At 43.3% G+C, this 247,028-nt stretch overlaps 3 protein-coding genes across 10 annotated transcripts; 1 reads left to right on the plus strand and 2 right to left on the minus strand.

The window, feature by feature from the left end:
- Positions 1-5,515: 5,515 nt before the first annotated feature.
- On the minus strand, positions 5,516-190,922 carry ACACB (acetyl-CoA carboxylase beta). Of its 5 annotated transcripts, XM_040351864.1 has the most exons (55): positions 190,839-190,910; positions 176,083-176,161; positions 152,281-152,818; positions 109,421-109,553; positions 104,134-104,272; positions 103,295-103,404; positions 102,118-102,199; positions 98,864-98,962; positions 98,622-98,728; positions 95,096-95,206; positions 93,436-93,645; positions 92,465-92,635; positions 91,668-91,829; positions 91,078-91,241; positions 85,680-85,830; positions 82,792-82,895; positions 80,626-80,707; positions 79,309-79,454; positions 78,582-78,732; positions 75,835-75,969; positions 75,526-75,672; positions 75,208-75,396; positions 67,582-67,682; positions 66,837-66,925; positions 64,497-64,621; positions 63,773-63,886; positions 63,336-63,449; positions 63,122-63,211; positions 60,713-60,831; positions 58,976-58,999; positions 55,844-55,981; positions 54,100-54,199; positions 50,050-50,157; positions 48,961-49,017; positions 40,275-40,316; positions 37,767-37,982; positions 37,374-37,529; positions 35,754-35,957; positions 31,854-32,009; positions 31,519-31,641; positions 31,122-31,391; positions 30,603-30,700; positions 22,537-22,657; positions 21,364-21,474; positions 19,355-19,498; positions 17,121-17,241; positions 16,940-17,036; positions 16,407-16,503; positions 13,826-13,961; positions 12,895-13,072; positions 12,152-12,264; positions 11,911-12,065; positions 10,755-10,925; positions 10,315-10,451; positions 5,516-6,225 (listed from the first exon to the last, which is right to left on the minus strand). In XM_040351864.1, exons 3-55 carry the CDS (start codon positions 152,808-152,810, stop codon positions 6,099-6,101), a joined length of 7,275 nt encoding a protein of 2,424 aa, XP_040207798.1. In that variant the 5' UTR covers positions 152,811-152,818; positions 176,083-176,161; positions 190,839-190,910; the 3' UTR covers positions 5,516-6,098. The 5 variants fall into 5 exon arrangements, with proteins under 5 accessions (XP_040207798.1, XP_040207802.1, XP_040207803.1 ...); XM_040351868.1 differs by lacking the exon at positions 176,083-176,161 and having other exon boundaries at positions 190,839-190,922; XM_040351869.1 differs by lacking the exon at positions 58,976-58,999 and having other exon boundaries at positions 190,839-190,909.
- Positions 190,923-211,896: 20,974 nt separating this feature from the next.
- Positions 211,897-224,995, minus strand: UNG (uracil DNA glycosylase). The gene is made up of 7 exons (XM_040351872.1): positions 224,789-224,995; positions 224,048-224,257; positions 218,922-219,017; positions 217,248-217,345; positions 216,116-216,204; positions 214,576-214,754; positions 211,897-212,380 (listed from the first exon to the last, which is right to left on the minus strand). The coding sequence occupies exons 1-7, from the start codon at positions 224,909-224,911 to the stop codon at positions 212,240-212,242; spliced, it is 936 nt and encodes a 311-aa protein (XP_040207806.1). The 5' UTR covers positions 224,912-224,995; the 3' UTR covers positions 211,897-212,239.
- ALKBH2 (alkB homolog 2, alpha-ketoglutarate dependent dioxygenase) lies at positions 224,471-239,982 on the plus strand. Of its 4 annotated transcripts, none has more exons than XM_040351875.1 (4): positions 224,471-224,639; positions 227,963-228,287; positions 236,771-236,969; positions 239,336-239,982. In XM_040351875.1, the coding sequence occupies exons 2-4, from the start codon at positions 228,002-228,004 to the stop codon at positions 239,664-239,666; spliced, it is 816 nt and encodes a 271-aa protein (XP_040207809.1). In that variant the 5' UTR covers positions 224,471-224,639; positions 227,963-228,001; the 3' UTR covers positions 239,667-239,982. The 4 variants fall into 4 exon arrangements, with proteins under 4 accessions (XP_040207809.1, XP_040207807.1, XP_040207808.1 ...); XM_040351873.1 differs by having other exon boundaries at positions 224,471-224,631; XM_040351874.1 differs by lacking the exon at positions 224,471-224,639 and adding an exon at positions 225,025-225,114.
- The last annotated feature ends 7,046 nt before the right edge of the window (positions 239,983-247,028 follow it).

Raw genomic sequence — 247,028 nt, forward strand, 5'->3', positions numbered from 1 at the left:
AAGCCCCTGCTCCTTTCTGGACAATTTTACCTGAGCCTCCCTGGCTCTCCTGGCAGGTTCCTGCTTGTGTCTCCCCTCTGGAAGAAACACAAATAACTGAGGAGCCAGCAGGGGAGGAGGAAATTTATAGAAAGCTGGCGCGGTGTTTCCTACAGAGGGGAGGAGCCAAGGTCTCTCAGGTGGCTGTCCTGAAAGACGATTAGGGGAAAAAAAAAATTATATATTTTTTTCATTTTAGCTGTACATTTCTTAGTATTACCATAACCAACCACCAAACAGCAACCCAAAATAAATTCTCCTGCTCCTGACGATTGCAGCGATGTATGTTAGTTGTGGTTTGTACTAGGGTTGTCCCGATACCGATACTAGTATCGGTATCGGGACCGATTCCGAGTATTTGCGGGAGTACTCGTACTCCCGCAAATACCCCCGATACCGAAATAGAATACTTACCCCCCCCCCGCCGCCTCCGACGCATCCCCGCTTGGTTAATACGGGCGGGGAACATTACAGCTTTCATAGTTACATAGTTAGTCAGGTTGAAAAAAGTCCATCCAGTTCAACCACAAAAAAATAAACAAACAAAATAAAAAAACACAATACAATCCCATACACCCAACTCCATACCCACAGTTGATCCAGAGGAAGGCAAAAAACCCCAGCAGAGCATGATCCAATTTGCTACAGCAGGGGAAAAAATTCCCTCCTGATCCCCCGAGAGGCAATCGGATTTACCCTGGATCAACTTAACCTACAAATCTTTAGTACTCAGTTATATTATGTACATTTAGGAAAGAATCCAGGCCTTTCTTAAAGCAATCTACTGAGCTGGCCAGAACCACCTCTGGAGGGAGTCTGTTCCACATTTTCACAGCTCTTACTGTGAAAAAACCTTTCCGTATTTGGAGGTGAAATCTCTTTTCCTCTAGATGTAAAGAGTGCCCCCTTGTCCTCAGTGTTGACCGTAAAGTGAATAACTCAACGCCAAGTACACTGTATGGACCTCTTATATATTTGTACATGTTGATCATATCCCCTCTAATTCTCCTCTTCTCAAGAGTGAATAGATTTAGTTCTTCTAATCTTTCCTCATAGCTGAGCTCCTCCATGCCTCTTATCAGTTTGGTTGCTCTTCTCTGCACGTTCTCCAGTTCTCCGATATCCTTTTTGAGAACTGGTGCCCAAAACTGAACTGCATATTCCAGATGAGGTCTTACTAATGATTTGTACAGGGGCAAAATTATATCTCTGTCTCTGGAGTCCATACCTCTCTTAATACAAGAAAGGACTTTGCTCGCTTTGGAAACCGCAGCTTGGCATTGCATGTTATTATTGAGCTTATGATCTACCAAGACCCCCAGATCCTTCTCCACTACAGATCCCCCCAGTTGTACTCCCCCTAGCATGTATGATGCATGTATATTCTTATTCCCTAAGTGCATAACTTTACAGTTATCAACATTAAACCTCATCTGCCACTCAGTCGCCCAATTAGACAGAGCATTGAGGTTGGCTTGTAAATTGGCGACATCCTGCAAGGACGTTATTCCACTGCATAGCTTGGTGTCATCTGCAAAGACAGAAATGTTACTTTTGATCTCAGACCCAATATCATTTATAAATATATTGAAAAGTAAGGGTCCCAGCACTGAACCTTGTGGTACACCACTGATAACATTGGACCATTCAGAGTAAGAATCATCAACCACGACTCTCTGAATTCTGTCTTTCAGCCAGTTTTCTATCCATTTACAAACTGATATATCCAATCCTGTAGACCTTACCTTACACATGAGCCGTGTGTGCGGAACTGTATTGAACGCTTTTGCAAAATCCAAATATATCACGTCCACAGCCACGCCTCTGTCCAGGGTTTTACTTACCTCTTCATAAAAGTAAATCAGGTTTGTCTGACAACTTCTGTCTTTCACGAATCCATGTTGTCTGCTGCTTAAATAGTTTTTTTCCAGCAAGAACTCATCCATGTGGTCTTTTATTAAACGTTCCAGTATCTTCCCAACTATAGAAGTTAGACTAACAGGTCTATAGTTACTTGGTAAAGACTTTGTTCCCTTTTTAAATATGGGCACCACATTGGCTCAGCGCCAATCCAGTGGTACTATTCCTGTCTTTAATGAGTCCCTAAATATTAGATACAGTGGCTTTGAAATGACAGAGCTCAACTCACCTAGGATCCGTGGGTGTATGCCATCAGGTCCAGGTGCTTTATCCACCTTTATTCTGTCTAAATATTTCTGGACCATATCACTTTTGAGCCATTGTGGATTTGGGGCTGTGTCACTCCCACCCCCATTTTGGACATGAGCTCCCCGATGCTCCTTTGTATACACAGAGCTGAAGAAAGCATTTAATAAATTTGCCTTCTCTTTGTCCCCAGTCACCCACTCTAGATTATTTTGTAAGGGGCCTACATGCTCAGACTTCACCTTTTTTCTATTAATATATTTAAAGATTTTTGGGGGGTTTGTCCTACTATCTTTTGCAATCTGTCGTTCATTTTGAATTTTTGCATCCTTGATTTCCTTTTTACATATCCTGATATATTTTTTGTAACATTTAAACACTAGTGTTCCTTCATTTTTATATTTTTTTAAAAGCTACTTTCTTATTGTTTATAGCTTTTTTAACTTTGACCGTGAGCCACATAGGTTTTATTTTTAGCCTTTTAAACGTATTGCCCATGGGAACATACTTTGCAGTGAGGTTCCACACAGTCTTTTTGAAGAATTCCCATTTCTGTTCTGTGTTCATCGGTGTCAATAGTCCCTCCCAGTCCAAGTCCTGGAGAGCAGCCCTCATCCTTGGAAAATTTGCTCTCTTAAAATGTAGTGTTTTAATATTTCCTGTATGTATTTCTTGCTTATAGTTAACATTAAATGAAATCATGTTATGATCACTGCTACCCAGGTGTTCCTTTATCTGAACATTAGTAATAAGCTCTGCATGGTTTGAGATTATCAGGTCCAACAGAGCATCATTCCTAGTTGGGGCCTCAATAAACTGCACCATAAAATTGTCCTGCAATAAGTTTTTAAATTTTTGTCCTTTAACTGTCCCAGAAGTGCCATTAATCCAGTCAATTTCTGGGTAGTTAAAATCCCCCATTATTATCACCGTCCCAGCCCTTGCAGCCCTTTCCATCTGTGCAAGGAGCTGAGTCTGCACCTCCTCATTAACATTGGGTGGTTTATAACAAACTCCAATGATTAATTTTGAACTACGCACATCTGTATGCAGTTCCACCCATAATGCTTCAGCCTCATCACACTCTCCATCAACCAGGTTCTCTTTCACGCTTGCTTTGAGGTCACTTCTCACATAGAGACAGACCCCTCCACCTTTCCTTTTTACCCTGTCTTTCCGAAAGAGAGCATAGCCAGGAATATTAATAGCCCAGTCATGTGAGGATTGAAGCCAAGTTTCAGCAATACCGATTACATCATAGCTCTCCTCATGCGCCAGAGCTTCCAACTCACCTGATTTGCTTGGCAGACTTCTGGCATTGGTGAACAAACACTTAAATGTATTGTTACATTTTTCTCTGGTGTTTTTCATATAATTTATAGTAGTACAAATGGCACTATTATTTCCAATGGCTGTTTGCAACATGGGAACTTTCTTGTCACCTGCCATAACCCTCCCCCCATCTATCCCCATTCCACTCTCCATTAATGTCTGACCCCTAGCTGACCTGTGTGCCCGATGTAATTCTAGTTCACCCTCCCCCTCAATCCTAGTTTAAATACTCCTCCAGCATTCCCATAAACCTCTCCCTCAGCACAGCAGACCCCCTTCCATTCAAGTGCAAACCGTCTTTAGCATATAGGTTGCACCCCAATGAAAAGTCAGCCCAGTGCTCTAGAAACCCAAATCCCTCCTTCCTACACCAGGTCTTTAGCCATGCATTCAGCTCTCTAATCTCCCCCTGCCTTTCCTGTGTTGCGCATGGCACAGGCAATATTTCAGAGAATATCACCTTGGAGGTCCTTCCCTTCATCTTGCAGCCTAGTTCTTTAAATTGATTCTTAAGGAGCCTCCACCTTCCATGTATACTGTCATTGGTTCCAACGTGGACCAAGACAGCTGGGTCATGCCCAGCCCCTCCCAGTAATTTATCCACCCGGTCCACCACATGCCGAACCCTGGCACCAGGGAGACAGCAAACCATTTGGTTGAAGCGATCCTGGCGACAAATTATTCTATCAGTCCTTCTGATTATAGAATCCCCTATTACCACCAACTGTCTAGGCCTACCTGCACTCCCCTCCCCACCTCTACTAGATGGGTTGCTCTCCCGGCTGTTAGGGGTAGCAGTAACATCTAGGGCTGCTACCTCTGTGTTTGCCACCTCCACATCATCACCCAAATTGGCAAATTTGTTTTGATGCACAAATACAGGACTGGCCTTCCCTTTCTTCACGCCCCTTCCACTCCCTCTAACTACATTAACCCATCTCCCTATCTGATAATCCTGACTTGCCCCTCCACCCTCCACATCAACCTTACTGACCACCTGCTCAGCGAGCAGAGGACCCCTTTCAAGGTTGTCATTTCTACCCAGTGTTGCAACTTGCTCCTCCAGATCTCTAATACGAGCTTCCAGAAGGGCAACCTGCTCACATCTGTCACAGCGGTATCCATCTTGAAGCTGTTGCACCAATTTTGCATACATGTGACACACTGTGCACTGAGCAAACCCTTCAACCCTGCTAGCACTCATTTCCCAGTTACAATACAATTACTTGTAGGAAGTTTAAGAAGTTACTTACAGTTTTAGAAGACTCCTGTCTTAACTCTTGTTTTAAACTCCTGGTTTTTAACTCTTCCACTTGTATTCAAAAATCCCACTTCTAATCATATATTGATTGGTTTGCACAAAAGTTATAGCGTCTACAAAATAGGGGATATTTTTTATTTATCTTTTACTAGTACATTACGGCAGACAAATCTGACACTAAGTGACACTTTTTGGGAACCAGTGATCAGTGCTAAAAATATGCACTAATGACACTGGCTGGGAAGAGGTTAACACCAGGGGCGATCAAGGGGTTGTTTGTTCCCTGGGAGTGTTTACTAACTGTATGGGGGATGGACTGACTGGGACAACACAGAGATCCATCTCCCTGCTTAGTAAAAAGACAAGATCTATGCCCCCCCCCCCCGCCAGAACGGAGATCTGCCTTGTTTACATAGTACAACTGCGGCAGGTGATCAGCAAGTGGTTAAGACATGGTCTACTACCAGAACAGGCCACTTCTTTGTGAACTTTTTTTCCACTGGATGGAGCTCAGCGATGATTTTTGGAGGGGTGAAAATGTTTTCTTGATTGACCCAATAATCACCAGTTGCCTATTCTATTTGTTCAGGAGCATAAACCCAGTGGGCGAAAGAGGGGTGGTTAACTAATTCCATGCCGTCAGGGCATAATAATAACCTGTCCAATCTGAATAAAAGTATCTGTTATTTAAAAAAAAAAAAAAAAGACAACAGTTCACTGTATTGGAGAATGATATTTTAATAAGTGTTGTGTACAGGTGCCAATTTCCTGAGTAAGTGTAATGCCAGGCAAAATACTGCTATTGTCTTATCACTCTCATATTTTAAATCTCCGCTGTTCTTCAATCATTAGCATGTTACATAAATAGATTATAATAGCACCATCAGATTACTGTATTTGTGCGTGTAATAAAGGTTATATTAGAACCTCTTAGAAATGGCTAAACTGATCCCAGAGCTGAATAAAAAGCCATACAGGTGGGCTCAAAGTGCATCCTAGAATCAATGAACTGTTATGGACAATTCATTCATCAGTTGAGCAGCGCGGTTTAAAAAAAAAAAAAAAATAACACATGTGATGGGTACAGTTATTGAAAAAAAGAATTCAAAATATTCGCCTGATTCAGTAAAACAAAACAAGTGGTATCAGTCTTTGTTCAGATGAGACACTGAGTGCTTCTTTGTACAAACAGCTTTCTTGAAAGGCACTTAGTGGCATGACTTGTTCTTATGGACGGCAGGTTGAAGACTGTCCTTACTGCAGTCTGTGTTTATTGGAACAAAATATCTCTGGGATTCTGTCAGCTGGAAGGACTATTATCCATAGTTGATAAAAGCCCCGTTAGCTGTGCTCTCTGCGCTGGTGTAATCTGCTGGGTCATATGAACAATGCAGTCCATGGTTACGTCAGGATTGGCTAGTACCAGGCTGTAAAATAAGATAAAATTAGCCAAAGAAAAATACTGGAGATGAGCTAAACATGAAAGTCATTTAGGTTGCATCACTTTGAGGTGGTAATACTGCCACAATAACTATGCAAAATACTCGATATCATGTTACAAATGTGGGAGCTGAATTATTAAAACCAAAGAAAATAAGCACAAAATAGATGTTGTTTGAAGCATCCAATTTGTTTTATCACTTTTACTGCATTTTAAGAAATAATTTACTTGTGGAAGATTGCAACGAAAATAATACATTCTACAGCAGGCTTTACAAGGTACGTAGGTATTTTTTATATACAGTGGGTAAAATAAGTATTAAACACATCATCATTTTTCTAGGTAAATACATTTTTCTAAGAGCTGGTACACACACAAGTGGCACGACTTTGGGGGCAACTCGGCAAGGCGATCTCAAAACGACTTGAGAGGCAACTTGCAAAATGACTTCTGTATTGAAGTCAATATAAGTCACCCCCAAGTCCCCCCCCCCCATAGTCGTACAGGAACCTTTTTCTAAGTCGGAGCGACTTGCGTCGCTCATATTAGAACGGTTCCATTAAATAGAGCGGACCGCGAATTGTCAGGCGGCTGAGTCGCCTGACAGGTCGCCCCTGTGTGAACCGGCTCGACATGAAATCTTCACCACATTTGCAATCCATACATACAAAGTAGGGTTGTCCCGATACCAGTATCTAAACCGATACCGAGTATTTGCGGGAGTACTTGTACTCCCGCAAATGTCCCCGATGCCTCATCCGATACACGCCCCCCCCGCATACCGCAACAACGCCGCCGCCACATAGTTAAACAGCGTGCGGGGAATATCACAGCTTTCATTTGAATAGCTGTAGTGTTTCCTGCCGCGCCGCGTATAGATACTCCCCCTTGCTCGGGATTGGACGGATCTGTCCAATCCTGAGCAAGGGGGAGTGTCTATACGCGGCGCAGCGGGGAACACTACAGCTATTCAAATGAAAGCTGTGATGTTCCCCGCACGCTGTTTAACTATGTGGCGGCGGCGTTGTTGCGGTATGCGGGGGGGGGCGTGTATCGGATGAGGCATCGGGGACATTTGCGGGAGTACAAGTACTCCCGCAAATACTCGGTATCGGTTTAGATACTGGTATCGGGACAACCCTACTTTGTATGTATGGATTGCAAATGTGGTGAAGATTTCATGTCGAGCCGGTTCACACAGGGGCGACCTGTCAGGCGACTCAGCCGCCTGACAATTCGAGGTCCGCTCTATTTAATGGAACCGTTCTAATATGAGCGACGCAAGTCGCTCCGACTTAGAAAAAGGTTCCTGTACGACTATGGGGGGGGGGACTTGGGGGTGACTTATATTGACTTCAACGCTGATTAACCATGCGGCGGCGGAGGCATCTAGGTAATGGTATGGGGGGGCATGGCTGGATATATGGGGGACATGGCTGGATTTATGGGGGACATGGCTGGATTTATGGGGGACATGGCTGGATATGTGGGGGGACATTGCTGCATATGTGGGGGGACATGGCTGCATATGTGGGGGGACATTGCTGCATATGTGGGGGGACATGGCTGCATATGTGGGGGGACATGGCTGCATATGTGGGGGGACATTGCTGCATATGTGGGGGGACATTGCTGCATATGTGGGGGGGCATGGCTGCATTTGTGGAGGGACATGGCTGCATTTGGGGACACATTTAAAAAAAAAAAGTATCGGTATTCGGTATCGGCGAGTACTTGAAAAAAAGTATCGGTACTTGTACTCGGTCCTAAAAAAGTGGTATCGGGACAACCCTAATACAAAGAAACCACTTCCAGATTTTAGCCCCACTGGAACATTCAGAATATCAGAATTGATATAGATCAACGTGTGTCTTGGCTTTCCATGCCTTTTTGCACCTATAGTAGGCAGATTTCTCCTCCTCCATGACCAGGCCATTTTTTGCGGTAAGGCACTGCGTTGCTTTAACTGACAATTGCGCGGTTGACAGACACAGTACCCAAATAAAATTGATGTCATTTTTTTCCCCACAAATAGAGCTTTCTTTTGGTGGTATTTGATAAACAAAAAAAAAAAGACTGACAATTTAGAAAAAAAACACAATATTTTTTACTTTATGCTATAAAACATAAAAAAGGTTCCAAATAAATCTGAGCCAGAGAAATTGTGTAACCTAAAAAAGCTGCTATGCACTGTGACTTCACTCTATGCTTCCAAATCACTTTCTTAAAAGCACTGAGACAGTTAGGCAAAAGGAACTAATATTGTTAGAAGGAGATAGGAAACGGCAGACTTCATGTCTCATTATAGGTTTCCTTTGAAGGACATGTGAAAAGCCCATTTTAATGCATACTGCTGAACTGCAGCAAAAATATTACATTAATAGCCTGGTAACAGTAAAAAATACAAAAGCAGCTTTTGTTGAAATACTCGTGCCCACTGTTTAGCTGAGCTCCATGGAATTTTTTCCCCCACCACTAGATGTCCTCAGTTTTCCAATTTGAATGGCAGCCAGCATCATTCAACCCACTTCCTTCGATCCCAGGCTGTAACAGACTCCTCTTCCTGAGGTGGCATTATAATACAGCCTGGGCAAGAGTATCTCTGCATTGAACAGTGCTAATGCTTATTATTTGAGTGTTGTTTAGCGCACCAGTAAGACATGTCCATTCCTGACAGAAGAGTAAAGGCCCGTCACACCATCACACTGGCTACAAGACCCTTGGAAAAAAATCATGTGCACATATAATTATTTTTAGGGCCTTCAGGAGGACAGGATGGAAGGGGGCCTATTTTTTTATATAGACTTGGAAGGGGGCCTATTTTTTTATATAGACTTCAGCTTCAGAACATAAATAGAACCTGCTTCAGCTCAAAGGAATTCGCAGGAGCTCATTAGTGCTAATTTTTCCTTCCCAGTTCATTTGCACACTCTTGAGCAGGGTTGGACTGGGACAAAAATTTGGCCCTGGACTTCATCCAGACCGGCCCACTTCAATAAAATGCTGCCCCCCCCCCCCAAAAAAAAAATCACGCCCACCAAAAGGCCCCTACATCCATTATTGTATATCATGAGAGGGTGAGAGAGAGGGGGGGTGATTGTAAGAAAAAGAGAGTGAGTGTAAAAGAGAGGGGGTGAGTGTAGGACCCCTTTTTACACTGAGGCGTTTTTTAGGCGCTTTTGGGCTAAAAATAGCGCCTGTAAAGCGACTGAAAAACGCTTCCGCTGCAGTCCCAGTTGAATGTACACCTAACATTTGGTTGCCAATTGGATATACCTTAACAGCCGTTTATTATACGTTAGATGCGGACATAGCAAGCAGACACCCCACTTCTTACCAGTGTTTAGTGTACTCATGGTTATATTCCCAGAATGCAAGATTACTTTGGAAACTTCAGAATAGAAGTTATTAGAGACAAAATACTTAATACATACAGTACCTCTTCAGTACCTATATGTGTGTACGACTGTGTGTCCCTAGTGTGTCAAGATCCTACCGGGTAAATGACCGCACAAGCCGGGAAGACACTGGCTGCAAAAAGCGCCTAGAGGCGATTCAGTTCGCATGTGTAGCGCTATACAAGTCACTCATTCATTCATTCAGCACCATTAAGGTGGTTGTAAACTCTCAAATAAAAAATAAAAAAAGCAACCTGCAAGACAAAGGCATAATAAACCAGCATGCATCGCATACTAGCTTATTATGAAATACTTACCTTAGATCGAAGCTGTTGCAGCGCCCCCCGTACACCTCTGTGACCGGCGACATGTCTCCCAGAGTTATTTCTGGGTTTGTGGGCTCCCGCGATGTGATTGGCTGGAGCTACGATGACGTGCACATACATAAATACATACAGTACCCCTTCAGCACCATTAAGGTGGTTGTAAACATATTAACGTAAACAAAGCCAGTCGACATAAGTCCTAAAAGTAAGGAGTTGATGGGATAAAGATTCGAATGGGCTTAATGATTAGGGATAGGGCAGAGGCATGGGGACACATGTAGGTGAGGGGAGGAATAAAAGCTCTGCAGGGGATAACTACTGCATCAGACTTTGGATACTATAGAAACTCACCCTCGAATGTGTTTTAGGGCATAATCTCTCTTTAGGTACTTTATGTTTTCACGGATAGCAGATTTTGCACCATCCTCCTCTTGTAAGTGCTTCTCCAGCCACTCAACCACTACTTGGTTATTGTCCCATAAGTATGTCTGGGGGGGAAAAAAAATATAATAATATGCAAAAACCAGTCCCAAAAAAATGCACTGGCCCTAGTTTGACCAAACGGCTAACAAAAATGAATTTCTATGACATTCCTAAATTTGAAAAACAAAGTAAAAGAGTTAAAAAAGTAAAACAATTTTACTATGCAATGCGAACATCAACAACAAAAAAATTCTATAATAATGGTATGTTGAGTGAGGGATTATAATAAGCGATGTTGATAGTCAACAAAAGCTTCAGTAGAATGCTATAAAATCTAGAAGACAAAATTGCAAGGTTAACTCGTATACCTTAACAGTTCCTTCAGTTTCCATGAACCATCGACGAAGCATAGATTGGATATGGATGTCACTAAGCTCACTGTTAGCGTGAAGGATTTCCCTCTTCACCTCCTCTTCCAGAAGGAGACGCCGCAGCCTCCAGTACATGAAAGTCCTTGCTTCTTTCCATTCTAAAATATCCTGATAGAAGATTGTGGTACATTTTTTTTTTTTACACAGTGTTCAATTCTGCGATTCTAATATTACAAACGCTAAACAGTACAAAACGGTAGACAATATAGCCTTATGTTTTTCTCTGTGCCCAAAGCACATGAGTAGGCTTAACCTGGTACAACCTAATATACAGTATGTGCTGTAACCCATAGTATTCAAAAAGAATATAAAATATATAATAATATACAATGATCGAAAAGGAAAAACACAAAAGCCTATTATTCTGCAACATATTTTTAAAAGTTCTAAATTCGTCCTTAACCACTTAAGCCCCAGACCTTTAGGCAGCTAAATGCCCAGGCCAGGTTTTGCGATTCAGCACTGCGTCGCTTTAACAGACAATTGCGCGGTCGTGCGACGTGGCTCCCAAACAAAATTGGCGTCCTTTTTTCCCCACAAAGGGAGCTTTCTTTTGGTGGTATTTTGGTGGTAAATGTATTTTATAACATTTAGGGTTCACCTAGTGTGTGTTTACAACTGTAGGGGGGTGTGGCTGTAGGACTGAGATCATCGATCGAGTCTCCCTAATAAAAGGGATCACTCGATCGATGTGCCGCCAATAGTGAAGCACGGGGAAGCCGTGTTTACATACGGCTCTCCCCGTTCTTCAGCTCCGGGGAGCGATCGCGATGAGGCGGCTATAAACGAATAGCCGCGCCGTCGTCCCGGATCGCTCCCCGAGGCTTACCGACCGCCGCATGTACCGGGGGGGAGTCCCGATCGGACCCCCGACCCACGTCAAGCAGAGCACGTACAGGTACGTACATGTGCCTGTCCGTGCCATTCTGCTGATGTATATGTACATGAGGAGGTCGGCAAGTGGTTAATGTCCATTTTTAAGGGCATGATTTCCAAATTATTATCCTTTAAGGCTTTACAAAAAATACAAATGGGGCCTCTAGTTATGCTACCTAGGCCAACGGGTGCAGATCAGTTTTGTGAAAGACTTAACTGTAATGACTCCTTTTTCTTGCATTCTTCCAGGAGTGTCATGTAGATCGGCAAACTTCACAGCAATTTGGTGATAGATTGGCAGCAATATCTCCTCTCTAGCCTTTAGCTTCTTTTCCAGATCCTTGCGTTCTGCATCTGACAGCTCTGGAGTACCTGACAGAATATGGAAGGGTTGGTTAAGACAAACATTTGATTCCAGGTCAAAATGCATAGTGCTCTGAGAGAAATGTATTACTCACCAAGCTGTTCTACAATCTGGGTGTAAACTTTGTCTAGTCTTCTCATTGACTTGATCAAGTCCTTCCTTCTAAAGCGAATCTCAACTGTTCCCTCTGCTTCTAAGACACCCCCTCTGAAAGCAGGTTTCAAACAGATATATGTTCAAAGGGATATTTTTCATGGTTGCATTGGCATTGACAGTATAGTTGGTCATTAAAAAGAAATGCTTAGATTAATGGAGGATATACGTCTACACAGATGCATAAACATATGCGCACACCCAACAAAGCTGCCACCAGGGGAGTTTTGTGACACAGTGCTGCTCCCAGGGAGCTCTTGAAAGCATCAGACACTGGACAGCAGAGGTAGACATTGGGTTGTGGGTCACCAGATCATTATTTAGCATAGAGGGCCTTTGAAATGTATTATTTTACTTTTTTAAATCAGTAATGCAGAAATTGAAAGTTTTTAAACATTTATAGGCATTCTTTTATGGTAGCTGTAAGGGATACCAGTGTTGTATTAAAAAAAAAAAAGAATCAAATCAAAACGATATTAGTTTTCATACATCCCTTCAAAACATGTCATAATTAAAGCCATCTGCTTAGTATAACTGTCTAATGGGTGCTAGTAGGTCAATCTGAAAGTATACACAGTGCAAAAGGTCAAGTGCCAGATGTTGCAGTCACCATTACTAAAGTAGGAAAGAAAGCTACAGAAAAAAAATAGGTGAAGTGATGGAGTGATTTGTGAGACTACACACCTGCTATCCTTGTCAGCATAAAGCTCCATGTAGTTAGGATTAATGGTAGGATCTATGACAACCCATGATCCTCCTCTTAGCTCCGCAAAGGGTGGGATGTAGACCAAAACAGGTTGCTTGAATTCTTTCAGGCTGTCCACAATGTATGCCCCAAATTTTAGCACTTGATCATACATGTCTAGGAAAATCAGTGAACACACAAAAATACAATCAGCACACGCAGTATAAAGCTAGGTATGAGCATGGTAAAAAAAACATTCATTACTAATGCCACCTTCCCCAGGTCTCTGATCAACAGCTGCTATCTGACACGGGGTCATATTGCAAACAGTGTAGTATAATGTGTGACAAGGAGGAGAAGGGATAGAAGAGGGAAGCAACATCCTCTCACTCTACTGCTTCCAACTGTCAATTACCACAATGTTACAAAGGAGCAAGATGCCAAATGTCACCTCTGGCAGGACAACGGGGACAGATGTTGGCTTCAAACCTAGCTCAAAAGTATTTTCCATCGTAAAAATTTAATATTAAAAGGATTTATGATATGTTTAATACAACAACCATATAAATTATATATATATATATATATATATATATATATATATACACACACACATACATACACATTATATATATATATATATATATATATATATATATATATATATATATATATATATATATATATATATATATATATATATATATATATATATATATATATATATATGTCTTAGAAGAGTTAGCATTAGAAAAAACAACATTTTTTATGGAGTAAAGTGACAATTTAAGATGACACTGCATTCAGCATGTACGCATTCATGGCAAGATGTTACTTACAAAATATTGTATCATAAATGGGATATGCATATGAACACAATTTTTTACTTTATGAGTTTAATTACTCTTATAGAAATTTTGGTGGATTTACCTTTCATACCCCCAGAAAATCCTCTCCAATTGGCAAAGATAATTAATGGCAGTCTCTCACGGTTAAAGTCTTTAATTGCCTGTGCAGTCTTAAAAGCAGAATCTGGGAACCAAACTTGTCCAGCCTGTTGAATGATCTAAAACAAACCATCACATCTGCATTAAAAATACAAATATGTTTAATAAATGTCTGACTCGATTTAAAGCTCAAATCCAGACAACTGTTTTGTATATTAGATAGGAATAGATATTTGTTAGGTTTTCAATGTTGTGTTCCCTATAGAAAAATATGGTCAAAGTTCAACCCTTCCCTATTCTAAAAAAAAACCTCTCATTTTGACTGACAATGATGTAAAGATGTACCATGCCCTGTTCCCGTTTTTCAGATCTAAAATGCACTGGTTCCCTTGCACTGGTGATTGTAGGTATTTATATGATACTTAAAAGCGTAACTACACTGCATCTCAGCACCAAAAATGTACCGGATTTATCGGCGTATAACACGCACCCGAGGGAAGTTTCAAGAAAAAAACTTTCCACGGCCCCCTGCGTATAACACGCAGGCACACTTTACCCTCTATTTTCAGGGTAAAAAAGTGAGTGTTATACACCAATAAATACAGTATTTATAATATTCAAAGCAAACTCAACCATTTATCAATGTCTTCATTCTTTATTTTTCATGCTCCCCCCCTCCTGAAGACTATGTATGCTATAATTTGCCCAGGCCTGGAAACCAGGAAGTAACTGAAGTAATGTAAAAAATAGAATTTTTGTACTCACCGTAAAATCCCTTTCTCTGAAGTCCATGGACGGACACAGCTTCCTTAAATCTTGGCATGAACATAACACAAATGTCAAGATTTAAGGAAGCTGTGTCCGTCCATGGACGAAAGAGAGAAAAAAGTTTAAAACAACAAGATATGCTTTCCTATTTATTTACTAACGCTAGCAGCATAAAGATTAAAATAGTCAATGTTGATTGAGAGAGTGAAATTCTGCTTTAAGCAATTAAAGTTTTTGTTCATAATAAATAAAATAGTTTATTGCTCCTTTTACTGTATATGTAAGTGATCACTACAAATAAAGGGTAGATCTCTAAGGCTGCTTTCACACTGAAAGCGCCGGCTGGTAGTGGTAAAGCACTGCTTTACCGCTTTTCAACCGCAAGCGGGGTGCTTTTTTAATCCCAGAAAAGGGGTTAAAAACTCCTGTGTTGTGACGCTTCTGAAGCGCTGCCCATTCATTGCAATGGGCATGAGCATTTTGGGAGTGCTCCCAAACCGCCCCAAAGATTCTGCTTGCAGGACTTTTGCGAACGTCCTGCAATTGCACCGCCCGGGGTATGAAAGCACCCATTGTAATGAATGGGAGGCAGTTTTCAGGCACCCTTTCTAGCGCGTAAATGCCTGAAAACTGCCTCAGTGTGAAAGGGGTCTAAATGCCTTCTATAGTTGATAACAGTTATGCTCTCTACAGACCCTCTACAAGGGCAAAAGAAAAGCTAAGATTTGTGGTTTGTACGCTTTACTGCACACCATTCCTTTATGCACAATAAAATAAATTCTAAAAAGTACCCCATACACATAGCCTTTTAGTTTCATCAAAACAGTCATGCTTTTTTCTGTTGACAAAGAAATCACAATGATCATCAAAGCCCTCAATTCTTGGAGAAACTTAATAAACTCTGTTTTAACAGACAGTGCTGTACCGGCGACAGGCTGAACCAACCAAGGAATGAAGATGAGCAATCACTGTCCAAAAAAACCTCTAGCACACCAAGACCATTAACAGGACAAAAAGTGGGACTTGAAATCATCATACTTTTGAATAACTATCTGCATTTCTCATTAAAGGGGTTGTATAGGTTTGTTATTTAAAAATAAAAAAAAATAATGTCATACTTCCCTCCACTGTGCAGTTCGTTTTGCACAGAGTGGCCCCAATCCTACTGTTCTGGGGTCCCACGGCGGCTGTCTCAGCTCCTCCCCGCTAAAGCTAACCCCCTCTGGGAAGCCCTTTCCAGAGGGGGTTAGCTTGTGGGTGTGCTCCCGTGTCATACAGTTGGCGTCCATAGATGCCAACTGTATGACTCGGTCCCGCCCCCAAGGCGATGCGTCATTAAATGTGATTGACAGCAGCGGGAGCCAATGGCTGCGCTGCTATCAATCTATCCAAACAATGGCCAAACTCAGTGGAGAAGAGGATGCCGGGGGACGCGCACAGCAGTTAAACAGGCTCAGGTAAGTAAAACGGGTGTGGGGGGGGGGGGATCTGGGGGCCCATGACAGCGAGGTGTTTTTTTACCTTAATGCATAGGATGCATTAAGATGAAAAAACACGAACCTTTACTCAGAGAGAACAGGAATTTCTTAATACATTTTTAACTCATTGGCATCCTGATACATAGCATTCATGGAACGTAAATGTTTTGTATCTATTTGAGTACACGTTGTCTTGTTATCTCATTAGAATTATCCAGATTATGAAACACTTTATGCCTGTATGTGAGTACCATAACATCTGGTCTTTGTCACCAGATCAGTTCACTGCTTTTTATATGGAGACATTAGAAAAGTTACCCTAGCTTCAGAATCAGGATTTGCTGGATCAGCAGGCACTGCCATTTCCACAGTTCGGGTCTCCACAGCAATAACTCCAAGAGGTATTCCTCCCAGCCTACAAAGAAAATGGAAATAATCTCGCAAAATGATCCCAGCTTTACCTGGTAATTGATAAGTACAGTAAAACCTTGGTTTTAGAGCGTTTTGCAAGACAAGCTAATTTTTTTAATACATTTTGCCTTGATATACAAACGATGTCTTGATATAAGAGTAGTGTCATGTCACAACTGAGTATAAAATAGAAGAGAGGAGCTTCTAAGTGTAGCAATATGGTTACATTTAATGAAGGTACAACATTTAGCAACTTATTGCTACACTTAGAGGTGCCTCACTTCTCTTTTATACCCTGTAAAAAAAATGCTTTGATATACAAGTGCTTTGGATTACAAGCATGTTTCTGGAATGAATTATGCTGCAAACCATGGTTTTACTGTACACAATACAAATTTAGTAAATAAATGTTAGAACGACTGGTATGACGTTGACATTACCTTGCTCTTCCTACCACAACAGTCTGTGCCCAGCGCTCCATGATCTCCATGAAGCTTCCATGGTCAAAGAACCCGCTCTGCCATGCCCCTTTGGTGGCTAAAGATAAAAAGTTGTCCCTGATTAAAGATCATTTTCAAATCTGAAGTTCATTGACAGACTGGGTACATTTTATGCACTTACTAGGATGAACTCTCCCGGTCAGCATCCAGCGAGGATCATATGGAGCCTTTGTAGGCGTAAACTCAATTGGACGATCAATGGGATCAACAGGGGAGATGACTGGAACTGGACTGTGCTTATCCTTGAGAGACCAACATAATATACATACATATAAGGTGCAATTCTTGCATACATTTAAACATTTATTTTTCAAGTTTCACGATTTAGGTCTGTAGAAATACATTTACTTCTAAAGTTTTTAGGGAGAATTAAATTATTGTTTTAGACCATTCGAGCTGGCATCACAATACTATCCCTTAGTGCTCATGCACACCAAATAGTGCGGCTATGCTGGCATCCCCAACAAATAAACAATTCATAATTCCTTGTTTCTAACGGTGTCTGTTCATGCAAGCAGTTATTTTTTCCTTAAAAGCGCAGCGGGCTGCAAAGCGAAAAAAACACTGCACTGCAACACCATCATGTTGAATAGCACGCATGACATTTTAATAAAAGTTTGTGAAAAATATGGTCTCCCAGGGCACTCCAGTGCCCACGCAATCAGTGTAGCTTGCTGCTGTGAACAAGTCCTAATTCTGAACAAAAAGATGATAAAAACATTATAAAACAAAAAGGCTATAATGGACCAGAATCTATGGAATCGCCAAAGGAAAAATGTACAGCTTTAATTCACAGTAGTATTTTTCTTTTAGGAAGGGGGAGTTGATTGGCTGACATGAAACGGAAAAACGGTATGGTTTTTAGACAGCTTATCTAAATCCAAAAAAATTTAATATATTGTAGCTTACTAGTCCTTAGGGAGGCAGGCATGTCTGAAGTCCAGTCTGTGTGATAACTATGGCTACCCCCATAGATACAACGGAGACATAGGCATACGCAAGGGGTGTGCCAGGTGTGTGGGCACACCCTAATCCTGGGGTTGGCAACATGTCAATGGTGGGCAGGTGACAGGTAAACCGCAATTCTTCCTTGCCGACACTCAGAACCTGGACAGGAGAGGTGGTGAGGGTGGAATTTAGTGGAACCGATCTGTATTTTCCTCCTGCAGCAGCTGGAAGTAGGCTTCTCCTCCTCTCCCTTTTGTCAAAATTCAGCTGCCACAAGAGGAAAATATAGGGGATCGGTACTAATATATGCCACCCCCACCACCCCTCCTTTCCCTGTTCCTGGTGCCCGGGTCCCCCATGTGCTTCCTTTGCTCCCCTTTCCTCCCATCGTTTCAGGATGGAGAGCAGGGAAGAGGCCGTTAAATATGTCAAACGCATATGTGTTGGAGCTTTGGGGTGCACACCCTAATGCAATAGGCTGCGCACATCTGTGAACGGAGAAGTGAGCACATATAAAGGGACATGAACTGTTTTATTTGCAGGATCACCAAGTGAAAATAAAGAGAAAAAGAAGTGCCTGAAAAGGAAAATACAGGCACTCCCTCTAAACTTAGATTGAGGAAAGGGTTCGTTACTGTTGTAGTCATAAAAATGTGAACTCCCTGCCCCAGAAAGTGGTACTACCTTAAAGTGTTGACAACTTAAAAAAACATGTTTTTCTTTCTCTCCCATTTCCATTTGTTAAAAGTTTTTACTTCCATCTTTCCAATGTTTAAGAAAATTTGGGTACAGCATTTGCTAAGATTTTAGGCAGTATGCTGTACAGTAAGGTTGCACATATCCCAGTGTGTAATTTTGATGTACACATGCAATATGTCCACACTTCTCGGCCTCTTAAAGTATGTTGTGTATCGCTGACTACATACATTCCCCATTCTGTAACTCTTTGGTGATGTGGCAATGTCCTCAGGAAGCAGAATATACAGGGCTATGAGAATTGTTAAAAAAAAAAAAATGGTGCAGCTCTGTATAAAAACCAATGAACTTCCAGGTTTTATTGTCAAAGCTCAATTGAACAAGCTGAAGTTAGAAGCGGATTGGCTACCATGCACAGCTGTATAGATGTACCAGATTCTGAGAGCACCAGTTTTCTTGAATCTCTTGAATCCACCCCTCCATAAACTGAATTGTATTAACCGGTGTCTTTTTTCAAGCTTTAAAAGTATGTATGTAACTATGTAAGGACTTGTAAGTTGCAATATGGATATAGATAGGAATATTTTAAAATGCATAAAAACCCAAAAACAAAATACATTTTTGTTTTTGGATTTTTGATACACTTTAATATATTCTTGCCTATTTATATCTTCTGTATGCCATAAAATTTGATGGTAACAAGGACCTTACCTTTGGCATATAGGAGAGCCATTGAAGAATAGTATACACGCCTTCAAAATCATCAGGAACCATGGTGTGGGACACCCCGTTATTACACATGATCTGTACACCTCCCAACTGGTTATTTGATGTGTATACTTCACGACCTAAAACCTGAAATAATATAATTCTTAGCTATAAACATAGTTGCAAGTATTCCCAATAAATGTTTCCTGAAATACCGTAATCAAATTGTTAAAAAATAGTAACTTATTATATATATATCGGAGGTTTGTATGGTTGGTTTCCAACACAGACATTACTGCACCAGTCCTTAATGGTTAAAATATATGAGAGCAAAAAGCAAACTGAATAGGTAATGAAACCGTATCAGTAATCTAGGACTTTTCGTGGTGTGTCGTGTCATGAATAGGTGAGCAGGATACAGAAAAATATATAGAAAAATATCAAAATGTATTATAAATACATGAAAACAAAATATATATAAAATACAATGATTAAAATCATTGATTGCCCTGTGACAGGTAAGATGCAACAAGAATTAGATGAATGGAACAGCTGATCGCCGACATGTTTCGCACAAAGCGTCTTCTGGGCGCAGCAGTCATCTATGACACACTCTTATCTGATAATATGTAAACAAACGTAGATTAGTTGCATATACTTTTTTACAGGGTATACAGTATACATTCATGTAATTCATTAATAAGTTCATATAAAAAACGCGTAAATAATATATGTACATGCTCACCAACAACTGTGGGATGTCAAGCAACGCCAGCTGAGACACAAGAAACAGGACTGAGGGAAGTTGGAAAAATGTCCACCGGGCAGGGGCGCGTCTAAGCAGCACCTACACCCCCTGCGGGAGTCAGATCCGCAGGGTTCTGGGTGATGCAGTACCCTTGGGTAGGTTGCAGATTTTTATGAAAATGGGTAGTTGGATCTAAAAAGATAATAGTGTAACTCATACTATGTGTTCACTACTATGGCCCAATATGAATTCAAGCAGCGTTAAATCACAAGACTAGGTATGCTATATAATATTCTTTATATTTTTTATATTTGTTATACTTCCTAAATATTATTTATTATTTAAGGGATCTTTCTATATACTGGAGTACTGGTGGGGAAGTTATATCCCATCAGTAACACCATAGTCCTATATACCTATGTGACTGTGGCAACATGTATTTCATGTATATATACATGTCTATATATATATGACCTATACTAGTTACACTATTATCTTTATAGATCCAACTACCCATTTTCATAAAAATCTGCAACCTACCCAAGGGTACTGCATCACCCAGAACCCTGCGGATCTGACTCCCGCAGGGGGTGAAGGTGCTGCTTAGACGCGCCCCTGCCCGGTGGACATTTTTCCAACTTCCCTCAGTCCTGTTTCTTGTGTCTCAGCTGGCGTTGCTTGACATCCCACAGTTGTTGGTGAGCATGTACATATATTATTTACGCGTTTTTATATGAACTTATTAATGAATTACATGAATGTATACTGTATACCCTGTAAAAAAGTATATGTAACTAATCTACGTTTGTTTACATATTATCAGATAAGAGTGTGTCATAGATGACTGCTGCGCCCAGAAGACGCTTTGTGCGAAACATGTCGGCGATCAGCTGTTCCATTCATCTAATTCTTGTCGCATCTTACCTGTCACAGGGCAATCAATGATTTTAATCATTGTATTTTATATATATTTTGTTTTCATGTATTTATAATAAATTTTGATATTTTTCTATATATTTTTCTGTATCCTGTATCATTGCTCACCTATTCATGACACCACGAAAAGTCCTAGATTACTGATACGGTTTCATTACCTATTCAGTTTGCTTTTTGCTCTCATATATTTTAACTTATTATATATAGTGAGGCAAATACAAAAAAATCATATCCTACTGAAACTTTCTCTCCTACTTGTAGAATGTCTGAGATTACAGTCCCAGGAAAGGTTTGTACTTTTTAGAGACATTGCAATACTGGTACTCACCTTGTTCAGAGCACCGGCTCCTGTCAAGATTATGTGGGAATTCTCTACTTGTATAACACGTTGCCCCAGCCTCACCAAGTAGGCCCCAATTCCAATTGCCCGACAAGTAACCTTAAGTTAAATAGAAATATGAATGTGAATCTGCATATGCTGATCCGATTTAAATAACAGTGAACAGAAATAATTTTAATTCACACATTTCAAAATTAAATAGCAAACATGGAGTATCGAAAAATAAATAATGAGGTGTCTGTATATAATATTATATATATATATATATATATATACACACACATATACATATACACACACACACACACACACACACACACACATACATACATACATACATACATACATACACACACAATTATATATATATATATATATGTGGGGGTCATTCCAAGCCATCCTCGCTGAGCCGCCCGGCCCTCCCTGACTGAATTGACATAAAAGGCCAGAAAGAAAAAAAATGGCTGAATGGGGCAGAGATAAGATGAGGAAATGTCGGATTCTTCTACACGAAGAGGCAGCACTGTCTTGTCTCCTCTATTACCCTGCTGTTGTACGAGACTTCTTCCATGGGGACCTCATGCATGCTGCTTCTCCTCACCCTTCCCTCAGACCCTAACTGTTTGGGAGCAGAGGCTCTTTAATTAGGTAAATCATCCGTGAGGCCTAAATAAAGAGCCGCAACTGCCCTGGGTGGGGGGGGGGGGGGGGAGGGTGCAAAGTGCCACTCAAGGCAAACGCCTTGTTTGCCTCGCAGTAGATATGCCCCTGTCTATGCATGCTCAGAATCAATTTGACGCATGCTCGGAATCATTAAACTTAATTTTTATCGGCTCGTCGTAGTGTTGTACACGTCACTGCGTTCTTGACGTTCGGAATTTCCGACAACATTTGTGTGACCGTGTGTATGCAAGACAAGTTTGAGCCAACATCCGTCAGAAAAAAAATCCAGTTTTATTGGTGGAATGTCCGATTGTGTGTACGCAGCATTATAGTTTCTTTTCGCTGAACCCAGTGGGTTTATTATTGCATTATTAGTGGATCTTGGGTATTGTATTGCAGTTTGTTTGAAGAATTTTGCTTTAAAAACCTGTGGTAACACATGTATAAATAAGGACAAATTTACTGTTAAAATAAAAAAAAATAGACAAGAATACATACCATGCTGATGGTAACAATCTCATCATATGCTAGGGAAGATTCCCCAGCTATCGTCCCAGACCCTCTGAGGTTTTCCACTCCAATTCCTTCTTCTTTCCCAATTATGTCAGTTACCATGTACCTGAGAAGAAGAATCAAGTACATCACTTCACAGAATCCACAATGCTACAATATGTTTCTCAGCTCTGCTTTTTAGTTTCTGAATATTTGTGTGATCCATAAACCAGTTTTAATATCAAATAAAAAATGACTGTTAATGTGCGTTATTCAATACACTTGCCATTAAACCCGAAAGTGGGAATTTAGAGCATTCCTCCTGAAGTCTTAAGCACTTTAAGCTCACAGTTACAGACAGCTCTTTATTGCCTGAAAACAGATAGCACAGAAATGGATATCTCCCTCTGCTCCAACGCATGCCCAGTGAAAAGATACAGTTAGGGAATGAAAGACTTAGATTATTTACATATCAACACAAAGGCTGCCCTTATCAATTTCTAAAACTCTAGGGTACATTGGTTAGAATCTACCACCTTAGCCTCATCTAATCATCCCGGACAGGTTACTGTAATAGATACCCAGCTATGACAATGCTTTTGTATGGGCAGGAAACATATACAAGATCAACTCAGTACAACCATTTTATTAGTACCTTCAGTAATATATTGTTGCAAGTTTTTTGTCACCTTATAACATCTGAAAAAAGTTAATGTTATTATACAGGGAAGGAGATTTAATAACGATCCTACGATGAACAAATATTTCCAATGTTTTGTTTTCACCACAGTCATATCAACTATGGCTGAACTCTACCTCTGTTGACAATACAAATTTTACATAAATGCAGTATTTATATGTTATTTTGCTTGTTACAAGCTCTTTCTTGCAACTTTCTGTTTCTGCAACTCTTCATTGCCCAATTGTTGTATCTGTATCTATTGTGTGCAACAAATCTGTACCTTTTCCTAAAATATAAACAAGATATTTTTAGAGCCGGTTCACACTGGGACGACCTGGGGTCCGACTTCAAGTCGCCCCAAGTCGCGCGGTCGAGAAAAATAATTGAAGTGAATGGGAGCCGTCTTAATGTACACTACTGAAGTCGCTCCGACTTCAGAAAAGGTTCCTGTACTACTTCAATCCGACTTGTAGGCAACTTGTACCCATTTCAATGGAAGTCGCCTCAGAAAATCGGATCACTGTCTTAACTGAAGCAACAATACAGGAAGAGAATATACATTTCTCAGGCAAACCCCGCCCTCCCACAGAGCTGATTGTTGTTTGATTGGCCACTGGAAAGCCTCCTGTCCTGGAGGCGACTTGAAGTTGCCTTGTAATTTGCCTGATGATTCATACTCAAGTCGTGTCCAAGTTGCCTCCCAAAGTCGTGCTAGAAGTTGTGTTACCCCTGTGTGAATGGGCTCTTAAGTATGCATACAATAAGAATCTGTGTATTGGGATTGCACCCTTGCCCCACCCATAAATCTGTCCCATTCCCGATGTAAAAAATACAATTTCCTATAAACTTCCTATGTAGAATCAGGTGAAGGTGTAAACCAATAGGTTCCAGTATCCTTGCTTTTTATAATTTTAACCAAGGGATCAAGACATGTAAATGAATGACATTCACGTCACTCTCACCTCCTGCCATTACATCATTCATTTTGGTGAAATGCATCTACTTAACATGACCAACAAAAAGGACATGCATGAAAAGTTGCCCAATAGTAAAGGGCATAGTAACACCACAAGACAGCTTGCTGCGACACAAGTTGAGTTATGGTATGTTAAACATTCTATTCAAAATGAATGAGCTGAAATGCACAGCAATGCATGCAAAAAAGAGATTTTTAATACAGCTTACCTGTAAAATCGTTTTCTTGGAGTACATCACGGGACACAGAGCGGCATTCATTACTATATGGGTTATATGGAGTACCTTCAGGTGATGGACACTGGCAATCTCAAACAGGAAATGCCCCTCCCTATATAACCCCCTCCCATAGGAGGAGTACCTCAGTTTTGTAGCAAGCAGTATGCCTCCCAAAATGGTCCCCAAAAGAGGGGTGGGAGCTCTGTGTCCCGTGATGTACTCCAAGAAAAAGATTTTACAGGTAAGCTGTATTAAAAATCTCTTTTTCTTTATCGTTACATCACGGGACACAGAGCGGCATTCATTACTATATGGGATGTCCCAAAGCAATGCTTACAATGAGGGGAGGGAGAACATCTCCAAGACAAAAGGATTTAATTTAGAGATATACTCAAATCATAATAAATCCAACTTAGTTGAGAAAAATAATCTTAAATTTTAAATTTAACTCAAAAAAGGGGAGCCCCCGGAATCCGAGGGTCTCAAACTGCAGCCTGCAGCACTGCCTGCCCAAAGGCTGTATCAGTATTCCTTCTTACGTCCAACTGGTAGAATTTTGTAAACGTGTGGACAGAAGACCAGGTTGCCGCCTTGCAAACTTGAGCCATAGAGATCTGGTGATGTGCTGCCCAGGAGGCGCCCATGGCCCTAGTAGAATGAGCCTTTAATGATACTGGAGGAGGCAACCCCTTCAAGCCGTAGGCCTGAGTGATTAACTGCTTAATCCACCTAGAGATGGTGGACTTTGCAGCTGCCTGCCCCTTATTGGGCCCATCCGGTAAAATGAACAACACATCCGTTTTCCGGATCTTCTCTGTAGCTTTAAGATAGGCCTTCATGGCCCTGACAATATCCAAGGTATGCAGCAACCCTTCCTTTCTGGAAGTAGGTTTAGGGAAGAAGGATGGTAATACCAAATCCTGGTTTAGATGAAAACTGGATATAACCTTCGGTAGGAAGGAAGGATGAGGGCGGAGAACGACCTTGTCCTTATGAAAAATAAGATATGGTTCCTTACAGGATAAGGCCGCCAGTTCCGAGACTCTTCTTGCGGAAACTATGGCGACCAAAAATACTAACTTCCTTGTCAGTAAAACCAAAGGAATTTCAGCCAACGGCTCAAACGGTTGTTTCTGCAAACTTGACAGAACAAGATTTAAATCCCACGGGCAAAGCGGGGATTTAACTGGAGGTTTAATACGCAAGACCCCTTGAAGGAAGGTCTTAACCAGCGAGTGGGTGGCCAGCGGCCGCTGAAACCACACCGACAGAGCAGAAATCTGTCCTTTGATTGTGCTTAATGCCAATCCTTTATCCACTCCTAGCTGGAGAAAACTTAAAACTTTATCGATGGTGAACTTGCGAGGAAGCCATAGCTTGGACTCACACCAGCCTACATAGGCCTTCCAGACCCTGTGTTAAATCACCCTAGAGACCGGTTTCCTGGCTCTGATTAGGGTAGAGATTACCTTCTGAGACAGACCTCTACCCCTGAGAATCAGGGATTCAGCTTCCAGGCCGTCAAATTTAGATGCCGTAAGGCAGGGTGGAGGATCGGACCTTGCGATAGTAGGTCTGGCCGTAGAGGAAGAGTCCAAGGGTCTCCCACTACCATCCTTAGGATTAGCGAGTACCATGCCCGTCTGGGCCATGCTGGAGCTACCAGGATGACTGGTATGTGCTCCACCCTGATCGTGCGCAGCAGGCGGGGTAGTAACTGAAGCGGGGGAAACGCATAAAGAAGTTTGAACTGATGCCAAGGGCAAACCAGCGCATCGGTTCCGCAGGCCATTGGATCCCTTGAGCGGGATATGAACCTGTCTAGCTTCTTGTTGAGTCTCGATGCCATGATATCCACGTCCGGCACTCCCCATCTTTGGCAGAGTGCTTGAAAGATTTGTGGATGCAGAGACCATTCCCCCGGCAATAGAGTTTGGCGGCTTAAGAAGTCCGCCTGAAAGTTGTCCACTCCGGGAATAAATATTGCCGATATGCAGGGCACATGAGCCTCTGCCCATAGGAGAATCAAGCTCACCTCTCTCTGAGCGGCTTGACTCCTGGTTCCCCCTTGGTGATTTATGTATGCCACGGCCGTGGCATTGTCTGATTGAATTCTCACCGGGAACCCCTGCAATTTTGACGTCCAAGCCCTGAGGGCTAGTCGAGCAGCTCTGAGCTCCAAGATGTTGATGGGCAACTGCTTCTCTGGCTTTGCCCAAGTACCTTGGCGAGTGCAACCATCCAAAATTGCTCCCCAGCCCGTCAGGCTGGCGTCTGTGGTCACTATCTTCCAAGCCACTGGGCTGAAAGACTTCCCCTTCAGTAGATTCTGAGGGTCTAACCACCAACACAGACTTTGTCGGACTCTTGATGAGAGCGGCAACGGGATATCCAAGGCCTGTGGCCTTCTGCTCCATGCTGACAGGATGGCTGCCTGCAGGATGCGAGTGTGGCTCTGGGCGTATGGTACCGCCTCGAATGTGGCCACCATCTTGCCTAGTAATCTCATACATAGGCGAATAGTCGGTTCTTTCTTGCTTAGAACCAGTAGGATTAATTCCTTGATGGCTTTGACCTTCATCAGAGGTAGAAACACCCTTTGTTGTTCTGTGTCTAATCTCATGCCGAGATATTCCAACTGCCTTGTGGGCTGGAATGCTGACTTTTCTCGATTTAGGACCCAGCCGAACCTCTCGAGGTATTGGACCGTGAGGGCCACTGCTCGCTCCAAGCCAGGAGACGAGTGATCTATGACTAGGAGGTCGTCCAGGTATGCTAGGATCGTGACCCCTTGGATCCTTAGCTTGGCTAGGATTGGAGCTAGGACCTTCGTGAACACCCGGGGGGCCGTAGCCAACCCGAAGGGAAGCGCCACGAATTGGAAATGACGCGAAGCCACCATAAAGCGTAGATATCTTTGATGTGGCTGATAAATTGGAACATGAAGGTAGGCATCCTTTATGTCTATGGACGCCATGAAGTCGTCCCTTTGGAGTGTGGCAGCTGCTGACCGCACGGATTCCATCCGAAATGAGCGGACTTTTAGGTATGCATTTACCATCTTTAGGTCCAAAATTGGCCTGACATCTCCATTGGACTTTGGGATGATGGATAGGTTGGAGTAGAAACCTAGCCCCTGTTCCAGGACTGGTACCTCTACTATTACTTCCTGGGAAAGTAGATGATTTAATGCCGACATTAATGCGGCTCCCTTCACCGGATCGTTTGGAATCCTTGACTCCTGGAAATGAGGAGGAGGAAACTTTAGGAAATCTAATTTGTAGCCCGTGGCCACGGAAGACCGTACCCACTTGTCGGGAATGCTGGCTTCCCAAACCTCTGAAAAAAGACGCAGCCTTCCCCCCACCTTCGTGGGTGGGGGCGCCCCTTCATAAGGTTGGCTTGGGGGCTGGTTTTGCTGGTTTGCGAAACCACTGTTTCCTGCCTCTAGCAGCCTGTCCCTGCGACTTGCTGTTGAAGCTGAAGTTTGCTTTCGCAGGAGGCCGTCGATACCGTTTGGCATTAGAGGGCCCCTGCCCAGGGGAGTACTGTCGTTTAAACGCAGGCCCCTGAAACCTCTTTTTAGTTGGCAAAAGAGTACTCTTGCCGCTTGAAATGGTCTGAATGTATTTATCTAGGTCTTCTCCGAAGAGTCGTCCTCCATGGAAGGGGAACCCTGCCAGGAGCTTCTTGCATGGGGGCTCGGCCTCCCAGCTTTTTAACCACAAGAGTCTTCTCATATGGATAAGGGATAACGATAAACGTGACGCTTGCTGGATAGAATCCTTAATTGCGTCTACCGTAAAACATATGGCCCTAGGGACATCCGAAAATTCTTCTGCCTGCTGGGCAGGAATAAGTTTAAGCATCTGCTTAATTTGATCCGATAATGCTTGAGCAACCCCAATCGCAGCCACAGCTGGCTGTACTACTGCCCCTGCAGTAGTGAAGGAGTTCTTAAGTAGTGCTTCCAAGCGTTTATCAACTGGATCCTTGAACACCTGTATGTTTTCTACAGGGCATGTTAACGATTTGTTAACACATGAGATGGCTGCGTCCACTGCAGGAGTAGCCCATCTCTTGGAAAATTTATCTTCCATAGGATATAGGGCAGAGAATCTTTTAGGTGGTAAAAAGATCTTATCTGGCTTGCTCCAATCTTGGAACAAAACTCCCTCTAGCAGAGGATGGATCGGAAACACTGCATTGCTTTGAGGCGCCCTTAGTGAGCCCAAAGCTGAAACCGTCGATACTTGGAGATCTGGTACTGGCAAGTTGAATGCACTATGGACCAAGTCCGTTAAGGCTTGAATCCACCAGCTCTCCCCCTGGGAGACTGCTCCAGACTCCTCTGTATCCGGATCTTCGATCCCCGAACCTACTTGGTCCTTGTCCAAGAGGTCGTCCAGTTCCCCTGAGGAAAGGACCTCCTCTTCCGAGGGTCCACGCTCGGGCGACGGAGATCTAATCCGTTTACTGCCCCGCATAGCTGTGGCTATCATTTTTTCCATTCTTTTCTCCATCTCTTTTAAAGAGGTGAGTAATACCTCGTCCGTGACCATCTTAGGGTTGGACTGACCCGCGCCAGCTCCAGCCCCAGATCCCGATGGCCCCAAGGCTCCCTTTGGGGAAAGCAGCGGCATAACCTTGTCCGAGACCTCAGACTCTCTGGGGGAATCCCCACCTCTTGTACCCTCTGAACCGGATGCCATGGTACAATACCGAGGTACACCTGCTAGCTTATTAGTACTTGGAACTATAATAGTTAATTGTCCAAACACCTGTTTGGGGGATAAAAAATGCCTCCTCTCCCCTAGATGATCTTTTTTTTTTTTTCAATCTTTTTTTTTTTTTTTTTTCGTTTTTCAAATCCAGGAAAGAAAAAGCATTCTGTCCCCCTGAGTAGTATTGCCAAGAAAAACTATTGAGATGGAAAAGAAACAGCCTATTTCTAGGCTTGAAAACAGTCTTCTGAAGACTGTAATATCCTTTCTGGCCACTGTGTGTCCTCGGCGCCCCGTGCTGCCGCTCTGGTCCTTTCCTCCTCAGTTCCAATGTTAGAATGAGCTGCTGGAACGAAAAAGGAAGGGCCGCCCCTTCCTTAAACAGCTGACCCGCCCTTCCCCCCTCAGCTAAACGGCGCGAATTGCGCCTATAACACGGGGACGCGCGCGCGCACCCGCCGAGGGGGGGGGGGGGGTTGGGGGAAAGGAAGCCTCTCTGCTCCAATCTTGGAACCACGAGGAGGTCAGCGTTTTGCCTGCTTTGCAGGCTCTGAGGAGGAAGAACCGATGGAGCATCGCCTGGAGGCTTGCAGGTAAGCACAGCTCTCTGAACACACACACATTATATCACACAGGCCCCACTCAATGCTTTTCCAACACTACCCGGGAGGTCACTTCTTATGGGGAATAATACACATAGAGCCATCCTATCATTAAGATATGTGACTAGTTTGCCAGATGCAGCGCATAACTTTAGGCATGTCCCCTGTGACCCCCCAGAAAAAACCTGCTAAGAACCAAGTTCCGCAAGTTTTCCCCTCACTTACCTGCTCCATGCCGCAGGACTTTGCCAAGCAAGAGGCCCAATCTTCCCCCATCTCCGTGGGGATGTCTAGACCTTCAGGCCCTGGGTTCCTATGAAGGATCCACTGTCCTGGGCCCATATAGCACTCTGGCAACAGAAACATTAGGCACCCAAAGGTTTCTAAGTTCTGGGCCCAGGGTCCAGCTCTCTAAAAAGAAAAGCATTATGGGCTATACCCCAAGGGTTTGGGGTCCGGTTACTGACCACTTTAGCGCTGAGGCCTTTGGACAGAACCGGTTAGCTCACCTAATCCCAAGGATGCGGAGGCAAGCTAAACCATGACCAACACCTAAGACACTGGCGTAAAAACTGAGGTACTCCTCCTATGGGAGGGGGTTATATAGGGAGGGGCATTTCCTGTTTGAGATTGCCAGTGTCCATCACCTGAAGGTACTCCATATAACCCATATAGTAATGAATGCCGCTCTGTGTCCCGTGATGTAACGATAAAGAAATTAGGGCAGGCTGCATTTCATTTTAGGATAAGGATACAATGCATTGTGATGTGCTGCACTGCAGCACACCAATATATTTATGGTGCATTGATGCACATTATAGCATCGTAATAGTATGAATGTACCCCAAAGCTTATATAGATCATTAGTACCTGGATTCGCCTTCATCCTCCACATGTTCACAGTGTACAGAATTCATTGAGCTGATCCGTGTGTAATCCTGAGGAGTTAGGTACAAGTATTTGAAACCCTGAAAAAAAAAACGTTGAATGAAAAAAAATAAAAAAAAATAAAGAAGAACTTTAGCAAACATAAACAGAGTAAACTTAAAAACTAGTAATAAAAAAAGATGATGTATTTAAAAAACTTATTAGGCCCACATTGCAATTGAATTGTACAAAAAAGCTTTCCCAAGTTAAAAGAAACTTTTGTCTATAAATGTTTATCTATAATAAAAAAGAAGAAAATATATATAAAAATAAATATTTATAAATGTACTATATGAGCTTGAAATAATTGAAACTTGTAATTTTATGTCATATTTCCATTGGAAGACAGAGATACATCATTAAGCTTTATGTGTTAAAACATGTAAAATTACTTTTAGTCAAAGCAAAAGTAAACTAAATGAATAAAACAGACTGCAAAGTGTATCTTGCTTTGCCTCGTACCTTGTAGGGGTCAGAGGGATCATTCCAAGCCACATGAAACATATGTCTGAGTTCCTCAGCAAGCCCTATCCGCGCACCACTGTTGGCCGCAATGTAAATACGTGGGATCCCTTCCTTTCTGGCAAGCTCTGATGCCCGTAGAAACAGTAGATCTTCTTGTGGCCCAAAAGAGCCAATCTTGTAGGTTATATCATTACAAATAATTATAAGGTCACGTCCTTTTGGATATTCGGGAGTCTTAAGTTTCATCTTGAAAGCCACCATTCCAACCTGGTAAACAAGTTAGAGAACAGATGATCAAATAATGACATTTTATTTACACCCCAAGTTAGCGATGGATCTTTAATTGATGGGTGGCCACGATTAATGTCAACTATAAAATCATAGATTTCTTTACCTCATTTCCTCCTGGTAATCTGTTCAGCTGAACCAACTGACCCTGGCTGTCAAGGACCAGCTCTGTGTAGGTAACGATGTCAGAGGAACGTGGCTCGCCATAACCCCACAGTTTAAAAAGAGCCTATGGAAACCAAAAATGCAACATGTGTGGTGATCAGTAATACAAAGTTAGCTTTAAACTTAAAGAATCAACTCACAGTACGCATTTGCTTGGATCATAATACAACTGGCACTCACAAAACTAAAGGGTTTATATTTCAATAATGCCTATCCTCATTCAAAGCAGCTAGTATATTTCCTAGCATGCTCATGAAATATCCTTATTGGTCTTACCTGTTTAAACATTTCTGGGAAGTCATACACATAGGTGGTCCCTAGAGACTGAGCCTGAAATCTCTTTGACTGCAGAAGATCTTTGGTTACATAAGGAGTATTAATCAGCATCCCATGCATTTGTCCATTTTTATCTCCGTAAGAATGAAACATAATCTGTTGAGAAATATACACGTGTAAAATATATAACATTCTCAGTAATTTCTTTAAATAAATGTAAACTTTAAATGCAAATAATAACTATGCAAAAACAAAAAAAGACATAAGCCAAACTGTTTTAAATATCCAGCAAACATTTCATTGTAAATAGTTTCACATTTTACAGGCTTCCATATGCATGTCTACCATGGAGGAGAGGACTTTTTGTGAAATCTTCTGTTTCTAGCAACTGAAAAGAATAGAAATACCTAGCCTCAATGATGACTTGTAATAAAATGGTGGTTTAACTGCAGAACTGTGGTTGCTATAGGATTTTGTTGAATGTAACTTCCAATGGGCATGCACAATGCCTTGCAAAAGTATTCACCCCCTTGGCTTTTTACCCATTTTGTTACATTACAGCCTTTAGTTCAATGTTTTTTTAATCTGAATTATACTTGATGGATTCAGAACACAATAGTCTGATGCCGCGTACACACGACCATTTTTAATGGTCTAGAAAAACAACGTTTTTTTCAACCTGATTATTGTTAAACTGGCCTTGCCTACACGATCTTGAAAGAAAAAAAATGCTCTAGCAAAGCGCGGTGACGTACAACGGGACTATAAAGGGGAAGTTCCGCTTGGATGCCACCACCCTTGGGGCTGCTTTTGCTGATTTTGTGTTAGTAGAAGTTTGGTGAGAGACGATTCACGTTTTTCAGTCTTCGTGCTTTTCAGTCTGTTACAGCGTGACGAATGTGCTATCTCCATTACGAACGCTAGTTTTACCAGAACGAGCGCTCCAGTCTCATAACTTGCTTTTGAGCATGCACGTTTTTTTCACGTCATTAAAGCCCACACACGACCATTTTTTACGACGTTAAAAACAACGTGAAAAATTAGAGCATGTTCTAAATTTTTAATGCCCATTTTTTTACGTTGTGAAAAATGCTCTGGAGCCTACACACGATCGTTTTTAATGGTATTAAACAAAAACGTCATTTTTTACAACCCGAAAAATGGTCGTGTGTACGCGGCATGAGTTGGTGAAGTAAAATTAGAAAAATATATACATAAAACAAATTTTTCAGTAATAAAAAACTGATAATTGACATGTGCGTATGGATTCACCCCCTTTGTTATGAAGCCCGTAGAAAGCTCTGGTGCAACCAATTACCTTCAGAAGTCATATAATTAGTGAAATTATGTCCACCTGTGTGCAATCTAAGTGTCACATGATCTGTCATTACATATAAAACACCTTTTTGAAAGGCCCCAGAGGTTGAAAACACCTAAGCAAAAGGCACAACTAATCAAACACTGCCATGAAGACCAAGGAACTCTCCAAACAAGTAAGGGACAATGTTGTTGAGAAGTACAAGTCAGGGTGAGGTTATAAAAACATATTCAAATCTTTGATGATCCCTAGGAGCACCATCAAATCTCTCATAACCAAATGAAAAGAACATGGCACAACAGCAAACCTGGCAAGAGACGGCCGCACACCAAAACTCAGGGACGATGCAAGGAGGGCATTTATCAGAGAAGCAAGGCAACCCTGGAGGAGCTGCAGAGTTCCACAGCAGAGACTGGAGTATCTGTACATAAGATGACAATAAGCCATACGCTCCATAGAGTTGGGCTTTATGGCCAGAAGAAAGCCATTACTTTCAGCAAAAAACAAAGTGGCACGTTTTGAGTTTGTGAAAAGGCATACGGGAGACTCCCAAAACATTTTGAGGAAGATGCTCTGGTCTAATGAGATTAAAATGTAACTTTTTGGCCATCAAAAAAACCGCTATGTCTGGCGCAAACCCAACACATCACATCACATCACATCACATCACATCACCCAAAGAACACTATCCCCACAGTGATACATGGTGGTGGCAGCATCATGCTGTGGGGATGTTTTGAGGGAAAGATGGATGGTGCTAAATACAGGGATATTCTTGAGCAGAACCTGTACCACTCTGTGTGTGATTTGAGGCTAGGACGGAGGTTCACCTTCCAGCAGGACAATGACCCCAAACACACTGCTAAAACAACAATTGAGTGGTTTAGGGGAAACCTGTAAATGTGTTGGAATGGCCTAGTCAAAGCCGAGACCTCAATTCAATAGAAAATATGTGGTCAGACTTAAAGATTGCTGTTCATAAGCGCAAACCATCCAACTTGAAGCAGCTGGAGCAGTTTTGCGAGGAGGAATGGGCAAAAATCCCAGTGGTAAGTTCAGAGACTCATCCAAAGCGACTTGGAGCTGTGATAGCCGCAAAAGGTGGCTCTACAAAGTATTGACATTAGGAGGGTGAATAGTTATGCACATTGACTTTTCCTGTTATTTTGTCCAATTTGTTGTTTGCTTCACAATAAAAAAAAAAAAAAAAAATCATCTTCAATGTTGTAGGCATGTTCTTTAAATTAAGTTATGCAAATCCTCAAACAATCCACAACATTTAAGAAGCATTTGCTTTGTATTGTTTGAAAAAAATGTAACCCCTTGGTGCCAGCCCCGCGTGCCCTATAAGGAGTTTCAGATGCCAGGAGGCGGGGCGTGGTTATCGATCATGTTACCGCTGCGACTGGCCATCACAGAGGTCACATGATTGGGAGCTTTCCGTTAGCCTCCAGTTACTGTGTCGGAGGGCACAGGTCACACGCACTCAGCACAGCTGTGTTTGCAACATGGTACGCAAATATGAGGCCTCTTGGCGGGTGGGCATTGATGCCGAGCGGCCGCAAGAGGTTGATAAACACATAGAATTTATATTTCAATCACTCTTTTTTATGGCTGCTTTTTTCTTTAGAGCAAGCTTAGGGTCATACCTCTGCTTCATTTCTCTGCTACTGGGATCCACTACAAGTTTTAATTTACTCAGTAGAGAAACTTTCACAGGGTAAGCAGGCTCATTAGCTGTACATAACAGCTCTCAAACCTGCTGATTGAGTGCTCAGGGACCAAACACAGATGTCCTGCCACTTTTAATGCTGTACATGTATGTCTTCATATCCTAAAATTATCAGACATTTATGGGGGAAAAAATGTGAGATAACAGCAGACATCTGATGTCTGCAACATAATAGCAATGTTTTTTTTTACATTAATGCGATATAAAAACCTCAGTATTTTAGGCAATTTCAGCAGCTGAATTAATCACTTGCCGATTATGCAGCTTGGTCATCTTTTAATCCTTGTCTATGTTCCAGTTTAAGGTGGTGCCATGACTGCTGCCCCAGGTTTCCAGTTACAGGGTGGCTTCTTTCTCTTGCAGCATCTTATGGAGCCACCCTTGAATTCAGGGACTAGTTGAGTCTTCCTATAATATGTGCATCAATAGAAAGCTCAGCCCCATAGCATAGGATGACAAGGCATATCACTACTCCTCCCTCTTCCTTACCCCTCCTTCTCAAAGCCAACATACTGTCTCAATACCGCACTGTCCACTGTTAACTTTTCCCTGTGAAGACCAAAGGTTCAGACAAACAGCATTGAGAAGGCAGGAGCAATTAGCAGTTGTAAACTATAAGTGCTGGGGTAAGAATTTAACAAATCTTTTATTAGGGATTGTTTACCAAAGACACTACGGGAATACTACTACTTTATGTTGCCTCTGAATAAAAAAATGGGTCATGGATATTGACAGATACAAGAGGAGTTCTTTCACACAAAACAAAAAGGCACTACTCAGAAAGTAGTAGTCAACCATAAACACACCACACACAGTGGAAAAGCACTGTACTTTGCTGAATATCACTCACAGTTCCAGTGCTGGGATCTGTCAGCTCTTTATACAGGCTGATATCCAGGTAGTAGCCAGACTCATTGGTTAGGAACAGGCGGATTGGTATAGCTTTGCCTGTTGGAGTTAATCTGATGTTAATCTTCACTTCAGCTTGAAGTACCCGCAGTTTCCACAAGCGGCTGCCATATCTCATTACCATGGAGCGGACTGACTCCTCAATCTACAAAAAGAAAAAGTCATCATAAACATGATAGGCAAAAGGCCTAAAATTTCATTTGTGAACCATCAGTTGTGAAACATGGAAATAACCTCATGGAAAACAATGTCTATATTAGTCCGGCAAACCCATTGCTTACTAAAGGTATCACATTTTTCTTTCAGACACATGAGGTCTAAAACATCAGCCTTTGCCTTTTGATATGCATCAGTCCTTAACTCTTTAAAGAGGAAGTAAACTTTCCTGTATATGTGTACCATTTAGAAGATGTTTACTGTATACTGCACCAACGATGTCATCGGCGCATGCTCTCTGAAGAAACGGCCGCTCGTGTCGTTTCTTCAGAAGCATGTGCCGAGACATGCACGGTACTCACGTCACGTGGCTCCGGCCAGTCACACAGCCGAGCTGGAGTCCGCGGCCCCAGAAGGAAGACGAGCAAAGATGGATGCTGCCTTCAGTGGGGGGGGCGCGGGCTTCGTTTACAGGTAAGTGGCACAAAATGTGCTAGTATGTGATGGATACTGGCACATTATGCCTTTACTTTGCAGGAAATAAAAAATAAAAATAAAATATGAGTTTAATTCATCTTTAACACCTACTTGTACTGAGAGAAAGGTGTACAATGCCACTGCTGGCCTTTTCTTTTGTAAAAGATAGTTAACCTCTATACCTCCACCAAATCCTTACAAGTAACACCATAACCTTTAATCCAAAACACACCCATAATTCAGCCCTTAGTTCTCCCTAATGATTTATCTCAAATCTTTGTAATTAATTTATCAGTGCTGATGCATATAAAAAAAAGAAGTCCTATCCAAAGTGTACCTACACCGAATGTCAATAAAAAATATTCTTTAAAAATTGTCCTAATCCTGATCTGCTGACACAAACCTCTGATCTACATATATTTATCTCGAATGCCTACAGAAATGCATAATCATCATCAACTATTCTGATCTGCATACATTATTTTCAATTTTCATACAAAAAAAGTGCAGACCATTGCTTTGCTACACCTCTATATTTTCCCTGAAATTTGGGCTTTTATCTAAAATGTAAGAATATATATTTATAGAATTGACTGTGGATTTAAACAGATGTTATACAATAAAAGAGAAGTATAGACTTAAAAAAATCAAACACCACTGATCGCTCAGTTCTCCCCTCCGCTATGAGCAGAAAGCCGTGACGGTCAGACAGCGGCTCTCTGCTCTGCCGCTCCAGCTCTCACAAACAGGTTACAGCAGTGCAGAACGAACTGCACTCCTGTGACCTACAGAAGTATAGCCAAAATAGCTATAACTCCACCTTTAACTCTAAAGATTATACATTCATACAAGTTTATAAGCATTGGATAATTTGGTATAATACTCAGGCCAGGAAGCATTATTCATTAAATGGAACTGTTAAAGACACCTTTGAAGGATCCATGATGACAGTTGGGACAAAGTTAAGGAAGATGTGGTTGCAGTCAGTCCGGACACTAGTGTTGTTAAAAGCCACTTCTAATTCATCCATAGCCTCTAGCAGAAGACGCTCTCCTTCATTCTGGAGGTACTCAAATGAAGCTTCCTATGAAGATAAAACTCATTAAAATGAATTCACAACAAAAAAAGGTTTTTCAGGGCACTACTCCAGTACATTTTCTAGACATTTCCTATAAAACAGAATATCTTAAATTTTTATGTTCAGGTCCAATTTAAGAGACTGATCTACAAACATAAAAGTCACCCAATGTGGCATAATTTTATTGTGTATGACTTATTTGATGCCATTAAAAAATTCTGAATCTTAAAATGAAGGAATTACCTTTGTCACAAGGTCGGAATGACGGATAATGGCTCGAACAAAGAACCTATAATCCGTCACCTCTATACCAGCAGCTACTTTTGCTGCCCCAAGGTAGAGGTGCATCTTGTGGTTAGCACATGGCACTGCATTCAAGTCAAAGTTCCTCATTCTGTTCAGCTCAAGCTGAAAGGCTAGAGCAGGCTCCAAATGCCTGTAAATACGATCTTCGGCAAACTAGGAAAAACACAAGAATATGGTTTTTAAAATATCATTTACATTACTGTCCCATGCTAAACTAAAATGCGATCTCTGCTGGACATCCATATGTGTAATAACAGCAACTACCCTTGCTCATAGACTGGTGTCACACAATTAAAGCTCCTGCAAATAAGCTTAGCAATATTAGTGAATTGTCTACAAGTGTTACTACTATGCACAATTCTATATTGTGAGACAGACTGTCACCGTGTAAAGATGCGGCGAAAGCCTGTTATAGAAGAGAAAGTTCCGAAACAAATTGAAGTCAGGTGGGTGTTGTTTACAAGAGAGTATTCCCTAGCCTATCATTGCTCCTATGTGTTGCGAGGGCAGTGTTGGAAATGTGTGTCCAGGCCTACACAGACAGACCTCCGGACCTCTGAGGCCCCATACACACGACCGAGTTTCTCGCCAGAATTCAGCCAGAAACTCGATCGGAGCTGGATTCTGCCGAGAAACTCGGTCGTGTGTACACTTTTCAGCGAGGAAGCCGACAAGGAACTCGTCGGGCCGAATAGAGAACATGTTCTCCATTTCCTCGTTGTTCAATGAGGAAAGTCGACCCACCGAGATCTCGGCGGCTTCAACACTGAACTCGACGAGGAACTCGATGTGTTTGGCACGTCGAGTTCCTCGGACGTGTGTACGGGGCCTGAGAGATGGAGATTGTGAAGGGACAAAAGATAGTCTGCTTCCAAACAGACCAGTGTTTCTGAGTAATGAAAGTAGCAGGTCTGTCCTCAAGAGCTCTGCAACTGAAAATCTAGGAGGCTGGAATACGTGTGTGTTCATTGTTCCACTAAACTCCTGTATGGGCAGAACAGAGTGTCACGTTGACTTTTTTAATAAATAAAAGTGGACAAGTAGCCCTAAAACAGAGTAGACCAAGTCCTTGGAAAAACTCTTCCTTTGAAGCTAAATTTCACAATATGTGCATGGGGGGCAGCCGTACCTGCCCATTACATATACAGGCTAAGCTTCCTGCTTTGCAGCAAAATGGCTGTTTTCCTGCTCTTTACACAATGCAAATCTTGGCTGGACAGCACACTGAAGATTAATGTATAGTCTTTGGGGAAGATTTACTAAAACTGGAGCACTCAGAATTTGGTGCAGTTGTGCATGGTAGCCAGATCACCTTCTAACTTCAGCTTGTTCAATAATTTTTTAATAATAAAACCTGGATGCCGATTGGTTTCTGTGCAGAGCACCAAATTTTGCACACTCCAATTTTAGTAAAGTAAACCCCTCCCCCCCATCCCCCCCTTTGTGAACGTTGTTGATATCTTTTGTCAATATTTGTTAAAAGACAAAATAAATGCACTGAACCACTGAGCGCTCTCTTTAGTAGCTAATCAACACATTACAATATTTAATACTATAAGAAAAAAATTGAAAAAGTAAGCATGTAAAAATGTGAGTTTTACAATAATAAACACAAAACACAGTGAAAATACATTAGCCCGGATTCACGAAACACTTACGCCGACGTATCTAGAGATACGCCGCGTAAGTGTAAATATGCGCCGTCGTATCTGTGCGCCGTGCCCACAAAACTAGATACGCCTGAAAATAGGCTTCATCCGACCAATGTAACTTTCCTACGCCGGCGTATCGTTGGCGCATATTTACGCTGGCCGCAAGTGGTACTCCAATTAATTTCCTATGCACCTATGCAAATGAGGGAGCTACGCCGATTCACGAACGTACTTGCGCCCGGCGCATAATATACGCGCTTTGCGTAAGTCGTACGTTCGGCGTAAAGTTTTTCCCCATATAGGATGCGCAAGTCATGCAAAGGTATGGACCAGGGAACACAACCGTTGTTTACGTTGTACGTGAATAGGGCTAGGCGTAGGTTACGTTCACGTCGTAGGCAGTGATTCGACGTATCTTAGGGAGTAGTTCCGACGTGATTCTGAGCATAAGCACTGGGATGCGCCCACGGGACGGCGCATGCGCCGTACGTTATTCGTAACTTTATGACGCTCAGTCCTTCATTTACATGGGGTCACGTCTCATTAGCATGGCTCACGCCCACTTCCACCTACGCTAGCTTACGCTGAGGAAACCCAGCGTAGATTTGAGAGCTACTGGGGGCGAGTGCTTTGTGAATACTGTGCTTGCCTCTGTGCGCTGCGTCGGCGTAGCGTATTTTCGATATGCTACGCCGGCATAAATATGCGCCAGTGTCTGTGAATCCAGGCCATTATATTTTCCCTTTAATGTGTTATGAACGTGGAGATATAAAAATAGCAAAAATCAACAAACCTCATCTCTTGCCCTAAAAGTAAAGAACTTTGGGAACTCTCTCTGAAAGGGAAAACATTAAGGATAAGTATTAGTTATTCTAAGTGAAAAAGTCACACATGTTAACATAAGATTCATTCAGTCAAGTCAAGTCAACTGGTTTTTATTGAAGGACCATTTAAAAATCAACATACACTTGCAATCATTGTCATGATCCTCAGTCTAAACAGCAATGTTGCATTTTCGAGCTATCCACTACATAGGTCAGTGGTTCTCAACCTGGGGGTCGGGACCCCCTCGGGGGTCAAATGATGATTTGCCAGGGGTCCCCGAATCCTGGGCTGTTCTTGAAGCCCGAAACGCTCTCCCTGCCTTTTTGTGGCCACCCAGCTGGGCTGTTCCTGGAGCCCGCCCACTAAGCCTCATCGCGGCCGCTCATTCAGTTCACGGCATGGGGGGGGGGAGGCTAGAAGTCAGCTGATTGGTGAGGAATGTGAAGTGGGAGGGGCTGGAGGAGACCCTATCTCCTGATTCCGGCATAGGTGGCACTGCTACAAAACGCTACAAAGTCTGAGACACAGTGAGTAACACTACCTGTGATTATAGTTGCCATTAAAAGTCCTCACAACAGTTCTCAGATCAGCAGGTGACCTTGTTCATAAGCACCTAATCCACTCGACCCACCCCCCCCTCCAAGGAGTAAGAGAAGGAATACAAATAGAGAATACATGGAATGGAGAGGAAAAGAGGGGGAGGAACAAATAAAAAGGTAGAGAAAGAACAAGAAAGACGGCTAGGGATACGGATGGGAAAAAAAAACAAATTAGGATAGAGCGATAAAAGGGAAAGAAAGTAGAACAAAGAGAAATAGTGGTATATCCTAAAATGTACCATAAGGGGTTTTAGTACTGTACGAGTGGAAGGGACTCAGGGAGCGCTAAATGCCTGTGGTTTAGGGGTGCAAATTACTTGTCTTGCCCCGGGTGCTGACAACCCACGATACGAAAATAATATCTACTGTTGGGGGTCCCCACAACTTCGGAAATTTTATCAAGGGGTCACGGCACTAGAAAGGTTGAGAACCACTGACATAGGTGAACAGGCTCAGCTTAAAAGTTCAGTTTAAATTTGGAAATGCTAACTCCATACATTATTTGTATAGAATGTCTAAGTGTTAAGGAGGCACTGGCCAGTAATTAGCAAATGCCTGCTGCACCTGAAACCCCCTACCTGAAATAAAAATGTGTTTAAATGTATAAGATGCGCTGACTGAATGTTGAGATTAGGGATTAAACAACCCCACAATAGACACCGCCAAAAAAATTATGATGTGAATGCATATAAAACACTGAACGTGAACATGTGTAAATGCAACAAATTGTATGCGATTATGGCTATCTGGTAAGTATCACTACCAGATACACAAATTATACAAATATATATAGCAATGAGGTTAACACAAATACTATAAAAAAAATGAAGATTACAAAACACTCTAGACGTGGAAAAAAAAAAAAATTCAACGAAGAGTGACACCAGTAAAAAAGTTCCAAGTAAAATTGGATACTGATCCCAAAGTATGTAGTAGTCTCTTTACCATGTAACACCACCGTGCTTGAAGGTAATAAAATTGGCTGCTTACCAAACCCAAACGGGTCACTGAGCGTGTGCGCTGATCCACAGCTTTGGACTGCGTTCATCTTAAAACAAACTTGCGGAGGCTCAAGATGGACACCGGCTCCCTGCAGACCCAGATGGATCGATGAGTGTGTGTTTGCTTATCCACAGTTGGACTGTGTTCCCCTGTACACCAACCTGCGGTGGCTTGGGTGGATCACCGATTCTCAGCTCGCAGTGGAATGTGAAAAATGAAGGCAGACTGATTGTGCATTACCATTATAAAAATATCATAAAATGCATTTAAAAATTGCACTTACAGACTATTAAAAATAAAATAGCACAGATAAATCGTGTTGGCGCGACCGCCTGCAGTGTGGTCCGTGCGCACCAATTTCACAGCTGACCCCCTCTGACGCATTTCTCATAAGAAGGTGTCAACTGGGATTGGTCATCTTCTTAGAGGAACTCGAGCCACTGCAGGTTGGTGTAAAGAGGAATGCAGTCCAACTGTGGATGAGCACACACACTCATCGATCCATCTGGGTCTGCCGGGAGCCGGTGTCCATCTTGAGCCTCCGCAAGGTGGTATACAGATGAACGCAGTCCAAAGCTGTGGATCAGCACAAAGGCTCAGTGACCTGTTTGAGTCTGGTAAGCAGCCAATTTTATTACCTTTGAGCATGCCAAATTCTGGGAGGCGACCACATACTATGGGATCAGTATCCAGTTTCACTTGGGACTTTTTTACTGGTGTCTTTTACAATTCACTAACACTCAATTTCACCCTTCATTAAGAAAAAAAAAATTCACGTCCAGAGTGTTGTCATCTTCATTTTTTATAGTGTTTGTGTTAAACTCATTGCTATATAGATTTGTATCATTTGTGTATCTGGTAGTGATACTTTACCAGATAGCCATCACATACACTATTGTTGCATTTACACATGTTCACTTTTGTGTTTTATAGGCATTCACATCATAATTTTTCTGTGGTGTCTATTGTGGGGTTGTTTAAATCCTTAATCTCAACATTCAGTCAGTGCATCTTATACATTTAACCATACATTATATGTATGTCCGTGAAATGACATGTTGGATTTTTCTCTTGGTCAGATATCTCCCCCTATCGCCCAACTATTGCCATTATCAAAAATCAAGAAATAGTATCATAATCCCTCAAAGGATTCAACATAAAGTAGTACCGTATATACTTGAGTACAAGCCGACCCGAATATAAGCCAAGGCACCTAATTTTACCACAAAAAACTGGGAAAACGTAATGACTCGAGTATAGGCCTAAGGGGGTCCATCTGCATGCTTCACGGTGTCCATGCCTCACTGTGCCCATGCCTCACTGCGCCCATGACTAGTCCGAGGTTTAACATGGGAGTCTATGGAAGGGGTGCCCAACTTTGAAAAATCGGTGCCCCCCGGCCATAGGTCCCCCGGACAACAAACTTTGCACACTTGTAGAGGAAAAGTGGGGCTACATGTGTGCCAAGTGGGGTCCAAGGGACCTATGGCCGGCCAGTACCGGGTCCCCAAAGTCCAGGAGATCAGGCACAAACAGGGGACTCGAGTATAACCCGAGGGGGGCATTTTCAGCACAAAAAAATGTGCCGAAAAACCTTAGTTAGACTTACCGGTAACAGTATTTCTATGAGTCTTTCAGGACAGCACCTGGAGAGAGCGCAGCTCCACCCACTTCCCAGGAAACACTGCAGTCAATGCTATAAATTCCGCCCCCTTCCACCATGGCCTCAGTTGTTCACGAGTACCTCCGGCCACGCTGAAATTAGATAAGCAGAACATAGAAACTACACACATTAGCATATATATATATTATCTTTAATAATAAAAGGGCGGGTTATCGGTGCTGTCCTGAAAGACTCATAGAAATACCGTTACCGGTAAGTCTAACTAAGGTTTTCTCACCTCGTCTTTCAGGACAGCACCTGGAGATGATAACCGAGTACTTACTCTAGGGTGGGACCACCGCTTGCAGGACCTTCCTGCCAAAAGACTGCTCTGACACAGAGAGCAAATCCATCCTATAATGACGAGCGAAGGTGGAAAAGCTCGTCCACGTTGCCGCTTTACAGATGTGTTCTGGTGAAGCTCCAGCCCGTTCTGCCCAGGAAGTTGCCACCGCCCTAGTAGAATGGGCCATTACTCCCGGAGGGGGATCCAAACCTTTAGCTTTGTATGCCTCATGGATAGCCATGCGTAACCATCTAGCCAGAGTACTTTTGGAAGCCCCATGCCCCTTGCGGGATCCTGAAAACAGAATGAAAAGCGAATTCGCCTGTCTGTACTCGCTAGAGACCTCTAGATAGTGTCTAATGCATCTCCTGACATCCAAGGAATGGAATTCTCTCTCCTTCGGACAAGAAGGAGCTGGACAAAAGGTAGGTAACACTATTTCCTGCGTCCTATGAAATACTGACACTACCTTCGGAAGAAAACTCGGATCAGTTCTTAATACTACCCTATCAGGGAAGATTGACAAAAAAGGCTCCAAAACGGAAAGCGCCTGAAGCTCGCTAATCCTTCTTGCTGAGGTGACCGCCACCAAAAGCACCAACTTTAAAGTTAGAAACTTTACAGAGGCGTCTACCAGTGGTTCGAAGGGTTTTTGAGTCAAACCCCCCAGGACCACTGATAAATCCCACTTGGGGAAAAATTTAAATGGGGAAGGCCTAGCCCTGGCTAAGGCCTTAAAAAATCTGATGACGTAGGGCTCTAGAGATAAACGTCTCTCTAGAAACACTGACAAAGCCGCCACCTGCGCCTTCAAGGTGCTGGCTGCCAGACCCTTATCCATACCGTCTTGTAAAAACTCCAAGACGGAACAAGTATTCAAAGGAGAATAATTTTTAACTTCACACCAAGAATTAAAAACCTTCCAAGTCTTGAAATAGATGGCCCTCGTGACCTCTTTCCTACTACTAAGTAGCGTATCTACCAAACGTTTGGATAGACCCTTCCTGCTAAGAATTAACTCTTCAGTAACCAGGCCGTGAGCCTTAACCGACTCACGTCTGGATGCAGTAGAGGGCCCTGAAAAAGTAGATCTCTTCTGACTGGTAGAACCCAGGGGTCTTCTACCGCCAGTTCCAACAGACTCGAAAACCAAGGCCTCTTGGGCCAGTACGGGGCTATCAGGATCAGAGTAGTCTTCTCCTCCTGAAGCTTTCGTAACACTAAGGGAATGATCTGAACCGGGGGGAAGGCATAGCACAGGCGGAAGGGCCAGCGTTGAGCTAACGCATCCAGACCCTCTGCCTGGTCCATTCTGTTTAGAGAGAAATAAGCCGGAACCTTGGCATTGGACTGGGCCGCGAACAGGTCTATCTGAGGAGTTCCCCACTTGTTTACTAGCTCTTGGAAGACCTCCGGGCATAAACACCACTACGATTCCAGAACCCTCGTCCGACTTAAAAAGTCTGCCAGCATGTTTAGGCTGCCTTTTAGGTGTACTGCCGATAGGGAAGCCAAGTTCACCTCTGCCCAGGACAGAGTCTGTAGGGCCAGACTGAGGAGTACTCTGCTTCTCGTGCCCCCCTGTCTGGAAACATACGCCACTGCTGTGGCGTTGTCTGACAGAATCTGGACATGCTGGTCCAGAATCAGCTCCTGGAAGGCCCTTAGCCCTAACCAAATGGCCCTGAGTTCCCTCCAATTGGAGGACCTTCTGGACTCTTCCCTCGTCCAGGATCCCTGTGCCATCTGCCCGTTCAGGTGAGCACCCCATCCCCACGAACTCGCGTCCGTAGTTAGGACCTTTGTAGGGAGGAAGGACCAAGACAGACCTAGGCACAGATTTGCCTGGCTTCTCCACCACCAAAGTTTCCTCTTCACTGAAGACGGAACTCTGAATCTCTTCTCTAGGGATTCCCCATGGGTCCAATTCTGAAGGATTACCTGCTGTAGGCCCCTTGAATGGAGACGAGCCCACTGTACCGCCGGAATGGCGGCCGTGAATAAGCCCATTGTGGACATGGCTGAGCGCACAGAAATCGGCACATTCGTCTGAATTGCCTTCACCGCAGCCTGAACTTTCTCTATCTTTTCTTCTGGTAAAAAGATTTTCCCCTGAACAGAGTCTATAACGTATCCTAGAAAGACTATCCTCTGGGAGGGCACTAGACTTGACTTTTCTTTGTTCAGGATCCAACCGAGCCCTTCCAAATGAGCCTGGGTCCTCCTCAGGTCCAGGAGGAGCTGCTCTTCCGACTTGGCGAACAGCAGGAGGTCGTCCAAGTATGGAATTATAGAAATCCCCCTGAGCCTTAGGGGTGCCAAGGCCTCTGCCACCACTTTTGAAAAGACTCTGGGAGAGGAGGAAAGGCCGAATGGGAGGGCTCTGAATTGAAAATGTCTCACTCCGCTCTCTGTTCTGATGGCTAGACGCAGATAGCGCTGGGAGGAAGTCCTGATCGGGACGTGCAAATAAGCATCCCTTAAATCTATTGAAGCTAGAAAGCACCCCAGGGGAAGAAGCTTTCTCACCGAGTATATAGAGTCCATGCGGAATCTCTTGTACCGGATAGCTAGATTCAGGACCTTCAGGTTTAAAATTAACCTGAATTTGCCCGACGGCTTCTTTACAAGGAATATATGGGAATAACAGCCCTCCCCCTGTTCTCTCTGGGGAACTGGCGTAATCACCCTCTGTTGGAGAAAATCCTCCACTAATGTCAGCATAGCCTGAGACTTCTCTTGCTCCCTGGGCAATTGGGTCACATAAAACCGCGACGGTGGTTTTCCCGAAAACTCCAGTGCGTATCCCTCTGCAATCAGTTTGAGCACATACGGACTGGACGTCGCCTCTGCCCACTGTGGAAGGAAGGCTTGGAGCCGACCACCCACAGCTGGGAGACCGTCACTGGGGCTTAGCAGGTTGGCTGGGGGAGCGAAACAACACCCCAGGCTTCCCGCGGCCCCTCTGGGACCGCCAGGGTCTACCCTGACCTCTTTGTGCCTCCTTAGGACCCTTGGCTTGGAAAAAAGGACGAAAATTTTTCTTGGGCCCCGAATCTACCTTTTTTAAAGGAAGAGCCTTCTTTCTATCTGCCGTCCTATCTAGGACGGTGTCTAGTCCTGTGCCAAAAACCAAGTCTCCTTCAAAAGGTAACCCACACAGTTTCAGCTTAGAGGCTGTGTCCCCCTGCCAGGTCTTAACCCATAAGGCCCTTCTGGTTGAATTTATCAACGCCGAGGATCTGGCGGAGAGCTTCACGGATTCAGCCGAAGCATCCGCTATATAGCCTACCGCTTTCATAAGGACTGGAAAGGACTCCAAAAGCTCTCTACGAGAGGTACCGGCCTCGATGTGACCTTTGAGCTGATCCAGCCAATGCTCAAGATTTCTGGCCACCACAGTGGATGCCATAGCTGGTTTAAGATTAATCAAGGAGGTATCCCAAACTTTTTTGAGCAGGCTATCTGCTCTTTTATCCAGGGGATCCTTAAGAGCACCTGTATCCTCAAAAGCTAGGTCCGTATTGCGGGAAACTTTTGAGAATGCTGCATCCCGTTTAGGCCTTTTATTCCAGGCCTGCGTTGGATCCTCATCGAAAGGAAATCTCCTTTTCAGAGATTTAGAAAAGAAGGGTGCCTTCTCTGGGTCCTTCCATTCTCTTTTAATTGTCTCAGACAATACTTTATGTACCGGGAAGGTACGATGTTTTACCTCATCCAAACCCTGGTACATCCTGTCATGCAATGACAGCTGAGTCGCATCTTCTTTAATGTTTAGGGTAGAATGAATTGTCCTTAATAGGTCATCAACCTCCTCTAAGGACAGTTTATAGCGTGAGGAAGAAGTATCCCTTTCTTCTTCATCCTCCGCCTCTGATCCTGAAATAGCATTTTCAGGTTCCTCCTCCTCGGACTCACTGTCTAACCTTCTAGATGTGGAGGGGGTACTGGCCTTGGCCTTAGATCCTTTAGTCGGACCCTTGTCTAGGAAGGAGCGAAAAGACTGGAAAGTCTGGTGCAACTCCTCCCTGAATGAAGAGAGCAACTCCCCCGTTCCCTTGACGGTGGTCTGCTCAGAGGCCGAACTAGTAGAGGCTTCCCCCCTGACAATCTCCGCAATACAAGTTTTGCATAAAGGTTTGGTCCAGTTCCCTTTAAGGGAAGCTTTACAAGTAGCACACCGCTTCTTGGAAGGAGGAGGTTCTACCACTTTAAGTTTTTCTTTAACTTTCTGAAACGACACAAAGGACAACAACGCTATGTTTAACCTTTGTACGCCAGCCACAAAACACACAAGTGCACACAGCTAGTGAACAAATAAAGACCAGCACCCATCACCGCTGTACCAGAAAACTACACGCACCCACAGAAGTGACTAGGGTGAGTGAGGCAGGCTCCCCTCCCCCGAAGGGGCAGAAAAGAGGGACATAACAACACCCTGGTACATTGACCCTCGCTGGGTCTCCTACCTGGGCCGGGCTGGTGCTTGTGGCTCCTGCTCCCGCCACCTCCGCTGCGTCTTCTGGCTCCATGGTCCCAGAACGCTGCGGGCGTGCGACTCTCCCATCCAGGTACTAACCAGGCCCGACCTTGCTTAGCCTCCGAGATCAGACGAGATCGGGCGCTTTCAAGGTGATGTGGCCGTAGGCCCATGCCGGAGGAAACACTACAACTGAGGCCATGGTGGAAGGGGGCGGAATTTATAGCATTGACTGCAGTGTTTCCTGGGAAGTGGGTGGAGCTGCGCTCTCTCCAGGTGCTGTCCTGAAAGACGAGGTGAGAAAACTCGGCTTATACTCGAGTATATACAGTACTTGATTGGAGAGTCTAGTTGCAAGAGAAATATGACCCAGTAAAAGGGGTAGAGACACAAACCACTAAGTATAATGATTCCATATATTAAAAGCCATTTGAAATTTGAAGACACTTTAAGGACAGGCTAGCTGAGTGACTTTTAATTTGAGCTAGATGTTCTAATGGAGGAAAATTTTAATATAGGGGATAACTTTAATTAAATAACTTTGCAGCATTACTGTTTCAAAACCCAACTATCAGATGCTTATGTGTTGCCTGACAAGTAAATTAATTATGTCGCCTCACCAACCTTTTGAGCTATTAAGAAAGTGATTCTCCGGAGTCCATAGTCCACCAAAATGTTTTTCTGTAGAAGTAGATAAATATGTAGAGCAAGTGAAAATGTGAAACAAAGAAAGAAAATACATTCACACCAGCCCCATTGCCCAACACACAAACAAGGCAATTTTAAAGGGTCACTAAAGGAAAAAAAAAATGTTGCTGTTGTTTCCTGGTTCTCTGATGTACAGAGCCAGAGAGCCAATAGAGGGCAGTGATGGATTGTAAAACAAAACTGGATTGGTGCTGAGGGGTTTTAGACACACCTCCTTGATTAGTGACCACAGTGAGAAATCTCCCATTACTGTGGTTATCAGGAAACAGACAACCAGGAAGTGTCCAGAACAGAGAGGAATTACAGCAACATCAAAGCAAAAACGAACAATGAGGACATGAAACCAGGACTGCAGTAAGGTAAAGGAAGCTATTTAGCAAAAAAAAAATCCTTTAGTGGCCCTTTAATTTCTTCAATTCACATCAATGAGCTGAAAAAAACCCAGGACACATTGAATTCTTATGCAGCACATTGCAATGCATTATAAAATACATCACAGTCTGCTGCCACGCATAGACCTAAATGAACTGGCAGGTTTGAACAAAATATATAAAAAACAAACACTGCAATGCATTGCATGATGTATCACAGTGGGCATGAGTTATGTGCACCTTAACGTGGGCACCTTGGTGTGAATGGGCCCTGTCCATCCAAAAAAAAATTGTTTGTGGCTGGAGTGGTGAAAAGTCAGAACTACCATTGTGTTTCAACTGCTATCCGGAGCTTCATTAGAGAGAGTCCCCCTAAATTCTGTGGTGGTGACAGGACCAAATAGGAGGTAAAGGAAAATCTCTGACAGCAACACACACAGAATTAACTTTTTTCAAATGTTATTTATATTTTTAATAGGGAAAGGCAAGAACCCCCCATGAGCTTCATCTGTCTCCCTTGTTAAAGATGTTGTCCCACACCTCGCCTGATAAAACTTCTGTCACTGGGACAGAGAATGATGGGAAATCTTTCTAAAGGATAGCAGTAAAAATCTGGCAAAGTTACAGTCCTTACCTTTGACTGGGAGAAAGTTCTGAACACCGTCACTAGCTCTTCATCTTCCATGCGGTCAGCACACTTTAAGGAAACATTGAGAATGTGGATCGGCTCTTCCCGGGTGCACTAAAAACACGATCATGAGAAAACGTTATGTTGGTAGTGCTAAACTTGTTTGCGTTATTTTTAATGATCTCATAAAAGTCATTTATTTATAAGATGGCATATATGGCTAAAGTTTATATAGACAGATGATGTCTTCCCATTATATCTCAGTACCACCAAGTTGCTGTAGGAGGTATAAGCATTGTCGGTCTATTATTCAGCTAGTTCCTTTTAGCTTCCTGTTCATATCACCAAGTAAGTGTTTGTACAAAACTGGTGACATTGACAAGGTAATGCATTACTGATTATTAAAGTAAAACTAAAGACAAAATGTTTTCTTTAGTTTTGGATAGAGGGATTAAAACGTGTGTCAGTTTTTATTGCTGTCTGTGTCCCCATTAGGGAGATTCACCCTCTTCATTTGTCCTGTTTACTATTATCATTGAAAGTAAAAGAAAATTTGGGGAGTTCCGAGAAAAGTAAGAGAGGGGAAATCTTCCAATTGGGACTCTAGTTTTGGTGACCTTGAGGTCCCCAAGGAATTTCCTCTCACTTCCTGTTTTGGCTATAGGAAAGGAAGTGAAGGGAAATCTCTGCATTGGTATACAGATGGCGAAAAAAACAATCTGGACGGGGTTTAACCCTCCCTTGTGCTAACCAAAATGAAAAAAGTTTTGCCCATAGTTTTATATTTATTATACATTTATGTATGAATAAGGTAAAACAACTACGTACACTATAGAACACACCCCAGCACAGTTTCTCCTTCACCATTCGGACCTGCCGACATATCAATACCGCAAAACGCTAATACCACCCCTAATAAAACGCAGCCAAACTATGTATCCCTATTCACTGGGGAACAACCCATGTCCCAACCATAAATGAATGGCTCAAACGTGTTGAAAAAATTGCAGGGATGGAAGAATTCATCTCCATAGCCAAAGACTATCCAACCAAATTTTCACACACATGGGCCTGTTGGACCCACTTCCGTACCACAGCGAAGTACAAGCTATTGACGAGCCAAGCGGTTACGAACCACCCACCTCTGGACGATTGAAACCCTTAGGGATGCCGATCTTACATTTCATAAGCTAACCTCATCAAACCATGAGACACTTGGCCTCCCTCCCCTTTATATTCACTTTACTCCAATCCTCTGGGATTGGTGGCGGAGACTGGGAGGTGTCCCAAACCTATCCCTCTCTACTCCCCCCCCCCTCCTCTCCCTGATATATATATATATATATATATAACTATTTATTTTTTTCTTCTCTCCTTCTCTCTCCTCCCCTGTTCTCCCCTCTCCCCTCCCCTTGATGGGTCTACACCCTGAACCAGTCCCTTTATCCGTTACAGCTCTATTTCATCAAGTACCGATAGCTAACCAACTTCAGCTGCTGGGTTGTTATGAGGAATAAATTATTCAAAGTTGGTTATTACCTCATGAACTAGGAAATCCCCAACTACATCCGCATAACACACCTACACATAATTTGGCATCAGACAGAAGTAATATTACTGTGAGAAGCATGGGCATTCAGCAAATTAATCATAAAAATGTATTTCACGTCCCAAATAATGTTCAATATGTCGACTTAAGCTGTAATTTCTTTGCAACTACTATTACATGCTAGTTCTGATCATTAGAGTTGAGCGAACCCGAACTGTAAAGTTTGGGTTCGGTACGGACTTTGGGTTTTTCCTGAACCCTGACCCGAATAATTGCTGAAAGTTCGGGTCCGGGTTCGGAGTTCGGGAAAAAAAAATGTGCGGAGGTCCCCCAAATTCAATAACCAGACCCTTTAGGTCTGGTATGGATATTAAGGGGAACCCCGCCGTCAATTTAAAAAAAAAATGACGTGGGGTTCCCCCTAAATATCCATAACCAGACCTGTTATCCGAGCACGTTGACCTGGCCGGTCGCATAAGAGAGGTGGGGACAGAGTGCGCCCCCCCCCTCTCCTGAACCGCACCAGGCCACATGCCCTCAACATTGGGAGGGTGCTTTGGGGTGCCCCCCAAAGCACCTTGTCCCCATGTTGATGGGGACAAGGGTCTCATCCCCACAACCCTTGCCCGGTGGTTGTGGGGGTATGCGGGCAGGGGGCTTATCAGAATCTGGAAGACCCCTTTAACAAAGGGGACCCCCAGATTCTGCCCCCCCCTGTGTGAAATGGTAATGGGGTACACTGTACCCCTACCATTTCACGAAGGAAGTGTAAATTCTTGTAAAAAAAAAAAAAAACACACACACACACCGTAGAAAAAAGTTCTTTATTTAATAAAAGAAAAAAACTCCAGCGGTGATAATCCACTCATTCCCGGCTTCCTGCTCCAACGTTGTCCTGATCCAGCGATGGGTGCGGGTGATCTCCAGCGATGAGAAGATCCAGCGACGCGTGCGGGTGATCTCCAGCGATGAGAAGATCCAGCAACGGGTGCGGGTGATCTCCAGCGATGAGAAGATGAGAAGATCCATCCATCCAGAGCGCAGCATCGCCGACCTCCTCTCACCGCTGGACACAGCCCAGCGAATGACGCGCTGAAGCTGTGACATTACTTATATAGGGGAGGCAGGGCCATCCGTCACGTGACCCTGCACCCTCTGACGCACACTCTGCTACGTCACTGGGGAAGCCCAGGAAGGGGGAAGACTGGGCTTACCCAGTGACGTAGCACAGGGTACGTCAGAGGGTGCGGGGTGACGGGTGGCCCTGCCTCCCCTATAGAAGTAATGTCACAGCTTCAGCGCGTCATTCGCTGGGCTGTGTCCAGCGGTGAGAGGAGGTCGGCACCCGTCGCTGGATCACCTGCACCCGTCGCTGGATCTTCTCATTGCTGGAGATCACCCGCACCCGTCGCTGGATCAGGACAACGTTGGGGAGCAGGAAGCCGGGAACGAGTGGATTATCACCGCTGGAGTTTTTTTCTTTTCTTTTATTAAATTAAGGACTTTTTTCTACGGTGTGTGTGTGTGTGTTTTTTTTTTTACAAGAATTTACACTTCCTTCGTGAAATGGTAGGGGTACAGTGTACCCCATTACCATTTCACACAGGGGGGGCCAGGATCTGGGGGTCCCCTTTGTTAAAGGGGTCTTCCAGATTCTGATAAGCCCCCTGCCCGCATACCCCCACAACCACCGGGCAAGGGTTGTGGGGATGAGACCCTTGTCCCCATCAACATGGGGACAAGGTGCTTTGGGGGGCACCCCAAAGCACCCTCCCGATGTTGAGGGCATGTGGCCTGGTGCGGTTCAGGAGAGTGGGGCCGCACTCTGTCCCCCCCTCTTTTCTGCGGCCGGCCAGGTCAATGTGCTCAGATAATGGGTCTGGTTATGGATATTTAGGGGGAACCCCACGTCATTTTTTTTTAAATTGACGGCGGGGTTCCCCTTAATATCCATACCAGACCTAAAGGGTCTGGTTATTGAAGTTGGGGGGACCTCCGCGCATTTTTTTTTACTTTACTAAAAGTCTGTGTCCCATTGACTTTTTTTTTAAAGTTCGGGTTCGGGTACGAACCCGAACATCCAGGTGTCCGCTCAACTCTACTGATCATCATTGCTGTAAAACCTTTTGTTGTATTTCAGACTCCTTGTTCAAATGTTATGTAAACCTTATTTTGTTTACCGATAAAAATATTATGGGAAAAAAAAAATATATAAAACAAAATCTGAGTAATTCCACATATTTAAAAGCAAAGGGTTATTTTAAATATTAATACATATTTAGGGGAACAGATAACAAGTGCAAACAGACCAAATGGTGGCAGATTACCACTGGCTTTTGTAAAGGGGTACATCACTTATAAAATTTAGGAGACAACGGTATAAAATAAATTACATAAAAAGTTGTGTACTATAATGGTAGTAAACGGCACTATCCTGCATAATGCAATGTCAGTGTTTGACACAAATTAAACAGCTACCCCAAGCGCAAACTAACTGGATTACAAACCTTGTTATCTTCTTCATCGTAAAAAGTAGAACGAGCCTCACTGAACAAGGGACTATTTAAAGGAGGGTCTGCAAAGCAGGAGATTACCTCATCAAAGTTCCTAAAAAAGAGACATGCGTTACAAGTGTTTATTGCAGTGTTTTCCGATTATTTGCCAATTTTAGTGTGAACTAGGATTAAACATATGATATGTTCTGAATAGAGTAGGGAAGAATTAAAACTGCTAGATTTATATTATCGTCCGTGTCCCCGCATGGTAGATTCACCATCTTTATTTGTCCCAGTTACCACTCTCACTGAAAGATTTAGTGGATGATGGCACATCCAAAATATTACAGTTGTCACTGAAACAGGAATAGAGTGTAAATTTCTCAATAAGGGAACCTGCTTCCACAACAACTGTTAGGCCCCTTTCCAATGGGGCGGATCAGTAATGATCCGCCCCGTGAACCTCCGCTTGCTCAGCGGGGATCGCTCCGTTGATCCCCGCTGAGCCGGCGGAAAACAGGGCGGTCCCCGCACACTGTGCAGGGACCGCCCTGTCTTTTCTCCGCTCTCCCCTATGGGGGGATCGGATGAACACGGACCGTCTGTCCGTGTTCACCCGATCCGATCGACGGATGAAAAAAGTAGGTTTTTCCTCCGTCACACTTTGGCAGATCGGAGCGGGTCGGATGTCAGCGGGCATGTCACCGCTGACATCCGCGGCTCCGTAGAGGAGCACGGAGCACCCGTTCAGGTCCGCAAAAAAAACTGTCAGGCGGACCTGAACGGGCCGCCCATGTGAAAGAGCCCTTAAGAGGATCTTTTCTTTCACTTTGGAATGATTTCTTCTCGCTTCCTGTTGCATTTTTAGGAGAGGAAGTAAAGAGAAATCTCCCCATGGGCAAAACATAACTTGACATGGGTGACTATCTGAAACTATTTTTACTAGTCATACTTTAAATTAAAATCTCCTTATATCAAGCAAACTGTTCACCTTTTCAGAAAATCTTTCCATTCCAAACAAACCCTTGTTAAAAAGTTGTCTGTTAAGTGTTCTGTTGACCGCATTTCCTGTTGAGAGGTCTGCTCACCCCAGCCTGGTTTCTGTGTGCTGCGTGACCTGGCCCATGGCATCCTCCCTGTAGTTCTATGCTGAACCCATCAAAAACGTAGAAGGATCTCAGAATTAAAAGTGACAGATCACTTCCACTCTGGTTCCTCAAGTCCCCAACCCTCTCAGTAGATAAGCACTGCCCTGCTGATGGCCTTACCACCACAAACACAGCTTTGTCCCTTAATATCCTCTGCTCAGTGTATCTCAGCTCTTAGCTGCCAAGGTGCTGAGGGAACTATGAGCACAGAGACATCAAGGAGCAGGGCTGTGTTCATGGTGACAGAGACATGCATGCTCCATTATTAGGAATCTGCAAGCTTCCTCATATAGGCATCTTGCAGATCCTACCTCTTGTCAGTCAAGGATAATACTTTCTAAATTAACATTGTGATAATGTGATGTTTCTTCCTAAGAGAAAGGCATAGAAAAAATTCTTACCAATAATTAGTCTAGCAAGAGATAAGGAGGTTTTGGGGAAACAATATGAAGCCTGGAAATCAGCTTTTATGCCGATCATATTAATTAAATTAATGGCTGATTTTATTGACTTACCAGGCCTAAGATATAAAAGTCATCTAATTTTTAAAAAGTCACAACTGTTTTTTTCTCACAGAAGTAAATATCCCTCACATATTACAGAATCACCTTGTGAAATCCTCAAACATATCAAAAGCCACCATCACTCCCATCCGTTGGCACAAAGGAGAGAAGCCACTGTCCATGAAGAGTTCACTGCTCTGGCGATTTAACTCGAGATGTGAGGCACTGATTGGCAGAGACATCCTGTATGTGAACAAATAATAGTAACATCTATAGGCGATCTGTTCTACTATTGGCTCTCTGGGGTAATCCCATGAAACATCAAAGCATTGGAGCTAGAAAAACAGTACAGAAATAGAAAACATGGCATGTTCACAGTGGAACTAAAGCTCTAAAGCCTGACACGCACAAGAAAAACTATTTTTATGTAGAGCAATATTATTCTGATGTTATACTGTCTGTATCCACAGTACAGTTAGTAAATAGATTTGTATTTTAACATATGACTGGTGTACAAACAGATTTGGGCACAGAGTTGACAATAGGAGAATGCTAAAGGAGGCAAGATATACTAGTTAAGTTATGCATTTCCAAATAAGCTTTTTTCTGGAGCAACAGAAATCGTTTGCTGAATGTCAAAATCTAATTTCAGCAGAAATCTACACACTTGCAATCAGAAGCATCAGGGGGTCCTTGCTGGTTTAAATGATACTAATTGAATGACCATGTCTGTTCCCCAAAGTACTATTTAGATTATGCTTAAGACACATTCATGAAATACTGTTTATTACACCTATAATTTAATGAAAAAATAAAGTGCTTGCTAAACTCAACATCATGCAGAAAGATGTATGCTCTTATATTCATTTGTTGTTGAAGATCACCATTTTACCCAGTGCAATGTACCTGTTACTGAAAAAAAGAGAATTCTCTTGCCTAAGCTCAAGAAAACACAATTCTATGAAATTCCATACAAGTTGCTCTCACATTTGTTTCTTTGCATACATAAAACAAAAAAACGAATTTGGCTGGAAAATAGCAGCACTACAATAGGTATATAGTTAGTATTTTATTTTATTTTTTATTCAATGAAATTTTACAGATATACTTCTGTACTTTTTACAGCAAGTTTAATTTAAACAACTAGGGTCATTTGACCCCATTCACACTGGGGCATTTTTCAGGCGCTTTGGCGTTAAAAAAAGCACCTGTAAAGCATCTGCAATCCCAATGTGAAAGCCCAAGTGCTTTCAGAGCCCTTTCACACTGCCAGCGCCCGAAAAAATGCTGGCAAAGCTCCGCTAAGACCCCTTTTCACACTGGGGCGTTTTTCAGGCGCTTTGGCGTTAAAAAAAGACGAGCTTCCCGATGACGCATTAAGTTGCGAAATGCATAGAGCCCGCGGAACCATTGCCAGCTCGTCATGTCCAGTCTGAGTATAACGTGGCTAGGAACGCAAGCGACAAAGTGAGGCATCACACGTGCGGACCAGGACATACTCGTACATTTGTACTCCCATTTACGGCTAGATTAGCTCAGTGCCGGCTCCCAGGCACTTTTACATGTGAGTGGAATAACTATATATGTTTTAATTATAATAAATTCTTTGATATACTACACCATGATAGTCTTTTATATGTTACATGAGTGGATATAGAACGAGACTACAGCCAAAGCATTGGGAGTGATTGCTGATAAACCTGAGAGAGGGGGTGGTTATCCATATGAACCAAAGGCAGATTTCTGGGTCCATCTGGTGAGTGGCCATTTTATCTGGTGACGGTGTAGGGACTATTTGCGGTGAAGGTGGAAACATAGCTGAGCATTACTGCAAGAAATTATCTATTAAGGACTTTCTTAGCACATATACATATATATATTTTTTTTTATATATTTTGTCGTATACAATATATTTTTCTTACTTTCTTGGGGCACATTCAATCTGTGGATTGTAACAGTAGACTATTTGAAATCTTTTTGGATTTATTTCACATTTTTTGATGGATTATGGCCCCGTACACACGACCAGTTTCCTCGGCAGAATTCAGCTTCCGACCGAGTTTCTGGCTGAATTCTGCCGAGGAAACTGGTCGTGTGTACACTTTCGGCCGAGGAAGCCGACGAGGACCTCGGCGAGGAAATAGAGAACATGTTCTCTATTTCCTCGTTGTTCTATGGGAGCTCTCGGCCCGCCGAGGTCCTCGGCGGCTTCAGGGCTGAACTGGCCGAGGAACTCGACGTGTTTGGCACGTCGAGTTCCTCGGCCGTGTGTACGAGGCCTGAGAGATTCATATGTTATAGTTTGGCACAGGGCACTGTCTTGGTATTTATTGCACACTATTTGTTGATTGTTTGCACATTAATTAATAACCATAGACACATGTACATACTTTTTGTTTTTTGAGTAACAAGTTCACAGGATCAGTTGTGGTAAAATGTTTATATAAATATAAGTTAGCGCAATTTACTTCACAAACACACATCATCATAAGACTAATGGCTAGAAAAATTCTGGGTTGCTATGGGTAGCCACCTCCACTTTTCCTTGCTCCATCTTTCATACATGGTGAAGCTCTGTAACTGAATTATCCACACTAATAGACTACTAGATTATACTAGACTAGCTTTATGGCAAAGATTGACAATCTGACCAGGTCAGATATTCTGGAACTGAATAAAAATATTCCATTTTCCATTTTTCTTATAGCCTTTCCCCTCGGGGAATTGTTCTTGGGGGGCTGCAGCCTAACCTTTTACTTTTCATATTTGTTATTTATTTAACTATTTCGTTGGCACTGATTGGCCTCACACTATAGTATTCTACATCTGTACTAGCCCTGGTGGGTCCTAAGCGCGGTTCATTTCCTTTTTTATCCTTTTTTGAATAAAAATATTACTGGCATTTGAGAAAAAAAACATTCCACCATTGCCAACATTGTTTGGTCTCTAACCAGATGACTTCAAGAATTCCAAATGAACTTTCTTTCTGGCAGAGAAGGAATTAATTTTATTAGCAAGTAGAGAAAGCAAAAGACCAGCTTGTTAGAGTCACATTACTTTTACACAAAAGAACTACAAGGACAAGTCAATAAGAAATGCGCTATTAAAGTCCATTGACAACTGGCTAAGGAGAGCTTCAAAGCAAAAGCTGAAAGCACAAATGATAGCATTACTGGAAGAGATTGTATTTGGGATTTAAATATGTTCCATGCTGTAGAGAGAATTCTGCGCTCATACCTGCTCAGTGTTGGGCTGGACTCTCTGTAATCAAATGGGCAAATAACAGGACAATAAGTGTCACAAGGAAGTCCAATCAGAATGCTACATTTCATAGTCATCTAAAATATGTATTACACCTATAGCTTAAAATTTTTCTCAAAGGCTGAAGGTTTTTATTTCAATGCATTGTATAAAGGTAAAAAACCTTCAGTATGCAGTTCCCCCCACGGCCCCCTAATACTTACCCAAGCTCAATCGCGATCCAGTGATGTGCATGAGAACAGCTGCTCTCCCGGGTCTCAGTCTCCTGACTGGCTGAGGGACAGCAGTGGGAGCCAATGGCAATCACAGCTCAGAGCCAAGGTGGAGCGAGCAGGGGGCCGGCCAAGCTCTGTTCTGTGTGTTTTTTTTGTCATTGTTCACTAGCTACGAGTAAGCATCACATGATGTGAAAAACATGTCAGCCACCTTATTCCTGTTGTTCACTTAATTTTGACTGCATCGCTTTGGTTGTTTTTTGGATTTTATTTATACAATAAAGACATCGTTTTAAGGAGTGCGGCAGTCCAGGATTTTTTTCTATCCAATGTACCTGTGCATAGCCAGCACCTTTTTGGTTTAGTGGGACGGAAGCAAAGCCAAGGGATCAGCAGTTTTTAGATCGGTATCATTTCTCTCTGTTCTGTGTGTCTTAACTACACACAAAGTCAGGTTCGGGAGTGAGTATGCAGCTCATGACATTTAACAGCATTCTAAAAGGTATTTCTCAGTGGCACAAGGGCTCTATCATACCCTGAACCAAATTGTTGGACAACCTAGTGATTCTAATGTTTTTTCTATTTTTAATCTGAACATGTATTCAGAGCAAACAAATACAACAGAGGATCATCCTTGGGAGCTCAACTAGAAAAAATGCAGCAATAAGCCAGCATTGTGCAAAAAGGAGATCTCATTTAACATATACAGTGAATGTGTACGTGTGAAAAAACAATCTTTGGAAAGACTGTTGCTTTAGAATGTAACAATGATAAATTCTAAAAGAACAAAAAAACAAAAGCAATGTCACACATTGTGGCTATTGAGCCACTAACAATCTAGAAAAATGTTTTAGACTCTATGGGGCAGATTTACTAAAACTGGAGCACCCAGAATCTGGCGCAGCCGTGCATGGTAGCCAATCGGATACTAAGACCTCATACAGACTATTCTGCAGATTTTAGATTTACCAAAACCATGTAGGCCTGCCTGATTGCATACAAATTAAAACGCTTAAGGTTTGACCTAATATTATATGGTTTAGGTTTTTCTCTGCAGAGCTGCACCTGATTTTGCACACTCCAGTTTTAGTAAATTTCCCCATTTTTATAGGATAAAAAAATAAATAAAATCTCTGCAGGTAAAATATAGCAATATTATTACTGGTTTCTAACTGCTGTGGAAATAAAGTCTAAATAGAGAGGGGTTAATTCAGGTCTACTTGTATGGCATGATGAAATATTAAATGGCATCCAACCCTGTGGCTAAGAAAGTGGATGCAAGTTTGCAGAATACCCTGTGAAGTCCATGGGTTTACAAAGCAAAACAATCAACTAGAAGGAAGTTCACAAACTCTGTTAGACTGAATAAGACTTTGTCCGTACAGATCTATTATAATCTCATCCATGATCATTAGAATATACAAAGCTGAAAGTGAATTCCATCTTCTTGAATTGCAAATTGGAACAGCAGCTTAGAGCTTTGTGGTTACTACTATACCTGTTTGGGTGAGAAGATGGCAGCATGAACTGAAATTCCACCACACAGGTGCCATCCTGGAGCTGATGATGCTGAAGACTGTTAAGTTCATAGGCTATGTAACCCCTCCTCACATACACCTGAAGTCATAAAACACAATTACTTAACATGGCATCACAGCTGTGCCACTGCCATACCTATCCTTTAAAATGTACCTGTGCACATACTATGGCCATAAAAGTTGTGATATATTCTTAACAAGCAGTACATAATATTTTAGCTCCAGTTCACATGCACGTGCTTGGCAGTCTATTCATCTGAATGGGCTGCTGTGCCGGAGTTTTCTGCAGGGAAAAGGTCCTTGCATCTTTTTTTCAAATGAAGCCGCATGGAAATTGCACTGTATTTTTAGTGCATTGGGGGCAACGCTGCGTTTTTTATGCGCCTGCAGAAATGCATGCCATTTACACGCACTCCCACACATGCATATATGTGAACCTAGCCAGCAACATAACATGACAAAACATGCCATCTCTGACTGCTGTAGCTGCATGTATTGTTAGGCAATTTATCCTCAAAGATCGCAGATCAGGTTCCAGTTGGTTTCTAGAAGTCTACAAGCACTTGCTGTTTGTTTACATTAGAAAGCTGTTAGATTGCCAAGATTCTGCTGGCATAAAAAGTAAGTGCTCATTCATAAGGCTGCACATTGCCTAGATCAGATTACATCTGCAGTGAGAAGTGGCTATGGCCCAGATTCACGTACAATGGCGTATCTTTGTGCGGGCGTAACGTATCCCATTTACGTTACGCCTCCGCAACTTTTACAGGCAAGTGCCGTATTCTCAAACGAAAGTTGCGGCGGCGTAGCGTAAATAGGCCGGCGTAAGCCCGCCTAATTCAAATGTGGTAGATGTGGGCGTGTGTTATGTTAATTTTATGTGACCCCGCGTAAATGACGCTTTTTACAAACGGCGCATTCGCCGTCCGTGAAAGTATCCCAGTGCGCATGCTCCAAATTAACCCGCAAGAAGCCAATGCTTTCGACGTGAACGTAAATGATGCCCAGCCCTATTCGCGAACAACTTACGCAAACGACGTAAAACTTTCAAAATTCGACGCGGGAACGACGTCCATACTTAACATTGGTACGCCGCATGTACGCCTCATATAGCAGGGGTAACTTTACGCCGGGAAAAGCCTAACGTATACGGCGTATCTGTACTGCGTCGGCTGGGCGTACATTCGTGAATTCGCGTATCTAGCTGATTTACATATTTCTAGGCGTAAATCAGCATACACGCCCCTAGCGGCCAGTGTAAATATGCAGTTAAGATCCGACGGCGTAAGAGACTTACGCCGGTCGGATCTAGTACAAATCTATGCGTAACCGATTCTAAGAATCAGGCACATAGATACGACCGCTCAGACTCTGAGATACGCCGTCGTATTTCCTTTGAGAATCTGGGCCTATGTGTTTGTATTCAGCTGTGGATAGGCTGACACTGTCTGCAGCTGTCCGCATATATCTGCTTAAGAAGACACTACATGCAGCTACAGACAAATGAGTGGCTGTACATGCTGTACGCAGACTGTTTTCGTACGGGCCACTCATCTGTCCCTAACCGCAGGTAAACAATCCATGTGCAATTACATGCAAACATCTGCAGAGACTTTCAGCCTGTCATTGATAAACATAAACACCTGGGCGGTACACAGCCATGAACAACTGTGTGAATGAGCCCTTAAGAAGAAAAGAGTTGTGATTTTAGTACCCTTTTTTGTAAACTTTGAAGTCGAATTTCCCCGCAATGGCTATAGCTACAAAGGTGAACGATGGCCTCTTTTAACGTGCTTTTAACGCTTGTTTGGAATATGTAATTGCTGTAATTTGCATAGTCTGGCCTTGGGCTCATTATTGTCTAATTATTGATAAGTTAAATCAAGATTTTCCATTTTCCATTTTTCTATTCCAGGGGCTACTATATCAAAGCACATACATTTCATAAACTAGTTCATGTATTAAAGTTTAAATAAGTTTCAGAATTGATGGATTGGTTAAACGAGAAGTTCGGGATTTTAAAAAAATGAAACACACACACACACACAATAATATATATATATATATATATATAATTTTTTCCCCATCTGTCCCCGCTGGCTCTGCAGGGAGAACTGAGTGATCAAACACTGCTAATCTCTCAGCTCTCCTCCCCTCCCTTTGGCCATACTTCTCCTTTAAAATTCTATTTATTGATCTTTGCATAGACACAGGATTTTTTCAGTTTTTCGGTATGAATAAAAATTATTAACAGAATTCCGTATTAACCCATCACTATTATTTTTTCTTACTGAACATATCTGGAGTTCCATTTGTGTAAAAATACATAAAAGCTGAAACTATTTTAATGTAATAAAAAGGATCCTTACCTCTAGAGCAGCCATTCGAACCACTTGCTTAATGTGGTAGAAAAAATTTGGTAGCACATCAAAGATTGAGGTCTCAGACAAAATGAGTTTCTGAAAAGAAAACATTCAACATAATATTTTTACTTCATAGTGGAAAGGCCACACTAGTGTAATCAGTTGTGATACTGTGCAGCAATAGTATTTGTCCAATTACTTCATATGTAAAATGACTGACCTTTAAGTTTTCTGGGCAGAATTGATGTCCATAAAGGTCTATAGCCGAAAGGAAAATGGACTCCACTTGATTGTGTCTCAACTCATATGACGGCAAATGAGATGCAATCAGGACCTAAACATTTAAATTGTGGGGATACATAAGCACTACAGATTTAAATCTTCATAAATACATAAAAAGGTGTTGGTTAGTCTACAATAGAAATTAGGAAAAAAAAGTGCTAGTGCAAAGCTACCCAGTTGTAGACTACCTAAAAAGGCCAATATTGTATTCTGATAACTGTACATATGTACTTAATGCATGCAATTATAGGATTTATGATGATATCCTCTTTTAATTCCTATGCCTTTATTTACAATATTCTGCACTTCTGTATTTGTTTGTGATGGCAGTCCTTTAAGGTCAAGCTGTGTGTGGTCAGGCCTGCTGGCTCTTACCTGTCGAGATCTGAGTGCAACCTTTGAGTTTTCAATCTTGCTCAGTTGTGTCAGCTCATTAAGGATTGTCATAAGATCATCTGTGAGTGTTGGGTCTCGTCCACAAAGCTGATCCTGCATTCACAGCAGCAAGAGAGGGAACAGTAATAGGTTTGATATTAAGGTTTATCTTAAGCCATACATTAAAAGTCTTTAAAGCTACTTGTTACAAATTATTTTTGTCATACAGTACTTTACAGTCTTCCTGTTTCTATAGGATAGAATCATTTTGTAGTTATAAATATATCAGTTAAAATGTTAAAATGTAAGGTCTTGACTGAGGAAGAGCCGGGTTTTTCCCTACCAGGTCTTTACTGTTGTCCAGAATGCATATCACTGAATGTGGGACATAACAAGAGGATGCATGATAATGTATTTCTGTGCCATGTGCTTCCTTAGAGGGGCACAGGAATATATGCCTAAATCATTCAGGACAGTAACTGCTCAGGTGAAAACCACCTTCTCAACCTGCCAAGCCAAGGCCACATTTGGGGCAAAGGAAACCGTAGAAAGTGGGTGGGGGGATGGGACTCTGCCCCTACTCCACTCATGATGAGACACCCTTAGGTTACGCTTTATGTTTGTCACATTTTATAATAAACATAAGTTCTGATGATTTTTTTTTTTATTGAATATCCACACTCATTATTAAATTTAATTATTCCAGGAGAGCAAGAATACTTACAATTAACATAGTAACAAGAATGTTCTTCTTGGCCACCTGGGCATGTGAAAAGATGCATTCAAGTACAGGAGTCATGTCTGGCTTGTACTTCTCTCGCAGGTTTATGACACACTTGTCATAGTGTGCTACAGGAATAATATACCATCATAATATTAGTTTATTGTACCATTTTCCAAAAGAAAGAGTAAACAAAACTTTGAATGGTGTAAAACAATACTGTAGTGCTTTTGTGGTGTCAAGGTCATTTATTGCAGACAGGGTAAGGGAATCATTTTTGTACATAAAGAAAAAAATGATACTACACAAGTTTGGTTGTTTCCATTTAAAAAATGATGTTTGGATTTTCTGGACTAGGATTTTGTTTTTGTAATCTGCAATACTATGCTTTACTAAAGAGCAAAACCACAGAATCAGTCACTACACTACTAATGTTATCTACGTAGCATCACCACTAAGGCCCCGTACACAAGGTCGGACAAAACCGATGAGAATGGACCGAGGTTCAGTTTCATCGGTCCAAACCGACCGTGTGTATAGCCCATCGGTCTGTTTTCCTTCGGTCCAAAATTTTAAAACATGCTTCAAAACCGAACTGATGGACCGCTGCCCGATCGGTCCAAACCGATGGTTAGTACAGAAAAGCATCGGTTCAAAACCCACGCATGCTCAGAATCAAGTCGACGCATGCTTGGAAGCATTGAACTTCGTTTTTTTCAGCACGTCGTGTGTTTTACATCATCGCGTTCTGACCCGATCGGATTTTGAACTGATGGTGTGTACGCCCATCAGGCCACTTCAGCGGTGAACCGATGAAAACGGTCCGTCGGACCATTCTCATCGGTTTTGTCCGACCATGTGTACAAAGCCTCAGTCTGCAACCAATTTCAGCAAGCTTCCCATGCTGCTTCAAGGCAGACTGCAACCATGTTAAATGATTCTGTGACTGTGTAGCCTTATGTTGCATTCTGCAAGGATGAGACTGCAGTGGGCTCAGAGAAGGGACAGTGCTGGGTCAATTAAACACTGTGGCAAAATTTCACCAGGCTCAGAGTAAGGACATTCATTTTTTTTTTTTTTAAAACAACTGATTTTTTTATGGAATTTATCGAAGAAAATAGCCAGGTCAAAATATGAATGTAAAGATGAAAATGATAACAGGTAGACCACGTTCTACTCTTTTCATAAGTTTCATGTATGACTGAACTGTATAAATGTACAAAATAAAAAAATTATGACTAAAAACATATCAACTGTTTATACTCATACCACCCAAGGCACCGCCACCTAGTTACACTACATAATCTCATTCCTTATATAGTAAATGCTCAAGGAGGGATTCAGTTCATATCATATAACTAAGCAATTGCTTTTTGTTGGGTTTTATTTTCCTTCATTTCTATGTAGCTTGTCTAGAGTAAAACTCCTCATTGTTGTATACAACACAACCTCTTATGCCGCGTACACACGACGAGAAAAATAAAAAAAATGTAATTGGTCATTAAAAACGATCGTGTGTAGGCTCCAGAGCATTTTTCTCGACGTGAAATATGGCCATTAAAAATTTAGAACATGCTCTAATTTTTCTCATCGTTTTTCACGTCGTGTGTAGGCTTTAATCACGGGAAAAAAACGTGCATGCTCAGAGGCAAGTTATGAGACGGTTCTGGTAAAACTAGCGTTTGTAATGGAGATAGCACATTCGTCACGCTGTAACAGACTGAAAAGCACGAAGACTGAAAATCGCAAATCGACTTTTACCAAACTTTTACTAACACGAAATCAGCAAAAGCAGCCCAAAGGGTGGCGCCATCCGAATGGAACTTCCCCTTTATAGTGCCGGCGTATGTATTGTACGTCACCGCTTTTTTTTCATGATCGTGTGTATGCAAGGCAGGCTTGACAAGAATCACGTCGAGAAAAACTTTGCTTTTTTCCATGACTTTAAAAACGGTCGTGTGTATGCGGCATTAGTGTTAAATAGATGCTATTCTTTCAAAAATCATTGTAAAGTATACCAAAGCATTTTCAGACTACTGATAACCTTTATATCTGTAATATCGCTAGTCCTAAAATTTCTCTAATTGCAGTAGTTATTTTCAGATCCTAAAGGGTACTAGAACATTTTTGGATTTTCTCCAGCCAACAGTAAAGCCAACAAACATTCTGTACACTTTGGAGGCTGTAGAGAACAAAGTGATTGGCTTAGATTTTGAAAGTGGTAGATAGCTACTTATGAACATTATTCGCTGAAATTCTTTTGATTGCAACAAATGGAAAACCCCTTCAAATACAAAGTACAAACAAGTACTGCATATTCCAAGCAGTAGATTTTCTACTTACAGTGTTGAAACTGAGTTTCAACTTGCAAGTATCTTCTCAGCAAATCAAGTACAACAGATTTCATGTAGCCACGAATTCCACTGCGGTATCTGTAAAAGAAAATGTCTCAGTATAAATTGTGAACACTGGTCTTCCTTGACAGGCTGGGAAAAGAATAGAAAACAGAAAAACATACAACTTTGCGTCCAGTTTCTCCACCAGCTAGTGCCATTATTTTTACATTACAGTATTTGAGTTGGTTTATAGTTTTTTTTTGGACAAGAAAGTCACTGAAACACCTCAACGAGGTCTCTCTATTGGTCTCAAACACAATTAACCATTATATAAATTACAGTCCTGCAAGACAGCAAGGAATTAAGGCAGTGGCGTTACTAACAGTGGAGCCCAACAGATAAGTATCCCACTTTCCACACCCTTGCTTTAGAACTCTTATATCTCTCTGTAGTCTATGGGCAGGACTGAGGGCATGCTAGACCTACAGAATGCCAGTCCCTTATAATTTGCAACAGATGACACCTATATTTTGATTCATTAAAGATGTAGTTTGTAGTATATCATAAAGAATCCTTATCTACCCCCACCCCAGCTCCCTCTAGCCAAAGTTGTAGTCTAGTCACAAGAGAATTATGGAAGTACATTTTCTTTCCCAAAAAAAGGTATTCAACTTATACACTCGGTATAAACTAAAACTAACCATATGTTTTTTTTAATAGTGTAAAAGCATGCAGCTTGGTGTTCTAATTACCTTTGTACAAGTTGCACAATACTCTGTGTGTTCATGAAAAACACTTCTCGATCTGCTTTCCTCTGTAAAGTTGCTGCATAACTGTCCAGGATGTTGGCAATCTGAAAAAATATGTTTTACTCTGTTTGTTTCACTCAGTTTAAATTACTGGGATTTGAGGTCAATATTTGTTTTGGTTTGGGCGCTGACCATTTATACACCTAAATGGCTTCATAAGGGTATATTTTTTGGTGGAGAACAAGGGTATATTTTAATAGCCATTTGACAGGCAGTCTGATGCTACTTCCATCATGCTCCCCCCAAAACAGATGGGGGGGGGGGTGACCACCCACTGCTTATAGGGTTAACTGAACTCAAGTGCGATTGCTGAGCAGGTGGAGCACAGGCAGCCTCCTAAATGGCTGTTACAAGTTCTATACTGCAAGTGTGAGCGTTCCTCAGAATAATTTGTGTCTCCTTCTTTTAGTACAATTTCATTACAAAGATGTTATGTTAAGCCCCTTGCACACGGGGCCCCCTAGCTGCTGTAAGTTCTTCTGGGCATTTTAGTGTGCTCGATATGGATAGGTGCAGCATCCAGCACCAATGCCTGCAGCCTGTCAGAGGTCTACACTACTTTTTAATTGTCTAACCCCTTGTTAGGGCAGGTAGTGTTCAAATCTAGTTTACAACTAATGAGATGATATCCACCAGCACAGTTCAGACAAGGTTTATTATGGCAAATACAGCTTCCAGCCTCATCATTAACAAAGTAACTAGTGTGATTTTACATGGCTGAAATTTACAGAAAATAGCAACTTTAAAAGGTAAGCTTGAATTTTTTTAAAAACATTTGTAGTTATGCTATGTAATAAATTTACAGAAGATGTTATCTTAATTTACCTGCAAACGTAGAAAATACACATATGCTGGTTTCTCAATTTCCCTTATTGTACATTATAGAAAACCTATTGTGAGAGTATGACACCAACACATGGCTTTAAAAGGGCCATGGCTATGTGCTAGAACTCAGAATGATCTATAAAGCTAGCAAAAGATTCAGTTTGCCATTAGCTGATGAACACTGAATTATCAGTGTTAATCTTTAAACATCATACCGAAAGCAGGACTCTAGTCCAATTTTTTTTTTTTAAATCCCCCCAAAAAAAAGCAAAAAAAAAAAGAAGCCTACTATACTCACCTCCCCACAATACTTTTTCAGCATTATTTGTCCTCAGGTTGGATAACTGTCACCATCATTCAGCACAGTTCCTTTGAGCTCAGGCTCTCATGGGCCCACCCCAGCTTGTCACTTAACAGTGAAGAAAAATGTAGCACAGTGATGGGCTTAACTCTAGGTCACTCTGCTTTCTCCTCCTATTAGTATGCTTCCTTGTCAACAAACCAATCTTCTCCTTGTGTTTATCAACTCTCCTTATTATCAACTCTGATCTCTGCTATACAAAGGGACTAAGGAGGCTGTTGCCAAGTTAAATTCAGGCACTTACACAGCTTACATAAAAAAAAAAAAAAAAAAAAAAAAAAAAAGGATTTTTGTACACCATAAAAGCCTTTTCTTGAAGTCCATTGAGGGCGACGGGAAGTCATATACTGTTGGCTTATACTGCTGCCCACAGGAAGATTGGACACTATGGCAAATTCCATAGGCCGGCCCAGGATAAATACCCCCCCCCCCCCAATCTCTACCCAGCATGTGTCAACTTGTAGTTTGCAGTAACAAGATGGTGATCAAAAACACAGACGGGTGGGACCTGTGTCCCTTAATAGGATTATTGTGCTCACTATAAAATTCCTTTCTTGGAGTTTATTTTACCTGTCTATTGAGGTACCATTGAGTCATATAGTCATAGACTGTCGAGAGAATCAAAAGTTGTTCCAACAAGAATTGGGCAGAGGCATTCCCACAAAAATAGAACTGGGGACTGCTTGCAGCTCAAGAGCCATCTGAAGAACCAACACTGAATCTGACACCAGACAATACCCTCTGCCTGATAGAGGATGCGATCAGGGGGAGGATACAGAGAATCAAGATAACATGTTGATCAGAGGGGAAAGTCACCACACCATGGACCAAGCAAGAAGTTGATCAACCAGAACCCAACAAAACAGATGGAACAAACAAATTCCCATACTGGGAAGAAAACACCCTACAACTCAATGTAGTCATGAATAATGAGATCAAGCCCCTAGTAGAAACAGGTTAAAAAAAGAAACATGTGAAAAAGTCCTGACAAAAGGAAAACCAGCTGGTCTAACATAGAAGCCATAAGCCTCTACAAACCTGACCCCTTATATCAAGAAATGAGAACTTTATTTTTAGAGATGCAACCTGGATGGAACAGAGGATGAAGCTACACACACCCTCACCAGTATGCCAGAGGCACCATCTGGGGCAAGCCTTAAGAGAGATCACGCTAAGAAAACAATTGTGCCTACCCCTGACAGCCCAGATCCAGCAACTTCCAAGGACCCCTGTCAAAGTCTTTGTAGCCAAAACGGCGTCGGGTCTACAAGATAGCCCAAGCTGCTCCACACTGCGCTTTTTTACTACTAGATTGCAATCCATATATTTTTCTATATTCATTTATTTGAATATTTTACATTTTCTTAATAAATACCCATAACTGATTGGGATTTATACTATGTGGAGTCTCGCTCTTCTTTTTTGTTTTTTATCATCTACTCGTTGGTGAGTCTGGTCATTGGATTATTCAGCTTCCAAGAACTTCCTGCTCCCTGAAGTTGCTGTCCCCCTTGGCACCTACACCAACAGAAGGAGGAGACCATTGGAGGAGTCCTATCTGGAGTACCACTACCGGTGGATAAAAGCCTAGTTGACCCACAACTGCAAGGTGGTTTGGGTCCTCTTCTGCTGGTAAGAGTATTTTATTATTCTCATACGATCTAATGGTTGGAAGCATCCCTGGGTGACCATTCATGACTTCACACCGCTGCTGGCTTTCAAGACCTATCTGATTATATTCATTGTGTTTTGGTTGCTGCAACTGTATGGACAGTGCTCTATATATGGACTAACATATGTGTTTGCTGCTACAGCTTTTAGTTCGTTATCATTCACTGATAGCCATCCTTGCAGGGTGACTACTGTCTTAATCACTGCACAAGTGTGTTTACATCATTTATATTTTTTTACTTGTATTCCTTGTCTATTTGGTTATCACACAGTGTGTCTTTTTTGGACATACTTCTTGGATGTGTAATGACCACACTTCACATAGTATACTCCCTTTGCACATTTGGAGTATCATTTATTTGATTTTTCACTAATTACTATTCTGTGGATGTCAACATCTTCACCAGCGCCACACTTTATATTTCAAACTTCCAAGACAGGACAGGAATTTTATAAATACAGTGAAGAAAATGTGATTGAGTGCATCCAAGGGGGAAAGCGCTTGAAGGACCTTGTTGATGACTCTTCAAATCAGCTAAGAAAAGGGACCTATCTCCAGGTAGACAAGATCCCCCAAAATCATTAAGGCATTCCCTGTTCCTGTCAGAAGATACCTGAAATAGGAGACTAGTGTGTTCAACCCACAGACACATATCCAACATGATGCAGGGTCTGAGACTACCTCTCTTTAGACAGTAAAGACTGCTGGTCCTTCACAGTAGAGAAGGACACCTAGATGGTGTCCAATGATGTCTGAACCAGGACATCTGCCCAATGTGAGAAGTATCAGCCTGTTCTGGAAATCCAGAATGCCGCCCCTGATACTATAAATCTATAACAAAATTAAATCCCTGGAGATGGAAAGCCATCTGAGAAGAAGGCTGAGTGATCCTACCAGGAAAGGGGCAATCACATTAGTCTGCTCAGGAACTAGACCTATAACAGCAAAGAGACTGAGATAGACCATAAAGGTATGGGAGAGGGGAAAGTGCCATTGAGAGGAAGGTCCCTCAACACCTGATGTTTCATTAAAAGAGGAAAGAGAGATAATTCTCTGGCTAAAGAGAAAGGGCCTAAGGACAAACCTGCTGTGGACCCTTCTATGAATTATTAATACTGGCATAACTCTGCTTGGAAAAAGGGATCCTGTGATGTCTGTTGCGTTATGTAAATAAAGAACAAGATTATCACTATATTAAAGTGTGCTAGTGAAGATCATTATTTTCCTATGCTGGTTACCATTGTCTATAGGTCATTTCCATTGCTGAAATCTGAAAAAAGAAAGGCATAGACATAAAATCAGCCATTAAGCCCCTTGGGGAGATGTTGTCTGCTAGGGTCTACTCTCTTCTGAGTGCCCCACAATGGAGATGCCAGGAAAAGCCACTAGGCCAGGCACAGTAGTTAATGCTTTGAGAAGTATATGGTATGCAGGGGTGACACTGAGCATTTGGAGCCCTGTTAGGAATGAAAGTTAAAGCTGGTCCCAGTTGACCTGATAGTTTAGAGAGTCCATCTGGAGCGGAAGAGGGGTATCAGGTACCACTGATGACCTTGCCTGCCCCAAGAGAGGAGAAGGTCTATGCGAAAAGGGTGGTGGCCAAGATGAAGCAAGGTCACTGTAACGGCTCTGGTGAAACAGGTGTGAACCACAACTGCGGTTAGCAAGGATTTCAATGCACTTCCTTATGTGAGATTTCAGTATTGGTCCCCAGGCATCACTCCACACAAACAGGAGTTTGGGGTTCTCTACATTATCTCTCTCTCACATAAAGAAAGGAGTTGAGCTACTAAGGATGGGCGCATTACAACATGCGACCAGAGCTTAGCGTTTAAAATTATATGATTGGCTAGGAGATTCCAATGCACAGCTGTATGCAAGCGATTAACAGTTAAACATACAGTAGTGTATTAGGCCACTAAGGGTGCAGGTATGAAAATAGCTACAACCCTTAGCATAGAAAAGTTTAGAGCGAACATGTTCAGTAACTTAGGGCATGGCCTGTTAACAAGTAAGAACTTATGTCAAGCACGTAGTAAATAGGAGTTGTTAAGACAACTAATAGTTGCATATGAGAGGCATATATGGCTCAACTTATTGGCAGTATGTTCCTTTAAGAGCTTGTGCAGCAAACAGCCAAAACACAACAGACAGTCCCAAGTAGTATCTTAGTATGCAATAAGGCCCAAGTTAAGTACAATAATTGTTTAAGAGCAAATACATGTAGCAGGTCTTCCTGTAGAACTACAAGTGAAACAATGTCTACTTATCCATTTGCAGGGCTTCAGGCCAAGGGATCCTGTAGTGAACAGCAAGGCTGGGAATCCATAGTATAGAGCAGGCATCCAGGATGGCTTGGTCTACAGCTTGGGGATGGCTGGTACCTGTAGTCCTATGTAGCCTTATTAGTGGGATGCCTCCAGGTCCAGGAAAGGATGGTAGTCTAGCCGGCTACGGCTGACAATAATAGAACAAAGTTTCTTGGTAAAGTCAATGCCTTTATAGGCAAGAGAGAGGTGCAGTGCATTAGCACTGATTCGAAGCAGGTGTATGGAGAACAGCCGTACACCACGGCGCACTTCCGCATTCCAAGCTGGAACGCACGCGGCGCCGGGCGATGACGTCATCGCGTGAGCGCTGTATGCGTTACAGCATGGAACGCATACGGTGCTGAAAGCGCCTGTTACTACAGAGAATAGGCGGCGCAACAGCGCCTGTTATAGTCACGCTGACACAGGAGCTTAAAAAAGAGGCCCTGGATTGACAAGAATCCAAATGGGCACTGGAAGGCCTGTTAATCTGTGCAGTGGCACAGGGGAGTAGAGAATGAGTAAAGGAAGAGAGTGCCAGAGGCAAAGGATCAGCCTGAAAGCCTATATAGCTCAGTGGTAGAGGCATTCTCTTTGAGGTATTTAACTTATTATGCCGCTGCTTGACAGATTAGAGTCACAGCCAACACAGGACAGAGAGCAGAACCTGTATTAGAAAAATTTTAGAAAAAGGAAAGATTCCAGTTGCTGCTCAGTAGTATGCTTTAAGGCAAGTATGGTTGTTTTCCTGTTGAGGTAGGTCACTGACAGATCAACAGTGGGTACAAGCAACCATTTAAAAAATCCCTTTCAAAAAGGGAACAGTTCCAAAATATTCTCAAGTGGGATACAGGTCCCTTTCCAGTCTAAACAGCGAAAAACCTGGAATAGCATATGTAGTGGAAAGGTCTTGGCAACTGTAGTGGCACTGAAAGACCCAACTCTTGCAGGCTGATCCTTCAAATGCAAGGGTGTGTACTGCATAAATGAGAGTTGAAACAGTCTCTTGTAAGTCTTAAGCCTCGTACACACGATCAGTCCATCCGATTAAAATGGTCCGAAGGACCGTTGTCATCGGTTAACCGATGAAGCTGACTGATGGTTCGTCATGCCTACACACCATCAGTTAAAAAAACTATCGTGTCAGAACGCGGTGACGTAAAACACAACGACGTGCTGAAAAAACGAATTTCAATGCTTCCAAGCATGAGTCGACTTGATTCTGAGCATGCGCGGGTATTTAACCGATGCTTTTGCATACTAACGATCGATTAGGCGTCCATCGGTTAAATTTTAAAGCAAGTTCAATTTTTTTTGACCGAAGGTTAAATAATGGGGCCTACACACGATTGGTTTGGACTGATGAAAACGGTCATTCAGACCGTTGTCCTCTGGCGATCCTATCGTGTGTACGAGGCTTTAGATAACAGGAAGACACTGTGGTGCCTCATAAACAGACTCATCGGAAATAGACTGTGGGGACTCAGAGATGATCACTGTGACCAATGGCCCAGCCCTTTATAAGTCCGCTGGAATATTAGAAATGTACTCTTCAGAGAGCAAATGTAACAAGGGGAGAAACCAATAGGATAGACCCTACAACCATAGATTTGCCGGTTTCCAGATGTCAGAGTAAACATCCCCGGAACTGTTAATAGAGCGTACACGGGGGTCACATGCAGCAACAACTGTCTTCTCTGTGCCTAGATATACGGTAGACTTTTTGTGATTATGTGGTAGTGATGCAACTAGGCTCAAGGTATAACAGAAGGCCTCAGGTACTCTGAAACCCAGGCAGCATATGAGGGTTGGATTGCTAAAGGTGACCATAGGCAATAGGAACAGACGAGAGATCAAAGCTCCACAAGGCTCTTTTGCAAAGTGGGATAATAATTCCTCTATGCTAAATGGCGACACATAGAACATGCACCCTGCAACACTTCATGCAGGGGATGATGTCTGTGCTCAGTCCTTTTAACACTCTCTGTGGTAGGGAGAAAATCTTGGTTGAAGTCAATGGAAGAAAAACAACAAACAAAATGAAGCTAGCAAAACTTGGCTAGACTTTTCTCAGAACTGAAGAAAGGGCATCCGTCCTCCTAGGACACTAGCAAAAAACGGAGACATGCTGGGTAAAGAAGAAGTTATCAAGGGCTGGGTTACAGATTTTTTTGCCAGTGTCCAATTCTCCTGTAGGCAGTTGGATTTCAATCCAACAGTATATGATTCCCTGTGTCCCTCAAAGGATAAAAAAAAAAAAAAAATTAACAATGTATTTATAAATGCAGACCTGCATTCATTTGTTTTGTTTGTATAATATCTGCCTACAGTTTAGCTTTTTAAGATGCTGAACAGCATTTAACCCAAAAAGAACAATGAATATTAACATTTCCTACACATACCTGCTGGCTTGGAAACTGGCACAAGACTGAGGTGATGTTGCTGGCATACTGAGCCATAACTTTACGTATAGATTTCTCTACAGTTGGAGGAATCCTAGTAGATACACTGGTCATGATCTCCTGTATCTCCAGAAGAGGAAGGGAAGGATCCCGAAGGGTCTTCATTAGTTTGTGAACCCATTCTTTTACCTAGAATAAACAGTCACCAATGCAGTTAGGGTATTTTTCTTTGGTGCTAAACTAATGAGAATAATATAAAATGACAAATTTCTTACACATTCTAACAAATGTTGTGGCATTAACAAGGGTTTTACTCACCTTGTTTGTAAAATAAGGTTCAGGCAAGCAATATCCATTCATTATATTGATAAGATTTTCTAGTACATTGTGAAAGACTTGATGGAGCTTTTCTCCCAAGATTGGCAATGTGTGCTGAGGCAGGAGTTCTCCAGTACACAGTTCTGTCTATATGCCAGGAGAGAAAAACTACTTTAAGCATGCATAGAGAATGATACTAAAATAAATGAATGATTTTCTTTACCAAAAAAAAAAAAAAACCTTTTAGAAGAGCTTTCAGATGAGCAATACAGATTTACATACATGGATGTACATATATACACACGTTACCTGATGAACTTTGGATGGGTCATCTAAATCGATTCGAGCCACCACACAACCAGATTCCAGTACAGCTCCAGGCCTCTTCACATAGCGAATATGACCAGGCTCCAGCACCAGAAGTGTCATCACCATCTTCATTACCTACAACGTCATACAGATCATTGAAACTGTCACTTAGTACATAGGAATTCATTTTAAAACAAAGAAAAGAGGGTGCACCGAACCTTGCGCATTATATGGTATCTTTAATGATGTAAAAAAGAAGTATACTCACAAAACATATATGATAAAAGCATATCGAGGTCCATAGTAGATACAAAGCTACCAGGTCACCGAGACTGTTCCCAGCAAGTCAGGGGACCATCGAGATGGCTGATGCCTTTCGAGGGGAGATCTCCTCTTCCTCAGAGCAGAGCTTGGCTCTGAGGAAGAGGGGATCTCTCCTCGAAACACATAAAGTGCAAGGTTGGTGTACCCTTATTTCTTTGTTTTTCAGTGTTTACATTGGTAAATGAATACCTAACTTTACCAACTCTGTGCAACGTATTAAGAATAATAATGGTGAAAAGAAAAAATAAGAGCATTGCAATGATTATACTACAGATTGCAGGTGTGAGCAATTATGATGGCAACATAGTGATAAAAATAACAGATATTTATAAAAAGTGCATTATTCAAAATGTCAATGTGCAAAAAATATTGCAGAAATTTTCAGTATGTGAAAAAGTTCAAGTCCATCCATACACTTAAGGAAGGGTGTGACAAGTGGAAATAGTATTCAACTCCGTAAACTGCAAAATGTTCCATCCACAAGAAAAGAGAGTGGCCTCTTACCAGATCTGATGGATCCCTATTCTGGCACAAGCTTCCTTGAGCTCTGGAATAGGGATCCACCAGATCTGGTAAGAGGCCACTCTCTCTTCTTGAGGATGGAACATTTTGCCATTTTTCTTGACCACTGGTAGCCATGGAGTTGAATACTGTTTACACTTGTCACACCCTTCATGAAGTGTATGGATGGACTTGAACTTTTTCAATTTAACTATATTTTTTTCACACTGGAATTTTTTGTAATATTTTTAGCAAATTTACATTTTGAATAATGCCCTTTTATGAATACCTGTTATTTGTATCAATAAGTTGCCATCATAATTGTTTACACATACACTCTCACTCTAGGCATTCAATTTAGTTATTTTACTTTATTTTGTTTATCATCACATCAGTTCACCATTTTAAGGAACAGTGCACCATTAATAATTTCTATTACTTTATCCCTTCTAAGATTTGAGTGGCAGCAGTTCCATACCAGACTACCACAGAGATATATTTTACTTATACTACAGAATGTTAACATCTGACTGTAGATCAGAGCATTGTCTGGGTGACAAGCTAGAAATAAGAATAAGCCTGACTACAAAACTGAGTTCATCTTGTTTTAAACTTGTATATGGGTTGACAGAGCTGATCAACCTACCAGCTAGCTTGATTTTTGCCTACAATTAACTGTTTCGGCAAGCAGATTGCTTGCCTTCTCCTTTTGAAATCCTACATATTAAAAATGTTCTTATCAATAACCATTGAAACCACTGACTTACAGCAATCACTTACACCTTTGAACATTTTTTCTGAGTCAAACCTAATGCGTATGGCAATATTAACATTAGCCACAAATTCCTCTTGGGAACAGTCTAACCTCCCCACTGCCCCTATGTACCCGATTGTTAGGCTGACTTGGGCTGTTCCCAACAGAAACATGGTGCTAAACCTCGGGGACAGAAGTACATGGCTCAATTAATGTTACTTCTGTATAAACAAATAAGCGTTACACCAGCAGAGGCACCCTTAAAGATATTCATTCACAAACCTGGTCAGCCTATGCAAAACCTCACAGGTAAAACCGCAAATGCACTAGTTCCTAAGGAATATACAACTTGCAGCCATCCTAAGGGAAAAAATGTATTGCCTTAGATTAAAACATTACTACTCAGATAACTTCAACCCTGCTCTACTCTCTATTTTGACCACAGAGGCTCAAGATCCAAATCCCACAGCAGAAGACCTTACAGCCAGTACCCTTTCTGAGGACCACCCCACTAACTTTTCTACACTGTCACTCTATCCACTTTCTCTACTTTCATTCTACTTTTACAAGGATCCGTACTACATTACCCCCTAAAGATGCTAAATCACATGCCATGAAACCGCATACAGGCCACTCCAGGCCTTGGAAACCTCGCCACATAAACCTGCACACAACAGCTGTCATGATCCACCTAGGGACGGCAGCCAAGCCTTCCCCAGCTTAACAATTATTTTGATTATCTGCTTTAGCAAACTTCAGCAAGCTGGCCATAGATTACTTTTTCATGGTCAAAATAATTCCTCCATCCACCCAAGCGAGGTGGATGGAGGAATTCCCACTGTAGGACATTGCATTCTGACAACGAGACTCCTCGCTTTCAGAATAAACTGATCAGCGGCTACAGCCCATTGACTGCAGCCGCTGATCGACAACAGTTTTCCAACATTCCCAATCGCCTTCTGTTTAAAAGGAACAGCTACAAATGGATTGCAAATCTGCTGAACCAGCAGAATTTCAATCCATCTGTGGCCAGCTTTACCCCAATATGTGATCATACTCCTGCTCTCAATATATCAAACTTCCTGTCCATTTTCTGGACTGTAATTACTTAATAACTATACTTTAATAAAACCTATTGAAATAAGATACCAGATTTACCAGAAACTACCTCAATTTCTGCAAAGCAATCTCCTGCATTAACATGGGAGCCATCTTCCACTGTATACTGCAGTAATTTGCCAGTTGAAGGAGAACGCAATACTGTGGGATCTTTTTCCTTTTCAAAAACGCAGGTCTTGTTGCCTATTGTGACACGGTACCTGCAAAAAAATATTGGTTTCATGGTCTTATATATGCTAGACTAGAAATAGATGAGGAACAATTATACTGTTATGAATGACTGAGATTGGAAGGATAGAAGTACACGTGGCAAAGGCAAGGTTTTCTGTATAGTTATTAGACTTTCACTTAGTCAGGGTTTTGTTATTAGCTATATCTTTCTCATAGGCTACTACAGTAGGGTCCCCTGCAAGAGGGTCTTTCTGGCTTTTCTTTTATATTCAGAGCCATGTGCCACAGTTTACATTTTGGAGAAACACTGGTTTATGTGATATAGAAAAACATACAGAGATCAGGAGCACTGTGGGGTTCTGACATTTTATGTAGTTCACTGAAATGCTTCTGTTGAAGCCCCTGCAGACATATTAAATATTTACCAATTTAATGAATATGCAAGATGATTTAGGAGATTCATTCCAACAGAAGATGGCCAACCACAATAGAGGCAACCAAGCTCTACTTAATTATGATGATGACTTTGACAGCGTGTTTCGGAGATAAGTGAAAAAAATTCTACAAAGTCTTGAAAAAGAACAATAAGAAAGCCTCAAACTTACCGATCCACCTCTTCTTTCATATAGGTAGTATAACTATTTCCATCATAGGACAGTAGAAGTCCACCATCGCTCAACCGATGCACATCTATTTCTATGTGAGTGTTATTCATGATTATTACATAGGTAGTGAGAGACTGCCGGGCAACCTGCATTAAAACAAGCACTTTATGATTAGCAGAGAGAAGTTAAATAAAAAGAGCAATATGTGATATCTGGAAGACATTAACATAGCAGTGTTAAATTAAATATGACAGACTGACTGTCACAAAGCCAGACACAGTACTAATGATTTGTTAAAAAGGGGGCTTAGTCAGACATTGTACTGCAATAAAAGTACTGCTTAAAGCGGTGGTTCACCCTGCAGAACAACATTTTAGCATACAATTCGGCATAGTAGCGCGAGCTACAGTATGCCGGTCTTAATTTTTTTTATCGCCGTACTCACAGTGTAATCGTACATAGTAGATTCTGACTGCCCGCGGGGAATGGGCGTTCCTTTCAAGAGGGAGGGTGATTGACGGCCGGCTCTGGCACGTCACGCTCCCCGAAGACAGCCGGAGTAGGTCTCGGCTCTTCACGGCGCCTGTGCACAGACTATGCGCAGGCGCCGTGAAGAGCCAAGCCTATTTTGGCTATTTCCGGAGAAGCGTGACGCGCCAGAGCCGGCCGTCAATCACCTTCCGTCTGGATTGGAACGCCCATTCCCCGTGGGCAGTCGGAATCTACTATGTACGATTACACTGAGTACGGCGATAAAAAAATTAAGACCGGCATACTGTAGCTCGCGCTACAATGGCGAATTTTAGGCTAGAAGAAAAAAAAAAAAAAATTATTTTATAGGGTGAACCCCCGCTTTAAAGAGATCTCAACTGCTTTAACCTACTCCCAGGTTTGGGTCTCAGTGCATGCCTGTCTGTGAATTAAAACCAACACTGCTGCTCTCAAAGAATTCCAATCCAGGGGAACTTGTATAATTAATGTACTTTTTATTGTTACAATGTCCAAAGCAAGCCAACGCAAAAAAAAATCACGTAGGGGGTCTTGCAGGCATCCAGCCATTTTTGTTTGTGCCCAGGCAGCCCATGTGCTGCATACATAATTATAAATGGCTGTGTGCAGCTGTAACAAGGTATATGGTGGTACTAATATAAACATAAGTGTGGTAAATGTTCCTTTTCATATATGCCTGCATGCTATACTCATGTTTATGCAAGTACTTCCGCATACCTGGTGTGCAGCAGCACACAGCCATTCATGTCTATGGATGACTATATTTACAAAGCTCAAACACCCAACAAGCACCACTAACCATTTTACCTTCAGTGTGTATTTTACGGCTTCGGAGATCAGTTCAACATCAACAATATTCAAAAGTGTAGCTGCAGGAAGGACTTGGCCTCTAAAAAACAAAAACATATTTTCCTTTAAATATCAGTGCTTCATGTAGCTACTACCATTAGTTGATATAAAATGCACTGCACTTTTCAGAGAAAACAAGAACATAGATACAGTATCACTTCCATCTCCAGATTATGACATTCAATATATCATTAACATAAATACATATTTTTATAGGACAATGGAGACATGGGATAAAAAGGATAAACTTCATATAGGTTAATTCAGGGCTGAACAAATTTGCTTTGAATCTAGGAGACACCTAAAAAAGTTAGGAGCCGTTTTTTTTTTTTTTTTAAACCACTTGCTTAGTGGCCACTTTTACCCCCTTCCTGCCCCTGCCAATTTTCAGCACTGTCACACTTTGAATGAGAAATGCATGGTCATGCAACACTGTACACAGATGTCATTTTAATCACTTATTTTTTTCACACAAATAGAGCTTTCTTTTGGTGGGATTTCATCGCAAATGGGTTTTTTATTTTTTTTTTGCTAAACAAACAAAAAAAAGGCCCACATTTTTTAACAAAAAAAAAAATCTATTAATTTCTGTAATAAAATTTTGCAAATAAGTAATTTTTCTTCTTCACTGATGTGCGGTGATGAGGCTGCACTGATGGGCACTAATGACATGGGCACTATTGAGGCTACACTGATGAGGCGGAATTGATGGGCACTGATATGCTGCACTTATAAGGCGGCAATGATAGGTAGCACTGATGGTCACTGACTGGCACTGATGGGGTTGCAACGATGATCAGTGCTCTGATTATCAGTGTAAATGTCCCCTGTCACAGGATAGCTGGTTATCGGCATTCCTTTACTCATGCTGTGACAGCGATGAGGAAAGGAAATGCCAATAACTGGCATTTGTTTACATGTGATCAGCTGTTATTGTCCATTTACCTCAACCTGTGATCAGCTGTGTCTGAAAAACACAGCAATCACAGAAAGCGCCTGATACATGATAACAGCACTATAGCTGTCTTTTGGCTATATTGCGATTGGCAAGTGAGAGGCAGATGCGGATGGCTGACGAAAGCCCAGGTGCCAGGACGCAATTTCTAGTCGCCATGGCGCCTGATATTTGTCGAGCCATTGTTTAATTGCTTAAATACAGTAGGCTTCTTTGTTCCTGTGTACTGCAGTTTTAGCAACCCTGTCCAGTTCACCTCTGTGAACTATAGAACGCCTCCCACTTTGTTACAGAGATAAGGAGATGGGGTGGCATTACAAAGTCCTAACACTTCTTGTCCTAGGTTAACACCACTGCTCCCCCAAAGTAACAGTACAGTGAATGAACATTATAATGCGAATATCCCTGCGCCACAGTTTAGTAATATTGTGGTTAGTGATTAGGTTGCTGCTAGGTATAAAAGGTGTGTGTTCCTTTTGAAATTAAAACATGGAATCCCTGCACAGACTATATTCAATGCAGTGAATGTGACAAAAATCAAACAATAAATTAATTAATACAAAAAATATTGCAACATTGTAAAATGAAAATCAAAGTGCTGTGTGAATTCTCTGGTCCACAATAGTCTCTTAATAAAGTGCTTTCTATGCAGTAAAATGACAAGGCGATGAAGTTGCCGTGCTCCCCTTCCTCTCGTGGCCGCACTCGCCAAGTTTCCATGGAAATATTGCTTTTAGTAAAAAACTTAAGGGGTCCTTTATGGCTATATGGATAGTTCAACTCTTCCTCCCGTTTCCACCAATTACACATTATCATGGAAGGAGAAGAACACATTCACAGCGTGATAGCGTATGGATAAAAAAGCTGTTATTTAAATAAAAAGGTTTACACTCACATTGTACATTCTTGTAACAAAGCATGTAAAATTACCGCAGTTTGCGTTACAAACATAGGAAATTACATCACCGGAAGTCTCCATCACCAGGCAGTTTATTGATTTTTATTTCACAATGTTGCAAATTTTTTTGTATGAATTCCTTTATTGTTGACTTATTATTACATTTATGTTACCTTTACTGCATTGAATATAGTCTGCGCAGGAATTTTATGTTTGAATTCGTAAATGAACACGGTCACTCTAAGAGCAGTTTAAGCAGGCAATACAGTACCTTTCTAAAGAGTGAAGAAACTCATTCATACATGTTTGAAATAAGGCATCAGCAACATTGAGAGCCCCACAGACCACACCAAGCATTGTATCTGGTTTCTCAGCCTTAGAAAAAAATAAAATAAAAAGTTAAAAAACAATAGGGTACATAAAACCAAGTCAAAGTAAATTATTGCCTATATACATCTGAGAACATATTGTCATTCATATCAAAGTCAGACCAACTTATTGGATTTCGTAGATCCACAGGGGAAGATAAAATAGAATGCAGATGACACCCTATTGTTTTTAGGAGATACTTCATCATCATTAACCACGGTTATGTCCCTCATTACCACCTATGGCTCCTATTCAGGATTCACTATTAACTGGGACAAGTCGGTCCTGTTACCGGTAGACCCTGTTCCAACTACACTCCCTTCAACAGCATCTCAAATTGCAGTGGTCTTGTAAAAATGGTGTGGATGCCACAATTGCTTTACCTTCTCCATATTTGCCCTGTTTGGCTTGCGCATCGTCTCTTTCATACAATTGATTCCCTTTTCAGGGTACTTATTTGGAGGTACAGGCACCCTAGACTTTGGCTCTCCACTCTGACATTATCTAAGGATGGGGAGGTCTAGCGATGCCTAATGCTAGATTGTATTTTCTAGCATCCCAAATGCAACACTGGCATGGTTGGAATAACTTAAAGTTGCAAAATCCCATTCAGAATGCTGTCTCAGTTCTTGGAAATTCCACCTGTCTAATTGATAGTGGCACAATACCTTTACAATAAATGTACTATCCGTATGTTCAACTTAATACATAAAATATGGGAAACTACAAAGTCACACATACACAGTATATGCCAATCTGGAATAATCCAGGGTTACCGGAACTGAGTAAACTAGAAGGTTTCGAAAAAGGCTGGCGTTAGATTCCTTTACCAGTTATATGACAAAGATATATTATTACCCTTTAATAGGTTGACAGAAGGTTATTAGCTGCCCAACAAATATTTTTTTAAATGCCTTCAATTACTACAGGCTTTACAGAGCTAAGCATCCACCTATCAGTTCAAATATAATTCCTCTGTGGCTTGAACTATGGCAATCTCTACTTCTGACACCAAGCGAGGACTCATAAGAGACATATTTTACTATTCAAACAGTTGTTAGCGCCCCCATACAGGTAAGTAGCCTTTGGTCATGGCAACAGGATGTTGATCCTTTGAGTGGACCCAGGCACTGGAACACTTGACAAAGGTCTCTTTATCCACTTCATAACACCCGACAGCGCTGTTTATTATTCATAGGAGTACATTACAGCCCTTTGAAGCTATATGCTTGGGGGGAAAGCAACATCTCCACAGTGCCCTAGATGTACTATGGTCTCAGGATCCCTCCTACACATGTTATGGCCCTGTCCCAAGCTTCGTCGTTACTGGGGATCTACGTTTTAGATCCTTAATTCCATTTGTTCAACGCAGCAGGTTCTGGTGGATCCAAAAATTGCCATTCTGGGAATAATACCTGAGAATATTCTCCAGGTTGACGTGCATTAATTGTGGATACGTTCCCTATATAAAGCCCGTAAACTAATTTTACAAAGATGGATTTCACCTTCACCACTGACATATAGTCAGTGGCATCATATAATTAACTTTACTCTACAAAGCGAAGAGTTAGACCTCTTCCATACGAGGCAGATCCGCTCAGCAGAGTCCACAAGTTTAGAAGGAGATCACTCAGTTTATCTCCGCTGAGCCGACAGATGACAGATCCATCTCTGCTCAATGAGCGGGGAGGGGCCTGTCGGAGCCCTGCTGATTCCTATGGAGAGATCGGATGAAAACGGACAGCATGTCTGTTTTAATCAGATCCGCCAAGATGGATGGCGAACGCATCGCCATACGTCTGATTTTAGCAGATCGGATGGCAGATGGGTGTCAGCAAACACATCTCCACTGCCATCCGTCCCCCCATAGGAGTCAATAAATGGCCCGCTCAGATCCCCCTGAAAAACGGACAAGCCGATCCGAGCGGGCTTGCCGTGTGAAAGGGGCCTTAGATCCCTTTCACACTGGAGGCATTTTTCAGGCGCTAAAGGGCTAAAATGGCACCTTGAAAAATGCCTCCCCTGCAGCCCCAGTGTGAAAGCCAGAGTGCTTTCACACTAGAGCAGTGTGCTTGAAGGATTTTAGAGAAAATCCTGCAAGCAGCATCTTTGGAGCAGTGTATACACCGCTCCTCCACCGCCCCTGCCCATTGAAATGGCTGAAAAACACCACTAAAATGATGATAAAGCGCCAATAAAACTAGCAGCGATTTACAACAAACGCAGCTGCGCTGTGAGTGTGAAAGGGCTCTAAGAAATGTACTAAAAATTGGTCCCTGTGGCTGGACTCTAGTGAATCAACACACTCCTCTATATCTCAGGGACTGGATGCCGTGAGATAGAAGCTTACTTGCCTTCTTGCACAAAACAGTGTTGTAGTAACAAATAATCTAAAATGATAATCTATGTGGAACTTTCGCCTCAGTCTGCATGGTGATGTACATTGTGAGAGTCTGGAATCTGATGATTTATGTCTGTGGTTGCACGATTGGAGAGCTTTATATTTTCCCGTAATGGGTTCATTTTTCTTTTATGGTTTTATTTAAATTCAAATGATGTGATATGGGCACATTCTAAATGACAAAATTGTATGTAGTGATAGATGTTTTTTTTTTTTCCACAGTTGACCTGATTTATAAATAAATAATAAAGTCAGACCAACTTGGTAGTCCAAAAGATCCATGGATAGTTAGCCAGCCCCATAGAAACCTAAAATCACCACAGCCACTACAGAGGACATATTTGCTAATAATTTTGCTCATATCAATAACAGGGATGCCTGGACTTTACCCGAACTTTTTCAGCAATCAGATGATCCAGCCACCCGGTATCAATTTCATTATTTTGAAAGCTCTCAGTCTCCAACAACTTGATGAGGTATTCCACGGTTGTCCTGAAATCTCCTCTTATAGACAGCTCTTTAAGAGCTACAACCATGTTCCTGGAAAATACAGAAAATATGTAACATTTCAACTACATGGAGGTATGCCACAGAACTTCCACTAGATACCTAGATATCTAGAGTACACACAAACTATTTGGGTCTTTTAAAAAATGTAAACAATCAAGTTTGAAATAATGATTGTATTCCAAATAACAAATGTGTGTTGATTTATTGCATACATTTTCAGAATTCTGGCATAAATTGGATATTTAGGGTTCAGGAGGCTTAAAGTGGAACTTGAACTTAAAAAAAATACAAACAGATGGGATTTTTAATGTCACTTATCCGCTTGTCCACTTGTACAACTCAGCTCACGGTAGATTTTTACCAATGCCAAGATGACTGAACTTCTGTGCATGCATGGGAGTGATGTCATCTCAGCCTGGTCAATGGAAAGGGCCTGCAATCGATACTTAGACCCTGCCAGGCTGAAAATGTCATCAGCTGGCGGGAAGCTCAGGGACATTGTAAGCGCTGGAGAGAAGGTGAGTATAGCTCTGCTCTAATTTCAGCCAACAATTGCATACTTTGACTGCATTTGTGTAAAAACAGGATTTCTATATTCACTATCAAATCTATTTCTTGGGGTCCTTTGAGGGACATGGGAAGTGTTAAATGGTCTACTACAGGAGAATTGAACGCTGACAAAATAAACAAAATTTAAGGCCAGCACAGGATAAACACTCCTACTACCAGCATGATTCAGTTTTGTAGCAAATCAGTACTGGGGCCAAAGTAAAAAACAGAGGGGCGGGACCTGGTCCCACAGTGAAGTCTGAGGACTGACTGCTGCTCGAAGAGCTACCTGAAGAACCCTACTCCTTTAACCTACTGAGTGACACACAAGCTGTCATTAGAAAAGGTCTGAACACCTACCTGGAATAACTTGTGAGAAAATGTGTGAACATACAGATAATAGACCAGATGGTAGCCTTGCAAATATGAGACACAGAATCCTAGTGCCAGATAGCCAAAGAAGAACTTACAGATCTAGTAAAGTGTGGCTTGATGGGAAAGGATGGAACATGATCCTCGAGACCATGGGCTTGAATATTGGTCTGTCTGAACCACCTAGAGATAAAGGAGTGAAAAAGACAATGCATCCTTACAGGGACCATCCAGGATGACAAATAGAGAACAAGCCTTTCTAAAGGAAGCAGTAGCCAACAGACTCTCCCAGTCCAAACAGTAGAGTTAAATTGTCCTCTGGTGGACTGAAGCTGAAAAGAGGGACAGAAGAATGATGTCCTGATTGAGGTGAAAAAACTAAAAAAACTTGTCCTTGTGCAAAGACCAAAAACATCACTAGTGTGGTTGAGAATAGAAAAGGGAATGTCTCTAATGGGTTCAAAGATGGTTTTTGAAGTACTGAGAGAACTAAATAATTCAAATCCCACAAAGTCACAGAAATAGAAACAGGGGGAGAAAATTGGTAAACATCATAGGCAACCATCTTGGTCAAGACATGAGAAGTTAATTGGAAATATGGTCCAAGATGTGTAGATTCACCCAAAAATAAGGCACCTAATCCCAATTAGATAGATAAAGTTTTTTCCAATGGGAAAGGGAAGTTAATGGTCCCGGCTGTGGGAAAGAGGATTAATCCCACAGAGACTCTCTTAGGATACATGCCCCTAGACTCACACATTCCACATACAATGGTAGACCTTACAGAAGACATCTTCCTAGCTTTAAGCATCATGGGAAAAATGTAATCAAAGATGACGTGCCATGCTGTTAAAGACTCTTAGCATGAAACAGGATGGCAAATCAGACCTTGAGAAAGAAGATCCACATGACCCGGAAGAGCCCACAAAGCATCTTCCAGGAGTCTTATCAGGTTGGATTACGCATCTACCTGTGCCATTCTAGACCAATGAGGATCACTGAAATAACCTCTATCTTGATCTTGTGAAGATGATAAGGAAGAAGTTTAAAGGGAAAAAGGCATAGATCAGGGTCTACTGATCCCACGAGCCATTAAAGTATCCACTGTTTCCACTAGAATATCCCTGTATCTTGAAACAAATCTGTCAAGCTTGTTGTTGAATCTGGAGGCCAAGAAGTCCACACCTACCATCCCCCACTTATGACACAGGTCTTGGATTACCTCTGGGTGTAGGGACTACTCCCTGGGTCCAAGAGTTGACAACTGAGGAAGTATGCCTGACAATTTTCTATGCCTGGTATGTAATACCAGAAAAGGCTAAAACGTGAAGTTCTGCTCAGGACAGGATCCACTCTACCTTTCACCGTGATAAAACTTTTATTTCCTCCCTGATGATTGATGTACTGTATGCCCCAATCATGGCATTGTAAGACTGGATCCAGGTTGGATGACCCTAATGGAACAGGCAAACACCCGAAGCTCCGAAATGTTTATCGCTAGACGAGTTTCCTCTGCTTCCAGGTTTTACTTTTAAAATATTTATTGTCAATTGTTTCAAATGGACAAATGAACTGCCATCAGCGGGACAAATAAAGAAAACATATACAAAACATAAGGTATTGAAACCCACAATGTCAATTCCAAAACAGTAAAGTTATCAACCCGCTAAATAAAGGCCAGAACCTCATCACCCCATTCAACTAGCTGAGGGTGACAGACCCAATGAAAACTGCCCCAAAATCAGGGAGCTAAAGATGTGGGGTGCCAATATAAAACACTTGAATAACCAAACATACATTAGAGAAAAAGTGTGAAAAAAAGTTAAAGAATGGAGGAAGAAAAGGCAAATAAATCCAGAGAGCCGTGTTAAATTAATGTACCAGGGAGATATGCATATATCTGGCCCACGATTCCCAGGTCCATTCAAATTGTTCAGTGTCCTGCAAGATGCCAAGAATATTTGCTTCCAGGTTTTATTACCAACGCTTAATTGAACAAGCTAAAAGTTAAAAACTGATTAGCTACCATGCACAGCTGCATCAGATTCTGAGAGCACCAGCTTTAGGGCTCTTTCACACGGAGCGGACCGTTTCTGGGTCCGCTCCGTGTGTCCGCCAAAGCTCAGCGGGGATCCCTGCTGAGTTGTCGGCGGATAGGGCGGTCCCCGCACACAGTGCAGGGACCGCCCTGTCTCTGCTCCGCTCTCCCCTATGGGGGACCGGATGCAGACGGTCCGTCTGTCCGTCTGCATCCGGTCCGTTCCGCCGAACGGAAGAAAAATAGGGTTTCTTCCGTTCGGAAAAGCGGAACCCGACTGACGCGGACGCTAGCGGATGCTCCATCCGCTAACGGACGCGTCCCCATAGGGATTCATTATAAGTCCATTAACGGACTTGTAATGAATGGACAGACGGAGTGGACGTCTGAAAGGGGCCTTAGTAAATCTCCTCCAATGTGTTGTAAAGGTCTGAAATGAAACTGGGCAAATAGGACTGCCTCGAAGGAGACTACCATCAGACCCAGGATTCGCATGCAAAAGCAAAGTGTCCAGCAGGAGAGTTTACACGCTTCTCCCTGGGAAGTAAAACGCTTTGCTAAACTGTGTCTAGAACTAGATCCAGATACTCCAAGCAATGACTCTGTAATATCTGGACAGTCAAGGCTATATTATGTTCCAAAGCTTTTTCTAACTGTTTTCTGGTGGTCATCTATGTTTTACAAAATGGTAATACCCTGAGAGTGCAGCAGGACTAGTACTCTGGTAAACACCAACAGTGAAGGATATGCTGGTGCGCTGAAAATATGAACACATGTATTAATGCATTCTTATTGTCCACAAGGGACAGGCAGTCATCCTGATGAAGGGAGGCTATGACCGACCTGGTGGATTCCATACCAAACGAATGAATGAAATGAATAGCCTCAAATTAATACATTCAGTGCTTTGAGATCCAAGATGGGACAGATGTCCACCTTTGGTTTGGGAACTGAACAGACTGGAGTAAAACCCCAGGAAACATTCTCCCACAGGAACTGAGCCAATGACTCCCTGACCCAGAAGATCAGTTGGGCTACCTGGACATCGGCTGAAAGTGATGAACCAAGGAAAGGGCTCAGAGCAAGGGCACTCAGAAACCACCTCTCACACCAAGAATTTGAGATGCAAGCTGTCCAAGTGTCCATAAAGCCTAACTGATGGAAGGTGGGGGAGCACCTTCATTATAAAGAAGACCTCTGCAGCAAAAACATTGATGATTTGGTATAAAGACATGATAAACAGCGTGAAAGTGCATACGTTTAGTAAATACATCCTGGACAGAGCTAAGGAGGCAGCTAACCCATTAGACTTAGGGATGACTAAGAAGATGTTTTAGACTTTGGAGCAGAGAGCATGATTCCAGGCTGCAGACATTTGCCACATCAGTAGGCTAATGTCTAAGTTGTACTATATTAATAAGCAAAACATGTTAATGAACACCTTCATTTAATGAACATTATTCTGTGTGGTATCAAGTATAACTAAGTAGACACATTTTAAAAACATTTAAGTTAGGTACAGAATGTGTCTTTTTTTGCCATGTCCCAGGGAAGATTTTATTTTATTTCCTGTCTATAGGCCCGTACACACGATCCAATTTTATGGCCATAATTGTCTGATGGACGTGTTGTGTCAGATAATCCGACCGTGTGTATGCTCCGTCAGACAATTGTTGGCTGAATTAACAACAACATATGTTGACTGATCATGCTCACCAACTGCCTGGCAATAAATCTGTTTATGCAAATCTGTCCAACTAAAATCCAAAGTACAAACACGCATGCTCTGAACCAATGCTAAATATCAGACAACAATAGCAGAAGTGGCCCAAAGGGTGGCGGTACAGTGCTGAAAAAACACGTGGTTTGGTGAATGTTGGCTGAAATGTTGTGCCGTGTGTATGCAGAACAAGTTCACAGACAGCACCCTTCGGACCAAAATCCGATGGAAGTCCGATCGTGTGTACGAGGCTCTAGAAATCTCTCTCTCAGACAGTTGTCCCCAATGGAAGATTTTCAATGTATTCCTGTTACAGTGTGACAATTTTTAATTTCCCATCACTTCCTGTCCTGGTGACAGGCTGAACAGAGAGAGTAAATCTCTACAGCTGGAGCACTGATAGCAAAATAAAAATAAATTAAAAAACCTCACAGGGGTCTGAACACGTACAGAAAAAAAAAGGAATTAAATGTATGGTTATATAACAAATTTAACCAGAAGTATAAAAATGGCAAAGTAAAAAACGGTCATAAAACATTAAGCTTAGTTAGGAACATTATAGGATAACTAGGTAAAGAAGACAGATGTCACTACTAACGAGATAGCCTCTTCACGGTTTTCTCCCCAGGAGAAACAATGTCCAAACTGGGAATCAGCAAATTCATGCAAACCGCCAGCGGCCGCCACGCTGAAGTATCCCCAAACATTCTTACTACTTCGGAAATTGAGCTCCTGGACAGTTCCTGAGCTGGGTTTAAACCCCTGGTGGAGAAAGAATAGAAAAGTAAAACAACTGTGAGCAGTACCATTTGCAATGATTTTTTTTTTTAAAGGTAACCATTTGCAATGATTACCAACATTTGCCACAAAGCAGCTTCACACTGCCCTGATGCGGTCCAGTTGCACTTTGGGCAAAGTGCAGCTAACCAGTGGGTCTTGAGCGGGTTAGCTGCACTTTCCTATAAAATTCTATGATGTCTCATGGTTTTGTTGTGATTTCTGAAAACGCACCAAAGATGCAGCATGCAGAACTCTTGGTGCGTGTCTTGAAAGCATCAAAACCTTAGGACCTATAGAAGTCTATGGGAGAGTGCAGCTAACCCACACGAAAACTGCAAGTTAGTTACGCTTTGCAAAGGCGCAGTGGGGCAGCGTGACGCCACTCTAAGGTCATAAAAAAACTCTTACCTCATCAGGATTCTCACTTGTTATTCTTGCAGCAATGACATGACCTCTTGGGTTTGGTGCGTTTGTGGGATTCTCAAAGCATATTGGTGAATCTCCCCACGGTGACTCCCCATACAGCACTCTAATGTCTTTTATTCTGTACAGTGAAATTCCCATGGATATCTACAGTAATTAGGGAAACAAAACAAAACGTATACACTACAAATATGCTACGATTTATAAGTATAGGATTTGCAAAATAAATTTTCAAACAGCAACATAAGCAAAACCAAAATTAATAATCCAGAATATAATATGGATAGAAGACACACATGCATCTAACTAAATAATTACCTGAATAATGTATTTTATATGTGCCCTAGCATTAATCTGTGCAGATTAATACAGCTCATTGCAAATGGTGTGAGCCCTAACAACATCAAAAACATTTTAAGGATGTACTTAAAATAAAAGTTTAATTGGGGTTAAATAAAATACAAAAATCTATTTTTACCCAGTGGTAAGTTCCAAACTATTCTGGGATACTACTTACAATTACCAACATTACACTTCATTCCAAAAAAAACCTGCCTACAATACTGAAGCGCTGCAGCACCAGAATGCAGCATTCTATTTTAAATAATGGGTTATTTACCATCATATTGTTGCATAATAAAAGCAACATTATAATTAATGATAATACAGCAGGAAAAAGACCTAAAAAGAAAAAAATTCAGGTGGCCACAAAACTGTCATGTCATCTTACTGTATATGTTAATGTAGGAAATGGCGAGGGTCTGCCCTCCATCTTGTCATACCTGTAACTGAGCAGCAGGAAGATTAACGTCACAAATCATTTCAGTGCACGGATGTTCCACCTGAAGCCTTGGGTTCAGTTCTAAAAAGTTAAAGCTGCCATCCTCACTGTAAAGGTACTCCACTGTCCCAGCACTAACATAGCCTACCATCTTCGCCAGACGGACAGCACACTGTTAACAAGGAAGAATGACATATTAAATATAAAAGTATTGTATGCTCAAATATATATTACATGCTCAAATATAAGCAACATGGAAGCATGACATTTAAAATGCATTATTGCATGCTTAGATATAAATAATGCATACACCCAAACAAATTTCAATCACTACCAAAAGGAACGTACACATCTAGGATTTGTAAAAAATAAAAAGAGAAGGAGAATAATTTTTGCTGGATAGCAAGATGGGTGTTTTTTGGGAGGAGAGGATCTGTGCTTTGAAGGGGAAATCAACCTGTGATCAGGCTATGGACATTCAAACATATCCATATTCTTAACAAGTTAGCTTTGTGGAGCAATTTATCCTTAAACTTCAAAAGCAATTAAATCAAAGTCATTAAAGTAAGCTTTCTCTGCAACTTAGCTCCTCAGTCAACCCATGACCCCCCGCCCAGTCTCAGATCACTGGGAATGCGATTACATTATAGACAAGAAGGCCAACAGGCACTGCTGGGAGGGGGAACATAGTGAGTTGAGCTGACTTATAAAATGATATAGTGCTTTTTTAAAAGGTGAAGAACTCCACAGTGTGAGATGCCAGTGATGGTTTGTTTTTAAGGCTCATTCTTTGCTTGTTTAGTAAATATTTGATTGTGTATAGCCTTGGCACAGTTGCACTTAAATATTATGCACAAAATATGCCAAAAGCTGTAAATGGAATCCTGGATTTACCATTGGATATGGCAATGCAAGTTATCAGAGTAACATTTCTAGCATTTTGTCTGCAAGCAATCTAGTGACGTTACCAACCTGTTCCATGTATTCAAACACAGATGGAGCAGCAACAGTGGCTGGTGCTTCCTCAATGATCTTTTGATGACGTCTCTGTATGGAACAGTCACGTCCAAAGAGAGACACAGCATTTCCATACTGATCTGCCAGGATTTGGACCTCCAAGTGCCTTGCATGTTGAGCTAGCTTCATCACAAAAATGGGGGATCCGGGCACCTCTGTCTGTACCTGAATTAAGAAAATAAAAGGAAATTGATTCATATTAAAAGATATCTGCCAAAGCATATAAAGTAGGGTTTCCATAAAAAAATGGGTACCCCACGTCATTCTCACTGCTACAGTATATGGTAATACAGGAGGGGTGCACATCTTGATCAGCAACTTTAAGAGGACACCCCATACATAAATGATGGTGTCCACAGAGCAGTATTATATCTGTATAGAAAAATAAGGAAAATATAAATCGCGCTACCTCAACCACCCTTCTTGCCAAACACAAACGTATGCAAGTGGGTGAACTATAGTAGTATAAGTGAAAGGTTGGCTGCTATGTCAGAAGTGACCTATAATGGCCACTAGGGTGCAGCATGCAGCCACCTCAAAATCCCTCAACAATCATAGTGATGGTGATTTACAAGAAAAATAAACAAAAAACAAAAACAGAAACAAAAAGCACTTGGTTAAAAAAAAAACATCAGCTGAATGAGTATTGGCTTTGAATGAGTTAATAAACAGTCCAAAATGTTGACAGTAGAGAGTCCATTAGATAGCAGGTAGTATGTCAAACACCCGTGCATCTGTGCCACATTACAGATTAGTTGTGAACGTGTCCAAAAGAAAAGAGTGACATCTCCTCCACCAGACTTATAGATTGGCTTCTTACCGACTTCCCACGATCCCTTATGACAGGGGATCAGAAGCAAATTTTAAACTGCCTAACTGTAAGTGCAATTTTAACTTTTTAAATACATTTCTACACATTTAATGTGGAGCTGTCACTGTTTCTTACATGGTGGGCATTGATACTGCTGAAATCTTTTGGAGAATGAGATTCATCAGGACTGCATATCTGAAACTGCGAGATTGGGACCTAGTATATGGGGTTTCTGATCCCCTGTCATAAGGGATCGTGGGAAGTCGGTAAGAAGCCAATCTATAAGTCTGGTGGAGGAGATGACACTCTTTTCTTTTGGACACGTTCACAACTAATCTGTAATGTGGCACAGATGCACAAGTGTTTGACATACTACCTGCTATCTAATGGACTCTCTACTGCTTTTTGTTTCTGTTTTTGTTTTTTGTTTATTTTTCTTGTAAATCACCATCACTATGATTGTAGAGGGATTTTGAGGTTGCTGCATGCTGCACCCTAGTGGCCATTATAGGTCACTTCTGACACAGCAGCCAACCTTTCACTTATACACTACTATAGTTCACCCACTTGCATACGTTTGTGTTTGGCAAAAAGGGTGGTTGAGGTAGCGCGATTTATATTTTCCTTAAGTTTTTTTCTTGCATTTATTGTTTACACGGTAATCGCAGCACCTGGAGGGATTAGACTGTGACTATGTTGCAGGTTCTCTTTTCCCTCCTTTTCTCTTCTTTCTGGTATTTTTTAGCGCAGTTTCTTTCCATTCTTTCCATCCGTATAGAAAAGCCTTCATTTCAAAATTCTCACCTGTCTAAAAAGGTTTGGGAAATCCTCTGCCCGCTCTGCCATGCGAATGCCTTTGCCACCTCCACCTTCAGATGCCTTTATCATTACTGGGTACCCAATTCTCTCTGCTGACTGGAAAGAAGTAAATGTAATAATTGATTATTATACTTTTGCTTCCAAAAAAATTGTAAGATGGCAAATTCTACACGTTTTTTTTTTTTATTGTACCCAATACATGGAAAGAAAGGTTTTTGGTAAGGCTCGCACTTCTTCCTATTTCTAGATAAAGAAGCTCTATAGGAGTAAAATAAAAAATAAAAACAATTTCCTGCATTCTTTTGCCTACTTATAAAAAGCCTTGTGTGGTATTTCTTTTTGTAAACACATTAATATCAACACTATTTTCTTATAGGATTCCACCTATTATTAAATGGTCAAACTGACTTTCCATTGGTTTCTCAACCTTGGAATGATACCTTTTTCACCACACTAGACCAGGTTTATTTGATATATATATATATATATATATATATATACACACACACACACACACACACACACACACACATATATATATATATATATATATAGAGATATAGACATAGACACACATACTTTTTATTTTTACAAAATTCTCCATTAAATCATGATATCACACATTTAAATAAATAAAAGTGGAAATGGTGAAATTACTTTTTGTCCAGCTATGTGTTCATATCAATGTGTTTTTACACACAACTAGAATAAGAACTAGATATTTGATTGCCTTTCATCATTTCAATCATTCATCAAATGTGACTGCACAAGAGAGGAGGATGTTGAAATTTGTGTATGGTTGTTGCTGTAGGAATAAGTCAGAACATAAATGATGGGTGTGCAGCTTAGGTTTAAAGATAACCTAGAGCTTTTGTCCAGAGTTCCACTTTAATAGCCCCTATAGGCTGGTAATGATAGTGATAGGAGGGCTATACTAAAGGTGCGTAATTCTCTCTACCGCGTCCACGAGAGAGATACAAGAAGCCAGTCAGTTGTTTCAAATAGCATGGACCCAAAAATAAAAGCATAGTATTAGGTCAGAGTTCAAGAACCAGTTAGCACTCCTTCCATATAACTATAGCACTACAGATGTCATTTAGCAGCACTTTGTAGTGGAAACGATGCAAAGTATATATCAGAGAATATATCAGCTGATAGTTTGCCAGGAAAGAGAACCATCATTTTTATTTTATACGAGTACAAATGCACTGAGAAAAGGAAAAACACATTTATCCAACAGTAATATTAAATGACTTGATGGCTTATATGGTTACAGATGTGTGTGCGCACCCAGAAGCAAGATAACTAGACAGTTTTAATCAGTGTACCAAGAGACAGAAAGCAACAGCTTAGTATTGCATCAAACGTATGTCCTTTGTAAATCAATTTCAAGTGTTTATACAGTGGATATAAAAAGTCTACACAACCCTGATAAAATGTCAGGTTTCTGTGATGTAAAAAATTAGAAAGATAAATAATTTCAGAACTTTTAGCTTTCACACTGGAGCGTATTGCAGGCACGATAGCGTTAAAAATAGCGCCTGCAATCCGCCCTTAAACAGCTGTCACATTGACTCCAGTGTGAAAGCTCCAGGGATATCACACTGGAGCGTTGCACTGGCAGGACAGTAAAAAAAAGTCCTACTAGCCGCATCCTTGGAGCGGTGCGTTTACCGTTCCTCCACCGCTGCTGCCCATTGAAATCAATTGGACAGCGCAGCTATACCGCTGACCATGCGCTGCTTCAGCAGCGCATTATGGGTGGACTTAACCCTTTTTTGGCCGCTAGCGGGGGGAAAACCCCCCCGCTAGCGGCCGAAATGCGTTGCAAATCCGCCCATATCATCGACGGTAAAAATAGCGGAGTTTTACCGCCGACGCTATGAGTGGCTCAGTGTGAAAGGGGTCTATATGTGTCCTATAAACTGTACAACTCAATTGAACAAAAAGCTGAAATCTTTTAGGCTGAGGGAAGTAAAAATAGTGTACAAAACTAAAATAATATGGTTGCATAAGTGTGGACACCCTTAAACTAATACTTTGTTGAAGCACCTTTTGATTTTATTACAGCACTCAGTCTTTTTGGGTATGAGTCTATCAGCTTGGCAATACGTGCGACGCTTCTTTGCAAAAACACTCCAAATCTGTCAAATGGCGAGGGCATCTCCTGTGCACAGCCCTCTTCTGATCACCCCACAGGTTTTCAATCAGGTTTAGGTCTGGGATCTGGCTGAGCCATTCCAAAACCTTAATCTTCTTCTGGTAAAGACGTTCCTTTGTTGATTTGGATGAATGCTTTGTGTCATTGTCATGCTGAAAGATGAAGTTCTGCTTCATGTTTAGCTTTCTAGCAGAAGCCTGAAAGTTTTGTGCCAAAATTGACTGTTTTTTTGTAACTTTTCACAATTCCTTCTACCTTGACTAAAGCCCCTGTTCCAGCTGAAGAAAACCAGCCCCAAAGCATCATGCTGTCACCACCATGCTTCACTGTGGGTATGGTGTTCTGTTGGCGATGTGCAGTGTTGTTTTTGCACCAAACATCTTTTGAACTTATGGGCAAAAAAGTTCAACCTTGGTTTCATCAGACCAGAACACATTTCTCCACATGCTTTTGGGAGACTTCAAATGTGTTTTTGTAAAATTAAGCCGGGCTTGGAGGTTTTTCTTTGTAAGAAAAGGCTTTCGTCTTGCCACTCTACCCAAAAGCTCAGACATATTGAAAATACGGGAGATTGTTGTCGCATGTACAACACAGCCAGTACTTATCAGATATTTCCATCTGCTCCTTTAATGTTGCTGTAGGCCACTTGGCAGTCTCCCTAGCCAAGATTTCATCTTGTTTTTTTATAAATTTTGGAGGGACGTACAGCTCTTGGTAATGTCAATGTTGTGCCATATTTTCTCCACTTGATGACGATTGTCTTCACTGTGTTCCATGGTATATCTAATGCCTTGGAAATTATTTTGTACCCTTCTCCAGCACCCCCTGGCCTGACCCACACTGCACAGCTTGCCGACCCCTCCCTGTATACACCTGGGATCCTCCTACCACTCTGCCCCTCAGCATTCCTGCAGGTCAGCTCTGACAACGGATCATGCACACCGCCCTGCTTTCCTACTGCTCTCTCTGACAGCAGGAAAATTAAAACTTGCATGGTGCACCCTCACTCCTACCGGGTGCAGCGTGGAAGTTTTCGTTTGCCTGCAGGGGGAGAAAGATGCCAGGTGTTATAAACATCGAAATACAAAGCAAGTGGCTGGGATTTAAACCCCCTCCCCCCCCCCCCAGCCAAGTGCCCTAAGGCAGCTGCCTAATGCTGACGCCTGTTAGCAGCTTGTTTAAAGTTACAGTGAGCACATTAATTAAGATATGTGTTTAACATCCCCAAACTGAATGGTGCTTCAACAAAGCTTGCCATAAGCTTTGCAAATGCTTCATAAAATCTTGTTATACACACTGCTCTCATTCAAGCTGCGTATGAACAAATCTATCAGATCTTTGAATCTTTACCTCTAAACCTTCATCCACGTCTTTCACACAACCGCGATCATACACGTCAGTGGGAACACAGATACTTTGCTGCTGTTTGTCCTCTGCATTATATTCTAGAACTAGACCTATAGCACAAAAAATATTGGTCAGAAAATCTTAAGAGGAGAACTTCAGGATAAATGCTTGAACAAATTACAATTATTACATAAACAGATAGTACAAATAATCTTGGCAGTGCCAAAAAACAACAAAAGCCATACCGTCTCCACTCCACGATAAGGTTGGGATTCCTACAGTTTGAGCAACTATTGTTGAAGCCACTTTGTCTCCCAGTGCCCACATTGCTTGACTTGGAGGTCCTACACACAAATATGTCTATTAATAAAAAATTTAAAACGTTTTTATTTTTTTTATAGAATGGGCAAGGGTTAGAACCTCTGTCAGGTTTTTATTACCATCTGTGTCACCATTGAGGAACTTTCCCTTTACTTCCAGGCCCAGGAGACGGCAATAAAATCTGAATAAGATTTGAATCCTTCCCTTCCTAGCCAATTAAAATGTTTAACGTTTGCAGTTCTATTTTTAATCAAAGTGCACACAGAAAAATATTATAGTAGTTTTATTTAGGAAACCAAATTACCAGGTATCCAAGCTGCAGATTAAAAAAAGATCTCCCCAGGAAAAAAATAAAAGATCTATATCTATAGATATAAAAATTGTATAACACATTAAAATGATAAAGTAACAAAACTAGATTTTTTTTTTTAGGATGTCCTTAGTATGTTGGCCCGCCCCAGCCTTTTACAAGACAGTGAAAGGAGAAGCAGCACATTGATGAGCTCACCTCTATGTCATTCTGCTTTCTCCTCCCATCAGCATGCTTCTTAAACTGTAGAAACATGCTTGTTTAACCGCTTCCGGACCACCCCACATCTAATATATATACACACACACACCTGCAAGTGATTGTTTTCTTCGGGTCGGGGGAGCGCATGCACCCCGCCAGCGACCCACTCCCACTGGACACAGTGGGAGACAATTAGCGTCCACTGGGACCTGCCGATCATTCCCTAGGCAGACAGAACGCCAGTCTGCCGATGTAAACAAGGCTGATCGTGGTTCTGTCAGAGGGGAAGATGGAGATCTTGTGTTTCTGCTAAGCAGGAACACTAATCTCTGTCTTCCCTCAGTCAAAGCTCCCCCCCCCCCAAGTTAGCAAGCACTCCCAGGGAACACAATTAACCCTTTGATTGGCCCTGATGTTAACCCCTTTCCTGGAAGTTATTAGTACAGTGACAGTGCATTTTTTTTTAAGCACTGATCACTTTATTGGTGTCACTGGTTCCCAAAAAGTGTCAGATATAAGTATCATATGTAGAAAGGGGTGGTGGCGCTGCCCATTAATTAGTGGTATTTGTGGTAAAATCCAATCCTATATAGGTCATATAGCAAAGGGCAAGTGGAATATTGATGTTCACACTGCTATGTGATGAAGTAATGCAGTAGATAAATGTTGGGTAACCACTGGTGGGTAAGCTTATATAATGTATAAGCTCCCGTGAATAAACCTAAGAAGGTTGTGGAATAGGTATCTGCCGTCAGATGGTGTACCCTGTTGCTGATCAGCAATAAATTGGTGGATCACTCTTCCCGTAGTGTCTATCTTGCAAATGAGGTACTATGAAGTGAAGTGACTGATGTGAAAAAGATGCCCCTCCTCCTGGAGGTATAAAATTAGTATGGAGTATCAAAATCCTATGAGAGTGAATATGATAATAACTTGGATCAAACAGGTGTTGTCAGATAATTGGACAATGTAGTGAGATAGGTAGTATTTCTGTGAATATGATTGATATTAAACAACTCCTCTTGCATAAACAATAAAAAGAAAAAATAATCAATCCTGAGCAATGTATAGCCTATCCAATGATAAAAAATAAAAATAAAAAAAATAAAATGAAAATTATGTTCAAATTAGTGAATGTCCCAATTGACAATAAAAAAGTGTCTCGTGCTTAGCAGAAATGACAATGGGCCGGATTCAGATACAATGGCGTATCTGTCTGGCCCGCGTAACGTATCTCCGATACGTTACGCCGCTCTAACTTTGGGTGCAAGTTCTTTATTCAGAAAAAAATTAGTTACGGCGGCGTAACGTATGTGTTGCGGCCGTGTGTTTTATTTAAATTTGTGTTGACCCCGCGTTTTTATACGTTTTGTTTGAACGGCGCATGCGCCGTCCTTAAAATTTCCCAGTGTGCATTGCTGTAAATGACGTCGCAAGGACGTCATTGGTTTCGACGTGAACGTAAATTACGTCCAGCCGTATTCGCGAACGACTTACGCAAACTACGTAAAATTTCAAAACTCGGCGCGGGAACGACGGCCATACTTAACATTAGCTACCCCTCATATAGCAGGGGTAACTATACGCCGGAAAAAGCCGAACGCAAACGACGTAAAAAAAAAGCGCCGGGCGGTCGTTCGTTTCTGAATCGGCGTAACTCCTCATTTGCATATTCCTTGCGTAAAAATACGGAAGCGCCACCTAGCGGCCAGCCTGGAATTGCAGCCTAAGATCCGACGCTGTAAAACACTTACACCTGGCGGATCTTAGGGATATCTATGCATAACTGGTTCTCTGAATCAGTCGCATAGATACGACCGTCGGAACTCAGAGATACGACGGCGTATCAGGATATACGCTGTCGTATCTCTTTCTGAATCCGGGGCAATAAATATAAGGTGACTTGGCCAAGTGTGATTCCGGTTCTGGGAGGAAAAAACCCATTTGGAAGCTGAGCGGTGGAGGAATAAGAGGAGATCAGCTGAGGAGACCCTTTCATCTACCCCTACCCCAAAATCCATAAATATATCCCATAGTTTGTAGATGGTATAAATTGTGCGCAAACCAATATACGTTTATTGGGATTCTTTTTACCAACAATATGTAGCAGAATACATATTGGCCTAAATTAAGCGATCAAATACCACCAAAAGAAAGCTCTATTTGTGGGGGGAAAAAAGGACATACATTTTATTTGGGTACAGCGGCTCATGACCGCGCAATTGTCAGCTAAAGTATAGCAGTGCCGTAACGCAAAAAATGGCATGATCATGAAGAGGGGGGGTAAAACTTCCAGAGCTGAAGAGGTTAAACCAAACATACATGGCTGGATTTTTCTATCCATGCTTTTGGTTATTGCATTTTAGCAGACGCAGCTTCTGCTGGTACTTTAATACCCAAACATAGACTGTATCAGATTAGATGCAGTTACTGTTCAGACAAAATGTTTCCACCTGGATCCTTTTGATTTTTCATTCAACTTTTGTGGAGCCCAGGTGGTACCGACAGGGCCACCCGCAGCTTGAACTTCAGCCAATGCAGAAGGAATTGGAGGAAATTCAAGCTATGCATGGCCAGATTATGTGCTGTCTTTATTCCAAGTTTTATGAATCCATTGTGAAGTTGGTCCTACTGTTATGGTACAATTTTCTGATTAGGTAGCATTACCCATGAATGCAATGTTCTGTTTCTGCAGAAGTTCTGGAAGTTTTGGATTTTCTGAGGCATGGCCCCATCCAGCCCACACAGCCTATAGTATAGGAAAACACTGATTAGAGCAAATACGGAAAACATCTTTATGGTGTTGTAATAATCTGCAATTGTGCCCTGGAAAAGGAGCTGCCTACATACAACATGCACCCATCACTAGCAACTCCTTTTATTCATCACATAAAAACAATGATTTATACAAGCAACCAGGGGCGGACTGACCATTGGGGCTCTCGGGCACTGCCCGAGGGCCCCATTCCACTAGGGGGCCCCATCAGGGTTGCCAGGCTCAATAAAACCAGGGACAATATGTAGAAATTGTGTTTTTTAAACATCTTTCCCTGATGTCCAAAACCAACATGCTTTTGATGTGAAAATCCTGAGATTTTAGCTGCCCTGCCTCTTGGCGTGGTGGCCATTTGTAAGCCCGTGGGCCCCATAATCTTCTATTGCCCGGGGGCCCCATGAGTTGTCAGTCCGCCCCTGCAAGCAACCCAATAAGAAATCTCTGCTGGAATAAAACATCAATGAGAAAAAAGTAGGGCCAGGGCTTTTTTCCCCAGGGAATAGATGCAGTAACTGCCCCTTTCTGAGTCAATTTATCTCTTTGCCCCCTACCCATCTCTGAGCACCATTTCTTGATTCCACACCCCACCCACCTCTCAGTACCGCCCCTTTTAGAGAATACGGAGCCAAGTATCATTTTGTGGTGCCAAGTAATATGTATGGAATTTGTTAATAAAAAAAAAATAGATCCCCTGCAGTCAGCAGCAATAGATCCTCCCCAGCAACAATAGACTTCCCTCAGCAACAAATGGACCCCCAAAAAATTACCACCCTAACAATAGACCTTGAGCAGCAACAGATCTCCCAGCGAAAAGCATCAAATACCCCTCCCTCAACAGCAGATCCCTTCCAGCAACAATTGACCCCCCCCCCCCCCCAGCAAACAGCAACAGACCTCCCCAGCAACAACAGAACACCATGCAAAAAAAATCCCCTCCAGCAACAATAGATTCCCCAGCAGCCAGCATCAATAGACCCTCCAGCACCCCTCCGTACCCCCATTCATTATGGTACATTTAGTAGTAGTAGAGTAGGGGTAAGTATTACATAAATGCACAGCAGACTTTACCTGAACCGGAATTCTTTTGGCAATGTCAACAATCAGCTCCACATTGGCATAGTTATTATTATTTGGACCTCCAGGCACTGGCACATAGTGATCAGCCATTTTGATGTACTCTAAATATAAAGAGCAGGTATTTTTAAATGTACTTCAAGATCTGGTGCAGCTTCCCCCTTTAACTTTCAGTAAGACCACAGAAGGTGGACAAACAGACAAAATGAAATACATCATATTTATTTATCATTTATTTCATAGTTGTTATATTTGTTCAGTTCAGTCTTCCTTAAAGGGGAAGTAAAGGTACAATTTTTTTTCCTAAATAGCTTCCTTTACCTTAGTGCAGTCCTCCTTCACTTACCTCATCCTTCCATTTTGCTTTTAAATGTCCTTATTTCTTCTGAGAAATCCTCACTTCCTGTTCTTTTGTCTGTAACTCCACACAGTTATGCAAGGCTTTCTCCCTGGTGTGGAGTGTGGTGCTCGCCCCCTCCCTTGGACTACAGGAGAGTCAGGACGCCCACTAACACACAGCTCCTTTCTCTATCTGCAACGTAGAGAGTGTCCTGACTCTCCTGTAGTCCAAGGGAGGGGGCGAGCACAACACTCCACACCAGGGAGAAAGCCTTGCATTACGGTGTTACAGACAGAAGAACAGAAAGTGAGGATTTCTCAGAAGAAATAAGGACATTTATAAGCAAAATGGAAGGATGAGGTAAGTGAAGGAGGACTGCACTATGGTAAAGGAAGCTATTTAGGGGGAAAAAAAATTGTACCTTTACACCCCTTTAACTTTACATCCAACACATCAAAACATTGCTATAGTATTTTCAGGCTCCATTACACACCTGCATTCGCTTTGAGGTCTTCTGGGGTAACCATAACCACAAACCGTATTGCCCGCTCATTTCGAAACATTTCATATGACCATCTCCTAATAGAGCGCATGCACTTGACTGCTGCAATGCCATTATTTGCAATAAGTACCTGTGAAAGACATATTACCTCATTTGTTTAGATATTTTGAATACAGTGCATTACTAGCTTGCTTCATACACTTTGATACAGTTGGTATTATTTTTTACTCAGCAGAGCCAACAAATTGGTGAGGGTACCGATACCTAACAAATGTCACAGTAGGAGATTCTTGGGTTGATTTACTAAAACTGGCGAGTGCAAAATCTGGTGCAGCTCTGCATAGAAACCAATCGGCTTCCATTTTTTTTTTTTTTTGTCACAGCTTAATTGAACAAGCTGAAGTTAGAAGGGGATTGGCTTTCTAATGGCCCGTACACACGATCTGAATATGGTACGACAGATCGTACCACTTTTTTCGCTTAATAGTCGCAAGTAGAAATTGAATAGGTTACTAAAGTCCTGAAAAATCTCGTACAACAGAAAAAAAAAAAAAATCGGAAGTGATGTCATGTGTTGTAATGTATTGTATTTTCTGACGACAACTATACTGACTAAACAAAAATCGTACAATCTGGTGTCGTACGAGGAAAATTTTCGTGCTTGTCCGATCAAATAATTTTCGATTGAACTGTCGTGATCGGCTCTCGAAAGTAGTGTACACCAGATCTGAAACAATTCTTCCTCGGACGACAGTTGTCGTCCGATATTCGGATGGTGTGTACGGGCCATAAGTCTTCTCTAGGCTGCTTATTTATACTATAAGCATCTACGGCAGGGGTCTCAAACTGGCAGCCCTCCAGCTGTTGCAAAACTACTCATCATGCCTCTGCCTGAGGTAGTCATGCTTGTAACTATCAGCCTTGCAATGCCTCATGAAACTTGTAGTTTCGCAACAGCTGGAGGGCCGCCAGTTTGAGAACTCAGATCTACGGGAACCAGCAGGCTTATGTTTGCAATGATTATATCTATATTGTTGTTGTTTCCCCCCCTCCCTTCCTTTTATTGTATTTCCAGTTGGATTAATCTGCGGCTTAATTTTTTTTTTTTTTCTGTGACTGTAGCTTGAATATTCACTTTCTGGAAATGACCTTGAGGCATAATGTGACTTATGGGCATTAAGATAGTTGAGTCTTAATTTGTAATGTCACACCCGCTTATGGATACTGGTATGTTTCCTTGCCCTTATTTCTGTATTTGTAAAACTGAGTTCCAGACTTTTTTTATGTTTATTAAAAGTCAGTAGCTACAAAAAGTGTAGCTGCTGGCTTTTAATAAACATACACTTACCTGTTCCACAGTAAAGCGACGTTCCACGGGAGCATCGTTCCGGTCCCCCCTTCACCGCTGGCGCCTCCATTGCAACTGTGGGCACCTGGCCGTGACAGCTTTCGGCTTCACGGCCGGGCACTCACTGCGCATGTGCGAACAGCGCAGCGCTCTCTGAGTGGACAGGCGATCGCCTGGGATCTGTCACGTGTCCCAGGTGATCGCCTACAGGGAGGGGCCGCTAAAAGGCTATATGATGTATCACCTTAGTGGTCCCTGGGCAGAAGGAGGAAGTGGGACAGGAAGTCCCACTCCTCCTGAAGCCCCCGCCCCCCAAGAAAATTGCATGCTAAATGTGGCATGTAAGGGGGCGAGGAGTGGATTAAGCGGAAGTTCCACTTTTGGGTGGAACTCCGCTTTAAAATAAAGCAGATTGGCTACCATGCACAGCTGCAATAGATTTTGCACTCTCTCTAGTTGTAAAACTTCCTATCCCCTACAAACATAAAAGACTAAAAAGTCAAAGAAGTCTTACATAACTGCTTAAACATTTTCATGGGGCTTCAACAGCCTATTGGTGAGATAAAAGGACACAGTAAAACTAAAAGCAGACACTGTATGCTAGCTGTTGTACGGCCTACGTGTTATTTGCTTCCAGTGGGCAAAGCACAAGGTTACTTTATTGCATAACTTATTAGGGGAGAATAAGGACTGCAGTGAAACACTACTAAGGCCAGATTCACACCGATGCGTTGTTTTAATGTGTGTGTCCTAAAGGGAGTTACACAGATTATTAACAAAACTGTCAGGTGTAAAGGTTAAACGTGCAGGAAAATAGTCTACGAGCCAAAAAAAAGATAATGAAAGTGTCAACATTTAAACAGTGACCCTGGGTTCACAGTAGTGCGATGCGGGAACCAGCGCGATTTTAGCGCTAGTTCCCGCATCGCTCCTCTCCCACGGGCAGTTCACACTGCCTTGTGTGAATCGATTAGTGTGTAGTTCACAGATCGCTTTGCAAACTGTGAACTTGCACAGGAATCGGATCGCATGGGTGAGAACACCCATGAGATCCGATTCTAGTGCAGGGAAAAACAAGTCCCTGCACTATTTTTTGTGCGAATCCAATGCGAGTTCAGCCATACAACTGTATGGCTGAACTCGCATTGCTCAGAGAGCGCATGTGATCGGCACCTGCGGTGCGGGTGCGAATTACATGCGATCTCTGAGATTGCGCTAGTGTGAACCAGGGATGGACTGCCCATTGGGACTACAGGGAGTTTCCCGGTGGGCCGATGGCTCAGTGGGCTGGCTTAAGTGACAGCGGACTGCCGCTCCCTCCGCTCCACTCTCTCTCCCTTCCCGAAGCGCTCACCTCCTCTCCCTCCCCGCAGCGCTCACCTGGGGGTAACAGAGTAGCAGAGGGAGGACCAGAGGAGATGACAGAGGAGCATGGGGGAGGGGACAGACAGCTGACTCAACAGCTATGGCCTGGGAGTTTTTCACTTCTGCCTAATCTTGTCCCATAAGGGGGGGCACCGAACTGATTCTTTGCCCAGGGTGAAATAATGTCTAGCTTCCCCACTGATACTGCCTATAAGAGTACCAGTACCAGCCACTCTACTCTAACAAAGTAGAACGGCTAGTGGCTAGTGAAGGGGGAGAGGGGGGCTTGGGTGGTCGGGGAGAGGGGGCTTGGGTGGCCGGGGGGGGGGGGGAGTTGTCCGGCCGCCATGGGAGAGACCTGTCTGGATGAAGTCCAGGGCCAAATTTTTGTCCCAGTCCAGCTCTGGTGTGAACCCAGGCTTAAAGTATAACTAAAGGCAAAACTTTGTTTTGGATAGCTGTCTGCGCTCTCATTAAGAAGATCCAACGTCTCGTCTCGAATTGTGCTGGTTACCATTATCATTAAAAGTGAAAGTAAAATAAAATTTAAATTTAAAAAGTAATAGTGGGGAAATGTTCCAATGGAGACACTAGTTCTGGTGACTTAGGGGTCCCCAAAGAATTCCCTTATTTTGCAGGGATTTCCTCTCACTCCCTGTTTTAGGACGAAGATGGTGAAAAAGATCTCACAAGGTTACTAACCTCCCTTGCTCTATCCAAAATGAAAAAAATAAAAAATAAATATGGTATCATACGTACCGTAATTTTCCTTTCCTGGTGCCTCTCCGTGGCAGCATACATGTTAGTTAGTATGCTGCCATGGAGGCACCAGGAAAACAGAAAATCTTATCATACTTCCTGTAATTTTCCTTTCCTGGTGCTAGGAGGGGAGAGCTACCAGACGGCACTTCCGCCGGCTGGCCGAAGACCTGAACAAAGCCGATGCTTCGTTCGGGTCTCAGATCTAGTAACCCGGAAGCGATGTCATATCACTTCCCGGATTACTGGCATCTTAACCGCTTGGGATCCGCGCTATAGTCAAATGACGGCTACAGCGCGGATCCCAAAATCCAAGTGGACGTCAATTGACGCGTTCCCCGCGGGCGCTCCAGAGCGCGCAGCGGGGAAACTCTGTGTTGGCCGTGTCCCTTGGACACAGCCAATTACAGATCGCCGCGAACGGCCAATCAGAGTGGCCGTTTGCGATGCGATCTGTGCGGCCAATGAGATGATCTCATATGTAAACATATGAGACCATCTTGCATTGCCGTTTTACACAGAGACAGCGGTGTAGAGGAGACCGATCTGTGTCCCTTGTACATAGGGACATAGATCAGTCACCCCCCCTCCACCTACAGTTAGAACACAATGCAGAGAATACATTTCTCACCCCCTAGTGTTAACCCCTTCAATGCCAGTCACATTTATACTGTAATTAGTGCATATTTATAGCACTGATCGCAGTAAAAATGTGAATAGCGCCAAAAATGTGTCAAAAGTGTCCGATGTGTCCGCCATAACGTCGCAGTCCCAATAAAAATCGCAGATCGCCGCCATTTCTAGTAAAAAAAAATAATAATAAAAAATAATAATTCTGTCCCCTATTTTGTAGGCGCTATAACTTTTGTGCAAACCAGTCGCTTATTGCGATTTTTTTTTTTTTTTTTTACCAGAAATATGTAGAAGAATACGTATAGGCCTAAACTGAGGGAAAAAAATGTGTTTTTTTTTTTTTTTTATTGGGATATTTATTATAGCAACAAGTAAAAAATATTGTATTTTTTTAAAAATTGTCGCTCTTTTTTGTTTATAGCGCAAAAAATAAAAACCGCACAGGCGATCAAATACCAGCAAAAGAAAGCTCTATTTGTGGGGAAAAAAGGACGTCAATTTTGTTTGGGAGCCATGACGCACGACCGCGCAATTGTTAGTTAAAGCAACGCAGTGCCGGAAGCTGAAATTTCACCTGGGCAGGAGGGGGGTATATGTGCCCAGTAAGCAAGTGGTTAAAAGGCGCCAGTTTTAAAAAATAAAGTATTTAAAAATGCTTATCTTGATGTTTTAAATCCTTTGAAGTTCAGAAGAGGGGTTTTATAGACCCCCGATCCCTCCATAAAGAGGACCTGTCACTGCCCTTTACTGTCACAAGGGATGCTCACATTCCTTGTGATAGCAATAACAGTGATAAAAAATAAAAAAAGGAGAGGTAGCCGATACATCGGTATCGTATCGGCACCGAAAAAAACATATTGGTCGATCCCTACTTCAATTGATGTGTAGACACTTTAAACATTCTTGCTATGGTATTGCCTTCTAACCGAGCAAAATGCCTTTGTTTGAAATACGCTTACGATTTTTAAATTACTACTTCTGTGACCTATAGTACCTTGTTTATTTTTTCTTGTATAGTTGTTGATACTATGTAATGCCAACTTGTTGTGATGTATGGCTTTTATATATTTTCTAATAAATTAATCCTATTTGGTAAAAAAAAAAAAAAAACACAACTTTGACTAGGCCAATCATTTACCCATTTTTGTAAAAGCATAAATAAACTGTGCGCACCTTTTCAATAATGCGGTTACCACCAAAGCGTGTCACAAACTCAGCTGGAGAAGCGACAGTGAAGTCTCGATGGAGGTCAAGCTTCTTGTGCTCTCGGCCCTTCTTTACTAGGTGTAGGCCAGACATGCTGGACCTGCTCAGAGAATGGAAAAATAAAGATGTTAGAGGAGGTGTTTGAAGTAGTTTACGAACTGCGCCATTTTTTACAAAGGTATAAAATTAAACAGTTTATTACGACAGACATCAGTACAATAAATTACTTTATTAAAGTAGGTCTAAACTCAATCAAGAAAAATCTCATAAAATAATTAACATTTTGTTACAATCGTTTTAAATATTTAGGCCCGGATTCACGTAGCACTTACGCTGGCGTATCTATGTGCCCGACTTTGAAAGCAAGATACGCCTGTAAATAGCCTTCATCCGACCGACGTAAGTTTCCTACGCCGTCGTATCGTGGGCGCATATTTACGCTGGCCGCAAGGGGCGCTCCTATCAATTTACGATTCGAATATGCAAATGAGTGAGATACACCGATTCACGAACGTACTTGCGCCCGGCGCATTTATATACGTGGTTTATGTAAGTCGTACGTCCGGCGTAAAGTTAAGCCTCATAAAGCAGGTGAAAGCCATGTTAAGGTATGGACCAGGGAACAGCCGTCGTATTTTACGTAGTAGTACGTGAATAGGGCTGGGCGTAGGTTACGTTCACGTCGTAGGCAGTCATTCGACGTATCTTAGGCATTCGTTCCGACGCGTTCGCTCGGCCCATCAGTTGCATGGGGTCACGGTTCATTTAAATGGATCACGCCCACTTCCACCTACTTTGAATTAGGCCGGCTTACGCCTACGAATTTACGTTACGCCAGCGCAAAGTTGGGAACATTTCCTTTGTGAACACTGTGCTCGCGGCTCTGCGCAGCGTCGGCGTAGCGTATATTCGATATGCTGCGCCTGCATAAAGATGCGCCGAGGTATGTGAATCTGGGCCTTAGTCTTCATTAAAATAATGTATGGCCAGTCGTCTGGCAGAAGGTGCCTCCGTCCAACCGCCCCCGGAACAGGGAGGCCCCTCGTAAGTCCCCTCACCGCCGAGGCACCTGAAGGCGCCCCACCGCGAAGACGCCTGAATCTTGTGATGTTTTAGAGATCCCTGTCCCCCAACCCCCTGATTGGAACTCGGTGGCCACCCCTCCTGCTCCGCCAGTCGTCTGGCAGAAAGTGCCTTTATCCAACTGCCCCCGGAGTACGGAGGCCCCTCGCAAGATGAACAACCACAAAGGCACATGTACTTTGACATGAAAATTATGTATAATATATTGCGCTGAGTATTAACTAAGATAATGTGAAAACCCCAAAGTATACGTGATTCAATATATACAAGACCCACAAACAAAGGGAAAAAGACAATTAGTCCAGTGGATACACCAGAGTTTCTTCCGTGCACAACACCCTGTGTAATGATTGAGAGATGTTTGATCTAATCACACTATGCAGACTTCTGTTTCATATGTGCAGCACTTCCTCCACACTGATACAGCTCATAGAAGAAACAAGAGAAAAATCTTCATAGCGCAAATGGCATGAACAAATATAAGTAGAAAATTTCAGACTAGGTCTCACTCACGAATCCGCCGAGTTAAAACAGCATTTAGGATAACCTAGCACCAATCCTTCAAATTTAGCCGCTCAGCGTCTCTGATGAGCTCTCCTCATTCGGGTCTGCGATCCGTCCCGCTCGTAACTTCTCCCCCACGCGTTACGTCACTAGACACGTGACTTAATCATGGGTAACTGCTAGCCAGGTCTCAGCTGATGTTATTTATAGTCAGCGAGATACACAGGCACCAACGGGATATGCAGTAATGGAGTGTTTCATCTTACATCATCGCAGGCTCATAAGGATTGGTAATATATTCATATGTATAATTTTAATACAAGTACAATTAAAATGAGTACAATTATTTAAAATTATTATTATTTAAAAACAATCATTATTATTCAACCACTGGGGATATGTCTCAACATAGCAGCCTCCAGTGGTTACAAATGGTACAGCACTATAACCTCCAACCCATTATCCATTTATATGGACAACTGTGGGTATGAAACAACCCCCACAGGACATTAGTAATACAACACTTGTAATAGAAAATGGTAAAGGGGAACTCCAGTAACTTATCAGTACCATATTTACCATATATAATAAAATTATATAAATATATATATATAAACATAGAATATATATTTAAAACATGTTAAAATAAATTGATTTAAATTTAAAATTTAAATTTAAAATTTAAAATCAGAGAGGAAGTCGACTCAAACATACACATAATTATAAAAATATATAGATATGTGAAAAAATGTATGAAAATTAAAAATCAGTAATCAGAGATGAAACAATTGAGATCAAATTCTATATTTAACCCATTCGGTGATAATGATCTCATTTCATGTATCCATCTTGATTCAGTCTGACTCAGTTGCCGTACCTTATGGCTCCCCCTCCAATGTGGATTATATTTGGCAATAGCCCAAAATTTAAGATCTTTGGGATTTTTTTGATGACACATGGAAAAATGCCGTGATACATTATGGTCAGGGAAGCCCTTTTCAATATTTTGAACATGCTCCCTCAAACGTTTCCACAAGGGCCTTTTAGTGCGGCCAATATACTGAAGAGAGCATGGACATTGTAAGGCATAGACTACACCCTCAGTTCTGCATGTTATTAGATCTTTGATTTGATATTCTGTTTGGGTAACATTAGATACAAAACTGGAACATTTTTGTCCGTTGAAATTAGTTTTTCTGCAGGCAAAACATCTTTTGCAAGGGAAGAAACCTTTTCCTTGGAAAAAAGTTAGTCTATTGGACTTAGTAGGGGGATCCGGTACATTCTTAGCCACTAAATCCCTTAAAGTGGGTGCCCGTCTATAAATTATTCTTGGCATACTTGGCAATATACATTGTAATTGTTTGTCCGCCTGTAATATAGCCCAATGCCTTTTAAAAATGGTCTCCAGCTGTTTATGTTGGACGTTGTAATTCAGAATGATTGGCACTTGATCATCCAAAGCTGTTCTTTTGACCTTATCTTTTATTAGTGTTTCTCTGGGTATCTCTAGTACTTTTTGGATCTGTGTCTGTATAAAACCAGTGTCATATCCTTTGTTCACGAACTTTTCGCCAATCATATTAGCTTGGTCTATGTATATTTGTGGGTCAGTACAGTTCCTACGAATCCTGACCAATTGTCCCTTCGGGATATTAATTAACCAGGGGTCATGATGGCAGCTGTCTACCGGTATGTAGCTATTTCGCTCAACCGGTTTGAAATAAGTTTTAGTGGTAATTCTTTGAGCTTCAAGTGTGATTTCTAGATCCAGAAATTGTATAGTTTTCTCATTAATCATGTGGGTGAGTATAATGTTTTTCTGGTTCATATTGAGTTTTTCAAAAAATTGGATCAAAGAACCCTCATCACCACTCCATATAAGAATACAATCATCAATGAATCTCTTGTAGAGAACTAATTGCTCAGGTGGGTCTTCATAAATAGCAGTTTCCTCCCACTCCGCCATGAATACATTGGCAACACTTGGTGCATATTTTGCCCCCATGCCTATGCCATTCAGTTGGCGATAATATTTCTGTCTGTGCCAAAAATAATTGTGTTGTAGGCCGAATGCCAAACATCTCAACACAAACCTATTTTGTTTCGACACAAGTGACCCAAATTCATTCAATGCCCATTTTGATGCCTGAATCGCCTCTGCATGGTTGATGACCGTGTAGAGCGAAGACACATCCGCAGTGGCTAATAGATATTTCTTAGATCTATCGATCTTCACTGTATCCAAAATCTGAATCAGATGTTTCGTGTCCCTTAGATAGGCTCTTGTTTGCGGGACTAATGGCTGAATGAACTTATCAACATATTGTCCAAGTCTTGAATTTATGGACTGAATTCCGTTAATAATGGGTCTACCTGGGGGTCTGAGTGGGTCCTTATGAATTTTTGGTATTGTATAGATTATAGGCACCCTGCAATTTTCTGGAACCAAATATTTTTGTTCTCGTTTATGAAGTATTCCTTTGTCCCTCCCTCTTTGGATCAAATCAATTAATTCTTCCTTATATTCACACGTAGGGTTTCCCCTGAGCTCAATATATGTATTTTGATCTTCCAGTTGACTTTTCAATTCTTCAAAATAGTAATCTTTAGATAATACCACTATAGCTCCTCCTTTGTCCGCAGGTCTAATGATGACTTGTTTATTCTCCTCCAGTTCCTTAATTCCTTTGTGTATATTCTTAGGATCCGGGACTTTTTTAGTTTTTAGTTTCTCTAGGTCTCTCAGGACCATTTTGTTAAAAACTTGAACATGTTCATTATTATGGACTTGAGGATTAAATAATGACTTATTTCTTAATTGACTATGCTGAACTCTCCCCAACAAGGTTTGATCCAATGCTCCCTTTATGGGTTGACTCATCATATATTTCTTGATATTTAGTTTCCTGGTATATTTTTGTATATCCACATATACGTCAAATTTGCTCAGATTTCGTTTTGGGGCAAACTTGAGTCCTTTGTCCAAGGTTAAAAGTTCCGTGCGTGTTAGATTTACCCCACTGATATTATAAATTCCTTCCCCTACTGGACCTTTCTTCTTTTGGATCTTGTATCCACCTCTGCACCCTCTCTTTCGTTGGGACTTCGCGGGTGTGTCATTTGTTCGTATCGTGGAGGTGTTCTGTCGCTCCGGCGATACTCTAAAAAAGATCTAGAATCATTTTCCTCTCTATAGTTACCCAATGGTTCATATTTATTGTACATTGGGACGGGACTTCTTCTATTATCATATTGATGATAGTCCCTTGGAGTTGAGCTCCCTTGTTGATATTGTTGGGGTGGGACTCTCAACTGTTGCTGTGAGTGGTTATCCCTGGGATCCCTATAGTCATGGCTATGGTGCTGATACTCCTGTTGATAACCATATTGATGCCCACTTGATTGATCCGGTCGATTTTGTGGAGCTTTTGATTGTTTTTGGTTATTTTTATTTTTCCAAAAGGCCTTTTTAGGTGATTTTGACCTTGGTTTTTGATTGTTTTTATTACCCCACCAGGGTTTTGGAGTCCTCGGTTCATTCTGATCGTTTCTTGTCGATCGACCTTGACTATTAGGGTATTGACCATTAGGATTGTCCCTATAAGGTCTTCCATATTCCCCTCCATTGTAACTGGTGGGTTCTGGAGATCTATATCTATATCCCAATATCAACAAGGGAGCTCAACTCCAAGGGACTATCATCAATATGATAATAGAAGAAGTCCCGTCCCAATGTACAATAAATATGAACCATTGGGTAACTATAGAGAGGAAAATGATTCTAGATCTTTTTTAGAGTATCGCCGGAGCGACAGAACACCTCCACGATACGAACAAATGACACACCCGCGAAGTCCCAACGAAAGAGAGGGTGCAGAGGTGGATACAAGATCCAAAAGAAGAAAGGTCCAGTAGGGGAAGGAATTTATAATATCAGTGGGGTAAATCTAACACGCACGGAACTTTTAACCTTGGACAAAGGACTCAAGTTTGCCCCAAAACGAAATCTGAGCAAATTTGACGTATATGTGGATATACAAAAATATACCAGGAAACTAAATATCAAGAAATATATGATGAGTCAACCCATAAAGGGAGCATTGGATCAAACCTTGTTGGGGAGAGTTCAGCATAGTCAATTAAGAAATAAGTCATTATTTAATCCTCAAGTCCATAATAATGAACATGTTCAAGTTTTTAACAAAATGGTCCTGAGAGACCTAGAGAAACTAAAAACTAAAAAAGTCCCGGATCCTAAGAATATACACAAAGGAATTAAGGAACTGGAGGAGAATAAACAAGTCATCATTAGACCTGCGGACAAAGGAGGAGCTATAGTGGTATTATCTAAAGATTACTATTTTGAAGAATTGAAAAGTCAACTGGAAGATCAAAATACATATATTGAGCTCAGGGGAAACCCTACGTGTGAATATAAGGAAGAATTAATTGATTTGATCCAAAGAGGGAGGGACAAAGGAATACTTCATAAACGAGAACAAAAATATTTGGTTCCAGAAAATTGCAGGGTGCCTATAATCTATACAATACCAAAAATTCATAAGGACCCACTCAGACCCCCAGGTAGACCCATTATTAACGGAATTCAGTCCATAAATTCAAGACTTGGACAATATGTTGATAAGTTCATTCAGCCATTAGTCCCGCAAACAAGAGCCTATCTAAGGGACACGAAACATCTGATTCAGATTTTGGATACAGTGAAGATCGATAGATCTAAGAAATATCTATTAGCCACTGCGGATGTGTCTTCGCTCTACACGGTCATCAACCATGCAGAGGCGATTCAGGCATCAAAATGGGCATTGAATGAATTTGGGTCACTTGTGTCGAAACAAAATAGGTTTGTGTTGAGATGTTTGGCATTCGGCCTACAACACAATTATTTTTGGCACAGACAGAAATATTATCGCCAACTGAATGGCATAGGCATGGGGGCAAAATATGCACCAAGTGTTGCCAATGTATTCATGGCGGAGTGGGAGGAAACTGCTATTTATGAAGACCCACCTGAGCAATTAGTTCTCTACAAGAGATTCATTGATGATTGTATTCTTATATGGAGTGGTGATGAGGGTTCTTTGATCCAATTTTTTGAAAAACTCAATATGAACCAGAAAAACATTATACTCACCCACATGATTAATGAGAAAACTATACAATTTCTGGATCTAGAAATCACACTTGAAGCTCAAAGAATTACCACTAAAACTTATTTCAAACCGGTTGAGCGAAATAGCTACATACCGGTAGACAGCTGCCATCATGACCCCTGGTTAATTAATATCCCGAAGGGACAATTGGTCAGGATTCGTAGGAACTGTACTGACCCACAAATATACATAGACCAAGCTAATATGATTGGCGAAAAGTTCGTGAACAAAGGATATGACACTGGTTTTATACAGACACAGATCCAAAAAGTACTAGAGATACCCAGAGAAACACTAATAAAAGATAAGGTCAAAAGAACAGCTTTGGATGATCAAGTGCCAATCATTCTGAATTACAACGTCCAACATAAACAGCTGGAGACCATTTTTAAAAGGCATTGGGCTATATTACAGGCGGACAAACAATTACAATGTATATTGCCAAGTATGCCAAGAATAATTTATAGACGGGCACCCACTTTAAGGGATTTAGTGGCTAAGAATGTACCGGATCCCCCTACTAAGTCCAATAGACTAACTTTTTTCCAAGGAAAAGGTTTCTTCCCTTGCAAAAGATGTTTTGCCTGCAGAAAAACTAATTTCAACGGACAAAAATGTTCCAGTTTTGTATCTAATGTTACCCAAACAGAATATCAAATCAAAGATCTAATAACATGCAGAACTGAGGGTGTAGTCTATGCCTTACAATGTCCATGCTCTCTTCAGTATATTGGCCGCACTAAAAGGCCCTTGTGGAAACGTTTGAGGGAGCATGTTCAAAATATTGAAAAGGGCTTCCCTGACCATAATGTATCACGGCATTTTTCCATGTGTCATCAAAAAAATCCCAAAGATCTTAAATTTTGGGCTATTGCCAAATATAATCCACATTGGAGGGGGAGCCATAAGGTACGGCAACTGAGTCAGACTGAATCAAGATGGATACATGAAATGAGATCATTATCACCGAATGGGTTAAATATAGAATTTGATCTCAATTGTTTCATCTCTGATTACTGATTTTTAATTTTCATACATTTTTTCACATATCTATATATTTTTATAATTATGTGTATGTTTGAGTCGACTTCCTCTCTGATTTTAAATTTTAAATTTAAATTTTAAATTTAAATCAATTTATTTTAACATGTTTTAAATATATATTCTATGTTTATATATATATATTTATATAATTTTATTATATATGGTAAATATGGTACTGATAAGTTACTGGAGTTCCCCTTTACCATTTTCTATTACAAGTGTTGTATTACTAATGTCCTGTGGGGGTTGTTTCATACCCACAGTTGTCCATATAAATGGATAATGGGTTGGAGGTTATAGTGCTGTACCATTTGTAACCACTGGAGGCTGCTATGTTGAGACATATCCCCAGTGGTTGAATAATAATGATTGTTTTTAAATAATAATAATTTTAAATAATTGTACTCATTTTAATTGTACTTGTATTAAAATTATACATATGAATATATTACCAATCCTTATGAGCCTGCGATGATGTAAGATGAAACACTCCATTACTGCATATCCCGTTGGTGCCTGTGTATCTCGCTGACTATAAATAACATCAGCTGAGACCTGGCTAGCAGTTACCCATGATTAAGTCACGTGTCTAGTGACGTAACGCGTGGGGGAGAAGTTACGAGCGGGACGGATCGCAGACCCGAATGAGGAGAGCTCATCAGAGACGCTGAGCGGCTAAATTTGAAGGATTGGTGCTAGGTTATCCTAAATGCTGTTTTAACTCGGCGGATTCGTGAGTGAGACCTAGTCTGAAATTTTCTACTTATATTTGTTCATGCCATTTGCGCTATGAAGATTTTTCTCTTGTTTCTTCTATGAGCTGTATCAGTGTGGAGGAAGTGCTGCACATATGAAACAGAAGTCTGCATAGTGTGATTAGATCAAACATCTCTCAATCATTACACAGGGTGTTGTGCACGGAAGAAACTCTGGTGTATCCACTGGACTAATTGTCTTTTTCCCTTTGTTTGTGGGTCTTGTATATATTGAATCACGTATACTTTGGGGTTTTCACATTATCTTAGTTAATACTCAGCGCAATATATTATACATAATTTTCTGCACTATTTGTTTGACTTACATCATTTTATTGCTGCGTTTATTATTTGGTTATTTTGTTAATGGCATTTTTTTAAATATTTAATTAGCGCTGTAGTACCATTTTTCACATGTACTTTGACATGACTTCCCTTTGTGTTGCTGAATTTTTTTTTTTTTTTTTTTTTGAATACATAGTCCCCCCTATTGTGCCCTCCGCTTCAGACCCAAACTGCCTTATGGGCACGTCTCCTTTGAGACTTGAGAGAGTGGGAGCCTTTTTTGCTCACTCACCCCCCTCTGGTTTAGTGACTGTATTTCTTTGTGTTTTTCGTTTTTGATGACCATTCCAGGGCTCCGGGGCACCCACCCGGCGCACTCCTTTGAGGTGCGGCCGGGTGGGTCCTTGGGAATCCGTGTTGACCTAGGCCTGTTGGCCTTCCAAGGTCTAATGCAAATGTTAGTTTTAGTTGCTCACTGTCTATTTGTGTGTACTAATGTTTCTCTTTTCTCTCTTTCTCTTGGTCCTCGCCTTCCCCTCCTCCCCCCTCATTCGTCGAGTGGCTCATCACGGACTGTGCGGAATTTGACTAGAGTGCCTCCCGGGGCGCCTCTGTCCTCGGCCTCTTCCCTCCATCGGCTCCACACAACCTCAGGTAAGAGATTCCCCCCCCCCCCCCCCCCTGTATACCCCATGGCTAAGATATTATCCTTGAACGTACACGGCTTAAACTCTGATAGGAAAAGGCATCTGGCACTAAGGGAGTTTAGACAATCGGGCGCTGACGTAGTTTTCGTCCAAGAAACGCACTTTGATAACAAGGGGTCCTTCGCATTCGCCTCTAGGCAATTTCCGCAAATTTACTCCTCTGCGGGTCCCCGTAAGCGGGCTGGAGTCGCAATACTCATTAAGCATGGCTCTCCGTTCACTTGCTCTGGCAGCTATAGCGACCCCCATGGACACTTTGTTATACTCAGAGGCTTGTGGCAGACGCAGGAAGTGACTTTTTGTGCACTATACGCCCCGAATACCCAACAGCATAGGTTTCTGACCAAGGTGTTCACTCGCCTCTTTAGATCAGACCATGGGCTCCTAGTGGTGGGGGGCGACTTTAATCTGACCCAATCCGCGACTGCCGATCGTCATGTGGTGGGTCCCCGGGCGTTGTCAGCCCGGGTCCTTAGGGACTCGAAGCTGTTCCGCCAAATCTCTAGACGCTATGCTCTTTTCGATGCCTGGAGGGCCCTCCACCCGGGCGACCGGCAGTATACCTTCTACTCGTCCCCCCATAGAGCTCATTCCCGTATTGATTACTTCTTCACCAACAACCCTACGCTCCGAGTGATACGGGAGGCACAGATACTCCCTATATCATGGTCGGACCACGCTCCCATTTTACTGACTCTAGACCTGGGTTCCCCTATCCGGAGGCCCTATAACTGGAAATTAAACACCTTCCTCCTTCAACACTTACCGGCCAAGACGGAACTCACATCCACCCTACAACTTTATTTCGCGGAAAATAACACTACTGACGTCTCCACCTCTACGCTCTGGGAGGCCCATAAGGCGGTCCTTCGGGGTAGATGCTTGGCACTGTCCGCCGCCCTAAAAAAAGATGCACTGGCCACCAAAAAGAGAACCGAGGGGGAGCTTGAGGTCCTCGAGCGCCGATTGCAGGTATCCCCTTCTGTTGCACTCCTTAGGAAAATCATCAACCTTCGAGCGACCCTGAGAGACCTGGCCCTAGGGCGGGTGGAAAAAGCGCTTGTTAGACTACGGCAGGTGTACTACGACAAGGGGAATAAAGCCCACACCCTCCTAGCACGGAAATTGCGCGATGCCCACCTCTCGACGACGCCCCACCAAATTAAGGACAACTCAGGCTGTCTACAGACCCACCCCAGAGATATAGCCCACACGTTTGCGGACTTCTATAAGCACCTGTACAATAATCCTAACATACCCAGTGACCCACTCCCCCCGGACATCTCCCGTAGCATTGAACAGTATCTAGAGCAAAGTGGCGTCTCCCGACTCCAGCCCTCTGACCTGACATCGCTTAACATGCGGATTACAGAGGAAGAGATAGAGCAGACTATTAAATCCCTGCCCTCCCATAAGTCCCCAGGCCCAGACGGCCTGCCCTACGAATACTATAAGACCTTTCTGCCCCTCTTGCTCCCCCACATGTGTAAACTTTTTAATACCTTTCTCCGGGATACCCCTGTCCCGACAGATATGCAGCGCTCCTTTATCACCCTGATTCCCAAGCCGGACAGGGACCCAGTTCTCTGTGCCAACTACAGACCCATCGCCCTACTAAATTCGGACCTGAAAATATTCACGAAATTACTCTCGATCCGCTTGAACATGGTCTTACCGTCCCTAATCCACAAGGATCAGGTGGGTTTTGTGCCGCTTAGGCAAGCGGGCGACAACACCAGAAAGATAATTGATTTGGTGGATGTGGCGAATAGGGAAAATACGGCGTCTCTGCTGCTGAGCCTAGACGCCGAGAAGGCTTTTGACCGACTCGGGTGGCCCTTCATGTTCGCCACATTGCACCACGTGGGGATACGGGGCCCATTCTTGAGCGCGATTCGACATCTCTACTCCAACCCCTCCTCTCAGGTCAAGACACCCTTTGCTCTCTCACCTTCCTTTCCCGTTACCAACGGCACCCGGCAGGGGTGTCCACTCTCACCCCTGCTGTTTGCCCTGTGTGTTGAACCCTTGGCGGCCACGATACGGGGCAACCCGTCCATCCGGGGGATACCAGTCCGAGGCAGGGAATTTAAAATTTCTCTGTTCGCGGATGACGTTATCCTCTCCCTGACGCAGCCTAGGATCTCCCTCCCGAACCTTCACGCGGAACTGTCCCGGTACGGGGCTTTGTCAGGCTATAAAATCAACACCTCCAAGTCAGAGGCCCTTCCAATTAATATCTCTGGAGCGGAGGTTGCACACCTGCAGGCCAACTTTTCCTATCGGTGGAAATCAACCTCCCTGAAATACCTGGGGATACACATCACCCCCAGCTTCACTACTCTGTACCAGGAAAATTTCCCTCCCCTATTCCGCTCAATAAGATCCCTGCTACTTCAATGGAAAAAGTACCATATTTCGTTGCTCGGCCGGATCGCCTCGATTAAAATGACGATACTCCCAAAACTGCTTTATCTTTTTCAAACTTTACCCATCCCTGTCCCTTATAAACACTTGAGGAAACTTCAATCTGACCTACTTAAATTTACTTGGAATTACAAACGACATAGAGTCCCCCAATCGGTGCTGACGGCGGCGCGCTCGGACGGGGGCCTTGCGTTCCCCGACCTTGTTAGGTACTACCAGGCCACCCAGCTACGGGCCATACCCTCTTGGTTTACCCAGCGGTCCTACAACAAGTGGACGGAGATTGAAAAACTATGGCTAGCCCCGACTCACCCCAACAACCTGCTGTGGAGCGCGAACGTGGTGGTTCCCTCTGACCGTATGCTGGGCTCTGTGTCACAGCTCCGACGTCTATGGCGTCGGCTGTCGCGACCCTGTGGTCTGTCCTCGGAAAGCTCGCTATTGACCTCATTTATGTACAACCCCAAGGTGCCAGATAGCCTCACCCGTCAAATGTCTTACCCATGGACGTCCCGGAACCTATTCCACTTTGGGAATTTGGTAGATCCCTTGTCACGCAAACTATTACCCTTCACCAGCCTACAATCTAAATTTGATATCCCCCGGCAGGTATTCTATAGTTACTTGCAGATCCGCCATTACGCCCTTTCCATAGCACCCACCCTGCAATTCTCCCCTCCAACTCCCTTTGAACGGTTGGTCTTGGCCGGAACGGCCCAAAAAGGCTTAATCTCTGATATTTACAAAATACTGAACGCCTATCCCCTGGAATCCCTAGGTAAACACTCTTATATGATTCGATGGGAAAAGGCCCTCAATGAGGTAATACCCATAGAACAATGGCGGACTATCTGGTCTCAGGCAGCAAAGAGCTCACTATGTACTCTATACAAGGAAAATACATATAAGGTTCTCCTGTTTTGGTATATGACCCCCGATGTGCTTCACTCTATATACCCTGCTAGCTCCGACCGTTGCTGGCGGTGTCAGGGAGACAGAGGTTCCCTATTTCATATTTACTGGACCTGCCCGCTGATTGTCCCCTATTGGACTGAGGTGCAACAAATTCTTCCTCCTGGGCCTATCTCCCCTGAGAACCACGTTGCCTTGTAGAAAGCTAACGCGCCATATCCTCACAGCTGCCCGATGCCTTGTAGCTCTACATTGGAAAAAACGCTCTCCCCCTGACCCGGGGACCCTATACACTAGAATCAAAGATGTGGAGCTGATGGAGAGAATGACTGCCAGGATACAGGACAGATTGGAAGCCCACGACGTGGTCTGGGCGCCTTGGCGTCTTCGGGAGGACCCACCGTGATCAGGTAACTGAGCTAACTCGATGATCTTTCCCCCTTCTTACCCCTCTACCCTCCTCCTATTTCTTTTCTCTCCTTTCTTTTCTTCTTCCTCTCTTCTGGGGTACCCCTGAGGCCCCCTCCATGTTCGACGTTTCGCAATACACGTCTGCATATTGATGCGCTATAGTATTTTCATCTTCAGGTTCTGTGTTAACTATTGCCTAGACACATGTAAAAGGCCTGTGTTACTCATTACTTAAATACATGTCACACAGGCAGATGTGTGCCTTATTATCCTGCCTACCCTTATGCTGTGTCATATGTTCTTGTATACTGTATACAACCTGATTTTCTTTCTATTCAATAATAAAACAGTTATTTGAGAAAATAATGTATGGTGATCTGGACATGAAGGCCCATGTTCAGGCATCTCTTGAGTGACAACTGTCTCCCAAATGCGTCCCCAGTTGTACTCCTGTGTTGTCACCCTGGGTGTATAAGAGTTATAGTTTATTTTCAATGGCACCCCAAATGCTTATGTGGAGTAAACAAACAAACCTGCCTTAAGCCTGGTACACACTAGTAGTTTTTTTTGTTCATTCAACCCAGCAGAGCTGGTGTAATGTACAGGTCAGGTCAGAGCTGCTGTACTAACTATCTGACGTTAGTACAGCAATCCCCCCTACTGTTCCCTTGTCAGAACGTACAAGGACGGCCCCTCCACCAGAACACTCCCATCTGCGCTCTCAGCCATTATAATTAATATGGGTGTAACATGTTGTGAAAGGTGAAATTATCCTTAAACAAATTATTTTTTGTAGAATTCTCCTTTAAAGGAGAAGTCCAGCCTTAGTGCGTTTGGCTGGGCTTATCCTATGGGTCACAGGAGTGCAATTTGTTTTGCACTTCTGTGACCCGTTTTCAGCAGAATCAGCCTGGTGTCTGGACTGATACCTGTCTCAGCCTTTTTGCGAGTCGCCGAGACGGCCGCTCCCCAACTCTCCACAGCTCAGCGCTCCAGTGAACGTGGAGGAGCAGAGCGGAGAGCTGCTGATTGACAGGCAGCAGCTCTCCGCTTGGGGAGCTGAGAGAACCAAGCCTTTGGCGGTGTTCGATCGCTCCGTTCTCAGTACAGACGCCAGGGGACAGATGCTGCATACACCTAGGTAAGTATAATTATGGATTATGGGGGGGACACTTATTTTTAACCACTTCCTTACTGGGCACTTAAACCCCCCTCCTGCCCAGACCAATTTTCAGCGCTGACAATTTTTTTTTCACACAAATAGAGCTTTCTTTTGGTGGTATTTAATCACCGTTGTGGTTTTTATTTTTTGCTAAACAAACCAGAAAATAGAAAAAAAAAATCATGTTTTATAGTTTGTTATACAATTTTGCAAACAGGTAATTTTTCTCCTTCATTGATATGCGCTGATGGGCACTGATAGGCACAGATAAGGTGGCACTGATGGGGACAGATAAGGTGGTACTGATGGGGACAGATAAGGCGGCACTGATGAGTGGCACTGTGGGCACTGGTAGGTGGCGCTGGTGGGCACTGGTAGGTGGCGCTGGCATGTGGCACAGATGAGCAGGCGGCTGCTCTCCTTGATCGGGACCAATGTCCCTCTAACAGCCGCCGGTGATCTGCTTTTTTTACCGGCTCTGTTTACATCATATGATCAGCTGTCATTGGCCGACAGCCGATCTGTGCTCAACCAAGTCTGAGAGACTCGCTGATCACAGAGCCTGCCAGGGACGCCCTCCTGGCAAATTAGGTCCGCAATGTAACTGTCTTTCGGCTATAGCGCTGATCTAAAGTAGTTAAAGCGGAGGTTCCGCTGAAGTCAGCAGCTACAAATACGGCAGCTGCTGACTTTTAAAAAATGGACACTTACCTGTCCAGCGTGCCCGTGATGTCAGCAGCCAAGGCTGAGCAATCGCTCGGTCCTCGGCTGCTTCCACCGCCATCCTCGGTGAAGGAATCAGGAAGTGAAGCCTTGCGGCGCGCCGTCGGGTATCTGCACCCCCCTGAAAGGTGCCAAATGTGTCACCGGAGGGGGAGAGGGATCCAAAAAGCGGAGGTTCGCTTTTTGTGTGAACCTCCGCTTTAAAGGAGGTATGTCCTATGCCTACATACTTTTGCTAATAGGTGTCCCTGGTTCCCATCTCAAAAAGTTGGGAGGTACGACAATGGCCGTGCATAAAACACAAAAGTCAAAATGCACTGTAAAGCACATGGATGCGTTATTGCAAACAAAAGAAATTGCAATTTTAAATTGCAATTCTGGACATCGGCAGAAGGAAATTTGTAATTGTTTTTAAAATGACCTTTCTTTGAAGGAGAGCATGCAGCCTGACTGTAAACAATGTCAGCAAGCAGAACATGACGGATTGCAGTGAACTAGACTGAATTGTTTTTACTGACGGATTGCAGCTCGTTGTCACCAGAATCCCAGAGGCTGTTTTATGAAAAAAAACTGTGCATCTCCTGTTCTTCAGGTGACCTGGAAGAAGTAACTGTACACATTCCCTGTGGCTGAGGGGCCACCACATTGCACACAAAGCGGACTTCACTTCTGGAAGATAAGGGACGTTAGAGTAAAAAGGTGTCACTACTGACCTCTTTATGAAGGGAAACCAGTGGTTGTTATCCCGACCCTCCATTCTGCAACATGGCTTTCTGTCCAAAACCCTGCCCCCGTCTTCTCCTCCCCCTCCAAAAACTTCACAGACAGCCTGTCAAAGTCTCCTCACTCTCCCCCCCACCTCCTAGTGTTTCCTCTCCAGACCTGGCTCATGGCCTGTAGCAGCCTCATGTGGAGCAATGTGGAAACTTCAGTTACATATGTGATAAGCAGAAATGCTCAGGGAAAAATGATGTGTCATCATGGGACATGCATGGGCTCTGCTGAAAGCAAGTTTGTAAACAAAACATGGTAAACCTTAACCTGAGCCTGCCTGCCACTGACATTCATATACAAGAGAGTCTAATTACTTCATGAACAGACATGTTTTCCCTTGTCCAAAGCAAGATGAGGGGTATGCACAGGATGTAAAACTGGGACCCTTTCATTTCTTTATATACTGTAACAATTTACATTTAACCATGTCAACTAAGGCCACGTAAACATTGCTTGAGGAGTGGGTGCAACCTACAACTTCCCAACTGCTTCCCTTTGTGCTGCAAAGGCAGCTGAACAGGGTATACCACCCTCCCTGCATGTGGCATTCAGCTGGCAGAACATCCACTGAATATTTGACTATATGGGGCTGCACCACATCCGCCTGCAATGTATGTGGGTTTGGTGCACTGCTGCAGGCTTTTAGGGGTTAAAACAGGCAGTGAGTGATACATCTACCGTAGATCACCCTGCGTTAGGGTTGCCACCTCATCCCTTTAAAACCAAACACATATTAATTACACAGGTTCTCTGGCTAATTAAACTCACTTGGTGCCTTATCGACATTAAATTAGCCCCAGAACCTGTGTAATTACTATGTGTTTGGGTTTAAGGGCTCTTTCACACGGAGTGGACCGTTTCTGGGTCCGCTCCGTGTGTCTCCGTGCAGGGACCGCCCTGTCCGTCTGCATCAGTTCCGTTCCGCCGGACGGAAGAAAAATAGGGTTTTCTTCCGTCCGAAAACCGGATCCCGACGGACGCGGACGCTAGCGGATGCTCCATCCGCTAACGGACGCGATCCTATAGGGATGTATTACAAGTCCATTAACGGACTTATAATAACGGACAGGCGGAGCGGACGTCTGAAAGGGGCCTAAAGGGATGAGGTGGCAACCCTACGGCCTGCGTGTGAGAACGAGCCCTTAGGCCTGTCAGGTGGACCTGATCGGACCCTCCAGTTTTTTCATGTCTGCTGACACCCTGCCGCCATCCGATCCGATCTGCCAAAAACAGACGGATGGTGGTCCTTTTCTCCATCTGTCTGGCGGATGAAATGGAAACAGACAGGCAGTCCGTTTCCATCCGATTGCCCCATAGACGAGCGGGCTATGTCCGTGTCCACTCTGCACAGCGGAGTGGCCATGGCCCTGTCATTTGCCTGCTCAGTGGGGATCAGCGGAGAGATTCCCCACTGAGCAAGCGGATCCCGCTTCACAGAGGTTGCCCGTGTTAAAGGGGCCTTGAAGTGTAGGTCAAGCCAAAAAACTTTTTTTTTTTTTTTGGACAGAGTGGGAAAAGCTGGTAAGCTGTTCATGGCTATATTTAATTGATTTACCATCACTTCCTTTCAACAACCGTTTTACCAGACATAAAGTGAGATAGCCAGATTTTATGTATTACCTTGAGGAGATGCAGACTACAATGCTGCAATCACTGAGCAGCAAATGATATCACCTGTGATGTATTTCAGTTATCTTGCAAACCTGGCCTGTTAGTGGGCCCTGAGGACAGGGTTGATGACTACTGTCCTAAATAGGAATGAGCTCCGGCATGTTCGCACACTCCATGTGCAGAGCCGCCAGGAAGTCGGCACGGCACTGCGCTACTCACAGGCAGGGAGACGTTGTCCCGATGATCAGCTGCAGAGATCGGGAAATGTCTCACTGTCTGTGATTATCGCAGCGCCGTGCCGACTTCCTGGTGGGTTCTGCACGTGGAGTGTGTGAACTGGCTGGAGCTCATCCCTAGTCCTAATATACCAAAGAAAAACTGTGTGATTTTGGTATATGTTGCTGTTGGAGAGTTCCCCTCACTTCCTGTTCAGTAAAATGTTGTCAGCCGGACAGGAAGTGAGAATAAATCTCTCTAATAGAGCCCCACAAAGCAGTAAAAACCTGACAGAGGTTCTACCCTTCCCACACATTATACAAAAGTGAAAAAAAAAAGAAGTTTTGGCAAGCCATACAATGTAAAAGCAGAGCTAAATTCAAAGCTGTGCTTTCATTTCGGATAGATTAATAGGGGGTCTTCCCCCCCCATCTGCATCCTCATTGAGGAACATTTCACTTCACTTCCTGTCCGAGCGATCCTACCTCTGGTGATGCAATGCAATCTCCCGATTTCATCCACAGATGGCCAAAAAAAATAATGGAGGCTAAATCAACAAACCTATCCACATGGATTTCAACTCTGAACAAAATACTGGTTAAGGCACCATGTTTAGCCCCACTGTGAATCCCAACAGCATAAGCCCAGGTTCACACTGACAGCAGGAATGAAATGGTGCAAGTTCAGCTGAATTCACACCATTTCATTCCTGCATGTCAGTCCCGACTTCGGCGGCGATTTCAAAGTGTTTCTGAACAGATGCCTATTGAAATCGCACCTCAAAGTCGCCAAAAGTAGTACAGAAACTACTTTTGGGATTGCCGGAAATAGCCGCCGATTTGGCATGCGATTTGACATGTCAAATCGATGCAATGCGAATCAGGGATAAAACTGATTCCCGTTGCTGGGACTGACAGCTGTGTGCCGATAGCAATGGCGGCAGGCCCCCCGTACACCGCAATGATAGGATGTCAGTGGCTGTAGCTATTGGTGATTTTTTGCACAGCCAGCAATTATGACTGTGATTGAAACTAGATGCACACAAAGTGTGCTATCCGCACCACACTGCTGTCAATCTCAGCTGCAGGAATCAGGATATTCTTGCCGCTGGGATTTGCAACATAGCTAAGCGCCTGTGTGAATGGGGCCTAAGTGGGTCCTCAGAACACCAAGGAGGGGAGCCCTTTCGCACTAGGGCATGGACCGCGTTAGCAGTAAAGTGCTGCTTGTTTTAGCAGCGCTTTAAACCCCAAAGAAGGTGTTAACAAGAGGTTAAAAGTGCACGTGAAGCACTTCGCAGGTGCTTCGGCAGCGCTGCCCATTGATTTCAATGGCAGGGGCAGTTTAGGAGCAGTGTATACACCGATCACTCACCATCCCAAAGACACTGCTTTCAGGACTTTTTATTTGGTCCTGCAAGCGTACCGCCCCAGTGTGAAAGCACTCAGGCTTTCACACTAAGAAGGCTTGAGAGGCGCTGATTTTAGCGCTAAAATGCCCGAAAAGCGCCTTCAGCGTGAAAAGGGGTCTAAGAGCGTCATTAACACCCTTTAGAATTCCATTAGGCCTCCGCACTTAAATTGTTGCTGCTTGCACCAGATTCCTGTACCTGTCAGAAGCGGCACCAATCAGTGAGCTAAAAATGCTAACAAATCACAAATCGTTTTTTAAAAATCACCTGCGTTTAACCCTTACAGAAAGAATATTTTGATAGCATGCAGAAAACATGGATTGTTATGGTACAATTGGTCAACTTCCAAACCCAAAAACATTTCCAGAGAATGACAGTCTTAACCTGCCAGAAAGTGTCCCCGGGAAATAAGGGACAGCTGATCTTCATCATTGAGCTTTAATTTTCTGTGCGGTTCTTAAAGTGGAACGCAGGGGCGGACTGACCATTGGGACTCTCCGGCACTGCCCGAGGGCCCCATTCCACTAGGAGGCCCCATCAGGGTGGCCAGGCTCAATAAAACCAGGGACAGTATGTAAAAATCTGTGTTTTTTTTACATCTGTCCCTGATATGTCCGAAACCGACATGCTTTTGATGTGAAATGCCTGAGATTTTAGCTGCCCTGCCTCTGCACTGTCTCCTGGTGTGGTGGCCATCTGTAACTCCGGGGGCCCCATAATCTTCTATTGCCCAGGGGCCCCATGAGTTGTCAGTCCACCCCGGGTGGAACGTAACTGTATCTGAGCATTACAAACTGAAATCACCAACTCATTCATTTTTAATATTCAGTGAAAACTCACCCCTCCTCTATGCTTTTGAGAAATCACATTGAAAAACACACCCCTAGCATTTCTAGCTGCAGCCATCTTGAGTAAGGGAAAAATATTCATGTATCATTTACTTCCTGGAATCCATTTGCCCTTAGGTCAGGCATGCAGGTAGAAGGGTATGCTAAGCTTAGGAAATCCATTCTCCCCTCCTACAGATGAATGAGAAAGAAAAATGCCCATGAAGACTCCTGGGATGTCATTTTAGCCTAGGCCAGAAACAAGGAAGCAACTGAAAAAATGTAAATGATATACTTTCCTATCTATTTACTAATGCTAGCAGCATTAGGATTAAAAATAGTTCATGTTGATGGAGCTAGATATGTGTATGCACATAATCACAAGACTAGTCAACAGAGGAGAGCGCTTAATTCTGCTTTAATGGTAAGTGACCAATGTACGTTATCCAATTCCAAGTAGCCATGATACACAGTGCCTATATAACCACTTTCCAATGACAATTTTGTATTACCAATTATATACATGCAAAAGTCATGGCAATTACAGGTGTATAGTGTGGCCTCTCTATCAATGCAGATTTGCAGCCATCAAGCAAATGTGGAAAACATGACCTGTTTGTGGTCCAAGGAAAACACTGGACCTCTTGCTTCTGTATCCCTACAATAATACCTGGCACCAGGAACAGAGCATACTGAAGAGAGATTCTATTAGAGTCTCTGATCTGCATGGTCAGGGGAAAGCACCTGACTTGCACAACTCTCAGGTGTTTTGGGGCTCTAGATCTGCCAATCTCTTCTATATCACACTGCAATGAGCTGTTTATATTAGAGAAGAATTACCTGGTAGTAAGCAGAAATGCTGCTGAGTCTTTGCAGCTATTGTAATCACTAAACTGCATGGAAGGCAACTTAATGTCACATTGAATTCTCCTTGAAAATGTAAAGCAAAACATGGGCTGGCTCAGGGAGGTATATGGCATTCGTATTTGTCCCTGCCGAGTACATTCCGCACATTTCCTCTTTCCACGTTCTCTTGTACAGAGGAAAGGAAACAAAGGAGTCATTGGTTTGTATTACATTAAAATTATAGACTTCTTTATCATTTCATGCAGATTACTCAGGTGAATATGTTTCCTTTTTTTTGCTTTTGGTAGTCCGGTTTTAGATGTTATCTTCTATATAAAAAATAAATAAATAGAACTTTACCCACATGCAGGGGCAGCAAATCCATTAAGGGTGCAAAGGTATGTGCCGCCTCCCCCTATCCATGCGTCTGGCCCCTTATAATGGGGGGGTTTGAAGCACTGATTAGAGCCAGAGGCTCTAATAGGCTTTAAAATAGGTTGGGCTCGGGGAGCAGAGAATGAGCTCACATCCCAGCCAGGTGTGTTGCAACAGAGAATGAATGTTTGCTATTGTAACACTGATCCTCCTCCAAGCCAATCAGGAAGCGGGTTTTGACACCTGTCACCCGATTGGCTGAAAGGACAGGTGATCCTATTGGATATGCCTAGGGGGCGGGGAGAAGCAGCATTCTGGAATCCGCCGATGGAGGAGAGGACATGGAGCCGTTGCCCGCCTAGATGGGGTAAGTGCCAATCTCGCATTTCTCCGATTCTGCAGACAGAGGAAACCCCTATTTTTCCATCTGTCTGCGGATCAGATCGGGTGAACACGGACAGACGGTCCGTGTTCATCCGTTCCCCCCCATAGGGGAGAGCAGAGAAAAGACAGGGCGGTCCCTGCATAGTGTGCAGGGATCGCCCTGTCATCCGCCGGCTCAGCAGGGATCAACGGAGCGATCCCCGCTGAGCAAGCGGAGGTTCACAGGGCGGATCATCACTGATTCGCCCCGTGTGAAAGGGCCCTTACTGACTGCAATGCTAATCAGTGTAATCAGAATACAACCAAGTGTGTCCCCCCCCCCCCCCCCAACCAATTGGTTGAATGAAAAAAAAAAAAAAGCAATTTTGGGGTGGGGGAACTTGACTGGCCTGCACAGAGTCCTTACCTCAACCTGATTGGACACTTTAGGATTATTTAGAGCAGAGACTGCCAGCCAGGCCTTCTCATCCACACCAGTACCTGACATCACAAATGCGCTTCTGGAAGAATGGTCATACATTCCCATAGACCAGGGGTATCAAACTCCTTTCCCTTGCCAGCCACATCAACATTATGGTTGCCCGGTTGTATCAGCACCCCACCACCCTTATATCAGATGTCAAGAGCCCACCCATCCCTTCCCTTCCCTTACATCAGTGCACCTCCCTGCCTTGTGCTGCTGCCAGGAGGGCTGGACAGAGAAGTGCAGGATCTGGTGGAGGAGTCCTGACTGCTGAGACCAGGTGGGGGAGGAGACAAGGGGGGGTGTGAGGGCTACATGAAATGGCTTGGAAGGCCCGATTCGGCCCACGGGCCTTGTGTTTGACACCTGTGCCATAGACGCTCCTAAACCTTGTGGACAGCCTTCCCAGAAGAGATGAAGCTGTTATAGCTGCAAAGGGTGGGCCCACTCAGTATTGAACCCTACGGACCAAGACTGGGATGCCATTAAAGTTCATGCGTGTGTAAAGGCATGCGTCCCAATACTTTTGGTAATATAGAGTATACTCTTGATACAAGTTTCCTTCCAGTACAGAATGTTGGAATGTGTTTATCAAACACAAAGAAGACCGACAATAGGCTCAATTCACAAGCTAACACTCCGGGATGAGGATAAAATAAATATGTTATACTTGCCTGCTCTGTGTGAGATGATTGCACACAGCATTAATGGCCTTACCTCCTTTTTTCAGTCCCCCGCCGGCACTGTCTGCTCCTCTTTGCTGCGGTTGCTCCCTCAGCAAGCTGTGTCTTGAGGGCGCAATCCCAAGCTGGGCTGTGTGTATCTACAGACAGACAGACACAGCAAGGCTTGGCCACCTCCTCATAGAATTTGACTGACAGCTGATGGCTCCCACTGCTCTCAGTATCAAACCTTTATTATGTTGCAGCCTACCAATTCTTAGATGTGATGGTTGCATGTGTTTTCTTTTTAGACTTGCTTTCTTCTATTTTCACCTGGTAATCCAGTCAGTAAGTCTGTTGTTTTTCCAAAAGAACAAGCTCTCTTACAGATGTATCAGTTTACGGGGATGCGACAAAATATGTAACACTGGCAGGGGTGCTTATGAAGATCAGCTTTTATTTATTATAACGTTATAAACGTATAATCAGTTACATCGAACAGTTGTGTGTTTCCAAATGCTTGTTTTAATTTTTTTACTGGACGGGGGTCCAGTGAGTTTTTGGTGTGTTTTACTGCGTTTCAGTCCAGTCCAGTGCAGGAAAATTGCAGCATGTTCTTTTTTTTTTTTTCTGTTACTAAAATTCCCTTGAACTGATGTGAACTATGCCATTGGAAACCACATAGCCTACTTTCCATATGTTTTTGATGCAGAAAAAATGCACTGGACTGCATGTGGTGTGAACAGGACCTGAAAAAAAAAAAAACGCGGGGAAAAAGCATCTGGAATGCATCCAAAAAAACGCACTGGAATGTGTTAAAAACGTGCATTCAAAAAAACAACAGGAATGGATCTGGAGTGGAGCGTTTTTGTGGTGTCAACAGGGCCGCTGATACGCCTGTACAGCCCAACCGGTGTATCAGCGGCCCTGTTGTACCAGGCCTCAGCTCAGCAGGGAGGTCCCGGGTAGCCTCACAGACGATCGGTGCTGCGTTGGGGGGAGTTACAAACACCGATCTCCCTGTGTGGCTTTTAATGAAGCAGCTGACAGCCACTTCTCCTCCTCCTCCCTCCCGTGGCTGTCAGCTGCTTCATTAAAAGCCACACAGGGAGATCGGTGCTTGTAACTCCCCCCAATGCAGCACCAATCGTCTGTGAGGCTACCCGGGACCTCTCTGCTGAGCTGAGGACTCTGGGCCTGGTACAGCAGGGCCGCTGATACACCAGTTGGGCTGTACAGGCGTATCAGCGGCCCTGTTGACACCACAAAAACGCACTCCAGATCCATTCCTGTTGTTTTTTGTGCTTTTTCGGATGCATTCCAGATGCAGACCGATCATCCCCCGTCTGTCAATCAATTGTCCCTTAATCTCTGGGCCATGTGTGCTCCTCTGTCCCCCCCCTCGTCCCTGATCCTGTTAGGATGGAGAGCAGAGGAAGGAGCCGGTAAATATGTAATTTACCGGCTCCTTCCTTTTCTGAATGAACAGAGTCAGTGTTTACAATGCTTCCGTTTATGAATGAACAGGAACCTCTGTCTCTGTTCATTCATCTTCAGTGCAGGTGAGACTGCTGAGAAAGGGACTGGGGAATCTGTGTCCTCAGTCCCTTTCCCTGTCACAAAGGGAAGATGTTAAGCATCTGTTTAGACCCCTGATATCTCACTAAAGCCCCCCAAAAAAAGAATTGTAAAAAATATTTTAAAATGAAATTGTAAAAATAATAAAAAAAATAGTGAAAAAAAAATAGTAAAATAAAATAAAAAATAAAATTATAAAAAAAATTGTAAAAAAACGAAAAAATAAAAAATAAAAAAAAATACTGACACCATCCACTGCCAACCTCCTCCCTCCAAAAAAGAATTGTGAAAACAAAAAATAACTGAGAAGAAATTAAATTGTAAAAAATTAAATACATTTGTATAAATAAAAAAATAACTACCGACACTGTCCACTATTCTACTGATACCATCCAGCCATACCACCACAAGGTTGATGGTGGGGCTGAAGGGGGCCCCATTAGGTAGGCTGTAAAGTTCAGCTTTAGTAAAAAAGAACATGCTGCATTTTTCCTGCACTGGACTGTACTGGAATGCAGTAAAAAGCATCAGAACGCATCAAAAATGCACCAGACCCCAATACAGTGAAAAAAAAAAAAACACAGGAAAAAAAAAAGAAGGAAAACAAGCACATGGAATGCATCTGGAAACGCATCAAAAATGCACCGGAACCTGTATTTAGGGTGTACCTACTAAGCACCTGCTTCACAGCCCCAGAGACTTCCCCCGGGACAGTGTGCAGGGGTTCTTCTTCCCCGCAGCCATTGTCCCATTTAAAATCGGCACAGTTGTGCAGGGCTCCAGCTGAGAGATATTTGAATGAAAAAACTACAAGTCCCATCTTCCATCATGACGGACAGCCTTGTAGTTCTAAATGGTCTACAAGTACAGTAGTCCATTTTCTTCTGCCACTTCCATCAGCTTTGTATGTAAAAGACGTAGAGAGGTATGGGCAGAGAGCTGGAGGAAAGGTCTGCAGGAGACTGGCATTGCACCTGTGATGATGGGTGCAATGCTTTGCAGGCTCTTGTGGAAAAAATAATAAATGCACGCTTTTTGTTTTTTCTCCTGGAAAAATATGTGCATTATTATTTTTCTTAAAGGTGAACGTAGCCTTTATTTTCAAAAAGGTAACCGCTTTTTTTTTTTCAGTTGAGTCCAATGATATCTGAAAATTACCTTCACATGGTGGAAAATAAACTGCCTTTAGGTCTCGTTCACCCAGGTGGCTGTAGGTGGGTAAAAACAGGTGCCTGAGACACGGTTTTATCACCTTCTGGCCACCCACTAATATTCTAACATTACAGCCTGACATTGCTGTGCACATGCCGTGGCTGCAACGCTTAGCTTCGCGTCTACGGCAATTTTAACTTGGGCTGCAGAGTTTGACAGGCGGCATTGCCAGTCATACTTGCCCATCGGTCTCACAATGTAAATTTACTGTTGGCCCATTTATATTTAAAAAAAAAAAAAAGGCCATCAGGAGCACCTTCTGAATGCCTTCCAGCCAGGGCTGTCATCAGGGGGGTACAGGCAGTACACCTGTAAGGGGCCCGGAGGTCCCCAGGGCCCCAGATGGCAACCCCCCTTTTTTAATTTTTTTATTAAAAAAAATGTATTTTTTTATTTTTATTAAAGGGCCCAGAGGTCCCCAGGACCCCAGATGGCTACCCCCCTTTTTTTATATTTGTATTTCTTTCTTTTTTGTAAGGGGCCCAGAGGTCCCCCCCTTTTTTTTTCCGTCAGCACCAAATGCCCCCCTTCTCAATTCGCGGCATCCCCCCCGCTTCTCAATTTCTCAATTTGAGGTGGCAGCACCCCCCCTCTCTGGTTCTCTGGGGGCCCATGCCTGAAGCTATGTAAGGGGCCCCATAATTCCTGATGGTGGCCCTGCTTCCAGCCACTGGTACATTGGCCTCTGAAAATTGATCTACCGCACATCACTTTTCAGAGCGCGGTCAGCTTGCTGCCTTTCTGAAAGCTTGTGAAAAGCCTTGCAAATTGAGCCTATTCTATGGTAGCTAAACCAGCAATCAACCAAGTGGATTCAACTCTAGCTGTTGAGGATATACATATGTGCATCCTGGTGCACTGCCATTCATTTTGAGTGGCACCACAATGCACATATACATTAAGTAAAAACTCACTTGCATTCTATCGCACCACCATATAAACATGTGCATTGAGGTGCACTGGAAAAAATGGTGCAGGTGTGTTTTTCAATGGATGGCGGTATTCTGCTCATTCAAAAGTAATGGCCTACCCTAACCTAAAGCAGGTTAAAGTGGTTGTAAACACTTACATATACTTACTGAAGTGACTAACATCAGGTGATACACACTCCTACCTAAGTTGTACATGTTTACCTGCAGAATTCTCTCCTTTACAGCCGTTCAAAGTTCACAGTTTACTCAGCAAGGACAGAAACAAAGATATTGGCGTTCAAGTGAAAGCTAAACGATAAAGCAGTTTATGGTTTCCCATGACATCATGGGTGATGACCTGACATTGACTAGAGTAGATAATTTCTCTTCCTGGCTGAATGTTTGCTGTCATTTATTATAAAAGACCTGCAGATGCAGTTCAGTTAGGCCCCTTTCACACCAGCAGACTGATCAGGTCTGCCCTGTCGGTTTTTCAGGTGGACCCGATCAGACCACCCATTGTTCTCTATGGAGCGACAGATGTCAGCAAACCCACCGACGGCAGATCCGATCCTGTTCGCTAAAAAAAAATACGGATGGGGATACATCCGCCATCCATCTGGCAGATTGGATCGCGTGACACTCGCATGGAAATGGGCAGACAGTCCATTTCGAACCGACCGTCCCATAAAGAAGAGTAGGCTGTGTCCGCTCCCCCTCACTGAACAGGCAGATCCAATAGACGGAATCCGCTTTGTCTGAAAATCGGAACTAGTAAAAAATAAAATCGGAACTAGTAACTATCGGAACTAGTAACTATCGGAACTAGTAACTATCGGAACTAGTAACTATCGGAACTAGTAACTATCGGAACTAGTAACTATCGGAACTAGTAACTATCGGAACTAGTAACTATCAGAACTAGTAAAAAATAAAATCAGAACTAGTAACTATCAGAATTCAGAACTAGTAACTATCAGAACTAGTAACTATCAGAACTAGTAACTATTAGAACTAGTAAAAAATAAAATCGGAAATAGTAACTATCAGAACTACCGTGGTTCCCCGAAAATAAGACCTACCCCGAAAATAAGACCTAGCGTTATTTTCCAGGAGGGCTGCAATATAAGCCCTACCCCGAAAATAAGTCCTAGTTTAAAATGTTTGTAACATCCTATAATCCATACTATTACAGTATTATATAATGTACAATGTGTGTGTTTCTGTAATATAATTGCGGGGAAGAGAGCGGGTCACAGAAGCGCTGAACGAAGGTATTTGGCACAATTATATTCTAGAAACAAACTTATTATACATTATATACTACTGTAATAGAATAGATTATAGGATTTTACAAACATTTTAACTCCATTTACACTGGGGTTTCCTGTCAGGCAGGGAGAGATAGGGGGAGAAAAGACAAGCACATTACCTGGTAAGACCTACCCCGAATATAAGCCCTACTGTGTCTTTTGTTGCCAAAATTTAATATAAGACCCGGGCTTATTTTCGGGGAAACACGGTAGTAAAAAATAAAATCAGAACTAGTAACTATCAGAACTAGTAAAAAATAAAATCAGAACTAGTAACTATCAGAACTAGTAAAAAATAAAACGGCAAAAGAAGTATAGAGTTACAATGTACTTGTTTTTCAAAGATTCTTATATGTTGTTATACTTTATCACTTGTGCTTTTTCACTACTGTGTTACTTTCATCTTACCGATCAAATACCACCTATCTGCAGTGCAGCAGACAGAATCGGGACTATTTGCGTTAGGCAACAAATCAGCTTCTATCTTCAGTTTGTTTAGTTAAGCATTGAAAATGAAAGATAGAAATTGATTGGTTGCCATCCACAGCTGCTCCAGTTTTGATAAATTTCCCTCTGTGAATGTGTTGTATCTAAAATACCGTACTTTGTGACAATCACATGTGACTTAGAAAAAATAAAATGTCTGTTATAAAGCGGTTGTTATTTCAAACATTATATTCCAGCTGCGACACACAAAAAGAGATGAACATACCCGAGAACAAACACGGGCTCCGTAGCTGATGGCTCCATGTTAATTGAGGTGGCTCATCCAAAGTGATGACGGGAGAACTTCTCTTTCCCTCTGTATTCACCTTTGTCACTTCAGTTATCATTGGTCTCTTAACCATCATAAGTTCATATGTACTGATAACAAGTTAAAGGTGCAGCACCTTTCTGACCTATGCACTTTTACTTTTTTTTTTTTTGCACAGAGAAAAATCGTAAAAGATAATTCTAAGATTTCTGTTCCTAAGAAATAAAAAATGCTTGCTGCCAATTACGCCACGCTTTGCTATATTTGCAAAATATTTTCTATTTTCTGTTAGGCCTCATGTACACTACTTCACATCTATGCGTTTTTAGTGCGTTTTTCAGTTTGCAGAAATGCACCACAGTCCAATTTATCATGGTTTCCTACGGTACTAGTTCACATCTGTGCGTTTTGCGGCATTGTGTTTTTTGGAAAGGGTGAGGGACTTTTTTTCCCACTGCAGTTTGCGTTTTGCATGTAATAGACTTCAATGGAGCTGCACCAGAAATGCAAGTGGTGTATTTTTGATGCGATTTTTTTTTATGTGTTTTGCGGTTCTTTTTTTACTACTGTATATAACTGTTTGCTAATCAGGGGGCCGGGAAGCCAGCCGCTGCGTCCTTGGCAACCGCATCAAATTTTTTTGCCGGCCAATTTACCGTATTTGCCGGCGTATGACGACCCCCTAGTTTTCCAGCTAAAATGTTGGTTTTGGGATATACTCGCCGTATAAGATGACCCCCTTCCTGACAGGAACAGGCTTTATTCAGCTTTTTTCAAATCTCACTGTGCCATTGCATGCCTCACCTCGACGATCCAATACCTTATCCCTGACATGAAGAGTCTCAGTCAGACTGTGGGCGAGGACAAGAAGACATCAGTGATAGGCAGAACACTGAATAGAGGCTCTGCTGGGAAACTGAGTGTTCCGCCTATCACGGAACAGCCTGAGGAGGAGGCGCGGCTTTTGAACAATGGACGCCTGAAGTCTGACTGAGACTGCATACAGGTACCGGCGTATAAGACGACCCCCGAGTTTTGAGGCATATTTTTAAGTATAAATGTCGTCTTATACGCCAAATTATTATTATTTTTTTTACATCCAGCTTCCAGGGGGAGCCCCGTTGACAGCTTATGACTCATCGGTTGCTAAGGATGCGGTGGCCATCTTTCTGGCAAGCAGCTATATACAGTGTGTTTTACAGTGTGTTTAAAGACAGAAAAAATGCAAAATGCATGCAAAAACGCCGGTCGGAAAACGAAAAATGCACTGAAAAGCGCATCAAGCACAGTCGCATATATGCTGCCCCTGAACTCTCCTCTATTTTATCTTATTAGCACATGTACTATAAGTTCTTTATAGTCGTTTCTAGGCAGTTGAGGTTAGAAGCATTTTTTGTAAAGCAAAAAAATGCGTTCAGGACGGATGTTCAGAGGCATTTGAAACACCAAACGCCTGTAACGGCGGTAACTTGCGTTTAGCCACATTTTGTTTTATAGGTGTTTTTAAAAAAATATACATTTCTGACCATTTACAATGTAAAAAGCGCTTCAAACGCAAAGACGGCTAAACGTGGCATGTAAACGCGGCACAACTGACATTTTTAAACGTACTAGCTCTCAAGTTCCATCATTCAGGAGAGGTTTTAAAACGTCCCGTGTACATGAAGCCTTATAGTTAAAAACAATAATGTGATTTAATGAATATTAAGTGTTCGATTAATCTTCTTTTTTTTCCGATTAATAGACTAATTTTGATTAATTATAACGCACATACAGATCCAACTACTTTTAGCTGATCTCCTTGCAGGCTGATTCCCAGTGCAGCTTCCAACCACTGGAAAAATGGATAGCAGGATACAAAAAACACACAAAGGCAGCACTCGATGGGAATAGCATTAAAACTTTTATAGTCTTCAAGTAGGTAACAAAATAAATATTGCACTGGAGATAAAATCGATGTAGCTACATAAACTGTAAAAATGGTGCGAGTAATACCAAACGGTAGCAAAAGCAGTCATAAAAACATGTAGCTAAGTATGATACTGGTAAAAAATGTGTACAATGATACCATTACTGAATCCAGATGAGGAGGGGTTAACATTGGCATGTAGATGTCCCGTGAAGGGAACTATCACAACTCCCAGTGGATGGTTGAGAATCCCAGGTTGATAGAGGGAAGTGTAACAGCCCTTGCGTGTGGCAGATAGTAAGGTCCCGCCAGCATGCAGATATGAAGGCACAGCAAAGGAGCCCTTCAGATGGACACGGCAAGCCCCGCCGGTGTCCGTGACATCACCGGATCTCCAACAGAACTCCCTGAAGGCCCAGAAGCCGGTGGAGAGGTGAGTACCAATAAAAAGAATTTTGATCGATCAAAAAGATTAATCGAGGAATAAATAGTTAATTTCCACAGCCCTAAATTATATGTATGCCAGTGCCAAGAAAAACAGAGAATGGTATGCATTGTGACAATGCATACCAAAAGGTCTGGATTTTTGCAACACATCTACTCCATGTGCAGTGCCATTCATTGTGAATGGCATGCCAACACATTGTGCAACATACTGGACTACAACGCGAATACCATGCATTGTGGTGGCTGAAAAAGGTTTGTGTACTTTTTTTTTTCATCGATTGTGATGCACTGAGTCTGGGTTCACACCTCCGACAGATGTGGCTTGCAGCAGAGTCCGGTGTGTCCCTGTTCTCTGTTTTAAGGGCGAATTATTGCCTGAATTCGGCCCTGAAACTGAGCCAAAGACGCACAGCATTCCTGTGCAAGCCGCTCCGCAGCCGCAACGGAGATATGTGAACTGGCTCCATAGAGAGACGGCACAATCTACTGTAATGTGAATTAGATGCAGGGAAACCCAGCCTCACAGCCCATTCATTGTGAATTGGACTGCTTTAATGCAACACACAGTAACGTTTGCCATAATACAATTCAATAGAAGTGTGAATTTGCTCTTATAGTGAAGTAAAAATCGTTGTATTGATTTACTAATCAGAAAGTACAGCAGAAAAAATAAGGCAGGAATATTTTCAATACTGCCCATATACACAATTGTATTCATATTATTCCTTCCGGGATGGGTTCACACTTTTACGACACGACAGTCGTACTATTTTGGATAAGACTTTGCCCTGCTACTTGAAGTCCGACATGCGTCCGACTTCAATGAACAGGGATCCGACTTCGATCCCCGACAATACAAGGCACTGTGTCTGGAATGACTCTTTAGGGGGAAATCCATGCAACATTGAAAAAAAAAACGGCATGGATTCCCCCTCCAAGAGCATACCAGGCCCTTCGGTCTGATATGGATTTTAAGGGGAACCCCCTAAGCCAAAAAAAGACATGGGGGTCCCCCCAAAAACCATACCAGACCCTTATCCGAGCACGCAGCCAGGAAAGGAGGTGGGGACGAGCGCGCCCCCCCCCTGAACCGTACCAGGCCACATGCCCTCAACATGGGGGGGGTGGGTGCTTTGATGAGGACAAGGGCCTCTTAATAAGAGGGCCCCCAGATCCCGGCCCTTCACCCTATGTGAATAAGTATGGGGTACATGGTACCCCTACCCATTCATCTAAAAAAAAAAAATGTGTCAAAAATAAAGCGCATTACACAGGTTTTTAAAGTAATTTAATAAGCAGCTCTGGAGGTCTCTTCCGACTTCTTCTCCCCTCTCCGGCTCTTCTGCCTCCTCCGCTGATGTCTTCTAGCCCTCTCCGGTTCTTCTCCCTCTGTCCGCTGTCTTCTGCCGGGTCTCCTCTGCTATCTTCTTCTCTCTTGCTCGCTCTTGCCTGGTCTTCTCCGTTGTCTTCTCCCTCTGTTCTTATTCTGATGTTGACTCAATGCTCTCTCCCGCTCTAAAGCCAGGTGCGCGGTGTTCCACTACTTATATTGGCATGGGGCAGGGTCACCGGAGCCCTGCACCTTATGACGTCACCACCCATCATGCCCCGGGCTGTGACGTCATAAGGGGTGGGGGCTTCGGATGATGTAACACGGTGACCCCGCCCTATGCCAATATAAGTAGTGGCACATCGGACATTAGAGTGGGAGAGAGTGTTGAGTCAACATCAGAAGAACAACAGAGGGAGAAGACATCAGAAGAGACCCCCAAAGCTGCTTAATAAATTACTTTAAAAACCTGTGTAATGTGTTTTATTTTTTTTTTTTTTATTTTTTAGGTGAATGGGTAGGGGTATAATGTACCCCATACTCATTCACATAGGGTGGGGGCCGGGATCGTTTATCCCCACCCCTTTTCCTGACGTGCAGGGCTGCATGCTCGCATAAGGGTCTGGTATGGACTTTGGGGGGACCCCCACACCGTTTTTTCAGCGTAGGGGTTCCCCTTAAAATCCATACCAGACTGAAGAGCCTGGTATGCTCTTGGAGGGGAACCCATGCCGTTTTTTCTTTTTTAAATGTAGCATGGATTTCCCCTTCAAGATCATCAGAGCACAAGTCGCATGCCAAAGTCGCATCAGGCAAGACAGCGATTCGACTTTGATTCGACTTCAGTGATATTCAATGGGCTGAAGTTGGATCAAAGTCAGACCAAAGTAGTGCAGGGAGCATTTTCAAAGTCGGACCGACTTGTGTCAGACCAGTTAAGACGGCTCCCATGGCGAAACGTTGATTTTCACACATCATGCAACATGAGCTCCCAATGTCGAAGCGTTTGTCGTACCAGTGTGAACCCAGCCTCCATCCTCCTGCGGTAAAAAATTTACACTATAGGCAAATTCTCAGATGTGACTAGGCCCACACCTGATAACGATCTCAAAGCCAAGGGAGCAGGTCAGGATAAGACCTGCAAACAAAGACACAAAAACCGGTGAGAGTGCTGGGCTTGGGAGGAATGACAGGCAGTAGCCTGGGGAGAGCGCAAAGCGGCAGGGGTTATCAGTGTGGTGATGTATTTTTAATTACTGTTAGGTAAGAATGCCTACCCAAGGGTTGCCACCAACAAAAAAATCAATGACGCAACGTTTTCTTTTGGACACAGAGTGGCCTGGAGCAATTTTGCAAAGCTTAGCTGTATCCAGTTCAAGGACTGCTATGCCTTGACTGGAGTGTATGATCAAGTGCCAGTACTAAAAAATATGCTGATAAATGTTACAATTTTTAATTTGCAGTATATTAAAGAAGATATATTAAATAGGAAAAAAAAAAGAAAAATCAAAAGTCAGCAGCTACAAATACTGTAGTTGCTGACTTTTAATAAAACCTGTCCAGGGATCCAGCAATGTACTCACCGGTGCCACTGCCAATTCTGCAATCGGCTTTGGGTCCAGGTGCCAACATCTTAGGTAAGGGAAACTAACTGGCAGTGAAGCCTTGCAACCTGTGATGTGTCCCAGAAGGCATGCGGGGGGGAAGGAGGGGGGGGTGAATGTCCACTCATATCACTGCAGAGATCTGAGAAGAAGAGTGGGTACCTGTCAAAATCTGGTACCCCCCCCCTTTTTATCTTCTACTGTATCTGTAAATATGAATTTAAGGAGCATTCTGCCTATTGACCATCATGCTAATTTATTGCCAGTTGTAGATACAACAATTATTAGCAGGGGTTCCCTGAGACCAGACCGTTATTTCACCATGCTAGAACCAGGGGCGGACTGACAACTCATGGGGTCCCCGGGCAATAGAAGATTATGGGGCCCCCGGGCTTACAGATGGCCACCACGCCAGGAGGCAGTGCAGAGGCGGGAAAGCTAAAATCTCGGGATTTTCACATCAAAAGCATGTCGGTTTCGGACATATCAGGGACAGATCTGAGGCCCCGTACACACGACTGAGTTTCTCGGCAGAATTCAGCCAGAAACTCGGTCGGAGCTGGATTCTGGCGAGAAACTCGGTCGTGTGTACACTTTTCAGCGAGGAACCCGTCGAGGAACTCGTCAGGCCGAAAAGAGAACATGTTCTCTATTTTCTCGTTAGTCAATGGGAAAAGTCGGCGGCTTCCACACTGAACTCGACGAGGAACTCGATGTGTTTGGCACGTCGAGTTCCTCGGTCGTGTGTACGGGGCCTAAAAGAAACACAGATTTTTACATACTGTCACTGGTTTTACTGAGCCTGGCAACCCTGATGGGGCCCCCTAGTGGCATGGGGCCCTCGGGCAGTGCCCGAGTGACTCAATGGTCAGTCCGCCCCTGGCTAGAACGTTGAGAAAGGCTGAGCTGCACGGTAGATTAAAATCATGTGTGTAGTAGTCTTTTCTTTTCTTCATCTTTTCCAAATTGTCAGTAAATAAATCACGTGATTAGCCAGCTGGTATTTTTCAGTCTTGCATAAACAAGGTGATCTTGCTGCCAAGCATTACGCATTAGGCAACACAGAAAACTTGAAACGCTCTTTTTTACCTTTTCCAAGGTCACCTTGGTAATTGAATGAATTAACAGGCACACTGAAGGAATATATTATGTTGTTTCGTAGTCCGCACAAAGAAAATAATCTATCATTTGGCATAGGTATATGTTTTTTTTTATTCTATGTGTTTAGCATTCAAGATCTAAAATATTAGTTGACAGCATATGACAAATTTTTTCGAGATACATATATGGAAACAGAATATCTTGTAAAAGAAAATATAGAAGCCAATTTTTTCCAAAGCCATGCAATGACCAAAAAACAAATCGACTACAATAAATAAAATAAAATAAATAATATAAATAAATATTATAGCTATAGGAGGAGGTGCTGCTGGATCCAATAGTAGTGGTGTTGGCCGCATCCCTGGTGTATAGGAAAAAGAGAGATACCCCACCGATGGGACTTTAAAGGCCAAACCACAGTATAGGCATAGGTGTGCGCAGATCATGGCATTGGGGTGTGCACCCAAAGCTCAAACACACACGTGTGTGTGTGTGTGTGTGTGTGTGTGTGTGTGTGTGTGTGTGTGTGTGTGTGTGTGTGCAATATATATATATATATATATATATATATATATATATATATATAATCAGTGGAGCAGTGTCCGTAGGGAAGAGATTGATGTCGGTAGTTTATTTTTTATTATCATAACTTTTTTTTACAATTTTTCACAATTTTATTTATTAATAATAATATATTATTGTTATTTTTTTTATCTGAACTTTTTTTTTTTAATTTTTCTATTTTTTACAATTGTATTTAATAGTAATATAATATTATTATTATTTTTATTTTTTATCGATATCTCACTTTTAAGACAGAGATTCCCAAGTCCCTACTTCTGCAGCCAAACAGCAGGGGGAATTTGTGCAGCACAGTGTGATTAGGGTGTGCCCAGGCACACCTGGCACACCCTGTGCGCACGCCTATGAGTATAGGTATAAAAAATATGTTTTATTTCGGACAAAGTGAACCTGTTGACATTGGCTCAGAACGCACATAGAGCACCTAAGTACATAAAAAGCATATTCCATATGGAATCACCAAAAAATATATTAAAGCGTGTGCCGAGTGGCAAAGAGAAAAAACATAACACAATCCAATGCACAACAAAGAACTGTAACATCAAATACACTCTCCAACTGGTAGATAATACCCCATTATCTACCAGTTGGAGAGTGTATTTGATGTTACAGTTCTTTGTTGTGCATTGTATTGTTATGTTTTTCTCTTTGGCACACCCTTTAATATATTTTTTGGTGATTCCATATGGATATGGAATATGCTTTTTATGTTTTTATGTACTTAGGTGCTCTATGTGCGTTCTGAGCCAATGTCAACAGGTTCACTTTGTCCGAATAAAACATATATTTTTTATACCTATACTGTGGTTTGGCCTTTAAAGTCCCATCTGGGGGGTATCTCTCTTTTTCCTAAATAAATATTATATATTTATTTGGAACCAACAGGTTTCAAACCCATACACATCAATGACCAAAAAACAAACTACAATAAATACTGTAAATATAATGTAAATACAATCAATAAAATAAAGTTGTTTGATATACGTTATTTCCGGTCTGCTGGAATGCCGGTGGTGCGCTAACCAGCGATTCCGATACAAATGAAAGCTGATCCTTGTTTTTTTTTTTATGTAAGTGCAATACATCCTTATGTTTACATAAATGATTTGAATAACTGCACCATGAGAGTTTTTTCTCTCCCTCTATATATGGCAAAACTGGAGCTTTGAATACGCTATATATATATATATATATATATGTATGTGTGTAGTAACCCTCCCCATAATAATCTCTGCATCCCTCCCTGTACGGCTATTATGTCTGATGTAGATGTATAGTGATGTATGTGGCCCCTCTATAGTGATGTATAGGGCCCACCAATAGTAGTGATGTATATGGACCTCTGTAGCACTCAACAGCTCAGTGACAGCTCTGAGCAGTGACATCCAGCCAACTGCTCTCCATACAAGCTGAGTGACAGGCACTGACCCCGCCCCTCCTCTCTTCAGACAGAGTGACAGTGTCTGGCCCTGCCCCCTCCTTTCCCTGTAAAGAATGAGTGATAGTCGCTGTCTCTGCCCCGTGCTCCCATTGGCTGTTCCTCCTCCACCTAGCTGCGTTATTTTTTTATATATAAATGGGTCGGAGGATCAAAACAGAGAAGAGGGATTAGTGTGGAGGCTCTGTGCGGGCCCGACTAGCTGCTGCCCTGAGAGGACTATGATTGGAATATAAGAGAACTTCTACCCCACTGACTCTGCTTATTGCTTCCCCCACACCGCTCTGTATATCGCTTTGTACCTTGGAGATGGAGAAGATGCCTCCACCTCCCCTCCACACTGTAACCCTGCAGACTGAGCCTGTTGAGCCCTGACCCAGGGTACAACTGGTCTAGCGCGTCACATAAATATAATGAATGCAGATCTGTATTCATTAAGATTATGTAAACCCTCACCTTGTAAAACAACCCATTCAGTTTAAAATGAAAGGCAAAACATTTGTGCATACATATAAAAAACAGTACATAAGGATCTTAGAGAGCTGGGGGAGGGGAAGCAGCAGTACAATGGTCTTCCTAGTGAATGGCAGTGCAGGGGGCGTGTCAGCAGAAGTCTGGTCATTGGAGGAGAGCAGGCTGAGTTCTCAGCACAGCTAGAAAACTGACCACTCTGTGCTCTTTTGTCCAGTGTGGTGAGTTTTTAATAGGAAAGCAGGGAGGCTGGCAAGAACACCTGACTGATCAGTGTACCGTCCCGCTGTCATTACCATGTGATCGTTGTGACCAATCTTCCATTCATGCCATTGATTATCAGTGCCCGCCAGTTATGCCCATAAGTGCCCCACCAGTGATGCCCACCAGTGCCTGCCAGTAATGCCATCAGTAATACCAGTCAGTGCCCATCAGTGCTGCATATCAGTGCCAATCAGTCCCACCTATTAGTGCTGCATATTAATGCCTGATCATGAGTGCCACCTCATCAGTGCCTATCAGTGAAGTAGATAATGTACTTATTAACACAATTTTATAACAAAAACTGTTTTTTTTTTCAACATTTTTGCAGCACAAAAAATAAAGTCAGTGGTTATCAAATACCACCAAAAAAGGTTCTATTTGTGGGGGGGGAAAGATAAAAATTTCATATGGATACAGTGTCGCATGACTGCTCAATGGTCATTCAAAATGCGACAGCTCTGAAAGCTAAAAAATGGCCTGGAAGGGGAGGGGAAGTGCCCCGTATTAAAGTGGTTAAACCCAACCAGTGTTAGTGAAATCCTTGCTATTCCCTGTACAACAGAGCTCAGACTGCTGCTAGACAGAAGTAGATCCAATCAGATGTGCAGCAATGCTCATATGCTAATAGGCGGAAAGAGCAGAGTGACATCAAGATGAGATAATCATTCTTTTGTTTCTCCTTCGCATATGCCAGTGGACGGACAAGACCTGCAAGTGTTACTTCAAGCAGAATGAATAAGGTGTGATTATAAAGAGAGGGATATTTTTCTTTGGCAAGATAAAACCGTCAAATAAAGACCCTGTCAAATTTTTCTTTAGGGGCATGTGTTCACTAAGGGTAAATGCACTTTCAAAGATCCCCAAGAAAATCAAAATTTTTAAAGCGGAGGTGCACCCGAATTTTTTTTTTTTTTTTAAAGCCAGCAGCTACTAATACAGCAGCTGCTGACTTTTAAAAAATGGACACTTACCTGTCCAGCGCGCCCGCGATGTCGGCAGCCGAGGCCGAGTAATCGCTCGTCCCTCGGATGCTGCCGCCGCCATCCTCGGTGAGGGAATCAGGAAGTGAAGCGTTGCAGCTTCACTGCCCAGTTCCCTACTGCGCATGTACGATTTTGCGCAACGCATCGTAACTGGTCCCCGCTCTTTCCTGGGAACAGTGTGTTTCCCAGAAAACCGCGGGGGGGGGGGGAGGAGGGGGATGTTGGAGAGTCTATGCCCGGAAGTGGGTGAAAATACCCCCCTTCCCCCTGAAAGGTGCCAAATTGGACACCCGAGGGGGGGAGGGTTCCAAAAAGCGGAACTCGGCTTTCAGTAAAGTTACAATTTTGTGCTGGGGCGCATTCATAGCTGTCTTGGGCAGCATGCAGCCTGTTCTAATCCTTTTCTACTACTTCCAAAATGAAAAGCCTGGTCGAGTGCCCCTATAGCAAGAGGCTTGCTATTGGGGCAATAAGCGTGGGAAGTAGCCAGGACCTCCAGTGAGGGACCCAAAAAGAAGAGGATTGGACTGCTCTGTGCAAAACGATTGCACAGAACAGGTAAGTATATATGTTTGTTGTTAAAAACGAACAAAAAAAAACAACCTTTAGGCCCTGTACAGACGACCGGATCGATCCGCTGCGACCGCTGCCGGATTTCTGTCTGATGGTTGTACACACCATCAGACAGAAATCCGCGCGTAAACAATACGCGGGGCGTGGCCGCGCCGTCGCCGCGATGATGGCGGCCCTGGAAGTTCAAAGCTTCTACACATGCGTCAAATCAGTACGACGCATGCGAGGGATGGCGGTCAGTCGGACGTGTCCGGTGAGTCTGTACAGACGACCAAATACATCCGACGGACAGGTTTCCAGCGGACAGATTTCATGCTAAGAAATTTTTATCCGCTGGAAACTGTCCGATCCGCGGGACAATTGTCCGCTCGGGCCTACACACGACCGGATCTGTCCGCTTGAACTGGTCCGGCGGACCAATTTCAGCAGATCGATCCGGTCGTGTGTACGGGGCCTTAGAATCGCTTTAATGCCTTGAAACCCGACGGGAAAAACGAGAACCGGTCAGTTTTCCCTGTGTACACATGGCCGGTTTTCCTGACAGGAAAACTGCCTGAGAGCTTTGGTCGGAAAAACCGGCCGTGTGTATGCTCCAGAGCAGTGTTTCCCCATAGGAAAACTGTGGGGGGGAAAAAACAAGGTCTGATTTTTTTTTCCCCAGAGTTTTTCTGTCGGGAGCATACACGTGGCCGATTTTCTCGACCAAAAGAAAACATGACAGTTTTCCCGTCGGGAAAACCGGTCATGTGTACAAGGCATAAGAATCAACAATAAAGTGTGGAGGCGGAGCATAGAACATGAAGCTGAGTATCTGTAAGTAACGAAACAAGCCTTGTATACAGCTCATCCATCCATGGAGTCTGTTCAATAGACTAATCGCTCATAATCATGCTGACTGTTTCATATCTATCCACATTGCCTCATAGTTTTAAATCTGTATGTCCATTCCACATGTATAAATGAGATATAGAGGTGACACAAACTGTAGCTTCTGCTTAAAGTATATCACACTTGACTGCCTCTGACTGACACCCGTGCTGAGCGGTTGACCTCCAGGGTTCACAATGCATCAAGCCGGCCGCTCAGCATGGGGCGCGAAAGCAAGTGGAGATCACTGGAGTGGCGGTGTCTATTTCAGTGATTTCCAACTTGCAGAGGAATCGGCCAGGTATTAAAGCGGAGGTTCCGCCGTTTTTTTTTTGTTTTAAAGTCAGCAGCTACAAATACGGCAGGATGTCGGCAGCCGAGGTTGAGCAATCACTCGGTCCTCGGCTGCTTCCTCCGCCATCCTCGGTGAGGGAATCAGGAAGTGAAGCCTGATGGCTTCACTGCCCGATTCCCTACTGCACATGCGCGAGGATCGCGGTGCGCCGTCACTGGTCCCCGCTCTCTCAGTGTTTCCCAGAAGACAGCGGGGGGGGGGGGGGGGGTGACGTCACAGGCTGGAGACCCGGAAGTAGTGAAAATGCCTGTTTCAGGTATCTGCACCCCCCCTCCCCCTGAAAGGTGCCAAATGTGACACCGGAGGGGGGGAGAGATCCAAAAATGGAGGTTCACTTTTTGTGTGAACCTCCGCTTTAACTGGAAGTAAAATTTTAGGGCTGGGGAAATGAATGGTTAATTCCTCGATTAATCTTAAATTTTTTTGATCGATCAAAATTCTTTTGATCGTTCAAAATTCTTGACGTCACCGGACAGCCTGGACAGTGAGACTTACCCTGCTGGATGCGAGCAAACTGCACCCATTGGATTGAGGTTCCTTTACATCTGTGGAGCAGGAGGATGCTTCAGGCTCCATTAGGGGAAGGGGGCAAAAATAACCATTGTTTTCCTGTCCTAAGCAGTTTTGTGCAGACAATTCTTTGTGTATCGGCAACATCTGTTCCGTGCGAAAGACTGTTCAGTTCTTCAGGGTATATTGTCAATAAAATGCGATCATGTCTGCTTCCAGAAAATGTAAACACTCTGGTATGTCTGCGTGACTGGCTAAAGTGATGCCTACTTGCCTACTATAAAGTGACTGACAATCAATATACTAGATACGTTTTATAATTAAAGTTAAACTAATTATCTATGTTTTTCTTAAAGTTTAATAAGAAAAAATTACTTATGTCAGTGCTACAGTTTTAATTTAAAACGTATTTGTGTGAACTGTGAAGTTAAAGCGGAGGTTCACCCATAGTGAACACATTTTCCCCTTAGCTTCATGCTCGTTTTGTTTAGGGGAATCGGCTATTTGTTTAAAAATACGATCCGTACTTACCCGTTTACGAGATGCATCTTCTCCGCCGCTTCCGGGTATGGGCTGCGGGACTGGGCATTCCTTCTTGATTGACAGTCTTCCGAGAGGCTTCCGACGGTCGCATCCATCGCGTCACGATTTTCCGAAAGAAGCCGAACGTCGGTGCGCAGTATAGAGCCGCACCGACGTTCGGCTTCTTTCGGCTACGAGTGACGCGATGGATGCGACCGTCGGAAGCCTCTCGGAAGACTGTCAATCAAGAAGGAACTCCCGCTCCCGAAGACCCATACCCGGAAGCGACGGAGAAGATGCATCTCGAAAACGGGTAAGTACGGATCATATTTTAAAACAAATAGCCGATTCCCCTAGACAAAACGAGCATAAAGCTAAGGGAAAAATAGAAAAAAATAACGAATTGGGTGAACTCCCGCTTTAAGTCATGGATTGTGGAAACTAACTAGTGTCGGGTGATTGTATATAGTGTATACCACATTAACCACTGACTAATGCAGAGTTGAAATGCAAGGAGATCAGCTAAAAGTAGTTGGATCTGTATGTGCGTTATAATTAATCGAAATTAGTCGATTAAAAAAATAAATCGATTATTCGAACACAAAAATTTTAATCAGAATTTATATGCACAAAGGACAATTTTTTTTCATGTAATTTAGAGCAGCCCCACACCTATCAAACACCCCTCTTTGTTTATTTAATTGGACCCTACCTAGGTAGGTATCACGGTGGAGGCAGCAGCTTTTTTCTTTTTATCATAAATATAATTTACCATCAGAAAATCCAATGGTATATACATACTTGCATTGGTCCAAGTGTGTCCAATGTTACTCTTTATAACATACAGGGAGTTATTTACGAAAGGCAAATCCACTTTGCACTACAAGTGCAAAGTGCACTTGAAATTGCACTGAAAGTGCACTTGGAAGTGCAGTCGCTGTAAATCTGAGGGGTAGATCTGAAATGAGGGGAAGCTCTGCTGATTTTATCATCCAATCACGTGCAAGCTAAAATGCTGTTTTTTTTCTTTTCCTTGCATATCCCCCTCGGATCTACAGCGACTGCACTTCCAAGTGCACTTGTAGTGCAAAGTGGATTTGCCTTTTGTAAATAACCCCCACAGAGTCATAGAATTATTCTATAAGGTCCCATTTACACTATGGCAGCCCATGCATTTCAGTGGGCTACCCTACCGTGCAAACAACGTGGAGGAATAGGTTGTGCACCTTTTTGAGCGCATATGTCCGCTATGATTGGGGTGTCATTAACATTGGCCCAAAACGGCACATATTCAGAGACAAGTCAAAAACAGTCAAGGAACAAGTGAATAAAATGCATGCTCACCTGATTTTTATCAATGGCTCAGTTTCTGGTAGGGATGACAAGGATGGAGTCTGAGAACTGCTGCTGGTGAGACTGCTCTTCCTGACACTTTTCAAGGAGCCAGAACCAAACTCGTCATCAGAAGAGTTGTCTTCTGAAGACCCTAGAATAAAGCGCGATAAGGGAGGTTTCTTCGTCTTTGTGTCTCTGGGTTTAGAAAGACTTCCTTTGGCAGGCCCAAATTTTAATTGTTTTGGCCCAGGTTCTGTAGAGGAATGAACTACGTCCCCATGCTGTGCCTGAGCTGAAGAACCGATCGCTGAAGAACCGATCTCTGCAGAACCGATCTCTGCTTTTCCAGGACATTCTTCTGATGTGGAAGGACCAGCAACCTCTTCTTGTTGTAAATGTTCAGAGTGATCGCTGTTTGGCTCCATGGTGTTTCCACCAGTATACAAAGAAGGCTTGTATCCCTTGCAAGTACCACGACCACTAACTTTCCAAAATAACCATAACACAACCATAAAGGAAGACAAAAGCCACACCACCATTCAGACACCTAGAAGAAAAACAAATGTATAGTATGTTATGAACAACGATGAAGTGTTACAACTTCAAGTCTACACCGCAGATAATGTAATAACACGGTCCTATAGATGGTTGTTCTCTCTTAAACACATACAGTAGTTATTTTGTAATGTTTCTTTTTAGATTTATAAAATGTTTAAAGAAACCCTATCGCCAAATGAAAGGTTTCACTTAAAATTGTGCCTAGAAAGTGTATCCTTACCTCATCTGCTGCCCATGCCACCAAATGGCACTCCTTTAAAAAGGAATCACTGGGTCATGGTCCATCTAATAATAGTGAAGAAGTGCAGCGCAAATTAAAATAAACTAGACAATAAATAATATAAAATAATATACATATATATATAGCCAGTGAAATTAAATGTCCACGTGTCCAAAAAAGTCCTTATATAAGTGTGAATCACACAAAAAAATCCAACAGGAGTGAGAGTGAAGAGGAGACACCACTAAGGAAATCCACCACCGCAAGCAAAATGGACTCTCACCTCATTGCTTCGACCCAAAAAAGTCACAAAGCATATCAGCAAACCTTCAGTCAGATCCAGCCTCCAAACGAAATCACCATACCAAAGGGATATCAGCGGGCCACCATGTATAAAAAACACACAGAAAATATCTAGTGCTCTCTGTAAATACTGATTTTAATATAGAAGGAATAAAAGCATGGGCACTCACATTTAAAAACACTCGTAGCGCCGAGTGTATGCTGTAACAGTATGGGTCACAAGTCTTAGCAGCGATGATCGGGGTGACGTCCTGCGTAGCTCCTCCCCTTACGTGCGCATTACGTCCCGGGGGCGGGACTTCATCAGCGTCAGGCGGAGCGTGTACACTAGACGTCCCGAATGGCCAGATATATATATAGTGTTCGGCGCTACGAGTGTTTTTATTTGTGAGTGCCTATGCTTTTATTTTTTCTATTATTCCTTCTATATTAAAATCAGTATTTACAGAGAGCACTAGATATTTTCTGTGTGTTTTTTTATACATGGTGGCCCGCTGATATCCCTTTGGTATGGTGATTTCGTTTGGAGGCTGGATCTGACTGAGGGTTAGCTGATATGCTTTGTGACTCATCTTGCTTGCGGTGGTGGATTTCCTTAGTGGTGTCTCCTCTTCACTCTCACTCCTGTTGGATTTTTTTGTGTGATTCACACTTATATAAGGACTTTTTTGGACACGTGGACATTTAATTTCACTGGCTATATATATATGTATATTATTTTATATTATTTATTGTCTAGTTTATTTTAATTTGCGCTGCACTTCTTCACTATTATATGCTTTGGGAAAGTTTTTGAATTCATCCTCAGTGCTGGCTTGCATATTTTTATTTTATTTGCTTTAGTTTATATCCCAGCGCTGAATTTTCACCTATTTCATGGTCCATCTAAAACTGACCCTTCTGGGAGTGTGGGTCTAGTGTCCCTAATTCTTTATGATAGCTGCTACATAACTATAGGACACAGTTATGGGAAGAACCAGTGAGAGCTGTGGGGGGAAACGATAGACATTCCTGGAAATGTTGTTTTCAGAAGAAACGTCTGGCTGAGATTACCGTGTTTCCCCGAAAATAAGACACCGTCTTATATTTATTTTTCCTCCAGAAATCACACTATGGCTTATTTTCGGGGGATGTCTTATTTTTTTTACCGGCAAGTATGGTACAACAGTATGGTACAACAATCTACATTTATTCAACTATCCCATGGTGTTTGTGTGGGGTGAGAGACTGTTGCTGGTCAGTGCTGGGGAGAAGCTTTACTTCTTCCCCTGAGTACAGAGCGTCATCTCCTCACTTCACTGAGGAGACTTTTTACTTTCACTTTCACCTGACAGGGGGAGCCGACCTTACCGTATTTATGGGGCTGCACGACTTCTTTACAGCTCCGCACCAGTACAGTACGCCTATCACGTCTTGTTTTCCCGCCCGTGCCGCTACGCATACGACACGCCATCACTACGTCTTATTTTCGGGGATTCGACACGCCATCGCTATGTCTTATTTTCGGGGGGATGTCTTATATTTTGATCTTGCGTCGAAATCCCGCTATGGCTTATTTTCGGAGAAACACGGTACTTTTCAATGGAGCATTGAACTTTTTTGTTATATATGTATATACCAGTGGACTCCAAACTGTGGCCCTTTGCTTGCCTTTATCTGGTCCTTGGGGTACTATTTCTCACACTGATATAAGGCACTATTCCTCCCACTGACATTAACGATGGGACATTCTTTCTTCAACTGACGCCAATGATGGGGCACTATTCTTCAAACTGACTAACAATTTAGCACTCTTCCTCCCTCCTCCCACAGACACCAGCGATGGGGCCCCATTCCTCCCACTGACACCAATGATGGGGGAATATTCTTCTCAAAAATACCAATTGTGGGGCCTTGGCTACATCCACTGACATCAGGGAATTTCCTACTTCCACTGGGCAAAGTCCAAACCCCCTAAAGCAAGGGTGCCCAACCTTTTGAAGAGCGAGGGCCACTTAAAGCGGGGGTTCACCCTATCGACGGGAAAAAAAATATTTTTTTTTCTTTTACCTTTAAATCAGGCATTGTAGCGCGAGCTACAGTATGCCTGTCCCGAATTTTTTCCCCCCATACTCACCTTGTAGTCGTCCATCGAAGATACCGGGGAATGGGCGTGCCTCTGGAGACGGAGGATGATTGACGGCCGGCTCTGGCGCGTCACGCTTCTCCGGAAATAGCCGAAATAGGCTTGGTCTTCACGACGCGTGCGCATAGCCTGTGCGCACGCGCCGTGAAGAGCCGAGACCTACTCCGGCTGTCTTCGGGGAGAGTGACGTGCCAGGGCCGGCCGTCAATCATCCTCCCTCTCCATAGGCACGCCCATTCCCCGCGGGAGACGAAATCTACGATGGACGACTACGAGGTGAGTACGGGGTTAAAAAAATCGGGACAGGCATACTGTAGCTCGCGCTACAATGCCTGTCTCGATGGTAAAATCAAGTACGAGAGGGTGAACTACCGCTTTAAGCGACTTGGTAACTGGTTGTGGGCCACAATGAGCAGAGCGAGCGGATGATAGGTACCGTATCTACTCTGCATATGCAGAGCGGACATGTACACAGCCCATTCTACTCTATGGGCCCTGCAATCCGATCCACCCAGACAGAAGTGGACGGATTCCCTTGTGTTTATTTTGGCGAATTGAATTGGAGGGAGGCGGTTGTAAATTTACACAAGTCCGTTTACATCTGCCGCTCCATAAAGGTGAATGGAGGGTCCAATTGGGTCAGACTGATCAAGTGAAAGGGGCCTGAGGCTGCTTGCACACTGTGGTTTACACCAAGGGTACAGTTTAGTTCATCTATGGGGTTTTTTTTTGCGGGTTAGCTGTACTTTGCCATAAACTTCTATTATATCCTGCATGTGACAGGAGCCGCTGCTATACAGGAAGCAAGACTTATGTGGCTCTGCTCCTCAGCTCCTTGCTCCCTTTACCGCTGGCTTCATTCACAACACTGATACTCTGGGATAGAGGATTCGCAATCTGTGCTTGCCGACCCACCATTCCAGAGCAGGAGGTCACGGGCCATATCAGAGGGCTCCGCGGGCCACATGTAGCCCCCGGGCCACTGGTTGGGCACCCCTGCCCTAAAGTCTGACAGGCAGTAAACTGGCTCTTTGTTTAGACAGACTGGAGACCTCTGGTATTTACAGTTGTGAAGGCCATCATACAATCTAGTTATTGTTCTGCAGCTTTGAAAAGGGAAAAAAACAAAACAGGATAAAAAATATGAAGGAGCACTTATGTCTATATTAATAAGGCCTGGTGGATGGCTATACACATGTAATGTAATACTTGGGTTAGCAAACTTGATGTGATTGTAGCCGTATTAGTGCAATTGTGATAGAGAAAATTGAGTACTGTCCGTGATACTTTTTTTATTTGCACTAACATACAATTTTTCAGGACAAGCTTTTGGGGTGTTACCCCTTCTTCAAGGTCCAAGCAGTACTCAGTACTTTGGGTTAGCAATATAGGCAATTTAATGATGAACTGAATCAGTCACTAATTATAAAGTATCTGCCATAACTTATCGAATCCACAGATGAGTTACAGAGTAACAATGACATCAGACACTATTCCTGAGAATATTCCAATAGTCAATGGCAAGCATAAAAAAAGATTAAAAAAACTTAAAGGGTGTAATGATAACAAGTAAATGGCAGCTATACAAATTATGAGGACACAGAAGCTTTTGGGGGGACTCTTATTTGTGGGAACCTTTGTTAAGGAAGAATAGAGACTGCCTTAAAGTGGATGTAAACCCAAAAAATTATTATTATTTTTTTTTTAATGTCATAATGTAGAGAATAAGATTTCCTATCATCTGTGCCCAGTCTTGCCACACAGAGTTAATCCAGCTCTGAGCAATCCTCTTTTATTGTTCAGTGAAAATTAACAGACTTCCAGATAAAAACCTGTCTAAATAAAAAGTCCTTTCCGTCCCCTTGCTTTGAGTGACATACATTACCTCTCACAATGAACTGTGGATCACCCCCCATATTATGATAAACATCCAGGAATGTGCATGTGTCCAAGCTAGTGCACGAGATATGTAAAAACCCTGGTTTACATCCACTTTAAGTCCATGTTTACATCAGGCCGTTTTGACATGTCAAATCACTGCCTATTGCCAGCAATGGCACCGTCCGACTTGAATGAATGAATGAAAACTTAAATAGCGCATCACATGCAAACTTAATCGCCTCTGGGCGCTTGTTGTTCCTGTCTCCTTTGGTATCAAAAGAGATGAGTCTTGACCTTTCTCCTGAACGCCAAGTGGTTCTCCTCCAACCGAATGCTGGTTGGTAAAGCGTTCCATAGTCTAGGCCCTTGGACCGCGAATCTCCTTTCTCCTTTGGACTTGTAGTTGGCTTTCGGTATCTGGAGGAGATTTTGATTGGTGGATCGCAGAACGCGATTGGGATTCTAAGCTTTTATTTTTTCGCATAGATAATGGGGAGCATTCCCATAGATACATCTATGCGTTAGACAAAGTGCTTTAAAAGTGATTCTGTCTTTTACTGGTAACCAGTGAAGGGTTCTCAGTGAAGGTGAGATTGATTCCCAAGGTTTTTTCCCAGTCACAAGTCTAGCGGCTGTATTTTGAACGAGCGATTTGGTACTTGGGGAGTCCGAGGTAAAGCGCATTTGCATAGTCCAATCTTGAGTTTACAATTGCTCCCACCACGGTCGCTATGTCTTCCTTAGGAGTAAAAGGAGTAAGTCTGCTTAGTAGGCGCAGCAGATGGTGAGATCCGCTGACTACTGACCCTATTTGTGCATCCATTGTCATGTAGGAGTCGAAGATGACCCCAAGACTTTTGACTTTGGCGCTAGAGGTGATGATTTTGCCCAGAATGGGCGGGGGGGGTCCAAGTTGTTGCAGGTTGCTTCATATGCTTGGCGTGAAACAGGAGAAGTTCTGTTTTCGCTCCGTTGAGTTTAAGATAACTCTTTGTCATCCAGTCCTCTATCAAAGAGAGGCATGTGTCTAGATTGAGGTGATGAATCTTTTTATTGCAAATGCGGAAATATAGTTGCGTGTCGTCTGCATATGAGTGGTAGAGCAGTTTTTGCCTGCTAATAATCTCAAAAAGAGCGCGAAGATGGATGTTGAATAACACCGGCAACAGGGGGGATCCTTGAGGGACTCTGCACGATAATGTGCGTTTCTCAGAAGTGAAAGGTCCCAACTTCACTATTTGCGATCGCTTTTCCAAAAAAGAGGAGAACCAAGATAAATCGCCTTCTGCGACTCTGGCTACTTCAGCTAGCCGAGTCAATAAAAGCTTGTGGTCTACTGTGTCGAAGGCTGCGCTTAGGTCCAACAGAACCAGAAGGCAAGATTCTCTTTTGTCTGCGGCCTCGAGAGCGTCGTCCCATATTTTGAGCAATGCGGTTTCTGTCCCGTATCCAGGCCGGAATCCCGATTGAAATGGATCAAGTAGGTTGTGGGTATCTGGATGCTGTTGCAGCTGTTGTACCACTACTTTTTTCCATTACCTTTGAGAGTACATTTAGGCCTGTTATTGGACGACGGTGGAGTGGGTCCTTGGGGTCCAGGTTGGGTTTCTTCAAGATGGGTCGAATTATACCCTCCTTCAACTGGGAGGGCACTATGCCTTCCCTGAAGGATTGGTTGATAAGCTGCGTGATAGGAGGTGCCAGGATGTCGGCGCAATCCTTCAGCAGTTTAGTGGGGATGATATCATTCGGTGCGGTGCTGTTACGCAGAGTACCGATGATATTTTTAGTGGCATGGATAGAGATAGTTTAAAGCGTGAACTTACCTGGTTGTGGTGAATTACTGCAGGTATTGTGTAAATCATTACGGGGAGGGTTGAGGGGGGAATTCTTTTGCTGAATGCTTTGTCGGATCCCCTCGATTTTATTAATGAAGTAATCCGACAATTCACTGCAAAATTATTGTGAGTCCGAATTGGGGGCTTCAAGACATCCTGGATTCATGGTCTGAGTGACCAACTTGAGGTTTGCGTGGGCGATTAAGGGCGCTGTTGATAGCCTCGGAAAAATAGTTTTTCTTGGCTTTGAGGATTTCTTTGTGGTATTTTCTTGTTGTTGCTTTGTAGACGATGAGGTTCTCATCTGAAGAGCTTCTTTTCCAGGCGGCTTCCGCCCTTCTGCGCTCTTGCTTCAGTAATGCCAGTTGGTTGTTGAACCAGCTGGAGTTATTTTTCCGGATGCGGGTTTTACGTTTCGGCGCTATTAAGTCGGCTGACTGTAATAGGGCTGTGTTTATGGTATCCAGTGTTTCTTCAGCCATTTGATGCGGCTGAATTGTATTTATTTTTTTCCTTTACGTGGCTTTGAAGAGTTCCGAGTGGAGCTTCTTCTGACATCTAGTCCAGTGTGTTGTCACTGGATTTGATGTTTTAGTTAAGGGTGGGAAATCGGAAATAATGAATTTTAATTGCATGGTGATCTGTCAATGGCAATGGTTCATTTTCCAAGATTTTTATTTCCAGATCTTGTCTGAAAATAAGATCGAGCGTGTGACCTGAAGCATGTGTGGGCCCACATACTAGTTGTTGTAGCCCTAATCCTTCGAAGTGATCAATGCAGGCGTCGGCAACGGAGTCTTGCGGGGAGTTGGCCCAGAGATTGAAGTCCCCGAGCAGCAAAAGGTGTTTGCTGTTAAGGGTATAGGTGGAGATAAAGTCAGTCAATGATGGGAGAAACTGCGATTTTGGGCCAGGTGGCCTATAGCAGAGTAGAATCCGGACGGTCTCCTGGGAGTTTGTTTGTAGTAGCAGGGTAAGGCCCCGTACACACGAGAGGATCGATCCGCTGAAATTTATCCGCGGACCGGTTTCAGCGGATAGATCCCCTGGTGTGTACGACCCAGCAGATATTTATCCGCGGATTTTTTTCGGGCCGATGGATTTCCAGCGGATCAAAATTTCTTAGCATGCTAAGAAATCTATCCGCTGGAATCCAGTCCAGCGGATTGATCCGCTGGTCTGTACAGACTCAGCGGATCAATCCGTCCGATTCCATCCCTCGCATGCGTCGTAATGATTCGACGCATGCGTGGAAGTCCTTATATTACAGTGTCGCGCACGTCGCCGCGTCATCATCGCGGCGACGGCGCGACACGTCACCGCAGAGGGAATTCCGCAGGGATTTTGATCTCATGGTTAGTACAACCATGAGATCAAAATCCGGACCGTTTCCGCGGATCGATCCTCTCGTGTGTACTAGGCATAAGGGTTTCCATGAATGGAAGAGGGTTTTGAAGGACAGGTTTAGTGATTGCAAGATGAGTCTTATGGATCACCGCCAGTCCTCCTCCTCTTTGCCCTATTCTGTTTTCAGTTATGATACGATAGTTTTCTGGCACCAGTTCTCCTAGAATGGTGTTGCAGTCGGCTGTAAGCCAGCTCTCTGTAATAAAGAGGCAGTCTAGATCGTATTGTAGAATGAAATCATGGATTTCCAGTCAGTGTTTTACTGCCGATCTTGTGTTGATCAAAGCACATGATATATGCTTAGGCTGGGGTAAACGGCTGAGATTTTTGATAGTCGATCGTCGATCGATTCTCAAAAGACGCTCAGTTCTTAGGGCTTTTTTAGTGATGGCTGGTAGTATTGCGGCAAATTGCCTCAAATCCCCAATGGTTTCTGCAGAATATTGCAGATTAACCATAGTCGCCAAACACCAGGGGGAGGAGGGAGGGGGGATTATCAAGGATTAACTTAATCCTCGATCCTGACTTGGTCCAGAGGAAGGCAAAAAAAAACCTGGTCGTGCGACGCCAATATGCTACGACAGGGAAAAAAAATCCTTCCTGACCCCTTGAGAGGCAATCGGGCAAGCCCTGGATCAAGTACAAATGGTATTTGAGAAAGGGGGAGTGGGGCTAGGGTGTTGCAAGATGGCTACCACTCCGGCTGCAAAGAGCCAAGGTGGTGACCTCGAGGGGGGGGATTGCCAACTGGTAGTTATTGAGTCAGGAGATGGTGGTAGGTGACCCAATTACAAGGGGGTAGCAGGCTGGTATCTGGAGGGGAGGAGCGGGGGAGCACACGGTCGCGGCAATGAAGGGGGGGGGGACTTGGTGCAACGCCGACTTTGCAGCACCACACTGATTCCCAAAATAATTCCTGCACTACTTTTGGCGACTTTGTGGCGATTTCAATAGACATCTGTGCATGAACTCGCACAGATCTCTGTCAAATCGGCCCAGAAGTCGGACAATTTCAAATTGGCCCTCAATGCGAACCTGGTCTTATGTTCCTCTCCTAAGAATGCTAGCTGCCTGGATGCCCTGTGGCAACAAAGGCTTCAGTACTCTGAGTTGCCTGGAACGTATATGCAGATTACGAATTTTGACTTTAAAGGAAAACATTTTTTTTGCTGAAATGACTTTTTGCAGGGTATAGAGACATAATAGTTAACTGATTCCTTTTAAAATTGATTAAAAATAGATCAAAATCAATCATATAATGTACCTACAGTTTAGTTTTTCCATCTAGTTTCGTTTTTGCATGTTATCCTGCCTGTGTGCTATACAGAGCCATAGAGCAGTGATGGTTTGGAAAATGAAACTAGAATCTCCCAGTACTGTGGTCATCAGGAAACAGACAACCAGGAAGAGTCCAGAACAGAGAAGAATTACAGCAACATCAGAGCAAAAACAAAACAATGATCTGCATGCTTGTTTCCATTCAATGGCAAATACATTTTTAACCACTGGATCAGCATGTTAGCCTGAAAACTAGCCTCCGTATTTCTCTCGGCATACTGTAGATTTCTTTTAACGCAACTTTCTATTTCGGTTCTAATAAAACAGCCCCAGTACGGCTGTTTAAAATGTTGTAGTGGTCTAAATGCCAATGCAGTCCTATCAATATTCCTATCGCACACGTTCCTGGTAGAAATGGCTCATAAAAATGATGGGTGCTGCAGTGATTAACAGTTGGGTCCTGGAAACATCAAGCAAATGTACATATTCGCTAGCACACCAAGGATCGTCAAACTACGTCCAAAAAAGATTTTATAACAAAAAATCACATCACAAAGGTGCAACGTTTCGGAGTCATGTAGGACCCCTTCGTCAGGCATGCCTGACGAAGGGGTCCTGTGCGACTCCGAAATGCTGCACCTTTGTGATGTGATTTTTTTGTTATTAAATGCCAATGCAGACTTCAAATTGCAAAAAGTCTGAAAAAGTGACTGGTAGATATGAAACAAAAATAATCGTAAAAATCAATATTACAAGAACAAATATAGACATTCACAAGCAGCTCATGAAATGGTCAACAGATGATCTAACACAACCAATAGAATTAGAGATCACTTGCAGACAGATGAACAAACATTGAATAAACCATTATCATGACCCTGTCACTCCAGTTATCTGCTGTAATAGGCAGAAAATGAGATAACGAACCAAAGCAAAATTGCAGACTGAACGCACATAGCCATTCAATGCTCACCTTTGGTCACAGAATTTAGAAGAATGTACAACAAAGTACAGCTCATCCCGTGTAGCAATCAAAAGTACGGGAAATCTGAGATGATAAAAATATGGGAGCTACCTTATGGAATTGTTGAAGGGTTGTCAATCTGGTCTTGGCATTACTATGTAGAGTTGCTAACCTTGAACAAGTATTCAGCCATTGAATATGGAGATGTTTAAAGTAGATATAAACTCTGGGTGACATTATGGCCCAGATTCACAAAGGAGATACGACAGAGTATCTCCAGATACGCCGTCGTATCTCTGAGTTGTGCCGTCGTATCTATGCGCCTGATTCTTAGAATCAGTTACGCATAGATTTGTGTTAGATCCGACCGTCTCTTACGCCGTCGGATCTTAACTGCATATTTACGCTGGCCGCTAGGGGCGTGTACGCTGATTTACGCTTAGAAATATGTAAATCAGCTAGATAAGCAAATTCACGAACGTACGCCCGGCCGACGCAGTACAGATACACCGTTTAAGTTAGGCTTTTCCTGGCGTAAAGTTACCCCTGCTATTTGGTGGCGTACATGCGGCGTACCAATGTTAAGTATGGACGTCGTTCCCGCGTAAAATTTTGAATATTTTACGTTGTTTGCGTAAGTGGTCCATGAATGGGGCTGGACGTCATTTACGTTCACGTCGAAACCAATACGTCCTTGCATAGTACTTTGGAGCAATGCACACTGGGATATTCCACGGACGGCGATCACGTCGGGTCACAAGTTATTTACATAAAACACGTCCCGCTGTTCCAAATTTGAATTAGGCGGGCTTACAGAGAATACAGCACTTGCCCGGCTAAGTTGCGGAGGCGTAACGTAAATCGAATATGTTACGCCCACGCAAAAATACGACGATCTACGAGAATCTGGCCCTTAGTTTGTTAAAGCACTGTGTATCACAAACAATTGCCATTTTTTATAATAAAATATGCATGAGAACAGCAGCTCTCTCCTCTCTCTCCCTCCTCACAGGGCTAAATGATAGCAATGGTAGACAATGGATCCCGCTGCTGTCAATCAAATTCTGTAATGAGGGAGCAGGAGATGGGGCCAAGCCACATTGTCTGTGTCTATAGATGTAGGCGGAGCGGCGTGGGATCAAGACCCCAGGTTTGCCACCATAGGGTGGCACACCGAGAGGAGGAGCCAAGAAGAGCAATGGTGGGGGACTTAAGAGAAGGTTCGGGGCTGCTCTATGCAATTCTGTTGCACAAAACAGGTAAGTATAACTGTGGGTATAGGATTGTGTATACGGAGGTAGCTGCAGGACCCCCTCGGCTCCGCTCCCACCTTCTCTCGACGGTTGGCAGCAGAGAGAAGGGCAAAACTCCTTCAACAGATCATGTGCTTCTCTGTTCAGTCACGGAGAGGCTCATCTCTCCTTTCCCCCGCACCCCCCCCCCCCTGTCTCAAAAGGCACAGACTACAGAAGAACTCTGGTAGAGAATCAGAACAATGATTAACTTTTAATAGAAATGTTAAAGATCTTCTCCAAGTACTATTATGTGTAAAATGATCAAATACCTTAACTCCCACCGCACACCCCCCGCTCTATCTCAGCAGCTGGCAGCAGAGGCTAGAACAGGACTCCTCCCACAGATCCTGCTCCTCTCTGTGCAGTCGCAGGACCCCCTCTTTTCTGCCTCCCCTGGTCTTCACATTTAAATGACCCCAGCCCTCCTCTGGTCCTCCTGCAGACTCTGTACTTTCTTCAAAGGCACTCTTGACTTCTGATGGTTGGCGGGGGGGGGGGCGGCTCTTGACATCTACTTATAATTATGAGAATAATAAAATTTTATGCCAGTTGAATAGGAGAGTCGCACACTGCTGGTATCATTCAAAAGGTCCTTTTTAATAAAGATTTTTATGGAAGATACCAGCAGTGTGGGACCCTCCTTTTCAAACTTGCATCATCTGCTATAGTGTGAGTGGGCTCTGTGCTGATTTGTGCATCCCCTTTACAGCTTAAAGTGGAGGTTCCATTACAAAAAAAATAAAAATTAAAAGTCAGCAGCTACTAACACTGGAGCTGCTGACTTTTAATAAGGACACTTATCTGTCCTAGCCGCCAGCGATGTCGGCCCCCGCCGAGGCCGATCCTCGATCCTGGCAGCTCCAAGCGCCGCCATCCACAGTAAGGGAAACAGGCAGTGAAGCCATACAGCTTCACTGCCCGTTTCCTACTGTGCATGCGCGAGCAGCGCGGCGCTTTGTGAATGGGCCGGCTGCTTTCTGGGACACACACAGTTCCCAGAATGCAGCGCGCCCCATTCCCAAGAAGACACTGGGCTAGATTCACATAGATTAGCGGATCTTTAGATCCGCGTAATCTATGTGATTTACGATCTGCCGGTGCAATTTTGCGAGGCTAGTGCAGTATTCACAAAGCACTTACCTCGAAACTTGCACCGGCGGATCGTAACTCCCCCGGCGGAATTCAAATTCCGCGGCTAGGGGGAGTGTACAATTTAAATCAGGCGCGTTCCCGCGCCGATTTAACTGCGCATGCGCCGCCGGCAAAATTTCCCAGTGCGCATGCTCCAAATGACGTCGCTAGGACGTCATTGTTTTCGGCGGCAACGTCAATTGCGGCCATCCGTATTCCAGACCGACTTACGCAAACAACGTAAAAATTTGAAACGGGAACGACGGCCATACTTAACATTAGCTACCCCTCATATAGCAGGGGTAACTATACGCTGGAAAAAGCCGAACGCAAACGACGTAAAAAAAAAGCGACGGGCGGGCGTTCGTTTCTGAATCGGCGGTTCTCCTCATTTGCATATCCGACGCGTAAAAGACCGAGGCGACACCTAGCGGCCGGCGGGAGATTGCAGCCTAAGATTCGACGGTGTAAGTCACTTACACCAGTCGGATCTAAGGGAGATCTATGCGGAATCTGATTCTATGAATCAGCCTCATAGATCCGACCGTCGGATCTCAGAGATACGACAGCGGATCAGGAGATCCGCCGTTGTATCTCTTGATGAATCTGGCCCACTGAGTGTAGGAGGAGGAGGAAGAGAATCCGCCGCGGAGGATGAAGAGGCAGATTCTGCACTTCCGCATAGCAACAGCTATTTAGGGTAAGTAAAAAAAAAAAAAAATGTCCATTTTTTTTTTATTTATTTTTTTAGATTTCTGGTGGAAAAAAAAATTTCAGGTGGAACCTCCACTTTAAGTCTTAAAGGGTCACTAAAGGAATTTTTTTTTTCTTAAATAGCTTCCTTTACCTTACTGCAGTCCTGGTTTCATGTCCTCATTGTTTGTTTTTGCTCTGATGTTGCTGTAATTCTGGTCTGTTCTGGACACTTCCTGGTTGTCTGTTTCCTGATGACCACAGTACTGGGAGATTTTAGTTTCGTTTTCCAAACCATCACTTCTCTATGGCACTATACAGCACAGAGGCAGGATAAAATGCAAAAACGAAACTGAAACTGTAGGTACATTATATGATTGTTTTTTTATCCATTTTTAATCGTTTTTAAAAGGAATCAGTTAACTATTATGTCTCTATACCCTGTAAACAGTCATTTGAGCAAAAAAAAAATGTTTCCTTTAACCACTTAAGCCCCGGACCATTTTGTTGCTAAATGCCCAGGCCAGGTTTTGCGATTCGGCACTGCGTCGCTTTAACAGACAATTGCGCGGTCGTGCGACGTGGCTCCCAAACAAAATTGGCGTCCTTTTTTTCCCCCACAAATAGAGCTTTTTTTTGGTGGTATTTGATCACCTCTGCGGTTTTAATTTTTTGCGCTATAAACAAAAATAGAGCGACAATTTTGAAAAAAATGCAATATTTTTTACTTTTTGCTATAATAAATATCCCTCTAAAACATATATAACATTTTTTTCCCCTCAGTTTAGGGCGATACGTATTCTTCTACCTATTTTTGGTAAAAAAAATCGCAATAAGTTTTTATCGATTGGTTGTGCAAAATGTATAGCATTTACAAAATAGGGGATAGTTTTATTGCATTTTTATTATTTTTTTTTTTTTTTTACTACTAATGGCGGCGATCAGCGATTTTTTTTCGTGACTGCGACATTATGGCGGACACTTCGGACAATTTTGACACATTTTTGGGACCAATGTCATTTTCACAGCAAAAAATGCATTTAAATTGCATTGTTTATTGTAAAAATGACAGTTGCAGTTTGGGAGTTAACCACAGGGGGCGCTGTAGGTTCACCTAGTGTGTGTTTACAACTGATGGGGGGTGTGGCTGTAGGACTGACGTTATTGATCGAGTCTCCCTATAAAAGGGTTCACTCGATCGATGCAGCCGCCACAGTGAAGCACGGGGAAGCCGTGTTTACATACGGCTCTCCCCGTTCTTCAGCTCCAGGGAGCGATCGCGGTGGGGCGGCTATAAACGAATAGCCGCGCTGTCGTCCCGGATCGCTCCCCGCGGGTTACCGACCGCCGCATGTACCAGGGGGGGCCCGATCGGACCCCCGACCCGCGGAAAGGCGGGGACGTACATGTACGCCCATATGCCTGTACGTGCCATTCTGTGGACGTACATGTACATGCGGCGGGCGTTAACCAGTTAAGTTATTACTAAACCCAGTAGTAATAAAATGCAGAGGCAATTATTTAACATGAGAAAGAGTAGATCTATTTATATAGTCTTACAGATACCACTGGCCCTTTGAGGACAACCATAATGCTGATGAGGCCCAGGATGAGTTTGACACCCTTGTTGTAGAAGTATTGTTTGTCTTTACTACGTGAAGCAAGCTTGCCCTTCACTGAACGCTCCTGACCACTCCAGATTGAAACAGGTTTCAAGTGACTGTATTAGGCCATGCTTACAACTTCAAGGGGTAACCAATCTCTTCTTACTCCCGCAAACAGCCAGTGAGTTCAAGTAAAAGCAATTAATGTAGTATTTCAATGACAGTTTGTCCTAGGGCAACTGCACACACCAGTCGCCAAGAGCACAGACTTTCAAACATTGGGTTCTAGGTATGAAGGTATACTTTAGACCAGGGGGTCTCCAAACTTTCTAAGCAAAGGGCCACTTTACTGTTCATCAGGCTTTAGGGGGGCCAAACTGTGGCCACCGGGAGTAGAAAAAGGTCCCAGCATCAGTTGGAGTAAACTATGCCCCATCTTTGGTGTCAGTGAGAGGAATTGTGCCCTATCACTTGTGTCATTGGGAGGAATTATGCCCCAATCGTTGGTGTCTTTGGTAGGAATTGTGCCTTGTCATTGGGCCCCATTGTTGATGTCATTGGGAGGAATTGTGCCCCATCTTTGGTGTCATTGGTAGGAATTGTGCCCTGTCATTGGGCCCTATTGTTGATGTCATTGGGAGGAACTGTGCCCCATCTTTGGTGTCATTGGTAGGAATTGTGTCCCGTCATTGGGCCCCATTGTTGATGTCATTGGGAGGAATTGTGCCCCATATTTGGTGTCATTGGTAGGAATTGTGCCCTGTCATTGGGCCCTATTGTTGATGTCATTGGGAGGAACTGTGCCCCATCTTTGGTGTCATTGGTAGGAATTGTGCCCCGTCATTGGGCCCCATTGTTGAGGTCATTGGAAGGAATTGTGCCCCATCTTTGGTGTCATTGGTAGGAATTGTGCCCTGTCATTGGGCCCCATTGTTGATGTCATTGGGAGGAACTTTGCCCCATCTTTGGTGTCATTGGTAGGAATTGTGCCCTGTCATTGGGCCCCATTGTTGATGTCATTGGGAGGAGTTGTGCCCCATCTTTGGTGTCATTGGTAGAAATTGTGCCCTGTCATTGGGCCCCATTGTTGATGTCATTGGGAGGAACTGTACCCCATCTTTGGTGTCATTGGTAGAAATTGTGCCCCGTCATTGGGCCCCATTGTTGATGTCATTGGGAGGAATTGTGCCCCATCTTTGGTGTCATTGGTAGGAATTGTGCCCTGTCATTGGGCCCCATTGTTGATGTCATTGGGAGGAACTGTGCCCCATCTTTGGTGTCATTGGTAGGAATTGTGCCCCGTCATTGGGCCCCATTGTTGATGTCATTGGGAGGAATTGTGCCCCATCTTTAGTGTCATTGGTAGGAATTGTGCCCTGTCATTGGGCCCCATTGTTGATGTCATTGGGAGGAACTGTGCCCCATCTTTGGTAGGAATTGTGCCCTGTCATTGGGCCCCATTGTTGATGTCATTGGGAGGAACTGTGCCCCATCTTTGGTAGGAATTGTGCCCTGTCATTGGGTGTTGGTGTCATTATGAGTAACTGTGTACCTTTGTTGGTGTCAGTGAATGAAAGAGTTCCCTAAGGGCCAGCTAAAAGCAAGCAACGGGCCGCAGTTTGAAGACCACTGCTTTAGACTGAAGTTTTTCCTTTTCAGGAACTGTTCCAAAAAGTAAAAAAAAACGAAACAAAAAACAAGAGATCTGTTTATATATGCAATAACATGCACTGATTTTGGTTATTTATAATTGCACAACATTCTGAATAAAGAATTAAAAAAAAAAACTAACCTAACCAGAACGGCACAGCAAATGTACAATGATAGGTGTGCATAGTCTATCGCAATAGGGTGTGCACCCCAAAGCTCAAACACATATGCGTGTGTGCATGTGTATATATACTGACGCTGTCAGTAGAGCAGTGGACGGTGTAATTGGGGTACAGATCGGTGTCAGTAGGGCAGTGGATGGAGTAATTTTATTTTATTTTTACAATTTTATTTTATTTCCTTTTTTTACAGCTTTTTTTTTTTTTTAAGGAGCCCTGTTGGGGGGGGGGGCTTTGGTGAAATATCAGTGGTCTAAACAGGGGGGATGTGCACTACACGGGGTGATTAGGGTGTGCCCAGACACACCTTGTGCGCAGGCCTATGTGTACAATTGTAGGATCTGTAAGCCAGTACCACTGGTCGTTCCAGCCTGCTTTATTGCACTGTGAAACAGTTAGAAAATCCCGAAATTAGGCCACCAATGAAAGGTTACAGACATAGGCGTGCGCACAGGGTGTGCCAGGTGTGCCCAGGCACACCCTAATCACCCTGTGCAGAACAGATTCCTCCTACTGACCTGGCTCCCCCTCCTTCCCCCCACAGCACTTCCGGCTTCCCCCCCTCCCACCGGTTGTTGCTGTGGATGTTTTAGAATGAGTGTGGGAAGGGGCCAGTAAATATGCCATTTACCGGCCCCTTCCCTTTCTGAATGAACATCGTGAGTGATTGGTAGAGTGTGTTTGAGCTTTGGGGTGCACATCCTAATGCCAAAGGCTACAGACACCTGTAGTTACAGATCTGTTAAAAACAGTCAACTGAGTAACAGTTACAGGTCAACTGGATTGTAGCTTTATTTTGTGTCTTGAGGAGTAGATAAAATACGTGTTATACAGGAACATTTTTTTTAAAGACTTTTGTTCTTTGCATTCAGCAATTATGTAATTTTAATGCCCTTACACCAGACCTGGGCAAACTACGGCCCGCGGGCCGTATACGGCCCGGCAGACCTTTTAATCCGGCCCCCGGGCAGTGTTGCCAATAGGGTTGTCCCGATACCGAGTATTAGCCCCGATACTAAAATAGAATACTACCCCCCCCCCCCCGCCGCCGCCGAAACTGCCGCCGCTGCCACGTTAATCACCGCGGTGGGGAACATTACAGACAGCGTTCGTTTGAACAGCTGTTTTCCCCGCCGCGCATAGACACTCCCCCTTGGACGGATCTGTCCAATCGCGAGCAAGGGGGAGTCACATAGACACTCCCCCTTGCTCGCGATTGGACAGATCCGTCCAAGGGGGAGTGTCTATGCGCAGCGGGGAAAACAGCTGTTCAAACGAACGCTGTCTGTAATGTTCCCCGCCGCGGTGATAACAGTAGGTACGGGGGACAATGGCTGCTGTACGGGGGACAATGGCTGCTGTACGGGGGACAATGGCTGCTGTACGGGGGACAATGGCTGCTGTACCGGGGACAATGGCTGCTGTACGAGGGACAATGGCTGCTGTACTGGGGACATGGCTGCTGTACTGGGGACATGGCTGCTATACTGGGGACATGGCTGCTGTACTGGGGACATGGCTGCTATACTGGGGACATGGCTGCTGTACGGGGGACATGGCTGCTGTACGGGGGACATGGCTGCTGTACGGGGGACATGGCTGCTGTACGGGGGACATGGCTGCTATACGGGGGACATGGCTGCTATACGGGGGACATGGCTGCTATACGGGGGACATGGCTGCTATACAGGGGACATGGCTGCTATACGGGGGACATGGCTGCTATACGGGGGACATGGCTGCATTTGGGGACACATTTAAAAAAAAGTATCGGTATTCGGTATCGGCGAGTACCTAAAAAAAAGTATCGGTACTTGTACTCAGTCCTAAAAAAGTGGTATCGGGACAACCCTAGTTGCCAACCGTCCATAGAATTACGGACAGTACGTAAATAAAAGGCACTTTTTCCCTGTTCGTAAAAGTCCGTAATAAGGGAAATGTGCCCGTAAAAAGATCCGAATGTGAGCCGCAGCGCAGGCAGCGTCTAGTCCTCCTACATTATGCATAGCCTCGCCCTCTCTGACCGCCCAGCCCACCACCACCCGCCGCGCAGCCAATTATCAAAGCGCATTTTCACGCTAACAACACTGCTGCCAGCCTATTCAAAAGAGCAGCGCGGGGAAACTGAGGAACATCGTAGAACGTGTGGACTCTGTGGAGAGCGGCACCGGCGGGATAGCACACAGCAGCAGATGTAGTGGACACACTGCAGACGCACCCCCACTGTGACGGAGTGGACTGAGTGAAGGCAGACGGAGACCGACCAGTGCGCCTGCCTGCCTGCTCTGCCCGCCCGACTGACTGACTGTAGCAGTCGGCCAGCCGCCATGCTGGTGCCCGGACCTGGAGTGGACCCTGGTCTCCACTCTCTTCGTTGGAGTAGGACTCCTCGCGACGCCTGCTGCCTGCCCTCAGTGCCACTGCCCTGGCCTTGTCTGGTGAGTCCTCCTCAGTCCAGCAGCAGAGTGTGAAGTGCTATCCTACCTAGACATCATCAGTATGCTGTGTCCTCCTTCTGTGCCCCTTTCACCTCTCCACAGGTCAGATCTGTGGAGAGGTGAAAGGGGCACAGGAGGAAGACACAGCATACTGATGATGTGAAGAAGTGATATGATAATTTATTTGCAGCCTCTGTGCCATGTCCCCAGCCTCTGTCCCCCTCCTGTGTCATGTCCCCAGCGTCTGTCCCCCTCCTGTGTCATGTCCCCAGCGTCTGTCCCCCTCCTGTGCCATGTCCCCAGCGTCTGTCCCCCTCCTGTGTCATGTCCCCAGCGTCTGTCCCCCTCCTGTGTCATGTCCCCAGCGTCTGTCCCCCTCCTGTGTCATGTCCCCAGCGTCTGTCCCCCTCCTGTGTCATGTCCCCAGCGTCTGTCCCCCTCCTGTGTCATGTCCCCAGCGTCTGTCCCCCTCCTGTGTCATGTCCCCAGCCTCTGTCCCCCTCCTGTGTCATGTCCCCAGCCTCTGTCCCCCTCCTGTGTCATGTCCCCAGCCTCTGTCCCCCTCCTGTGTCATGTCCCCAGCCTCTGTCCCCCTCCTGTGTCATGTCCCCAGCCTCTGTCCCCCTCCTGTGTCATGTCCCCAGCCTCTGTCCCCCTCCTGTGTCATGTCCCCAGCCTCTGTCCCCCTCCTGTGTCATGTCCCCAGCCTCTGTCCCCCTCCTGTGTCATGTCCCCAGCCTCTGTCCCCCTCCTGTGTCATGTCCCCAGCCTCTGTCCCCCTCCTGTGTCATGTCCCCAGCCCTCTGTCCCCCTCCTGTGTCATGTCCCCAGCCTCTGTCCCCCTCCTGTGTCATGTCCCCAGCCTCTGTCCCCCTCCTGTGTCATGTCCCCAGCCTCTGTCCCCCTCCTGTGTCATGTCCCCAGCCTCTGTCCCCCTCCTGTGTCATGTCCCCAGCCTCTGTCCCCCTCCTGTGCCATGTCCCCAGCCTCTGTCCCCCTCCTGTGCCATGTCTATAACAAGTACTCGTACCAGTTGTCCAACAATGATATTTACTGCTTTTTATAAAGAAATACAATTGATTGTATGCAGTATTGAGTTTAGCCTTTTGGCCCGGCCCTCCAAAATATTTTTAGTTTCTCATGTGGCCCCATCGAAAAAATAATTGCCCACCCCTGCCTTACACTGACCTTGTTAGTAGAACGTTAGTTTTATGAATGCCCTTAAGCATGTGCATGCTTGTAAGAACAGAAGGCACAGACTACAGAAGAACTCCCAGATATCTGGTAGAAAATTAGAACAATGATTAACTTTTAATAGAAATTTTAAAGATCTTCTCCAAGTACTATTATGTGTAAAATGATCAAATGCCTTAAAGGGTCACTAAAGGAAAAAAATAGTTTTGCTGAAATGACTGTTTACAGGGTATAGAGACATAAAAGTTAACTGATTCCTTTTAAAAATGATTAAAAATAGATTAAATTCAATCATATAATGTGCCTCTAGTTTCACTTTCGGTTTTAAACTGGTTTCATGTTTCTGTGAAGTAAAGAGACCCACAGAACAAAAACAAACAAACAAATCCAGGGCAGTGTTTTGTTTTTAACCAGTTAAGCCCCGGACCAATATGCAGCCTAAAGACCCAAGGTGTTTTTACAGTTCGGGACTGCGTCGCTTTAACAGACAATTGCGCGGTCGTGCGACGTGGCTCCCAAACAAAATTGGCGTCCTTTTTCCCCCCACAAATAGAGCTTTCTTTTGGTGGTATTTGATCACATCTGCGGTTTTTAGTTTTTGCGCTATAAACAAAAATAGAGCGACAATTTTGAAAAAAATGCTATATTTTTTACTTTTTGCTGTAATAAATATCCCCCAAAAACATATATAAAAACTTTTTTTTTCCTCAGTTTAGGCCGATACGTATTCTTCTACCTATTTTTAGTAAAAAAAATCGCAATAAGCGTTTATCGATTGGTTTGCGCAAAATTTATAGTGTTTACAAAATAGGGGATAGTTTTATTGCATTTTTATTAATTTTTTTTTTTTTACTACTAATGGCGGCGATCAGCAATTTTTTTCGTGACTGCGACATTATGGCGGACACTTCGGACAATTTTTACACATTTTTGGGATTTTTGTCATTTTCACAGCAAAAAATGCATTTAAATTGCATTGTTTATTGTGAAAATGACAGTTGCAGTTTGGGAGTTAACCACAGGGGGCGCTGTAAGAGTTAGTGTACACCTAGTGTGTGTTTACAACTGTAGGGGGGTGTGGCTGTAGGAATGACGTCATCGATCGTGTCTTCCCTATAAAGGGAATGACGCGATCGATGCGCCGCCATAGTGAAGGACGGGGAAGCCGTGTTTACATACGGCTCTCCCCGTTCTTCAGCTCCGGGGAGCGATCGCGACGGAGCGGCTATAAACAAATAGCCGCGCCGTGGTCCCGGATCGCTCCCCGAGCGGACCCGACCTCCGCATGTAGAGGGGGGGGTCCCGATCGGACCCCCCACCCGCTAATAGGCGAGGACGTACGTGTACGCCCATGTGCCTGTACGTGCCATATTGTGGACGTATATGTACATGCGGGGGTCGGGAACTGGTTAAAATGAATCTGATTGGTTCTGGGAAGTTTTAGACACACAGTAATGACAGCTTAGACCACCGTGAAAATCCCCCAGTACGATGGTTATAAGGAGCCAGACAACCAGGAAGTGTGGAGATCACAGCAGAATTACAGCAACTTCAAAGCAAAAACGAACAATAAGGACATGAAACCAGTACTGCAGTAAGGTGAAGGAAGCTATTTAGCTAAAAAAAAAAAATTTCCTTTAGTGAGCCTTTAACCCTGAAGGCATTTTAGAAAAACTATAATAAGACCTATTGAGATGGTAAAAAATTAGGCCGCGTACACACGATAGGATAGCCAGAGGACAACGGTCTGAAGGACCGTTGTCTTAGGTTAACCGATGAAGCTGACTGATGGTCCGTCACGCCTACACACCATAGGTTAAATAACCGATCGTGTCAGAAGGCGGTGACGTAAAACACAACCACGTGCTGAAAAAAACAAAGTTCAATGCTTCCAAGCATGCGTCGACTTGATTCTGAGCATGCGCAGGTTTTTAACCGATGCTTTTGCATACTAACGATCGGTTTTGACCCATCGGTTAGGCGTCCATCGGTTAAATTTTAAAGCAAGTTCCTATTTTTTAAACCGAAGCTTAAATAACCTATGGGTACCACACACGATCGGTTTTGACCGATGAAAACGGTCCTTCAGACCGTTGTCCTCTGGCTATCCTATCGGGTGTACGAGGCCTTAGAGTTCCTGTCAGTCTGATGTTCTCATTATGGCACATAGGGGCAAGGCCAGGATAAGAGGTGGACGGGAGGGACAGTTGCATTGGGCGCAATGGTTTACTGTACATATTGGGGGCACCTTCCTTCTATTTCAAGGTTAACAGAAGTGACCATGGCAGGGATTTTAACAAGAGTGTGCCTTGTGGGTGGTCAAACACAAGGCCCGCGGGCCGAATCTGGCCCTCCAGGCTAAATTTCATGTGGCTCGCGCACCTCTTCTGTAACTGCAGGAGCGCTCCAGCCCTCCTCTGGTCCTACTCCAGACCCCTACTTTCTGATCTCAAGCAATGCATCCATCTTCTTCCCAGCAGCAGCATAAGGTAAGGGGGATGCACTGTGATGTAAGGGAGGGTGGGGGACTCAACTTCTGATGGTGGGGTGGCTCTTGACATCTAATGTAAGGGAAGGGGATGCGCTGGACATTTTATCTTACAGATACAACCGGCCCTTTTGAGGGCAATCATAATGCTGATGCGGCCCACAATAAAAATTGAGTTTGACACCCCTGCCCTAAGCTTTCACATCATGAATTGGTCAGGGGGGGGCGCTTTATGGCATCTTTGCCCTGGGTGCTGGATGACCTTGTCCCAGCTCTGTATAGGGTTTTTCAAATATGCTAAAAACTCTGTGTATTTATGGTGGTCATTGCCACTGCTGATTCAGCTGGGACATCTGCCAGTCAACGGTTACCCGAGCTCATGCTATTTAAAGTAAACCTGCCATGAGTAAAAATAAGGGGGATAGCCATTGCTGGCCCCCTTCTGAAAATGGTAATGGCCTGGCTGCTATGGTGAACCACTGGTTTCGACTTACTTTACTCACAGACACTGGCTCAAAACAATTATTCAGATTAGAAATGATGGAAAACATGTAGAAGTCCTTACCTGGGTGTTAGTTCTGCATCAGTGACTAAAAATATTGAGAGGTTCAGTATGCCAGACAGGAAATTAGCATTTTCATATTCTGAGCAAACAGTGGGAAAAAAAAGAGGTCATTCACCTATGTAGCTATAGAGAAATTAGAAATGAGTTTTCAAAGTACACAAGCACTTAAATGTTTGCTTTCTCTATTATTTTTTATTGCACCAGAATCTTGGCAGCCAGACAGCCTTCTAAGTTTACACAGCAGGTATTTATAAGGGTCTTTCACATCAATAAGCTGAGCTGAACGCATGGCTGCTGGTGTGCCATGGAAGGAGACCATGCCCATGCACCCATTCCCGAGTCTCATCTCATTTTAGTCTCATTGACCATAACACCTTTTTATACGTGGCCTCAGAATCTTTAAGGTGCGTTTTCTTTTTGTTTTTTACAGTAAAGCTTCAAGGTGCGTTTAACCACTTCAATACCGGGCTTTTATACCCACCTCAATACCGGGCCTATTCTGGCACTTCTCTCCTACATGTACAAATCATCATTCTTTTTCTAGAAAATTACGCAGAACCCCCAAACATTATATATGTTTTTTTTAGCAGACACTCTAGGGAATAAAACGACGGTCATTGCAACGTTTTATCTTGCACGGTATTTGCGCAATAATTTTTCAAACGCCTTTTTTTGGGGAAAAAACTGTTTCATGAATTAAAAAAATAGCAAAACAGTAAAGTTAGCCCAATTTTTTTGTAAAATATGAAAGATTATGTTACACCGAGTAAATGGATACCTAACATGTCACGCTTTAAAATTGCACACACTCATGGAATAGCGCCAAACTTCGGTACTTAAAAATCTCCATAGGCAACGCTTTGAATTTTTTTACAGGTTACCAGTTTAGAGTTACAGAGGAGGTCTAGTACTAGAATTGTTGCTGGTACGCTAACGCACGCGGAGATACCTCGCATATGTGATTTAAACGGCGTTTACATATGTCGGCGGGACTTACGTGTGCGTTCGCTTCTGCGCGCGAGCTACCGGGGACAGGGGCGTTTCAATTTTTTTTTTTTACTTATTTATTTATGTTTTAACACTTTTTTATTCCTATCCACTTTTTATTCCTATTACAAGGAATGTAAACATCCCTTGTAATAGGAAATGTGTGTGACAGGTCCTCTTGATGGAGAGATGCGGGGTCAATAAGACCCTGCATCTCTCCTCCAGGCTGGAAAGCATGAGATCGGTGAAAAAAATTCACTGATCGCATGATCAGTGTTGCTCACTAACCGCAATCGCGGCTTTGTTTACTTACGGGTACCCGGGCGTGACGTCATCACATCGCGCCCGGGTCTTCCAACGGTCATAGAGATGACTGGTGACCATCTGGTCACCAGTCATCTCTATGCTTCCTGCCTGCGCTGGACGATTCCTTCTCCGGGCCCCCGATAGCACGGGAGAGCCCGGAGAAGCACCGGATGGCAGTGGGAGGGGATGTCCCCTCCCGCCGCCTATAAGAACGATCAAGCGGCGGAACCGCCGCTATGATTATTCTTGTGGTGCGCAGGATCGCCAGCTGAAGACATGGATATCTGAATGATGCCTCTAGCTGCAGGCATCATTCAGATATCACCCGGCAAAGCCCAGGACGTCATATGACGTCCACCCAGGATGGGAGATCCCATCTGTGGACGTCATATGACGATAGGCCAGTATTGAAGTGGTTATGGTGGTCAGATGAGACTAAAATTGAAATATTTGGCCTCAACACCAAATGATATGTCTGGAGGAAATCCAATACAGCTCACCATCCAAATAACACCATTCCTACAATAACGCAAGGAGGTGGTAATATCCTGTTATGGGGGTGTTTCTCTGGTACAAGGACTGGGGCACTTGTCATGGATAGGGCAAAATATCATCAAATTCTTGATGAAAATCTGCTGCTCTCTGCCAGAAAGTTGTCAAAGGGAAGAAGGTTTACCTTCCAATGTGACAATGACCTAAGGCACACAGAAAATATGACCTCACAGGGGTTGAAGGAGAGAAAGGTGAATGTCCTTGCATGGCCTAGTCAGAGCCCAGACTTAAACCCCATTGAAAATCTGTGGAATGATTTGAAGACTGCAGTCCACAAAGGTCACCATTAAATTTAACTGAACAGTTCTGCAAAGAAGAGTGGGCAAATATTGCAAAGTCTAGATGTGCAAAGTTAGTAGAGACATATCCCAAGACTAAAATATGTAATTAAAGAAAAATACTGACATAAGGGGGGTGATCCTTTTTCCAACTCTGTGATTCTGCTTTTGATTTTAGATTTTTTTCTCTATCTATATCTTTCACTTGGATGTTAAAACAGCTTCTTTTATACAGTGGGGAAATAATTATTTGATCCCCTGTAGATATTGTAAGTTTGCACACTTACAAAGAAATAAAGGGTCTATATTTTTTATCATGGGTATATTTTAAATGATGGAGGCAGAATATCTACCAAAGATCCAGAAAAAAAACACAGAAGTCAAATGCTATAAATTTAAGTTTCAGTTCAGTGAGTAAAATAAGTATTTGATCCCCAAGCAAAACATGACTTGGTACTTGGTGGAGAAACCCTTGTTGGCCAACACAGAGGTAAAACGTTTCTTGTAGTTGGTTACCAGGTTTGCACACATCTCAGGAGGGATTTTGGTCCACTCTTCTTTATAGATCTTCTCTAAATCCTTAAAGTGGATGTAAACCCTCTCCAATACCCAATGATGAAACACATATCCCTACATAAGTTTGCCATGTATATCTGCTGTCTTCAGCTTTCTATATTCTTTAGAAAGTTAACATCATGTTAGAATTTTTAATTCCTCTTTCAGCAGTGGGAGGGGAGTCTGGGCTTACACTGTGTGACAGATGATTGGAGGTAAGGCACCCCCCTCACATAGGCAGAGGAAGAAATAAACAAGCAGAGCTGTGCTGTGAATAGACAAGCTCTTTTCTAATATATTTATAGAAACCTCCCCGTCACAAATTTTCTGTTCAAATATTTGATTGGTAACAAATCAAAGAATAACAAACAGTGGCCCAGATTCAGTAAGCAATTGTGCCTGCGTAACCATAGGTTACGCAGCGCAATTGCTTACTTGCTCCGGCGTTACAAATGCTCCTGATTCAGGAACATCGTAACGCCGACTGCAGCCTAAAATCTGCGTGGCATAAGGCTCTTATGCCACGCTGATTTTAGGCTGCATTCTTGCGTTGACCGCTAGGGGGCGCTCACATTGTGATCAGCGTATAGTATGCAAATTGCATACTAACACCGATTCACAAAGTTGCGCGGGCCCTGCGTACGCAAGGTACGGAGTTTCCGTACGGCGTCTTTAGCGTAAGGCTGCCCCTTCTAATAGTAGGGGCAGCCAATGCTAAAGTATACCCGCCCTTCCCGTGTCGCGACGTTCAAATTTTACGTCGTTTGCGTAAGTGATTTGTGAATGGCGCTGGACGCCATTCACGTTCACTTTGAAGCAAATGACGTCCCGACGGAGCATGCGCTTGACGCTCGGCGCGGGAGCGCGCCTAATTTAAATGATTCCTGCCCCCGGCGGGATCATTTACATTGCGCGCGCTTACACCGGGCAATTTTGCCGGCGCGCCCTCGCAATTTACGGAGCTACTGCTCTGTGAATCGAGGGCAGCGGCGCAAATTTGCGGGGGCGCAGGGCAAAATCGTTGCCCTGTGCCTCCGCAAAAAAAGAGCAAATCTCTTTGAATCTGGGCCAGTGTTCATTTGGTTTGACAAGACTAATATAATGTATACAAAAAATAAGGGATACAAAAGGAGCATTATTGGTATCGGGGGGTACAAGTGATTTAGAATGCTATTGTGAGTATAGGCTTCGGGAGGGGGAAAAATTCTTTGGTAACCTAGAAGTAGGCATAAACAAGAATAAACAAAGGGGAGGGAGAAGATATACCAGTACAACACGCTACCTATGGTTTACAAGAGAAAATAGGTGTAAAGGGAGAAGTAAACAGGAAAGAGAGAAAGAAGAAGAGGGGAGAGTGCTGCAAGACAGAGAGAGGTCGGGAGTACTGTATAGGCCCGGGTCACAGAACGTTACTTATATTAAGGGGAGAGGTAGAGAGGAGTCAAGGCTCTAGGAGGGGTTCGTCAAAATTCAGAGGTAGGAATTGGTCCAAAATTATCAGCTGCTTTTATGAATGAAGCAGCAGAAAGACACAGGACTTAGGACTTTGGAGAGAGACAAGTAAACACTACAGATATATGTGCCCAGGTCAAATTCCATGAATCGGGTTTACATCCACTTTAAGGTTTCTTGGCTGTCGCTTGGCAACTCAAAGTTTAAGCTCCCGCCATACATTTTCTATATGATTAAGGAGACTGGCTACGCCACTCCATGACCTTAATGTGCTTCTTCTTGAGCCACTCCTTTTGTTGCCTTGGCGGTATGCTTTGGGTCATTGTCATGCTGGAAGACCCATCCATGACCTATCTTCAGTGCTCTGGCTGAGGGAAGAAGGTTCTCATCCAAGTCTTTACAATATATGGCCACGTCCATAGGCCCCTCAATGCAGCAAAGTCAGTCTGTACCTTTAGCAGAGAAATGGCCCCAAAGCATGTTCATTGGCATGAGCCTTCTTGAGGAGGGGGACTTGCTGTGTTTGGAGGAGGAAAAATGCTGACTGTGACTTTCAGCATGACAATGACCCAATGAATCCTATAGAAAATGTATGGAGGGAGCTGAAACTTTGAGTTGCCAAGTGACAGTCAAGAAACCTTAAAGTGGATGTAAACCACAATGTACAGTATAATATTTCCTATCATCTGTGCCCAGTCTTACCACACAGTTAATCCAGCTCTGAGCAATCCTCCTTCATCAGTGAAATAAAACGGACTTGCAGAGAAAAACCTTAGTCCGTTCCGCCCCCTTGCTGTGAGTGACAGGTTATTTACATATCTCATGCACTAGCCTGGACACAGGCATTAATTTTTAATTCCCACCCCCGCTCCTTTTCTGAAGTTATATGGTTACTTTTCTGGATTTTGACTGGATGTTAATGATCATAGCAGAATTTAGTGTAAGGAATACACAGGAAAAAATGCATGTTGACAAGGGGAGTGAGGAGGTGGGCGGGGAGTCTACTGACATCGCGATTCCACCCACCGAGCTCCAAAAAACAGATCCACCCACAGAATCTGCAGTTTTTCAGTTCTTATAACAGACAGATGGGAAACATTGCACAAGTAAGGATACATGCAGGAGGCATGTATATCCTTATAGATCAGCACTATGGCAGTAGATTAGAAAGGAGGAGAGAGGCTTTACATCCACTTTAAGAATTTAGAGAAGCTCTGTAAAGAAGAGTGGACCAAAATCCGTCCTGAGATGTGTGCAAACCTAGTCACCAACTACAAGAAACGTCTTACCTCTGTGCTTGCCAACAAGGGTTTCTCCACCAAGTACTAAGTCATGTTTTTCTTGGGGATCAAATACGTTTTTTACTCACTGAACTGCAATTTAATGTATAGCATTTGTTTTATGGTTTATATTCTGGATTTTTGGTTGAAATTCTGTCTCTATCATTCTAAATACACCTATGATATAAAATGATAGACCCTTCATTTCTTTGTAAGGGGACAAACTTACAAAATCTGCAGCGGATCCAATAATTCTTTCCCCCACTGTTTATCTGTGTACCGTATTTATCTGCGTATACCGCGCACTATTTTGCCCTGAAAATCAGGGCAAAATCGTGGGTGCGCGATATACGCCGATACCCGCTTTCCCGCGCCGAGTTTGAATAGCGCGAGCATTGCCGACTATACGCGAGTGTACTGCGCTCGGTATATGCCGGCGCAGTATTCAAACTCGGCGCGGGAAAGCGGGAAACGAGCGAGGAGGACGCCGCAGAAGGACCCCAGACCCGACGAAGAGGACACCCGAAGCCGCAGACGGACGCCGGACCCGACGAGGTCGCCGATGGACGCCGTGCAAGACACCAAACTGGAAGTACAAAAATCTTTTTTTCACAGGAATTTCTGGGCAAATTTAGGGGTGCGCGCTATACGCGGGAGCGCGCTATACCCCAATAAATACGGTACTTAACCACTTTCATACCAGGCACTTACGCACCTTCCCGCCCAAGCCAATTTTCAGCTTTCAGCGCTGTCGCACTTTGAATGGCAATTGCGCGGTCATGCTACACTGTACCCAAACAAAATTGGCGTCCTTTTTTCCCCACAAATAGAGCTTTCTTTTGGTGGTATTTGGTGGTGCGATTTTTTTTTTTTTTTTTTTTTGCGCAACAACTAAAAAAAAGTTTTTTTATTTTTTTCTGTAAATTTTTTTTGTAAATACGTACGTTTTCTCTTTCAATTACGGGCAACGATGAGATGGCACTGATGGACAACGATGAGGTAGTACTGATGGGCACCGATGAGGTGGCACTGATTGGCGGCGCTGGTATGCGGCACTAATGGGCACTCATAGGTGGCACTGATGGGCACTCATAGGCGGCACTCATGGGCGGAACTGATGGGCGCTCATGGGCGGCACTGGGCATTCATGGGCGGCACTTATGGGTGGCACTGATGGGTACTTATGGGTGGCACAGATGGGCACGGATGGGCACTGTGGGGTGGAACTGATGGACACTGTGGGGTGGCACTGATGTATCCATGTTGCCAGTCAGTGCCCATTTGTGGGCACTGATTGGCATCTTTTTTTACTGACTTTTTTTTTTTTATTGCCCACTTTTTTTTTTTTTGCCCTTCCCTGGTGGTCCATTGTGGGCTTCCCTGGTGGTCCAGTGTGGCGATCCGAGGGGGGGCTGCGCTGATAAACAATAAGCGCAAACCCCCCCTGTCAAAAGAGCCATCAACGGCTTTTCCTGTTTACATCGTGATCAGCCGTGATTGGACTCTTTACCGAGATTGGAGATGCAGGGTGTCAGGCTGATACCCTGCATCACCGATCGCCGGGCGCGCGCGGCATGAAATCCTGCAGGACGTCTATAGACGTCCAGTCAGGATTTCAGAACCACTTCCCGGATGTCAATCTCCTATTGACCGGGCGGGGGGGGGGTTAAAGGAGTGATAAATGTCTGCAAGGTAGACAGACAGAATAGTGTAATGATTCTGTTAAAAAACAAGTAAATACCTATTAAATTCCTTCATCTATATCACCTCCGGCATTCTAGTTTCTGTTCTCTCATTCACTTCCTGGTTTGCGGCGCTCGTTCATGTAAGAACTACATTTCCCAGTATGCATTGTGGCACGCCCAGTAATTCACACCTCCTTGGAGTCTCTAACACGTAGAGAGCGTCCTGCCGCATAGATGTAGTTCCCAGGAGGGGGTGAGCACGTTACTGACCACCGCAGTAAAGCCTCCCATCACGGTGGTCAGTAAAATCAGACAAGCAGGAAGTGAACAGAACAGAGAAGAAATAGAGCGACTTCTGAGCAAAAACGAACAATGAGGAAGTGAAAAGAGGAATGTCTGCAGGTAAAGGATGCTTATTATGAAAAAAAAAAATTTCTTTACAACCCCTTCAAATTACAATTAAAGCCCAAACTTTTCTTTGCTTTCTTTTTGGATCGAGAGGGTAGATTTAGTCACGCATCTAAATCTCTCTTACCTCTGAAGCCCAATCTGTGTTTGAATCACGCTTCAGAGGCTACTGATAAATGGCGAGGAAGCAATGCGACGCTTCCTCACCGCCTGTTTTAACCCCATTTTTTGCTGATAAATGCACTACACCCGTGTTTGCTACACTTCCCCATTTGCTTGACTGTGTAGCAATTGGCAGGCTTGCTGCCTACTGATCGCTACATGCCGGGTGAACTGCAAACATGTAAACATCCCTGTCTGCTGCCTTTTGCAGCTTAACCACTTGCCTACTGGCCACTTTCACCCCCTTCCTGCCTAGGCCAATTTTGCACTTTGAATGACAATAACACGGTCATGCAGCGCTGTACTCATATGACATTTTTTTTTCACACAAATAGTGAATTCTTTTAGTGCCATATAATCTCTGCTGGGTTTTTTTTTTGCTAAACAAATAAGAATGACTAAAAATTGTGGAGAAAAAAAATGTTTTTCTGTTATAAAATTTTGAAAATAAGTAATTTTTCTCCTTCACTGATGTGCGCTGATGAGGCTGCACTGATGGGCACTAATAGGCAGCACTGATGGACAACACTGATGGGTACTAATAGGCACTGTTGGGGCTGCACTGATGATGAGTGCCCTGATTATCATTGTAGATATCCCCTGTCACACAATAATGGCGGCGATCAGCAATTTTTTTTTTTTGTGACTGTGACATTATGGCAGGCACATCGGACACTTTTGACACATTTTTGGGACCATTGTCATTTTCAAAGCGAAAAGTGCTATAAAAATGCACCGGTTACTGTGAAAATGACAATGGAAGTGAAGGGGTTAACCACTAGGGGGCGCTAAGGGGTCAAGTGTGCCCTAAGGGAGTGATTCTTACTTTAGGGGGGCGTGGCTGTAGGTGTGATGTCACTGATCGTCGTTCACTTTAACAGGGAACAGACGATCAGTGACACTGCCACAGAGAAGAACAGGGAAGGTGTGTTTACACACACCTCACCCCGTTTTTCAGCTCCTGTGACCCAATCGCGGGCACCGGCGGCGATCGGGTCCACGGGTCCCGCGGGCGCAGTCGCGGAGCTTCGGACTGGGTCGCGTGCGACCCACGGCTGGGCTCTGAAAGGTAACGTACAGGTACGTACCTGTGCCCAGTTGTGCCATTCTGCCGACGTATATCGACGTTAGACGGTCCTTAGGTGGTTAAGACCCCTTTCACACAGAAGCGCTTTGTAGGCGCTATAATGCTAAAAATTGCGCCTGCAAAGCGCCCTGAAAGAGCCGCTGCTGTCTCTCCAGTGAGCAAGCCCCAAGGGCTTTCACACTGGAGCGGTGTGCTAGCAGGACGGTAACAAAAAAGTCCTGCTAGCAGCATCTTTGGAGCGGTGAAGGAGCGGTGTGTATAACGCTCCTCCACCGCTAAATAGAGGAAAGGCTCAGATGAAACCAAAAGAGCCTTCTCACTGGATCCAAACCACGGGTGCCGGCAATGCAATGATGATGCAAAATATAGAGGAAAACAATGGTCAGGAGCGGTGGAGGAGCAAAATATAGAGGAAAACTTGGACAGCCGCACTCCAAAAAACTTTCCTTTTATTAAAACTGGTCACAAAGTACATGCCACAGGAAAAAATAGAAAAGAACTGACGCGTTTCACACTGTCTCCCAGTGCTTATTCATAGCTATGAATAAGCACTGGGAGACAGTGTGAAACGCGTCAGATTCTTTTCTATTTTTTGCTGTGGCATTACTTTTTGTGACCAGTTTTAATAAAAGGAACGTTTTTTGGAGTGCGGCTGTCCAAGTTTTCCTCTATATTTTGCTCCTCTACCGCTCCTGACCATTGTTTTCCTCTATATTTTGCTCCTCCACCGCTCCTGACCATTGTTTTCCTCTATATTTTGCTCCTCCACCGCTCCTGACCATTGAAATGAGTGGGCACCGTGTGTCTATTGTCTTGTATCGTTATTTAGATGTATCTTATGATTATGTCTGTCTTTTTGATACTATGTTAATAAATTTATATATTTTTAATATAATTACTCTTTGTAATATAGTACCGATATAGTCCTCTTGCCCCCCACTCTTTGGTCTTTTGGGTCTCTGGGGTCCCTTAAGTCCTAACTTTATTCTAATTGACTTTTAGGATGATGGTACTACTATTTCTATACACTATATACAAAGAGGTTTCTATTTAAATCACACTGCTAAAGCAACACTTCAGTGGTTTAAGGAGAAAAATGTAAATGTCAAAGCCCAGACCTCAATCCAATAGAAAATCTGTGGTCAGACTTAAAGATTGCTGTTCATAAGTGCAAACCATCCAACTTGAAGGAGCTGGAGCAGTTTTGCAAGGAGGAATGGGCAAAAATCCCAGTGGTAAGATGTGGCAAGTTCAGAGACTCATCCAAAGCTGTGATAGCCACAAAAGGTGGCTCTACAAAGTATTGACTTTAGGGGGGTGAATAGTTATGCACATTGACTTTTTCTGTTATTTTTTCCTATTTGTTGTTTGCTTCACAATAAAAAATCTTCAAAGTTGTGGGCCTGTTCTGTAAATGAAATGATGCAAATCCTCAAACAATCCATGTTAATTCTAGGTTGTGAGGCAACAAAACATGAAAAATGCCAAGGGGGTGAATACTTTTGCAAGGCACTGTATAGACATGTATTTGTAGCCTAGGTTCACACTGCTGCGAATTCAAAATCGCGGTAAAATGCGCGATTTTACCGCGATTTTGCCGTGATTTCGGCCGCAATTTAATGTAAATCGCGGCCCGAAATCGCAAAAAGTAGTACAGGAACTACTTTTTGAAATCGCAGATGCGGCGTCGCACTGATTAGGACAGTGCCATTGCTGACAATTGCCGCCGATTTGAGATGCGATTTGACATGTCAAATCGCATCTCAAATCGTTCCAAATCGTACCCAGTGTGAACCAGGGCGTAATGTTTCACATAACTATTCCTGAAAAAGGGGCCAGTCGGAAGTGATCTAGCAGGAATTTTCTGGCTAAAGTTCCACTTTAAATTTGCCTGGAGTTCAGCTGTAATTTGATTTTCTTTTCTCTAGTAAGTATACAACTTGACAGCATTACTTTTTTATACAATGCCACATTTTCACGACTGCTGCCAAAAGTAACTTGATCTATGAAGTGTTTTTGTCTTGGTTTTGTTGGCCAGTTTCAATAGAAAGGTTGGGCAAGATGCTGGCGGTACAGATTGTGCGCAATGTAAATGTATAAAACAAGTAAGGTAAGGACAGTTTGTTTACTGCAGCCAGCCAGGAACCGTTCACCTCTAGGCTTTGCACTCCCAGCCAAGGTTTCCAAAATACCGGCCCCCCTTACTGAGCAACAGGAATTATGTGTGACAAAGGTCATCCCGACCTGCTGCTGCCTTCTTTCCAGCATTGCCTTTTCTATTATAGGCTAAGCGCTCACTTGAGATCAGACAGAAAACACAGAAACAGACTCAAGTGCATACATACCTTCACTCACTACCAGTCAACCACACACTACACTTTAATGTTTATATATGTCAAGCCAGCATATTGGAACAAAAAATGTGGATAGAGTTATAGAAATAGAAACCCCATCCCGTCTTCCATACTTTGCAAAAAAAACAATTCTCCATCTGTACTTTCAAATAAATCTAAAATGGCATCATTGTGTCATTTTGGACCAGATTCACATAGAAATACGTTACTCCACGGCGGTGTAACGTATCCCATTTACGTCACACCGCCGCAGGTTTACAGCGTAAGTGCCTGATTCTCAAAAATCTTACCTGTAAACTTGCGGCGGTGTAACGTAATTCCGATCGCCGCAAGCCCGCCTAATTCAAATGTGGCGGGCACCATTTAAATTAGGCGCGTTCCCGCGCCGAACGTACTGCGCATGCTCCGTCGGGTAAATTACCCGACGTGCATTGCGCTAAATGACGTCGCATGGACGTCATTTCTTTAGACGTTAACGTAAATTGCGTCCAGCGCCATTCACGGACGACTTACGCAAATTACGTTGTTTTTTAAATTTCGACGCGGGAACGACGGCCATACTTAACATGGCTTAGAACAACTAGGGCTCAGCCCTAATTTTACACGGCGTAAATCGACGGAATCGACGGAAAGTTAGATCGACGGGCAGCGCGGACGTTCGGGAATCGCCGTAACTAGTCATTTGCATATTCTACGCCGACCGCAATGGCCTCGCCACCTAGCGGCCGGCCTAGAATTGCATCCTTAAGATCCAACAGTGTAATTCAATTACACCTGTCGGATCTTCTGGCTATCTATGCGTAACTGATTCTATGAATCAGTCGCATAGTTAGGACGGCCGGAACACAGAGATACGACGGCGTATCAGGAGATACGCCGTCGTATCTCTTCTGTGAATCTGGCCCTTTGTTCCTACAAATAACACAAACGAGCCTTAATGCATCCTATGCATTAGGGTGAAAAAACATCCGATAATTACAGACCCCCTAGACCCCGTTTTACTTACCTGAGCCCTCGAAAGTCTGGCGTCGAGAACGCGCTGGATCTCGGCCCCCGGCTTCTCGGCTCTTCATTGGATAGATTGATAGCAGTGCAGCCGTGCTCGCGCTGCTGCCAATCAAATCCAATGATGCGTGCGCCGGGGCCGAGTCCGGCATTCGTGTCTATGGACGCAAATGCTTGACTCGGGAGTGCGCCCCCAAAGTGGTAACCCCCCTTGACAAAGCGCTTCCCAGAGGGGGTTATCTGATTTGGGGAGGCAGGGCCGATCCGCCCTATAGGCTCACTATGCAACCCGCTTGGGGCCCTGCAAAGCTGCGGAGGGCCCCCCAAATTACTATAGGCCCAGCCTGGTGAGAAGTATTATTCGGCCCCTCACCCCGCTTCTCAACTCGCTGCCTGTATGGGAGAAGAGGTAAGAAGACAGCACCCCTGCTTCGCAATTTAATGCAGAACACCCCCTCCCCCCGCTTCTCAACTTTAATGTGACAAGTCATTTTGCTTAGGGCCCGAGGGAGGTCAGGATCGGCACTGCGGGGAGGAGCCGAGATAGCTGCCGAGGGACCCCAGAAGACGAGGATCGGGGCCACTCTGTGCACAGCGATCCAGAGGTAAGTATGACATTTTTGTTATTTTTTACAAACACTTTAAGTGTATGTGAACTTAAAGTGATTGTAAACTCTTATTTTCTTTTCTTTTCTCGATTAAGATAACAAACATGTTATACTTACCTGATCACTCTCTATCCTCCCCTTTTTGGGTCCCTAGATGGCGCTCCTGGTCCTTCCCTCCTTTTGAGTGCCCCCACAGCAAGCAGCTTGCTATGGGGGCACTGAGCCAAGCTGCTGCTCCGTGTATCCAAGTGCATCCATTCAGACATGGAGCTAGCTGTGAAAAATTAAGAAATATCTTGGACAGCCGCACTCCGGAAAAAAATCTCTTAATTGCCTTTATTGGTAAAACAGGATAAAAACACTACAAGCTGCAGCAAAAATAGGACACACGGCTGACGCGTTTCACACTAATACTCAGTGCTTAGTCATAGCTAGAGCTATGACTGAGCTATGACTAAGCACCAAGTATTAGTGTGAAACGCGTCAGCTGAGTGTCCTATTTTTGCTGTGTAGTGTTTTTATCCTGTTTTACCAATAAAGGCAATTAAGAGATTTTTTCGAAGTGCGGCTGTCCAAGATATTTCTTCATTGTCAGCACCCGTGGGTTCTGAGAGGAGGTTAATCAAAAAGCAGACCCACCTGAGGAATTGCTACCCTTCCTTTTGGAGCTAGCTGTGGTTCGGTCCCGCCCCCTCTCTCATTGGTTAAATTACTTTGATTGACAGCAACGGGAGCCAATGGTGCTGCTTAGCCAATTAGGAGGGAGAGTCTTAGATGGACGAGGCACTTGTGGACATCGCTGGATCGAGATGGGGCTCAGGTAAGTATTAGGCCCCGTTCACACCTAGGCGTATATACGCCTGAAGTGTGAACGCCGCTGCCGCTCCGACACGCCAGAGGGATGCTTTAGCATTTCCCTCTATGGAGATGGTTCACATCTCCACGCCGGACGCCTGCCGCCTGAAAAAAGGTCCCGGACCTTTTTTTCAGGCGTCTTTCGGCGTTCGGCTAGGAGATGTGAACCATCTCCATACAGGGGGTCACAGGCTGCATTCACAATCGCGGCGTTTTGACGCCGCGAATCGCGGTACAAAACGCCGCTATTTGCCGCCGCAATTCGCGGGACAAAACGCCGTGATTCAGTACGCTATAGTGTGAATGCAGCCTAAGGGGGACAGAAGGGGGAAGACTTTTTATCTTCAGGCATAGAATGCCTGAACATAAAAAAAAAACACTTCTGTCTTTACAACCACATTTGGTTAGTTAAATATGCTATTGAAAGACTCTTGTGAGCTGATATCTTTCTGTACTCTCTGCTTTTGGACTGTTATTAGTTAGCATTGTCTACTGCTATCTCTGGACTACAAAACGCATCCCCCTGTTATGAGGGACGTGTCATGTAGTCCTAACGAAGCAGTATGTAGTCCTAACACACTCCCTGTCCAAGGTTGACAACACTCTTAGTACGTTTGTCACCCTAGGGCAGTAAGTGAGTAAATGGCAGGCTCACAAGGTTAACATAAAGACAAAGTGTGAAAAAAATAAAACTAATGCAGCCGCCAAATGTATTAAAGACTGGTAATCTGAAATACTATAATTTCTTGTCCTTGGGTTTAGATAGACAGCTGATGTGTGTATACTGCACCCAGTTTGTAATAAGTAGCTTACATTGTATACAGTATTTATCATGAATAATATGATCACTGTGGGAGTTGTATGGCTTGCACAGATCCTACAGAACTGCCATTGTTTTTGTCATAGATGTAAACACTCATCTCAGAGTACAATGGGGTTACAGCTAGCTGTTTCCGTATATAACGTGATATTGTCAGTATAAGACATGCATATTATCCTGCATAACCTAACACAAAGCTCTCATCATGCATTCCAATGGTGAGTCACATGTTTTCTACAGAAAAGTCATATTATAGGTGATGTGGCCTGTCTTATCAGCACTGAATAATAACGCTTGTTTATTATTCTCCAGTGATAAAACACACCCCTTCCCCCTCATTCATACAAACGATGACATCGTACCTGGCCATGCCACTGTTGCTGTTATCTTCTTCTCAATACAGCGAACATTTGCTGCTACTGCTCAGGAAGAATGACAGCAGCATAGCTCCGCCTCACTACATCTCTTACCAATCGGAGCAAAGGGGGGTGGGACGCAAACAGGATGACAGCAGCGTAGCTCCCGCCTCACTACATCTCTTACCAATCGGAGCAAAGGGGGAGGAGGAAAAGCAGACAGGATGACAGAAACATAGCTCCGCCTCACTAAAACTCTCACCAATCGGAGCAAAGGGGGAGGAGGAAAAGTAGACAGGATGACAACACCATAGCTCCCGCCTCACTACATCTCTCACCAATCGGAGCAAAGGGGGAGGAGGAAAAGTAGACAGGATGACAACACCATAGCTCCCGCCTCACTACATCTCTCACCAAAGGGGGAGGAGGGACATAAAGAATACGTTATTGTGACAACAGGAAGGAAGAAAAGCAGCTTGGGCAGACGATCAAGTACTAGTTTACAGCGGCTGGAGATGTGTGCCAGTATTGTCTCCTTTTATGGAACTAACAACATCTGTCCTATGCCTTGGTCTTTGACAAAATGGCGAAACTTTTACTACAGTTCCATACATATGAGAACTGTATTCATTACTCTGTAATAAAAGGTTATTTATAGTGTTATTGAAGCCCTCATAAACCCAAAAGCAAACATTTATTATAGTGCAGCTTACCAATTCTTAAGCTGGCCATACATGATACAATTTTTCTTGTACAATTTTCCTTTAGATTTACCAAACCCATATAATCTGAGGTCAGACCTAAATACTTTCAATTTGTATGTAATCAGGCTGGCCCTTTTACATCGTTGAAGGTAAATCTAAAGGAAATGATATAAAAAAAAAAATGTATAATGTATGGCCAGCTTTAGGTATGCTACCTGTATTCATTTTCTTTTTTAGGCTTTCTTTCTTACATAGTTGGTAAGGCTGAATAAAGATAATAGTCCATCCAGTTCAACCTGTGTTTGTGTTTGTGTTCATGTAGATAATTATTTCCCATATCCCTGTATTTTGTGTTAGGTAAGATGCACGTCCAATGGTCCTTTGAAGCTATCAATACTTCCTGCTGACACCACCAATTGTGGAAGAGAGTTCCACACCCTTATCACCCTGACAGTGAAAATCCTTCTACGCAGCTTAACCACTTCAGATCTGCACTATAGCTAAGACGGCTACAACGTGAACCTGAATTTTCCGGGAGGGCATCCCTGGACGTCCTCCTGTGCTCGAGTGGCCTGCGTACCCCCTGCAGGATGCGCGCGGCACGCTCTGTGATTAGCGAGTCAATGAGACTCGGCTGATCACAGTTAGGAGTAAGGGGTCGATACCGACCCCTTACCACGTGATCATCTGTCAGCCAATGACAGCTGATCATGTGATGTAAACAGAGCAGGTAATCAGCTATTTTTTCTTCTCACACTGATAGAGCGAGGAGAAAAAAATAGCCAATCACCAGCGGCTCTCAGAGGGACATCAGTCCCGATGAAGGAAAGGTGCCACCTGAATAACAGTACTGCCTACCAGTGACCACCAGCGCCACCTATCAGTGCCCACAGTGCCACCCATCAGGGCCACCCATTAGAGCCCACAGTGTCACCTACCAGTGCCGCCCATCAGTGTCCACTACCAGTGCCCATCAGTGTCACCTTCCAGTGCCCATCAGTGTCACCTACCAGTGCCCATCAGTGTCACCTACCAGTGCCCATCAGTGCCGCCTTTTCTGTACCCATCTGTGCCCACCAGTGGCGCCTCATCAGAGCATATCAATGAAGGAGAAAAATTACCTGTTTGAAATTTTTTATAACAAACTATTATTTTTCAACATTTTCCATTTTTTTTTTTTTTTTTAGCAAAAAATAAAAACCCCAGCAGTAATTAAATACCACCAAAATAAAGCTCTATTTGTGTGGAAAAAATGATAACAATTTAATTTGGGTACAGCGTTGTATGACCGCGCAATTGTCATTCAAAGTGCGACAGGGCTGAAAGCTGAAAATTGGTCTGGGCAGGAGGGGGGTTTAAGTGCCCAGTAAGGAAGAGGTTAAGGGAGAAGTACAGCCAAAGCTTGTTTGGCTGTACTTCTATGGATCACAGTAGTGCAGTTTGTTTTGCACTCCTGTAACCCGTTTTCAGCAGAGAGCAGACTTCAGCCCGCTCTCTGCTGACATCACAGAGTCAGTCCAGGCTCGGTGTCATCACGATCAAAGAGTCGGGATCCGCCCAGATCCCTGGACCGACACCCGGCTCAGGCTCTGCCTAGCCGCTGAGAGCCAGGCCGTTCCCGCCCCCTCCACAGCCCAGCACTCCAGTGAGCAAGGAGGGGTCAGAGCAGAGAGCTGTGACTGACAGTCACAAGCTCTCTACTCGGGGAGCTGTGAGAACCGATGCTGCATCCACCTAGGTAAGTATGAAAAAAAAAAAAAAACATACTCCTTTTAAGGCTAAACTGCTTCACTTCCATCTAATTGTGTGGCCCTCTTAGGTCTCTTTCACATGATCAGCCCGCTCAGATCCCCCTGTCCGTTTTTCAGGTGGGTCCGAGCGGACCACCTATTGACTTCTATGGGCAGGCGGATGTCAGCGGAGATGTGTCTGCTGACACCTGCCTGCCATAAGATATGCTCAAAACAGACGGATAGCGATATGTTTGCCACCCGTCCAGCAGATGGGATTGGATGAAAACGGACTATCGGTTTACATCCGATCTCCCCATAGAGAACAGCGAGGCTCTAACAGGTCCATCCCTGCACAGTGAGCAGAGACGGACCTGTCATCCGCCAGCTCAGTTGGGATCAATGGAGAGATCCCCCATTGTGCTAGCAGAGTTCGTAGAGCGGATCTGCCCCATGTGAAAGGGGCCTAGCACTCCCTGACTCTCAATCGTTTTCTTCCTATGCTAGGATCACCATTGAGATATTTGTATATCACTATCTCTTCGCCAGGGAGAATACATTTAGCGCTTGTAGTCGTTCCAAATATTTGAGGTCCCTCAGCCCTCTTATTCATTTTGTTGCTCTTCTCTGAACTCTCCAGTTCTAGCACATCCCTTCTGAGGACTGGTGACAAGAACTGGACGGAATACTCCAGACGTGGCCGAACCAAAGTTTTATACAGTGGTAGTATTATCGTTTTATCTCTGGAGAAAATCACCTTTTTTATGCATGCTGATATTCTGCTGGCTTTGCTTGCCGCAGATTAACACTGCATGCTATTGCTCAGCCTGTCATCTCCTAGGACCTCCAGATCCTTCTCTATCCTGGAATCCCCCAGAGCATCTCCCCTAGTAAGTAACCTGCGTTTATATTTTTAACCCCCAAGTGCATTACTTTACATTTTTACATTTGCCATCTAGTTGCCCACTCCATATATTTCTCGAGGTCTTCTTGAAAGGTTTCTACATCCTGCCGTGATGTTATTGTTCTACTTATTTTTGTGTCGTCGGCAAATACTGAGATTGAGCTATTCCTGTATTTTCAACTGGTAATCTGGCCAGTAAATCTGTTCTTTTTCAAAAGAACCAGCTCTCCAGCAGAATGTATCAGTTACAGGGTTGAGACAACCCATTTAACACTGGCAGAGGTGTTTACAATGGTCAGCTTTTATTTATGTAAACCCTTTACCCCAAAAAGGGAAAAACTGTTTACTTTAACTGCTTATAAAGTGTTAAGCTGGAGTCTGGCTTCAGTTTGTTAGTGTATATAAATCTGCTAGTGCACCTAACACTTTCCCGAGGCCTAGACTGACATTGTTGCTGTCCAAAGGTGACCCCTATGCTCCTTCATCCAGAGTGGGGGCTCTCTTATACAGGAGGTGTTAATTGCCAGACCACCAGGTGAAAACAGGGGAGGGGGGCTAAAAAATAAAAGTTATTCAAACACATGTGATTTCTAAGCTGCAATATATTAATATGTAGGTTTTATATTACTTTAACCACTTGCCTACTGGGCACTTTTATCCCCTTTCTGCCCAGGCCAATTTTCAGCGCTGTCACATTTTGAATGACAAATGCGCGGTCATGCAGCACTGTACCCATATGACATTTTTATCATCGTTTTCACACAAATAGAGCTTTCTTTTGGTAGTCTTTAATCACCACTGTGTTTTTTTATTTCTTGCTAAACAAAAAAAACGACCAAACATTTTGGAAAAAATAAGTTTTCATTAGTTTCTGTTATAACATTTTGCAAACAGGTAATTTTCCTCTTTCACTGATGTGCGCTGATGAGGCTGCACTGATGGGCAAAAATAGGCAGCACTGATGGGCACTTTTGTGGCTGCACTGATTATCAGGACACTGATGATCAGTGCCCTGTTCATCAGTGCATATGTCCGTTTGCACACTAGCTGGTTACTGGCTCTCTCCTCACTGTGTGTTTACATCATGATCAGCTGTGATTGGACACAGCTGATCACATGCTAAATAGCCGCTGTGATTGGCTCTTTTAGGCACAATCACAGGAGGACATGCCCTCCCAGAACTGGCCGATGGCGCTGTAGCCGTCATTTTGCTGTAGCAGTCGGTAAGTGGTTAAACCCTCCATGGAAAGAAAAAAAAAAGAAGCAGCATACTTTATACCACTGGTGCTCAACCTATGTACTGCATGCAGCCCATGCCCATCTGGAGGGATTCTGTACAAACATAGCAGCCTACACTGACAAGCCAGTCCGCTGTCCACTTCATAACACCCCCCTTCCACTGTAGTGTCCTCTGCCCCCCCACCCAAAGCGGCATCCTATTTCTCTTGCTCTAATTTTTACTGCAGAGGAGAGCAGGAGGCAGCACAGTACTCGATTTAGGGCAGGAGCTGCCGGAGTTAACTTTTAATATGAACAAGCTAGTGGATGGTTGCTAAGACCCCCTTACTGAGGAAGTTAAAACCCAGGATGCAACGTGTATGGGGCATAGGAGCCCGATATCAGACGTCATCCCGCTACACACAGGGCTGTGCTTGCAATCTACCCATCAGCTGCCCGTGGTCGATGGGTAGATTGTGATTAATGGCTTATACCCTCAAGTTGCATTTTGGGTCAGTCTAATGGCTGCCTGGCACCGATAAGGACAGGACCCTTAGGCTGTGTCAGGTTATTTGAACAATAAGTGGATTGCTCTAACCTTAAATCTAAACCAAAATTATGAGCAACATATTTTTCTGAAGGAAACATGTAGGGGCTTATCCTATTCCGTGGAAGCCACTAGACTTTAAATCTGTGCTTATTATACAAAAATGTGTATATATTTTTGACCCTAAAAATGCATTAATTAAACAAACAAACCCCTGTGCATATGTAGGATATACCGTGCAAAATATTCCCCTAAAAGAGACAAAAGTACAAGTGCTTACTGGCAGATCCCACCAGATATACCGTGCCTGTGACAGCGCCTCGGCTAATTTCTAAACGTTTTATATTGCAATATCAAAAAACGTATAAAATATAAAAATGTAATAAAAATGTGAGTGAAAAGGGGGAAAAACAATCCCCTTCCTTTTCCTGTTATGTTGAATAGTCCCAGTGAATGATCAACTTTTCCAAAGATTTTCCATTGATGACGCAAATCTTTTTGCAAAACGCGTAGAGGCTGCTGGGAGAGGATCCACGCGACACGCCGCCAATCGCAGGAGAGGTTCGCTGACAGAGGAAAGCACAGGGGCACATGCACTTTTTTCTACCCCCGCATACACAGCTGGAGAAGCTGGGTGCCGGCATACAGGCACAGGAATATGTGAGTGCAATATTTTTTTTTGTTTTGTTTTAATTCAATAAATATGTTTTTATTTACTACACTATGAAGGCCATGTATTTCTTGTGAGTACACAGAAGAAAAAAAGCTTGTCTACTTGGGGAAGGCTGCAGTTTGATTGATCAAGTAGGATTGGTTATCCAGATAATAAACCAAAGGCGCAAATAAAGCAGGATCTGGTGACTGGCCATTGCAGAAGGTGGTGGGATACTCACGGAAGTGGTGAACACAGCTGCACTTGTAATCCACACATAAGGAATGTCAAGTTCTTTGGAAAAGTTGCTCACTGGGACTATTCAGTATAAGAGAGGAAGGGGATTTTTACATACATTTTCCCCTTTTTTTCTCTTTTCACTCACATTTTATGTTTATACGTTTTTTGATATTGCAATGTTAAACGTTTAGAAATAAGCCGAGGCGCTGTCACGGTATAACTGGTGGGATCTGCCAGTAAGCACTTGTACGCTGTCTCTTTTTTTAGGGGAAAATTTTGCACGGTATATCCTACATATGCACAGGGGTTTGTTTGTTTAATTAATGCATTTTTAGGGTTAAAAAAAATAAATAAATATATATATATATATATATATATATATATATATATACACACACACACACACACACACACACACACACACACACACACATTTTTGTATAATAAGCACAGATTTAAAGTCTAGTGGTTTCCACTGAATAGGATAAGCCCCTACGGGTTTCCTTCACAAAAATACGTTAGATTTAAGGTTAGCGCAATCCACTTATTGTTCAAATATTTTTGGCATCTCATCCAAAGGTGAAGTGCATTTTTTGATTGCAGCAAACTAAATAACAAAACAGTATATATTTAGCACATATATTCTTTTGCACCTGTAATACATTTTTTTGTATGTGTCAGGTTATTGCTTCAGTTTCTGCTTCCAGTATAAAACCGACTGGCACGGTTTGTTATTTTTGAACATTTTAATAAAGCTGTGGCCTTGTCCCTTTTCCAATTTAATCAGGCTCTGTGTCTTTTCTGGGCAAGTTATGGTTTTTAGTTTCTCGTGACTGAGCCTATGCTTCTCAGCAGTCATGGAATATGTAGCTCCGAAGTTTTAGACCCGAGACAATCTCAAGGAGAAATCATAACAGCTAAAAAGTAAGGGCCAGATTCTTAAAAGGCTTACGACGGCGCAACGCCATTTGCGCCGTCGTAAGTCCTAATCTGGCCCGGCGTATCTATGCGACTGATTCTTAGAATCAGTTACGCATAGATATCCCTTAGATCTGACAGGCGTAAGGCTCTTACGCTGTCAGATCTTAAATGCAATTTTTTTCCCGCCGCTAGGTGTCACCTCGTCGTATTCCCGATCGTCTATGCAAATTAGCTACTTACGCCGATTCCCGCGCGGACGACGCAGTGAATTTACGACGTTTCCGTAAGCGTAAACTCGCCCCTGCTATACGAGGGGCAAGTTTACAAAGGTCCGTCGTATGCATGTTAAGTATGGCGTCGGGTCAGCGTCGTCTTTTTCCGTCGTTTACGTCATTTTCGGAAGTCGTTCGCGAATACGACTTTAAGTCAATGACGCTCGGCTCGTGGAGGGAGGAGTCTAGAGATGGCGCGGTCAGGGTGGAGGAGCAGCTAGACGGGATGCCTGCTCTCCAGCCCCGTCCGAACCGATGCTGACACGAAAGTGAGCTGGATCCCCCGCTCCCTCCGCTGACTGGGGAGTCCCCCCCCCTCCTCCCCCCCACCGGATTGTAGCTCTCGGCCGGCCGGCCGAAGCGGACGTGCACGGGTCTCCCCAGATCACTGACCTGACAAGCGTGCTGTCACGTGGGTTGGACGGCTTCCCTAATTCCCCTAATTCCCCTGGCTGGCTGGCGGTGCGGCGGCGCTGCGTTGGGGCAGGCGGTGCTGCGTCTCCCTGGTCTCCCTGGTCTGCCTGGTCTGCCCGGTCCCCTGGTCCTCTGGAGTGGAGCGGGCGGGTAGGCGGAGGAGCGGCGGAGGTGTGCCGCGCGGCTTCGGGAGGGGGCCCGGGGGGGGGGGCGTCACGCAGCCCTGTGGCTCTACAGTTTGCGGCTCGGTGAAGTGGAGTACTGGCCCCATCACCAAAGCCAAACCATAATAAACAGGTACAGAAGGTAATCTGGAACCCACTGCAGCAGCCTGTAAGATATTCTTAGTAATACAACTATTGGACTGGTGAGTACATCTTATGAGCATACTCCATCCACCCATCAAAGTGGTGAGTACAAATGTCCTTTAAAAAAATATGATCTAAGAAAAAGAAATATATACAAATGGGATACCCCTTTCAGAGGAGACTGATAAATGGACGGGACTGATATGAAAGATTGAAATAATGGGTTATAAGTGACAGGAGCTCAACATTGTCATTTCAAATGTCTGTAAAGATGTTGGTAACTTTATAGTCCCCCCGGTTGCTTCCTATTGATACTCTTGATGGTACACTGCTCTCTGTGGAGAATGATAAAAGTCTGAGACTGTGACGATAGCTTGGAATAATGTGACATGAGAGCCACGAGTACAGCACTGCTTTTTCTTTTTTTTTCTCTTTTCTCCCCTTTTTTTTTGGTTGTTCCTATAAGGAGGTCGGTAACCCCATAGTTTCTCCTGTGGCCCCCTCTTGACACTCTCTTTCTTCTTATGGGGATCAATAAGTGAACAAGACACACGGAATTTTACACAGAATTTTTTGTACTATATTTGGTAGTTGGACACTGGAGTCGGATAGAAAAGGGGGGTCAGTATACATGTACGTGGCTCTGAATGGCTCTGAATATCGCTACATAAAGTTAAAGATAAAGAACAGAAATATTACAACAACCCTAAATAACCTTAAATTGCGATAAATGAAACATCAAAGGCCATAACATAACGATAAAAGTATCGGTAAAAGTATTATACACATTGTGGGTAATCTGACTACAGAGCCAGGAAAACCCGTAGGAGAAGATTCCCAAGATATACGGGCGCTGGAGACAGGGAGGAGAGGGGAGTATACACCTATCACAAGTGCAAACGGATTTCCCTCGGAACCGCTCTAAAGTGACGTAGTCACAACGTAGGGGCAAGGATGACCACAAGGGGAAAAATAGTGAAAGGCGGGGCAACCCCAAAGGTACCCCGTTTAAGTCAAAGCCCAGGCCCGATGTGTAAATTTGTGACCCAAGTGATAAACGGCGACAACCAGCACATAGAAAAACCATCGATTGGCAGAGCAGGCCAAGCAGAAAAGGAGAAGAAAAAAGATAAGAAAAAGGGGCTAGCTAATATCCTGGCGGACTCAGAAACATTTTCAGAATCACTCCTAGAGAGCAGAACAGATCAAGATAGGGAAACAGACAAAGAAATAGATCTAGAACAGAGGAATAAGGAAGAAACGCAGGATATGACACTTTTGCCAACAAAAAGGGAGATGGAAGGCATGTTCGCTGCGTTAGAAAGATCACTCAAAACGCAAATGGAAAAAATGGAGAAAAACATGGGGCATATATTGGAAAGAGTGGAAGAAGTGGAGAAAAAAGTTGACCACAATGTAATCTCATTTAAAAAACTAGAAGATGAAATAAAAGCATTAAAAATAAACCAACGAGAACAGGCGTATAAATTAGAAGATCAAGAGAACAGAGATAGAAGAAAGAATATAAGAATACGCGGTGTTCCAGAAACGACACAAGCCGAGGACCTTCCAGAAATAATAAGAAAGATCTGCAATCCAATATTAGAGAGAGAAACAACTTCCCCACTCAGAACAGAACGAACACACAGAATAAGACGTCCTAGGGGGAGAGCACAGGATTACCCAAGGGACATTATCGTGCGTTTTGAAAGCTGGGAAGAGAAAAACCAGCTATGGAGAAAACTGAGAGGGAAGTCGCCGTTAGAATACGATCAACATAATATTCAAATTTATCAAGATCTGTCACAAGAGACGTTAACACGAAGAAGAAGTTTAAAACCATTGCTAGGTGTTCTGCAGGAGCATGATATTCAGTATAACTGGGGATTTCCAGCGTGCCTAATAGGCAGGAAAAACGGTGTTTCGGCAAGACTGAGGTTTTTGGAGGAAATACCAGAATTTTGTCATAGTTTAGGCATCCCAATACCAAAAAATTATTAGTGTTGATCGGCTGGGGAGGAGGGGAATTGAGGGGGGGGGGGCTCTGGGTGGGGGGGAAATGGGGAGGGTCATCATAGTAAGCTATCGGAGTGGGACCAGGGAGAGGGGAGACCCAGAGAGTGCTTCTTCACCAGTTCCCTAGTATAGGGGGACAGGAGACTGGGCTAAAATAGAACTCCACCTCAGCCTGAGGAGCAAAAGAGCGCCAGGAGCGCCAAATAGAAAAAGCTCTAAAAATGACCAGATGGTCAGGGATCGAACGGGGGGGGGGGGGGGGAGGGAGGAGAAAGCCCCAAAAGAAGAACAAGGGGGCAAGGTACAAATGGAAGGGAGGGGGGGGAGGGAGAAGGGAGGGGGGGGAGGAGATTGGGTGGGAAGGGAGAGGGGAAGATTAGAGAGGGGGGGAAGGGGATTCAGATCTGTGTGTCATGCAGCAGGAAAGAACATATATACCCAAGACAGAGGGAAAAAAAAAAAAAAAAAAATATGACAAACATAAATTTCTTAACATACAATGTAAGAGGTCTCAGTTGCCCCGAAAAAAGGCATATGGTACTAAGAGAAATTGAAAGGTATTCCGCTGAAATAGTTTTCCTGCAAGAGACACACATAACGCTGGACTCTAATGTCAGATTGTATTCTCGGGCAGTTCCTAGTTGGTACTACGGGGACTCCCCAAAGAAGAGAGCAAAAGGGGTCGCCATAGGAATAGGAAAGAATATCTCCTTTACAGTAGAAGATAGGAAAGTAGACCCGGAAGGTCGTTATTTGTTCCTAAAAGGAGTACTCCAAGGGAAAAAATACACGTTAGCAAATATTTACTGCCCAAACAGCCAACCACATAAATATCTGAGGGGGATTTTGAATGCCTTAATGGACTTTAAATTAGGACATGTAATACTAGCAGGAGATTTCAATCTCTCAATGGACTATCAATTGGATAGTACATCCGGGGCTCAGAGGCGAAATATTAAACAGCTTAGAATATTAAGAAAAAAAATGCATAGTTACTGCTTAATAGATCCCTGGAGGATTACATATCCAAATAAAAGAGACTATACTTACTATTCCTCCGTACACGGAACATACTCAAGACTGGACTATATATTGGTAGACCATGAGTTATTGGAGGAGGTAGTTAAAACTTCAATAGGGGTATCTACAGTCTCAGATCACGCTCCTGTAATAGCGGAAATTAGATTCAAAGAAATAGAGCAAAGAAAAGGATCATGGAACTTGAATGAAGAACTCATAGAGGATATAGAGGTAAACAACATAGTGAGAATGGATTTGGATCAATATTTCACCCTTAACAACACACCTGAAGTAAGGGTAGCTACCGTTTGGGAGGCCCATAAGGCATACATCAGAGGGAAATTAATCTCAATAGGAGCAGGGAAAAAAAAGATAAGGAAATTAAACATGAAAAAATTAACAACCGAGCTATTTGAACTGGAGCAAACGCATAAAGAACGAGGAGAAAATGAAATATATCATGAAATTATTGTAAAGAGGACCCAGCTTAGAGATCTGATGAAGGTTGAAACAAGAGACATATTTAAAAATGTTAGAAAGGAGAGGTATAAATGGGGGAACAAACCAGGAAAACATTTAGCCAAAATATCCAGGGGAAAAAAAAAAAAAAATTACATCGAAAAAATAAAGAATCAAGACGGCCTTATGAAATATAAAACGTCTGAAATAGCGGAATCCTTTCGGACTTTTTATAGTTCATTATACTCAATAAGAACCAAGGAAACACAAGAGCAAGAAAAGATGAGAAAAAGGAAAATCAGGGAATACTTAGAAGAAGCGAAATTACCTAAAATTTCTCAAAACGACATTGAATCCCTAGAGGCCCCAATAACTCAAGAAGAGGTACATAGAGCCTTCAGGGAAACCCCGTGCGGGAAAAGTCCAGGCCCAGATGGCTTGCCGATCAAATATTATAAAACATTTAGCGAACTCTTGGTCCCAGAGATGTGTAACTATTTTAACAAAATAGGAGAGGAAGAAGAAATAAGAAAAGAATCTCTTTTGGCAAATATTTCTATTATCCCTAAAACGGGAAAAGATGGAACGTTGTGTTCCTCCTATCGTCCAATAGCACTGTTAAACGCAGACCTGAAAGTATACGCGAAAATATTAGCAACCAGGATAAAAGGTTTAATGCCGCAATTAATAAACTCAGATCAGGCGGGCTTTGTAGCAGGCAGAGAAGGAAGAGACAATAGTATAAGGACCCTGTTACTGTTACAACAAGACCCAAAAAAGAAACCCCCAGTCGTACTCATGTCCTTAGATGCCGAAAAAGCATTTGACAGAGTCGACTGGGGGTTTATGATGGAAACTTTACAAAAAATAGGCCTGGGCCCAAGGTTCATGAAATGGGTAAAGAACCTGTACAGCCACCCGACGGCAAGGGTGAAGGTCAATGGGAGTGTGTCATCTGTGTTCAACATGGAAAACGGAACCAGACAGGGGTGCCCGCTCTCACCTCTCCTATATGTAATAGCCTTAGAACCGTTGTTAGCAAAAATCCGGGAAAACCCGGGGATAGGAGGGGTGAGAGTGGGAGATGAAGAACACAAGGTGGCGGCGTATGCGGATGACATACTCCTATATTTGACCAAACCTAGAGTATCTCTCCCTAATGTTATAAAGGAAATAAAAAGATACGGAGAACTTTCAAATTTTAAAATAAACCCGATAAAAACGGTAATCTTGAATCTGGGGATAGAAAAAAAAGAAGCAGAAGAGCTACAGAAAGAGTTTCCATTTACATGGGAAAAAGAAGCTATAACGTACTTGGGTATAAAAATTACATCTAAAGTTGAAAAACTCTACTCGGCCAACTTTGTCCCTTTAATTAACGACATTAACCAAGACCTGAAAAACCTAGCAAAAAAACATATCTCCTGGATAGGCAAGATTAATGCGTTTAAAATGATGATTTTACCAAAGATAACATACAAACTTCAAATGCTCCCAATAAAAATACCGCAAAGCTTCTTTAAAGTAATTAAAACAGTAATTCTGAAATATATATGGGCAGGTAAAAAGGCTAGATTAAGCTATTCATTGTTGAGCATGAAAAAAAAAGGAGGGGGGTTGGGGCTCCCCGATATAAAAAGATATTATTTTGCTGTAAACTTAGCCAGGCTGGTAGAATGGACAAACGCACATACACAAAAAAAATGGGTACATATGGAAGAAACATTAAGTGGGACACTATTAAATAGAAACGTATGGATACCACCGAAAATGAGGGAAATGAGCACGAACACACACAACATAACAAGGAACGTATTTAGGATATGGGACATAATATTGAGACGGGAAAAATGGGAGTATAACTCCCCATTAATCCCATTAGCAGGCACAAATTTTTTTCCACCAGGTAACGGAACACGTTTTGGAAAACACTTAGGGGAGAAAAAATTAAAAGACATTGTTACACGGGGAAAAATTAAACTTAGACAAGAGATAAAAATAGGGGAAGGGGAACAAAGCATGAGTGAATGGGAGTATATGCAGTTAAAACACTTTGTGAGTACACTACCACAACCAATTAGGGAAGATAAGACACTATATCCAATAGAAAAAATATGCAGCATGGACAAGCCCCTGATACACGGCATATCAAAGGTATACGGGATACTAACAGAACTCGAGACCCAGGAAGCATTGCCCTTTTTGGGAAAATGGGAAAGCGACATTGGTAAAAAAATTGATAAAACACAAATGATAGGTGCAGTATATAACCATGCTGCGGACATCACCACCATAGAAGCAAACTATAAATGTATGGTGCGATGGCACATGACCCCATCAAGAATGAATAAGATCCACCCTAGAAATTCAGAGCTATGTTGGAGAAACTGTAAACAAAAAGGAACAACGCTACATATATGGTGGGACTGCCCGAGAATACAGGAATTTTGGAAAGAAATCTTGAAATATATCGTAGAAATAACAGGAGAGACGATTCTATGTAGCCCGCTGACCTGTTTGTTTCACGGAACTGAAAAAACAAAAAAACAATATGGAACAACTCTGGTCCCAGTGTTGTTAAACGCAGCTAAGGCTCTGATCCCCAAAAACTGGTTACACCCAAAGAGGCCATCAATTAAAGAATGGATAGAAAGGGTGGAATATATAGAAGAGATGGAGTATCTTGCATGCAGAGAGTCAGGAGAAGAGGACAAAAACAGGATGGTTTGGGAAAAGTGGAAAGTGTTCAAATCCACAGAGAAGTTCGTCCAGGGAACGCTAGAAGCAGAGAGCTGAGAGACCGCGGAGAGGATTGCATGGCACACAGATCCGGGGGGGGGGGGGGAAGGAAAAGGGGGGAGAAAAAAAGGGGGGGAAAAAAAAAAAAAAAAAAAAAAAGAGGGATTAATTAATATAAGCTAATTATGATATGCTATCAAAGAATATAGTCAGATTCGTCAAGCGGGAAAATATTAACATAACAGCTTAAAAATGTTAAATTCGTAATGTCAAAAAAAAAAAAAAAACAAAACCCACGAATGATGCGAAGCCGCAAGAGAGATGCTAAGGGCGGGCGAACCGTGAGCTAGCCTCTCGGCTATATGTGAGCAGAGTCTGACGTGAAAAAAAAAAAAAAAAAAAAAAAAGTCAATGACGCTCGTCGGTGTCATTGACGTTTTCCGTCGTGAGCTGGAGCATGTGCACTGGGCTATTTTTATGCCCGGCACATGCGCAGTTCGATCGTCGCGGGGGCGCGCTTAATTTAAATACTAGCCGCCCCCTTTGAATTACGCGGCCTTACGCCGGGCCATTTACACTACGCCGCCGCAAATTACAGAGCAAGTGCTTGGAGAATACGCCACTTGCTCCAGTAATTTGCAGCGGCGTAGTGTAAATGGCTTACACTACGCAAACGCAGATTCTATGAGAATCTGGCCCTAAGACTTTGGTGCTCAACAAACAAAAAGAACACTAGTTTATATCAGATAGTTTAATCTGCCACGGCTGCAGACTTCCTAGCAACCAGGAGCCTTATGCACAAATCTTATATTAAATGACCACTTCTCAGAACATATGCCTCACGCTGAGCACTGGCATCTCTCTCATCTGACAACAGCCATTATTTCTTTTAGAATCTGTTGCAGCCAGTGTAGCACTTAATCCCATAGATACCGCTGGAAGTTTGTCCATGTTCTTTCACAGTGGATTGCCCCACAGTCAGGCACACGATATCAGCCACACTTTTCCTTAACCAGTCATATGGGGGTTAATTTTTGGAAAATTTGGAAGTAGGGTTGAGGGAATTGAGTGGGATATGCCAAAACAAACCATGTACAGGTTGAAGACAGTGAACTCCTTTCCAGTAAGCAGATGTCCTTGCATATAGTAGATTGTGGGCTTGGCTTTATTGTGGAAACAGGTAAAACGTAGAGCCGACACAGAAGCCCTTGCATATAGAAAACTGTAGCCTGTAATTATTGCAGTTATAAAGATCTTTCTTTAGAGCGCTAAGAGCATAGTCCCTTCACAATGAATTAGATAAATTAGGCTCTTCATGACACAAGCCGATGTCCCCTTTCGCAAAACACACAACTGACTCTAGCACAACAGCCCAGTAAGATCTCTCAGCAGTCTACTCACAAAATGTCCAGGGAAAGCTGGTTGCCTTCCTCCAATTTACAAGCAACACTTTCCTCCACTGATACCAGTGTAGATCTTCAACATCTAGGCCCTCAGGTCGCGCAGCAAGGACATGGAAGCAAAATAGTGCATAGATTTCATGAATTCGGAGCTAGCCAAGAGGCCATACTGCCAGAAAAGTGTCCTTTTTTTACTTTTTCCCCACTGTCATTTGCAAAAATATTGTTTAATGAAAATGCCATACCTGTAGGCCTGTTTGGTCACCTATGAAGCCTGGCTGAATTACGCCCAATGTTTACATTTTTATCTCCTGGTATATTTCCATCAAAATGGCCATTTTGTTGTAGCCCAGAGTATGAGATGGAAGCAACTAAACAACTGCTGTGTCCTGAAAAGATGAGCTAGGCATCCTAGGTGACAAAAAAAGGCTTACAGGTGTGGCATTTAGTATTAATGGACACCTTTTGCAAAACCCAAAAAAAAAAATAAAAAAAAAAAAAAAGATTTGGTTCTGGACATTTTACACATGAGGAAGTTGATATAACGTAACGCGTCCGGTGCGCAGTTCGATCGTCGCGGGGGCGCGCTTAATTTAAATACTAGCCGCCCCCTTTGAATTACGCGGCCTTACGCCGGGCCATTTACACTACGCCGCCGCAAATTACAGAGCAAGTGCTTGGAGAATACGCCACTTGCTCCAGTAATTTGCAGCGGCGTAGTGTAAATGGCTTACACTACGCAAACGCAGATTCTATGAGAATCTGGCCCTAAGACTTTGGTGCTCAACAAACAAAAAGAACACTAGTTTATATCAGATAGTTTAATCTGCCACGGCTGCAGACTTCCTAGCAACCAGGAGCCTTATGCACAAATCTTATATTAAATGACCACTTCTCAGAACATATGCCTCACGCTGAGCACTGGCATCTCTCTCATCTGACAACAGCCATTATTTCTTTTAGAATCTGTTGCAGCCAGTGTAGCACTTAATCCCATAGATACCGCTGGAAGTTTGTCCATGTTCTTTCACAGTGGATTGCCCCACAGTCAGGCACACGATATCAGCCACACTTTTCCTTAACCAGTCATATGGGGGTTAATTTTTGGAAAATTTGGAAGTAGGGTTGAGGGAATTGAGTGGGATATGCCAAAACAAACCATGTACAGGTTGAAGACAGTGAACTCCTTTCCAGTAAGCAGATGTCCTTGCATATAGTAGATTGTGGGCTTGGCTTTATTGTGGAAACAGGTAAAACGTAGAGCCGACACAGAAGCCCTTGCATATAGAAAACTGTAGCCTGTAATTATTGCAGTTATAGAGATCTTTCTTTAGAGCGCTAAGAGCATAGTCCCTTCACAATGAATTAGATAAATTAGGCTCTTCATGACACAAGCCGATGTCCCCTTTCGCAAAACACACAACTGACTCTAGCACAACAGCCCAGTAAGATCTCTCAGCAGTCTACTCACAAAATGTCCAGGGAAAGCTGGTTGCCTTCCTCCAATTTACAAGCAACACTTTCCTCCACTGATACCAGTGTAGATCTTCAACATCTAGGCCCTCAGGTCGCGCAGCAAGGACATGGAAGCAAAATAGTGCATAGATTTCATGAATTCGGAGCTAGCCAAGAGGCCATACTGCCAGAAAAGTGTCCTTTTTTTACTTTTTCCCCACTGTCATTTGCAAAAATATTGTTTAATGAAAATGCCATACCTGTAGGCCTGTTTGGTCACCTATGAAGCCTGGCTGAATTACGCCCAATGTTTACATTTTTATCTCCTGGTATATTTCCATCAAAATGGCCATTTTGTTGTAGCCCAGAGTATGAGATGGAAGCAACTAAACAACTGCTGTGTCCTGAAAAGATGAGCTAGGCATCCTAGGTGACAAAAAAAGGCTTACAGGTGTGGCATTTAGTATTAATGGACACCTTTTGCAAAACCCAAAAAAAAAATAAAAAAAAAAAAAAAGATTTGGTTCTGGACATTTTACACATGAGGAAGTTGATATAACGTAACGCGTCCGGTGGTTTAGGAGCCTGAAACATCACGTCGCTCATCTGCTGTTCATTCCTAAAAATTGTTACTTCATGCCGTTTTTTGTCTGGCCAAATGTGAATAGCCTGACTTTTGCTTCTTTTAAAGAATAAATCCACACATTGCAACAGTGAGCACTTAGTCTGTGATTATCTCTTTACATGCACCTGTCCTTTGCGGTTTGGTTGTCTTATGAGGATCTAATACATCAGCCTGGTTCCTGTTCATGACCTGCCTATTTGATTTGCTTTATTGACCATCTGTTAACTCAGTGGTCCATATATGAATGTGAGAGTAGCCATCTACAACGGTGGAGGGATCACTTCAAAATGTTGGTGGATTGTCACGTGGTGGAGATTTATTTTCGTTTAATTCACTCATCTTCTGACACTTATGGACTTTTGGACTGTTTGTTTGAATTGTATTTAATTTTTAATATTTTTTTTTTCTCCATTTTTTCTGCATATTCATATTCACACTTATGGTATTGGTGTTTGAGTATACCAGTATCATTTATATATTTGAGTTTTGCGCTGCACTTTTTCTATTTTATTTTTTACTTGCTTAGGATTTTTGCGAATTTCCCTTAGTGTTCAGCTGGCATTACCAGTGATCTGAACCCTGGGGGTCTGTATCACATAAATACACTTTTAATATCTTTTTTTTATCTATATATTTGCGCTGATTGCACCCTGTTTTTTATATATTTTACACATCTGTCACCTGTTTGAATACTGATTTGCACTATTGGATATGCACATGCGTTAATGTTTTATCAGTCATGCATATTTTTTTGGGATAATTTGACAATTCATTAAATAAGACGGATATACTTGTATATGTACTTGGTGCAATGTATAAATAACCATTATACATTGGTTGTGATATTTGCTGGGAATTAATATTTGGAGAGTGCTTCACTATATTTATTCATTTAGATTTTATTATTTTGAGTGTGTGAGGACTTCACTTTTTTGTGGCATTTATATAAAAACTTTCCAGCTATTTTAGAGGCTATTTACATTTGATGTGGTCAGCCAATTTGTTTCCCACCAGTTTTAAACACATGTTCACATACCCAACCAATTTTTCCCCTTACTGTACTGCAACATGGTTCCCTGAGTCCTTCTGCTATTCCATTAAGATTAGGATGATGGTACGGTTCTAAACTTCTGATTACTTGTTTAGTTTAGAGGTATAAGATTAATTCATGGTGCATGCATGGTCATATGTATGCATTGGGGACCCATTACAATCAATGGGATGACCCACAAAACACACATACATCTTGTGTAACCAAAGCATCTGGATATGTTCCATTAATGTGTGATACCAGCCTAAAGATTAGTTCACATGAAAATCTGAGTTTGGTTAAAAAAAAATCTCTTCACAAAAATGGTTTAATACATTTTATGTTTATTACAAAACTAAAAATACAAAGTGAAATACACATTTAGTGCCTTAAGAAAGTTAGCTTATTTAGTCACACTACTATTTTAGCTTGTATACCTCACAAGAAAAAAATACAAACAATTCCACATTTACAAAACATGTACAAACATGTACAAACATTTTTGGCATTTTAAAGTATAAAAGAAAAAGACCATTTAAAGTAACTCAAGTCTATAAAATGTGAAATCCCATCTCAAACATCCAGGCTTAACGTTTTATTGTTACAAATCAATTGATGTAGTAAGTTTCTGCCAGTCAGTTGTAGTGTTTCTATTACACTCACCTTTTTCTGAGGACTCACCAACTAAAAAGCCTTTTCCCAAGTTACTTTTTGGTCCTATACTATACACATCTCCCTTACTTCCTTATATATGGGGCAATATGGGTTGGTTGGCCACAGATTCCAAATATTGGTTCAACTAGGGTTCCAGGTGTACTACCAAGGTCTTTCCTTTATACAAGATATTTATCTACCAGTTTTGAAGGAAATCTGTGCTTAAATATGTATGTTGCTCCCGCAGACATTAGCTACTTCGACTTTTTAAAATAGTAGCGGCTCGATTGTTCTACTGATCATCTGCGTTTATTAACTGCTTACAAGTATACAGATCAGATGCTCTGACTTTACTTGCTACATGTTCCAGATCAGCAATAAAGTATACAGACTAAGCACAGCCAGGTTACAAGTATTTACAAAACTAAAAAAAAACAAAAAAAACAATGTAGTCTCACACTGTACGTGCAAAAAGTAGCAGTAGATGGAGGCGATATTAGTTCAAGACTGTTGTAAGTGCATTAAAGACATCTGTATAGTAAATTAGTATGCCAATCACAAAAAGCACATAACATTGCCAGTACTGATTGTTAAAGTAAGTCTTAAATTGTGAACAGGGCCAGCAGAAACACCTAGCCACAGCAACAGAAGATTCCTGCCGCTACATACGACACTGTCCTAAATCGCCATGTGAATGTAGCCATAATCAGCTAAATATAGTCCAGGTGCATTAAAATAAAAAGATGTGCAGAGGGTTGGTTGGTTTTCTTTACAAAGCAGCCAGAGCCTGAAATTCCAGCATACTGCAGAGAAGGATGCTTGCTCTCTATATGGAAGCATTGGTTCATCTTCAGAGGTGTACCATGCGCTCTGCTTAGTCAGACTAAGGCCCCATACATACTATAACATTTTTTGCAGATTTTTGCCTTCAGGATTTACAAAAACCATATAATATGGAGGTCACTCCTTAAGAGTTTTAATTTGTATGCAATCAGACAGGCCCTTGCACTATATGGTTTTGGTAAATCTGAAGAAAATCTAATAGTGTGTATGGGGCCTTAGAGTAAGGGGGCTGCTCTCCATAAATGTAAGACGAATAATAGATGACAGAAAAAAAAAACACAACACCACAAACAAATTAAAGTGTGTATAGCTTAGGCACAATGTAGTCAATATAAAAAGGAGTAGGCTACATCTCAGAAATTAAAAACCGCAGTACAGAACAGAATGGTATCCACATGCCCTGAAAGGGGAGAAAAGACATACAATCGCAAGATAAAATAAAAGGCGAGTATGAGCTTATAACTCAGGAGACATGCCATGCCTCTGCAGACCGATTCGTGCAGGGGTTTCCAAAATGCAGCCCGAGGGCCAGATGTGGCCCTTTGTTGGCTTTTATTTGGCCCTTGGGGCACTACTCCTCACACCAACAATTGGGCACCATTTCTTCCACCGATACCAATGATCGAATACTATTTCTCCTAAGAATAGGGGCACTACTCCTCCTCCTGCCCGACCACCAACCCTGAGGCAATATTTATTCTCACTGATGCTGGGCCCAGGACATTTTCTGCCTCTGCTGGCCACAATACAGCCCTCCTAAAATCTAAAGCACAATAAACTGGCCCTTTGTTTGATAAGTTTGGAGACCCCTGGATTAGTGTTTTCAGACAGGGATTTCTTCTCTGCAGCCTGATAGAGACCAAGCTTTTCTGCTCTGGATGCTTTCTAAATAAAAACAATTGTAAGACTTGTATTTTCATATAGATCATGTTTTGTAGGTACAGTTGTGATGCCTGGAATACAAAACTCCTCTAGGACAGAAGAATGCAAACAATAAACTCTACAGAACATTTTACCATTTACATAACTTGAGTGTGGCAGTCATGGGTATTGGCCACATTTTTTCCAGCTAAGGAAATGGAACACTGTATCCTTATTAACAGCAACTCAAAATATTTTTGAAAAAAATGCAACATATAGTAAGAGCTTAAACCAAACCTGATAAATTAGCAAGTAGCAGCAGTGTTTTTCACTTTGCTAATAGTATCAAGATTAATGCCTGTGTGATATGGTCTAGAACTATAATATCAATATTGTCACAGATCCTTCCAGTCAATAGGTGTTTTACCCACACTCTTGAGGTAATCATTTGTTTTAGAGAAGTGATGACAACCAAAATATCCACGGTGTGCAGATAGAGGAGATGGATGGACCGTTTGCAACACAAGATGGCGCTTCTGCAAAACAAAAATCTGTTAGTTATCCATATAAAATGGAATGAGTGTATAGTCTCATTAGTATTTTATAAATGTTCATCTATTTACAACCTCATTTCCAAAAAGAAAAAAAAGTGGAAATGTGTAAAATCTACATAAAAACAACAACAAAAAATACAGAATGTAATGATTTGCAAGTCTCAGAAACCCCATATTTATTCACAATAGAAAAGGTGTCAAATGTTTAAACTGAGAAAATGCACTATTTCAGGAATAAAATAAAGACAATTTTAAAATTGATGGCGGCATCTCGCCTGATAAAGGGTTCTAACTGCTCAACAGTCCTGGGTCTTCCTTGCCATATTTTTCATATCAAGATGCACCAAATATTTGACATTGGTGAAAGGTCTGGACTGCACAGGCCAGTTAAACACCCAAACTCTTCTACTACCAAGCCATGTTGTTGTCATAGATGCAGCATTGTCCTGCATATGCTGCTCTAAAACCCGGAAATAGCTTTCTGCACCGATGGCGTCTTTCCAGATGTGCAAGCTGCCCATTTCATAGGTACCAATGCATGCCCAAGTGTCAGAGATGCAAGCTTCTATCCTCTCCTTTTTAGCCTGGAGGACATGGTGCCTATGGTCGACAAATAGAATGAGAACATTTTGACTCATCTGACTGCAGAACAGTTTTCTACTTTGCAACAGACCATTTTAAAATTAGTTTTGGCCCAAAGACGACGACAGCATTTCTGGATCAGATATGGCAGCTTTTTTACAAGACAGATTTAACTTGCATGGCAAATTTTGTTCACAGGCAGTGATTTTTGGAAGTATTACCAAGCCCATGCAATCATATTAATCACAAAATCATGTGTTTTTAATGCAGTGCCATCTGAGGGCCAGAAGATCACGGGCATCTAATTTTGCTTTTTTGCTCTGTCCCTTGCGCTCAGAGATTTCTCCAGAATTGTGGGATCTTGATAAAATGTATGTTGGGTGATGTACTTAGTCTTTTCAATTTTATGTTTAGAAACAAAATTCTGAAATTGTTGGACCAAATTTTAGATGCAGCTTTTTACAGATTGGTGAACCTCTACTCATTTTTACTTCTGAAACATTCTGACTCTTTAAAATGCCCTTTTTATACCCAGTCATGTAACTGACCAGTTGCCAATTAACCCAATTAGTTGTAAAATGTTCTTTGGGCTCTTCCTGGATAGTACCACTTTGCCAGATTTTTGTGGCCCTGTCCCAACTTTTTTTTAGATGTGTTGCTACCATTTAAGAATTACCTTTATTGTTTTCTTAAAATTATGCATAGTCTCAGTTTAAACATTTTATTTATTACAAGTGCTTATACAGCGCTTAACATATATATTGTACTTTCAGATCAGTCTCTGCCCTCTAGGAGCTTACAATCCAAGGTCCCTAAATCACATTCATACATATACTAGGACCAATGTTGACATTATCCAATTAACCTACCAGTATATTTTTGAGTGTGAGAGGAAACCCACGCAAGCACAGAGAGAACATGCAAACTCCAGGCAGGCATCGTTATGGCTGGGATCTGAACCATCAACCCTGGAGCTGCTAGGCAGAAGTGCTAACCATTTTCAATTGTGATGGACCGTTTATCGGTTAACCGATGAAGCTGACTGATGGTCAGTCGTGCCTACACACCATCGGTTAAAAAAACGATCGTGTCAGAACGCGGTGACGTAAAACACGACGTGCTGAAAAAAACTAAGTTCAATGCTTCCAAGCATGCGTGGATTTTTAACCGATGGTCGTGCCTACCAACGATCGTTTTTTTTCTAATCGGTTAGGAACCCATTGGTTAAATTTAAAACAAGTTGGCTTTTTTTTAACTGATGGATAAATAACCGATGGCGCCCACACACGATCGGTTTGGACCGATGAAAACGGTCCATCAGACCGTTCTCATCGGTTTAACCGATCGTGTGTACGCGGCCTAAGCCCTAAGCCCAAACACTTGTGTCCAGCAACACTAAGCCCCCAAGGTGTCACTCACCATTCCCTCCTACTATGATTTCTTTGTGGTTTCTAGCACAATTAACCTGCACAGAATAAACTTTTTCTTTAAAGATTCTTATCACTGCAATATATCAAAACTTGTTGAATTTCCAGCCTTTCATATTTTAAATTCAAAACCATCCAAAATATGCTACTTGCTTCACGGACACTTACTCTGTCAATACCAATTCCTTTCTTCTGGGCATAAGCTCCCCAAAGCATGAAGACCAAGCCACTAAGGTTCTTGTTCAGCCAAGAAACCACTGAGTCTGTAAACTGCTCCCAGCCTCTGTCTTTATGTGAATTAGCATTGTGTGCTCTAACAGTCAGCACAGCATTTAAAAGGAGAACGCCTGAGATACAAAAAAACAAAACAAAAAAAAAAAATATTATTCTTTTATACTATATAGATATACATATAACAATTTTACATAGTAATTTAATGCAATGAGGCATCTGGTGCAGCTGTGAGTAGTAAACAGTTAGATTCTAGGTTTTGTTAAAGCTTAATAGAACAAGCTGAATTAGGAAGCCGATTTGATTACTATGCACAGCTACACCAGATTTAGTGTGCGCCATTTTTAGCTGTGTCCTGCCCCCCAGCTCCTCCCTCCTGCCATTTCAGCTTTCCTGGATTGAAACGGATGTGTTTGTTTACCTGCCCCGGCCATATATCTCCTCGCTCATGTCCCGGCAGCAAAGTATGTGGGTAGGGGGAGGGTAAGCAGATCCTACAAAGTCCCAATCTTGGTGCTATGACCCTGCTGCAGCAACTGCCATCTCTCTTGCTGGCTGCCTCTTAAAAGCCTCCCCTAAGCTCCTCCTCAACTCTGACATGGCAAAGTGAGGGGAGGCCTGGGAGGAAATGCATCCCATGGCCATCGGCTCATACCTAGACAAATTTCTGTCTCCTTCAATGTGACAGAGAATCGGTTTGTTTCGCCATTTTACTGAAATGTCAGTTTGGTATCTTCAATCTTTTATAGGAAAACCAAGTTTCCTGCAAAACTACACAACAATATGAAATTGAAGAATCACTTCCAACCTTTGGAGGACGGTTTTGCCTAAGGAAATTCTCACTTTCTGTTCTTCGCATGTGTGCTAGATCAAAGATCTAGATGTACATGCGCATATATTATTTTGTATGTTGACAAGTTGACAGTTGCAATTATGCTGCTCTGTACAGTGAAGCAGCTATAATTATTTTACATTTCTGTAAAAATAAAAACATTTGAATCATTCACAGCATTATAAACAATACTACTACTTATAAGCCCTTCTTTAAAGCGACGTTCCACCAAAAAATGGAACTTCCGCTTTCAGTGAAGGTGACCCCCTGACATGCGGATACCCTCTTTTTAGAGGCACTCAGCTCCCACTTCCTCCCGGAGCTCAGGAAGGAAGTTCACCTCTCCCTCCGTGCAATCTTCTCGGACATTGCACAGGTCCAAGAAGATTGCCAGGGCAATCACAGCACGACTCGCACAGTGCGTGACCAGCTATGAAGCCGCAGTCAGAATGCCAACACCATGGAGAGGAGGGGGGAGAGGAGCGGCTTCATTTGCCCACATTGCTGGACCATGGAACAGGTGAGTGTCCGATTATTAAAAGTCAGCAGCTACACGGTTTGTAGCTGCTGAATTTTATATGGGTGGAACTTAAAGCGGGCTTATGTAATGGATAACTAACAAAACTAAACTTTAGCTGTCTTTACCTTGTTTGGCCCACCCAGATAGATCACCATGTCCAGGGTGTTCAAAACCATCAATATCTACTTTAAGCTCCTTGTACATGTTTTCCAAGCTAAAAAGAAAACATTAAAAAGTTTAATCGTATATTACACCAAGGAAAGAAGCTGATTCTAATACGCTTGCCTGCAACTAAGACTTCACAGGATGCAACAAGTTGCCAAAGACGAGAGATGTAAACTTGCATAGGAAAAAAAAGGCACAAAGATTTCCGGTTTCAAAAATATATCTAGCTCAAGTGCTGGTGGGAATGGAAAGAATATGTAAAGACTTGCAGTGCTGCTGGCATACTAAATAAAGTGTAAACTACTGTTACAACCCAACCACTGGACCACAGCCTCCCTCATCTCAGGCCTTGAGCTAGCTGAAGATCCCCAACTTCCCACAGTGCCTCCACGCTCCCACAGTGGCAAGAAGTGCCCCTCATTCTCTCATGATTCCCCAGGCCCCCTAAGGGCCCTCAGTTCCCACAGTGCTTGCTAACCTCCCAACTGTAGCCCTATCTTGCCGCAGAGCCTCCACTCCCACATATTGCCTCCAGAAGTGTTTGTTCCACAGTGCCCTCCAACCTCTTAGAGAGACCCTGAACCCTCAGAAAAGATAGCTGCACAAATTCAGCTTTTATTTATTTTTTGTTAGTCGAGTAGAACTTCAGTTTGAATTAAGTATTCAGAGGTAAAACCCTTGTAGAGATTCTATCTATATCACTGTTGTGTAGGTATCCCCTCACTTCCTGTGCCCATTATAAATGTCGGCTATAAGTAGGAAGCTCTCCAATGAAAAAAAAACAAGCAATAAAACCTGACAGGTGGAAACCTTTCCCCACTATAATTAAAATAAAACCCTACACAATACACATCATTGCTGGTTTTCCTTCTTATCTTGGTGACACAAAATGTATTAAGGAGAACAGATAGCAATGAAAACCTGATCGGACCTAACTCTTCTGCAGACTTGGCAAGAATAAAAAAAAAAAAAAAAAAAAAAAAAAAAGGATCCACTACACTGGTTTGAACCACAAATTCAGGGCAGAACTTAAAATTCTCCAATTTAAATATAAAATGCATCACACTTGTATACAACTGTAAATCTGGGTACCTTGGTGGAGGGGGTACAGGCTTCTGAACGCTAAAGCACAATCCATGAGCCTGGTTGGGGCCATGGTAAGGATCCTGTCCTAAAATTACAACCTTCACCTAGGGAAAAAAAAAAAAAAAAAAACATTAATATAAGAGTTAACGTAGGAGTGCACGCTAGAACTAAGGTTAAAACTGCTCCCACCCTGCTTCTAACACTTATACTAACTACTCTTATAGATGGAAGTTACTTACTGTAACGGTATGGCCGTGGGACCCAGAGGCTCTTGAAGGATGCGGGGTACTCCTGTGTCAGCTTCACCAATGACTCGTGTCTAGGGTCATCCTATGTCCACTAGGGGCATAGGATGACTGAGAACTGATATCATGGATTACATGAGATGGGACAGAAATGATAATTCATGTATTGCAGGATATCTTGAAATATTACAAGTTGTTCATTCTGAACACAACAGGTCAATAGAGTGTCTCCTTCAATGTGGAACATAGACTGTTGAGATGTTAATCACCTCCAGCTACCGGGCTGTAGTGATGAAAGCTTGCTGTGATTGCATTCTATTGTCTATTGTGTTAATTAAGCCTGGCTCCTAAGATATTTCATGGTGTTATGCTAACTAACCCTGTATTGTGTGAAAGTTCTATTGATGCTAATATGTGTTGCGAGTTAACATACTCTAAAGGTCAGACGTCTGACTTATGTTCACTAAAGGAATGTGTATTTTGTAGCAGGTGAGAATAGCTTATCGCGGAATCAGAAAGTCTGTCTAAGATGTGGATTGAGGGGGACTCGTTAGCACCCATTGTGTGATGTTGTGGGTGGAGTGTGTCATTGTCCCTTTTCTTACTGCAGCATGCTTTCTAACTGTATATAAGAAACCTGAGTTTACCATTAAAGTCTATCTGTTTGGAACCAGAGAACAGAGCTGTGTGTCTCGTTATTCTGGGGAAAACCCAATGGGTCCTGTCTGCTGGATTGTGGGGTGTTGGAAGCTGTCTTGGGTTGGTGGAATGGAATATCGTAAGGGCGTTAACCCCTGACCGTTACACTTACATTTACCGATTCTCATCGACCAGCAGACAACAGATGCCCCAGGGGTGAGTCTATAGGGCATTCCATCCATTGTCAGTGAGCTTTCCTGAAGCTGACCGATGGGAATATCACGTGACAAGACCCAAGTGCTCTGAGAATAGGTAAGCATATGAATCTTCCTTTTACAGGGTATTTAGCATAGGAGCCGTTTTAAGCATAATTTATTCTGGCCCAGATTTCTACTTTAAATCTAGCAAAAGTGAATCAGCTGTCTACCTTCTTTAGCACTTTAAGCACATTTCATGCATTTTTATCCAATCTGTAAAATTCCCCCTGATATTTTTGGGCGCGGCTTAGGCGGGCTTATTCTGACCGATTTGCATGTGCTGCCCATAAAAGAGGAAATGGGCATGTATGGGTGGCGACAGATGTGGGGATCAACACAAAAGGATCCAATTACTACAGGCAAGTTTGTGAAAACTACAGGGGTGGAAAGGCCAATCAATTTTCTCAAATGGATACAGCAGCTAGATTGTGCAATTGCCAGTTAAAGTAGCGTGGTGCCGAAACAGCAAGACCTGACCATGAAGGGGGTAAAACCTGCCAAAGCTGAAGTGGTTAAATTGGCACACAATATATACTTACATCTCTAATGTCACACATCTGAGTCCAGGTAAAGACTTGGTGCGGAGGAGGATACACAGTGTATCGATTCCGTTCTCCTGAGATAAAATTTGTCAACTAAACAAGAAGAAAGGGTATTATATATTGTATGTACAGCTCCAAACAACTAGAAGTAGTTTGCAAATAGAATAATTCAATATTTTTTTTTTTTTTGGCTATAGATAGGGCAATGCTTTATTGAATGATCAGACCAAGACATTCACTGCATCTTGAGGAAGTTTTAGCCCTCCACTGACTAAAATATACTAGCTACCAGTTTATCACACAAACGCATACTGTATGTTTTGCATGTTAATTTCAGGTCACTGGCAGCTTTAGCTGCAAACATTTTACTACACAACAATTTACAAACACTTTATGGCTTTTGTTTACCAAAAACAGCAACACACAAAAATTCATAATGACCCATTAGAAATGTGCCATCATTCTCAATAAATAAACCTGCTGAAAATAGTAATTGCTTAAAGCGGAACTATACCACTGATTAAATAATACCAAAATGGTACCCCCAATGTATATACAGGGACTTTTAAGGCAACTAAACAGTTTAAAGTTTTATTAAACAAACATTGTTAAAACTTAACAATGTTTAATAAAACTTTATAAATCTTTAAACTGTTTATTTAGTTGCCTTTAAAGTCATACGTAAACATTGGGGAGGGTACCCTTTCTCTATGGCTCCAATATTTGGGATGTTGGCAAAAACGTATGCCGCGTACACATGTTTTTTTAAATTGGTCATTAAAAACGATAGTGTGTAGGCTCCAGAGATTTTTTCTCAACGTGAAAAATGGGCATTAAAAATTTAAAACCTGCTCTATTTTGTGTGTAGGCTTTAACGACAGGGATAAGAAAAGGGCGCATGCTCAGAAGCAAGTTATGAGAAGGGAAATTTGCATAATCAGCCCAAAAAGTGGCGCCAATCTAATGGAACTTCCCCTTTATAGTGCCGTCGTACGTGTTGTACGGCAGTGCGCTTTGCTCGAGCATTTTTTTTTCACGATCGTGTGTAGGCAAGGTAGGCTTGACAAGAATTGTCGAGAAAAAAAATTGTTTTTCCATGACATAAAAAATGGTCGTGTGTACGCGGCTTTAGGCTCATCTGGGTGGGATCTCAATTTCTCTATACCACTGAATAGATTTTGGCACCCACCTGGCCCTCTTCTGCACCATCTTGAGAACTCCGGTGCAGCTTCAAGATATCTAGGACCTAGCAGAGACTGGTGGCACATGTGCTGCAGGATTTCTGCGTATACACACACACAAACGCTGCCAGCTTCTGGCAGATTGCCAGTGTTTGTGTACAAATTTGCAGCATACGTGCAGCTTGGTAACACACTGCCTCCTGAGATGTAGCATTACCAATAGGAAAAAGGGCCCGGCCTAGGGCAAAAATCCAGAAGTGCAGCTTTACAGCACAACCAGAACAGATACTTTAAAATATAGATTTTGTTTTTAGCTTTCATGCAAGAGGGAGGGGATGGATAAAAGCAAGTTACTTCCACTTTAAGTAGCTGTACATCATTGGTAATGCCACTATGTGGGTTGCACGTGCATCTCTTTAAAATAGGTTACATCCAATCATAATTGGCTATAAAAGAGACAATCATGTGAATTTAATAAGACATGTACTTTTCTTTGAAACTACCTGCACCCAATTCAGGCAAGCATTTGTGCCCGTTTCAAGAACACTAAAGGGACAGTGACATTTTAACTCAAATTCCAACGTTCTTACTACTGCAACTTTAAGAGCCTGTCACTAAGGCAGCAACAGATTCTTAAAGAATTACTGCCAATTCGTAGATTAGGAAACTGGTGAATTAGGACCAGCTCTGAGCTGATGTACACAGGTATGCTAGTACTAGGACACGTAGGACATGTATGTGAGTTCCATAGTTGGTGCGGTTAAGAAAAAAAAAAAAAGACAAAGTCCATCCTGTGTGTGCTTTTATGTTAGTATTACATTGTATATCCCTGTATGTAGTGGTCGTTTAGGTGCCCATCTAAACGTTTTTTAAATTATCGATGCTCCCTGCTGAAACCACTGCCTGTGGAAGAGAATTCCACATCCTTACCCGCTCTTACAGTAAAGAACCCTCTACACAGTTTAAGGTTAAACAGCTTCTCTTCTAATTTTAGTGAATGGCCGAGTGTCTTTTTAAATTCCCTTTCGTGGAAAAGTTTTATCCCTATTGTGGGGTCACCAGGATGGTATTTGTACATTGAAACCATATCCCCTCTTAAGTGTCTCGTCTCCCTTCTATGGACTCTCCAGTTCCAGCACATTCGTCCTGAGGACTGGTGCCCAGAACTGAACGACATACTCTAGAAACGGCCGGACCAGAGTCTTGTGGAGTGGGAGAATGATTGTTTAATCTCTGGAGTTAATCCCCTTTTTAATGCATGCCAATATTCAGTTGGCTTTGCCTGCAGCAGCTTGGCATTGCATGCCATTGCTGAGCCTGTCATCTACTAGGACCCCCAGGTGCTTTTCCAACTTAGACCCCCCCCCCCAGAGGTTCTCCCCCTAGTGAGTAGATTGCGTTCATATTTTTGCCACCCAAATGCATTATTTTACATGTTTCTACATTAAACCTCATTTGCTATGTAGTTTCCCACCCCATTAATTTGTTCAGATCTTCCTGCAGGGTTTCCACATCCTGCAGAGAAATTGTTGCCCTGCTTAGCTTAGAGGCTCTTTACCAAGATCTGTGATGCAGCGTGTCAGACTGAGCGATCGCGGCTTATCCCGCTGGATGTCATAGGACGTCTAGTCAAGATAACTGAACCACCGCCCGGCTGCAATTTTGCTATAGGCCGGGCGGGAAGTGGTTAAGGACCCTCAGGTGCAAGCCATCTGGTCCCGGTGACTTATTAATGTCAAGTTTTTCAAGTCTATTTTTAATTCTATCGTCTGTTAGCCATGAGGGTGCTTCCTGAGATGTGTCATGAGGATAAACAGTGCAGTTTTGGTTACTGAAGCCCCCCCCCCCCCGTCTTCCTTGTGAAGAATAAATTTAATCCCTTTTGCCATCTCTCCAGTCTTAGTAACCAGATTCCCTTCATCATTCTTTATGTGACCAATATGATCTGACCTCCTTTGCTTACTATTTATAGACTTAAAGAATTTCTTGGGATTTTCTTTACTCTCCTGCCCTATGTGCCTTTCGTGTTCTATCTTAGCCGTCCTGATTGCACCCTTACATTTCTTGTTGCATTCTAACGTTTGAATGCGGATGATGATCCCTCAGCCTTGTATTTTTTGAAGGTCATCTGCTTTGCTGCTTTTATATGCATTTTTACGTTGGAGTTAAGCCACCCAGGACTTTTATTGGTCCTTTAAAATTGGATTTCCCATTGGGAAATAAATATTTGAGAATACTACCTTGGAGGTCCTTTTCCTCAATTTAGCTCCCGAGTTCCTAAAATAGTTTTTTTTAGGACACTACATCTTCCACTGACTGTCATTGTTGCCAAGGTGCACCATGACAGTCGGCTCTTCCCCCAGCCCCTTCCAGTAATCTATCCAGCAGATCCCTGATGTGTCGAACCCCAGTGCCTGGTAGACAACATACAGTTTGGCGCTTCAGGTCTTTGTGACAGATTGCCCTCTCTGTTTTTCTAAGAACTGAGTCCCCTACCGCTAGAAACTGTTTTCTTTCCCTTGGCTTTACTCCAACCCTCATTGGAAGAGTTATTCCTCTGACAGCTAGAGGCATCACTCTGCTCCAGCAATGCTGGTCCCGACTGATTTCACCAATGTCACGCAACGGGCATACTTATTGGGATGTACCAGCCTCCCTGGCACTTTCCCTTCCTGATTGTCACCCATCTACTCTGGTGCCTGCCCCTTTTCATCTCCCCCACCTCTGTGCTGGCCCCTGCCTGGTACGATGCCAACTCTCCTTTAGTATGGAGAGTCTCAGTGTTGACAGTTGCTTCCCTAGATTCAGAACATGAAAACGTGCTTACATTTTGCACAGCAGTATTTGCCCTCGGATGATCATGGAAGGCATACATGTTGCAAGATGTACACCAATTTGCATCGCCACACCTGCTGGGCATTGTACCTACTACTTTAATGGGAATTATACTCTGTCCAAATGAACAACTAGTTTCCTGACACTAATTCCCAACAATACACAGGCACTCACACTACACCATAAATAGAAGCAAAAAGGTATGGACAGCCGCATTCCGATAAATGTAAAAAACAATAAAAGCCTTTAATCCAGTAAAAAAAAAAACACTGCACAAACAGAGAAACAGCAAACGGTGGGATAATATAGCTGACGCGTTTCACATTGTTATACAATGCTTAGTCATACTCACACTACACCAGGCATGCCCAACCTTTTGAAGAGCAAGAGCCACTTAAGCAACTTGGTAACCAGTTGAGGGCCACAATGAGCGAAGCGGGTGGATGACAGGTTATGGCTACGCAATAGGCCCTCCCATCTGCCCAGACGAAAGAGGACGGATTACCTTCTGTTTTTCTGACTGGAGGTAGGCGGGCGTAAACAGACATCTGTCGATCTATAGAGTTGAATCGAGGGTCCCATTTGGTTGGGCTGATCATGTGAAAAGGGCCTAAGACTGCTTTCACACCGATGTTCTGCGGTTTACCCACACCGTGGTGCAACATAGTGCACCTGTGTCAAACCTGTGGGTTAGCTGAACTTTGCCATAGACCTCACCTGTGGCAAAAGCCGACGCTGTGGAGGAAGCATTGGCTTATGGGGCTCTGCTCCGCAGCCACTTCCTTCCTCAACCACCAGCTTTATTCACAACACCAATGCTGTGGTATGGCGGGTCGGCAACCTGCTAGCTGGGCTTGCCAACCCACCATTCCAGAGCAGGAGGTCGCGGGCCACCCCTGCACTACACAATACATCTTTCCACACAGTACTGTATCCCTGGACCCAGTCAGCTAAATGTAAACAAAGGGGGCTGGGGATAGCATGATGCCATTACCTAAATACGCACTACCGATACGCTCAGGTGCGAATGCAGCCTTACCAAATAAATAAAATCTAGAAACTCCTTTGTTTTTATTGCATTAACTCTTGTTTTGCTGGTCCTTTTACCTTTATAAAATAAGGTTTGGAGAACTCGGAAAGCAGCTCTTGCTTCCAGCTCTCCCCGAATCCCTCCGGCGCATGGCGGGCTGCGAGTTTCTGGAGCGCGGCCGCTTTATTCTTCTGAATGCGGTCTAGCTGTTCAGGGCTCAACGGAGGAGAGGTTATTTTTGGCTGGTTTTCCTCATCTTCTTGCCTTGTCTTTTTAACAGGAGTGGTCTGAGGAGAATAATCAGAGAACGGTTGAGTGATGCAGAACTGGAATCTAAACAGACAATGTCTGACTCCCCTAGAACCACATAAAATCATCATGTAGCTTTAACAGGATTCAAACAACTCAGCTGCCTACACTTCTAGCTCGATGTTTGCATTAGAAGACATAATCGAATCAGCATGTAGTGCGCTGTTTCCACGCCCCCTGCATCACGTAGTTTCCCAGTTCCGGGTTTCAGACGTACATGCTGGATTTTCGCGCTAAAACGAGGTCAGCACTGGCTTCGCCCCTCTCAGACTCCTGCATTCCGATTGGCTGCTAAGCCACTGGAACGAGGCGTGAGGCGCACAGGAGAGCACGCTGTATTCTTCCAATACTAGTAAGAAGGTTAATGTTCTCTACACTCCACGCTGTACTATTATGTGACATACCGCTCCCCCTCCCCGTACAATTTCTACGACTCATACGTAAACTTTCAATGTCTATGTGGGGTCTAGTCACCCCTGCCAAGCAGGAAGTAGTATGCAGTACCATACCTCGCCGCTCTGTAGTTTCTTGATGTCTCCCCGGTCAGCATCCTCTCCCGGCCAGGCCTCCGAGGAAGAGCGCTTCTTAGAGACCGGGGTGAAAAAGGCGTTGATGGTTTTCTGCCCGAGCATTGCCGCTCCTGCCGGGATTCTGTGTGTTCCTCACTGGCTCGAAATTTGGCGCCAAAATTCGCTGCCTCTGTCCTGCCTTCTAAGAGGAGGATCCACCTGGACGGGTTACCATAGTTACCGCCTAATCTAACCTCCCTCAGTCACTGAAAGAAGAGGGTGACAGGCAGCACTGTGCAATCTAAGAGGGGGGAGACTCAAAGAAAGTGAGTGGCCCATGCAACCTGGGGCACAGCTCTCTGGGTTGAAAGTATTGCCCATGGCAACAGGTTTTATCCCCTTTCCACCTGCCTAATCTTAGACAACCCCCCCCCCCCCCCATCCCATTTTCTTTTATCTATGCTAATTGGTTACAGCAATAAAACCCAACAGGGTATATGATCTATTATAGGTACTCATATTGATTACCTATATACTAGTGGTTCCCTCCCCCAACATCCCCTATATCTTTATATCCAAGGTGAAAGCGCATTCATCTGCCAGTGGCTCTGTGTGCAAGACGGGATTAATCACTTATCTGAGCCCTTTTGTGCACTTGGAATATACCTAGCTTATTTTTCCACTTGCCTACTGGGCACTTTTACCCCCTTCCAGCCCAGGCCTATTTTCAGCATTCTAACACTTTGACAATTGATGAGGTGGCGCTGATGAGGCAGCACGGATATGTGGCACCAATAAACACTGATCGGCAGCACTGGTGGGACTGCACTGATAATCAGCACACTGATAATCCATGCCCTGATTATCGGTGCCAATATCCCTTTAATATAAGTCAGTTATCGGCTTTCTTCTCTTCTCACACTCAGCGTGAGGAAAGAAAAGCAGATAACCAGCTTGTGTTTACATCCTGTGATCAACTGTCATTGGCTGACAGCAGATCACGTGGTAAAGGGCCGCGGTGATTGGCCATTTACCTTAATCTGTGATCAGCCGAGTCCGAAGGACTCAGCGATCACAAAGCAAACTAAGCCTGCACTGTAGTCGTCTATTGGCTATAGTGCAGGTAGGAAGTAGGGGCTGTGCTCACATTGCAAGGGGAACAATAATGGTATTTACTTACCCATTAATTTATTTGCCCTGAGCTAGGCTTTAAAGAATAAGTTCACCTTTCTGAACATGTTTCATCCATATTTAGACCCCCTCATCAGACCCCATTGCCCCGTCTCCTCATAGCTGGATTTAGTCCGTAATCCCTCCCATAGCTAGTTAATTGACAGGCTCATTTATACGTCTGCATTTCGTGACCTAGCACGCTTCCTGAGGACATGCAATACGAAACAGCTGTCGAGGCTTCACTAGGTCACGCACCAAACGTAACCTCCGGTCCCGCTGGCTCACCCCCATCACAGGGGGAACGCACGCCAGGATACCTCCACTCGGGGGTTCATTGCCACTTTCGAGATCGCCATCCAGCCTCAGTGCCGGGTCACTTGGCAACCTATAATGTGTAAGCAGCCATTTGGCTTTTATTTGTACATTGTTTTTAACCTATTAAACAGGATTACACTATTTGCCGTTTACCTTCCTTTTCATATCCCGATCTGAGCCCATTCGTGAGGCAGGGGTTCGAGTCCATCCGCACAGTCTATTTCCATCCATGTCAGCAACATATTGTACTACAAGCGCACTTTTTAAATAAAAGGGTCATTGCTCTCTGGTAAGCTGCCATCTTACTTTGAGCACGTTTCGGTGTTATTTGTTTTTTGGTGAAGGTGAACATAGCAAGACACCCCTTTTGGGTTTTGATTTCTACAGGACATTTTTTTCAGATCACATCACTGCGAGTGTTATTGTTCACTATTTGCCATTTATTCGGGGGATTGATATTAAGACTCAAGTCACAAGTTTTTTTGCTTTGGATATATTATTTAATATTTTTCAAGTGATCACATTCACTGATTTGCCTACTGCCTATTATTACAGGTCTGGTTTCAGTTCCGGAACGTGGGGACTATCACATTTGTGACTATTTTTATTGATTTATGTTTATACATTATTTTGCACTTTGATTTTTTTGTGCAATGGTTTCACTTTGTGTATTTCCAGATCTTAATAGTATATTAAGTGCATCACTACACTGTATATATCTAAGGCCTATCAACATTTCTGTTTTTAGGCAGGCTGGTGTTTGTTTATTTTATATATGTGTTTTTAATTATTATGTTATTTAATTAGTACATTATCTAATCAGCGCTCCCACTAATATATATATTATTTATATATATATATATATAAAATTTTTTTCACCATTTGTTCCTTCCATTGGAACATCTGATCCTCTGTTACTGACTGCTGAACCTGACTCTGCCTGAACGCTGCCCGTACTGACCCCTGGCTTGCCTTTGGACTATTCTTCTGCCTTATTGCCTAAATCATCTGCTTTGCTGTTATCAACCCTGGCCTACCACCTGACTATTCCGTTGCCTGCCATCTGTGTCTTGATCTGCTCGAACGTTGCCAACCCGGACTGTCTGACCTTGTCTGGACCTGCATCTGCACCCACTGATGCCTGCTTCTGGCCTGGTCCTTCCACCTGTGTGCTTCTCTCCAGTCTCCTCTGCATGTCACAATGCAGATATGCATCTGATGGCAGATGGCAGAAGACTTTACGGGCACTCATGCCACTCTGCGCTTTGGCAATCCCCTGTTGCCTTACCAGGACTTCTGAGCTAGAGCGGTAAGAGAGTCCTATTCCTATACTTTAGGCTCCATCTGCAGGTACGTGAATTTGATAAACGCTACACACGTACAAAAATGTCTTATACGAGCATTTAGTTTCAGCTTAAAGAACTGGCATTTTTTTTAAGCCCAGTGTGCATTGACCCTTAAAAGATGGCGTCAATCCCCTCTCAGGTAGCTGTCCTGGATGATTCCCAGAAACACAGTTCCCAGTGAACCATGGTTTTTGAATATCTTCCAATCTTTATTAATTTTATAAACCCAATGTAAAGAATTTCTATATCGCAATATTATTATTTTTCCTCTGTGTAGTATAAGATTATTTCCTTTTGTATTTAAAAACAATGATTTATCAGATTTTTGTTTTTATTTTAGGCCTATCTAAACTGAAACACAAAATGCCGTTCTAAGTGGATGCTTTGTGGCTTTTTTATGGATAAATTTGTAGTTAAAAAAGCTCCATGTTCTAGAAAAAGGGGTCATATGGAAGAATGTTCAGAACCCTCAGATCCTGGTTCTTCTGAGAAAGGCCTGGTAAAGAAGAATAAAAATGACGTGTCTGATTCTTTACTGGAGCAATGCTATGCTTGGAAAAGGATAAGAGCAGCTAACCTGAGCTGTGATTATACTATTTTCTTCACTAAGATAGAAGCAAATGAGATCTTTCAGCAGCTGGAACAGGAAATAGTATATTTTTCAGGTATGTACTTACAGTGAATATTTCTATGGGCACATTTAAAACCAAACTTGTGAATGTGTAAAATGTATTCTTTGTAAAGATTTAAAATATACTTAGTTGTTACTCCTCTACTTGGTTTGGGCAGGTTTTTTTTCATTTGTATTCAGAACTGAGTGCTACAAGGCAAGGCTCATATGGGTGGCAAAAACAGGCAGTTAATCCATGTTTTTACTAAAAATCCTCAACAATAAAGAATATATTATTTTTAGTTATTACATGTGTTAAGGGGATAGGGGACTTTCAAACCATGTCAAATATAGGGTAAGGCAAAGAAATCACATATGGCAATACCACATCCCAATGATTAATGAGAACAATAAATAGAGAATTTATGGGTGTTCAAATAACAAGGGTGTAAAGACACAAATACAATAAGGTAAAATTTGGATAATTTATTACAAAGATAAAAAACACAAGGAAAGTATACCACTCATATCAAGAATTAGCAGCTCCAAAAGCACAGACGACACTCAACATGTTTTGCTTTTTTGAAGCTTCTTCAGGAGATTCTGGTGTAGTGCGTAACATGCTAAGGATGACATGAAAGACATGAATGAAACCTTGTGTTGATTGTTTTGTACAACAAGAAAAAACAACCAAATAAAAGTTGTTGGCTTAAAGGGTCACTAAAGGAATAATTTTTTTTTGCTAAATAGCTTCCTTTACCTTGCTGCAGTCTTGGTTTCATGTCCTCATTGTTTGTTTTTGCTTTGATGTTGCTGTAAATCCTCTCTGTTTTGGACACTTCCTGGTTGCCTGTTTCCTGATAACCACAGTACTGGGAGATTTCTCACGGTGGTCACTAATCAAGGAGGTGTGATTACTGTGTGTAAAACGAAACTGGATTGGTGCTGAGGAGTTTTAGACAAAGTATCACTGCTCTCTATTGGCTGACTGCCCTCTAGTGGCTCTCTGTACATCAGAGAACCAGCAAACAACAGCAAAAACGAAACTACACTGCAGGCACATTATATTATTGTTTTTTTTATCTATTTTTAATCATTTTTAAAAGGAATCAGTTAACTATTATGTCTCTATGCCCTGTAAACAGTCATTTCAGCTAAAAAATTTTTTTCCTTTAGTGACCCTTTAACAATATGCAAATAATCAAAGAGAAAAAGATAATTAGTCAAAATTGATGATTCGATTATCCTATATGGTCGCAGGAGGAAGACAATTTGTATATAGAAAATGCCTGGGAAGGGGAACAGAGGGGATATTTTGAAAAAGATAGTAACAAGTGGTGGTAACTAGTTGTTTGTAACCAGAGACCATTCAACAATTGTTAAAAAAGAGTTGTATACATATCATCGTATGAAATTACCTAGATAGATCCTTGGGAGGTTGAATCGATATTGGTATCCTGCTGGTCAGAAGTCCAAACCAGCATGTGGTTGCATATGAAGGAATCTTAAATCAGCTACAGTGTATAAATATACACAGCTGAATCCCTTTCTGGTGACTTTTTTTTTTTAAATATTGCTCCCATGGGGAGGATCTGAAAAATCCAAAGAGAAAAACCTAACTCGGTGTCTCAATCAAGAAAATGGTGTAAAGTAGCTGGATCTGCTGTGGCAAGATTGAAAGCAAATAGAGGGAAGGACTGGTCTAGATCAGGGAGCAAAGCTGTATAGAGAGAGGTGGGAGAGATGTTCACTCTCCCACTCACTGGGCACTTATGACAGATGTTTGCGGCGCACGGCCGCATTTATTTATTTCTCCTGTCCCGTCGGCGTCTGACGTCACCGACGGAGGCCCTTTACCACGTGATCGCACGCGAGTAGAGGAGAGCTGATCCTTTGTTCTTTGTTCTGGCCATCCACACTGGACCACCAGGTATGCCCCCCCTAGACCACCAGGGAAATGCAAATCTGTGCCCAATCAGTGCCCACTCAGAATGCCTGCCAGTGCCACCAGGGATGCCTATCGGTGTCGCTTATCAGTGCCGCCTATTGGTGCCCAGCAGTGCCACCCATAAGTACCCATCTTTGCAGCCTTTCAGTGCCCATCCGTGTCGCCCAGTGCGGGGGGGGGGGCGGCAAGTACCTGGTATTGAAGTGGTTAAACCACAGAATATTCAAGTTCTTGCATTGGACCCCTATTCCCTTAGACCCCCCCCCCTTCTCCCCCCTTCCTTTCCCTGTCCGACTTAGATTCCACTTAAAGGCAGCAATGAGGGACTAACCCTCAGCTTCGAATATGTTGCTTAGCACTACTTGTTTGACACTAACCTCCTGTTTACTGTTTTTGACTAAAGTTTTGTTACGATGAACTGATACTACTTTCTTCAAATGTTATTGATGAGACATCCCTTTTCTTTCCTGTTTGTTTATATAATGCTATGAGTAAGCTTCCAATTACGATGTGAAATGTGTCAGAACGTTTTCGTCCCTGGATGAGTTTGCATCGTTTGGATTTTATCTTTTGTCATTTTCGTATTAAATTTGCTTTAACAGAGAGCGGCAGTCCAGGATGGTTTCCTTTCTCCATGGATCAGTGCAGAGCCAGCACCTGCTTTAGTCCATTTTGCTGGGGAACTGAGGCCTTGAACATTAAAGGGGTTGTAAAGGTTCGTCTTTTATTTTCTAAACAGGTTCCTTTAAGCTAGTGCATTGTTGGTTTACTTACCTTTTCCTTCCATTTCTCTTCTAAATGTTTATTTTCTTTGTTTGAATTTCTCACTTCCTGTTTCTCCTCAGTAAGCTTTCCACCATCATCCGAGCGGTGGAAAGTCATTTAGAACAGCTTACTGAACACCTTACTGAGGAGAAACAGGAAGTGAGAAATTCAGACAAAGAAAAAAAAACATTTAGAAGGGAAATCAAAGGAAAAGGTAAGTGAACCAACAATGCACTAGCTTAAAGGAACCTATTTAGAAAATAAAAACGAACCTTCACAACCCCTTTAAGCGTCGGGACATTAAGGGAGGCCATCTTTGGGATCAAAGGTATTACGGTTTGACCCCCTTGTAACCTTGAGGCAGGAGGGTGCCTCTCTGGGGGGGGGATTAAAGTGGGAGGAAGAGATAGGGGTGGTAGAGGTTTTAGATAGGGGGGTGACGGTAAGCAGGGCCGGCCTTAGGCCTTTAGGCGCCCTGTGCGAGAAAGCTTTACAGCGCCCCCTAGTGACCACGCCCCTCAGTAACCACGCCCCTTGGTAACCACGCCCCTCGGTAACCATACCCATTTCTCCAATACCGGCTCCATTTAAAGCCTTCCATTCCGTTAAGTTCCCAACAAAAAGATTACAAGCTATAATAAAAATACAACTTTTATTCACACGCTATAATAACGCCACATATACTGTATATCACACGGTATAATAACGCCACATATAAAGTAAATCACACGCTATAATAACGCCACATATACTGTATATCACACTCTATAATAACGCCACATATAAAGTAAATCACATGGTATAATACCACTACCTGTAAATTTACTATGAAATATCAAACATAATTACAATAAAGTATTTTTTAACTTTTGCATTTACAGTTCCTTTAAGAAACACCCTATTTAAAAAAGAAAATACAAAACAGACATTAAGCAGTACACTGCACTTATAAAAAAAGAATTTACTTACAGAAAAAAGTTTTCACATCCGCTGCCTGCTTCTGTGGATTTTTGCCCTCCTTTGTCTTTTCAGTGCGCATTGCATATGAGCTCCTCATAGCAAGGCAAGGACAGCGGCAATGCCGTCTTTCCGGCAGAATCCGCCTGTGGCCTGCCAGGTGTACCTAGAGCATTTGGCAACTGGGGCAGATCCTATATCTGCCCCCCCCCCCATAAAATGTAAAAACACCCCACTGTGCCCCCTGCATCCTTCAATATCTCTGTCACTACTGTGTACCCTCTCTCCACAACTGCACCAATGGACCTCTCTACATTACACAGCACCCTGCACCTCTGGACCCCTTTACATTACACAGCACCTTGCACCTCTGGACCCCTTTACATTACACAGCACCCTGCACCTCTGGACCCCTTTACATTACACAGCCCCCTGCACCTCTGGACCCCTTTACATTACACAGCACCTCTGGGCCCCTTTACACTACACAGCACCCTGCACCTCTGGACCCCTTTACATTACACAGCCCCCTGCACCTCTGGACCCCTTTACATTACACAGCACCTCTGGGCCCCTTTACACTACACAGCACCCTGCACCTCTGGACCCCTTTACATTACACAGCCCCCTGCACCTCTGGACCCCTTTACATTACACAGCACCTCTGGGCCCCTTTACATTACACAGCACCCTGCACCTCTGGGCCCCTTTACATTACACAACACCCTGCACCTCTGGACCCCTTTACATTACACAGCCCCTGCACCTCTGGGCCCCTTTACATTACACAACACCCTGCACCTCTGGACCCCTTTACATTACACAGCCCCTGCACCTCTGGACCCCTTTACATTACACAGCACTTCTGGGCCCCTTTACATTACACAGCACCCTGCACCTCTGGACCCCTTTACATTATACAGCACCCTGCACCTCTGGGCGCCTTTACATTACACAGCACCCTGCACCTCTGGACCCCATTACATTACACAGCACCTTTGGGGCCCCATTACATTACAAAGCCCCCTGCACATTACATAGCACCTCTGGATGGACCCCTTTACATTACACGGCACCTTGCACCACTGGGCCCCTTACATTACACAGCACCCCACAGCTCTGGACCCCTTTACATTACACAGCACCCTGCATCTCTGGACCCCTTTACATTACACAGCACTCTGCACCTCTGGACCCCTTTACACTACACAGCACCTTGCACTACTGGGCCCCTGACATTACACAGCACCCTGCACCTCTGGACCCCTTTACACTACACAGCACCTTGCACCACTGGGTCCCTTACATTACATAGCACCCTGCACCTCTGGGCCCCTTTACATTACACAGCACCTTGCACCACTGGGTCCCTTACATTACATAGCACCCTGCACCTCTGGGCCCCTTTACATTACACAGCACCCTGCACCTCTGGGCCCCTTTACATTACACAGCACCCTGCACACCTTTACATTACACAGCCCCGGACACCTATATGTAACACAGACACCCCCTAACAGTTCTGGACCCCCTGCATGTTACGCAGACCCCCGTACAGTGCATACCCCCTCCCCCTAAAATACAGATCTCTCCTTACAATACAGAACCCCCTCTACAATACAGATTTACCCCTACAATACAAAACACCCCCCCCCCTACAATAGACCATCCCTACAGTGCAGACCCCCCAACAGTAAAGAACACCCCCCCCACAATAGACCACTCCTACAGTGCAGACCCCCCTACAATAAAGAACCCCCCCACATTACAGAACACCCCCTACAATAAAGAACCCCCCCCCACAATACAGAACCCCCCCCCTACAATACAGATCAACCCCTACAGTGTAGACCCCCCCCAACAATAAAGAACCCCCCCACACGCACACAATCCAGAAAACACCCCCCCCCACACACACAATACAGATCAAACCTTACAGTGCAGACCCCCCCCAACAATAAAGACCCCCCCCACACACACACACACACAATTCAGAAAACAACCCCCCCCCCACAATACAGATCAACCCCTACAGTGCAGCAGACCCCCCCCCCCAACAATAAAGAACCCCCCCCCCCCCCACAATACAGAAAACAACCCCCCACCCACAATACAGATCACACCCTACAGTGCAGACCCCCCTACAATAAAGAACCCCCCCCTAAAATACAGACGACCCCCCCCTTCAGCCCTGTAAAGCAAGCAGGCTCAGATAACCTGCTTGCCGCGTGCTGCACACACAGTACAGGCAAGGGGGAGGAGGCTTCACTGCTCGGCTGCGTGACTGAGACAGTCACAGGCAGCCGAGACTCAGGCCCGCGGAGCTGCCGAAGGAGAAGGGGGATCACTGCGGCCAGGTCCCGGGTGTGCCGACGGCTCGCTGGGATGCGGCTTGCACGGCACCCCCCCTGCAAAGCCAGGCACCCGGCACCACGCCATGCCACCCGGAAAGGTCCTCTTTAGTCGCGGGGGGGGGGGGGGCGCCGGCCTCAAACCCACAGTGTGCGGCACGCCCCCGCCCACTACTTAATACGCGGGCGAATTAAAAAATCTTTGCGGTCGCCAGGCGCCCTTGTTACTATGGCGCCCTGAGCGATCACACTGTCTGCACACCGCAAAGGCCGGCCCTGACGGTAAGCACTACCGAGAGTAAGGGATCAATGAATCTGGGGGTGTGGAGATTTCTACTACACCACTTGGCCTTAACGAAGGTGGGTAGTCCAAGGAGTACCTGTTGGTGGGAAAAAAAACTAGGGATAATAAAAAGTGTGTCAGTGGGGTTCTCAAGGACTAGTTGGGGGGAGCAGTGAACTGTCTCCGGGACTTAAAAACAGCCTAAAAAAATTAAGATATAAACAAGGTAAAACAGTACCGACTGAATAACAAGTTTCAACAGTCTATATAACATATGGGTCCCATACCTACAACTGGGGAGCCAACATGGGATACCGAATTGGTCGGGGGGAGTGTTAGAATGGTTAACCTTAGCAATCTATGGGTTGCAATAACGAAGATAAATCTTTATGGGTAAATCTTAAGTGTATCAGAGTAAAGGCAAGGTGGGCCAGGTTTTGAGATGTTGCAGTCAGGGTGGACCCGAGTCTCCCCTCTCAGCATGGATCGAGAGGGGCAATATGGTCACAGGGGGTGACAAATGGCTAGGGGAATCAAGAACTATGGATGCCCTGGCACCTGTTTTTTTTTTTTTTTAGGTTCCCCTTCCTGTGAGGTGGTGCGAAAGCCAAAGCATCCAGAGAGCTTGAGTCGCTATTGACAACAAACAACAATCTTAGTACATTAACCATTACCAAAAGAGGGAGGAAGTGGTGGGAGGTGAGGGGTTGTGGATATGGGTGGAAGAGATTTGGGAGGAGGGATGGGGGAGCTGTAAGCCTACAGCTAACAGAGCGTAGTCTTGGCAAATGAGTGAACTAGATAATAAAATCTTGTTCCAAGAAGTGTTATCTAATAGATTTGCCGTAGAGGCAAGTGAAAGGAGGAGGATATATAAGCACAGGGGAGATACCCCTAATTACCAGAGTCATAGTTTCAGTCCCTGGAATCTTCAATGGCCGGGCCTGGGGAGAGGTAGTGTCTGCGCTTGTTGGTGTTGGATGTGGCTTGGGGACCTGGGGAGATCAGTGGTTTCTTGGGGGAGCTGGAGGCTGCTCTGTGTCAAGATACCTCAGTGACTGGTTCAGTTGGCAGAAGATGTAGGTCTTGAAGTGTGGTCTGGAGGTCTTCTACAGATTTGGATAGGTATGGACATCCCTTGTAGGACAAACGAATGGCGAAAGGAAAATGCCAGCGATATGCAATGTGGTGCTGTTGTAAAACCTGCAGGTGGGGCTTCGTTGCTTTCCGTTTTAAAAAGAGTGATCTGGGAGAGGTCTTGGAATATCTGATAGCCGTGACCCTAGAATGTCAGCGATTCTTTTTTTCCGGGATTACTGGTTGTTCCTGTACAAAAAAAGTGGAGTTTTACCACGATATTGTGGGGTGGCCGTTCTTCTGGTCGTGGTGCCAAAGTTCTGTGGATTCTGTCCATTTCCAACCTTTGGGAATTAAGGGGGTCAGTTCTTGAAAGAGAGTGGTAATGGTGGATTGGAGGTCAATGACTGACTCTGGTATTCCACAAATGCAGAGGTTTGAGTGTCTGGTTCTATTCTCAAAGTCCTCTAGGTGTGTTTGGAGGGTTAAAAAGGTTTGCAGATTATTTTTTTAAAACAAACATGTCATACTTACCTCCACTGTGCAGTTCGTTTTGCACAGAGTGGCAGCAATCGTCCTACTCTGGGAAGTGCTCTCCCAAGGGGGTTAGCTTGTGGGCGTGCTCCTGTGTATTTCTTGGGTCAGCTTGTCAGTAATAGAGTCAGAAGTTTTCTTTAATGCTCTAGTGAGCATTCTTTCAAACAGTATGAGCAGGCTTGGTGCTGGTGGGTCATATCCAGCTCTACATCTGACTCACCTGTGAAGTCTGCAGTTGCAGCATATGCAGTGAGCCTGGAGTGTGTGAGGGAGCTGGCCGGGAATATGGAGTCGTGGCCATTGTAGCTCTAAAGGAGAGCATCCCGGATGGATCGCAGCTTATTCTTCGGTTTGCCGCCGGTGAGAACCATTGCGGGCGGTTTCGGAGGTTCCCAGCTATCCGAGGAGTCAGTGGGTGGCCTTGTCGGTATGGCGCTGCAAGGCTGTTCTGTCCTGGTAGGTGCGGAGCCTCACACAAGCATGACTTGCATGGACGGCTTTGCGCATGTGCCCCTCAATCACTTTGTTTAGGCAACATTGATACTATATAAACTACAAAAAGCATGAATAGAAGAATTAATATTACAAGAAGTTTGATAAATTTTTTTCTTAATTCACAGGGAATCTTAGTAAAGTTCATGTATTTGGAAAATGGCATACTGTACCCAGAAAACAAGTAACTTATGGAGATGAGGGATTGACCTATACATTTTCTGGGATCACGCTGTCGCCAAAGCCTTGGATTCCCGTCCTAAATCGCATAAGAGACAGGGTGAAACTGGCCACAGGACACTCTTTCAACTTTGTTCTTATTAACAGGTATTATAGGAGGATATAGTCATGAAAACTTCTCCCTATAATACATTATCAGTTCACAATTTACTATGACCAAAATATAGGCCCTTCATAGTCTTTTAGGGCTGTGAATAATAATTGCCTGGAGCAATGTATTCATTTTAGTACACATGTTAAGATCTGGATTTTTGCCTTGAAAGTTACTTAACCACTAGAACATTTTTATATTTTCTAAAAGCACATAGAAAAAAAACACAGTGTTTGCATTTTTTTTATGTTGTACAGTCGTTTTAGTGAACACAAAATTGAATTCCCAATTTTTGCGTAAATAAAATAAGATGAGGTTCCATTGAGGAAATAGATGCCAAATGAGTCAGGTCTCAAAACTATGCACTCACACAATTTTAAGTGGTTCCAAAGGCTGAAGTTTTTTTTACCTTAACCACTTAAGACCCAGACCATTTATGCAGGTAAAGGACCTGGCCAGTTTTTGCGATTCAGCACTGCGTCGATTTAACTGACAATTGTGCGGTCGTGCGACGTGGCTCCCAAACAAAATTGGCGTCCTTTTTTTCCCCACAAATAGCTTTCATTTGGTGGTATTTGATCACCTCTGCGGTTTTTATTTTTTTGCGCTATAAACAAAAATAGCGACAATTTTGAAATTTTTTTAATATTTTTTACTTTTTGCTATAATAAATATCCCCAAAAAATATATTAAAAAAAAAATTTTTTTTCCTCAGTTTAGGCCCATACGTATTCTTCTACTTATTTTTGGTAAAAAAAAAAAAAAAAATCGCAATAATCTTTGATTGGTTTGCACAAAAGTTATAGCGTTTACAAAATAGGGGATAGTTTAATGGCATTTTTATAGAATTTTTTTTACTAGTAATGGCGGCGATCAGCGATTTTTTTTTTTCTCGTGACTGCGACATTATGGCGGACACATTGGACACTTTTGACACATTTTTGGGACCATTGTCATGTTCACAGCGAAAAGTGCTATAAAAATGCACGGATTACTGTGAAAATGGCAGTGAAGGGGTTAACCACTAGGGAGCGCTAAGGGGTTAAGTGTGCCCTAAGGGAGTGATTCTTACTGTAGGGGGGGCGTGGCTGGACGTGTGACATCACTGATCGTTGTCCCCTATAACAGGGAACAGACGATCAGTGACCCTGCCACAGAGAAGAACGGGGAAGGTGTGTTTACACTCACCTCTCCCCGTTCTTCAGCTCCTATGACCGATCGCGGGACACCAGCGGTGATCGGGTCCCGCGGTCACAGAGCTTCAGACCGGGTCGCGAGCGCGCCGCCGACCCACGGCTGGACACTTAAAGGGCAACGTGCCTGTGCCCAGCCGTGCAATTCTGCCGACGTATATCGGCGTTAGGCGGTCCTTAAGTGGTTAATACATTCTGTACATTAAGGTAAAAAAAAAAAATTGAATGGAGGTCCCTTCATGAGCCTCATGAAAACAGAGTATGCCACTGACCAATGTAGGTCAAAGATTTTTTTTTTTTTATCAGTTTTACCCATTTATGCATGTCTTATGCAAATGAAGTGTCTTTTTGATACAGCTAAACTAAATATTCACAAAGAGTCATAGTGGAAGCCTTGAAAGGTTTAAAAATGCTGATAATTTGATCAGTAACAATCCAGAATGGATTATGGCTAAAGACTCTTGGTTCCCCCAGAGCACCATGTAACCTACCTCTGGAGATCAGCAAGTTCTTCAGTGAGTGCTAATGTGCAGCAGAAATATTTTAAAATATTTCCCTCAGGAGCCATTGGCTGTCAATTAAATCTAGTGATGAGGGAGCAGGGGTGAGGCCGAGCCACACTATGTGTGTCAATAGGCACACACAGCCTGGCTCAGAATTGAGCCCACATGCATTCCACCATAGGAAGTGGCTTCCTATGGTGGCACACAGCGAAGAGAAGGACCCCAGAATGATCTAAAACCATTGGAGCAGGTAAGTATAACATTTACAATCACTTTAAAGTGCTTCGGCACAGGAAACTGCCCAGGAGGATGCTAATTTAAATAAGGGAATCAGTAAGGTGTTAATGTGGACTGAGTGCATGCATTTAGATATAATACCTATAGATGGGCATTATATTTGCCCACACAGGCCTTTTGTTTCAGCGGATTAGATGGTGACTGATCCTGGGGAAACAAGCTGTAAGAGGGACAGCCCTTTGAAGTAATACTCTAGAAAGCCGCACAAAGTGAATGTTCATACCCTTTATATTAATAATCATTGTCAAATAACCTAAAACTGTAAGTTCAGCCTGTCATATATTTTTTGAAGAGAATGGATTAAAATACATAGAAAAGTACCTTTATCTAGGAGGGTAATCATTTTTTTTCTCTGTTCATGTTCGGAAGGTATAAAGATGGGAATGATCACATAGGTGACCACAGAGATGACGAGAAGGAGCTTGTCCCTCAGAGCCCTATTGCTTCTGTGTCTTTTGGAGCATGCAGGGATTTTGTCTTCCGACACAGAGATTCCCGCAGCAAGAATTCTATATGTCATATTCAGCCTGTGAAGCTAGAACTAGAGCATGGAAGCTTGCTTATGATGAATTTCCCAACCAATGTTTATTGGTATCACAGCCTTCCTGTAAGGAAGAGAGTGATCGCTCCTAGAGTAAATTTAACTTTCCGTCAACTTATGGCACAGAGCCAGAAAAAAACAGAAACTGGAAAATTGTAGATCATTTAGATTGTACTGCAAAGTGTTTTTCTCTATTCAAAGTATCCAAAAGCTTGTGACACGCATCATCAAAACATAAACAGGCTTTTTATGGGATTTAAAGCTGCAACCAATAACCTCAAAATATATACCAGTTGATTGCATGTAGTAAATGGTTCCAATAGATTTCTGCCAAACTTAATGCTGGTGCAATGTTAAAATAAGTCTGTACTCAACAAAAAAGACCCTTTATTCATGTTATCCTTATTAAGTTACTGGCATTCTATTATTGTACATTCCTAAACTGTATTTGTGTAAATAAATGTTTATGATAGTGCATGATTTGTGTTTTTCTTAAAGCAGAGCTCCACCCTAAAGTGGAAATCCCACTGATCGGAACCCTCCCCCCCTTCGGTGTCACATTTGACACCTTTCAGGGGGGAGGGGGGTGCAGATACCTGTCTAAAGACAGGTATTTGCACCCACGGCCACAGTCTGCGGGCAGGACGTCACCTCCCGCCCCCCCCCCCCCCGTTGTGCTCTGGGAACACTCGGCTCCCAGAGCATGCGCCGTAGGGAACTGGGCTGTGAAGCCGGAGCGCTTCACTTCCTGGTTCCCTCACCGAGGATGGCAGGGGGGCAGCAGAGTGACGAGCGATCGCTCTTCGTCTGCTGCGGATGGCGCTGGACTCCAGGACAGGTAAGTGTGCCGATATTAAAAGTCAGCAGCTGCAGTATTTGTAGCTGCTGGCTTTTAATATTTTTTTTTTTTCAGCGGACATCCGCTTTAACGTAGATGAAACGATATCTACATCTGGAATCACTGAGGAAGTAGGAAGAGAGAAGCTCTGCCCCCAGAGCTTAATCAATTAATGACTTGGATGAATTGAGCTGTGGCTGCTTTTACCTGCTAAGCACTAGGGCCGAGTGAGGTGTGTGGCGGCCGGGCGATCTCTTCCTACTTCCACAGTGTGCTTTGGGCCTAGACAAACTTCTCTCCCCAGCCTGCACCCTCAGTAGTCAGCGGCATTCAATTCATCTGATCACATTAGCGTGAGCAGGGGCCATCAAGAATTTATTGTGGCATCTCTGAGGATAGTTATAGCTGTAGGGATACTGAACTAAAGCTGGATATTTGATCACACATTCTTCTTTAGTGTGACCTGTGTATTGCTAAAGCCTGAATACATATTAACTAATTGGATTTCTTAAGTTGGACCTTGCACTACATAGTAGTTTTTAAATCTATAGGAGATTGTAAGGAGAATGGTCAGCCTGTAAATCCTTATTCTTATAAGATAATCTTTGCCCAAACTTGTTGCTTTCTGGTAACAACAAAACCTGGGGAATGCCTAGGGAAAAAACCAAGCCTCCTTACCAACCAGCCTGCAGAACAACCAATTAATCTGTCTAACAGTATGCGTTAAAAACAGGGGTTTTGTCTGCACGCATTTGCAAACGCATGCGTGAGCCACAGAGCCGCGCCAAGGCAATAATCTGTGGTCCTAACACTAAACAATGAGCGCCCCCACAGTGGAGGCACATGCATTCTAATGGATAGATAGGGGCAGGTAGACTGAAGGGGAGCCATCCCTCCTTAAAAGGTACATGAGCACACCAAACACCCAGCATATAGCACAATGGCTGCAAAGGTGTTGGTGCACTGCTGGACCAATATAAGCACCACAGGTGAAACATAAATATAAATGAGTCATTGTGAAACACAGCAATTCATATACTATCAGGTTATACTGCTGCCTAAACTAGGGCTGGATTCTGACCAAATAAAAAATTAAATCTGTAAGCCAGCCCAGGATAACTCTACTTAATATGTCTCCGCTTGTAGCAAGCAGTACCATAAGCATAACTAGAGTGGTAAAAATAATAAAAAAAATTGGATTTTCTTTCTGATCTATTGAGGGACACAGGAAGTCATATACCGCGAGGACATCCAAAAGCAGCAACAACTGCTAACAGGCCCAACAAAAATAAAACGGGATTGCATGCAACCCAAGAGTTGCCCGAAGGACCAATGTTTTAATCTGACACTCTGCCAACATGACAAATCAACCTGTTGACCAAGTTATGAACCAGAGAGGATGAACACAGTAGAGCACTGAAGCACAGACTAAGCAAAATACTGGACAACCTGAACCTACCAAAGGGTGTAATAAAATACAAATTCTAATTTTGGGGGAAATAGAACATAACCTAATATGGTTAAAAAGGAAATTGGTCAAGGACCTGGTATGTAGTTGAACCTAGGAAAAAAGTCCTTGTAAAAATAAGATCAGCCATTCTAGAAAGGAAGATGCTAAGCCTCTGTTCACCTCAACCGATAAGGGTCAATAAACTCTGAATCTAGAGATTGTCAAAACAAGCAACCACCAACAACCTATGAAATGTTTAAATGACCCCTGAATCTACCAGAGAAACCAGGAGTGCAACCTGCATGACTGAAGCGGTAAGCTGCAAGGGCAGCACCCAAAAAATGTAGGCTGGAGATGGAAGTTAGAACTTACCATTAAAGTGATACTAAAGTCTCATTTATTATTTTTAAATAATAAAAAAAAAGTTATACTTACCTGCTCTGTATAATCGTTTTGTACAGAGTAGCCCAGATTCTCCTCTACTTGGGTCCCTCTTCGGCTCTTCTGGCCTCTCCCTCCTGCCAAGTACCCCCCCAGCAAGCAGCTTGCTATGGGGGTACCCGGGGTAAGCCGCTGCTCTGTGTGTCCATTTAGACTTGAAAAAGCGGCCCCACCCCCTCTCACCTCATTGAGTTTGAGTAACAGCAGCTTGAGCCAATGAGGAGGGTGAGTCCTGGACAGCCAGGTCACTCGAGCAACATCGCTGGATCGAGATGGGCTCAGGTAAGTATTAGGGGGCTTCTGCACACAGAAGGTTTTTATCTTAATGCATAGAATGCCTTTGGAACCACTTTAACTGGTTAGACCAGAGGTCTTCAAACTACGGCCCTCCAATTGTTCAGGAACTACAATTCCCATCATGCCTAGTCATGTCTGTGAATGTCAGAGTTTTACAATGCCTCATGGGATGTGTAGTTCCGCAACAGCTGGAGGGCCGTAGTTTGAGGATCCCTGGGTTAGACTAATTGCAACCCTGATGAAGCTGAGGAGGAAACTAGACGCACACTAACCGGTATGCAAAAGGCACCTGTGGACCGGGCACTAAGAGGTATCCTGCTTAAAACAATTCTGCGTATCTTTGGCGTCAAAGCGCTAGATCTAGCCAAGCAACAGCATCTGTGAAACAAAAGACAGGAGTCCTATTAGGACACTGAAGAGTATTCGCCTGTGTAAAGCCGGACTAGCCTTCTTCACAAATCTATGAATTAGCCAAGCTTACATAGTTCGCCTGTTTGAAAAAAGACACAAGTCTATCCCGTTCAACCCACAGCGGGAAAAAACACACAAATAGAAAACCTCCATATACCCAATCCTATACCTACAGTTCTGTCCCCAGTTGGACAGATCCCACAGTCATTCAGGCTTTTTCCATCAATACCTGCAGCAGGAAACTGTTTTTGTCTTCTTCTGCCTGCCAGAGTGGAGCTCTCCTATGACGTCCTTTCTCTGCATCCTTTCAGGATCTAAAATGAACCTTGGTGTGAGAATCTATCTTCCATTTTAAAAAACCACCAGCTTGGAAGAGCCAACCTCCAAACAATTGCCATCTGGGAAATAGGGCAGGCAAGACTAAAACCCACAATACCCACCACAATAGGAAGGAACCAAACTACCCTTCCTGATGCAGGAATGACTCCTGTTCCTGAGGACAAGACACATCAGTACCCAGCAGGGCTGTGGAAATTAAAGATTAATTCCTCGATTAATTGTTAATTTTTTTGATCGATCAAAATTCTTTTGCTCGGTACGAGTGGTGCAACGGATCGTAAATGATCCGTGATCCGAACGGGTCACCATTTGCGGATCGGCACACCACATGATACGCGGAGCTCCGCTGCTGCCTCGGCCATAGGAAAGGCCGGCTTCGCCTAGCTCCTGGAGCAGTGGCCAGCTTGGTCCACCCAGCGGCGGCCTAGGTGAGCCTAAAGCAGCGCACTGACGTCATCACCCGGCCTCAACTGCTCATGTTCGGCCGGCTTCTCTGGTAAGACTAAGCAAGCACTAATCTTCCCATACAGTGGGAGAGATGTGGATCATATTACAGTGGGGAGATGTCTGTGGATATTACAGTGGGGGGGAGATGTCTGGATATTACAGTGGGGGGGAGATGTCTGTGGATATTACAGTGGGGCCTATATATGGTGGTGAAATTAGTCAATCTATTAAAAAAAAAAAAACGATTAACTGAACACAAATTGTAATCCGTAACAGCCCTAGTACCCAGGGACAAGAACTCTCCAATTAAAGGAACTTCCAGTGATGGGGAGAGAAGTTCTTATCAGCTGTGAGATGGGGAAGCTGAGTGATCAGGAAACTATATGATCTTTACAGGCAGACACAGAAGCCTGTTTAGGAACTAGAGTAGAGTTTGGGGAAAGAAAAGGCCGTAAGGAAAGAAGAAAGATGCAGTGCTCTCAACAAAAGCAATACAATCCTAGGCCGGGATTCAGAAAGGACTTACGACGGCGTATCTCCTGATACGCCGTCGTAAGTCCAAATGAGCGCCGTCATATCTATGCGCTTATTCAAAAAGGCAGTTGTGACGGTATCGGTATGATATCCCCGTCAAACAGTCCCTTCTTCCCATAACAGAACATCACAGAATCATCCACACATGGGACAAGCTTACTGCTGGAACCAGACAGACTTTTAATGGTATAACACAGAGCTTATATGTGGTTACAACTGTTACAATGACAAATCTCCGCCCCCCCTCACACAGTGGGGGGTCTTCAATACAGATCCTTTGAAATAAGGATATTTCTTTGAACTAATCAGTATCTAGCCGGTTCGGCTCCGCTATGTTTAACCTGATCAGACACATTTCTTTAGACAATGAGATCAGTGACGCTAATTACTAGTTGTACTGAATACATTAACTAGACAGCTCGACCCCGCATATAGAGAGATAATTACCACAATGAAGCAATCAGCATAATTAACATGAGCCACTTATCTAATCACAGTAACCCGTAAACACAGGGCTTTTCCACACAACACACCAGAGCAATTAACATTTGAAACAGGACTGGCTGCAGAAGGGTAAATACCATTAACAGCCTTAAACAAGCAGGGAGGATTAACCTGAAGCATATAGGTAAAAAGTCCTTCACAATGGCCCCCCTTTTTCTCCCTGCTCCGGCAAACCCGGTTGGACCTTCCCTGGTCCAGTAGGGTTGACGGGTTCAGAGCTTTTAGTTCGAGGTTAACTCCGTTTGGCGTAACTGACCTCCCTTGGCAACTGTTTCAGACTCCGGTATGCCACCGGGTCGTCAGATCACACGCCGTTCAGTCCCCAAGTCTTGGTGCAATCTGCAGAGTCACCAGAAGTCAGTGTGAAGACGGCGAATGGGTCTGTGCGCCGCCATCTAGGTGTCCCGCTATGGGAGGGGGAAGGTTATGGCTCTGAAGTGACAATCACAGGAGATTCATAAAAAAAAAAGAAAAAGTTATATTTGTTGAAATGCTGTAGCACTGGTGCTCAGAGTCCGGGGGGGGGGGATCAGTGCCCCATAGGGTCAGCCACCCTCTGCTCCCTCCGCAGCCGCCGGTTCTCCTCTTTGAGCTTCTCCAGCTCCATCTCCAGTTCATGGAGCCTGGGGGGGCCAGCCTGCTGTGACCTCAGGTGGTTGTTCTCCTCCATGCGGCTTATGCACTCCTCCAGCTCTATGTACTCACGGATCAGATCCTGCTTGCTCATGTCCTGCAGGCTCTCCACGTGGTCCTTCATCATCAGGAACTGGGTGGTGGTGTAAGGGGCCACCGGTGGGCCCTTGGTGAACATCTCGGCCCGCATCTGGGACACCCGCTGCGACTCCCTCTCCTCCAGTCGCTTCTTCTCCTCCCAGGTCAGCTGATTATACGGCTTCCAGGACCTCTTCTTCTTGGGGGTAGCCGGCGGTGCCTCTTTCTGCCCAGCTCCCTCCAGGGCCCCTCCGGCTCATGGCTGTCACCCATGACCAGCTGACAATGGTGTTCCCTGTTGTCCGTAATAACAGATTGTACCATGAGGGCTTCGTAAGGGGTGCCCAATGGTTCTTCCTGACCCAGCTCCTGGGGATCCCAAGCCGAGTCTACACAATGGGCTGCTGCTGGTGGGCGGTACCCAGGTTGACACCAATTTGACCTGGTGTTGTCATTCATGGGGCAATTCTGCTTGAAGTGACCCAGCTGTTTGCACCGGAAGCAGCGTTGTTCGTTGTCCTCCTGGCGTGGATAGCGAGGGCTAGATGTCACCGGTCTGTTAGGAGGTTGGTATCTAGCGGCTGGTGGGTGTGAGGGCGCCGTTGGTCGTGGAGGTTGTACCCGTGGTGTGACCTGGTTTGTCTTGCGAGTATCCGCATATTCATCCGCCAATTTCGCGGCCTCTGGTAGAGTCATGGGCCTGCGATCTCTCACCCAGTCTTTGACATCCGTCTGGATGTGATTGTAAAATTGCTCCAGGAGCATTAGTTGCAAAATGTCCTCTGCGGTGGTGGCCTGGCTGCTGTTAACCCAGTTAGAGGCCAACAGGGATAACTGGCATGCCCATTCAGCGTAAGAGTCTTTCGTGGTTTTGCGTGAGTCCCTGAACTTCTGTCGGTGGGACTCTGGGGTTACTGCATAACGAGCCAGGAGCACTTCTTTAACCCTGGCGTAGCTATGGATATCCTGATCTGGCACGGTCCGGAAAGCATCAGAAGCTTTGCCTGACAGTTTGCCTGACAATATTGCAACCCACTCTCCTCTCGCTATTCGGTGCAGGTTACATTGTCGCTCAAAATCTGCCAGGTAGTTATCAATCTCACAGTCCTTTTCATCAAAAGCTTTAAAAGCGCTAAACGGAATCTTCCTTGCGTCTGCTGTGCTGTACTCACTGTTCGGAGAATGTGCGGCTGCTTGTTGGACTGCTGCCAGTTTTAACTGTAGCTCTGCGTCTCTTATTTGTTTGTCCTTCTGTAGTTCTGCGTCTCTTATTTGTTTAGCCTTCTGTAGTTCTGTGTCTCTTATTTGTTTAGCCTCCTTCGCTAACAGGTCCATCACTTTCAGCACCATATCCGGCGTTGGGTTCGGCCCGAACCATGCTAGCTTCTCTCTCATTAGCTTGTTGGCTGGTGATTCCTCTTCCTGAATCACTGGTGTCTCCATCTCTTGTACTGCTGGCGTTGCTGCAATCCCGTTCTCCTGGTCCATCTCCATTAATTCTGCTATGATGACCCGCTTGGTTTTGTTGCTAGCAATCCTTCCACGAACT

The sequence above is a fragment of the Rana temporaria genome, chromosome 1, assembly GCF_905171775.1.
Source record: "Rana temporaria chromosome 1, aRanTem1.1, whole genome shotgun sequence".
Lineage (NCBI taxonomy): Eukaryota > Metazoa > Chordata > Amphibia > Anura > Ranidae > Rana > Rana temporaria.

Bases quoted from the DNA above. Each gene is read 5' to 3' on its own strand.
- ACACB (XM_040351868.1), bottom strand. From the start codon at position 152,810: ATGGTGGTGTGGCTTTTGTCTTCCTTTATGGTTGTGTTATGGTTATTT. The intron at 31,392-31,518 runs GTAAAGAAATCT...CTTGTTTACCAG, and splicing joins GATTACCAGGAGGAAATGAG to GTTGGAATGGTGGCTTTCAA. The intron at 17,242-19,354 runs GTAAGGTCCTTG...TGGTCTCTCAAG, and splicing joins GGCTCTCCTATATGCCAAAG to GATAAGCACAGTCCAGTTCC.
- UNG (XM_040351872.1), bottom strand. From the start codon at position 224,911: ATGCTCGGGCAGAAAACCATCAACGCCTTTTTCACCCCGGTCTCTAAG. The intron at 217,346-218,921 runs GTAAGTATATAT...TTTTTTCCCTAG, and splicing joins AGATGTGTGACATTAGAGAT to GTGAAGGTTGTAATTTTAGG. The intron at 216,205-217,247 runs GTACCCAGATTT...TTTTCTTTTTAG, and splicing joins CCTGTACCCCCTCCACCAAG to CTTGGAAAACATGTACAAGG.
- ALKBH2 (XM_040351875.1), top strand. From the start codon at position 228,002: ATGCTTTGTGGCTTTTTTATGGATAAATTTGTAGTTAAAAAAGCTCCA. The intron at 228,288-236,770 runs GTATGTACTTAC...CTTAATTCACAG, and splicing joins GGAAATAGTATATTTTTCAG to GGAATCTTAGTAAAGTTCAT. The intron at 236,970-239,335 runs GTATTATAGGAG...CATGTTCGGAAG, and splicing joins AACTTTGTTCTTATTAACAG to GTATAAAGATGGGAATGATC.